Genomic DNA, 288,358 nt, shown 5'->3' with positions numbered 1-288,358 from the left:
AAAAAAAAAAAAAAAAAAAATCTTCTTATCGTGGGCACAGGTTATAGCGCTCTCTTCCAGCAGCAGATTGGTCCGGGAAGGCTCCCTCAACTTCGGCCGACGTCACAGCTGGGCTCTTTTCTTTCTCCAAGATCTCCTTATAATCAGTCAACACAGCAGGAGTCACCAGATCCGGAGAGACACGGCGACAATGTGTCGAATGCACCCACCGCTTTCTGTTGGTCACTCGTACTGCGGTGCGGGTCGCAAGGAGGACCTGCTCGGGGCCCTTCCACCTGGGCTCCAGACTGCTTGCTCTCTCAAACGAGCGTATCATAACATGGTCCCCAGGACGAAGATCATGGCCCTCTCCAATAGAGTTATCAGGGAGCGCTTCTCGAACCTGTTGATGAATAGAGAGCAAATCATTTGTTAATCGTGCCAAATAATCATTCATCATAACACAAGGCACATCATGTATTAATCGCGGCTTGGGCACCCCCCAAATATTCATAGGGCGGCCAAACACCACCTCATAAGGCGTAAGGCCGGTTCGTGAGTGGGGTACTGATCAAAGAGAAAGCAGTGCTAGCGGCAAAGCATCTGGCCACTTCAACGATGTAGACGCCACAATTTTGGCCAGTTTAAGCTTCAACGTAGCATTGTACCGCTCGACCAAACCTGCTGACTGAGGGTGGAATACAGCGTGGAACTTCTGCTGAATCCCTAGCCCCTTCAGTACATATTCCACAATCTTTCCAACAAAATGGGGCCCATTATCGCTCCACAAAAATTTGCAAACTCCAAAGCGAGGAAAGAATTCCTTAAGCAACACCTTAGCTGTTGTCAAAGCCGTATTGTCTTTCGTGGGGTAGGCCTCAACCCATTTGCTAAAAGCACACACCACCACTAGGACGTACTTCAGGTTATTGCAGCGCTCGAGTTGGATGTAGTCCATTTGAAGCACTTCAAATGGTGCAGAAGGTGGAACGAACCCTCCTTTCGGAGTATGGGTCCCCTTTCCAGGATTGTGTTGCAAACATACCAGGCAGGTCTGCACTACTCTCTTTGCAGTATTAGCAATCTCGGGATGTTCCCAAACTCGTGTTAAAAGCCGAGTGATTGCAAGAGCTCCGACATGAGCCAGTCCATGTGTCATCTGGACCATCGCCTGTAAGTAAGCCGCAGGCAATTTCCACTTCTCCATGTCTTTGCTTCTCCAACAACCCTCATCATCTAGTACCCCATCTGCTGCCCAAGCCGCAAGTTCAGATTCAGTAGCTTATTTTTGAATATCCAATATTTCTGCTCTAGCATCATTCCATCGCTCAGCCTGCGATTGTACCACATACATGGGGGAGCTAGTTCGGGACATAGCCGTTTGTCTAGCTATGCTGTCTGCAAAGGCATTTCCTTGACCCACTTTATCCGTAATCTTTTTGTGGGCACTGCATTTTACTATCGCTACTTTCTTTGGGCCTAACAGCGCATTTAGGAGATCACGCACTAGTTCTCCGTGCATAATGTGCTCTCCGTGAGATGTCAAAAACCCACGTTCTCTCCAAAGTAGCCCAAAGTCATGTGCCACTCCAAAAGCGTACAGACTGTCCGTGTATATGTTCACACATAAACCAGCGCTCAGTTCGCAGGCTCTTGTTAAGGCTATCAGCTCTGCTGCCTGAGCCGACTTTTGTGGTATCCTAGCTGTTTCTACCACTGTCTTAAGTGTCGTGATCGCATATGCTGCGGAAGTCGTACCATCTGGCAGCCTTAGACACGATCCATCAACCCACAGTTCCCCATCCACATCTGGAAGTGGCACATCCTGTAAGTCGACACGACCCTTTGTCTGTTCCACGGTCAGGAAAACACAGTCGTGATGTTTTTCTTCCTGACCCTCCTCGGCGGGATAGGGCAATAAAGTGGCAGGGTTCAAAGTAGCACATCTTTTCAATGTAATATGTGGCGCCAAGAGTGTCAGCTCGTATCCTGTTAGCCGTGCACTCGTGAGATATTGGGTCTTGGTTTGGTTTAACAGGGCATCTACTGCGTGAGGAACTAACACCAACAATTTGTGTGATAACACTATTCCCTCACTCTGTCGTATGGCTACTGCAGTTGCTGCTACCGCTCGAAAACACCCGGGCAACCCTCGTGCTACAGGATCCAAAATGGCAGAGAAGTATGCACATGGTCTCTGCTTATCCCCGTGCAATTGCACTAACACTGACAACGCGCACCCATCATTCTCGTGCACGTACAATGTGAAAAGTTTCGTATAGTCTGGTGTACCTAACACGGGTGCGGAACAAAGGGCCTGCCTCAACTGCTCAAAAGCTTTCTGACATTCATCTGTCCACTCAAGAGGCATTGGTGTAGCTTTGGACAGTAATGCTAGCAAAGGTTTTATGATATGTGAAAAGCCCATGATCCATTGCCTACAAAAGGACGTCAACCCTATAAAGGCACGTACATCTCTCTGCGTGCGGGGGACTGGTGTGTCTAAAATTGCTTGAATTCGATCAGATGTTAATGCACGCCCCTCCTTAGACAACAGATGACCGAGATAGGTCACCTGGGGTCTACAGTATTGAAGCTTTTTCTTGGAAACCTTATGATTGTTTTTTGCCAAAAAGGAAAGCAACGCAAGTGTGCTCTGTTCACATTGTGCATAGGAGTCAGCGGCAAGCAGAAGGTCATCCACGTACTGGATGAGCGCAACGCCAGACTGCAATTTAAAAGAATCTAGCTGCCTTTTCAAAGCCTGGCTGTAGATGCTAGGACTTTCAGTATATCCTTGGGGAACACGACAAAATCTATACGATTTATTATTGAGCGTAAAACCGAACAGATATCTGCTATCAGGATGAACAGGGATGGAAAAGAACGCATTCTTTAAGTCAATAACACTAAAGGTGGTGGCTGTCGGTGGAACCAAGGTAAGCAAGGTCGTAATATCAGACACCACCGGGTATTGGGGAATGACAATTTTGTTGATCTCTCGCAAATCAATAATAAATCGATATATTTTGCCGTCAGTGTCTCTCTTAAGAATCGGAAGAATAGGACTGTTACAAACATTATAAGGGACCTCCTCCACAACCCCTGCAGAAATCAAATCCTGAACAATATGTATCAATGCAATTTCACCGTCTCTCGAAATCTTATACTGTGGCACTCGTGGTAGAGGGGCCCCCTCCTTAACAGTAATGTGTATTGGTGGAATACGCATCTCTCCCACATCCGTATCTGAGGTCGCCCACAACGTATGCGGTAGAGAGGCCAAAGCTGGAATGTCTAAAATAGCATAAAATCTGTCAGGGTCAGGGTAATTGTCATTCAGGATAACCCGCACTCCCTCTGGAGCGCAACGTATTGTCGCTCGAAAATATTTAAGCAAATCAATGCCCAGGATATTGTCTGGGGTATGGGGTGATAACAAAAATTGGCCGAAACTAAAGTATTTGTCTATGCATAGAGCAAGGGGCTTGAACAATGGGCTGGGGGAGGGTGTGCCATCAAACCCTACACACGTAATCATTTCGCCAGACAGGGGAGCCCTCGGAACCAAATTTTTCGACAAAGCGCTACGAGTAGCTCCTGTGTCGACTAGAAATTGATCAGTAGAACCCAGAATGCCCGCTGTTACATATGGACCTTGCTGATCTACCGGCACTTCAACTGATTCCTTACCCCATCCTACGCAATCCTATGCATGCACATAATCCTGATGTTCCACATTCTCTCCTTCCGAAATCTGATATTGATTCCGTCTATCAAACGTATTTCGTTCGTCCTGGCCACGGCCCCTCTCCTCAACCTGTCTACGATCACCTCCGCCACCCCTCGCTCCAGTATAACCTCCTCTTGACCTTCCACTTCCTCGACCACGCTGACTACGCTGTTCACGAAGTACCGGACAATCTTCGGCCCAATGCCCAAACTCCTTACAATAAGCACACTGATCCTCCGCAATGTCCGTACGACCATACGATGCGTTTCCTCCACCTCGTCTACCTCTATCATTCCCTCTACCCTGTGTTCCCCGAACTTGCGCCAACATCACCTTCGTTTTCAATTCCTTCGCCTTTTTCTCTACACTTTCTTTAGCCTCCACTTCCTGTCGCTCATAATACTGAGCCATAGTTAACAAGGACGCAGGGGTCGCTGTGGCCCAGGAACTTTCACTCGACTTCAATCGTTTTGCAATCTCTGGTAGGAGATTAGCTACATACTTATCTACAAACAAATGCCGGCCCGTATCGTCTGTTAAAGATTGGCCACTGTAATCATGAAATGCTTCCTCGAAGCGTGTAAAGAAATCTGAAACCGTTTCATCCGGTTTCTGCTTACACGACGTTAGCATGGTCCAATCAATCTTTTTGGAGGGAACAAGCGTTTTTAATTTATTCAAGATAGCTGCCGGCAGATCTAGAATTAACTGGCAAGGCTTACAGGCTGGTTCTCTATCTAAATCTGCAGCATTTATTTCTTTCCATGTTCCCCCCAATATCGTTTCATCATTATTTTTACGAATTTGCCTCCACATATCAGGTGGTAATATTAGCCCAAAAAACAAATCTATATCCACAAGAGTCATCACACAAGATGATATAGCCCCCTCCACCCCCTCATAAAATGCCGCCGGATTCTTCCGAAGATCAGGTAGAGAATGTTTCAATGCCATGACATCTGCTCTATTCCACGGCGTATATACCCAATTATACACAAAATACCCTTTCGTATCCTTCGACAATTTATCATCATCCGTACCTTCCCCTTTTGGTGGAACATACAAAGGCGCGGCTTCACGCATAGGCATAACATGCAACGCAGAACTCTTATCTGAACCACGGAGAGAGCACTCCTTAGCCTGCCCATTATTGCCCGAACCAGACTCCTTTTGCCTCTTTTTCCTCTCCTCCCGTAATCCGGCTGTCTCATCCCGTAGCGCGATCAATTGCTTGAATAGGTCGTCAGCATCTGAAAGATCAAAATCACCTTTAGCCAAATTCTCACGATATACTGCCAACGATTTAGATTCTAACGTGTCTGAAAGTTCCCGATACGCGCCTACAACTTCATCCGCCAAACTAGACAGAAAATACATTAATTCAAGATCCGACCACGCTTTCTTTTCTTCTAACAACTGCTCCTGGGAAACACAATTCTTAGTTACTTTACGAGCCCAACTCCGCAAATGAGCGGACCTTGCCGCAGTAAACCTGAGAGCAGATATACCCTTGTGATCCGACTTATCCTGTCCATCATCCTCTGAATCCCCAGCTGGAGCCGTCGGCGAAACATATGGAGGTGGTGACCGATCTAACAAAGAAAAATCATCAATTTCATTATTAAGGACAGGATAAAGTGGTCGGCGGATAGGAAATTGACCAGTCGTTTGCAATTTACGTTCCCGTTCCTCCCTTTCTTTCTTCTCCTGAGCCTCCTTTTCCTCAAGCTGTAAAGCCTTATCCTGAGCAGCCTTACGCTGCTCTTTGTCCGCCAAGGCAACTTCACGCTTCATTCGCTCACGCGCCGCTTTCTCCCACATTCGCACGCAATCAAACATATTTTGTCTAGACCTGCGTTGAAACAAACATTGCTCTACAAATTGTATTTTACTTAAATCAAACGACCCGTGTAGAGGCCATTGCAATTCAGGGTCGGCCTTGGTGTACTTATGCCATAATTTACTGTACATAATAGGGGGAAGGCCAAATTTTATATACATGTCCCTATTTGGTGTTCCCTCTGGGGGAGCCGGCTGTGCTTCTGCTAACCTAATTGAGGTACCTTCTCCAAGACAACACATTCCTCGGAGTGTGCTGAAAACAGGCATGTTCAAAAAGTATCACGAAAACGTGACACCACACAAAATGGCACTTACAGTTCTTCACACAAGTGTGCCGCTCAGAGGGAAAAAAACAAAGTTAGAGAAACATCTCTACATGCCTGCCTATGTGAAGTGCACTACACATATAAGTTCAAAGATCACAAATTCACAATGCTAGCTAACTCAAATCAAAGACGTAGATCGTAGGACTTCGGCAAGCGTCCGAGGACTGCCTTACCGATCACAAATCACAGAATTTCAGTAAGCATCCGAAGACTACCTTACCGAACACAAATCATAGGACCTCAGTAAGCGTCCGAAGACTACCTTACCGATCACAAAGCTTACCCAAATTCCCAAATGTCCAGATTCCAACTGCCAAGGTCTTGTAAGCCAAATCAGCCAAACTGCACTTTCTCAGCGATGCAGACACTCGAAAACTCAGTCGTAGACCGGCGCCACCTGGAAGGTCAGATCGGAAGGAAAGGAAAAAACACCGTGGCAGCCAAGACTCGGGTCACTCGTGGCAGCGCGCGTCCATGGCGAGTTTCCAAGCCTTCGTCACGACCTCTCCTTCGGGCATCCGAGTCGCCGATGAGTCCCTTCGTGGTCGCCAATTGAAGTAATTCGGGGTTCCCAAGGCCTACACGCTCCAGAGATAACCCACTTACACTCAAGAACTGTTGGCACGGAAACTGTAAAAGGCAAAGAACAAGTTTATTAAGACCCCATGGGGTGGTGGTACACTCAAACAGCACCCTTCGGCAATGTAAGAGGTATCACACCGAACACCGGTGTGACCCCGTTTATATACAGTTTGGGGCAATAAAAGATAGGCGGCACGAGTTAAGACACATCTTAAGGACATATATGGTCATGTTTTGGAATACTGCCAGCTCATTGGAGGGGGCACAACTCTGCTGGTCAGTTTGGTGCACATTCCAGAAGGTTTACGGGTCAATGGAACTGCGCATGTGCGGCATGACCAGTACTAAAAATAGCCTGTTGCTGGGCAGATAGAAGTGGTCAGCGGAACGGACAACGGACTAAAGGGCACGCCGGCCACGAGGCCGCTCATGATCTAAGATGGCCGCTGCAACATTAAAAATGGCGTTTTCATATATAGCCAAGTTAAGGAGGACAACGTGTAGGTTCAGCTAATCGCTAATGCGGCCGGGCCAATTACGACAGGAGGGGATCCAGCGAAATGTTTTTCTGAGCATGCGAAGAATGTTGAAGCAGGAAGAGGATACGGCGCTGACTTGTCTGTTCATTGAGAGTGATGAATCCAGGATGACGCCAAGGTTCCGTGCGTGGTCTGTCGGGATGGGTGCTTTTCCGAGGGCTTCCGGCCACCAGGAGTCGTCCCAAGCAGAGGGGGATGAACCTAAGATGAGGACTTCTGTTTTGTCTGAGTTCAGTTTCAGACGGCTTTGTTTCATCCATTCGGCGACTTCTTTCACTCCTTCGTGTAGGTTAGTTTTGGCGGTGCTGGGGTCATTGGTGAGAGAAAGGATCAGTTGAGTGTCGTCCGCGTAAGAGATGATGTTGAGGTTGTGTTGGCGTGCGATAGCCGCGAGGGGGCTCATGTATACGTTGAAGAGGGTGGGACTGAGTGAGGATCCTTGAGGTACGCCGCAGATGACTTCAGAGGCCTCGGACTTGAATGGAGGAAGGCGGACTCTCTGGGTTCTTCCGGTGAGGAACGAGGTGATCCATTCAAGTGCTTTTCCTTGGATTCCAATGTTATTGAGGCGTTGTAGAAGGGTGCTGTGGCAGACTGTGTCAAAGGGACTCGTTTAGTTTAATCAGGCTCCCTAATGCCTGGAGAGACACATACTGTGGTGAGACATGTTAAGGTTTATTTAGTAGCATGCAGGTTATACCATTATCTGGATCACTTTCCAATAGGTTCCTCTGTACAGATGGGGTGGAAGAGGATTTAAATGGACAGTTGTCACATTTGGATCAATTACCTGTCACCAGAAACTTGATTTGTTGACCCAGTCTACTAACATTGAGCATTAAGACTTAAACCAAAATTACTAATGGAGGCACTGATGTCAGCAGAGGAGGATAAAGAAAATAAGTTTTTTTTTTCATAATGAGTGAAATGGAGAGACTTAACATTAGCACATTCCTGTGATGCTATCAAGGAGTTGATTTGAAGTAGGTTTTTTGAGGACTCCGCCCAGTTAAGTTTAGGATAGTTTGCAAGATGCTTGAGACAGGGTTGGCTGGTTAAAAGGTGCACCACAAGAATACCCTGAGCCAGAAGCACAGGAAAGGATCTGGGTAGGAGAGAGTGAGCATCCATATGCCTAAAAAATGTTGATGAACAGAAGGCAGGGCGGCTACTTGTATGCAAGCTTCAGGAGAACACCTCTCCTTAATCACTACTGTGATCATGTCCTGCCTGGAAATCTGCAATGGTGTCTATACAGGCTTCCCACTAAGTACCCTTGCTTTGCTCCAATAAATAAAAGGTTAGGCTGTTCGGACTAAAACTCCATTATAATACCCCTGCCCTGGATCTCTCCACTAGCTCTCGGGGAGAGAGAGGGTGTCATTTAAAGCACTCTCTCTTCTCTACAAAGTAGTAAGGGGCATATTAGCAAGAACCTCGTTAAAATAATCGCTGTTTTAGCAGCAGGAAACTGCCGCTAAAATAGAGATAATGGGCTTGCTAATATGTGTTATAGAATTCCAATAGAAGCCCAGGTTAGATGTGCAGGACATCTAACCTGGGCTTCTATTGAAATTCTATAACACATATTAGCAAGCCCATTATCGCCGTTTTAGCGGCAGTTTCCTGCCGCTAAAACAGCGATTATTTTAACAAGGTTCTTGCTAATATGCCCCCTTAGACTGACTTATGAACTAAATAGCTAGCTATAAATAGCATATGGATAGGTATGCCTTCCTATAGGTCTTCCTTAATTCCTTAATACCAGAATTGTTGGAGGTTTAATCCTGGGGACAGAGTGCAACCCTTCCCTCTTCCTTTATGCAATTCAACTAGTTTTAAAGAATAATGGTTTGTCCACACAGGGGATTAAAACCTTAGTAACTTGTTTTCATGGCATTGCAGAAGATAGTGTGAATTCCTGTGTGCTGACATGTAGATATCGGATATGACTATCCAATACATATTTGGGGTGGTCTCAGCAGCAATACTAACTGAAACATGTCATAGTGTTTTATTTTTAGATAGTTGCATGAAGTTTAGAATGTTTAAGGTTGCTGTACCGTACCTTGATTTGATAAAGCCATTCTGACCCACATGTTATGTCATGGCTCAGAGGAGAGAGGAGGACACACACCTCTTCCTGCAAACCGACCCTAGAGGAGCTGTAGGGCATGAGAGCAGCAAGGGAGTTGATGCTGCAGAAGGCTAAGTTCAAACATGGAGGAGGCTACTTCAAAGAGGGCCTTGGGGGGGAGGAGGGCAGAAGCGGAGATCACCCTGGGCCGGGAGAAAGGATGAGCTTGTTGATAGAGATTCAAGAAGACTATTGAAAGGATGGTCGGGGGCCTTCTTAAGCCCATGAGGCGGAAGTCGGACGTCTTCTTACATAGCCAGGTTTTGGCCTACAGGCAGATGCCATAGAAGGAACTTGAGTTTAGCCCATTGGAACTCCTATCTGGCCACCGTGTTAGAGGACCTCTCAGTTTGATGAAGAAGGGGTAGGAGCAAGCTACCAAAACACCCTCCACAGAGGCTGCTGGCTCTCAGAAATGGGATGTGGAACTTCTAGAAGAAGACTTATGAAAACCTGGAAACCAGCCAGGATGTGATGATGCTAAGGTACGACCAAAGAGGCCACTCTGGTCGAGTTTCAACCTTGACAAAAAGTGGGGGTTACAGAGCCAGTAGAGTCCAGGGCCTACAAGACTACTTATCAAGGTTTTATGACATAAAAGACAGGATAGGGTAGGTCAACTACTTGGTAGACCTCACAATACTCCAAGAGCATTCCATTTCAATTGCCTCAAATCTTATTATGAAAGGTATGAAGTCACCATACTCCCGGTGTCAGATGAGGTTGAAGAGAAGATTGAACCACTTCCTTACCTCCTATCTTCCCAGGAGTAGGATGGGTCAGGGGAGCTTGTCAACCTCTCCTCTATCCTGACCCTAGAACAGCAGAGGGACTGTTGGTATTTGCTGGAGAAGTTTGCGTCACTGTTCTCCCTCAACCCTGGGCTCACACATTTGTGTACCCATGACTCTGCCACAGGGGACAGCATGTCTGTAAATAATAACATTTCCAGGTCATCTGACAAGGTGAGGGCCAGCGTTAAGGAGGAAGTCTCCAAAATGTTCAGAGCACTTTAATAGTCCCTGGTCCAGCCCAGTGATGCTGGCACCCATAATTGCCCCAATGGGTGCCACCCCAGAACTCAGGTTCTGTGTGGATTATAAGGGGGCTTAACTCAGTTATCAAAATTCATAATTACCTCATCCCCTGAGCTGAGGAGCTCCTACGCAGGCTGTGAGCTGCCAAGCTCCTGAGTACTTTGATTTGATATCAGGGCACAGGCAGATTGCCCTGAATAAGGGGACTAAAGAGAGGTCTGCATTCCCTTCTACCCTAGGAAATAATAGTGTAGACAGATGCTTCTGAGCATGACATAGGAACTGTACTATCACAGTTACACGAGGAGGGCTTAAACCAACCTAAAGCCTTGACCAGTAGAAGTTTACTTCTTAAGAAAAAGAGGTGGAGTGCTATTGAGAGACAAGCCTTTTCTGTGGTCTGGGCACTGATGAAGCAGAGAGCATACATGTTTGGGGCTCACTTTTGAGTTCAGACAAACCACAGGCTCCTTAGATGGCTCATGTGGATGAGGGGTGAGAATCCCAAAGTGTTGAAGTGTTCCATCTCCTTACAGGGAATTTACTTCATTGTAGAACACTGCCCTGGGACAGACCACGCCAGAGCTGATGGTCTATTTGTGTTTTTCCACCTTAGTGATGAGAACTCCCATGAGAAAAGATGGTTCTCCCCGCTTTCAGCCAGGGGAACTCATGGTATACCTGTCAGCGTTTAGTGTACTCTTTCCACAAACGTTTTTCCTTCTATCTTCCTGTTTGCTGAAATTCATTATTGTTGGCTTTTAAGTCCCTAGTAAAGTGTTTCTCCATGTACTTAGGGCCTGGTAATTGAATGCTATTGGCGAGACTGCAGCACTAATCGTACCCCCAACTTCAGTAGCCCTTCAGAACATGTCCCAGGCCTGCCATTACAGCCTGTGTGCAATTGTAAACTGTAATTTCGACCTGGCAAAATAAACCTTTGTCCAGGCCAGAACTTTCCTTTATAAATCATATAAGTCACCCCTATGATAAGCCCTAAACAGGCCCATAGGGAATGGTATATTGTATTTAGAAAGTGGGAAATATGTTTTTAAGTTTTATATATCCTGGTAGTGAAATCTCCTCAATTATTTTCTCACTACGGTAAGGCTCATATCTTCCATTGGATAACATTGGGTTACTTTATTACATGTAATAAGTGGAAACATTTGAATTAGAACAGGTAGGAAAGTCATGTTTACACTGAAGGGAATTGAAATTTAAAAAACCTTCTTTAATGGTAGTCTGATATTAAGTCACAATTTTCAAAATGCCACTTTTGGAAAGTTGGCCTTTTCGTATCCTACCCATTTGGTGCCTGCAGTCTGTGTCCTGGGTGTAGTTCGCAATTGGCCTTTGTGTATTCCTCCCTGAAAGTGAGACAAAGCAGGACTTGCCTTTGGCAGGATGTGTCATTCTGCCAGGATAAAATCCCACTATTAAAATGATTTGACTAGAGGTTTAGTGATGCTGTTAGTTTCCTAGGATAAGAACTGCTGTAAAATCTATGCACTTTGTACAGATGAGACCTCTGTTTAACCTGGCGTTACAGAATGATGCACAGTTTTCTGTGTCATGGATCCATCACGTTATGGGAGTGTTGAAGATAAATGTACTTGCTAACATTGATTTTCGCCATTGATTATTAGACCTGTTGATTGCTTCTCCAGGTTGCTAATTGTACTTAAACTCTTGTATTGTGTGGTAGGAGAGGGGAACAGAATAGTGTCTTAAGGAGGCAAAAATCTAGCTGTCTTTCCCTCCAACGAGCTCAGGGTCTTACTGTGGGGAGAATGGACTCTCTGACAAACAAAGCGGGTGATAACAGTAGTGTAGCTATTATTAGACCAGCACGGGTAGTAGCAAACACAAGGGAATGAAGGACAGAGCGCAGAAACTTTTCGGACACTCACCCCCAGTCACAGATTTGGGTTGAATCCATCCTCGTTCTTTAACTCACTTTGCCATCCTAGTTCAGACCCAGCTATATGCAAATCAGTCTTGACCCTGTGCCTCATGGGAACTGTCCAGCCCAAATTGCCAAGCCAGGTCTTCCCTGGACCAGAAACAAGCATCCTGGGACCAGTCCCAGGGTAGCACCCTTCATCAGTCAAGCTAGCTTTGAATCCAGTGGGAAAGTGAGCAAGGGGCCCACGTCCGGGCATACCCTGCAGACATAGGGCGGACAAAGCCAACACAAGGAGATAATGGACAGAGCACTGGAACTTTTCAGACACTCACTCCGAGTCACAAATCTGGGTTGAATCCATCTTCGTTCTTTAGCTCACTTTGCAACCTCAGATTAGACCCAGCTATATGCAAATCAGTCTTGACCATGTGCCTCATGAGTATAGTCCACCCTGAACTGCCAAGCCAGGTCTTCCCTGGACCGGAAACAGGCATCCTGGGACTGGTTTAGGGGTAACACCGCTCATCAGCCAAGCTAGCTTAAGTCCAGTGGCACCAAGGCCCGGGGGATGAGCAGCAACTGTACCCTAGTTATGCCAGAGGCGTAACAGGAGTGATGGGCCCCTCTGCATAGTGTGGTGAGGGTTCCTGAGTTTCTCATATCTCACAGATATTCATTGGTCTTAGTCTGATTTGATGTCGCTGAAGAGTTAGGTGCCCTTGTAAATTCAAGGCTCCACCCTGCAGTGCAAGGGACTGCATTATGCCCCTGAATTATGCATATCTTTTAATATCCACCAGGAGGTGCAAAGTTCCCATGCTTCTTGTTTCCCCAGGGCACATTTCTCCCTTGCTTGCATTGCATTGGATATTTGTCCTTTGCGGCAGGCAGGGTGTGGTAATAAAACAATCACCGTCAGTTCTGCTTGATGTCTGCAAGTCTGTCTACAGCAAGGAGGCTGCTGCAGCTTTTTCGCATGGGATTGGGTCTTCTTTGTCTTACACATATGCTGTTCTCTAAAATCAGCGGTACAAAAGGGGGTGGTGATGGACGGAGCATCTGAATCAATCAAACACTCACACCCAGTCAAAAGATCTGGGTTTAATCCATCACTGTTCTTTAGCCTACTCTGCTACCCCAGTTCAGACATGGCTATATGCAAATCAGTCTGACCCTGTGCCTCATGGGAACAGTCCAGCCCGAAACTGCCAAGCCATGCCTTCCCTGGACTGGATTCAAGCTTCCTAGGACCGGTTTCTGGCATTACAGCCGTCTTCAGCCAGGCTTGCTTGAATCCAGTGGCAAGGTTCTCTAAAATCAGATCACCATCACTGAGATAGCCTCCCACACATAAAATAGGGAATTAAGGGCTAAATGTAAGAAGCCAAATACCGGTCGGTAACGGCTGAAAATACCGAATTTCAGCCGTTAACGACCTGTATTTGGATATTGAGATGTAGGGGCCCAAAAAAGACTGATTCGGTAAATACGAGTCGGTAATTTACCGAATCGGAATTTACTGAATCGGAATTTACCGAATCGGAATATTCCGATTCAGTATTTACCGATTGGGTATTTACCGATTCGGAAATTACTGAATTCTTATTTACCGAATCGGTAAAAAGAAATGGTAAAAATTTTGTTTTTAGATGTAGGAAACTTCTAAAATACCGAATTTCATGAAATTCGGAATTTAGGAGTCGGTATTTACCATGGATTGAAAGCAGGTGGTAACCAGGTGCAGGCTATAAAAAAGGCCCCAAAATGCATTAATGTGACCAGAATGGCGGCATTCTACGTGATAGCAAGGCGGCTATGGCTACAGTCAGCAGGAGAGAGGGTCTGGAGAAGGGAGGAGTAAGTCTACAGACAGAGGATAACGCTATTTCAACTCACTAAGCCAGAGATATTACAAAGGTACAGGCTACACCCCCAACCCATCCTGGACTTGATCAGGGACCTGCACCCACTTTTGGAGCACCCAACCCCAAGGGCGCAAGCCATACCACCCCATGTGCAGGTGCTCTGTAGCCTACCCTGCTTGCATCTGGGAGTTACCAGGGGGTGATTGCTGTGGTAGGTGGGGTGTCTCGGAGCTGCCTATCCTGTTTTTTTAGGAAGTTCCTAGAGGCCATGATGCAGAGGATGCATCTTTACATCTGCTTTCCTAATGCACACGTGGAACGGCTGAAGACCAAGACTGACTTTTATCAAATTGCACATTTCCCACATGTCATCGGCTGTATTGATGGCACCCACATCCCTATATGCCCACCTGCTGCCACAGAGTACATTTACAGAAACAGGAAGTCAACTAACTCTATCAATGTACAGGTAATCTGTGATGCCAACAACATAATCACAGACATTGTGGCCAAGTTCACAGGAAGTGCCCACGACTCCTACATCTTTCAGAACAGTGGGATCTACACACGCCTGACAGCGGGGGAATTTTGCGAAGGATACCTGCTAGGTAAAACACTGTAACACACCCGGATAGATATTGCAGATGTATGTGTATGTGTGCATGTGAGTAATAGCTTTCTCATTTACAAATAGGGGATAGTGCATATGCCATCCGCTCATTCATCCTGACACCCTACCTCAACCCTTCAACCCGCAGTCAGAGACGATACAACCAGGCACACAAATCCACTAGGAACGTTGTGGAGAGCACCTCTGGGCTGTTAAAAAGCAGGTTCCACTGCCTCCACAAAAGTGGAGGGGCACGGCAGTACTCGCCAATCATCTGCTGTAAGATCATTGCAACTTGCGCAATGTTGCACAGCCTTGCTACAAAGAAGGGCTCAGAGGTGGAATTGAGCGACTATGAAAACCACGTTGATGAACATGCACTGCCTGAACCAAACACAGCAGGAGTTGCGCCACCAGCAGATGACAGACAGAGATGGGCTGAGATCACACTGAACTTTTTTTGAGTAAGTAAAGAGACACAGACAGATGGAGTATGCACCCATTATAGTTTAATATTTGGCACTACACAGGTACTGGAAAAGCACAAATGTGCAACAAAAATGTCATCCATTTAATAATGGTAGTCCTGGCTCACTTCCCCATTTAAGGTCATGGAGTGTGGGCTGTATAAGTCATTTCTGGCCACGCCTACCAGTGCCAGATGAAAGTGGCTGGCTGTCCCCACTGGGTATTTGGGCTGTTGGCTCACCATGGCGCCTGCTGCTCCTCCGTGTCTCAACAACAGGGGGGCTTGTCATGCTGCTCCTACTGGTGCTCTCATCACTTTCCGGTACATCCAGAGCAGCAGTTTGGGCTGTCACCTCATTGCAGCTGTGTGTTAGTCCCTCTTGCATGTTGATGCATCGTCTGCATAGAAGGGACGTGGCTGTGGCCATGCAGTTCATTGCCTTAGTTTGTTGATGCACATGCTGCCTGTCCTTGCGCCTTGCTAACCTGTCCTCGTCAAGTTTAGTGCACAGAAGCTGCACCGATTGTGTCATGTCCCGCACACCTGTGGCCATCTCCCGCATCCCTGCAGCCATCTCCCTCATACCTGATCCCATCTCTTTATTCTCATTGACCAGTGCACTGATGCCTTTCCCTATGTTTTCCATATGTGTATTCATGTGCCTCATCTGGCGTTGCACAGACTGGATGGCCTTCCCCTGCATTCTTTGAATCTTTACCATGCTACCCCCCAGCCCACGGAAGACACTGGGACCCTCCACATGTTGTGCAGCACTGCTATCTCTGGGCCTGCGGCGTCTGGTACCTGTATGGGCACCCTCAGCACTGGAATGCTGTGTGGCAATGCCTCCTTCCCCAGCCAAGGTTTGAGTGTCACCCCCCTCCATTTCACCTGCTGAAGTTTCCATTTAAACCAGTGGAGCAACTGCATGCCTCCTGCTCTTTTGAGGTGCAGGTGTTGTTTGCGGCAGTGACCCAGGCAGTTCAGGTGAGGACAGTAGCTGAGGGGATCCTGGACGTTCTGGGGAGCCTGCAGATGTGGAGACATTTCAAGGTTTCGGGTTGGTGGCAGTGGTGTTGGTGCACCAGTGTCCTCTGTGGCATTCTCTGCACTTGTGCCTGCCTCCTGGCTGTCATCCCTCTGTGGTGCAGTGCCTTCCTTCTCCCTGGTACGCCTGCGAGATGTCTCGCCTGTGGACATATAAGCGTACATTAGCTCTTTGCTCCTGCCTCACTGCTTCAACAATTAAAATATTCTCACTGAAACACTGTACATATTGCCTCAGCTTGATTATGACTGATATGTTTTGCCTAACTTGTAGCTTGCTGTGCTGTATGACATGGTAGGTCTTTCAATGACTACATGTCCCATAATGTACTGCTCCTGTATAGTGCTACCTCTACTGGAGTGGGGTAAACTTTGCCACATAGGGAAAAGGGAAGGTGATGGGGTGGGGCTGTTTGCTGTGCATGCGTCTTACCTTTTCTGGTGGCAGCTCTGGCTGAGCTGTCTGCATCTCCCAGTCCACAGACGCTCTCTGGTTCAATGGTAGACCCCACCAGCTCCTCCAGCTCAGTCAGGGGAGGTGCAAGATTCTTCCCTCCTCCAGTTTTGTTTGCCTCTTTGTGGAGGTCTGCAATTTTCTTCTAAGTCATGCTCCTGAGGTCATACCACCTCTTTTTCAGGCCATCTATGTCCCTTGGAGTCACTTCTACAGCATTCACCTTTGACTGTATTTCCAGCCAAATCTTTCTTTTGTCAAATTCAGCCACAGTCAGGGACTGGTTTCCAAACAATTTCTGGTGTTCTTTGACCACCTCCTCCACGAGGACCTGCACCTCCATGGTGCTACATTTTATTTTCCTCTTCCTCTCTGGAAGTTCCTTTTCACTGCTACTATCCATTTTCCAACTTTAAAAGCACAAAAAAGTTTTCCTGTGGCTCAGGGACTCAGCTCTGCTTTCGCTGCCTCTCGAGAAGCTTCTAATTACTTCCAGCTGCCTGGGTGTAGCCACTTCCTGGTTGGGAGGGGGTGGGTGGTAGCACCTGATTGGCTGACTCCTAAGTTTCACTTTTCTTTCCTTTCCGATTCGCTATTTACCGATTCGGTATTTACCAAATTGGTATTTCCCATTCATTCCTGTGGGCCAAAAGGCCCATAGGATTGAATGGGAAGTACCGATTCAGTAAATAGAGAATCAGTAAATACCGATTTGGTAAATTCCAAATGGCAGATACCGAATTTTACTGAATCAATAAAAAATACCGATTTTCTACATCCCAATTACCGATTCTAAAATACCGAATCCGTAAGATTCGGTATTTTAGAATCTGTAAATTTCAATTGCCTACATCTAGCCCTAAATCCTATGGTCATTTCCACAGTAGTAGAAGTCTAGTCCGTGTGCTTCCACATACATGAAGGGCTCTACTTTTTTTATTATAACTGTGAGTTCTCGGTTTTTAAAACTTGAACTTTTAGGAGAGAGTTTGGAGGATCAAAGAACGTAGTCTTTGTACCCTCACCTAAGTGGCAGGCCATACAAAGCAGTGTAAACACAAACGTACTCCCACCCATGTGGAGCGCCAGAGAGCTCAGCGCATACACACTCACCAGTGTACAAGGATAGAGTATGAAGTCTTTGTTCTCTCACCCATATGGCGCCCCACTGAAATCAGTGCATATCCTCTCACCCGTCTACAAGGTAGAGTATGCAGTCTTTGTACTTTCACACATGTGGGGTGCCAGAGGACTCAGTGCATACACTCTCACCAGTATACAAGGGATAGAATGCAGTGTTTGTACTCCCACCCATGTGGATCATCACAGTGTACATCCCCTACACTCTGCATCACGCTAATGGTTATGAAACAGTTAACGTTGATAAAGGGGGCAAAAAGTACAGAGTAGTGGTTGCACATGAGAGTTGTGAAGCCCCTCTACACTGAAGGATGGTGTGTACAGAGCTCCCTGACTCAAGCATATATTAAAGCATAGCAATATATGACTTTCTGACCCTTCCCTCTCTCTTTGTTTTTCAGAAAAAGCCCGTTCTCCACCTATTGGCAGTCCAGGACATAATAGCAGTCCAGGTCTCTCAGTTGGATATATTGTTGGCATTGTGATTGGCGTGGTAGCGGTGGTCATCATTGTGTAAGTGGGCATAGATACTCTTGCCAAGATATCTTCATCTGTGGCTACAGTCCAACAATGGTTCGCAGCTGTTCCTTAGTGTTTCCTTTCCGGGATTAACCCCCTCTCCGTTCATCCTCAGGGTCTGCCTGTAGTCCTTCCTCAGTGTTTCCTTTCTGGGATTCACCCCGTTCTCCGTTCATCTTCAGGGTCTGCCTCCAGTCCTTATTTAGTGTTTTTCCTCTAGGATTAAACACCACTGCCCTTCATCTTCAGTCAGGCTATGTTTCTAACTGTTGCTCATTGCTTCTTTTCTGGGATTAACCCCCTTCTCCATTCATTTTAAAGCTCTGTTTCTAGCTCTTCTAGGATTAACCCCCTCTCCCTTCAAATCCAGGGTCTGTCGCAAGCTCTTCCTCAGTGTTTCCTTTCTGGGATTAACCCCCTCTCCCTTCATCTTCAGGGTCTGCCTCTAGTCCTTCCTCAGTGTTTCCTTACAGGGATTAAAGCCTACCTCCCTTCCTCTTCAGGGTCCATCTCTACATTTTCCTCCATGTTCTACCTCATAAATCATCCGTCTTCCTTTCCCTTTAATATCTGCCTCTGCCAATCTCCTCTGACTCCCTAATTCTTTGGATGCTCTGTGGGCTGAACGAGGCAGGGAAGAATATGTACTGGGAGACAGGAGTGAGCACCGCACAGCTGAGGTAAGGGTACACCATCTTCACACAGCTGAGGTAAGGGTATAACATTGTCACACAGCTACATAAGGGTATACCATTGGCACATGGCTGAGGTAAGGGTAACAGATCGTTAAAAGAATCTACGACTGTTCAATTTGATTTTTGATTGATTGGTTAAATAAATGTTTAAGGACATGCAAAAATGACCAACTCAACAATTGTATACAAATTGTGACCCATTGTGTATGTTTTTGTATGAACTTGATAATGTGATTAGTAATATATAGCAATCACAAAGAGATGATGGACCGAGTGCTTAAACTTTTCAGACACTTACCCCCATTCACAGATCTGAGTTGAATTCGTCATCGTTCTTTAACTCACTTTGCCACCCCAGTTCAGACACAGCTATATGCAAATCAGTCTTGACCCTGTCCCTCATGGGAACAGTCCAGCCTGAACTGTCAAGCTATGTCTTCCCTGGACAGGAAACAGGCATCCTGGGACCAGTTTGGGGCTAATAGCACTCATCAGCCAGGCTAGCTTGAATCCAGTGGCAAAGTGAGCAAGGGACCCACGTCTGGGCATACCCTGCCAAATTAGGGCGAACAAAGCAAACACAAGGAGATGATAAACGGAGCTCTGAAACTTTTCATACACTCACCCCCAGTCACAGATCTGGGTTGAATCCACCATCGTTCTTTAGCTTATTTCGCCACCCCAGTTCAGACACATCTATATGCAAATCAGTCACACGGCTCAGGTAAGGGTACATGATTGTCACACGGCTGAGGTAAGGGCACACCATCGTCACACTGCTAAGGTAAGGGAACACCATTTTCACATGGATGAGGTAAGTGTACACCAACTCCATATGTTTAAGGTATGGGAACACCATTGTCACATGGGTGATATAACAGTACACTATCATCACATGTCTGAGGAAAGAGTACACCATCATCACATGGCTGAGGTAAGGGTAAACTATAGTTGCACGACTGACACAAGATTACAACATCGTCAAAAGGGTGAGGAAAGCATACACCATTGTCGCATGGCTGAGTTAAGGCTTCACAATCATCACATGCCTTAGGTAAGAGTACACTACCTTCACTCATCTGAGGTAATAGCACACCATTATCACATGGCTGCGGTAAGGGTAAACCATTGTCACACGGCTGAGGTAAGGGTACATCTTAATTACACGGCTGAAGGTAAGGGTATGCCATTGTCACACAGATAAGATAAGGGTGCACCATTGTCACACAGCTCAGATAAGAGTACACCATTGTCACACAGCTAAGGGAAGGGTACACCATCATCACACGGCTGAGGTAAGGGTACACCATCATCACACAGTGGATGTAATGGTAAAACATCGTCACACGGATGAGGTAATTGTACACCATCATCACATAGTTGAGATAAAGTTACACCATTGTCACACTGCTGAGGTAAGAGTACAACACCTTCACACGGCTGAGGTAAGGGTTTACAACCTTCACATGACTGAGGTAAGGGTACACCATAATCACATGCCTGAGGTAAGGGTTTACCACCATCACATAACTGAGTTAAGGGCACACCATAATCACATGGCTGAGATGCGGGTTCAGCATTGTCACATGACTGAGGTAAATGTACACCATCATCACATGGCTGAGGTAAGGATTCAGCATTGTTACACAGCTGAGGTAAGGGGACACCATCACCACAGAGCTATGATATAGGTACACCATTGTCACATGGCTAAGGTAAGGGTACACCATTATCTCTCGGCTCAGGTAAGGGTATCTCATTGTCACACCGCTGAGGTAAGGGTACACCATCATCACACAGCTGAAGTAAGGGTAAACCATTGTTACACAGCTGAGGTGAGGATACACCATTGTTACATGGCTGAGACAAGAGTACACAACCTTCACACATTTGAGGTAAGGTTTCACCACCATCACACAACTGATGTAAGGGTACACAATAATCACAAGGCTGAGGAAAGAGTACACCATTGTCACATTGTTGAGGTAAGGGCACACCATTGTTACACAGCTGAGATAATAGGAAACCATAACAACATAAATCAGATAAGGGTACACCATTGTCACATGGCCAAGGTAAAGATACACCATTGCCACACGGCTGAGGTGAGTGTACCACATCGTCACATGGCTGAGGTAATGTTACACCATTGTTGCATGGCTGATGTGAGGGTACTCTATCACCACACAGCTTAGGTAAAGGTACACCATCACCACATGGCTCAGGTAAGGCTACACTATTGTCACACAGCTGAGATCAGGGTACAAAATCATCACGTGGCTCAGGTTAGGGTACATCATTGTCACATAGCTTAGGTAAGGGTTCACCATGCTCATACGCCTCAGGGATGGGTACATCATCATCACAAGGCTCAGGCTGGTGTACACCATATGCACATAGCTGACATCAGGGTACACCATTATCACACAACTGAGGAAAGTGTACACCAATGTTATCCAGCTGAGGGAAGGGTACACCAATGTTATACAGCTGAGGTAAGGGTACACCATTGTCACAAGGCTGAGGTAAGGGTATGCTCTAATAGTATTTTGGGTGCATGCAGCTCTGGATTTCAGTTATTGCCTTAAATAATGTTACCAGATATGGAACAAGCTACTAGAAATACTCAGTGAGTGGCTGAGAATTACAAAAACATTAGCCACTTGTTTATCCTCTCAAATGAGCAGTGTAAGCCCTCCAATAACATAATCTGTCTAGAGGTGTATGGTAGCAAAGATGTTCAGGGCTGCTGCTGCTACACTGAGAGACATCTCCTAGTCCAGTCCAGGTGCTGCCATAGAAGCTTCCTCAAACCCAGTTGGACTTACATCTCTTCAGAACATCTGGAGTACTGGAGAAGCATCTTCCATGTTGTGTAGAATTCAAGTGGATCCATTTGAGCTGGTTACTTTTAGAGCCTTTATTCAGTGTATGGAATTTCCATTCTTTCATTTACAGTGTTGGGGTATGATTCCAGCATGCTTGATACCAAACTCAACAGGTCTCTTTCCAGCCCGATTAGAGATGGTCAATGTGTAATAATGCATGGCCACACTATGTGTCATAATGGCTAATGCACTTACATCCCGGAAAAATATACTCTGAAGGTTGTAGTGGTGCCCTGCTCATGCAGGGGCACCCTCATACTAAGAACCGAGTACTCTGCCTTCAGTATTGAAAGGCCTGCCTTAGTGGTGACTTTTAGGTTTTAAGTGCAACCATCTCAGATATAAGCAAATTTATATGTGTCAAAGCAGGTATTAGCACCAGCTTACACAGGCTGCAATGGCAGGCCTGTAGTAATAATTTGAGTGGTCTCCCATTTGTGGCATACTACATGCTGCAACCAATGAGGGACCCCTGGTGTATCTATGCCCTGGGTACCATAGTATCATATACTAGGGACTTATAAGGGTACACTGGTAGCCAATTTGGGATGCACCTAAGTAGTCACCAACATAAGTGAATTTATTGCTTGATCCTTATTTAGTGCAATGAAGTCTCCATGAGACGCTAAAAGCCTCAGGTGTCCCCCCCCCTCAGGCTCCAAGCCCCTTACATCCTGTCCTCTTACATCACTTGCCACTTGCACCAGCAGGGAAGGTAACATGTTTGTTCGGCCATCCTTTTTTACCTCATTCACACCCTCCGAAGACAAGCACAACTGGTTTCCATTGCCAGAGAAAGGAGGAGCCAATGTTTACAGAGAAGCTGCTAGTCTGAGTCAAGTCCATTCATAAGGTGCCTCAACCCCAAAGTATTCAGGCTCTGGTACAGTTTCCAATCTCACATCTCACTATAACAGAAAAGTTTTAAGTTTTTCTGGAGTCCTTTAAGCATGAGGCATTCCTTAATTCCAACTTTAGGCCATTCCACCATGTCCCCTGTATTCCCAGTAGCTGCCTCCCAGCCAGCGCTGTCTACATAAATTCGTAGGAGACCAGCATAACCTAAGCTTAGGGCCATAGGTGACTCAATGGAGCATACAATTGGAGTCTAAAAGCCAGTTATCTGGACCACTTTGATAAAAAGCTTTTTGGAGTATCATTGGGGCACAATATTTCATCCTGTCCACAATCGGTAGCTGGTTTAATTTATGAAGCGTTGAAGTTATGTGCACCCGTAGTTTTACACAACAAACAACCCTCAAGGAGGCATTTTGAATTTTCTCAAGCATTCCCTTGTGCTTCTAGGGTGCATCCTAATTTTTAGTCCAACTGTAGCTGACACAAACAACAGTTAATGAGTGTTTGTCTGATCTTCCATGTTAAGGTGCTTCTCTAATTCCACTCTGAGGGACTTTACCCTTTTCTTGAGGCTAAATTCAGAATCCCTGTAGGAGGCTGGCTTAATATTAACCCTGGGCGTAAGTGCCTTTTATTTATTTTTATTTGCCCATTTAGTAAAATTAGGTATGTTCGGGAGGGCGGGAGGGAGGCGGGTGGCGGGCAACTTCGCTGCGCCCAAGGAATGGGCGTATTGTTGGCTGCTTCGCCTTCTTTGCAAAGGGCGAAGTAGGCAACACTACGTCCACTTCGTGGGCGTAGCGAAGTCCTTCGCCCAGGGTTACTTAAAATATGGTGCACACTTACTTGAAGGAAACACCTTGCACTAATACAGACAACCGTAATGGTGATTTTAGTGGTGTAATACATCCTTAGAAAGCTCTCTAAGTAATAGCTGTGGAGAGCAGCCTTCAGGCTTAGTCCAGAAGGAGTGTAAAGCTACTTGTTTTACCAGTACTAATCACATAGTGTAGGTTAAGGGAAAAAGAACCACACGGTATAGTATAATAATATACATTTATTATAAACACACTCTAACACATTGCAATATCTCCTATCCTGAGATATGATCACAATGCACACACTACTTTGATAATAGACCACGTAAGCAGCACAAATACACAGTGGTTGCCAGCGGGAGACCAAACCATATACTGATAAAGTGGAATTCAAATCACAACCTTAGTCGAGACTGGACCCAGAAGACGTAGTAGTCACCATAACAAATTTAGGGGAGAAAGCACAAAGACTATGGTCCTTAATAGAAGGATTGCAGTCAGACTAGTCAGATACAACGTAACAGCAGGCAATACAGTTGGGGAAACCATGCAGAAGGATTTTACCTTCCTACATTACACCATCGCCAGACAGCCGAAGTAAGGTTACACCATCGTCAGAGGTGTGAGGTTAAGGAACACCATCGTCACATGAGTGAGGTAAGGGTATACCATTGTCACATGACTGAGGTAATGGTACACCATTGTTACGCTACTGAGGTGAGGGTACACCACACCGTTGAGTTAAGGGCGCACCATTACCACACATCTCAGGTAAGGGTACACCATTCTACATGGCTGAGGTAAGGGTACACCATCGCCACATGGCTCTGGTAATGGTACACTATTATCACACGGTTGGAATACGGGTAAATCCTGTATACAGCTGAGTTAAGGGTACACCATTATCACATGGCTGAGGTAAGGGTACACCATTGTCACACAGCTCAGGCAAGGGTACATCATTGTTACACAGCTGGGGTAAAGGTACACTATTGTCACACAGCTGGTATAAGGATACCCTATTATCACATGGCTCGGGTTGGTGCTCCATCAACACACAGCTGACATACGGGTACGCTTTTGTCTTAAGGCTCAGGCAGTGTACTCCATCAACAAATGGCTGAGGTAAGGGTACACTATCATCAGATGGCTGATATATGGAACAACATATTCACATGGTCAAGGTTTGGTATACAATCATCACATGGCTGAGGTAAGGGTGCACTATTGACACATGGCTGACATAAGGGTTCAGTATAATCACAAGTCTCAGGTAGGGGTACACCATCATCACATGGCTGAGGTATGGGTAGACTGTTACATGGCTGAGGTAGGGGTACACTATCCTCACATGGCTGAGGCAATGGTTTACTATTGTAAGACGGCTGACATAAGGGAAACATCATCATTACACAACTGAGGTTAGTGTACACAATAGTCACACTTCTGAGATAAGGGTACACCATTGTCACACAGCTGAGGTAATGGTACACCATAATCACATGAATGAGGTTAGGGTACCCTATTGCCACACCTCTGAAGTAAGTGTACACCATTGTACACGGCTGAGGTAAGGGTACACCATCATCACTGGGCTGCGGCAAGAGTATACCATAATCACACGGTTGAGGTAATGGAACACCATTGTCACACAACTGAGGTAACTGCACACCACTGTTACACAGAAGAGGTAAGGGTACACCATCGCCACACCGCTTAGGTAAGGGTACACCATCATCAAACAGCTCAGGTAAGGGTACACCATTGTCACACAGCTTAGGTAAAGGTACACCAACGTCACACTGCTGATGTAAGGCAACACCATTGTCACTTGTCTGAAGTAAGAGTACACTTGTTACATGGCTGAGGTCAGGATTAACCATAGTCACATGGCTGACATTAGGTTGCTATTAACTGAATAAGGTTGCACCATCCTCCCCCGGCTGAGGTAAGAGTACAGCATTGTCAAACGGCTGAGGTAAGGTTACGCTCTCATAGTATTTTTGGTGTATGCAACTCTAGATTATAGTTGTTGCATTAACTAATGTTACCAGAGAAGGAACAAGCTAGTAGAAATACTCAATGTGAATGACTTGTGAATTTCAGCAACATCAGCCACTTGTTTATTCTCTCAAATGAGCGGTGTAAGCCCTCCAGTAAGAGAATCTGTCTAGAGGTGAATTACAGAAAAGATGTCCAGGGCTGCCAATGCTACTCTGGGGGGTGGGCTCCCAGTCCAGTCCAGGTGCTGTCAGAGAAGCCTGCTCACATTCAGAGTGACTTAAATCTTTTTAGAACACTTGGATTAATGGAGACACATCTTCCCATGTTGTGTAGAATTCACATGGATCCATTTTAACTGGTTACGTTTGGAGCCCTTTTTCAGTGTTATGGAATTTCCATTCATCTGGATGAAGCTGATTGAAGTCAGGGGTAAAAGTCCTGCTCATTTCAGGACTTTTCCTCAAAGTAGTACTGTCTCTGGAACTAGGGGATGTTTTTTGTGAACCCCTCTTCTCACTTTATTCACTTTATTAACATTCGCATTGCGAGTTTGGGAGCATTTAATGTCTTTTATCAATGTTTTAATATGGGACAGTTTTTTTATTTATTTTTAATGTTTGATCTTTTGATTGAAATTAGGTTGTTATTGTAATATTTGTCTTATTATATTTGTGACTTTGTACTCAACTTTGTTTGGACCATGAAGGTATTTTATTTCTTAAGTGTATGGCCTTTTCAATAGATGTTAAACTTCTACTTTGCTGCTTGTACCCCACTGTGAACCTTAATCCAGAGATTCCTCCCAGGATCCAGTGTTCACAGCTCTCTCTGTAGGGCTGTGTTCAATCTCCACCAAATTCTACCATCTGCAGCTTACCCTTCGTATGATGTCTATCTGTCTTAGTAGTGTTCAGTGACGATTATCTCTCGTCTCTCTTCCTTTAGGGATGCAGCTGTGGGGGAGTCTGCTTAGATGACACCCAACAAGAGTAAGTACAGAAATGGGAGTGGGACAACATTAAAAAATGGCCCATCTTCGGTATTTGCGCAGGGACCTCCAAGAGACCAGAAACGTTTTCATGAGGGACACTCCTGCTGAAGCTTTGTCTCTTTGGGGTCTGATCCAAGAAACTATATCTGGCCATTTAAAGCTTGTGGTCTAAGTTCAGGACAAAGTTAATCCTACACTCTTCCCATGGCAAGTTAGTGTCCAAGTGTCTTCATTGTCTGCAGAACAGAAGTACTTGTGATTACATTTATATAGTGCTTCAAAACGTTGGACGGACAAAGGCACATTATCAAACGAGAGTTACACTATAGAGTGAACAAGTGCATGGTTGGACTGGCGTTGTTTTGCAGGGTAGTAGGGCTCCATGGGTGCAGAGGACAATGTTTGAAAACTTGTCTGTTCTTTTGCTGGAGTGGATGCTGGCATGTGTAATTCAAGTCTGCAACTTCCCCTTAGTCCAGCACTCACATTCTCTGCCAAAATGGTACCTAAAAAGCTTCTCTAAGCACAGACATTGCAGGCATCAGTTATTGTTATTTTCATGAAACAGTCTATAAAAGTGTCATGCCAGTTAGAATCCAGAGAAACAAGGTGTGATAGGAGAGATTAAATATAGACTGGTACTTCGTGATTGTGCCCAGATAGACTCTCTTCCCCTGACCCGCTCACCCCTGACCCGCTCACCCCAGACCCACTCACCCCTGACCCACTCCACACTCTCACACTGTTTCACACTCTTTTATCCAGCATACTCGTTTGCTGTATAAATAGTGAATTTATTGCTTGATCCTCAACTAGTGCAACAAAGTCCCCATGAGACGCTAGAAGCCTCAGGTATCCTCCTCCCTCAGGCTCCAAGGCCCTTATATCCTGTCCTCTTACATCACTTGCCACTTGCACCAGCAGGGAAGGTAACATGTTTGTTCAGCCATCCTTTTGTACCTCATTCACCCCTCTCAAAGACTGGCACAACTGGTTTCCATTGCCTGAGAAAGGAGGAGGCAATGTTTACACAGAAGCTGCTAGTCTGAGTCAAGTCCATTCATAAGGTGCCTCAACCCCAAAGTAAGCATGGGTGAATTTTGCGAATCTCGCGTTCGCGAATTCTTGCAAATTTGCGGATTTTTTTTTTGTGTTTGCCACTCTCTGTCACCACTGCCACTCTCTGACTACTCATGCCACCCTTTGGCCCACCCATGCCACCCTCTGTTTCATCACAGCACCCTCTGGTTGTCCAGTCAGTGTACATTATTGTGGCAAAGCAAAGCACACCTTCCCTGCCTCAAGTGACCTGAATTAATTTGGGGCTGATTAATGTGTCACAGAATATTTTTTTAGCTGGCACCTGCTTCCTTAGTGCTTCCTGATTAGTGATCTTTTGCACTTGCTAAGTGCTTTCATTGTTGAAAAATTAGTTACAACACCTGCCCTGCCCCAACTGACAATAATGAATTAGGGGCTGATTAATGGATTTGAACTTCCAGCCTGGCTCCTGCTTGTCTCCCTTAGCTGTAATTCAGGACCTTTGTGGCATATGTGTAACTATTCTGAGGTTCAGAGCAGGGTCACATAATAGTTGCAACTGGCAACTGAACTCTGGAGGGGCCCCTCAGGAAGCACTACAGGAAATGGCTACTAATGATGAGCCTGAACCTTTGAACCTGGTAAGTAGTTTCAGTTTTGCTAAGATCGTATTTCTGCAATTTAGCGCTTATTTGCGGGGCGCGAAGTTGTACTGGGAAGCCGCGAAATCACGCGAACAGTGCGAGCAAGCCATAAAATCCGCTGCTCGCGGATTTGCGGATTTTGCGGGAGATTCGCGAATCTCGCAGATTGCGAATTTACCGAAAATCCGCAAAATCCGCGAGCGAAACGGATTTTCCGCCCATGCTTACCCCAAAGTATTCAGGCTCTGGTACAGTTTCCAATCTCACATCTCACTAGAACAGAAAGGTTTTAAGTTTTTCTGGAGCCCTTTAAGCATGAGGCATTCTTTAATTCCAACTTTAGGCCATTCCACTGTGTCACCTGTGCTCCCTGTAGCTGCCTGCCAGCCAGTGCTGTCTAAATAAATTCGTAGGAGACCAGCTGAACCTGAGCTTAGGGCCATAGGTGACTCAATGGAGCATACAATTGGAGTCTAAAGGCCAGTTATCAGGACCACTTTGATAAAAAGCTTTTTGGAGTATCATTGGGGCACAATATTTCATCCTGTCCACAATCGGTAGCTGGTGTAATTTATGAAGCGTTGAAGTTATGTGCACCCGTAGTTTTACACAACAAACAACCCTCAAGGAGGTTTTTTGAATTTTCTCAAGCATTCCCTTGTGCTTCTAGGGTGCATCCTAATGTTTAGTCCAACTGTAGCTGACACAAACGACAGTTAAGAGTGTTTGCCTGATCTTCCATGTTAAGGTGCTTCTCTAGGAACACTCCTAGGGACTTTACCCTTTTCTTGAGGCTAAATTCAGAATCCCTGTAGGAGGCTGGCTTAATATATGGTGCACACTTACTTGAAGGAAACACCTTGCATTTATACAGACAACTGTAATGGTGATTTTAGTGGTCTATTACAACCTCAGAAAGCTCTCAAAGTAATAGCTGTGGAGAGCAGCATTCAGGCTTAGTCCAGAAGGAGTATAAAGCTACTTGTTTTACCAGTACTAATCACATATGCCCACATGCATCAAACTAAATTGCATTCGCAAACGGTGCAAATCGCAATTTTCGGCCGTTTGCAAATGCAATTTACAAAATTGGGATGCATCATGTTTTTCGCAATTTTAGAACTCGGAATTATGTTGTGATTTCTAAAATTGTGATTGCATGAACATTTTAAATTTGCGAATTCGCAAATAGGGAGAGGTAAATTACCATGAAGTTGACCTTCATGGTAATTTGTGAAAACTTTCAAAAATGCACAAAAGTTTCATTTTACACACACACATGTGTGTGAAAAATGCACTTAAAGTTACATTTCAGGGTTGCAGGGGGGTCCTTTGGACCCCCCCTGCACCCTTGAAATTGCATTTTCAATTTGCCATTCGCAAATTGCGAATCGCAAATTGAAAATGACTTTCCATTCATTCCTATGGGCCTCTAGGCTCATAGGAATCAATGGGAAGGGATTCCTTAATTGCGATTCGCAAATTGTGAATCGCAATTAGGAAAGTTAAGAAATCGCAAAAAAAATGTGATTTCTTGGTGCATAGCCGGTTGCGATTTCTTAATTGCGATTCCTTAATTTTCGCAATTAAGAAATCGCAAACGGCAACAATGATCCATGTGGCTGATAGTGTAGGTTAAAGGAAAAAGAACCACACAGTAAAGTTATAAAAATATGTATTTATTATAAACACACTCTAACACATTGCAATATCTCCTACCCTGAGATATAATCACAATACACACAATACTTTGATAATAGGCCACGTAAGTAGCACAAATACACAGTGGGTGCCAGGAGGAGACCAAACCATATACTAATAAAGTGGAATATAAATCACAACCTTAGTCGAGACAGGACCCAGAAGACGTAGAAGAGCTGAGGGCCCAAGGAACCACCCAAGGTAAGTTTCCAGGACCCCCAAGGAGGCCGTGTGCAGAGTGAAACACTTCATTCATAGTATGCTTAGTGGGTGCTGTATGGGTTGCAGTCAAAGTGTATTTGAAATTGGTATTCACAAATTTGCTAAATACTTACACCAGGTGGGTTAAAAATCTAAACTCTGTTTCCTTGTTGTTTTAATGGTTCTTGCACATCTTTGTCCCCCTGAATGAAGGTGTCTCAATATGTCCCTAATTGGCCCATTAATAATTTTGCTTTCTTTTTAGTTGTGACTTGCATGACTGGACTCAATACTGCAGACGAGGCCTCACCAGTGCTTTGTACAGAACTTACAACTGTCCGCTGAGTTTGCACCCGACATGTTGCTGACAAGTGAATTCTGCAGGTTGCATTCTTTGAGAGCCATCATCCCTCTGTCATCCTTGACCCAGACTCATGCCTAGAGCCGTTACGCTCCTTTCTGCCTAGCGCCCACATCTATAATTCTTGTCCACCTGGAGCTCTAAAAATTAAAGTTACTCTGCTGAAAGTCTAAATTGTCCAGGTCTTTAACAGAATAGTTTTTTCTCAAAAGCCCACTTGAGTGTCCCTTATTCAAGAAGACCCGCTGATATCACAGATGAACACAAAGAGGCAGGGCAGTGGGCATGTGGTGCAAAAGAACTTGGCACAGGTTTTATTGTGTGTTTGAAGAAGATGCCCTAGCAAGCCTGGGAATCCTAAAGGTGGAAGGGACGCCAACTGGTGCAGTGGGGTCATAAGAGCCACTCACATTTCAAATGTTGATGCAATACTGTGAGTAAATCACTTGCACATTTTGAGAATCACAAACACAATTTAAGTTTTAAAATGGGAACATTGTCAGGTCATTAATGATACAGACTAAATAATGGGGCAACTTGGTTTACACTTGGTGCATGTGCCACCGACTGAGCTTTCTCTAGGTACTAATATAATGGGTATACACACAAGAGGGGTGGAGAAGACAAAAAAGCACACAAACTCAACAAGAGTGTACAAGCATTGGCACACTCATGAGTGATGAAAAACTGCCCTCACTCACACACACTGTGTGTGACATGCTTCATCATCGGGCCTGCTACAGTTATGTCAGTGTTGGCGGAACTCCCTCCACATAGCCTAATATTGATGGGTGAGAGTGACCTATGCTCCTTCTAACACCTAACTGAGGTAAGAGGGATACTACATAAGACTGGGACAATAAGACGTCCTGAAGAAGACCAAGGTGACCCATTAATTAAGAGGTCAAAACATGTTGACTAAAGCAGTAAAGGAGGGGTGCTAGTGGACCTTAATACCCTTTTGTAGCACCACCATCCATTTCCTTTTTACCCCTGACCTTGGTACCTACCAATAAAGTTTACTATGGTATCCAGGAGTCAGTTTTAACTATTCCCTACTGTAAACTGTTTGTCTATCTTTGTACTCAGTCTTGATTTGTCTGTTTGTTGTTTGTGGACACTGGTGTCACGTTCAACTTTGTATTGTACTTTGTCTGTGTATTTCATTGTTCCCCCTCCCTATGCACTGCCCGGAGTGTGGCTACGCCCAGGCGTTGTAGCAGACCTGATGATGAAGCATGTCACACACAGTGTGTGTGAGTGACGGCTGATTTTCATCACTCATGAGTGTTCCTATGCTTGCACAATCTTGTTGAGTTTGTGTTCTTTTTTGTCTTCTCCACCCCTCTTGAGTGTATACTATAGTGACGTAGGGGGTACGGGGGTAAATTTGTATATAGACCCTCTCCCCTTTTGTGTGTGAGAATAACTAAAATAATGGGTGTCATCATCCCACTAATTGGTACTCATTTCATCAACTTGGAAAAGTTGAACGGCTGAGTTATCCAAGCTGCGGTTCAAACCAATGACATCCATATTCCAAGGCATAAGCTCTGCCCACTACTTATTCTTATCATCAGTTATCCTTCTTTCATTTATTGTGTGCAGCCAGGCCTAGCTCCAAGGCATGAGTGTTCAGTATGTGCAACCACGCCCACAGCAATCCCAATGATGTCACCAGAAATGGACTCCACACGAGTTTGTATAAAACAGGTATACTTTATATAAAAAGATGTATGAAATGACCACACAATAAAACTCCCACATATATACACAATGTAATATTGTTTTCGGTGGGTTGGGTGGCCCTAATCCCCAACCACCGCTTCTAACCAACAGTTACGCTGACTTTTAACCGTTATCAACAGGTTAGGTATGTCGTATCTCTAGATTCACACACGTTGCAAAATACAAGGAATACTGCACTACTTAATGATGAGTTCCTGTACAGTGCCACTGTGAAACAATGCACGGCGTAGCGTCAAGATCATGTACTAACACTACACAAGATAATGCAACTCGGTTCGCTACCAGCATGCCCTGTTCAACGAAGAAATATAGCAATGTGGCAGGCTGCAATTAAGTACAGTACAATAGGAAGACAATGCAATGAGTATCACCCCCAGCATGACCTGTGCAAGAAAGGAATAAGGTAATGCGTCACAGTGCAATTCAATATAGTGCAGTAAACAACCAATGCAGTGCGATATTCTATGATCCTGTATCCTTTAAGCGAAACATAACGCAGTGCATAGCGCACTAACTCATGAGTTTTGGTAAGCACCTCTAGTGTCAGACGTTGTCCAATTGTTCAATAGTTTGTTAGTAGCAAATATGTACAGTGTTATACAAGTGTTTTAGAAGTTGTGAGACCGCTTGCCCCCAACATGGATCAACGATGACACCCAAATTCCACTCCGGGCCTTGTACTGCCCCGCCTGGGACCAGCACGGACCGAGATCTGGGCAGAAGCAATAGGTGCACACAGCTACCAGCTGCGAGAGGCCAAGAGTGTGTCCCTCTGGGCCAGCTCCCCGCCCCAGGCGATGATCCACTTTACCTGGAGAGCACCACCCCACTCTGCTCTCCTGCATCAGCGGCTTGGCCTCACTCCAAAACCTTGTCACCAGAGGCAAGGCGCGCTTGGGCTGGTATTTCCTCTACTAGATCTTCCTGTTCGGAGCAATTTCTTTTAGCTTGTAGCATTTGGCCATATGGAATGCTCCATTTCAATCTCGCAATATGTCCACTATTTGCATGTAGGATGCTATTATATGCAGTCGGTTTCCTGTGGTTTTGGAACACAATTTATTGTCTTTCACTGATATTTCCACATCCAGAAAAATCAGGGATTGAGAGCTAATTGTTGAGGTGAGTTTAAGTTGTAATCATTATTTTCTAGAGATCCAATAAAGATTTTTAGTGAGTTCTCATTTCCGTCCCATATGACGAACAAGTCGTCTATGAAACGACACCAAAGTCTTATTTTAGGCCCCTCCGGGTTCTCTTGGTCTTTCCTTACTACCTCGCTCTCCCATGCTCCCATCAGAAGATTTGCATAGGTGGGTGCAAATGATGTCCCCATTGCAGTCCCCTGCTTTTGGAGGTATACCCCCGCCCCCCCAAAAACAGAAAAACATTGTGGGTCAGGCAGTAAAGGAGCATTTCCAGTAACATTGTCGTATGTTCTAGTAGGTTCACAGAGCGTGTTTCCAGTGCTTTCCTGACCACCCTTACGCCATCCTCGTGGCGAATTGAGGTGTAGAGTGATGTAACATCAATGGTTGCCATTAAATAGGTTGATCTCCATTCACTTGTAGAGATTTTGTGTAAGAAGTCCATTGTATCCCTCAGAAAGGAAGGTAAGGCTGTTACATAGTTCATAAGAAAAATGTCTATGAATCTCGATGTGGGTTCCAATAGTGATCCTATCGAACTCACAATCGGTCTCCCTGGGGGGCATTCAAGCGACTTGTGAACTTTTGGTAAAAAGTATATGGTTGCCATGATCGGATTGTCAGTTTTTAGGTAGCAATATTCCTCGAAGTCAAGTAGACCCCTTTCTTTCCAGCCCAACAACATGGAGTGATACTCACTGGTCCATTCTTCCATGGGATTTTTTGTTAATTTCTCATAGTGTTCTTGAATCTTTAATTGCCTGTTTGCTTCCTCGATGTAGCTGGAAATATTTTGTACAACGAGATTGCCACCTTTATCAGATGATTTAATAATTATTGATGTATCATTTTTTATTTCAGCCATGGCTTTATACTCCTCTGGTGAGAGATTTTGTTTTTTATTTCCTTTTCTTGCTGATTTGTCAGCAATCTTTGTTATTTCTTCAACCATCAGTTCTTGAAATAAATCCACTTTATTTCCTGGTGGAAGTTGCAGACAAAATTTCGAGTTTCGTTTCAATCCGCTATTGCCTCCAAAATTCGTTGCTATTCCAAGAGTATTACAGAAGTCGATTTCCATTTCTGGAGATATTGTGTTATCTTCTTGACTTAGTGAGGGAGTTTCCTTGATTGATGCAAGAGTTATCATTGCTGGTAGGTCTTTCTGCACGACGGTAGATGTTGTTTTATTTATTTTCGGGACATATGATTTTCTATGCTCCTTTTCTGCAAAATATTTTTTCAATTTTACTTTTCGGCAGAATTTGTAAAGGTCAATGCGTGCATTAGAAACATTCATGGATTTTGTTGGACAAAATGAAAGGCCTCTATTTAAGAGTCTTAGTTGTATATCCGTCAATTGCTTATTCGATAGGTTTATTACTATATTGTTGGATATTGACAACTTCTTTTTCATGGCTACTTTTGCTTTCCTTTGCCTCGCTTTGCTTTCACTTCTTTTTCCACCCCTTCTGGTTTTTGGTTTATTGGGGGTTTCTTCGGTGGACGTTGTTCCCTTCCCCACGCATTGGATCTGCCTCTTCCTCTTTGTCGCGTCACCATATGTGCTAGTTGTATTTCCCCCCGAAAATCCAGTGGTGTGCTAGTAGATTCTCCTTCAACAGAGCGCACCTCTGAGCTGTCGACCTCCTCCGTTGGTTCAGTAGCTCTGTCCATGTTTTTATCCATGGCTACATGGCTTCTCAGGGTGTCATATTTGCGTGCGAATGTATAAATCCGCCGATTCATATAATCCAACCTGTCTCTGGTGAATTTGTTGGCCTTTCGTTTCTCCGCCTCCATTTCATGTTTTGCCACCTTCTTTTCCGTGTTCTCAATGATTTCTATATTTTCTTCCGATGTGGGGATATCTGCGAGTTCCGATTCTAATGCCGTAATTATGCTCGTGATCTTCTCTAATTTCCTTTCCGCATGGATGATTAAGGTTCTCATTAATTTGAAGGAGCATTCATTTGTGTTTGTTTGCCATAGTTTGATTAAATCCACGTCCAAGTCGTTTAAGGTTGGCATTATAAGGATCCTCAATCCTCGCGGGATTCTCTTATATTCAATGTACTTTTCTAAGGTTGTTTTTTCCAACCACTTATTAATTTCTTGGATTCGCTGTATTTGCAGTTCTCTAACTATGTTCACAATTGTTGTCTCATATGTTTTTTCTCCTCCATCCCCTTTGGCTTCAGCAGTCGTTGTGGGGGGATTATCATCGTTCAGTAGCTCGCTCGCCCTTAATTGGCGATTCCTGGATTTATCTGCCATTTTTTAACTGTGCAGGGTTAACTTATTTAACTTCTTATTGATGCACTGTTTCTATTGCCAGGTGTGTGTTTTCTTGTAATTTTCTCAGGATGATCAGCTCCCTCATAACAAAGTTCGCCGACCCCCAAAGTGTCTGTTGCTCCTATTGAACACCCTGTGTTCATTCAGTTCCAGATATGCTGCACGGCCCCTTTAAGGGATATTCGTTTTTACCGATGATGTAGTCTCTCGGCTCCCCCTCCGGGTGACTTTCTGATGTTCTCCCGCTTTCCGCGGGTTTTGCCGGGTTGTGGATTTTGAGGCGAGCGTTTTTGTAATAAAGAGGATTCAATCCTCCAACGTGTATCTTCACGCTGCACCCCGGCTACCGGCTACCGGTTATATATATTCACTGAAAAAACCATAGGTTTCACACCAGTTATAGTTAGGAATTAGCATTTAAAAAACCTATTAAATTCACTGAAAAAACCATAGGTTTCACACCAAATATAGTTAGGTGGAAATTTTACTCGCATAAAACCATTGAAATTCCCATGTTATAGTTAGTTGGACTCACTATAACTTGCGCGTTCAATGCACTGCTGATGACATCACATATTACATCACTCATGACATGGTCAGTGACATCACTCATGACATCACTGATGACATCATCCAGTAAATGCGTATCTTTCTGAAAAATAAATATTTTTTATATATGTATATCTAAAGGTTGATGGAAGAATACATGGGTAAATAAATGTCTAAATGGATGTTTTTTGTGTAAAATTGATTGGTTAACTGACTTATTAAATGTATCTTAGTGAATACATATATTAGCGAGTAATGTTTAAATATTTAAATATCTGTATCTGTGTCTCACTTTGTGTATAAGTGGCTGCATGCGTTGGTGAGTAGCTACATGAGTGTGTATATGGGTTATTAGTTGTTTTTTTGAGTATCAGTATCAGTGTCTGTATGGTTTGTGTATGTATTTTGAAGACAGCATGTGTACAAGACTGTATGGGTGGGTGATTGTGTGTATGGGTGGGTTATGAGTATGTGTTTTTATAATTGATTGTTTAAGAGAGTAAATATGTTTCCGTTTCTGTAGAAGTATGTGTAGTGGTGTGTATATAGCAGTATAATCATGTAAATGGTTTATTTATTTGCATGTGTGAATTTGTAACTATATGGATGAGTATTAGTGTGTAACAGGGTGTATAGGTGTATGAGCAGGGGCGGTGGGTGACATTTCAAAGTGGTGGGGCGCAAAGTGATTTGCATCCAGCACCGTAGCGAGCGAGCGCAGCGAGCGAGCCCGAACCCCAAAAGGGGGGTTTGGGGGGATAACCCCCACCAAGAAAATTTTGAAAAAAAAGAAGAAAAATCGTGCATTTTCAAGCAAATTTGAGAAAGCAGGAAGGTTAATAAAGCAATTGTGAAAGTGCAGTTATTACATTAATAGATGGCATAACATAGGTAGCTGCTTATTCAGTATAACCACAGAGCTTCATACATTTCGTCCTATTACGCTCAGGTGCTGAATTCAGACTATAAGACTTTCATGAAAATCTCAGCTCTAAGAGTAGAAGAAGTTGCACGCAGTTGGGAAACAGCCTTCACAAAGCTTTGGGAAAATGAGAGGCAATTACTTTAAAGCAAACTGAAAGCAATGCATCAAGTAGTAACTTAAAGCAATGCATCCAGCAAAACAGTGCATGCAGTCAACCATACAAAAGTAAACTAAAGCAAGTGTGAACCTGTGAACCTTCACTTTGAAAGCAGGGTGCTAGTCAACAGGCCAGTCACATACATTTAAACTGAAGAAGAGATTGTATAGCAGTCGTGAACATGTAAATGACTCTACCATAACTCCACTGGATGGAAAACATGCTGATTTCTTAAATTGCTAGTCCCTCGCTGTTGATTGCTAGACTAGTGTGTTACATCTTCTAATTTGTGTGTATGCATAGCCATGGGCCAGAAAGGGATGACAGTTTGGAGCAATATGCACTTCAGTAAGAAGTTGAATATGAACAATATGAAAGTTATGTCAAGTATATCCTAAAAAACCATTGCAGAATGGATCTGCGAAGGTGTCTCTAAATTCCCCTTTATGTATCCCTTGTCTTTTGACAATTAGGTATGCCTTGTCAATCGCTGCGTCATTCATGCATCCAAAAGCATGTGGAGATCTAAATTCAAAGGTGAATTACCAAAATAAATAATAGGACACTTGCTGTCATAGCCATCATCTTTTGCCCAATCTCCATTGCTCCATCCTCAGCAAGACCAATACGTCACTAATCAATTATGTAGGAATCACAACCTGTAGTAAATACAACATCTAACATGACAAAATTGATATAAATGATAAACCTGGCCGGTCTGCATGCCACATTGAAAGGTATGCTGTCATCAACTCACTTCATAAATCAAAGGCAGATACTGCCCTTTAATATGCATCCCTGGGTATTCAAGAAACCTGCAATACAGCAGTGCCTGTAGTGAGGGAAATGTTTGTGTTTCATCACTATTCTGAGCATACACAGATCTAGACCCAGCCAGAAAGCTGTGCTCATTTCATTTTTGAAACCCACTAGATACATAGAGTATGTGGCGGGCTGACTAAATTATGCTGCAAGAAGAGGCAAATTATGCTGTGTGATGCAGCATAGTTTGTGATAGTATCTGTTTCATTTTGTTTGCTCATTGGTTTCACCTCATTAGCACTACCTTAACATCCGCATGTGACAATAAACAACAAGCATTGCCATACCCAATAGGTCTTGCTCTTTGGGACCTTATAAGAGTACAGCCAGAGCTATCGCCTTATATTGAGTGGAGAGTGGCTCTTGGGAGGAATTCATGTCACCATGAGCTTCTATCGCCCCATAAGACCTTGCGCTCTGCCTCAAGTGCACTCTATCGGCTGCAGAAAACTGAAGCGCACTCCAGTGCCAAAGAGAGTGTATCTGGGGCCCGATGCACGAGACATTGATTTATACAAAGACGTACAGAGCGACCTACTGGAGCGGATGTCAAACACATTTTAAAAATTACTATAACACATTTAAACTTATACATGCATAAAACAGAGTTTGTACTATTATGCAAAGATAGACTCGCTTGCGTACACCCCACATCTATTTTGTGCACCGAAAATGCAATTTTCAAATAAATATCAACATCCAAGAGTTTGCATGGATGTAACTTGAAACAATAAATACTCTCGATTGAAATGTGAAACCTAACAGTCTTTAAAAACTAACAAGATTCTTTAGTATAAGTCAAATAGAGCTTCGCCATTTAAAGAGCTGGGTTTTCAAGACGACCTAGAGTGAGGTCAGTGTGTGGGCCAGTTTTGTGGCTGTGTGTGGGCTGGGATTGTAAACATCTTGAAATCAGGACTAGAAGGCAGTAATAGGTAGTAGTGTGCAGCTGTGGTTGCTGTTATCTCGTGGCATGATTGGATAGACCAGTCACACTTTGAGGGTAGAAGGGCAGGGATGTGTCAATGTAATTATCCTTTAGGTAGAGAAGGACTTGACTGTCACATTTCTTGAATATTATCACCCACATTGCCTGCAACAATCACAAAAACATGTGGTTCCCCACCCCCCACCCAGACATTATGCCTTAAACAGTCGAAAGGTGCTCGTATTGAAAATGTGGGCCACATTTTTTTTTTACCACCAATTCATAAATATGGGCCACTTTATTTTGTTGCCAAGGCCTATTTTCTACCCCACTAAGACCCTGCTGCACAGACGCAACCATTACACATTAAAACATATCCCGCAAAAAGGCCAAAGTCGACAGAAGGAAATAACCCCATTTAATCCCAAAAAGCAAAAGCAGGAGCGAAATGAAAGGGAGCCCTGAAGGACTGACAGATGAGGCTTTGCCAGAAGAAGGACGGCGGCAAGCTAATATGAATGAGCACATGCTTGCGGAGGGCAGGTCATTCCACAAGCAGCTTTACTAAGGGAGAAAAATTGACAGCTTGTACCGGAGCAAGAAATGAAGACAAAGTCTGCCACATTACCCATGCAGTCTAATAATCCCTCAAACGGAAAGGGTGACAAAGGAGACGGCTCGGATTATAGACCTCGTTTATCAACAGTGGCATAGCTTTGCTTACATTATTTAATGTAAGCAGATCCAGGAAACATAACAATATCTTCTTTCACAGCACAGGCATCAAGCTGTGAGACAAGAAATAAAATGCCTACTTCGATTGCCTGAGAAAGGAAAAAAGAGGCAGACAGTATTTTCACAAGAAGCTGGTTAGTCCTTGCAGCCCTCCTAAGGAGGCCACTGTGCAAGAAATTCTGCAGCAGGGAGGAATTAGTCAGCACCGCGTCTGCTGCTTTTCCCAATGTATTAGCTACGTAAGGGATTTTTAACCCCTTGTGCCTCAGTGCCTGACGCTTTCTTATATATGCATTGACCTTGCTCTCAAATACAAATTATGCTTACTGAGCAAGTCTGCCATTTTTTTAAAATCCTTAAATACGCCAAGCTACATGTGACTATTTGCTCACTAGTACTACGCTACACAGACAGTCAAGAATACCAGGGATGGCTCTGCTGCCAATGTACAGCACATCTGTTCTTGAATGAGCTTAAAGATATAAACAAAAAAATACACGAGGCACCAAACCCGTGAGCCACAAGCACAGACATGTAGCATCAGAAGCTTAGCATGTTCATTTAGGGCCGGGGTTCTTATTTTACATAACTCTATGCTTCTGGCTTTTATGTGAAGTGCCTCCCCCCACAGACCGAGATGATAAAAGCGCAGTGAAACCCAAACACTTCCTAGTTCCATACACAGACAGGCCATGATTATGAGTGTCTGCTCTTCATTCATATGGAGATTGGGGAATTGTTTTTTCTACATTTCTGGCACTAGCGCTAGCTTTTGTGCACCACCAGCGATCAGGCAGCACGTCAGTTTACCGCACTTTGGATTTGGAGATAGATATATATTTGTTAATAGGGGGGGGTGCGTTGCCAACTAAAATGGTCGATTTGACATACCCTGCATGCCGTAACTCCCGATAAGTAGGGCATGACACAACCTTAGAATTTTTATTTTGAAAGCCATTGCAACGAGGTTTTTGCCCAGTGTTTGTAAACAAAGCTTACAGCGTCCAGAACATTAGGCTGATATTCTATTACTATTTTAGGGAGCCGAGGACAAACTTCTGTCAAAAGGTGGACAACAAGCACCTCACTTTTATTTATTTATTTATTTTGAAAGTTTTATAGAGCGCGAACAAGATCCTTGCGGATATCAGAGCGCTTTACAGTGCATAAAGGTCTTTATACATTGAAGGCAGGTCAGAGCACGAATATATCACATCATGTAAAGGCAGCATAGTAACTGCACTATAATACTGAGCCAAGCACAAACTGATTACAGAATGTGTACTTTTGAAATCTGTTAATAAAACGGAGACAACATGTACAGGTCGGCTAGGAAAAGTAACACTTTAAAGAATTTCCACCAAAATTTTAAAGATAGAGGAAAAGATAATCAACTGAATAAAAAAAAGTGCATTACTAGTTTCTACTGAATATTGAAATATTTGCTAAATATTTTAACAAGTAGGGTACATGCAGATCGCTTGATTGGAAACCATTCAATACAGAAAAGCATGCCATAAAAATAAATCGACTAAACAAATGATATACTCGAAACAAATATACTAACGTACAATTGTGGTTTCAGTTGATGGGCAGGATGTTCAATAGGGATTGTTTTACGTACAATAAGTAATTTGGCTTCACTATGGGGTTTTCTGTATCCAATTGGAATTTTTTTTTTTTTTTTATTGGAGTAAATATTATTTTACACTGCTTTCCCCAGATTATTTAATTTGCTGTTCACCATTTACACTCATAATTGGAGATGCAGTTGAAGTTTCACAGGTTACATGTTGATGTGTGGTTGCAGTGCATACAAACATTTCAGCCTAGGCCACAAGGCCGGGGAGAGGAAAGCGAGTTTGACTGTGCTAGTGGTTTCAATGGCGCAGACTGGTATACTTTGATTTACAAGCTGGCAATCCATGTGATGTCGGAAGCTAAAATGAGCTCAAGCTTATATGATGCAACATTGAATGCACTGAACTAAAAGAAGCAGCTGCTAAGGAGAATAGAATTCCAATTCCCAGTTTCTCAACTTGACCAAAACGGTGTGCTCCTCAGCAAATCACTTTCCCTCCATGTGCCCTAGATCACTTAAACTTGTGTTTGCTTGGAAATCAACAGTAATTACTAACACTAAGAAGCGTAAAAACAGTAACAAAAACAGGGCTGCAAGCCTCTTCCGTGAATGGGCCCAGGCTCTGGAACTATGCAGCCAGGATCTGGAAAAACATCCTGCTCTCCATCATGACTGCCCCAAACCTCCAATTTAAGAAAGAGTAGAAGACATCTCTTTAAAAGGGCACTACATAACAATGCATAAAAACTACACTTGTGCTTCCAGAACCCAACTATCTCTAATATCACTCTTTGGCGAAGTGCTGCCTTTTTTGCAAGGGTTGTGCTAAACCGCAGACATACATACAAAACTAGCACTATATAAAAAACAAGAACCTTGCGTTTACTGACAGGGCTCAGATCAAGTGTGACATTTTAGGTTTCACGAACAAAAGATAAAATGAGTAAGTAGTACTAAATGGTCTGCCACAACTCCAGAGAAATATTCATGAAAGCTTCTTACATAAAAACATGTTCGCAAATTCGCTTTATAGGAAATATAGGTCAATAAAGAATCCTCTTACACCATAATTCAGCTTTGGCAAGTCTATCAGGCACTGAACGTCTACCTTTTATGTTAAAATTCTATATGCTTACTTGTTGACCACACAGTATGCTATTAGTTGCACATATGAAATACCTGCAGTTTAAGTGGAGTACCGCAAAAGATCAACTGGCTTCTCAATCAGAGCATGACTCCCATACACATTGCAGGTTCGTTTCCACAATCAGCGCGATCTCGGCCTGAAGGCATCAGAGCGCTTTACATTAGCTCCAGTCGCACACATTCATTTTATGAGGCACAGATTAATTGATTTGCCCGGTAATCTCGGGTGTCTCTGCTGAGTCTCGAACCCGGTTCAGCAGCTTCGAGGCCGACCGCTGTAGCTGGATGTCGTGCTCAGCCCCTCTCTCTTCACGAGCAACGGCCGCCCACGCCATTACATGCCCACCCGGCCCGCCTCCCTCCCGCTCCGCACTCACCTGAGGCCCGGAGAGAGAGTGTCGGTACTGCGCTTCTTCTGCTCCTGCGTCCAGGCCCTGCCACTCGCAGCGCTTCCTCCTCAGCCGCTGCTCCTCCTCCTCCTCCGGGGGCAGCGCGGACAGTGCAGCCCGACCCAGGGGCCTCTAATAGGCACCCGACAGCAAGGGGAGCACAACGAGTAGTTCGCAGCATGAGCATCCCGCCTGAGCCCGGGCCCTGGAGCACCTCAGTGGGCACCTACAACACTACAGCACCCCCGTTACCAGACCGCGATCACAAACTACCAAACCCGGGACTCGTATTTCGGCGCGGTGGAGGACCAGCCAATCCTGGCGTGGCATAAGAGCCAGGATTGGCTGGGGGGTCAAACAGACACTCGCCCTGATGCTTCTCAACGGCGTGGCCCAGCCAGCGACACACCCCCTGGCTCCTTCGGTATCTTGACTGCTAGCACGCATGCGCGGGAAAGTTTCCGACTTTATTGCGCAGCAGAGTCAGTCGACTCAGACACTCTTACGTTGTTGTAACCTAAACCCAGCCCGGGCAGCCCCACCCCCTGCGCACTCCCTATTCCATCGGGACTGTCCCGGTCGGAACCCCCGATGGAAGCGCTGCATTTAGGTGCTCTGTGCTCTCTCTGCTTTAGCCGCAGGTGCGTCCACCAGGGTTAGTGGGGCTACGCCCCTACGCCCCAATGGACGCACCGCTGCTGTGTATGAGTACACATGATGAGTAAGTACATGCATGAGTGACTATATAGAACTGTTGGTGAATGAGTGGATGTGTATGTAGATGTTGGAATTACCTAATAAGTTGTTGTAATTGGTATTGGTTTGTCCTTTTTTAGGAAAATGTTAGTTTCTATTTTTGAATGTGTGTGTCAAAGGTTATTTTATGCTGATAGGAGGTCTGCCACTTTGTCACAAGGATGTTGTCATCAGTGATGTCATTTGAGATGTCATCAGTGATGTCATTAGTGATGTCACTGACCATGTCATGAATGATGTAATATGTGACGTCATCAGCAGTGCATTGCACGCGCAAGTTATAGTGAGTCCAACTAACTATAACGTGGGAATTTCAATGGTTTTATGCGAGTAAAATTTCCACCTAACTATAACTGGTGTGAAACCTATGGATTTTTCAGTGAATATATATACACGTTTTTTTTATTTAATTAAAACATGTATTCTTTTAAATTGCATTATTTATAATATTTTTATTTATTTATTATTTAATTTTATTACCTTTTACACCCTAAAAACTAATCCCACCCTGGTCCCTTTAAATACCCCTGCAGCCCATAATCATAACCCACCCTTAATCCTTAAAATACCCCAACACCCTTAAACACTAACCCATCTTAACCCTATAAATATACCCAGTAACCCAAAACCCAAACCTATCCCTAAACCCTAAAAATACCCCTGTACCCTAAAACCCAAACCTATCCCTGAACCCTATACTACCCCTGTACCCTAAAACCCAAACCTACCCCATAACCCTAAAATACCCCTGTACCCCAAAACCCAACCAAAGCCCTTTACCCTTAAAATACCCCTGTACCCCAAAACCCAAACCTACCCCTGAAATACCCCTGTACCCCAAATCCCAAACCTACCCCTGAACCCTAAAATACCCCTGTACCCCAAAACCCAAACCTAGCCATGAACCCTAAAAACACCCCTGTACCCAATACACAAACCTAGCCCTGAACCCTAAAAAAACACCTGTACCCTAAAACTCAAACCTATCCCTGAACCCTAAAATACCCCTGTACACCAAAACCCAAACCAACACCTGAACCCTAAAAATACCCCTGTACCCAAAACCCAAACCTAGCCCTGAACCCTAAAAATACCCCTGTACCCCAAAAACCCAAACCTAGCCCTGAACCCTAAAAATACCCCTGTACCCCAAAACCCATACTTAGCCCTAAACCCTAAAAATACCCCTGTACCCTATAACCCAAAACTATATCTGAACCCTTAAAATACCCAAACACCCCAAAACACATACCTCAGTACCCCAAAACATATACCCCTATACCCATACTTACCTTATCCAAACATTTAAAAAAAACATGCTTTTACCATTCATACATTTACAACAAATTTTGTTTTAAATGTATGCGTGGTAAAAGCATATAAAATGTAATGCCATGCGTTATAATGGCATTGCGGAGTCATGGTACTTTCGTAATGAATGTATGCGGAGTGATGGTATGCGGAAAAAAACTTGCGGAAAAATGGGTGTTTACCATTGGAAACAATCATTCAAGCCTCACACAATTCTAATTGTTAGACGGTCGCCGATGGCCCTCAAGCGGGGGCACACGCAAATGAGCGTGTCACATTACACACATTCTATTTCATACCCGGACAAAGTCGGGATGGCTGCTAGTATCTAACAAAGTGCTCTAGTGCAATACAGGGACAACTCATTTACAAACAAGGTACAGTGAGCTGCAGGCCGTATAAAGTGCCAAACATTGCCACATACTGTTAAAATACAGTCTACCATCTAAGTAATCATCTTTTTGATAAAGTCATACATAAATATGATGCAACACAAAAGTTCAATATGGGTTTGGGAGCATTTGGAGGAAAAAAAAAGCTGAGCAACATTGTGCAAATTTATATTTTAAAAACAACGGGCACAAGAATAAAATTTGTAGAAAAATCTGAAATGAAGATTGGATTGAATGGATGTGCCATCACAGGGACAAATTGAGAGTCAATTAATTGAGTATGGGAAGGCCAACATGCATGGAATGAGATTTAATCTTAATCTCAGGAAAACAAATCTATGTCAAGCATGTGTCACAGATGTCAAATATGAGTTTGCTTCCCTAGGGACAGACTGAAGGCCCAGATATAATGCCACAGTGTTTTGTTCCAGAACACTTTTAACATCTATGCACCAAAGATATCACATGTTAGATCTATCGGTCTCTAGTTGGCAATGGTATTCACCTTTGTCCAAATAGGGACCCTTACTTCTAAGTCAGGATAAGGGGATTACACTCCTTAATACCCCCTGCTCACCCCCTTGGTAGCTTGGCACGAGCAGACAAGCTTATCTCAGAGGCAGTGTGTTCAGCATTTGTGGATATACACAGTAATACAGTGAAAACACTACAGATGGACACAACACAGGTTTTATAAAATAAGTATTCTTTATATAGACTTACCACAAGACCACAAACAACAAAAATCCACAAACCATACTTAAAGTTGACTTAAAGATGATAAAAGTTGCTTAGTGCAAGTTGATGATAAATGCAACAAAGTTCTCCACAAAGTATCTGGATGCGTAACGCAAACTGAACAAAAGGCTCGCAAAAGGGGAGATGCGTCTGTTCCGTGATCCGGGGGAAAGGATGCATCATGCCTCAATGCTTGCGCAGAGTAGGAGATGCGTTGTGATCCTTACCAGTGCGGAGGTGATGCGTAGATTCTCGGCCTGGGGGCCCGTTGCGATGCGCAAGATGGTGCCTTGATGCGATGCGATGATCCGGTTGCGATGCGAGAAGATGGTGCCCTTGATGCGACGATGCGATGACGATGCGCAGACGCCCTGGCAGCCTTGCAACGACTCTGTACTTAGGAGCCACGACCGGCCCTGCGACACGCTCCTCTGGCGACGCGATGGTGACTCTCTCGATGGCTTCACGCTTCTCCGGTGAGGCGAAAGCAGGCAGCTTCGATGAACACACGCTTCCTGGGAGATGCGACGGCGGCACACTTCTCCGGCGGTGTGATGATTTCAGCTGCGGAGGCGACACGCTTCCTCTCGGTGCGTTGCGCTTCCAGCTCCCTGCGACACGCAAATGTCTATAGATAGAATTCCCAGCAATGAAATTCAAAGGGAGAGCTAGAGGTGAAGTCTTTTGTCCCTGAGACTTCAGCAGGAGGCAAGCACAGTTCAAGCCCTTGGAAAATATTCTGTAGATGATGAAAGTCCTTAAAAAGTTCCTTCTCCTTTCCTTGGCAATATAGCAACCACTGCAGGCCAAACCACAAAACAGCACACTGGCAGTCCAAACTCCTGCAGCTTCCTTTGGTTCTTTTCCTTGGCAAATGGTTTCTTGTTCCAGAAGTGATCTAAAGTTCTTGGGACTGGGTCCCAATATTTATACACCAAAATCCTTTGTTCTCTGCTGAAGGCAGAGAGGCCTCTGTCTAGTCCAAATCAGTTCTTGAGTACTATGTTGACATGACTCCTTCCTTTTATTCACTGTGCAGGGCAGAGACATTGGACGCCCCACAGGAGTTGGAGCCAGCACAGGGGAGGGAAGGCACAGCCCTGGAGCACTTTGTGACATGATTCCTTCTCTCAGTACACAGTGCAGGGCAGAGACATCAGACAAGCCATAGGAGGTGGAGCCAGCATTGTAGAGGGAAGGCCCAGCCCTATTCAGGTCCCAGGTGCAACTCCTCCCTCCCATCTAGATGCAGATCTCTCTATTCACCACTGGGCTGCCCCAGCCATGTCACTCACAAACCCAGACAAGGAATTAACAACCTAGCAGAGGCAGGTCTGGACAGTTAGGCAAGAAAATACCTACTTTCTAAAAGAGGTATTTTCAAACACTGAATATTAAAACCAACTTTACTAAAAGATGTATTTTATTATTATTTCTACCATGTTCCCTGAGTCAGTTAGGATTATAAAATGTAATAATTCAACTGCCCATTCTAACCTATGGAGAACAGGTAGCCTTGCAATAGTGAAAACGAAAATGGCTGTAATACACTATTAGGACATGCTACACACACCAGAGCATGTCCTACCTTATACTAACAATGCACCCCGCCCTTGGGCCTACCATAGGGGTGTCTGAAATGAAGCAAAGGGAAGGTTTAGGGACTGGCCAAATCGACATGGCAGTCACAGGCTGCACATAGGCCTTGCAATAGCAGGCCTGAGACACACTTTACAAGCTGCTTCTGTCGGTGGCACAACCAGTGCTGCAAGCCCACCAGCAGCATTTGATTTACAAGCCCTGAGCACACATGGTGCACTGTACAAGGGTCTGACAAGTAAATCAAATAGCACTAATCAGTACAATAATTTAACATAGGGAACACTTGCACTGTGGCCTTGAATAGCAGTGGCACAGTACCTAAATCATACAACCAGCAGAAACATATCAAAAACAGAGGAGACAATCAGTAAAAATGAAAGGGAGACTCACACCATTGATGCCAGGTCTAACATCAAACAACATCCTCGTATTCATCAGGACAGACACACTGCCAATGCTGCTCAAATTTACGAAACAGTTGAAGACTCACCTCTACACTCACAACTACATCACAGTTCATTCATGTAGGAAATTGTGTTATTGGTGGAGTGGGCTGCAACAACCACCTCCTTTCCAGCTAGGCTTAACTTTGAAGCAATGTTTAAAGTATTAGTGCAGCACACAAGCAGGAATCAAGTGAAAACACAACACAAAACAAATCCATCACTAATCTTGGAAAATAAAGTAACATTTAATAATTTGAGATCAAAATGACACAAATTAAACCAGTTGAACCAGAGATATGCAATTTCAAAGATTTAAGTAAGTATAACACCCAAAAGCACAAAGCGCCACTCAAGGTTATCTGCTCAGTCTAGGCCTGGAAAAAGTCACAAGTTCAGGCCGACTCTGATAGTCTGTGAGCAGGATATGCAGACCCGGTAATTCTTGCTAAAAAAAGTTACCATCTCAAAGTCCAGTGCAAAGAGGTCAGTTCGCATCTGAGAGGACGTGAGGGGAAGGGAGAGCCTAATGGATGATTATCATTGTCGCGCGAAGAGCAGGCCAGGGGTTGCAGCAGTCATTGCTGGATCTTTGCATTGGCAGTCATCGTGGGCTATTGATTCTGTTACTGGTTTTTGTTGGTGGTTGCTGTAGTGTGAAGACATCATATTTCTCCCTTTCTTTACAGATGAAGCTCATCTGATGTGCGCCAAGGGACCAGGACCTGGGGAGGCATCCCTTGGTGATCAGGAACTCACTCGAGCATACCTCAGGCACATCCAGTTGCAGGTCCAGACAGGTCCAGTGCAGCATGGTAGAAAGTTGTAAGGAGGACTCTGGAGCTTGAGGTATCTGAGCTCAGACCAGGAGACCAGCCACTTGACCCTTGGTATCACTCTGACAGTCATGGGAGCAAGGAGCAAGGCAGGCTTCAAGTCGCTGGGTAGTCTATTGACAGTACAAGGCATTGGCAGTCATTGTGGGCTGTCGATGCAGTTCGTGTTTTTTGCTGGTGGTTGCTGTAGTGCGAAGACATCATATTTATCCCTTTCTTTGCAGGAGGAGCTCATCTGATGTGCACCAAGGCACCAGGACCTGGGGAGGCATCTCTTGGTGATCAGGAACTCACTCGAACAGACCTCAGGCACATCCAGTTGCAGGACTAGACAGGTCCAGTGCAGCATGTTAGAAAGTTGTAGTAAGGCCTCTGGAATTTGAGGTAGCCGAGCTCAGACCAGCCACCTGACCCTTGGTTTTACTCTGATAGTCCTGGGAGCAAGGATCAAGGCAGGCCTGAAGAAGCAGGGTAGTCTATTGACAGTACAAGGCAAGCTTTAAGTAGCAGGGCAGGCCTTTGATAGCAGCAGGGCAGTCCTCTGAGGTACAAAGCATGTCTCAAGCAGCAGGGCAGTCCTCCGAAGGACAATACTGTCCTTCTGGTGGTCCTCTGCAGGTCCAGGAGTGAACTAAAGAGTTGGCTTGGGGCTCCAATGCTTATATCTGGTGCCACCTTTGGAGTGCAAGAAACCTATAGGCTTCCCCCCACATCTGGTTCTGCAATTTCCTTCCTTCATATGTCTAGGCTCCAAGGCATCTGGGTTGACAATGGGTGGGTGTACAGTTCTTTGTAAGAGAGCTGAAGGCAGCCTCCTTTAAATATAATTAGGGCAGAGAACAGATTTGCTCCTCTCATCCTGGCAGGATGGCTTATCCTGCCAACACCTAGTCCCTTTTTGTCTCACTTTCCGGGAGGAATATACAAAGACCAGCTACACCCAGGACACAGACTGCATGCACCAAATGGGTAGGACATGAAAAGGCCAACTTTTCAACAATGGAATTTTCATAATTGTGACTTCATATCCCACTTTACCATTAAAGATGTTTTTTTTTTATTGCAATTCATTTCAGTGTAAACATGACTTTCCTACCTGTTTCCAATCATATGTTTCCACGTATTACAAGTATTAAGGTAACCCAATGTTATCCAATGGGAGATAAAAATCTTACAGTAGTGAAAAAATTATTTAGGTTTTTTTTCACTAACAGGACATATAAAAGTTTGAAACCCATGTCCCACTTTTAAATACTTTTAAATACAATACACCCTTCCATATGGGCCTGTTTAGAGCTTACCATAAAGGTGACTTATTTGTATTAAAAAAAGGGTTAGGTATACATAGAACCACTTTACTAGGTTCTTAAAAGCAAACAATAACGATGTTCAGCAACCAGGAGGATAGAAGGCAAAATGTTTGGGGGAAGAGTACACTAAACGCTGACAGATCTAACATGTGTCCCCCCAGCTGAAAGTGGGGAGAACCATCCATCCTCATGGGAGTTCTCATCAATAAGGTGGAAGAACACAAAAAGAACATCAGCTCTGGGGTGGACTGACCCAGGGCAGTGTTTTACCATGAAGTCAATTGATCCTTGTAAGGAGATGAACCACCTCATCAATTTGGGATTCTCACCCCTCATCGACATGAGCCATCTAAGTAGCCTGTGGTTTGTCTGAACCATAAGTGAGCCTCAAACATGTATGCTCTCTGCTTCATCAGTGCCCAAACCACAGAAAATAGCTTCTCTCTCAATAGCACTCCACCTCTGTTCCCCGTGAAGTAAACTTAAACTGGTAAATGGTTTAGGCTAGCCTAAGCCCTACTCATCTACCGGCGACAGTACATCCCCTATGCCATGCTCAGAAGCATCTGTCTACACTATGATTTCCTGCAGTAAAAAAGAATGCAGACCTCTGTTTAGCCCCCTATGCAGGGCAAACTGTCTGAATCCTAATGTCAAATCAAAAGTACTCAGGAACTCGGCAGCTCCTAAACGGCATATGAGCTTCTCAGCTCAGAGGATGAGGTGAGGTCAGTACGAGTTTTGATAACTGAGTTGAGCCCCTCTATAATCCAGACAGACCCTTAGTTCTCGGGTGGCACCTATTGGGGCAACTTTAGGTGCCAGCATCACTGGGCTGGATCAAGTACTATTACAGTGCTAAGTATTTTGGAAACATCCTCCTTAAAGCTAGCCCTCACCTGTCAGATAACCTGGGAATGTTATGTCCCACAGAGATAATGTCCCCTGTGCTGGTATCATGGGTACACAAATCTGTGAACCCAGGGGTGAGGGAAAACAGTGAGGCAAACTTCTCCAGAAAATGGCAACAGTCTCTCTGCTGTTCTGGGGTCAGGGTAGGGGAAAGGTTGACACGCTCTACTGACCCATCCTCCTCCTTGGAAGATAGGAGGTCAGGAAGAGGTTCAATCTTCTCTTCCACCTCATCTATCACCTGGAGTATGGTGACTTCAAGCCTTTCATAATGTGATTTCAGGCAATTGAGATGGAGTGGCCTTAAGGGGTAACTGGGGGTTTTTAAATCCACCAAGTAGGTGACCTCCCCATCCTGTCTTTCACCTCATAAGACCCTGATAAGTGCTTGAGTAGGCCCTGGACTCCACTGGCTCTATATCCACAGCGCTGGGTATTCCCCGGGTAACTATGCGCTTAACAAATGCTACCCAATTGACAATAGACAATATCCCACACTTTTTGTCCAGGTTGAAACTCGACCAGAGTGGCCTCTTTGGTCATACCTTAGCTTCATAACATCCTGGCTGGCTTCCAGATTTTCAGAAGCCTTCTTCTAGAAGTGCTGCATCCCATTTCTGAGAGCCAGCAGCATCTGTAAAGGGCATTTTGGTAGCTAGCTTCTACCCTTTCTTCGCCAAACTGAGAGGTCCCCTAACAGGGTGGTCAGATCAGAGTTCAAATGGGTTAAACCCAAGTTCCTTCTATGGCACCAGCCTGTGGGCAAAAACATGGCATTTTAAGACAACATCCTACTTCTGTCTCATTGGCTTAAGTGGGCCCATAATCATCCAGTTTATAGTCGTGTTGAATCTCTATCAACAAGCTCATCCTTTTTCCTTGTCCAGGGCTATCCCCCGGCTCTGCCCTCCTCCCCTCTGAGGCCCTCTTTGAAGGAACTTCCTCCACGGTTGAGCTTAGCAATCTGCAGCTTGAACTCCCTCTCCGCTCTAATGTCCTCCAACTCATATAGAGCAAGATTGCAGGAAGAGGAGTGGGTCCTCCTCTCTCCTCTGAGCCATGACATACCATGTGGGTCAGAATGGCTTTATAAAATCAAGGTACGGTACAGCAACCTTAAACATTCTAAACTTCATGCAAGTATCTAAAAATAAAACTCTATGACATGTATCAGTTAATAATGATGCTAACACTACCCTAATTATATTGGATGGTCATATCTGATATCTACAGGACAGCACTCAGAAATTTACACTATCTTCTACAATGCCAACAAGGTACTAAGGTTTTAATTCTCTGTGCAAACAAATCAATATTCTTTAAATCTAGTTGAATTGCATAAAGGAAGGGGGAAGGGTTGTACTCTGTCCCCACGCATTATCCTCCAACAATTCTGGTATTAAAGAAGACCTATATGAAGGCATACCTATCCATATTCTATTTATAGCTAGCTATTTAGTTCATAAGTCAGTCATTTAGTGCTTTGTAGACAAGACCCAGTGCTTTAAATTACACTCTCTCTCTCCCCGAGAGCTAGAGGAGAGATCCAAGTGCAGGGGTATTATAATGGAGTTTAAGTATGTACAGCATATTTTTTCATTTATTTGAGCTTGGCAAGGGTACATCGGGGGAAACATGTATAGACACCATTTAGGTATTCCAGGCAGGACATGATCTCAGAAATGATTAGGGAGAGTGTTTATCAGAAGTTTGAAAGCAAGGAGCCGCCCTGCTTTGTCTTTCATTTATTTATTTATTTTTGATATTTGTAGAGCGCATGCAAAGGCCTGTGGGCGTCTCGGCGCTAAGTATCTGAATATTTACCCTGAGGAAACTATAGATGGTCTATTGATTAAAAAGCCAGGTCTTGAGTTGTTTACGAAAAGACCATAAAGATGGACTGGCTTTAATCGTTGGAGGCAGAGTGTTCCACAACTTGGGGGCTGATACCAGGAATCTTCTATTGCCCCATGAGACCGTTTTTGTTCGGGGTATAACAAGATCTCCTGAACAAGATGAACGTAGTGTTCTGAGCGGACGATAAGGAGTCAGATTGCGGATGAGATGTGCTGGTCCTTGGTTGTGCAACGCTTTATACACAATGCACAGGGTCTTGAACTTTATCCTGTTTTTAATGGATAACCAATGCAGCTCTTTGATGGTTTTGGAGGCAGAGTGATGTTTAGGGATATTTCCCAAAAGCCTCGCAGCAGAGTTTTGTATTGTTTGTAATTTATTCAATACTCCTTCCTGTGCATTGAGGAACAGGGCATTGCAGTAGTCCAAGATGGACAGCACAAGGGAGGTGACAAGGGTTTTACCAGCTTTATCAGGTAGAAAAGGGAGGATTTTTTTGATAAGTTTCTGTTTGTAAAAAGCTGAAGAGGTAATCTGGTTGGCATGTGGATGGAACGTGAGGCGGTCATCAAAGATGACTCCCAGATTCCTCACTTTGCTAACAGGCTCGGGGGGAGAGCCCAAGGAGGAGGGCCACCAATTGGATGACCACTCAGGTGTTAATTGTCCAAAGATGACTACCTCAGTTTTATCAGAGTTTAACTTTAAGCAATTGGAGGCCATCCAACTCCCTATTGCCATCATACCAGCCCTGAGGTCATCAAATTCTTTTATGTGATTGCTCACTCTCTCCTACCCAGATCCTTCCCCCATGCTTTGGGAATAGGGTATCCTTATGCTGTACCTCCTTACCAACCAGTTGGGTCTAAAGCATCATACAACCTACCCTAAACTTAACTAGGCTGATTTCTCAAAAAACCTACCTCCAATGACCTCCTTGGCAGCATCCCAGGACGTGCTAATATTAAGGCTCTGTATTCAATTCATTAGGAAAATAAAAAGTAATTTGTTAATCCACCTCTGCTGACATCAGTGCCTCCATTAGTAAATTTGTTGTAAGTCTCCAAACTCCATGTTAGTAGACTGGGTTCTCAAATCAAGGTTCTGGTGTCAAGTAATTGATCCAAATGTGTCAACTATCCATTGAAATGCTCTTCTGTGTCACCCCGTACAGAGGCATCTACAAGAAAGTGATCCAGATAGAGGTAAAACCTGCATGCTGCTGAATGACCCTTAACATGGCTTATCACTATATGTGTCACTCCAGGCATTAGGGAGCCTTAATAAATGTAACAAGTCCCTTCCAGCCCATGATAGTTCACCAGGAGAAGGTTGGCAAAATCCCCAGTTTTCACATGATGCAACATTTCTCATACTTCGCATTACACATTGTTGGATCATTTTTGCTTACCGGAGGCTCATTCACAAACAAGAAGATATCTTGCTGAGAATATCATTTTACAAACCTCTATGGGTATCTAACAATTTTTTAATGAATATCGCATATCATTTTAAAAGTATACTTTTTTATGGAAATTCCCAACATTTTGCAGAAAAAGAGGGAATTTTGCACAACCCTATCCAGAAGTACCTGCCTATGTCCTATATTAGGGTCTGTCTCTCTTATAAACTTGTCCTTTCCACTCTGATGATTTCCATGGTGGCATCCCCAAGGAATTACTCCTGTCCAAATTTGGCAGGTAAAGTGACATAATAGAACATTGTTAGTCCAGCTCTAGATTCAGCAGATCCAGTCACCCCTATTGATCAGTTTCAATGTCTATTGCCCTCTCTGACATCCAAAGACCTTGCTAGCACCCAAAGACCTCTAGCAAAATAGATTGTACTATATATTCATTTAGCCATATCCACCTTTTCACCATTCACGATGTCAGAAACTCTTGTGGGAACCCATCTGAAGTTCAGCAGGCCTAAATTCATTCTGCTCAACTGACACTCCTGCAGACAACAAGTTCATCCTTCGATGCCCCTTAGTGCCCTCAGAACGGCCCTTCTCTTGACTGGCACATTCAGCTAACAATGTATGTTTACTCATGATGAATATCTAGGTGTCCAATTATTTATGACCTGTCCACAAAACCTCCTCATTAAGTACGAATCAATGACCCGTGGCACCATTACGGTGTGTAATCACCTAAAAGAATCTCTCTTCTGTCTTTGCGACCGCCCCAATTTACTCTCCAACAGCATACCTTTAACTCGTGTAGCATGCACCACTGTGGCCTTTCTCCAACTGTCTCCATCCAAAGGTGCACCGACCCTCCATGCCTCAAGCTCTGGACACTTATCTCAACTCCCCGCTCCCTTCCTGGTCTGGTGGCACCTGTGATAAGCATCTCTGTAGCCAGTTCACTAGTAACTCAGGGGCATATTACCTACAAACAGCAATATTTATCGCTAAGTAGGGTTAACAGCAAAATTATTATCGCCGCGCTTCACCGATTTTTATCGCTGAGATAACTTGCTATTAGCAAGGTTTATCTCAAAAGCGATAAAAATCAGGCGAAATGCGTGAATGTCGCTGACAATACAGCGATATTCATGCATTAGCGTGAAACAGCTCCTAGCCATGTTATCCACCTTCCATTGGATAACATGGTTAAGAACTGGTATTAGCAGGCGTTAGCTTTTGGAGATATTCTCGCTTATCGCGATTATTTCCATTGCTTCGCCTTTGTAGGTAATAGGCGATAGCGATGTTAGCGACTGTTTTCGGTCGCTAACATTTTGACACGCCCACTTTACATGTCATTAGCGATAATTATCGCTGACATGCAAAGCGGGCCCCAAAATGCTCGCTATAGCTCACAAGCTGTCGCTAACTGGTGTTAGCGACAGCTTGGTAATTGGGCAATGAAATTTTCGCCGCTTTAGCGGGAAAAAGTCCAGCTAAGGCAGCGAAAAGGCCCTTGGTAATATGCCCCTGAGTCCTACAACTTATCTGAAACGACCTCCAACAAAGTCACCAGTGTTACAAAATTGTGAATATAATAAACCAATTTAAAGGTAGAAAGACAACCTAGGATCTTTTCCAGAAATATTTCACCAAAGATCACTGCAAGCAAATGCAACCCTCAAATTCTTTTTTTTGTGTTCAAATCATTTTTATTGAAAAAGCACACAAGAACAAAGAAAATACATACATGAAATAAAGAGAAAGAAAAGAAATGAAATAACAATAATGATGGGGTCTGGATAAATAATACAAGATGCTCATTATAAACATGCTGACCAAACTATACAAGCTAACCATAAAAATACAAAATATCGTGCTCAGGTGCCTATTAATTGCAGCCACTGTACACCTGTGGATCGCGGGAAAAGAAAATAAACATAATAAAATACCAAGTGTGACCAATTGCATAAACATTTTGATGAAAAATGCAGGAGTTAGATAAAGTTACAGCATACACCTTCCTAGCCATGTTGATACAATATAGGACTATACATTTCCACAATAGGTTATATTCACGGGGGATCAAATGATAGTGATGCGGCGTCTGGAGATTTCCAAAGCTTCCGGTGAGACTTGCGCCATGGAGAAGAATGCAGTGCTGGGTTGTCCGCACCTCTCAGGAGGGACAGCCACTCTTGCCAAATTCCAAAGGACACGTCATCAGCATTTTTCCATTTGCACAGGCTAGGGTAAGTAAGAGGTTCATCAGGTGTTGATTGCTATCATTGACCAGTGTTGGATCCAAGACGCCCAATAAAATATATGAAAATTCCCTGGGAGGATGAGTGTTAAAAATGTGACCCATGCATTTGTAGATTGTATCCCAATATGGCTGATAGGTGGGGCAGGTAAAGAACATGTGGGTGAAGTCACCAACAACAGAGTTCCAGTTCCAGCAAGTCGGATTGTCTCGTAGATGGAGCTTAAAAAGTTTTTCAGGCGTCCAGTATGACCTATTGAGTAACATGTCTGTGATAAAATAGGGGATATTTTATTCGAGAAGGCTGAGCTATATATTTTTTCCCAATGGAATGAGATATTAGTGGAGTTATGTTCGGATTCCCACTTCATTTTGTTTATGAGCTTTCCTTGGGTTAGGTGACAAGAGCTTGTATATTCTGGAGACGGCGTGGCAAGATTTCATTATCAATGTCAGTTGAGTGATTAAAGATGGATCATAGGGTTTAATCGAGCGTATGGAAAGGAGAGATTTCAATTTCAGGAAGACATAAAAATCCAAGGGGGTTAAATTATGTTGGCTCTGAAGGGTAGAGAAAGGTAACGGATGTGGTCCTGTATAGAGGTCTTTAGCTAGGTTTATACCTTTGTACGACCAGTGTTCCCAGTAGAGCATGCTTCCTTCAATCCGGAGTGAGGGGTTTCTCCATAAAGAGGCCATGCTGGACTTATTTATTTTAAGCTTATAAAGATGGTGTAATCGAAGAAGTGCTCTTTTGGTGTTGAGGAGAACATATCGTGAATGGGGAAGATGAGATAGGTCCATGGTGAGGAGAGCAGATAGAGGCATTCTATTAATGAGTGACCTTTCTATGTCCAGCCATACTGGAGTATAGTCCGGGTGTACTGTCAGCCAATTGGTTCCTTGCTTGCACAGAAATGCCGTTTGATAGTTCCTAAAGTTTGGAAGACCCATATCGCATTTTTCTTTAGAAAGCTGTAGCTTACTCAGTGATATTCTGGGCTCTTACCCTGCCATAGGAACGCATTGAAGAGCTTATAGATCTTGTTTAAAAAATCATCGGAGAAAATCATCGGAAGCATGCTAGCAAGGTAATTGACCAAGGAAGTCACCATAATTTTCAGGGTTTCAGCCCTACCCCACCATGGGAGGTATTTCAGTGATCATCCTTCAAGTAAAGTGGATATCTTCTTATAGACTGAAGTTTGATTAATATGGAGAGTAGAAATTAGATCTTTCTCAAAGTCAAGGCCTAAATATTTTAAACTTTTAGGTTGCTATGACAGGCCAGAGTCGCCCATAACCTCTTTACTGCCGAGATTGTTTAAGAGTTTTACTTCAGTTTTATCCTTATTTAGTTTATATCCGGACACCTTTGAGAAACTGTCTATTGTAGACATGAGTGCAGGAATTGCCTCATCAGCGTCTTCAGAGACAACTAAGACATCATCGGCGTAAGCCGTAATCTTGACCCTGTCGTCATTAAAATGGACCCCAGAGATATGATCATTGTTCCTGATATGAAACAAAAATGGTTCAATGGCGAGTAGGAATAGAGAGGGGGAAAGGGGACAGCCTTGTCTAGTTCCCTGTTGGAATTGGAAGGCGGGCGAGATCGATCCTCTTGCACGGACCCTGGCTGAGGGACTGAAATATAATGACATGACCATACGTGTGAAAGTTTCGCCTAATCCAAACTTGTTCAGAGCTGCTTCTAGGTAAGTGGCACAGATAACTAATGTGGATAAGATAGTGAAATTGAAACAACTTAAGAAAAAGAATATTAGAACACAGTTACATGCACAGGTGTTGTCTGAACATCTAAAAAATAATACAATTCCTGTTGGTCTTCAGGTTAAAAATATCCCTATAATTTTTTTAACAGACAAAACATATTTGAACAGATTTGGTGGTGTCAGTATCAAATGTTCAATTGACTGGATGGCTCTCTCTGTTGAGACAGCTTTGAGATTGAATGAGGAAGAATTGAGAGAAATAGAAGCACTAGAACAAGAAATATTGGGAGACACCATGATTAAAGATTTAAAAAAACTGCTAGAAGCAGCAGAAAAAACTATTGCTGATTTTACAATTCACAACACTAATCTAAAAATTACAAAAGTTGCTAGAGATATTAAAAACTTTAAGTTGGAAGAAGTCTACCCCTTTCTTAATGAAGATTTCTTCATAAACAACAATCCTAGCTCATTAAATTTACAATACAGAGGTAGATCCAGGAATAAATGTATCACCTTTTCAGACACCTCCTCAGACTAAGACCAAGGGTCAAACAGTGTATAACACCCGTACCCACAATATTCAAGAAGAAGACCACCTTTTTTAGGCAGAGGGAGGTTCAGACCATGGGGAAGGGGGACCACGATGGAGAGGTTACAATCAACAGGATGGGTTATACCCACCGCAAGGACTGTATCAACAAGCAGAACAATATCAGAACCAGGAAGCAGAGACCTTCCGGACTCGGAAGAAGACATACAGACGTTAATACAGTATGCAAATGGGCAAGGGGTGGATAAAGCTAAATCTATCCCAATTTATAACTTATCTAACTATACTCCAACAAAAGATTAATTATCGATTCTTGCTAAAGGACTAACATTTGTACCCACCATGCTACAAAATCCAATAGATACAAAAACAGAAGTGTTGGGTTTCCTCAGAAAATTTAGATTAAAGGCCTACTTTATAGAACGTGAAAGTAATGAACAAAATAATATAAGCGGGTTAAGAAATGAATCTAAATTCATACCCGAAAGTATTCTTTTGCCTCCTGAGATTCTAGTTTTTGAAAATCAAGTGTTACGTGAATTGGATGAGTTACAAACCAAAAAGATTTTTTATAATGTGAATTGCAGTAAATCTGAGATGTTAGCTCTTAAAAATGTGTCCTCTAATCCGGTCGTAACAGTCAAACCGGCAGATAAAGGAGGTGGAATTGTCCACTGGAGAATAACCCTACCCTAAGGCTTAAAGAACAGATTCTTGAAATAACACAGGAAGGCCTTGATGAAGGATGGCTATGCAAGAATGAATTAGAATTTTTGAATAGCGACCATAAGAAAATTCCTAATATCTACATACTTCCTAAAGTACATAAGTCAATGATCAATCCGCCCCGCAGACCTATTGTGGCTGCATGTGGCTCTATTTTAGAGCCGCTGGGCAAATATGTGGACATTTTTCTACTTCCTCTGGTAAAGAACACCCCAGCGTTCATTAGAGACACTGTGGATTTGATATCGAAGGTAGAAGGGTTAGTATATAATCCTGAAGAACAACTCCTTACTACCTTCGATATCGAATCATTATATACGAACATATCCCAGGATGAAGCCTTGGGAGTGATGGAACATGTCCTTGATTTGCGAGACCGTCCCCATAAAGTTCCAACTGAATTTATAATAGCACTGGCCAAACATTCTTTAAAGAACAATTTCTTTAGTTTTAAAGACAATCTCTATCTTCAAATATCTGGAGTGGCTATGGGGTGCAGTTTTTCGCCGGAAATAGCCAATTTGGTCATGTCCCAATTCGAACAAAAGTGGATATATAGCGACACCAACCCATTTAAAAATCATGTGGAGTTTTGGTGTCGCTATATAGATGACATTTTCATGATCTGGAACGGTGATGAAACACAGTTAACAGAGTTCCATAATTGGATTAACTGTCATACTCAAGAATTCAACTTTACAGTTTCAAGTGACCGAGATAAGATTAATTTATTGGATGTCTATGTTCAACACGAGGGAGGTTAATTACTCGTTAGTCTATATAGTAAACCCACAGACCGAAATACACTGCTGCACTTTATCAGCAGCCATCCCCGTACCTTAAAAGAATATCTACCTTACGGCCAATTCCTCCGGGTGAGGAAGAATTGTAGCACCAAGGAAGATAATTATTTCCATGCAGAAAAATTAAAGGAAAAACTTGTGACTCGGCGTTACCCCAAAAGATTAGTGAAAGTGGCCCTCAAAAGGGCTTGGTATACTCCGAGAGAGACGCTACTGGTACCTAAGACACAAGAAAAGAATACACCACTTACATGTGTACTTAGGTATGATCCAAAAGCCAACAGAGTAAAGAAATTGATCCAGAAAAATTGGAATTTGATAGATGACTTAGGAATCCCAAAACTTCTTTTCGCTTTAAAAAAAGGTCGAAATATTCGACACCAACTAGTGAAGGCGGCAGCTAAAATAGTGCTCCCTCCAAGAGATATTCGAGACCTTCTTAAGTTGCCCCCTATAATTGGACATTTTAGGTGTCACAATTGTTTGGCATGTGGATTGCCAAAGGATTCGAAAGAAATTGAGATAAATGGGAAAATCCACTATCAGAGATCTTTCTCTAACTGCAATTCTAAATACACAATATATTGTATCAAGTGCCCTTGCAATAAGTTTTACATAGGACAGACCATTCAAACCGTAAAAAATCGAATTCTACAGCACAAGTCAAGGGTGAAAAGTAAAACAGCAGGGGCTCATTTGGTGAATCATTATCAAATGAACAATCACTCAGAAAAAGATACAGAGTGGTCAGTATTGTGTATAGTGGCCGTACAAGTAGAGGGGAGGCAGAGATCAGACTTAACCGACTAGAGGCGAGACTGATTGAAAAATACCAGACAGCAAGGAAAGGCCTCAATGACAGAGATGAGATCTGGGCATTATTACAATGAGTGTTCTACTTGTTTTCCTATTCATACATGCATTATTTCGAATGCTGATGTTCCTGACCAGTAACACATTGGAAAAGATTGTGAGAGGTGTAGGCATAACACGGGGATATAAGGTTGTGTATTGGCTATATGTGGATTTTTTTCATGCCATTATTTATATAATTTTACTTATTATTTAATTTGTATGTTTTTTCCTTTATAAGTTTTCTTTAATAGTAATGAGGATCTCACCGCCGTGATCATTTATAATTTGACTAGGACACTATTGATGTTCAATGTTTTAATGCGGAATAGTCTTTTTTCCATGGCGGTATTTAGATCGTCTCTGGGAAAGGGTAGTGCTGTTGAACTTAGTCCTGCATTTGTGTTAATTACAGAAATACCTACGATTTCAAATATTGCGGTATGTGAGACTTTGTCTCACTTGGGATCGTGATGGCGGCCCGGGAGTATACTCGACTTTAAATGCGGTTAAGGTAATTCAGCCCCTGTGTGTTGTTCTAAGAAATTCCTCACAGTCGTTATATATGTTTCTCTCGAGAGCCTAAACAGAGCGCAATGCCGGTGTATTAACTTTCAGAAATACCGGTCCAAACGAGTTGAGAAAAGTGGGAGCTCCGACCTTTGCTGACGGAGGGTAAGCACTAGAGAGAACTAACGGTAGTGGATAGATTGATTGTACGGACGCTTAATTTTGCAACTTGGTCCCTTATTTGATTGTTTCTGCAGTGACGTCAAGTGGTCTATTTGGGATATAAATGAGATACTATTAACGAGACTGCATATGAATGCACGACATGATGGTATGTACTTTTTAATTGTTGCTCTATTACGTTGGGTATTTTCACCTTTTTGCTTCACCTGTGCTTAGCTACTTAGTCCACTGGCACTACAGCTATTTCTCTTTGGGAGTAATATGGATATAAATTTACTTGATCTTGCGTTGCCTTAATTCTGTCTCGAATTAGTTAAGAGACCCTCTTGCACATGTAGGGGTGTTTAAATATTTAACATCACTATGCCTTCCACCTCGAGAAAGTAGACATATCTATCATAATGATTTTCTCTTTATTTCAAGATGTGTAATTAACTGTGTATAATTAGAATGAAATCCCCAAGATGTATATATATGAATATGTAAATATGATATATTTGATTTCCTAGGCAGAACCTTTTTTGCCCTAAGTCCTGATAATGCCTGAAATCTTGAAAGGCTGAAACGCGTCGACAGGTTTTTGAAGGCACCTTTGTAAAATTTTGAACATATGAAATGAACTGAAAAGAGTACAAAAATAATGAGAGGTTAAAAGGATTATACCTTGGATGCTCCTATTTCGTGTTTTGGTGACCTGTTTATAAGGAATGTTCTTTTTATAATTGATTGAAAAACATCCTTTTGATATTATTGTGGGCAAAGAACCCCGAAAAAGGTTCAAGGATATTTGTGTTTGTTTGTACATAAATAAGTTTGTTTGTATATTGTATATATATGTATGAGTTGTGTATAAATATGTGTAACACAGAGTAACAAATGATATATAATTAATTCTTTGAGAACAAAATGGTTTATTAAATCAAATATATAAACCAATTAGTTTAAATTATTTGTTTGGATTGCCATTTAGTTAAAGGAGAGTAAAAGAAACTCATGATTTATTTCAAAAAGAATAACTTTATTTGAGAAGAGATAATCAATTGTATCTGTTCTCAGAAAGTATGTGCGTAAATGTTCCGTAGGCATCACATTTATTACCTTATCTAGGAAAGTCCAGTCAACTTTGTCGAATGCCTTTTCAGCATCGAGCTTGATGGCTACTGTAGCCGATGTGGTAAGTTTAGCTCTTTCCAAAACATGTGCTAAAACCCTGCTGTTGTCGCTAGACAATCTGTTCTTTAAGAAGCCAAACTGTGATGGGTGAATAAGTTTAGGTTGGAGTTCTGGGTTTTTAAGAACCCAGAGGTGCCAGGGAACAACACCTGAAAACTCAGAGTCCTTCCTGTTTCAGACTACAGAAACAGAGTCTTCTTGGTGAAGTCAAAGTCCCATTCTCGAGTGCACAGTCATTCTTGTTGATAGAAGTGTCAAAGGCAGAGTGTCAGGCCATTTAAGACCAGTGCTCGCTTGGATCTTGGCTAACTTAAGCTTTAGTGTGCCGTTATAGCACTCTACTAGTCCAGCTGATTGGGGTGATTTGCAGTGTGGAACTTCTGCTGTACGCCTAGCCCTTCACATACTTTCTTCATCACTCGACCCACAAATTCACTCCCATTATCGCTCCAGACCATTCTCGGCATTCCAAATCTGGGGAAGAATTTTTTGACAAGGGCTTTAGCTGTCGATAAGGCAGTATTGTCTTTCAGAGGATATGCTTCTACCCATCTTGAAAAGGCACAAACAACAACGAGTACGTATTTCAAATTGTTGCACCTTTCCATATGGATGAAATCTAGCTGCAAAACCTCGAACGGATACGTAGGAGGAGCAAAATGGCCAGCTGGAGTTGGGGTTCCCCTACCAGGATTGTATTTCAGACACACCATGCAATTATTGACCACATTCTCTGCACACTTAGGAATTCTAGCGTTTTTGCCATACTGGAGCCAACAACTTACAAATCCCTTTCACACTGATGTGAGCCATACCATGAGCCATTGTAACCACTGCAGGCACATACGCATCGGGTAACAACCAACGCTGATGCTCTGACAATTCAACCCAACAACCATTCGCATCCAATTTACCCGTACTCTCTCTCCACACACTCAACCCTTTCTCTGTAGCTTCAGCTTGGATAGACTTTACACTTTCTATCGTGTCTTTGCACATTCCAATGTCACCAATCCATCTTGCAGGGCCTGCAACATATATTCGGTTCATCACATCTTTTGCTGTTTCTTTTGCGACCTCGTCAGCAAATGCATTTCCAGACCAACATTATCAGTCACCTTTTTATGGGCACTGCATTTCACAATCGCTACTTGTAGTGGCAAAGTAAGTTCCTCGAGGAGTTCATTCACCAACTGACCATGCTGTATCTTGGCTCCATGCGAAGTCAGGCACCCACGTTCTTTCCACAGGCGTCCAAAACTATGAGCCAAACCAAAGGCATACATGCTGTTAGTGTAGATGGTCACTTTCATTCCTTTTGACAACACACATGCTCTCATAAGTGCAATCAACTCTGCTGCTTGCGCCGAATTATGTGGAATACGTGTAGTTTCAACAATCGTATGCAAAGCCGTAACAGCATATGCTGAAGTCGTGTCACCATTTGGAAGCTTGAAACACGAGCCATCCACTCATAAAGTACCCTCACATTCAGTGAGAGGAGTGTCCCTAAGATCTACTCTCCCTTTCGTTTCTTCCTCAGTTCTAAAGAAACAGTCGTGTTGCTTTTCAGCATTCTCTGTCTCAACTGGAATCTGCAACAACGTGGCTGGGTTTAATGCGTTGCATCTTTTGATGTGGACATGACTCGCTAACAAGGTCAACTCATAACCTGACAATCGAGCACTAGTTAAGTGTTGTGTCTTGGTCCTATTTACCAACTTGTCCACCGCATGTGGAACCATTACAATTAACATGTTATTTATCACTAAGCCAGCAGACTGTAGAATAGAAACGGCTGCTGCTGCCGTGGCTCTCAAACAACTCAGCAACGCCCTAGCTACCGGATCCAAAGTCGACGAGAAATAGGCGCATGACGCTGCTTGTCCCCAAAAGACTGTGTCAACACTGACAACGCACATCCTTCTTTCTCATGGACATATAGTGTAAAGGGCTTACTGTAGTCGGGGGTACCCAACACAGGAGCCCAACACAATGCATCACGCAATTCGAAAAATCTTTTCTGACAATCTTCAGACCACGGAATGGGATTCAGTGTATCTTTACAAGTTAATGCTACCAAATGTTTGGCCAACAGGGAAAAATTAGGTATCCATTGCCTGCAATATGATGTAATGCCTAAGAAAGCACGCACTTCTCTCTGTGTCCTTGGCACACTCAACTTCGCAATTGCCTGAATTCTTTCTGGGGTCAGTTTCTTTCCCTCCTTCGATAAGAGATGACCTAAGTAAGTCACTTCTTGTCGACAATATTGCAGCTTTGAAAGAGACACTTTGTGATGTAGATCAGACAAATGACGCAACAACGACAACATTGCTTCTTTACAAATTTCCTCAGTATCTGCAGCGATAAGCAAATCATCGACGTACTGAACAAATGTAGCGCCATCAGGTAAAACAATCATATCAAGCTGTGTTTTTAAAGCCTGACTATATATCAATGGACTTTCACAATAGCCTTTGGGAGCACGTTTGAAGCGGAAGCTTCGGCCTCCTAAACTGAAGCCAAAAATATCCCTGCTTTCCTCGGCAATCGGGATGCTGAAGAAAGCATTCTTCAAATCTATCACCAAGAACCAAGTGGCTGAAGCTGGGATCATAGTTAATAGGGCAGTGATATCAGGGACAACTGGAAACTGTTGCACAACTATTTTATTCACCTCTCTAAGATCAATCATAAACCTATAAACAGGTGGCTGTGAAGGGTCAGTACGCTTCATCACAGGCAGAACAGAACTATTACAAACGTTGCCTCTTGTCTCTTCAATTACATCTTTTTCAATCAGATCGTAAATGATCGTTAACAACGCTTTTTCACCTTCGCTCGAGATCTTGTATTGGGGAATGCGTGGCATTCTAACATTGGCTTTCAATGTCACAACATATGGCGGAATTTTCAAAAGACCCACATCATTAGGACCAGTAGCCCAAAGAATATCCGGAAGTGAAGACAATTCTGTCGGAAGTTTATCCTTCGACAAATACATCGGAGAGACCACTTTCTTACCTAGTGTAAGTTGTACTCCCAAAGGAGAACAATACAATGTCGCATACAATCTTTTCAACAGATCTAATCCTAACAAGATTTCACCACAACCTGTCGTCAGAATAAGGGGTGCTTCCAGTTCGCACGGCCCAACAGAAAGGGACATAGGACTAGAGATCGATTCCTAACCGGGGCGCCAGAAAAACCTACTGAAACATTCATTTCGCCATACAAAGGTGCGGCAGGGAGTTTTGAGTGCATAATAGAACTCTTTGTAGCACCAGTATCCAACAGAAAAGGCTCTGACACACCTGATGTAATCACCTCAACATAGGGTCCACTCTGATCTACTGGAACTGAAACAACTCCCTCTCTTTGTCTCCGGCTGTCCTAGCAATCATTACCCTCCATATCCTCATCTTCTGCATAGTAGTCGTCAGCATAGCACTGAGTCGTCCTACCAGATGCATTACCTTGCTGATCAAAGCGATTCATTGAGTTTTGTGGCGGAAAGGAACGTGCGTTCTGTGGGAACGCACCGCATCGCCCACCTCTAGGCGTTTGTTGAGCACCACGACCTCTCGCACCAAACCCATTTGTGCGCTGAGACAAAACCGGACAACTACTCTTAAAATGGCCTTCTTCTTTGCAATACGCACACTGATTGGGCCCATATGGTAAACGTTGTTGAGAAAACTTGTTTCTTTGCGAGTTTCCCGAATACTGTTGAGGCTGCTGATAATCACACTGATTATTAGTACGTGGTGGATAAGCTTGTTGTAGAAGAACTTTAGTTTTTAATTCCTTAGTCTTTTTATCCGCTTTCTCTAACTCATCTTTGCGCCTATTTTCATAGTACTGGGCTGTAGCTAAAATCTGTGCTGACGTTGAAACAGCCCAAGCACTCTCAGAATCCTTCAACTTAGCACACAACTCGGGAAGCAAATTATGCACAAATTTATCGACAAACAATCTCTGGCCACCCTCAGTAGCCATATCCTGACCACTATGGTCTATAAAAGTCTCTTCAAACCGCGTGAAAAAGTCGGACACCGTTTCATCTTTCTTCTGCTTACACGCAGACAACTTATTCCAATTGACACGCAATTCAGGCATTAAGGTCTTCATATAAGTAATTATTCTACCAGGGAGTTCCGCGATTAAAGGCTTGGGTTTAGCACCACCAACTTGTCGGTTATCTGTAGCAGCAATATTAACCAATGTATCACCTAACTCCTGATCATGATCGGCGTGGCGAATCTTTCCCCATAAAGGCTGTGGAACAACATTCCTGAACAGCATGTCTATATCGGCTAGGTTCATAATGCACAAGCTTACAGTCTGTGATAATTCCTTATAATACCCTGCAGGATTTTTACGGGGGTCAGGTAACGTCTGTTTGAGAGCCAAAACCTCTGTTCGTCTCCATGAAACGTGTACTCAAACATGCTGAAAGTGAGCCGGTACAACTGGTGGGTTATTCCCGGACCAGCGGACACTTCTTCCTTCCATACCGGCGGAACCTCTCTCATGGGATACTGTTGCGCCTTTTTCCTACCGGATGCGTCACGCTCAAGTAGTGACCGAGAAGTGCCCACCTTATTCCGATACGACAACAATGTCGCAACCTCCCTCTCAACATCGGGACCTACGATCATGCCCTCTGAGAACTCAAACCGCACACGGCACAACTCAGGCGGATCGTATTCCAGATCATTTTCCTCCAAATCTTCACAGAGAAAAGCACACATTCGCTCAAAAAGATATCTCTGCTTCGATGCTTCCCATTGACGGAAGACTTCCATGATAGACTGTACATCATATCTTACAGGATCGACAACCCATTTATGCGCTAAACGATTCAGTAATTCTCTCTCTTGATAGTCGGGCAGTTGACTCCGCAACTGTCTTCGTTCTGTGTTAGGGGTCGTATTAGGCGACCCAAAGAAAGGTGAGAAAAGATTAGTAACAGTGTTGGCCATTCTCTGTCGAACAGAAGGAGAAACTGACGGAAGGACAGGAGGAAAGACATGTTGAGGTAAGGCAGAGGCGGAGGCATTAGCAGAGGGAGTATTAGGAGAAATAGTCGGTACAATAGGCAAAGTCGTAGAGAGCACAGGTGGAGCAGGTGTGATCGGCGGCCCTTGAGGAGGCTATACCAGAGGATTAGGAGCCACCGCAAGAGGAGCTGGTGGTTGTGGGAGAACTACGGGCTGTACAGCTGGGTGTTGTATAACAAAAGGTTGCGGAGGTGCTGTAGCACTCCGTGCATAGGGGGGTGGTGAATTCAATACGTGTGACATTAAAGGATCCCTCTCAGATTCTCGTGAATCTGGGTGGAGAGGTGGCAAGACTGGATAACATTTATCGATCGCCATTTTACGTTGCCTGTGCAACTGCTTGTTTGCCTGTTCTTCTTCGTTATCTTTAAACTGCGTAGCGGCTTGTATTATCGAGATACCCCTTTCTCTCTTATTTCTCTGGGCCAATTTAATTTCTTTCTGTTTGGTTTCCTTTCGCCATAGGCGGAAAGAGTCAAACATTGCCGGCCGGGCTTTCTTCTTAAAAAGTTTTACCTCTAGATTGTCTAAAATCTCCGTGTCAAAACTACCATATTGTGGCCATTTTAAAACACCATCCTTTCTGGTGTATCGGATCCATACTTCATTATATGTGATGGGGCCTATGCTGTGTTTCACATAGAGCTCAAATGTTGGAGTTCCAATCGGAGGAACCGGACATGAGCCCTCCAATAGAGAATCCCTATTACAACCAAGACAAAACAAATTTCCAAGTCTGCTAAGACCAGGCATCTTCGCTCTCTAGTCTAGCTTCAAACTTCGAAGGATTATCGAATACGATAGTCTCGTGAATACACGAGTCCTTCGGTTTTGGCACTTGCAAGTTCCAAACAAAATGATCCTCGAAGGGATCCCAAACAAAACTAAGGACTGGGAGACGCTCCACTTATACTTAACTGAGGTATCGATGACGTCACCAGAAGACTCGTCTATCGTTTCGCTCTACCAATCATCAAGGGCCCAAAACACGGCGATAGTCAGGGCAGCAGTCCTTCGTAGCCCTCGGGAAGCGGGCAACCTCGCAGAAAAGACCTTCGGACCACGTCGACATGCAGGGGTCGATGAAGTGGTTGGCCGTCCTCCAGAATTTCCACACAAAGCTCGTCACAAACCTCTGGTTTGGACCGGTACCGCTGAAATCGCCAACTGGAGTTGTGGGTTTTTAAGAACCCAGAGGTGCCAGGGAACAACACCCGAAAACTCCAGAGTCCTTCCTGTTTCAGACTACAGAAAGTCCGAAGGTCCCCCTACTGGGAGGGGAACAGACCGATGCACAGCATGTGGGCCGTGGCCTTATTCAATAAACATTATTGATCAAAAAAGTCTGATTGTTAGATTTCCAAGTGTTTTATTTTTCCCGTAGTGAATATTCTTTAGTATTTTTGTTCATCGATATATTATACACCAAAAGCATGTTACTGGGTGATCCAATTCAATTCAATTCATAATCTTTATTCGATTGTAGATTTTACAATCATAAAAGTTCATTTTAAAAACGCACAATTAAAAACGGTTACAATTCATTTTCAAAGGCAATTAATGACACAATAGACAGTACAATATATCAGACAATAAAGCATGGGAAGTATATGGTTAAAAATATAAATAACTGTAGACTTAAAAATCACCAGCACATTTTTACAGCATGGTTAGCCGTCCATGCTTTTCCTAAAGCAGATGGCTTTTTTTTAAAAATTACAAATAAACAGGGTACAGTCAATATTCAGTAGTTGTAAGTAATAAAGTGCGGGTTTAATTTGTGTGAAGCTCATTTTCTTAAGACACGGTTTAAGGTATAATTTCCGTGGGGTGGAGTAGTAAGGGCATCCATATGGTATGGGTGATCCATAATTCAGTCATTATGATCCATAACAAAAATTCCCGATGCATTTCGGGCAGACGCCCTTTCTCAAGGGAAATGCTCTACAAAAAGAAACAAATGTGGCCAAAATCAATAATATGGAGGCAATTAAATACTCGACCGAATGACAGCATGTTTAAGCCGGGTTTAAAGTGGCTAGACAGCAAGTGACGATGGTTAAAATGAAATGTGACAAAAAATTCACCAGAGACTTCCAAGAATAATGTAGGTAACCATAGAGGTGCACGCAAGCAAGAAAACGAAAAAAATGGCAGGTAGTTAAACGAAACGACTAAAGCTTTGCTGAACCCTGGGGCGGGTCGGAACAAACATCAACATGCTCGGCAGCGCTAAAACGTACTTACATGAGGAAGTTAGTAAGGTGCCTCGCGGCGTAACAGCGGTGTGATGATACCGGTGAAGGAGGTTCAAACGTGTGTTTAACTAGTGTGCAAGACATAAAGGAAGGACACAAGACGTGGAATAAGTAAACAGTGAAAAAGGACCCCAAAGGAAGGAAATTGGTCGCCATGTTAGAACGGGTAAAGACTCAAAAAATAACGAAAATAAGTACAATAATGAATGCAGAGCAATCAACAGTGACAAACATAAAGTTCTTGATGAATTATAAGTAGCACAAAAATTCTATTCGGTTGTTCAGCCCATTTGGCACCATCATGGAAAGGAAACGGATCCAGAAGTTCTCACGTTTGAGTAGAGTGTTCTTATTGTTGTAGGTAACTGGTACTTGTTCCAAGATCAAAAATTTTAGTTGGGCAACTGTATGTCTGGATTCAGCAAAGTGGGAAGCAACTGTGGATTTAAGATTGTTGGTACGTATATTGCTTTTGTGTTCTAAAATCCGTGTGCGGATTTTTCGTTCTGTATGACCCACATAGCATTTTCCGCATGGACACTTCAATAGGTATATGACATTATTCGAGTTGCAGGTAGCGTTTACTTTCAATTTGATAGGGTGCCCTCTCATCGGGTGACAGATAACATTACCAGAAATGCAATTGTTGCAATTCGAACAGTTGTAGCAAGATCTCAGTCCTTTGTAGATCCTAGGTGTGTCGTCAAGATTTGGTTTGGATAGGATTTCCTTCAAATTTCTGCCTCTTGTGAATGCGAAAATGGGTGGTTGGTTAAACAAACCCTTAAAATCAGGTTCAAGGGTAAGAATGGACCAGTGTTTACGAATGATGGTTTGAAAGCGGTTGGACGTTTTGGAATATTTGGATACCACCACTAAGCGTTCTGATTGTTCTTTGTGCTTGGGTTGCAATAAGGCAAGCCTATTTTTCTTGTCGGTTCTTGCCATGGCAAGGTCCAATATAGGTGTGGGGTATCCTCGTGCTTTGAGTCTGTCCAGTGTGTGTTTCATCTGTGTTTTGCATTCATTCTCATCAGAGACTATTTGTTTGATCCGTAACAGTTGTGCGTAGGGTAAATTATTCTTGAGGCCAGGACGGTGAAAACTGCTGTAGTGAAGGGTTGAGTTTCTGTCTGTAGGCTTGCGATATACAGTGGTGGACCAGTTGCCTTGACTCCTGTGAATTTCCACGTCTAGATAATGTATAAGATTTTCATTGTGTTCCCATGTGAATTGGATTCTTTGATTGACATGATTCCAAGTTTCCAAAAAGGCATTCAAAGTATCTGTGTTGCCCTCCCATAGGAGGAAAATGTCATCTATGAAGCGTAAGTAAAGACGTCCATGTTTTTGCCAACTGCTCTGAGTCATGATGTAAGATTCCTCAAATTGCTTCATATAAATGTTAGCATAGCAGGGAGCTGCCGAATTTCCCATGGCAGTGCCATTAAGTTGGAGCATCCACTTGTCTTTGATAGAAAAGTAACTGTGGTACAATGTAAAAATAGTCAGTTGCATAAGGAATAGTTTGAAATCCGCATCAAGATCGGATGAGGATAAAACATGTTCAATAGCTTCAATACCTCCATCGTGTGGAATGGAGGTATACAGTGAACAGACGTCCACCGTGCACATGATGAGTTGAGTATTCTTGTACTTGTTCATGATGGATTCAATCTTGAGCAGGAAATCGGTTGTGTCTTTGACATATGATCTGGCAGCTAAGACAAATGGTTGCAAATATTTATCCAAGAATTTGCCGATGTTTTCATGCAGGCTCCCTCTTGTCGACACGATAGGCCGAAAGGGGGGATGAGTAGGGTGCTTGTGCATCTTAGGCAACATGTAGAGAACCGGAGGTCTAGGATTGGATTGTGTTAAATATCTGCGGGTCTTGTCATCAATTGTACCTTGGTCAAATGCAGTCTTGATGATGAGTGTAAGTTCTTGTGAGTACTTCTTGGTTGGATCTCCTGGTAGAGAATCATAGGTATTTCTGTCATTAATATGAGTGTCAACTTGTTGGTCATAAAAAGTGGTGTCCATAACGACCAGGGCACCGCCTTTATCTGCGTTCTGACAAGTAATGGACGGGTCATCAGCCAATTTCTGGAGGATGTTTCTTTCCTTTCGGGTTAAGTTCCCACGTTTTGTGTTGGATTGAAAGGGCAAGTTCAAGATTTCCTGCTTGATCAGATTTTCAAAAGCATCAATGATCTTGTGACTCTGTGGTGGCATAAATGTACTGTGAGGTCTCAGACCTCTGAGCATGTCTTCTTCCTGTGTGGAAACAGGGTTGATGTTGGTGAAAAAATGTCTCAAACGTATGTTACGGGTCAATTTAAAAGCACTGACTTCCAGTTCCAAAGAGTTGATCGTAGTGGTTGGAACGAAGGATTGACCCTTTTGTAACGTGTTGATTTCATCTCTGGTAAGTACGGTGGAAGATATGTTAATAACCAGATTATCTTGAGTGTTTACCGCTTGCCCTTGGTTTTCTTTTTGATTTGTGGAGGTGACTTTCCTGTTTCCTCTGCGGGTTTTTCCCCCCCTGGATCTTTCTGTTGGTCTGGACCCGACTCTAAAAAATGAACCGAGGAGTCTGTGGATGTACTCGGTGTTTGTGACCCAACATCTGGTGTCGTGCGAGTTGGTCTGGCTCTGCTGTCATCATCTGAGGATGATGTCTCAGTGGCTGAGGCAGGGTTGTAAGGTTTGTTAGAGCGTCGGCGGGCATACACCTCTGCCCAGGTGTATACCTCGCCGAGCTTATAGTCTATGGTATCCCTCTTAAACTTCCGCAGTTTTCTCTCTTGGGTTTCTCGAGTGTGTTTTTCAAGTTGAATTTTGATGTCGTCCAACATTTTGTTCAGGTCTTCTGCTGATAGGGAATCGGTCAGTTCCTTTTTGATGTTGGTGATTTTCGTTGACAGTTCATCCAAAGATTTGGCTAGTTCCTCGACGATCAACAGGATCAAGTCGAGGGAACATTTATTTAATATCGCGTACCAGCGTTCCACAAATTTAACATTGTTTTTGCATAAAAGGGGCTTGAGTGGGACACGGAGGCCCCGAGGAATCCGTTGTACACGGTGGTACCGGATTAGGGTACTTGCATGTAATTTCTGGTTTGTTTCCTTTTTTAAGAGGTAGAGCAATTGTTTGAGATTGCTTTCAGCGCTGCGGGTGTTGCCAGCAGTGGAAATTTCTTCCTGAATTAAATTGTAAATTATGTTTGCATCATCAGTGGTATAGGCGAAGGTGGACGCTTTTTGGTCAGTCATCCCTGAAACTGTGTCAAAGTTCATTTTGAAAGCGCGTGCTGAGCTCCGTGGACAGAGTAAGTAGAAAATCTAGATTGAGTGGGCACTCGCACAGCGTGGGTAAACACAAATTGATGCGATTGTGATGGATTGTAGCGTGCAATCGGATAAACACCGTCTGACCAAACAGTGAGAGCACGATGGCTGAGAAGTCCGAAGGTCCCCCTACTGGGAGGGGAACAGACCGATGCACAGCATGTGGGCCGTGGCCTTATTCAATAAACATTATTGATCAAAAAAGTCTGATTGTTAGATTTCCAAGTGTTTTTTTTTTCACGTAGTGAATATTCTTTAGTATTTTTGTTCATCGATATATTATACACCAAAAGCATGTTACTGGGTGATCCATAATTCAGTCATTATGATCCATAACAAAAATTCCCGATGCATTTCGGGCAGACGCCCTTTCTCAAGGGAAATGCTCTACAAAAAGAAACAAATGTGGCCAAAATCAATAATATGGAGGCAATTAAATACTCGACCGAATGACAGCATGTTTAAGCCGGTTTTAAAGTGGCTAGACAGCAAGTGACGATGGTTAAAATGAAATGTGACAAAAAATTCACCAGAGACTTCCAAGAATAATGTAGGTAACCATAGAGGTGCACGCAAGCAAGAAAACGAAAAAAATGGCAGGTAGTTAAACGAAACGACTAAAGCTTTGCTGAACCCTGGGGCGGGTCAGAACAAACATCAACATGCTCGGCAGCGCTAAAACGTACTTACATGAGGAAGTTAGTAAGGTGCCTCGCGGCGTAACAGCGGTGTGATGATACCGGTGAAGGAGGTTCAAACGTGTGTTTAACTAGTGTGCAAGACATAAAGGAAGGACACAAGACGTGGAATAAGTAAACAGTGAAAAAGGACCCCAAAGGAAGGAAATTGGTCGCCATGTTAGAACGGGTAAAGACTCAAATAATAACGAAAATAAGTACAATAATGAATGCAGAGCAATCAACAGTGACAAACATAAAGTTCTTGATGAATTATAAGTAGCACAAAAATTCAATTCGGTCGTTCAGCCCATTTGGCACCATCGTGGAAAGGAAACGGATCCAGAAGTTCTCACGTTTGAGTAGAGTGTTCTTATTGTTGTAGGTAACTGGTACTTGTTCCAAGATCAAAAATTTTAGTTGGGCAACTGTATGTCTGGATTCAGCAAAGTGGGAAGCAACTGTGGATTTAAGATTGTTGGTACGTATATTGCTTTTGTGTTCTAAAATCCGTGTGCGGATTTTTCGTTCTGTATGACCCACATAGCATTTTCCGCATGGACACTTCAATCGGTATATGACATTATTTGAGTTGCAGGTAGCGTTTACGTTCAATTTGATAGGGTGCCCTCTCATCGGGTGACAGATAACATTACCAGAAATGCAATTGTTGCAATTCGAACAGTTGTAGCAAGGTCTCAGTCCTTTGTAGATCCTAGGTGAGTCTTCAAGATTTGGTTTGGATAGGATTTCCTTCAAATTTCTGCCTCTTGTGAATGCGAAAATGGGTGGTTGGTTAAACAAACCCTTAAAATCAGGTTCAAGGGTAAGAATGGACCAGTGTTTACGAATGATGGTTTGAAAGCGGTTGGACGTTTTGGAATATTTGGATACCACCACTAAGCGTTCTGATTGTTCTTTGTGCTTGGGTTGCAATAAGGCGAGCCTATTTTTCTTGTCGGTTCTTGCCATGGCAAGGTCCAATATAGGTGTGGGGTATCCTCGTGCTTTGAGTCTGTCCAGTGTGTGTTTCATCTGTGTTTTGCATTCATTCTCATCAGAGACTATTCGTTTGATCCGTAACAGTTGTGCGTAGGGTAAATTATTCTTGAGGCCAGGACGGTGAAAACTGCTGTAGTGAAGGGTTGAGTTTCTGTCTGTAGGCTTGCGATATACAGTGGTGGACCAGTTGCCTTGACTCCTGTGAATTTCCACGTCTAGATAATGTATAAGATTTTCATTGTGTTCCCATGTGAATTGGATTCTTTGATTGACATGATTCCAAGTTTCCAAAAAGGCATTCAAAGTATCTGTGTTGCCCTCCCATAGGAGGAAAATGTCATCTATGAAGCGTAAGTAAAGACGTCCATGTTTTTGCCAACTGCTCTGAGTCATGATGTAAGATTCCTCAAATTGCTTCATATAAATGTTAGCATAGCAGGGAGCTGCCGAATTTCCCATGGCAGTGCCATTAAGTTGGAGCATCCACTTGTCTTTGATAGAAAAGTAACTGTGGTACAATGTAAAAATAGTCAGTTGCATAAGGAATAGTTTGAAATCCGCATCAAGATCGGATGAGGATAAAACATGTTCAATAGCTTCAATACCTCCATCGTGTGGAATGGAGGTATACAGTGAACAGACATCCACCGTGCACATGATGAGTTGAGTATTCTTGTACTTGTTCATGATGGATTCAATCTTGAGCAGGAAATCGGTTGTGTCTTTGACATATGATCTGGCAGCTAAGACAAATGGTTGCAAATATTTATCCAAGAATTTGCCGATGTTTTCATGCAGGCTCCCTCTTGTCGACACGATAGGCCGAAAGGGGGGATGAGTAGGGTGCTTGTGCATCTTAGGCAACATGTAGAGAACCGGAGGTCTAGGATTGGATGGTGTTAAATATCTGCGGGTCTTGTCATCAATTGTACCTTGGTCAAATGCAGTCTTGATGATGAGTGTAAGTTCTTGTGAGTACTCCTCCGATGAGAGGGCACCCTATCAAATTGAAAGTAAACGCTACCTGCAACTCGAATAATGTCATATACCTATTGAAGTGTCCATGCGGAAAATGCTATGTGGGTCATACAGAACGAAAAATCCGCACACGGATTTTAGAACACAAAAGCAATATACGTACCAACAATCTTAAATCCACAGTTGCTTCCCACTTTGCTGAATCCAGACATACAGTTGCCCAACTAAAATTTTTGATCTCGGAACAAGTACCAGTTACCTACAACAATAAGAACACTCTACTCAAACGTGAGAACTTCTGGATCCGTTTCCTTTCCACGATGGTGCCAAATGGGCTGAACGACCGAATTGAATTTTTGTGCTACTTATAATTCATCAAGAACTTTATGTTTGTCACTGTTGATTGCTCTGCATTCATTATTGTACTTATTTTCGTTATTATTTGAGTCTTTACCCGTTCTAACATGGCGACCAATTTCCTTCCTTTGGGGTCCTTTTTCACTGTTTACTTATTCCACGTCTTGTGTCCTTCCTTTATGTCTTGCACACTAGTTAAACACACGTTTGAACCTCCTTCACCGGTATCATCACACCGCTGTTACGCCGCGAGGCACCTTACTAACTTCCTCATGTAAGTACGTTTTAGCGCTGCCGAGCATGTTGATGTTTGTTCTGACCCGCCCCAGGGTTCAGCAAAGCTTTAGTCGTTTCGTTTAACTACCTGCCATTTTTTTCGTTTTTTTGCTTGCGTGCACCTCTATGGTTACCTACATTATTCTTGGAAGTCTCTGGTGAATTTTTTGTCACATTTCATTTTAACCATCGTCACTTGCTGTCTAGCCACTTTAAACCCGGCTTAAACATGCTGTCATTCGGTCGAGTATTTAATTGCCTCCATATTATTGATTTTGGCCACATTTGTTTCTTTTTGTAGAGCATTTCCCTTGAGAAAGGGCGTCTGCCCGAAATGCATCGGGAATTTTTGTTATGGATCATAATGACTGAATTATGGATCACCCAGTAACATGCTTTTGGTGTATAATATATCGATGAACAAAAATACTAAAGAATATTCACTACGTGAAAAAAAAACACTTGGAAATCTAACAATCAGACTTTTTTGATCAATAATGTTTATTGAATAAGGCCACGGCCCACATGCTGTGCATCGGTCTGTTCCCCTCTCAGTAGGGGGACCTTCGGACTTCTCAGCCATCGTGCTCTCACTGTTTGGTCAGACGGTGTTTATCCGATTGCACGCTACAATCCATCACAATCGCATCAATTTGTGTTTACCCACGCTGTGCGAGTGCTTACTCAATCTAGATTTTCTACTTACTCTGTCCACGGAGCTCAGCACGCGCTTTCAAAATGAACTTTGACACAGTTTCAGGGATGACTGACCAAAAAGCGTCCACCTTCGCCTATACCACTGATGATGCAAACATAATTTACAATTTAATTCAGGAAGAAATTTCCACTGCTGGCAACACCCGCAGCGCTGAAAGCAATCTCAAACAATTGCTCTACCTCTTAAAAAAGGAAACAAACCAGAAATTACATGCAAGTACCCTAATCCGGTACCACCGTGTACAACGGATTCCTCGGGGCCTCCGTGTCCCACTCAAGCCCCTTTTATGCAAAAACAATGTTAAATTTGTGGAACGCTGGTACGCGATATTAAATAAATGTTCCCTCGACTTGATCCTGTTGATCGTCGAGGAACTAGCCAAATCTTTGGATGAACTGTCAACGGAAATCACCAACATCAAAAAGGAACTGACCGATTCCCTATCAGCAGAAGACCGGAACAAAATGTTGGACGACATCAAAATTCAACTTGAAAAACACACTCGAGAAACCCAAGAGAGAAAACTGCGGAAGTTTAAGAGGGATACCATAGACTATAAGCTCGGCGAGGTATACACCTGGGCAGAGGTGTATGCCCGCCGACGCTCTAACAAACCTTACAACCCTGCCTCAGCCACTGAGACATCATCCTCAGATGATGACAGCAGAGCCAGACCAACTCGCACGACACCAGATGTTGGGTCACAAACACCGAGTACATCCACAGACTCCTCGGTTAATTTTTTAGAGTCAGGTCCAGACCAACAGAAAGATCCAGGGGGGGAAAAACCCGCAGAGGAAACAGGAAAGTCACCTCCACAAATCAAAAAGAAAACCAAGGGCAAGCGGTAAACACTCAAGATAATCTGGTTATTAACATATCTTCCACCGTACTTACCAGAGATGAAATCAACACGTTACAAAAGGGTCAATCCTTCGTTCCAACCACTACGATCAACTCTTTGGAACTGGAAGTCAGTGCTTTTAAATTGACCCGTAACATACGTTTGAGACTTTTTCACCAACATCAACCCTGTTTCCACACAGGAAGAAGACATGCTCAGAGGTCTGAGACCTCACAGTACATTTATGCCACCACAGAGTCACAAGATCATTGATGCTTTTGAAAATCTGATCAAGCAGGAAATCTTGAACTTGCCCTTTCAATCCAACACACAACGTGGGAACTTAACCCGAAAGGAAAGAAACATCCTCCAGAAATTGGCTGATGACCCGTCCATTACTTGTCAGAACGCAGATAAAGGCGGTGCCCTGGTCGTTATGGACACCACTTTTTATGACCAACAAGTTGACACTCATATTAATGACAGAAATACCTATGATTCTCTACCAGGAGATCCAACCAAGGAGTACTCACAAGAACTTACACTCATCATCAAGACTGCATTTGACCAAGGTACAATTGATGACAAGACCCGCAGATATTTAACACCATCCAATCCTAGACCTCCGGTTCTCTACATGTTCCCTAAGATGCACAAGCACCCTACTCATCCCCCCTTTCGGCCTATCGTGTCGACAAGAGGGAGCCTGCATGAAAACATCGGCAAATTCTTGGATAAATATTTGCAACCATTTGTCTTAGCTGCCAGATCATATGTCAAAGACACAACCGATTTCCTGCTCAAGATTGAATCCATCATGAACAAGTACAAGAATACTCAACTCATCATGTGCACGGTGGACGTCTGTTCACTGTATACCTCCATTCCACACGATGGAGGTATTGAAGCTATTGAACATGCTTTATCCTCATCCGATCTTGATGCGGATTTCAAACTATTCCTTATGCAACTGACTATTTTTACATTGTACCACAGTTACTTTTCTATCAAAGACAAGTGGATGCTCCAACTTAATGGCACTGCCATGGGAAATTCGGCAGCTCCCTGCTATGCTAACATTTATATGAAGCAATTTGAGGAATCTTACATCATGACTCAGAGCAGTTGGCAAAAACATGGACGTCTTTACTTACGCTTCATAGATGACATTTTCCTCCTATGGGAGGGCAACACAGATACTTTGAATGCCTTTTTGGAAACTTGGAATCATGTCAATCAAAAAATCCAATTCACATGGGAACACAATGAAAATCTTATACATTATCTAGACGTGGAAATTCACAGGAGTCAAGGCAACTGGTCCACCACTGTATATCGCAAGCCTACAGACAGAAACTCAACCCTTCACTACAGCAGTTTTCACCGTCCTGGCCTCAAGAATAATTTACCCTACGCACAACTGTTACGGATCAAACAAATAGTCTCTGATGAGAATGAATGCAAAACACAGATGAAACACACACTGGACAGACTCAAAGCACGAGGATACCCCACACCTATATTGGACCTTGCCATGGCAAGAACCGACAAGAAAAATAGGCTCGCCTTATTGCAACCCAAGCACAAAGAACAATCAGAACGCTTAGTGGTGGTATCCAAATATTCCAAAACGTCCAACCGCTTTCAAACCATCATTCGTAAACACTGGTCCATTCTTACCCTTGAACCTGATTTTAAGGGTTTGTTTAACCAACCACCCATTTTCGCATTCACAAGAGGCAGAAATTTGAAGGAAATCCTATCCAAACCAAATCTTGACGACACACCTAGGATCTACAAAGGACTGAGACCTTGCTACAACTGTTCGAATTGCAACAATTGCATTTCTGGTAATGTTATCTGTCACCCGATGAGAGGGCACCCTATCAAATTGAAAGTAAACGCTACCTGCAACTCGAATAATGTCATATACCTATTGAAGTGTCCATGCGGAAAATGCTATGTGGGTCATACAGAACGAAAAATCCGCACACGGATTTTAGAACACAAAAGCAATATACGTACCAACAATCTTAAATCCACAGTTGCTTCCCACTTTGCTGAATCCAGACATACAGTTGCCCAACTAAAATTTTAGATCTTGGAACAAGTACCAGTTACCTACAACAATAAGAACACTCTACTCAAACGTGAGAACTTCTGGATCCGTTTCCTTTCCACGATGGTGCCAAATGGGCTGAACGACCGAATTGAATTTTTGTGCTACTTATAATTCATCAAGAACTTTATGTTTGTCACTGTTGATTGCTCTGCATTCATTATTGTACTTATTTTCGTTATTATTTGAGTCTTTACCCGTTCTAACATGGCGACCAATTTCCTTCCTTTGGGGTCCTTTTTCACTGTTTACTTATTCCACGTCTTGTGTCCTTCCTTTATGTCTTGCACACTAGTTAAACACACGTTTGAACCTCCTTCACCGGTATCATCACACCGCTGTTACGCCGCGAGGCACCTTACTAACTTCCTCATGTAAGTACGTTTTAGCGCTGCCGAGCATGTTGATGTTTGTTCCGACCCGCCCCAGGGTTCAGCAAAGCTTTAGTCGTTTCGTTTAACTACCTGCCATTTTTTTCGTTTTCTTGCTTGCGTGCACCTCTATGGTTACCTACATTATTCTTGGAAGTCTCTGGTGAATTTTTTGTCACATTTCATTTTAACCATCGTCACTTGCTGTCTAGCCACTTTAAACCCGGCTTAAACATGCTGTCATTCGGTCGAGTATTTAATTGCCTCCATATTATTGATTTTGGCCACATTTGTTTCTTTTTGTAGAGCATTTCCCTTGAGAAAGGGCGTCTGCCCGAAATGCATCGGGAATTTTTGTTATGGATCATAATGACTGAATTATGGATCACCCAGTAACATGCTTTTGGTGTATAATATATCGATGAACAAAAATACTAAAGAATATTCACTACGTGAAAAATAAAACACTTGGAAATCTAACAATCAGACTTTTTTGATCAATAATGTTTATTGAATAAGGCCACGGCCCACATGCTGTGCATCGGTCTGTTCCCCTCCCAGTAGGGGGACCTTCGGACTTCTCAGCCATCGTGCTCTCACTGTTTGGTCAGACGGTGTTTATCCGATTGCACGCTACAATCCATCACAATCGCATCAATTTGTGTTTACCCACGCTGTGCGAGTGCCCACTCAATCTAGATTTTCAGACTACAGAAACACAGAGTCTTCTTGGTGAAGTCAAGTATTGAATTTATTGGCTGCAGCCAGTAACAGGTATCCTAGAAGTACAGCACTCTGTATGTTCTCAGGAGACTGCTCGACTTACAAAGCCAGCCTTCTCTTTTTATACAAAATATTATGCTTTAGGCAAACATTCCATATTTTACAGTTGACCATTCACATATTTTCGCTACAAAGAAAAAGCAGAGTCATGATGACAAGCCCACATTTCAGTTTGTCCAGCCCATAATCAATTACCCGGCAAGGTCCAGTATTTCCATCAGATATCGGCGGACCCCCAATAAAATCGGGCACCTCCTCCTCGTAAAGCAAGCCATAAGGCAAAAAGCAGGGACAGGTGTGTGTAAAATTAGGCATGGTTTGCATGCAATGAAAGGTTTATGACATGTTGGGCCTTGATACTAATCTCATTCGGCCTTTGGGAGAGGAACTGGCCAAACAGGTTTGGCTTCAGGCAGTGGAGTCAGCTTGCCCAGGTCACAGGGAAGTCAGCAAAGGTGTACGTGTCCTTCAAACTCGCAAGTGGCCTTAGACACTGGCCTATGTGAGGGCAATCACAAAATGGCTGCCGTTCACAAAATGGAACCCGAGGGTTCAAGACGGAAACGCAGGATTTAACGATGATCATGTCACTCGAATATGACGAAAATGCTTCTGCACAGTATACTCGCCATTTCCGCTCTGCTGATACCAAACTCGTCAGAATACGACGATGTTTATAACACGAGTCCAAAATTTTCCTGTCTGACTAAATTTGTGAAATAAGTGTAACAGGTGAGGGATCGGAAGTGAGGGGAAGCACTTATAAAATGTTGCACTAAACCCAATGGGACCCGGGGCTTTTCCACATTTAAGCAATCTAATAGATTTTTCAATGTCCAGGGCGGTAATTGGGCTGTTGAGCTCTAATCGTTCTGAATCTGTCAGGGCTGGAAGGTCACAATCATTGAGATATTTCAGAATTTTAGTGTTGTCAACATCTTTGTTCTTAGAATATAAGGTGTTATAGAAAAGTTTAAAAATCTCAGCGATCTTATCTGGCTCTGAGTGAACTACCCCCTTATGGTCTTTTATACTATTTATCATATTTTTCTGTACTTTAAACTTTAGATACGCTGCAAGGCTTTTGCCAGCCTTATTGGATCCACAAAGTTTGAGCTTCTTCTTCCTATTAAGCCATACCCCAGCTCTATTACTAATTATTTTATTATATTCGTATTTTTTGTTTACCAAATCATTCAATATTGATGCTTCCCTAGATGCTATTTGTTGATTTTCAAGTGTTAAGATTTCCTTCTCTAGTTCGTCAAGTGATTTATTGTAATCCTTATTCATGGCTGATCTGATTTTAATGGTTTCAACCCTGATTGTGCTTTTCAGCGCCTCCCAGCGGGTTAGGTCAGATGTGTCTTTCTGTTTTTTATTAAATAGGTAACTCTGAATTGCATGTTCTATGGTTTTCCTATGTTGTTCTTTCTCTAGCACTTCATCGTTTAGTCTCCAAAGGGATTGGGGGGTTATCGGTTTAATGTTAGAAATGGAAAAGGAGGGGAGGAGCTACGACACCAACCAAGATGGCCGCATAGTCTCCCGGCTCCGCTGACCTCCGTCCTACGCTCTATTATCCTGTTGTTTATCCTGCTTACCTGCACCGGATCCGTGTGAATGATCTGACCCGCATTCCAGGGGTGCAATCCCGGAGTTTCTCCACCGTTGTGGAACGGAGCTACGTCGAGTGTCGCATTGAGGCCTAATCCAGCAGGGAAGCCGGGGTCTCGAGTGCTGGCTCTGCCGGGTCCGAGTTGAATAACAACGGACTGCTGAATGTGGTTGGGTCCGGTCTCTGGAGCACTCGGACTTTTTTGATTGTTTCGCTACCATCAGCTGCCTGGTGCCCTACAGTAGGTGAGGTGACGAGTGACGAGTGACGCACAGTGCTGTGTGGGGGGTCCCTGACCGGGGGCTCGGCATTCACATCGCCGGTTCCTCCGGGTCGGTGCCTCGCTGCGTACTACTGCTCGCTAACCGTCAGTCCCTCATGGCTTACTCCTGCTCCGCTTAATATCGCCCCGGAGAAGGCGCCTCTCCGTGGGGACCACCATGTTGGAGGATGAAAGGCATCTAGGGGAGCAGGCTCGAACCGGCCCGTCTCTGCGAACAGTGCTGGAGGCACTCATGGCACTTAAAGGGACTATCGAAGTCCAAACTTGTAGTTTGTTGTCTGCGATGGATGGACTCACAAGCCTGAGACCGGATCCTGACTTGAAACCCGCGACCCGGCAGCCAGCCCGCTTTTCAATAGACATTTCGGAGACGTATCTTGACCCGGCGCTAGAAGCAGAGTTTGCCCCTATTGTATTGGATCTGCCTGAATGTACTGTGCCATTGCCACCTACTGGAACCGCTGGAACCCCCGATTGTGTATTCCTCGGAACATTTACATGTCGTCTTCATTTTGGAACTTTCCACTTTCTATCTTTTGCTGTTTTGGATCGTGTCGGCTCCCCTCCCCTGTCGGTCCTTCAAGATGGCGGATGGGGTAATGCTTGGCTTTGAAGGCAGGGAGGGGCAACATTGGTACCAGCTATCTGCATCGGGACCTGCCGTTCTTTTCTCATCTGTGTACTCCTGTTTTGTAGACTTTGGCAGTATTTTGCGGAAAGGGCTTTCTTTAATTGACGATTTCAGTGAATTTGATCGACGGCGCCAGGGTTGAGATTTTTATCTGGGTCTCTCATTGTGGCACTATGTTTGATGGGATTGTTTTTATTGACCTAACAGAGTCCGGGGCGAGGCTGGCTATGACGGGGGAAGGAGACCGGGAGTCCGTAGAAATATGCCCTCCTCCGCTTTCCCTCATCGAGTGGGCTTCTTTGCCTTTTCTTCTCTTTCCCTCTCTTCTATATTTCGGGTTCTGGTTACTGGGCGACAGGCACGCTGCGAGGGGGGTGGCCGTAGTCATCAGCAGGGGTGCAGGGTGGTGGTGTGGGGGGATGGGTGTTCGTTATTATTTTTGTTCTATGGCCTCTTTTTCCTTCTCTTCCCTTGTCTTTTCTTCTTTTTCCTTTTCTGGGTTAGTGTAGTGGGTTCGGCTTTCTTACATCCTTGTTTCTATATCTGTACCTTGCCCCTTTTTTGAGGTTTTGGTGCTATGGGGCGGACAATAATGATGGCGTAGACAAATAATAATGTGCTAGCTTATCCTGAGGCCATATGTCTTAACGCCGTTGACTTACATTATAGCGAAGTTATTTTGGACACGTTGTTCTTTTGCTCGCCCCCCTTTGTGATCCGAGACACTATACGATACCTGCTCTTTTCTACTTATTATTGTAAAATGAAAACCTCATATCCTGTTTTCGAATTGAACTGCTTTTGCAACTGATGCGCTTTGTGGTTGGGGTTCTATGCTCCCCAGGGAGGCGGGTTCGAAGTTGGATAATAATAACGCACTGTAACGCTAGCGGCCAGCCCTGGGGGTTGTAGGCCCTTGTCTGTATTTGGTTGCAAGTGTTAAATAAAGGTTTTCAAAAAAAAAAAAAAAGAAATGGAAAAGGAGATGCAGGAACGGTCTGAGACCACCCTGGGTTCAATTGACGTCTCTACTATTCTAGCAGTGGCGTTACTTGTAATAAATAGATAATCTATGCATTAGTATGAATTGTGAGGTGGAGAGTAAAACGTGTATTCTCTACCTGTGGGGTTTTGTAATCTCAATGAGTCTAGCAGGCTGAACCGGGAGCAGAGGTTAGTAAAGGCTCTATGTGAATTGGTACTGCGATAAGCACAGCGCGAGCCCCTGTCCAGGGCGGGATCTAAGGGTAGATTAAAATCTCCCTCCAAGATATGCATACAAGAGTCTGGAATTGTTTCGATCTGTTTAGAAAGATCATTCCAAAAGTCTAACTCAATAGTATTGGGCGCATAGACATTGGTGATAACGAATTCAGTATTGTCTTTAATCAATTTGGTTGTGACCCATCTCGCATGAGTATCAGCCATGTGAGACGCTATCTCAATGTTTGCCTTTTTCGCTACAAGGGTCAGGACACCATTTTTCTTGCCCACCGCTTTAGAGCCAACAACTTCACTGTAAAATCTATTTTTGAGCGTGTTGAATTGTTTGGCATTGATTTTTGTCCCTTGTAAGAGGACAACATCCCCTTTCTGCCTCTGGATGTAGTCCAGGATTTTCCTCCGTTTAACCGGATGGTTAAGTCCTTTAACATTAAACAATCAAACCGATTTAGGAAGGGGCGTACTGGTAATCCAATACGAATATAATGACTTGAATTTACAATAACACTTGTTCAAAAAAACGACTTCTGAATTTGTTCAATGATGTCTTTATTCTTCCAACTCCATAGTTTTCATATAATTACAGTACAAACTCAACAGCCTTTAACATTAAGCGAAAGTATTTTTAGACTATTCAAGGTGGAGGTCCCCGGAGGGGTTTTGGGTGTAGTGTTTGACATTATGGCGATGATAGCGCCATTCCAGTCGGGAATGGCGTCCCCAGAAGCACATATCTTTTAGCATGTCATCCATTTCTTCTGCTGTTAGCATTTTACTTAGATCCTGTTTTAATTGTTGTGTTTCTTTGGTCAGATCCTCAATTACTTTGGCCAGTTCTTCTACGATTAACAATATAATGTCGAGAGAACACTTATTTAGTATCGCCTGCCATCTTTCCATGAATTTTGAATTGTTTTCACACAATGTTGATTTGAGCATGTGAACGATTGTTATATACAAAATGGTGAAGGAAATTTTTTTTTCTGTTTTTCTGTGTTCACACACTGTTCAATAAAGGTCACGGTGGTGTGTCTTATTTACAAGAAACAGTTTAAATCCACACGTTCGTTAAGACCTTTCGGTTGTGCCGTGTTTAAATAGGAGAACCAGAAAATTTCTCTTCTTAGTAAGTATTGTGTATTGTCTCTGCCTGGTAACACTGGAACTGATTCCAACACAGGGAAACGTACTTGGCTTGGAGAATGATTAAAGTTGTTAAAGTGCGATGCCAAAGGGGATTTTGCGTTCTTAGTTCTAATGTTACTTTCGTGTTCGATCATGCGTGTCTTTATTTTACGTTCTGTTTTCCCAACGTAACCCAAGCCACATGGGCATTTAATCAGGTAGATCTAATTCCGACTGTCGCACGTTGCTGTAACTCTTAATTTGATAGAGAACCCTTGACTGGGATGTTTGATTTCCGTGCCTTTTATGATCGCGTTGCAATTACCACAATTGTGGCAGGGTAACGTGCCCTTATGTTTGTTTGTATGACTCTGTGGTTTTTTGTTTAATATCTCCTTGATGTTTGAAGATCTTTGGAATGCAAATCGTGGATTTTGTTGAAAAATGTTTCTGAAATCTTCCTCCAATGTAAATAGTGACCAGTTTTTCAATATAATTCTCTTGATTTTGGTACTTTCAGTCGAATATTTTGAAACAAATACCATTCTCTCCTCTTCTTTGGGCTTTGGTGGAGATTCTAATAGTGATGTTCTTTCAATTTTGGATGCTTTGGTTTTGGCTTCTTCTAGAATCTCCATTGGGTAACCTCGCTCTCGAAATTTGTCAATGCAGGTTTGTGTGCTTTGGTTCAATGATTCAGTCGTTGATGAGATCCTTTTTATTCGCAACAATTGTGAATATGGCAAATGTATTTTTAAAGAGTGTTGGTGAAAACTTGCAAAGTGTAATAAGTTGTTACTGTCAGTACTTTTGGTAAAAACACTGGTTTCAAGTTTGTTTTGAATTTTCTGGATGAGTACATCCAGGAACAGTAAACTGGCTCTTTTTATGTTGTGGGTGAATTTGATCCGGTCATTGACCACATTCAAATCTTCAATGGCTTGTTCCAACTCCATTTGCATGCCCTTCCATAAGACGAATATGTCGTCAATGTATCTCTTATATGTAATGAGATTTTTTGACCACTGATCTTTACTCAGAATGTTATCCAGTTCAAACCTGTACATGAATAGATTTGCGTAGGCAGGTGCGGCACAATTGCCCATAGAAGTACCAGAGCTTTGAATGTAAAATGACTCTTTCCATGCGAAGTAGCTGTGGTATAATGTGAAATTTAAGAGTTCCATGATGAATACCTTTAAACCTTCTTCCATTTCTGATGACATGAGAAATGACGCCGTCGCATCTAAACCAAGATTGTGTGGGATTGAAGTATATAATGACTGAACGTCAATGGTGCAGAGTATCATTTCACTGGTGAATAATGCTTTCTGATCTTCGAGTATGTTTAGAAAATGGGTTGTGTCCTTGATATAAGTTGACATAGATTGTACCAAGGGTTGTAGATGTCGATCGATGTACTTTCCAATTGGCTCGTGGATGGAATTGATTGTTGACGCAATAGGTCTGCAGGGAGGATGGGTAGGATGTTTATGTACTTTCGGTATCATATATATATATGGTACTGATGGGTTAGTTTTGATGAGGTATTGTTTTTCTTTGGTTCCAATTACACCTAGGTCCATTGTGCGGTTTATTAGTGTAATCAGTATCTCTGTGAATTCTTTCGTAGGATCGTTGTCTGTTTTGTAGTAGATGTTTGAATCATTAACATGCTCATTGAATTGGTTATCATAATAGTCTGTGTTTAGGATAACAAGGGCACCCCCCTTGTCTGCCTGACGTATGGTGATTTTGGAGTTTTCTGCCAATTTTTTCAAAATGTTCCGTTCTTTGTTAGAAAGATTGGTGAATCTCGACTTGGGCTGTTTATAAAGTTTCTCTACTTCTTTGCTTATGACCTTTTCAAATGTGTCCAGAACCTTGTGGCTCACTGGAGGGGTGAATTTACTTTTGTTTCTGAGACCCTTTAGGGTGTCCTTGGGTGGTTCATCTGTGATTTGGATGACATTACTGAAATAGTGTCGCAAACGTAACTTTCTCATAAACTTGTAGATGCATATTTGTGTATCCAAGATTTTAGAGTGGAATGTTGATACAAACGTGGTTCCTTTTTGTAGAACATTTATTTCAGCATTTGATATTGGTTGATTAGGAAGGTTTATAACTAGGGTTTTTGACTCCTGGTGTTTTTTGAAATTGAGTCTTCCGTTACTTGTCCTTTTGCCCCTCCTGGTTCTTCGGTTGATTTTTGGCCTCTCTCCAAAAAAGAATTCCCATTTTTATTTGTACCACTAGATGTGGTTGGTTGCTCTTGCGTTTTCTTTGTAGGTGGTTGAAATCTCGAAGGTTGTCTCCTGGATTGAGAGTCATCAGAAGATGATGTTTCATCAGATTGTCTATTTGATGTAAAATTTTGTTGCTTTCTCCTTGCATATATGTCAGCCCAGTTATAAACTTCTCCGAGCTTGTAATCAAGCGTGTCACGTTTGAATTTCCTGATTTTTCTTTTGTTTATATCTTTAGTGTATGACTCCAGTTGTTTAGTGATATCTTTTAGCATGTCATCCATTTCTTCTGCTGTTAGCATTTTACTTAGATCCTGTTTTAATTGTTGTGTTTCTTTGGTCAGATCCTCAATTACTTTGGCCAGTTCTTCTACGATTACCAATATAATGTCGAGAGAACACTCATTTAGTATCGCCTGCCATCTTTCCGTGAATTTTGAATTTTTTTCACACAATGTTGATTTGAGCGAGATGCGTAACCCTCGGGGGATTCTTTGAACTTTGTGGTAACGTATTAGCGTGCTTGCATGTAATTTTTGATTGACTATTTTCTTTGACATGTAAAGCAGTTGTTTGATGTTGCTTTCTTTGGATCCTGGGCCTGGTAATAAAGTTTCACATTCTTCTATTAACGAGTATATGCGTTGGGTGTCATCTTCCGTAAACCTTAGAGTTTGAGCTCTTTCATCAGTGATCTTTATAATGTCTTCGAATTGCATTTTGTAAGTGGTGCGTGGGTTCGTGTGACTCAGAATGGTAATGACAATCAGTGAAAGCTGAACCTTCTCGCACTCAAAGTTCTAAGTTTGGGGTAAAATAGTGAAAAAAGTGGTTACGTGCTACCTGGGTTTCTCCTTCTGAGTCTTGGAGAATGAACTAATGTTTATGATAGCGCTATTCCAGTCGGGAATGGCGTCCCCCAGAAGCACACTGAATCGAAAAATTCCTTTCAAGACTTGATACTTTCAAAATACCGTTTTATTGAAGCTTTTAAATTTCTCTTATTGTAATTCTTGGTTCTTCACATGGTTCATAAATCAAAATTATATATGGCCCAATGCATTTCGGGCAATGCTGCCCTTCATCAGGGGATTTGATTTTCTATTAAAAAAAGAGATGAAACACAACTGTCATAAATTCGTTTTTCAAGTACATGTAAATTTCATAATCCCTTAACACTGTTCACTTCTAGATAACTCTGTACTTGGACATGTATAAGCAACTTCCTGATGGTGGCTTTCTACTTTTTCAGGTACGACCGCTGATATACTATTGACTTTGTGTTTGACACTCACCATTTCTGATACGCATAAAATTAAGCACATGAAAAATCCTGTCATTTGTTACAGGTTTACTGTCCTGGGTTTATGTATTGAATTGACCAATTTAAACACATGTCAAAAATCTTCCGTCAGTTTGGAAGGTACGTGCTTGTTTGACATCCGTCTATTTCCGTTTTCCCACTTTTGCTTATTTACTTTTTGGTTCACTGATTGCAGGATGCATGTTCTTGTCAAATAATCACACTGATCATTATGTGTACGAGCTCGTGTTATTTTTTGATGACACATATCACATTCAACCGACTATGTTTGAGCATGTTTATGGAAGTTGCTTATACATGTCCAAGTACAGAGTTAGCTAGAAGTGAACACTGGCACTGTGTATCATGCAGGACTCATGACTTCCAAGATTTACACATTGCCTATGTGCAGCAGGGATGACATTCTTTATGGGCCTCTTCTAACTGCAACTCAGTAGACAAAGGCTCAGCTCAAAATTAATGTGAAAAGGTGAGTTAGTGAATAAGTGAGGGAATGGGTAAATGGCTGGACGGATTAGTGAAAGGATAAATGGATGAATGAAGGGTGAATGGATGGATAATGAGAGAATGGATGGATGGATTTGTGAGTTGAAGGATGGAGGAGGGTAAATAGATGGATGTATGGGTGGAAGGTTAGATGGATGGGTAAAAGAGTGGATGGATCAGTAAAAGTAATGCTGGATGAGTGAAAGGATGGATGATGGGCGAGTGAATGGGTGGATTGATGAATTGATAAGTGAAAGGGTGAATGTATGGATGGGTGAGTGTAAGGGCATATGTAAGGATGGACAAGTGAGTGAAAGGGATGGTAGATGAACAAATGGATAGATAGATGAATGAACGAGTAGATGGATGAAAGAAAAGATGGATAGATGAGTGATAGGGTCAATGGATGGATTCATGAGTGGATGAGTAAATGGATGAGTGGGTGGATGGGTGAAGGGTGGATGGAAGGATAGGTGGCTATGTAAAAGGGGAATGGAGAGAAAAAGGGAGGATGGATAGATGATTGAAAGCATGGATAAATGATTGGCAGAATGGATGGGCGAATGGGTGCATGAATGAGTGAAAAGAAGAAAGTAAAAATGGATGAGTGAAATTGCTTTTGTGAAAGGAGAGGTGGAGAGCTGGAAGAAAGTATAGATGGATGGATGAATGAAAAGTTGAATGGGTGGATAGATGAGTGACTGGGTGGATGGATGAGTAAGTGAAAGGTTCGGTGAAAGGGTAAATGGGGGGATGAATGAGTGGAAAAGTGGATGTTGGATCGATGAGTGAATAGGTGGAAGAGTGGGTAGATGAGTGAAAGGACAGATTGGGTGAAAGGGTGGAAGGATGATGGATGGATGAGTGAAAGGGTGAATGGAGGGATGGATGAGTAAAATTATGGATGGAAGGATGGATGATGGATAGGTTTGCAAATTATTAAAATGTTTGGATTGGATGGGCACACAGATGGAAGGACAGAATGAATGGTGACAGATTGCATGATGGATGAAAGAATTAATAGATGACAGAATGTAAGTTTAAAATGGTGGATATCAGGGATCTGATGGAAGGATGAATGGCTAGATCCTTGGACCAGAGAACTATTTTGAGGAGGGCTGTGATGACTTACTTTGCTTTCTTGGTGCCATAAGAGCTTAATTTCAAAGTGGGAGGTATTTACATTGTTTGGCTACTCCCTTACCCATATGTTACTATTCTGTATTTGCTGTGTGCCTATGTGTGGGATCAATACATCATGCATATAACATTTTTCGTGACACCCAACTGCTACTTGAATGTTACTCTAGTAATTGTAAATGTTTGCATGTTTTGTTTTAGGTGTAAGGTTTTAGGGAGTGTCTCATATTGTCATAAGCTGTGCTTGTGATGTGTATTATGTTTGTAGCAATAGGCAAGGCGTCAAAAATAAACTATGTAATAGTGTATAGGCCGTGCCTTCATTAAGAGAGCTGCAGGGAAAAGCCCCTTTGTGACTTCCGTCAGCTAGTGCAACTCTCTGCGAAGCCCCCATAAGCAAAGTCAAATTCCATATTTTAAGTTCCACTTGCTGAAACGCCCATAATGTGTTCCCTATAGCGGGTTCTTCACAGCAATCCTCCTTTTAGTTCACCCATGCGTGCCGCTTTACATCTTGCAATGGCACTCAGATATGAGATGCTAGTAACAGAGTCTATCCAAGTAGATCTTCCTGACCACTTCTCTCATCAAACATGCTTGCTCAGGACCATGAGTTGTAAACAAAATATCAGACTGTACAACCCAGTGCAGTAACCATATGAATAGATTATTATCATATGAAATACCACAAAAAGACCTGCATAGTTGCTCAAAGCTGCGTGCATACTGAAAAACCGTGAAGTGCACGATTATCTCAACCTAATTGAAACTTATTTTGACTTGTACTTGTGGTTGTTTATTTACTTACTCTTATACTATCACGCAACTTCCTCTGATGTGTCTGTAAAACGTACCTTTTGTCCTGAAGTTTTGTCCTGAATTTTGACTTTCTGTCCTGAATTTTTGTCCTGAATTTTGACCTTTTGTCCTGAATTTTTACACTTACCGTCCTGAATGTGCACACATGCCAGTTGGTCACCCTTCTGGCCAGTGTGGCCACTCACCGTGGACTCGCAGCTCCTTATAGACTGTACTTGGTATGGCACGATTTGGTGTCGCATTCACGGTGTAGTTCCCGGTGTCGTTCATCCGCAGGTCTCGGATGCTCAGGGTCCCGTTGATGTACCCGGTCTCCCGGCCCGTGTACAGGGGGCCGTTTATCTGTCCAGGGCCAGCAGGTAGATAAGTGATGATCCGTTGTGTGTCAGACACTTTTTGCCCTTTGTCCCAGGAGACAGACAGTAGATTTGTAGTTACTGGGGAATCGAGTATGGCCGTCTCTCCCACCGCAGCTGTGACCCGACCTGCAAAGGGCACCTGCCCCGCCGTCCCCGGGGTCCAGACGCAGAGCCAGGCTGAAGGGAGGAGAGAAGAGAAGAGGAAAACCTGAACCTGCTGGAGTGTGAGGACTAGTTTGAAACTTCTAACTGTACTCATATGTCAGTAAACGTTTCCTCTCAACCACTGGGAATTTGTGATACTTATTCAGGAATGTGGAACTGAAACAAGCACTAGCAAAGCCAATAAGTCTGGTTATTTTGTAATTTCTAGACATAGGTCAACATACCCATTATTTCAGAATACCCATTTGCTACTGAGAGGTGCCCGTACTCTGTCCCTAAAATTATTGCAGCTGTGCTGAGAAGTGCTTGAACTCTCCCTTCCAAATTCTAGAAATAAAAGTACTTTGAGAATGTAAATAATAAAAAATTTTAAACCAGGGAGTGGCCCCACGAACAGCGGCCTAGTCTTAAAAAATGAAACTTCAAAGTTTCATTTTTATCTAAAATGCATCTTGCTTTCCTGTGAGAAAACGGACAGGTTTTAAAAAAAAATTGCAATGCAATCGGTCTCGCATTTGTGTGAGTTTGAGTTTTTGGCATTGTAAATGATTTTGTTACTTATTTCTTATTAGTCATTTGTAGTGAATTGAATGTATGTTGTTTGTAGGTTTTTTTGTGGGTTTTCATTTTAATTTTTAGTTGTGGATTTGTAAGTGGTTGAATTGTGTGGTATGTAGTGTATTTGTGACGTGTAAATAAGTGGTATGGTGAATAGATAGGGGTGAGATCTGTATAAAATAGATGCAAAGTAAGAATGTGCGGGATAGGTAACTTGTTGATGAAGTGGTGAATGAACTGTAGACAACATGGTATAAATAATGTGTGAGAAAGAGACAGAAGGGGAGAGAATGTTATGGATGTGTGAAGAGGCTGGGGATGTGTATGTAGAAGATAATGAATGAAGAGGAGGAGAGTGAATTTGAAGAGGCACAAAAAATGCTCACAAATGCAAAAGAATATTGTTTTGTGTAATATCTCGACACAAAGGGACAGTGAAACACACATACATACACACATACAGAGGTAAAAGTTGTCATGCTTACACATGCGGTCATATGCAAACACAGGAACCCTAGTAGCAGCCATCAAACATACAGGCATGGTTATTTGCAGTTGTTTCGTTGTGCGGGTCCACAACCAATCATCAGCGCTTCAGTGCTTCCCACTCCCTGGTTTAAAAAAAATTAATTATTTACATTCTCAAAGTACTTTTATTTCTAGAATTTGGAAGGGAGAGTTCAAGCACTTCTCAGCACAGCTGCAATAATTTTAGGGACAGAGTACGGGCACCTCTCAGTAGCAAATGGGTATTCTGAAATAATGGGTATGTTGACCTATGTCTAGAAATTACAAAATAACCAGACTTATTGGCTTTGCTAGTGCTTGTTTCAGTTCCACATTCCTGAATAAGTATCACAAATTCCCAGTGGTTGAGAGGAAATATCTGTATATAGATAAAGCGCTTGGACAGGCATTCATTGATGCAGACAATAGGAATAAAGGTAGCTATACACCTGCACCACTTCACACATACACCCTGGTACAACCAGACAGGGGCATGCGTAACACATAAGGACACATCCATACCTGCCAAGTTGCCTTAGATCACATGTGACTGAAAAGTTCAACCACTCCTATAAGCTTGGCCTACAACAATTCACTTGCTGGCGTTTGAAACACCTACGTGTAAACGGTAAGACCTCCACCACATTCCCCAGTTTTCCCAACTACAATGCCAATAAATGCATCCTTGTTAGATAAACATTCCCAAATCAATTCAGAAGCTATTGTTAATGAGTTTTTGAGAAGAGATTGGTAGTGAGCAGTGACATAGAATGGAAAATTATCTCTTGAATCAAATACAGAGTTTGAGCTCACCATCACTGACTGCAGAACACACATGAAGGTGCTTGTACGACTGAACTTGGCGTGTCTCAGTTTCAATGTGAGCAGCTGGAAAAACTGTGGCAGAAGCTGGAAGTGATGAAGATTGGAGGGAATCTGTTGAAAGTTGTCAAAGCACCGCACAAAGATTCCTGCTCACAGGTATGTGTTACAAGTAGCAGCAGGCTTGCAACTCTTAAGGGATGTGTAAAGGGCTGAAGCTCTGTATGAATTCAACCTCAGTCACTGGAAGATTGCTGCTTCTGTCAGCGGTGAGCGTTCATCTCGCTGAGCCACCCGGCAGGCCAAAAAACAGCAACTTTAGCCCAAGTAAGATCCCAGTGTGACAGAAAGAAGGCACAACAAGTGAACTGGAAGGACCACGGCCGCCTGGACACATTATGTAGTGGTGAGGTCTTGTAGACTGCAGAGGCTAAACTAGAGGTAAGACACTGCCCCTTATCACACAGAAACACCCATGCATTCACCTCAGCTAGGCACGGTGAGCTCTTCCATATGGAAAAGTAGGCCAAATAAAGTCTCTTGAGTCCACTCTGCTGCAGAGGATCCTTCTCTGAATACTATCTGGAAGATAACACGTCTACGACTGAGGTGTGCCATTGAGCAGCAGATGCAAGATGCGAGCCTTTTGGAAAGTCTCCCATGTTCCCTCCTCCCCTCTCTTCCAACCAGACAAGCCACAGTCCAACCCTCGGAAGCGACAGCAGGGCGATGGGCGATCTAAACACAGAGTCTGGAGTAGGAGGCGATGGGAGATCTAAACACAGAGTCTGGAGTAGGAGGCGATGGGAGATCTAAACACAGAGTCTGGAGTAGGAGGCGATGGGAGATCTAAACACAGAGTCTGGAGTAGGAGGCGATGGGAGATCTAAACACAGAGTCTGGAGTAGGAGGCGATGGGCGATCTAAACACAGAGTCTGGAGTAGGAGGCGATGGGAGATCTAAACACAGAGTCTGGAGTAGGAGGCGATGGGCGATCTAAACACAGAGTCTGGAGTAGGAGGCGATGGGAGATCTAAACACAGAGTCTGGAGTAGGAGGCGATGGGAGATCTAAACACAGAGTCTGGAGTAGGAGGCGATGGGAGATCTAAACACAGAGTCTGGAGTAGGAGGCGATGGGAGATCTAAACACAGAGTCTGGAGTAGGAGGCGATGGGCGATCTAAACACAGAGTCTGGAGTAGGAGGCGATGGGAGATCTAAACACAGAGTCTGGAGTAGGAGGCGATGGGAGATCTAAACACAGAGTCTGGAGTAGGAGGCGATGGGAGATCTAAACACAGAGTCTGGAGTAGGAGGCGATGGGAGATCTAAACACAGAGTCTGGAGTAGGAGGCGATGGGCGATCTAAACACAGAGTCTGGAGTAGGAGGCGATGGGAGATCTAAACACAGAGTCTGGAGTAGGAGGCGATGGGCGATCTAAACACAGAATCTGGAGTAGGAGGCGATGGGAGATCTAAACACAGAGTCTGGAGTAGGAGGCGATGGGCGATCTAAACACAGAGTCTGGAGTAGGAGGCGATGGGAGATCTAAACACAGAGTCTGGAGTAGGAGGCGATGGGAGATCTAAACACAGAGTCTGGAGTAGGAGGCGATGGGAGATCTAAACACAGAGTCTGGAGTAGGAGGCGATGGGAGATCTAAACACAGAGTCTGGAGTAGGAGGCGATGGGAGATCTAAACACAGAGTCTGGAGTAGGAGGCGATGGGAGATCTAAACACAGAGTCTGGAGTAGGAGGCGATGGGCGATCTAAACACAGAGTCTGGAGTAGGAGGCAGGCTTTAGTCTTCTTCCAGCTCCTGCCTTTGGATACAACGCTTCCAGAGTGGATCAGCATCTGTGACCACACACTGGAAGGTCAGAACAATACACATCAGATGAGTTCATGCCTTTCACAAAGACTCCAGGGGCCTCATTTATGAGAAGTGACGCATTGCTGCGTGAAAACAGCGATGCGTCACTTTTCACTGCGCACTCCTTGCGACACCAATGATGCGTCATATTTAATGTATGTTATAAGGAGGGGGGTTGGACCCATGCAGTCGCGGGGACCTGGGCGCTATATGATATGTGTGTAAGGGGGGTCCCCGCAAGGGAAACGTGTTATGTGCAACATACACAAACAATGACACTTATTTATATTTACTCAACTCTATAATCAACAGTCAAAACAATTAAGAAAGGTATTTGTCATTTATTTAACAATACCAGGTATCAGCCATTTATCAATACATTTTAAATGCTTTTAGAAAATGCCCCAAAGGGGGGACGGGAAGGTGAAGGAAGGGGGAGTGTGCTCAGGGCAGTGTAAAATTAAAGAAAAGTAAGCACAGTCAAAAAAAGAGACAATCATGAGCAGTTTTACCATATAATTCAGAACAGATCTAACACAAAAGCCTAAATAATTAAGGCGTCCATTGCGAAATTATTATACTAGAGACCTTCAGCGGGCACATATAAACCAATATAAGTAATTCGAGGAAATGTGCCGGAGGTTCGCATCAAAGAATAAGAGCCGTCGACGTTTCGTTTTTTGACTGTGCTTACTTTTCTTTAATTTTACACTGCCCTGAGCACACTCCCCCTTCCTTCACCTTCCCGTCCCCCCTTTGGGGCATTTTCTAAAAGCATTTAAAATGTATTGATAAATGGCTGATACCTGGTATTGTTAAATAAATGACAAATACCTTTCTTAATTGTTTTGACTTTCGATTATAGAGTTGAGTAAATATAAATAAGTGTCATTGTTCGTGTAAATTTAATGTATGGCGCATCATGTCGCAAGGACTTACAGATACGTCAGTATTTCTGGCGCATCTGTAAGTGCAAAAGTGACGCATTGCTGGAGTGTGTCACAAAAGTGACGCAATTCCAGCAATGCGTCCTTTCACATGGGGAAAGGGCCTGCGTCAGTCTTACGCCTGCTGTGAGGCAGGCGCAAGATTTTGACGCAACAGCGTCCTAAAAGTGACGCAGTGAAATCTCATAGATTTCACTGCGTCACTATTACGAGGCTTTTTACGGGGAACGCCCCCTCTGCATACATTATACCTGACGCAGGTATAATGTGGCGCAGGGGTTTAAAAAGTGACGCATCTACCTAGATGCGTCACTTTTTAAATATGGAGCAACAAGGCGCATTTTGTACGCCGCTGGAGTGTCACAAAAAGGCCTCATAAATAAGGGCCCAGGTCCCTGCCCTCAGCAGACGAGCCCTGACTCTCTCAAGCAGAGGCCTGGGAGGAGGAGCTGGAGATAGAGGCGGTTCTGCTGAGAGCGCATGAAGCGCTGTTCGATGCTGTCTCTGCGGGACATAGGCGCAAGGTGGGCAAACAGCTGATAGCTCTGGGACTTTATTTTATGATCATTCATTTATAGCACAACACATTCATGCCACTGGAGCCTCTTTTAAATAAATGAACTTCAATAATGATTGTTGTTTTGCTTTTAAAAAATGAAAATGTTTTTCAAAAATACATCCAATGTAAGCTGGAGATGAAGAATACCAAACAGAAGCACGTCACTCAAAGCACAAACAGAAGCATGTCACTCAAAGCACAAACAGAAGCACGACACTCACAGCACAAACAGAAGCACGTCACTCACAGCACAAACAGAAGCACGTCACACAAAGCACAAACAGAAAGCATGTCACTCACAGCACAAACAGAAGCACGTCACTCACAGCACAAACAGAAGCACGTCACACAAAGCACAAACAGAAGCACGCCACTCACAGCACAAACAGAAGCACGTCACACAAAGCACAAACAGAAAGCATGTCACTCACAGCACAAACAGAAGGACGTCACTCACAGCACAAACAGAAGCACGTCACACAAAGCACAAACAGAAGCACGCCACTCACAGCACAAACAGAAGCACGTCACACAAAGCACAAACAGAAAGCACGTCACTCACAGCACAAACAGAATCACGTCACTCAAAGCACAAACAGAAGCACGTCACACAAAGAACAAACAGAAGAAAGCACAAACAGAAGCACGTCACACAAAGAACAAACAGAAGCACGTCACACAAAGAACAAACAGAAGCACGTCACTCAAAGCACAAACAGAAGGCACGTCACTCACAGCACAAACAGAAGCACGTCACTCAAAGCACAAACAGAAGCACGTCACACAAAGCACAAACAGAAAGCACGTCACACAAAGCACAAACAGAAGGCATGTCACTCACAGCACAAACAGAAGCACGTCACTCACAGCACAAATAGAAGCACGTCACTCACAGCACAAACAGAAGCACGTCACACAAAGCACAAACAGAAAGCATGTCACTCACAGCACAAACAGAAGCACGTCACTCACAGCACAAACAGAAGCACGTCACACAAAGCACAAACAGAAAGCATGTCACTCACAGCACAAACAGAAGCACGTCACATAAAGCACAAACAGAAAGCATGTCACTCACAGCACAAACAGAAGCACGTCACACAAAGCACAAACAGAAGCACGTCACACAAAGCACAAACAGAAAGCATGTCACTCACAGCACAAACAGAAGCACGTCACACAAAGCACAAACAGAAGCACGTCACACAAAGCACAAACAGAAAGCATGTCACTCACAGCACAAACAGAAGCACGTCACACAAAGCACAAACAGAAGCACGTCACACAAAGCACCACGCACAAAGTAAGCCCTGGGTCGAAACAAAGAAAATGCTGCACTTGCCCCATGCAGTCTTTAAAAGCTTGGAGAATGGTAACATGTATGTGCCTGGGGGAGCAAGGGGAAGAGAAAAGGAGGTGCCGCCATCACCCTCACCAGTCTGGCAGCGCCCAGCCCCTTTGTATCCATGTCCGAGCAGGGAAGCAATGCTGGGGAACAGTAGTCGGATAGAACTGTTTTGTTTACTTTGTGAACGGAAGCATAGTGCCCTGCTCTTAAACTTTAACCTCCACGAGAAAGTTGGCCGAAAGCCTGTGGTGCAGCACCCAGTACGGCCTTGAACAGAGGAACTTGACGGGACGGAAGCAACTCCACCATAGCAAAAGAGAATCCATTAGGGTCGGGGAAGCGGGAGAGCGTGTCATCCTGGTTCGAAAAAAAGCCACTTCAGACACAAAATACTTTTTTTTAGAAACATTATGGTAGGGGAAGTGCATTGCTATTGTGGCTCCAAGTTGTCGGACCTGCAAGCATTAACAACTAGAAGCGTCCACCATCACCGAAGCCGCCGTGCTGCGAGTGCTGTGTGGGGGGCAGCCACTGTTAGAATGAAAGCACGCATGGCATACTGGAAATACAAACAAGAAGTCGAGCCTTTGTTTTGGGCTCTGTTGTGCCTGCTTCAGCAAGACATGAATTAAGATAATAGTGCTCCCTAACTGCTAATGAAAGCTAGAGTGTGAGGACACATGCAAGAGGGTCTGTCCTCACGGGAGGTAACAACAGAACAGAGGGAGGTGCTGAGGAGGGACCTCTAAGCCTCTTCACAAATCAAAAGCCATCATTTACAAAGGACAGAAAGAGCAGCCAATTGGAAAGATGGGTGGAAAATGGGAGGAGCTTAATGTCTATATCTGAATACAGCATGTCTCGAAGATACAGAGCATGTTCTGCCCAGGCGATACCTAAATAATTGAAAAGCAATCACAGACATGGTGGTCTCCTGACCTCAACATGCCACCATCCCTGTGATGGTACAAAAGGGGGTGGTAATGGACGGAGCATCTGATTCACCGTTCTTTAGCCCACTTTGCCACCCCAGTTCAGACATGGCTATATGCAAATCAGTCTGACCCTGTGCCTCATGGGAACAGTCCAGCCCGAACTGCCAAGCCATGTCTTCCCTGGACCGGAAACAAGCTTCCGAGGACCGGCTTCTAGCATTCCAGACGACCTCAGCCCGGCTTGCTCGAATCCAGTGGCAAAGCGAGCAAGGGACTCACGTCTGAGCATACCCTGCCACACTTATGGCGGGCAAAAGCGGTACAAAAGGGGGTGGTGATGGACGGAGCATCTGAATCAATCAAACACTCCCACCCAGTCAAAAGATCTGGGTTTAATCCATCACCGTTCTTTAGCCCACTCTGCCACCCCAGTTCAGACATGGCTATATGCAAATCAGTCTGACCCTGTGGCTTATGGGAACAGTCCAGCCCGAACTGCCAAGCCATGCCTTCCCTGGACTGGAAACAAGCTTCCGAGGACCTGTGATGGCTGTGATTCCTAATAGATAACCCCAGACGAAGTACTAAGCTGCGCTCGCGTTGTTTGCGAAGTTTGCACTACTTCGCGAATTGCACATAGCACAGTGCAAACATGCGTAGCGGTCAATTTTTGCTTGCTCGCGTTCCTCATCGTCAAGTTGGCGACCGTGAGTGAGCAAAATGACATCCCCGTGAGACTTTTTCCTCGTTTGCGATCAGCAACATCAAGTTGCCGAACGCGAGCAAAGAAAATAAACCTCCCAGCGAGATTTTCAATACAGGGAGGTCAGGTTTCTCATTGCGGCAGAAAACAACCGCTTGCAATGTATAACATGCAGTTTGCACTGATTGCACAGTGTGGACAAGCATCCAGCACTGTGCAATCTGTGTGAACAGCATTTTGCACAGTTCACTACGCAGTTTGCGTAGCTCGCGTAGTGCGAACAGCACTTTGCGTAGCTACTCGTAGCGCTGCTACGTGAACTACGCCTAGGGTTAATAATGGGTTGCAAAAGGTGACCAACCTCATTAATATTCACATGCCAGGTCGATTTTCAACCCACAAGGAATCCCTAAATGAAACTCAATGAGTTCCATACAGTAGGAATACTGACTTCCTAATTGTGATTCAGAAAGAATTGCAATTAGGAATTCAGTTTTCCTAATGCTTGTACATCTGGCCCTTTATGTTACGGAGAGGCTGGAGGCCCTATACTCAGGGGCATGGATTAATGCTGCAAATCTAGCAAGGAGGTCTCACATATGTATTGTGTAAGGCATATGTTAAAGCTAATAAACATTCAAGAATGAATTATAATTATGCTATGATTTAGTCTGCAAGGAAGTATTTTGTTACATGGATTCTCACAGAGTACTTACAGGTTTGGTTTTCTTATCACCTCTGACAAACCCTCGAGGTGAGGAGTTGCAGTGTGCTAATTCTTGTGAGACCCTTGGAGCAGGGGTTTATATTGGGGTTGATATTGTTTTGCCAACAGTAATTTTGTACACATTTCCAATGGTATGACTTCAATGGTTGCTTTGTGGGAGACAGTGGATTATTATATGGGGTGGATGGAGGTCCACCATAAGTTATAATGCCACTATAAGGGTTAGGTCCGGTAAAGTCTTCAGTAACTTAAACATGAGCTCAAACCCTGGTAGATGTAGCACAGAGCAGACAGGCCAAACTTAATAAAATGTGTAAAGCATTTAGAAGTTCAAAAACTGTTTTAAAAAGCTGAAAATACAAGAAAATGAAAAAGCCACTCCAATATATATAAATAGAAGATATTTTAATCGACAAATTTACTCCAAAACAAATAAATATCCAAAAAGGGAAACTGGATATAAGATCTTTTTTTACTTTTCAAAACAAATTGAGCTAAAAGGCATTAGGAGCTAGCCTCTGTGTTCTGGTTGTGCTTGACTGGGACCTAGATGCGATATAAGGCTCCATAATGGAGCATGGGTCAGTTACAAGAACCAAGTTCAACCTGGTCAGCAGTTTTACCTTCTGCCTTAGTCTCTGAAATGGACGTCAAAAATTCCCAGTGGGGCAAGGCAGCAGACTGTAACCTAAAAGAACCCCAGAATGCCTCATTGCTGTTGGATGAGGTACACCCGAGGAAGGTACCTCGATGGCTGCATTCTTATGGCACCTTCGCCTGATGAAGAGTTTTAAGTTTGGACTTAGTCACTTTTTTGGATCTCTGATTCCTCTGGTGGGGCAAGGCTTTGAACTGCACCTCAACAGGGCTCCAGGTAACATGATAACCTCCCTGTGAATTCCCACTGAAATGGATTTGCTGCTTCGGAAAAGCTCAAAATGAGCAAGAGCAACCTCAATCTTTGGCCCAACAGCAATGCACCTTCATCGGATTTATTTGGCAAATTTGTTCCTGCTCGACAGTGGTCTCTTTAGCCAAAAAGCTTTTAAAGTCCCAACATTTTCTGAATTTCAGGAGCAATATACTTTGCACAGCCAATGGTACTTGGACCAGCACTTGGGGGTCAAGACTCACTCCAGCAGAAGGCACCAGCAGGGTCCAAGATAGGTCCAGTTGGAACTGGTTTGCTGTGCTCTTCAAGAAAAGGGCTTCCAGCAGCTTGTTATGTCCCTGTATCTATTTTTTCCTGGTAATAAACAATATTTTCTTTTTGAAAATGTTTGTTTTTTAATTAATTCATAATTTTCCAGAACAAGAAGAAGCATGGACAACAAACCTTATGTCATCAGAGAAAGGTGTCAAACACCTTACCCCCAATGTGTAACTATATGTGAACATATCTAGGTCAAGTGTGCAAAGTCCACATAAGCTGTGGGCATTAGGATCATCTCCTGTGGTTACGCATGTCTAGAGTGCTTGGGATGACTTATTTCCTGTGTAAGAATGTAAAATGAAGACGTTGATGCCTGTGGTTGGGTGAGACAAACTTTGCCTGCAAACAGCAGTAATACAACTCCTTTTCCGTTAGTGGGTGGCCTAAATCATGTCCCCACTTCTCCCTAACCTTCATATTCTGTGTTGCTTTCATGGGCATGCAGGCCCGATAGAGCTTAGAGATCAGTCTCCCACCCTATATATCAGGGATTAATAATGTCAACTGAGCTAATAGGTAAGAGGGAATGTGAGCATGCAGAGTGACATGCAGGCGCCGCAGAATATAACGGTCCATATGTGTGGCATTTGAAAATCTAATGTCGGCAGTATTGTCTTGTAGTTCCTACTAGTCCATAGGACCTGCACATTTGTTTGACAACACAAACTAGGAGTTTACTGTCTAGACTGATTCCAGACACCCCAGCAGGATAAGTCGGCTGATAGACCAGCTAGCTCAAAGTGCCACTGAAAGCCCCCTTAACCTTACATGGGAGCGAAGGGTTTCTGGGAACTACTGAACATGACAACCCTGACCCCTCAGGGATAGTGGACACAGTACAGAGGCTTTCACTCAGTCACTCGTGCTTACTTACTCTCAGAGAGGAGAACAGAGAATACACAGTGGGACATTTTCAATATGTTTATTGAACCAACATTAGCCTTGTATAAAATATGTGAGCTGCAATGATTTCTAGACAGAAGCTAGTATGTATAATTCTACCATGGTGCTTAACCAGTGTACATATGAAGGCATATAAAACAAGGCAGTAATCAAGCGTATTCCTACTATGCGTACCCTACTAAGGGTACCTAGAAGTGTGTGTAGGTGTAGAGCCAATAATCCCCCTAAGGGAGTATCCAACCACAATACCTGATGAGAGAGAATGAAGGACCTCGTCTTGGTCACTAACTGTACACCCCTCATGAGATGTCAGACCACTACATGGTGAAGACTCAGCATGCAGGGGCCCTCGGTGTCAGCTAAAGTGCCTCCTCTTCCAATCCATTGCGATGCTCATCTTTTATAATAGAAAGCAGACTTGCGATGTGCGTATATGTTAGTGATGTTATGTATATATAGATAGCTGTATCACGCAATGGATAAAGACAGAGATAACACTTGTACATAGTGTGAAAAGAGACCTTGTACATGATGCTCAGGGAATTGTGATAATATTGTGCAAAGCTATATCTGTAAACAAGTTTAGTTTTGGGGAAACTAATCCAACACTTTCGTGCACGCAAATATGTGCAAATTTTCACGGCTGAAATGTTATTGTAAGGGCAATGTAAGAAATTAGCTGCTTCGCTACATGGGCCAAACCCAGTAATATAACACCCACTCCTCATACTAAGGGGCAATATCTAAAAAGCCAGCAAATCATTTAAAAAATTTAAAAAAACAACTTTTAAAAGCATCTAAAATGGGGCCTTCCTTTAAAATATTCATTAGAAAGTATTTAAATCAGAATACTATTTGAAATCCCAAGTCCCATGAAAGCCATGGAACATAGAAAAAGAAAAAAGCTGTTTTGGATCATTTTGTTCAAAGGCTAGGCCAAATTGTTCGCACATAGAAAAAAAGCCAATTATTAATGTGTCCCGAGTGGCAAAGCAACATCCCTGTTGCCCAAAACCGCAGACTATGTTCACAGAGACGCACCTCGAAGAAAGTTTATGGAGCAAAGGTGGTTCCGCCCAGTTCTCACATGTTTTCTGCAGAGCTGTTCTTTCACATTACAAAAAAAAATCAAGGCTTTCCGTCTGCTCAGGGTATCAAGCTGTATGTTGGAGAAAAAAAATATAAGCCCATAGCGCTGCCTCCTTAACTGTGGGGGCAGGTAGAAACAGTACTTGTTTACAATAAGCCACTATGGAAATAACCGTCACTAGATGAGCAGTGCCTGGTTCCATTCCTCAGCAACCTTAATCGTTCAGAATCAAATAACTCCCATTTGAGAGCAGCCTGAACACAGGATGATTCACTGCAGTTCCAGAACCCTTCAGATAATAAGATAAGTTCACTACTGAAGCATTGCATGCCTCGTGGAGAGAAATGTCCTTGCAAACTAAGGATCCACTTAAAGCATCTAGACTGTCAGAGCCACTAAGAAAAACCTTTATGTCCCCATTTCTCAATCTAAACCTGAACGGTAATTCCCAATACTCATGCACATAACCTTCCACTAGTGCTTCATATCTGCCCACCTGTTGGTATTGGAGACAATATTGGATTTGGAAAGCCGTGACCGGTAGGTTGATCTAATCATGGATTATCCAGTTAGGGGATAGTGTCTCAGCCATGGTGAAAGGTAATTGGTCTAATTTTTCAATGTGTAACATGATATATTTCACTTCTCTGTGTGCCTTTTTTATCTTTCCATCCGTTCGATTGTATGCCAAAAAGAGATTTGTACTGCTGATGTAATGCCATGGCACATGGCCAGAACATAACATTTCAGCTCAGTATTACAAGTGACCATAAATGTGAATGTCCTTGTTGTAAAATAGACATGTCTTATTGTATTAGGTCAATTGCAGGAAACACTATGTTGCCCAGAGAATAAATTCTGGATTGAAATGTGGCCATACCGTTGTCAATCATCGCAAAAGCCTTCTCTATATTAACCCCGTTGATCTTGCACAATCTCTCCTCATCTTTCTGTTTAGAACTTTTCCACAGCTCATTGTCTATTCCATAGAAAGACTGCTTTTGACATGGGTTCCGGGGACCTAATAAAAAATCTGTGAGATCCATGTCATCAGAAAGAAGTGACAAGTGTTGCTCCACCGGAGAGAGTTTGAGATTTTTAGTCAATCAAGGCACAACTACCCAAAACTATATGATATCAGCACTCCGAGTGTTCTGTCTGTACATACCGCTGATCAGGCCTATTCATCCTAAACCCTTCGGTGTTACCCATAAGCATGGGCGGAAAATCCGTTTCGCTCGCGGATTTTGCGGATTTTCGGGAAATTCGCAATCCGCGAGATTCGCGAATCTACCGCAAAATCCGCAAATCCGCGAGCAGCGGATTTTGCTCGCACTGTTCGCGTGAGTTCGCGGCTTCCCAGTACAACTTCGCGCCCCGCGAATAAGCGCTAAATTGCAGAAATACGATCTTAGCAAAACTGAAACTACTTACCAGGTTCAAAAGTTCAGGCTCATCATTAGTAGCCATTTCCTGTAGTGCTTCCTGAGGGGCCCCTCCAGAGTTCAGTTGCCTACTTGCAACTATTATGTGACCCTGCTCTGAACCTCAGAATAGTTACACATATGCCACAAAGGTCCTGAATTACAGCTAAGGGAGACAAGCAGGAGCCAGGCTGGAAGTTCAAATCCATTAATCAGCCCCTAATTCATTATTGTCAGTTGTGGCAGGGCAGGTGTTGTAACTAATTTTGCAACAATGAAAGCACTTAGCAAGTGCAAAAGATCACTAATCAGGAAGCACTAAGGAAGCAGGTGCCAGCTAAAAAAATATTCTGTGACACATTAATCAGCCCCAAATTAATTCAGGTCACTTGAGGCAGGGAAGGTGTGCTTTGCTTTGCCACAATAATGTACACTGACTGGACAACCAGAGGGTGCTGTGATGAAACAGAGGGTGGCATGGGTGGGCCAGAGGGTGGCATGAGTAGTCAGAGAGTGGCAGTGGTGACAGAGAGTGGCAGTGATGAAGAAGAGTGTCCCAAACAGGCTGGACACGTAGAAACAACAAGTTCGCAAAACTTGCGAGCCGACAGGTAAGTTTGCGTTTGCGAAATTGTACAAAACCCTCGTGAACTGGCAGAAACCCGCGCGAACACACAAAAAAAATCCGCAAATTTGCGAGAATTCGCGGATTTTGCGAATTGCGAGTTCGCAAATCCGCAAAATTCGCGAACGCGAGATTCGCAAAATTCGCCCATGCTTAGTTACCCAGGAATCTAGACTGACACCCCTTTGTGTCCGTAGGCCAAACCAAACACTCCTTCCATTTAAGATCTGATGAAATAAAAGAATCATTTTGTATCATTCTGGTGTATCCTCATTAAAGTGTGTTAGAGGCTGCCAGTTCTCAAAGCATGAGAAAGGGGGGATATGAGGCGTGTTCAAATCCTTCATCTTGGCTATTCCAAGAAAGGATGCTTGTTGGACTGTTTTATTCAGGAAAATCATCTGATGTTGCAAGGACTTCGGCTGAGATACAGGCTCTAATAAGTACAAACTGCCCTATACATTTCGTAGAAATGATGCGACTTATCTTAAACATGTCTGATATGAGCGGAATTGTATATGTATTTAAGTAACCCTGGGCGTAGTATGCGTAGTGGGGCTACGCGAAGCTTCACAAAGCGGGCGAGAAACTACGCCCACCTACACACTTCGCGTAGCCCCACTACGCGCCGCCTGCCCCCCTCCCCTACATACCTAATTTTTGTAAATGCTGAAATAAAAGTAAATAAAAGGCACTTACCTTGTCCGCTGCGTCCCGGGGCTCCCTCTGCTCGTTCGCGCCGCCGTCTTGGATACGAATGCGCATGCGCGGCCGCCCGCGCATGTGCATTTCTCGCAAGAATGCGCATTGGTATTCAAGACAGCGGCGCGAACGAGCAGAGGGAGCCCCGGGACGCAGCGGACAAGGTAAGTGCCTTTTATTTACTTTTATTTCAGCATTTACAAAAATTAGGTATGTAGGGGAGGGCGGGATGGAGGCGGGTGGCGGGCAACTTCGCTACGTCCATGGAGTGGGCGTAGTGTTGCCTGCTACTCCTACTTTGCAAAGGGCGAAGTAGGCAACACTACGCCATGGGCGTAGCGAAGTCCTTCGCCCAGGGTTATATTTACGACCATATGTTCAGGACTGTTAACACCTTTTCAGGCGGTCCTTGAATCTTTCCAAACTTTGTGCATTTGGCGTTTGGTGGTCTGCCCTTAATTCTAGCACTTGTTGCAGGAATCCTATTTTTAATCCTACTACTACGCTATGGCAAGCCTATCCACCGGCATCACTCCCAGCAACTTGATGAAAGCTCTCCTAGAATGGAAGTGCAGTGAGCGCATAGTGCAACTTTTGGGCATACCTTGTCTACAGTAACATAATACAACATGGTTTCTGTCATTTAGGCCAATCTGGCAAGATTGCATCTTACCTGTTCTACTCTGCCTGCTTTGCGGTAAAGAATGCGTGCTAGACATCTGTCTAACACTCCCATCAGTCATGCCAATCGAAATCGATACTCTCCTGAACCCGATAATGGCCCATGCTCTGTGTTGTCCCCAGAGGCTTTTGTTAAGATCTAACAGATGCTTCCTGCTGCTGCTGAGGTAAGAGATGGATCAACAGGCACACAGGTAACAACGGACGTGAACATTGTTGCGGCATCCCATGCTGAAGGCGATGCTTCACATCTCTGTGTAATTAACCTTCTAAACGAGGTATTCCAACTGTCACCGACATCAGTAGATGATCTTTTGTCTACTGGAGTAGATGATTTCATGTTTTCACCAGCCCCATACACTGACTTTGATTCAGCTCACAGTGTACCGGGGAAGCTATGAATTTGGCTTCCATATTTTCAAAACAGAACAACAATTGGAACTCTTACTAAAATGTACTTTTTTCTAAATTTGAAAATACATGGAAATTCAATCTGCTTACAGTAGAACTATTCATATAGAACTGACTTCTTTGAATACTTCCAGGAACACATGGTCACCTTATCTACAAATATTTCATTCAGTATCATGTTATGAAATGGCTTTGGTTCCTGAATAAATGTCAACCATTTCTTCATATGTATATATTTCTATGCATTCATATTGCATTTATTTAAGATATATGCTTAGAATGAAAAACTGCTTTAAAATGTACAGTACCTTTGCATTACATGTTTAGCAGGAGTTTTAAAAAAAAAAAACGTCTTTTAGAATGCTTTTACCAATGTTTTTATTGCAACATGTGGTACTGAGTTTAATGTTTAGCATTTACTGTTTAGCATGTAGTACAATTGTTCATTCAAATATGGAGTGGGTGTTGTATTCCACTTTAGGTGTCCGTATATAGGTGTTTCTGATACATGTCCTTATATAGGCACAATTCGCATTTCCCTTATATAGGCATATGATACCAGTGTTTATTTAGGCAATAGCCATGCTATCTACATACAGGCATGGTCACCTACATTCGTCCACCCCAACATCACAACGAGTTCTTAGAAACCAGACCCTTAAGCTGTTGGGAGTTTCCCTAGCCCAGGATTATTATTTTCTCCAAGAACTAATTTATTATGCATGAACCGCTGTTCCTTAAGGGTTCATTAGTGGCGTCTTCCTCTGCCCGACTTTACGTCAATGCTAACATTCCAAGGCACTTACCAGGTATAAATATACCTTCCCTTGCCCAAGCAAGTGGGAGGAGACCTGGACTTTAGAGGAGCCTGTGTCCCGACCTGACGCACTGACAAGACGCTGTCATCCCTGCTCCCAGAGAATCCACCTTCAAGTGTTCTGACTCCCTTCGCAGGGTGTTAGAGTTCGAGACCCGGAAAGAGATTCCCACCTCTCTCATTCTCAAGGTATGGAGCTGACTAGAACCTAGAGGGACTCTTGGCATACAAACTTAGCATACAAACTATAGCCTACCATTCTATATCCTATAGAACCTACTTATTACCTTGTACTACACTTAGGTACACTGGGGTAGAACTAGTTAGAGAGTGCATCTTATGAGTACTCGCATTTTTAGCGTATGTTATTTATGTATATGAATATATGTGTCATAGCTAAAAGATAATGCTGGCGCAGTATTATTTCTTCGTACTACTTACGCTATACATAATATATTTTGCATACTGTCTTATGATTGTAACAGCTCATATCTCTTACACGAGAAATACGACTGTTCAATGAATCCTTTTTATTGAAACACCCGTCAATTATTTCTGTGTAACTCTGAAGAAACTAAGCATGCACGATTAGCTGAGTGAAACTCTTATCTATTGTTTCCAAGATTCTGAGAGTGATCCAATTCTAAAGGGAAACAAAGTTGTCATGTTTATGCGGTTGCCAGAAACTACTCCCTTCTTGTTTACAAGGAGTTTCTAGTGGCCTCTGAGTTAGCCGGCACACAAAGTAATTAAGTTTATTATACTTGATAGGGGCATACTGACCTCAGTCCTATGCCAAACCTATATTGTGTATTATTCCAATGAGCAGAGCCTATTAGGGAAATAGGGTAAATACATCTTATTGAATCCTAAACTGCTTCCCTAGAATATCAAATTGAAGCAAGCTATAGATAACTGAAATCTTATAGGTAAAACATCACTTTTACCAGAAGCATGGGTTTTAACAACTTACAACATAGTTGTGGCAGGCCTCGGCAGCAACAAACCAGGTGGAGCAGAGACTCCTCCCTATAGTTACAAAGTCTGCATTTGGTCATGTGTGCCAAAGATTTTCACCCGGTATTTAGCTCTTTTGTTGGCAGGGGCACCAGCCTGGCCCATTCGATGTCTTGCAGGCACTTCCTTCCCAGTACTTGGTTTAGATATGGCTGTGTTCTATTTTCCTCATATGAGGAAATTCGGCCTGGCTGCCCTCCCTGGGCTACATAGTTAAATTTGTCTGCTTCGTGTGACAATTAATTGAAGTAATCAAAAATCCTTCTCAGGGGTCCCACTGATACTTAGTCCTTTTGAACCAACAAAGAAGAAATTGGCACAGAAGCTGAAATATAAAAGATAATTTTTATTAAACTCAAATGAGTGAGACTACGTCACACAGAAGCTTTAGCAACTGAATGAGGCAGTCTAAAGAGTCCAGAACCCTGGGCCTTATATATGTGAGGGTTACATACGCAGTATAAAACCAAGGGGCAGTCCTGGCTCATGTAAGCATGCAAAATGACTAAGTTGGGCATGCAAGATCTGCTTGCTCAACAAAGTGGGAGGAGAGTTACTTCTCCATACAGCAGCAAGAATAGCCTGACAGTTATACTAGAGAAGCAGGTGCAAGGTGCGAAGGTGGAAGATGCTAAACATAGTTTGTCTCTAGGCAGACTACAAGAGCAATTATCAGAAAGGTAGGACAGAGCACATGGCAAACAAAATAGATGCCAGAAATACAAAATGGCTTTCAGCTCATGCTAACAAATCTGTCCAATATTTAACATAATGAGTTTGTTTGTTTATAGCATTCTTAATTGCAGCATAGCAGAGAACCAGTTTTCCATTGCCAAGCCAAGTACCACCATAGTTTTTAGCATGTAGCTGTTCCACGTATTGGCTGTTGCTTCGTATATTGGTTTAAACACGTTTTTAAGCATCCTGTGGGTGCTTTAAAGACTTGGTAACAATATTTCGCCTGTGTTCGCAAACATTCCTAGTTTTACTGGACAAGGCCAAACTCAAGGCGGATCAGAATGTTACGGGTATATTTAGGTAGTTTGAAGATATCTTTGTACACCTGACACTGGGATTTTACATGCAAACTGTCCACTTGACCAGGGAACACTCGTTGTGCATAGCATGCGATCTGCAGTATTGAGCATTATATAGCCCTCCTGATTGGCACTGTTGTTGGGCTGCACAGCTTCCTTTGAAGTTTGCATAAATCATAGATTGTTAATTGAGCCTTGGACTTCATTTTTGCCTTCGCAGTGTCAATATGCCAAGCACTGAGGTGGTTATACATTCTTGTGGTGATGGTTATCAGGCGCCTGGTCTCCATCAAAGTAAACGTTTTTCTGCGTAGAGTCCAAATGCCATCACCGTGTCTTGTTTGGGTTGCCAACCATTTCATTGCTTTCATTGTAGATGTTAAAGGTGTCCAGTGCCGATTTTTTGGATTACAAGGTTTGCATTTTTAAGCATCATCCCCAAATCTGAGATCTATAAATTGAAGAGTGTTTGGGCAAGGACACAGCCTGGTTTTAGGCCTCGGTCGGTGTAGCATTTTTTAAAAATTGTTCCTCCTGTCAATTGCGGGGCTTATTTACAATCCCCTGCACCAATGGTGCATCACTTTTTGTGACTCACTGGCAGCGCATTTTCTGCCCCATATTTAATAGGAAACGTAAAGCCACCGTGCGTGGCTTTTCCTGTCCTTGTAAATAGGGCCCCTTTATATGCAGCAGAAATTGTCTGACTGCTAAGCCTCCCAGGGGAGGTGTAGAGAGCCACAGCGAGCACAAATGGATTCATTTCTCCTTGTTTTTTTCCTCTTTCTATACGTGCTGCATTCTGCAGCACACAAAGAACGAGGAAATCAACTCTGGTGATTGTTTATGTGCACAAAAGTGTCCCTTCCTGCACATAAACAATAATTTTAGAAAATGACGTTTTGCAAGCTCAATGTGTGCCAAAGAAGCACACATAGAAGTTGAAAAGTTTCATTTCAGATTGTTTGTGCGCAGTAAGGGACACCTTCCTGCACTGGGGTGCTAGATATTATTTGAAATATTCCAGATTTCTGTGATTTGAAAGTGCCGCAGTGTAGTACAGACAGAGTGCTTGTGGTGCCATGCTGCAGCACTTTCTTGCCCTTGATTCTTACTCAAGTTTTGCTACATATAGATATGACTGCATTCAAGAGGCTGAGTTCCATTTCCTTACCTTGTTCCAGAGCTTGTTGCTCGAGACCCCATCAGACGCTGCCGAGTAGTCTACAAATCAGGCCAACACTGACATTTTGTTTTTGATGTTAGCTTGCTGATCTATGTAGGCTAGTGCAACTTTGTTATCAATTGTTGACCTACCTTTGCCGAACCCAGGGGCATATTACCAACAACTAGCGATAATTATTGAAGATTTAAAGACACAATCATCTCAAATAGTAGGCAACAGAAGATCAGTGACAATAGAGCAACTTACCAATGAAAAAGCATCGAAAAAGGATGGTATAAACTGTAAAATAAACATAAAAACGGAACCATTAATTACCTCCCAATTGGTGGAAATTAGCAGTACACCAGACAAGAAAAAGAAACAGGAAAATCCAACTGGCATTACTAATCAGAATATGTCGCGACGTATGAAGAAAAAGCAAAAAAAACAGTTAAAGCGCCAAAAGTTCATACAAATCAGAAGGAGCTGGGGGCAATCTACATACGTCCCCCCAGAACCAACAAGCAATGATCCGTTAATCAAGGAAAAACAACTATCAAATAAATTATATCCAATATTCATTAAGAGCCAACAACAAAATAAATCTCTGGGTGATGACGCACATACCACTAATACCATGGGACAGGAATCAATTCCCACCGAAAAAGGTGGAATAGCAAAGAACATGGTACAAACAGTAAATGAAACGGTTATGGAAAAAAATGAACGTGGATCACTTGATGGTATAACAGGAGAGGGCTCAAAACACCAAAACACTGTGCACATTGACCTCGAAAATACACTAAGAGAGACGCTCTGTAAAGAAATTCTACACACAGAACCACGGTCCAGTATAACAACAACTTCAGCCCAAACCAAAAATACGTGCAAAACAATTTTTAAACCACAGTATAAATCAAAGGGTAGACACGATACATTAAACAGGGGGAATTTACTAAGGCTCCTCCGACATATACCTTCGTTGACTCACATAAAGAGTAAAGACATAATTTATGTTCAGTTCGAACCAAAAGAGGGTGACATATGCAAAGAAGACACGGTAGTGACCTGGTCAAACCATCATACGTTTGAAGCAGTCCTTAGCGCTTAAGATATTTTTAGAGACTGGGGGATCGCAGTAACCGCACCGGAAAAAGAAAAATATCCATCAATCCTCCTAGAGCCTGCAAATTTAAACTGCATTACAACAACTAGGCAGTACCCACAGGGGATACTGCGAGGTACAACAAATATACACTCAGATAAAAACTATAAAAAACTAACCATACTAGTAAGCAGACAGGAAGATAAGAATATAAGCAGGACAGTAACAGATGACGGGCCACCGAATATTCAATGGAACGACCAATTTGGCAGGACAGACCGAGAATCACAACTCGGCTCTTTTTATTCCTGATGAGCAGGCAGCCCTAACAGATACCCCACGGAATCGACAAGGATGGCCCACTGCCAAACCCACTTTTTCGGAAACGGCAATTCTACCCTACATGAATCAGAAATCACCTTTTAACTTTAAAATCATTTCATGGAACGTGGCAGGAATACGTAAAGCACTCAAACACGAAACCGTAATTAAGTCACTGCAAGAGGCGGACATAGTATGTCTACAAGAGACCTGGGCCACAGAGCATGTCCACCTCGAAGGCTTTGCCGGTTTTCACACATTGGCAACTAAATACAATCGGTTTGGTAGACCATCAGGAGGAATATCGATTTCCGTAAAACATCGAAAACAAATAAAAGTAAAAAGGATCCAAATGGAGTCAGAAGTGCTACAGGCGCTCCTAATAGAGGGATGCATGGACAAAGACGTACGTGCTGTAATCCTAGTTATAAACATATACTTAAATGCATCTGGCCAGAAAAAGCTGGAGGTTACAAAAAATACCATAACTTTAATGAAAGAAATTCTACACGCAAATGCACTATTGCCGCAAGTGATAGTAGGAGACTTTAACCTCCACCATCTAGGAACAAAAAATGATATGTCACGACCAGCCAGCTCGGAACAAATTTTTAATGCATTTCTGAAAAAACTATGACCTAAAGTCCGTCAACGAAACCTGGAAAAGTTTAGATCTCAAATATTCAGATACTGCCACTTTTAAGAACTGTTCTATAATCAACTACATTTTCCTATGCAATCTACTCACTCAGAAATTGGTCAAATTTGAAGTAAAAACACATGAAACTAGTAATCACAAACTGTTGCAGGTGGAATTAAATTCAATATTTTACAGAGGGAACAAGTGGTTATAGTATCCCATTCAGCAGGGACCGAAGACCATACATTAGTTAGAAGGTTAAAATGGAACGAGCATCAGGCTACGCTATTTATTGTATGGAAAAAAAAACAAGAGCACAAAGGGAATCCTCTTGGAAAACAACCTAGGGCCCCATTACGATATCGGGCGGATTGCCTCCGCCAGGGTGGCGGTGGCCACCGCCACCCAGGCGGAGGCAATCCGCCCGACAACCACTCTCGTGTTCCCCTCCGCCTGATTAGGATGGCGGAGGGGACAGGGGCGGACGGAAAGACCATCCGCCACTTTACCGCCGCGGTCGGCTTGCGACCATGGCGGTAATAGATTAATATGGTGGCGGTGTCCAATGGACACCGCCAGCCATATTACAATGGCAAAAAGCAGAGGCCTTTCCGCGGCGGCAATGCCGCCACGGAAAGGCATGCGGTGATTGCTGCGGGGGCCCCCTGCAGGGCCCCCAAGTTGGCGCCACTGTCTGGGGGGCACATGGGGGGTACCTATGGTACCCCCCCACATTTGCATATGCAAAGCGGCAGGCACCGCGCGGTGCCTGCCGCTTTGCATATGCAAATGCAAAAGAGCATTTTTTACATTGTGGCGGGCGGTGCAGAGTGCACCGCCCGCCACAATGCAAAAACTACAGGATGTGCCCGCCACTGTGGCGGGCACATCCTAATTCCCCCCCACGGGACCCCCGCCCTTATGGCGGGCGGTCCCGTTCTATGATAGGGTGGCGGGCAGACAATGTCCGCCGGTCATCCTAATGGGGCCCTAAGTGTGGCGAATTGGATGAGTTGGATTGGTGCCTTGAAATCTATATTTACTAAAAACAACAAAAATAGCCCACATGGAATGACAACATCCTTTTCACATTTTAGATACAACAATAAAATACTACGTACAACAATAAGCAAGCTTAAGAGGGCTAGAAGAGCATACAGGAAGGCAGGAACAGAAGAAACAAGGGAATTGTGCAAAGATCTATCGAGAAAGCGCAGACACCAGTTATGGTCTCTGAAACAAAATAAATTAGAAAAAGACTGGATAACGTTACACAAGCTCTCCAAACCAAGCAAACAACGTCAGCTCTGGCAATTTATAGCTAGCCTGGAGAAAGGTAAAGTAGACAGGCGCAATTCCATACACGCAGACGCCTGGCTCAGACATGTTGCCACAATCTACATTGACAAGGAGGGTATCATAGTCTCTGGAAGCACTGACATTTGATCCTCAGAGAGCGCAATAACAGAGGAGGATGCCTTAGTGGAATTCTGGGGTAACGAACAAGACCGTACGCGAGTTGAAAAGGTAATAAAAAAGATAAGAAAAGACGGTGCACCCGGACCGAACGGTCTTCCAGGAGCCATTTTTAGAGACGATCCGGTATATTGGGGCAAATTTTATCTAATTTGTTCATTGAATGCCAATTGAAAGCAAAGGTGCCAGATTCATGGCGAGGATCTTTTTTACATCCCATCTTCAAAAAAGGAGATAACACAGATCCAAAAAATTATAGACTAATTGCACTTTTAGATGTTGAAGGAAAAGCCTACGCCAGCACCTTATTGAACGAATTAAATAGTTGGATCAAAGAGAATGAAATCCTCTCCTCCTACCAGACCGGATTCCGCAAAGGCTGCTCCACAATTGACAACATCGTAGCCATGTCGTATCTGAACCAGCACGCTAACTGCAAAAATAATAAACCAATCTTTGCATGCTTCGTTGACTACTCAGCGGCCTTTGACGGAGTGCCCCGACACAAGATTTGGAATAAGTTGCGTAAATGGCATATCCCAGTAAGTCTTCTTAGCGCCATTATTTCATTGTACAGTAACACCTGGATCAAAGTGAAGCTAGCAGATAATACCACAACGAAGAAGTGTTGGACAAACCGTGGCCTAAAACAAGGATGTGTTCTTGCCCCCACATTGTTTAACTTATATACGGCTGACCTGGGGAAGAAGCTTCAAAATGCTAGTCTTGTAATTCCGAAAATTTGAGCCAATAAACTGCAAATATTACAGTATGCAGATGACTTGGTGGTAATGGACCACACAAAAATCGGGCTACAAAGGGGCCTAGATGCACTCAATAACTACAATGAAAGAAATGAACTTATAATAAATGCTCAAAAAACTAAAGTAGTTATTTTTGGACACTATCCAAAAAAGGCTCTTTTGAAATGGTATGTGGGCAAAGAAGTCATCGTCACAGCAAAATCCTATAATTACCTAGGCTGCTGGCTAAGTGAAACCGGTAAAGCAACAATACATCTATAAAAAATGAAGGCTAAAGCAAATTCAACAACGTACGCCTTATGCAAATTAAATGAGATGATGCAAAGCCCAACAACTGTTCCGATTAGGAAAGTAATACAAGCAAAAATGAGGGCAATTGCGGGTTACGCACAGCAGGCATTCCCGGGTAAAATGGTATTAAAGTTAGACAAAGCACAATGCCAGGCCTACAAACGCATTTTCAAACTGCCCAAACACACACGCAACAGCCTAATTCGTCTAGAATTCGGTCTGAAGCAACAAAGTAAAGAATGCTTGGGAACGCACGCGAAATACTACTACCAAGTCCTAACAGCTCCAGCTGGAACCCTAAAGAGCATGCTGAAGCCAATCTTTGCGGAGTTAATTAACCCGTGGTATCGATACACAGAGGAAGCAGTGGAAACACTGGGATTAGCAACAGAAAATTGGGATCAGGGAACGGTAAACTACCCGGCCATCAAAAATTCAATCAATAAACAATGTTATCAACTGTCGCACCAAAGTGATCTAGCAGAACACGAAACAGGAAGAGGCTCACCTTGGCTGAAAAAATCATTTCCTGGGAGTAAAATCCAGCCATATCTGAAGCAAGCTCTGGGAAGGAAAGCACTAAAAAACATTGTATGGGCCAGATTGGTGCCCCTCCCCATTAAGGAATTAAATCCCGGGTGGAGATCTCTAGAAAATAGAATCAGATGCAGAATCTGTGATTATCAATTTGAATCTTTGCTACACTTGATTTGTTGTTGCCCCGGTATGGTGCAGTCCCATAGGATTCTTTTAAAACAAATATGGCTCCGTAACGGGGTACGGACAGTGAAAGAAGCAACTTCGGTTCTCTTTTCCTGTGCTACACCACAGGCCCTGGCAAGATTTGGGAGATACATGGCCGAGCTGCGTCTTAGGCTTTTGGAATAAGAGGGGACAGGCATTATTAAAGGCAACTTGGTCTGTTAAACCAGTATTTTCCAACAAGGCTGAACCGACAATGAACTGACAATCATTTGCAGACTTTTTAAATGTATATAATATATCCTCTTACTTAGTATTCAACGGTTGCAAGTAAACCCAATGTTCTTTTATTGTATAAGTATGTATTTTTAAAACAATTGTTCCAATTTGTTTTTAAAAACCGCATGTGAGTTATATTGCAGATGGTTTTAAGTAACTGTGCAATAAAATAAATAAATACAAAAATAAATAAACAAATTATCAATTGTTGACCTACCTTTGCCGAACCCAGGGGCATATTACCAACAACTAGCGATAATTATCGCTATGTTGGTTTAGCTGCGATATTTTTATCGCCGAGCTGCGGCAATTTTTTTATCGCTTAGGAACCTTGCTATTATCAAGGTATATCTCCTAAGCAATAAAAATCGGCCGAAATGCATGAATATCGCTGAAAAGCCAGCGATATTCATGCATTACCGAGCTAATGCTCTTAGCCATGTTATCCACCTCCCATTGGATAACATGGCTAAGAACTGCTCAGGGCAGGTGTTAGCTTTTGGAGATATTCGCGCTTAGCGCGAATATCTCCAAAAGTTGGTAATAGGAGATAGCGATGTTAGCGCATTAGTGATAAATTTCACTGACATGCAAAGCGGGGCCCAAAATGGTTGCTATCTCCTCCTAGCTGTCGCTAACTGGTGTTAGCGACAGCTAGGTATTAGGGAGATAATTTTATCTCCGCTTTCTTGGCTTTTAAAGCCAAAAAAGCGGAGATAAACCCCCTTGATAATATGCCCCCCAGTCTGGTATAGGGGAAGTATCTCTTTTTCCTTGATCCATCTGTTCAGTTCTGCTAGTAGGATACTAGCACATGCTTTCCCTTCTACATCTAGAAGAGCGATGAGTCTGTAGCTTTTCGGATCCGTATCAGCTCCCTTCTTGGATATTGCTGTAGCTGAGAGCCTCGCCATGACTCCGGGACATCAGGTTGCAGCCTGCATTCTGTGTACAGGGTACTTATCTCCAATATACTGGGTCCTCCGTAAACATACAACACAGAAGTCCGTTTGGGGCAGGCGCCTCATTCCTTCTTATCTTTTCTATTATCAGCCTGACGGCTGGTGCTTCTTGATTTCTTCCTCCTTCTTCTACCTGAGAGGTGCGATCGCTGTCTACTGCATCACCCGAAGGTTCTCTCATTTTAGCCTGTTGAACCCATGCTTGGTTTTCTGTATAGATCTTGGCTACATGGCTTAGCCTTGCCTCAGCAGTGATAGAGTTGCATCGGTCGAGATTTTCTCGACCAGCCATGTATTCCCCTAACTTCTTGTGTTTCTGGTTCTTCGATAACTCAGACCTTGATCCATTCCTCCTCGATGTGCTTCTGTTTTGATTCCATTTGAGGCATTTTCGATCCAAGTGGAAATCTCTCTATCTTTGCCTAGAGTCTGGTGTACCAGATTTTTGATAAATCCATTTTTCCCAGCTCAGATTGTGTGTGGACGCCCTTGGTATTTAGTTGTATGTAGTTGCACATGTTGTCTTGTTAGTAGACCTTGTTTCGGTGTGCTTTTTCTTGCTCCCCCTGGAAAGCTGTTTGTCAGTCCGCTATCCAGTTTCCCCTGTTTTTGATGGTGTGTCTGGAATTGTCTCTGCTTTCTTGAGCATTTCTCCATGGTTTTAGCTTGACTGGGTTGTTTTCATTCCATCTGATGAATATTCTTAATTTCCTCGTGTGGCTGAGGCATCCAGTTTGTTCACGCTGTTTACCCTTCAACCCTACTTCCACTTGGAGCATTAAAAGATCACTTGTTTCACCCTGAATCATTGCACAGTGCTGCATATGTTGAATAAGGTTGCTACAAAGAAAAATATTATCAACTGTTGTACAATTGTACGAAAAAATATTTGGCAAGTTCTGTAGTTGGTTCTTGGCGAGTGCCTCAGGAGAAGTAAGGGGCATATTACCAAACGATAATTATCGCTATTGCTTGGTTAAAGACAAAAATTTACCACTGAGCTGCGGCGATTTTTACCTAAATAAACCTTGGTATTACCAAGGTTTATCGCAAATGCGATAAAAATCGTCCGCAATGCATGAATATCGCTGAAAAGTCAGCGATATTCATGCATTACTGAGCTAATGCTCTTAGCCATGTTATCCACCTCCCATTGAATAACATGGCTAAGAACTGCTCAGGGTGTTAGCTTTTGGAGATATTCGCGCTTAGCGCGAATATCTCCAAAAGTTGGTAATAGGAGATAGCGATGTTAGCGACTGTTTTCAGTCGCTAACATCTTGGCACGCCCACTTTGCATGTCATTAGTGATAAATATCACTGACATGCAAAGTGGGGCCCAAGATGGTCGCTATCTCCTACTAGCTGTCACTAACTGGTGTTATCGACAGCTAGGTAATAGGGAGATAATTTATCTCCGCTTTCTTGGCTTTTAAAGCCAAAAAAGCAGAGATAAACCCCCTTGATTAAATGCCCCACATTCAAAAGATTTGTAGAACGCTGTGAAAAGTTTTTTCAGATGGTGCTGACGTCTGTCCCCAGGTGATGGGGATGAGAGTCCCCGGTGATCAGTGTGGCGGTGCTCGGCGGAACGGAGGGTGCTGCACACCACGGTGCCTGTAATTGAGGCTCCCAGGCCTGACCTCCCTGACTCAGGGCTCACCGCGCTCTAGCAGCTGCGGCCCTGTTGGTGGCTTAAAGGCATGGAGTGGGGATTGGGGGCCCCTCACAGTCCCCTGGCCCGCTCAAAGCTGCCGCCGCAGTCGAGGCTGTCTGATCTGCTTCCTTTGCGTGCGTTTGTCATCACTGCACAACATCAATATCTGATGAGGCCCCTGGTGATGAGGGAGGCCTACTCTTGAGATGCGATTTTGGTTCTTTTCAGAAGGATAGGAGATCCTAGAATCGAGGAACAGAGGGGGAGATTTACAGCAAAATCTCGGAGCGCAGTGTTACACCAAACTAGGTAATGCCGTGCGCGGACATTTTTAAAACACAGGGATGCACTGTGTTTACTAAAATACGGCACACCCCTATGATTCCCCTAGCACTGGCACTGATAAACCTGCATAGTACCAGAGAAAGCACCCTTATGACATGTTGAAAGGGTACCTGGACTGCAGGGGTGAATGTTTATGTGCAGGAAGGGATGCCTTCCTGCCCATAAACAATCTTGAAATGCGATTTGCTCTTTCTATGTGTACGGCAGAATGCAGCACATATGGAAAGAGCAAAAAATGAGAAGAAATTAATGATTTCTTATCGTGTCTCCATCCTAGGACCAGGTTTTACCTGGTCTTAGCTTTTGGCGCTGCCCCATCGTTGTACACATGGGGCCAAAATCAATGGATGTTGCGGCAGAACTCCTTGCATGCCCCTTTCACACTAAGTAAACCATGAAAAGGGCCTTAATTACAAGGTGGCATTAATGGTTTAACACCGCTGTAGGATCGTAGGATCTGCTTTTCATGGCTACCAAAACTTTTTGCTGGTGTCATTATGTTTTATTGACTAGTCTGACTGGAATATTGCAGGACCCCGTCTCTGTGTTTCATCTCTAAATTGGACATGGTGAGTTCTTGGGTACACTCCAGATTGGCTACTGGTGTAGCTGTGTAAGTCTCTAGTATATGGTACTAAGATACCCAGGGCATAGGTACACCAGGGGTTGCCTATGGACTGAAGCATGTATTAAGCCACCCATGGGAGACCTCTCAAACTGTGACTACAGGTCTGGCATTGTAGCCTGTGTAAGCTGGTGCCAGCACCACTTAGAGCAGATATAAGTTTAGTTACATCTGAGGTCACTACACTTAAAACGTATAAGTCACCCATAAGGCAGGCCTTTCAATCCTGAAAGCAGGGTGCTTGGCAAAACATTCACAGATACCCTGGGAGGAGTCACGTCAGCAGCAGTCAGCAGTAGTCAGTGAGAGGAGCCTGGGAGCGGTGCCGCGAGCGGAGCCAATGCGGAACGGTGCTGGAGCGAAATTGTGATCAGGGAGCAGAGAAGTCGTCGAGAGCCGTCGTTGAGAGTTGGTGCCCGGAGGTATCGGGGTCAAGCGGAGGCAGGTCGGTGTGGTTCCCCCGCTCCCTGCTCCCCTGCTCCCCTGCTCCCCCCGCAATGGCTTCTGGCGTCCGCACCTGGCAGCCAGCAGCTCGCCTTCCCCGCTTCTCTCCCGCCGCTCTCCCCCCCAGCAACAACAGGGGGGAGCAAGCAAGCAAGCAGTCGCCCAAAGCCATAGTCGAGCCAAAGTGGAGCAGAGTAGAGCCGCGCCGAGCCGTGTCGAGCTCTCCAGAGTCCAGAGTCTCCAGTGAGTGCCGGAGAGCAAACAGCTTCCCCACAGAGTACTAGAGAGTACCAGTGAGCCAGCAGGCAGCCGGGGGGGTCCGGGAGCCCGACACCCTCGCCGGGCATTTGGGTAGAAGGTCCAAGAGCTGCAGAGTGACCAGGGTACCTCTGCCCAGGGGGCTCGGAGCCAGGCGGAAAGGGGCAAGGGATCATAGAGGTCAGGGCGGCAAAGAGCTCTCAGAACCCCTCTTCCCCTGTCATTCACCCCCAGGAATCCACAAGCGACGGAGCTGGCGTCGGCGACGGTGATAAGGCCACATGAGTACCGCACAGTGGTCCCCCGAGCCCCCAAGCCCCCAAAGCATCTACAGAACGGCGAGAGCAACAGGGGCTACAGGAGTAACTCGACCCCCAAAGTCCTGCCAGAGAGAGCACAACTTATCCACCCTCCAACCCACCATTGGCCCTCACAAAGCCTCCACAAGCCCACAACAATCAAACAACAAGTAGAAACCACTATCTCTAATCAAGATCCTCCCGCCTCAGCCAACGCAAGGGTGCAGTGCGGAGGGCAGTGAGGCTGAAAGGTTGAAAAGGAGAAAAAGGGAAGGGAGCAAGCTCTTCAAAACATTCACACCCCTTCCCCATCATGAGATCCGGGAAAATCAGAACAGATCCCACAATTATTTAAAAAAAAAGAAACCGACAACACTCCGGTAATACGAGTATAAAATCCAACGATACCTCCGACGAGGACCGAGTAGACGTGCAAGACATAATTGCCAGCGCCCCCACCGTCAAGAGGCCACAAACAATTCCAGGTCTAAAAAATACCAAGATTACAGACTTTTTAATTCTCCCTTCATCGCCATTGGTGCTGCACACGCAGAAATTAAACTCTGTCAATAGCAATAAAAGACTGTCCCAGTCAGTGGGATCGCCAACGGCATAAACACCAAACACGTCAGCGAAGCGCCGCTCATCAAGACTGGGCTCTTACTTTGGACCAGTGGCACCTGACCCTGGGGCTGTCAACCCAGCCTTAAGAAGGGATATCAGTGACATATTTGACAAGGACACAGCAGGCACAGAAATCGTCGAACGGGAACATGACGAACAGACAAAAGCCAACGTCCACCCAGACCTGGAAGGAGCAAGGGCACAGCAGGGCCGACCAAGCACAGAAGTCCCACCAAAGGAGGATATATCATCACAATCCTCCCCAGGTTCGGACACACAGGGAGAAATAGATTGCATACGCAGAGCCAGTCTAATAATTCACCATGAGGCAAACAGCCAAACACCGAACACCCCGTCGGGTCTATTTCCCCTCCACTACACCATTTGCTCACCGATCAAAACAACCCCACCAAAAGGACCAGAGCCCAAGAAAAAAAGGGAAAATCAAATACTTACGCCAGGCACAGGTCAGGGTGGAGACCCACGAGTGTTGGGTTGGAACAAGCAAGGGGTCAAACCAGGTCTAGTCCCCAATATAGCAGTAACCAACCAGACAACCAGACACCGGCGCAGGCTCAACTGTGGCCGCCATTCATAGGTATTTTTAGAAAAACAAGGGGGACCCAGAGGGTAGCTAAGAACCATGGGTATAACTACGTTATGGAAACAGAGGTTCCTAGCTTATTTGGAATCATCACAATGAAGTATAGAACACAATAGGCTGCTATACGTGAAAAACTCCTTGCCCAGCCGGACAAGGATTTTATTTCTGAAACAATGTCAAATATGATTACAATATACTTTTACACAAATAGAATGGCACAAGCCTGTGCTGTACTAAAGGAAAAGGAAAAAATAGAACAGAGTGAAAGGGGTGTTTTCAGGCAAGAAAAAGGAGCAAAGCAGGGCACTGTAAGTAAATTAAAGAATAGTGACAGTGTCGCCTGGAATGGAACATACACAATTACAATTACAATCTGCTGTATGTATGCCCACTCATTGGTGTCGACGGACGTTTTGATCCCTATTGCTCAATTACATTACTGGGATCATCATCAGGACTTAAAGTTAGATTTGCCTGAATGTAGCAAAGCCTGTTGGAAAAAACAAAGAAAGTAAACAAATTTTTAAAGATTAAAAAAATGTCGGAGGGCGGTCATCACATGTCGCACATCTTTGTAACAGAATCCGGAATCGCAGTGTGTGCATTGTGCGGAGTGAGAGTGCTCGTTTTAAAATCAATTTACAATTTCTATATAAACAGTAAACCTCGGAAACGCAGTGACATTGGTGCGATTGCAATGACATTGGTGCAATTGGCGCTAAGGATTGTGTGAGAATGAGTGAGTGACTTGGATCTTGCAGAATGCGTGGATAAGAGCTGCTCAAGGCTCAGTGAGTTGGTGGTTGAGCTGAGCACTGTGCCATTATCTATGAGTTTTTCTCCCGGGGATTACCTAGAGTAGGAAGTTAAACTAGACATACCTCTGAATGAGAGGTTTTGGAGTTTTCACAAGAGAACAACCGGTTCGGAAGTTCTCGGGGTATTTCAGCATGTGCGCCGATAGCGCTAGAAATATTCTCATCTGTTTTGTCGGGCTGTCCGGGCAATGAGAATTAGGTGAGTGTGAATCCACTGAACAACAGGAGTTTGGACGTGGGAAAGGATTTCAGGGGTGCATACCCGTTAAATGCTATGATTTGCATTTCTGTCGGAATCCATTAGGGATATGGAGGAAAGGTATCCTGTTTCTTTCTTTCAGATACGCCTGGTCTGGCGGGCTAGAAAGAAATAATTAAGGGATTAGTGGCTCCATTGGGTGGGTCAGATAGATAGACCTTTTTTCATGAGTGTTTTCAGCCTAACTTGATGATTCAAAGGAAAATATATCAAGATGCTAGAGCGGGGCTCAATGGCCTTCCACTCGTTTCACGATCGATGTAGGAATGGGACGCTGAAAACAAAATTATATATCAATGAGCGTCTTATATCCGATCCATAGTTAGAAAGGAATGTGGTAGTTGGTTTGGTCATGAGTCCAGTTCAGAGCTACTTACCAAGTCGGATTGGAGCTTGCGTGTGGACAGGATACTCGGTCTCGATGCCGGTTCCTAGTGGGGAGTATGGGATTGCTATTTGTAGTCTGGCTTTCCGGTCACGTGCTGGTGACTCCGAGCGCCATCTTGAAGCAGTATACTAGTTGGAGTTTAACTAGGATTACAGGCGCCATCTTAGAGTGTTATGATGGGTGCCCGGGTTTTCCAATAAGGGATTGGCGTTATGAATGGAGTCGGGGAGGGGAGTGCAAAGGTGACAATACCGTCGTTGTTAGTGAGCACATGCTTATATGAACAAGTTGTGACTAATATTAAAATTTAGTGGAAGCTAAAAACATTGTTACTCCAGAGACTCATTTTGCTTGGTATATGATGGAATAGTTCATTCACATAAGTGTGGTCCAGTCTTCACTTCGGTTCAATCCCGTATGGATGGTGTTGAATTGTATAATTGACTTGAGTTCTTCATGGTTCAAGAGTTGCTGTAGATTGCCGCCTCTCGGAGGAAGTTTGACGGATTTCAACATTGTCCATTTCAAGTCATCTGCAGTGTGTTTCATAGAAGCAAAATGATCCACCAAAGGGGCATTGGGAGTCCCACACCTAATGCGGCTCCGATGCTGGTTTATGCGTGTCTTAACTTTTTGTGTTGTTTGCCCCACATACATTTTGGGGCACGGGCATAACACCGCATAAATCACATTACAACTGTTGCAATTAAGTCTTTCATATCAATTGTGACATTATTGTGACTGAAAGTGCGCCCCTCAAGTGTCAAATCACACACAATGCATTGTCCACATTTAACATGCCCAATTACCGGTGGTAAGCCCCAGTTGGATTCAATCGTGTTATTTGGAGGTGGGGCGGGTAGAGCAGCCCGGACAAGGTGGTCTTTTATGTTCTTGCTCTTTCTAAACGCAAACAGTGGTTTGTCAAGATTAAGTTGGCCTGCATTTAGGGTTGGCCAGTGCTGCAGGATTGTTTTGCGGATTTTGTTTGAGATAGGAGAAAAAGTGGTGACGCATGCAATTCTCTCTGTTCTCTCTCTGGTCTTTGGTTCTAAAAGGACATCTCTGGGACAATACCATGCTCTTTTAGAGGCGTTTCTGACTAATCTGTTTGGGTATCCACGGGCTTTGAGTTTTGTGGACAAGATGTCTGCTTCTCTGAAATAGTCTGGTTTTGATGAGCAGTTTCGCCAGATGCGAAGGAATTGGGAATACGGGAGTGAATCTTTCAAAGCTCTGGGATGGTTACTGTCGTATCTGAGCAAAGTGTTGCATTCAGTGGGTTTCCTGAACAGCCGGGTCAATAATATGCCTTCCTCATGATAGATTGTTAAATCCAAAAAGGCTATCTCTGTTTTATGATGGGAAAGAGTGAACTGCAGGTCATCACAGTTATTGTTAAGCCAGTGCAAAAAGGATTCTAGAGTTTTTTGATCAGAGTTCCAAATCAAGAAAATATCATCTATGTAGCGTCTCCAGATAGCAATGCCAGATCGGAATAGATTTGCATCCGATAGGATAGTGCCAGTCTCGAGCGCATCCATAAACAATATCGCTAGGTGGGGGGCAAAAATAGCCCCCATCGAGGTGCCCTTTATCTGTTGGTAGAATACCCCATCGAAGACAAAAAAGTTTTTTGTAAGACACAGTTCTAATAGTTGTAATATGAACAGTGTCGGTACTCTGTGAGGTCTGGGTCTAGAGTCTAAGATTTTTTGAATGACCAGTAGAGCCGCTCCCTGTGGTATGTTGGTGTAGAGCGACTCTACATCCAAGGTACACAGTGTTTGGGAGCCGGGGTCATATGGGTGATGTTCGACTAGATTTATCATTTTCATGCTGTCACGAACATAACGATTTAGAAAAGGGGGTGGTGATGAACAGAGTGTCTGAGTTAAACAGACCACTCTTACCCAGTCCAAAGATCAGGGCTTGATCCATCACCGTTATTTATCTCACTGCCCCATCCCAGCTCAGAACCTGGCTATATGCAAATCAGTCTGTCCCTGGCCCAGTGCATCATGGGAACAGGGCAGACTAAACTACCAAGCCAATTCTTCACCAGAAAGGAGCAAGCCGGGCCGAAGACGGCTGAAATGCCAGAAACCGGTCCCCGGTAGCTTGTTTCCTTCCCAGTGTAAGAATTGGCTTTTGTAGTTTGGTTTGCCCTGTTCCCATCATGCACTGGGACAGGAACAGACTAATTTGCATACAGCCAGGTTCTGAAACTGGGATGGTGCAGTGAGCTAAAAAACGGTGTTGGATCTAGTCCTGATCTCTTGACTGGGTGAGAGTATTCTGCTTAATTCAGAGACTCTGTCCCTCACCACCACTTGTTGTAAATATAGTCACGAACATAACAGCATGTTGAAGGCACAAAATCTTTGATGAAAAAATCAACATAGGAGCCCAATGGCTCCAAAATTGACCCACATGCTGATACTATGGGTCTTCCAGGAGGTTTTTCGATGTTCTTATGAATTTTTGGGAGGGTATAAATTACTGGGAGGTGCGGGCATTTGACATTGAGGAAATTGTATTCCTTCTTGCTGAGGTAGCCTTCATCTCATGCATCGATGGTCATTTTTTTGATCAAGGCTTGGATCTCAGTAGTTGGATTGCGACCAAGTCTTAAGTAATGTTCCCTGTTACGAACAGACAAAAGCCAACGTCCACCCAGACCTGGAAGGAGCAAGGGCACAGCAGGGCCGACCAAGCACAGAAGTCCCACCAAAGGAGGATATATCATCACAATCCTCCCCAGGTTCGGACACACAGGGAGAAATAGATTGCATACGCAGAGCCAGTCTAATAATTCACCATGAGGCAAACAGCCAAACACCGAACACCCCGTCGGGTCTATTTCCCCTCCACTACACCATTTGCTCACCGATCAAAACAACCCCACCAAAAGGACCAGAGCCCAAGAAAAAAAGGGAAAATCAAATACTTACGCCAGGCACAGGTCAGGGTGGAGACCCACGAGTGTTGGGCTGGAACAAGCAAGGGGTCAAACCAGGTCTAGTCCCCAATATAGCAGTAACCAACCAGACAACCAGACACCGGCGCAGGCTCCACTGTGGCCGCCATTCATAGGTATCATGGAAACCATTTCCACAGCACCAATCCAACACTCCGAAAAATTAGAGTTACAGATAGATCTTCTTCAAATCCTGGCATCTCACGTAGTGGGCATTGACAGAAAGATACTAGAGCTAAATTCCCTTATAGAACGGGTACAGAAAGACCTGCACACAATGTACCACGAATGCCAGTGTTTCGAAACAATGAACCACCTTAAAGTTCTACCGACCATTTTAGCTGACATGCTGTCAGAAGTACAAAACAAAACAAATGAGCATAAAAAAATCACGGAAACTCACGCCATAGAAAATCATCCGGAAAATTTGACAAGCACAACTAGTTGCGACACCTCAACTGGCGAGGACATTAGGGTGGACCCAACGGAAGGCAGCCCCACAATAAATCACTCACCAACAGTCCAGACAGCAATTCCAGAAGACATAACATCCCAACACAAAGGCACTGAGGATTCAGCGAACCCAGGGAGTGAAGATCACTGCCCCCTACCGAACGGGCAACAAAAACAAACTGCCTCCCTAACAAAACGTTAAAGCAAGAGATTGAGGAAACAAAACAAGCAGCAAGGAATAAAAGTAACATTACAGCCCAATAGGCATCAGGGCCAAGACCTCCCAGCGGCTAGCAACCAAAAAACGAGCCTGACCTCAGAAACAACACCCCAAGAACGGAAGGGTAAAGACTTAAGCAAAAAGGCCCAGGAAGAGCAAGGGGAAACTTGGCAGGATCCCCTTCCACCAAGTCTGCCCCTGACAGCCACATTAATAGAACCTTCCAGTAGCTAAAGAGCACACCCTCCAACACAAGAGTACTCAAAAACGCAACCGGCGGGTTGCTCTTCTGTGCAGAAGCCGCAAACAAAACAAAAAGGCATCATGCACTACTTTTCGATAACGACAAAGGCACTAAATGAAAAACCTACGCCCAACGTGCAGCAGCTAAGAGCCACCATTCAAGGCCTTGAGTTCCCAAGACCTCACCAACCCGCTCCCGCCATTGAGCCAGCAGCTCAGCCCATTCCTTCCATCAAGGGCAACCCAGTTAAGGCAGTCAAAACAATCACCCAAATCAGGATCGAGGATCAAAAAGAAGAGACAGATTCAACTTACCCAGCAGGTACACTAACACACAAAATCATCCCACACTATAGCTCCAGGGGGAAGCACGATATCCTCAATCGGAGCGCCATTCTAAAACTGACTAATGTGATTGAATCTCTGAGTCATTTGAACACAAACCATATCGAAAGCATTGAATTTAAACCAATCGCAAACACAAACGGGAGAAAAATGACAGTGGCTACAAAGAAGGACCCCATGATAGCTAAAGAATTTTGGCAAAACAGAGAAGAATTTGCAAAATGGGGAATCGAAATTAGACCAGTAGCATTAGAAAGATATCCGAGCCCATTATCCCTGTTGGCAGAGGAAGGATCACGACCAAACAGCGGAATACTTCGGGGGGCAGTCGGCTGCTCGGAGAGCATCAAGGGAGGATGGTCCAACCTACGTATCATTCACCATGGCACATTAGGAGAATCAAATAACAGATGCAAAATCTTACCCCCAACATCAAGTCCAGTGGACCACAAGACGAATGAAGCATGAACACCGAACTTGAAAGTATGCTCATGGAATATAAATGGGTTGGAGGCAAAACAAAAGACGCAGAATTATCTGCATTTCTAAAACAATTTGACATCATTCTACTCCAAGAGACCTGGTCAACCACGCCCGAACCTATAGATGGCTTCAAAGAAATCCAACTATACTACATCAAAAGAGGCCTACTAGGCAGGGCCGCTGGAGGCCTATCGATCTATTTGAACACCAGCATTCCTTGGTCCTACGTCACCATCGACACGGGACAAACATGGATCCAGTGCATTAAAATCAAGTTACCTCCTGATCCCTTTTTAGGACCACAGGGCACTCAAGAGTCTCCGTCATTGGTAATCTGTAATACCTACATCCACCCGGAACCCAGGAAGAAATCAGAGAAAATCAGCGCTTGTCAAATCAATGCAATCCACTTACCCACAGGCAGAGCTGGTAGTGTCAGGCGACCTGAATATGTTTTTACTACAAAAGGACCATGTCCCAAACACCAACCAAAACAAATGGAACGGCAAAACCATTCCCCCTACGATAACAAACCTCCAGAAAAAGGACAAGTACGGTCAGCAGTGCGCACAAATGTTCACCGATATCGGACTGATCACTCTGAATGGCCGCTTTCCGCAGCCAGCGTCCCTGACCAGAATCACCAAACAGGCTCAAGCAGTTTTAGATTACACCTTAGTGGACCTAGAGGTATTACAAACAATAGTTACCTTCAGAATAATCCACAGATTGGAGAGCGATCATAGCCTACAATCAATTGAGCTCAGCTACCAATACTCCCGGGCACCAGCATGTAACGATTCGATTGAATCCCCGAGTCTATATAATCTCAAGCGATTAGTATGGAATGGAAAGAACGTCGAAGAAATTATGGTACACGTGCAAAAAGTGCATGCAGAAGTTATCGGGTACAGCCAAACAGCACACCAGGACAATTGGGAAAAGATGATCACTACTCTAACGGACAGATTTGGTCATCAAACGTACACAAACAAAAGGAAACCATGCAAAGCACTCCAGGCGCCCTTGGGCTCAATATTGCGCAAAAAAAGGATTTTAAATCAAGAAGTCAGAAAGTTATTAGGAAAAGGCAAGCTAAAGGGTGATGATACCAAGCGCCAAATCCATAATATAAGGCAGAAATATAAAAAAAGACGTTTGGTTAGAAAAGCCAAAACAACAAACAGAAATTTGGCAACAACTATTAGAATCAAGCAAATCAAACAATAACCGGAAATTTTGGGCAGAAATCAACAAAGTTGCAAATGGCTCCGCACAGGTCATCAATTCAAACATTCTACGGGAAGATTGGATCCAGCATTTAGAGCAAACCCAAAAGAACAATCTCTAATTATGGAATTTATACCATCTTACTTATCAACAACACGAAAAGCAAGAAGCGGACCAAAACTTTGACGAACACTGGATTACACCATTCCAAGTACAAATGGTCATCAAAAAACTAAGGTCAAAAGGCGCACCAGGCCCAAATGGTTTGCCAAACGGACTGTTCAAATACGATCAACCCTTCTGGGCGGAATACCTCACCCCAATGTACAACAATGCCTTCCAAACAGGAATCATTCCTCCATCATGAAGAGGGAGCATTTTGCACCCAATATTTAAAGCAGGTACAAGAACTGACCCAGCAAATTACAGGCTGATCACTCTAATTGACGTAGAGGCTAAAATATATGCATCCAATCTCTTGAGAGCTTTGGAAGACTGGGTCAGCTCTAATCACATTCTCCCAATCACCCAGACGGGGTTTAGGCCAGGAACAAACACTACATGTAATCTTCTCGCATTAAACCTTCTTGTCGAAAGAGCAAAGGAAAGGTCAACAAAACTGTATACCTGTTTTGTAGACTTAAAAGCGGCGTTCGACACAGTACCAATGGAGAATCTATGGCAAAAGATGGCCAATTGGGGTATACCCACGATGTTGTTACGAGCAATCGTAAACCTATACACATCCACCTGGGTCAAGATCAAACTAGGCAATGGCAATGGCAACAGAACGACAAAAAAAATCCCACTCAAATTAGCCTCAAGCAGGGATGCGTATTAGCTCCCACCCTTTCAACATCTTCACCGCCGACCTTGATAACAGCATCTCGGAGATACAAAGACCCGCCAAAGTTAGCACATCACAAAATAAGGAGTCTACAGTACGCTGATGACATAGTTTTTGCAGCCAGACCCCCTTGGGTCTACAACGTTCCATCACAAGATTGCACGAATACATCAGTGCGAATGGGTTGCAATTTAACTACAATAAAATGAATATTGTCTGTTTTGCACCACAGCAAGGGCGGCAATCTTTCAAATGGCACATTGCGGGTAACACCATAGATCGAAGACCCTCTTACAAGTACCTGGGAGTAGTGGTCGACTCAAGATGGATACTAAAAAACCACCAACAGTACAGAAAAGCCCAGTCTAATAAACTACGGTTCGCTCTAAACTTACTGAAAACAAAATTGAAATGTCCATCCAACTTATACCTCTTGAAGGTAATTGAGGCAAAGTTTCTACCATCTCTAACGTACGGTTCGGAACTATTCAAAGGCAAAGATGCAAACTTCCTGAATTTACAACAGTCAGAACTGTTTAAATACATGTTTCATATACCAAGGTTTGAATCACAAGCGCAAGTACACCTTGAATTCGGGCTATCAAATCAGCACCAAGTCAGACAAGCCGCCATACTAAAAATGTGTTGGAAACTAAGACCAGCACAAGAGGACACGTTGATGGGCCGCTGTTGGTCTGATATAAACAATCGAACAAACGCAAAAAATACTTGGAAAACATCATTGGAAGAAGCACTTACACAACTTAACATGCAAGAGGCATGGAACACAAATTACAACTTTGCGGCCTTCAAAAAAATACCCAACAGTGCGGCAAAACAACAATCTTGGATCATCGACAAAGCAGAACTAGCAAATAAAAAACATGGCTGGACGGTGCTAGCCACGTACGAGAGAATTGCCCCGCAACCATACTTAGTTAACCACATAACACCTCCTACACAACAAATGCTTCTACTAATACGTCTGGGAACCTGTTCTTCAAAAGATCAGACTCCCGCAGGGAAGCAAACATGGCCAACATCTCTATGTAGACTATGTGGCTGAACCGAAGAAACACTGATTCATATACTGTGCATTTGCCCATCATTGACCAGTCTGAGACGTTACTATCTATTACATATATTTCGTTTTTATCAAATCAGAACATGTCGGCCTGCCATCATGTTAGCACTGAATAGTCATCAGCTGCAGACAGCTTGTAGGGCCGCCAAATTCTTGCAGAAGGCGAGCCTTCTAATCCTGAAAACTGAAAAAATGGGGACCACCGGCCCAAATCGAAGGACTGATGAGCAAGGAATGGCTCAAAACACTGACAAAGTAATATGACTTTTTAAACGATCAATGTTTTTAAAGATTGTTGATGTATTTTTACTCAAGGCCAGTTCGAACACTTCTTTCTTTTCTTTTATGTATTAAATATTGTAAAGGTTTTAATTAACCATACACAATAAATTACTTTACTTTATAAGTGTGAGAGTTCTTCTGCATGAGCAGGGCATCCCTACAATCCACAGAGTCCATTCTCCTGGGTTGAAAGTGCAACAGCCATTAAGACATATACAGTGACCATGCTATATTACACGATGACCATCTTTAAACTGGCCGTAACAAACCCTGTTGTGTTTGGTATCAAACATGTTGGAATCATGACCCAACACTGTAAACTGTCTTAGAGATATGATTCCATGGACTGTAAATCTCCTCGAGAGGCCCTCAGTGCTCCCGGTACCAGTCTGTTAGACCCGGACAGCAAACTATAATGGCTGCTGTCAACCAGAAACATGATTCTGTCCTTCTGCTGCTCGAGCAGGGGAAGCTAAGCTTGAGCAGGGGAAGGTGGGACAATAGGTTTCCTGTCACAGGGAGGTGTGTCCACATCCCAGACAGGGCTTAATGTAATGGTACAGGGTGTTGGCGCTTGCCAGCGCCACTAGACTGCTTTGAAGGGCACATTTAGTGCCCTCCTTCCATACTCCATTTGAAACCTGTTCAGGGAGCCGTTGGCTCCCGCTCTGGTGCAAAACTGGACTAAGGACATCAGAGTATCCCCCCAACAGTCCAGCCCCTCTTCTGTGAGAAACCCCTGAATCGTTTCAACTCTTTCCTTAGGGTACTTGAAGGCTTATCTGTGGGTGATATCTTAGATTCGTCATGGTACAAGATTCAGACCTGTGGGTGATATCTTAGATTCGTCATGGTACAAGATTCAGACCCGAAACAACTTCAACTTCTACAGTCAGCGTTGTTCTTCTAAACCCCAGGAGAAGGGGGGAGAAAAATGGCAAAGCCAAACAGGACACTTCGCAAGGCCCTCAAAAACTTGCATCTGGGGTAAATCCCAAAACTACAAAAAGGGTAAACAAAACCCTTGGTGTTATTAATGTAAAGACCCATTGGACAATAGATGCTGACTGCCCAAAGGCCAAGCATCCTACTTCCACTGACCCTAAGGCAACTGCGCTTCCTAGCACCAGTACAAGTGTTAGTACAGCATCCAAGGGATTAGTTGGGTTAACCTTGGGTTCTGAGATGGGTTCTGGCTTAGTTAGCTCCAACTAAGGCTGTTCTAGTCTGTGATGGTGGCATTGATCTTGCCACCTTGCGTGTAAGCCCCACTAACTTGGGCAAGTACTTACAACAACCTATAATCAATGACACAGAAACAATCTATTTCAGGGACACAGGGGCCAGTGTAACCATGTTGACAGAGTAACTTGTATCCCCTGACCAAATCATACTTGGACAAATGTACAAAGTCCCCAAAGCTAGCAATGTCAGGACTGATCATTCCTTGGCAGTTGTGAATCTCAGCTGGGGAGGGGTAACTGGATTTAAGAGAGTTGGGGTATCTCCAGACCTACCTGGAGATTGTCTGTTGGTCAAAGATTTAGAGACTTCAGCCTGGTCTGAATTAGAGTTCAGGACTCATGCAGAGATGATGGGCATCTCTGCCAGTGCCTTTGCTGAACCAGGGTTCAGGCCAAACATCTCAGCACTGAAGGAGCACTGGGTGCTCTAGCAATGGGCCAGCTTGCTCATAAGAGAAGGAACAGGAAGGGTAAGGAATTATCCTCTCAAACTCCCAGTGAGTATCTGTCTCCTGAAGGATATGAGCTTAGTCCCTGTGAGGGAACTGCTCCAGAGGAACTTGGTCCTGACCAGGCAGTATTCCTATTGGCAGGGTGCCCTTCAAGGACAGACTTGAGTTTGGAGCAGCAATCCTGCCCCCTCCCGAACAGCACAGACAGAAAGCTGCTCCTGAGGAAGCAGGGAATGTGAGTGGGTCTCATAGGATCTATTGGGAAAACGGGCTTCTGTATTCTGAGGGTTGAGACCCCAAGCTTGGTGCCACCAAGAGGTTGGTAATACCCTAGAAGTTCAAAGGTTTTCTTCTCTCCCTGGCCCACGATTCTCCCCTTGCAGGACACCTTGGGCAAAATAAGACTTGGGACAGAATCGTCCCTCATTTTCACTGGCCCCATATGTCTGAGGGCACCAAGGAGTTTTGTTGCTCCTGTGTCATTCGACAACCCAGTGGTACGTCAGGTGGCACTACAAAGAGCCCCTTAACTCCTCTCCCAATGGTTTGGGTTGCCTTTGGGAGGCCAGGAATTGGCATTGTTGGTCCATTGAACCCTCCAACTGCTTCTGGACACAGTTACATCCTAGTGGTTGTGGACCATGCCACTAGGTATCCTGAAGTAATTCCCCTTAAAACCACTAAATCTCTTGTAGTGTCAGGGCACTCCAGGGCATGTTTCCAGAGAGGGATTCCCTCTGGAGCTCTTAATAGACATAGGTACCAACTTTATGTCTAGTTACGTAACTGCAATGTGAAAAGAGTGTGGAGTAAACTATAGGTTTAGCACACCCTACCATCTACTGTGCAATGGGCTTGTTGAAAGGTTCAACAAGACCCTTGTTACGTTTTCATAGGGTACCCCAATATCGGCCTGAGTATTCTCCTAACATTTTACTTACATTTTCTGTACCATTACACTACATAGCGCGTTCTGGAATTGACCTTTTACCTAGTTAAACGCTGCATAAAATGGCGTGTGGTTTTCCCCCAAAACTAGCCTAATTAATTATGCATGGAGATTCCCAGAATCACAGCAGGATTACCATACCGTGCTTAATAACTTTGTGTAAGGGTCATCCCTTCCGTCATCCTCGGCCGACATGACACAGCAAGGTAGAATCCCTTTAGGGTACCTTTTGGGTATTTATAAACCATATCTTTGCCAAAGCAGGCAGAGGAGAAAGACTTCCATGCTGACACACTGACACGAGACGCAGAGGTTCCTGCATGCAGACACTCCAGCTCGCAGTGGGCTGACATCCCTTGAGAGGTGTCCATCTCGAGACCAAGAAAGGGTCCCACAGTCTCTCATTTCAGGTAATGGAGTTGGATTCAGCCTAGGGGGATTCTTGGCTCTACACCTACTTACATGCTAGGTACACTTAGGTACATCTAATTAGGGTTCTATCATAGGAGTATGCATAATTATTGTCATTTATTTTTAAACCTACCTGTATTCATTGTTTTAGCACTATGGTCGGAATCTACCATCCATTTACTCTATTGGTGCTTATAATCATTATAATCATTTATATCTGTTTCTGTTTTATGGTTGTTTCAGCACAACTATTTTACACTAGAATGACCCTAGTTCAATAAATGCTTAGTGAAAATCTTCCCCACCGTTTTTTCTGTGTATGTCTCTGAGACAAAGTGAGCATGAGTAACTGAGCATAAAGTACTGTTCTGTTTCCACAATCCCTGATGGGACAGGGATGTCATATTCGATAGTTGCCAAGAACTCTTCTCTCCTTGGTAAGGAGTTTGCAATGGCATTGTGAAATAGCTGGTATAGAGGTGAACATACCCGGTGGGGGTGTCTGGAATCAGTCTTGACACCAATTCCACAGTCTACGTGCATATCCTATATAGGTTTATAGGTAGTACACAACACCCTGAAGGGTATGATCATGGGACTCCCAGAAAAACTCAGCCGAAAATGGGATATCTTACTACGCTTCCTTCTCTTTGCTTACAAAGAGGTTCCTCTGTAGGGGGTTGGCTACTGCCCAGTTGAACTTCTGTTTGGACATCCAGTTAGGGCTTTATTGTGTCTAGTTAAGGAGGGATAGGTGCAACCTCTCAAATCTGTTAAACAAGAGATTGTGGACTATGTACTTGGCCTGCATTCCCATATGGCTGAGTATATAAAGAATGCAAGTAGAAACCTTGAGGCCAGCCAGGAGCTTCAGAAAGCTTGGCATGACCAGAAGACTGTGCTGACTGTTTACCAGCCAGGACAGAAAGTATGGGTGTTAGAGCCTGTGGCCCCAGCAGATCTCCAGGACAATTAGATTGCCCCCCACAACATCCATGAGAAGAGAGGTGAGGTCACCTACTTGGTAGACTTAGGCACTATAAGAAGTCCCCACAGGGTACTTCATTTGAACCACCTGAATACTATTGTGGATAGGGCTGACATAAGCTTGCTTACCCAATGACTTCTATTGAGCATGCAGTCATGTTCCCACTCTGAGCACACAACCTTCATTGGGTTCCTAGATATACACCTTGGGTGGTTCCTTTGGTCCCGGACTCCTGTACATCTTCTGGGTCCAGTCTCAACTTGAATTGTGGTTCGCATTCCACTATTTTAGTATATGGGTTGTCTCCCCTGGGTGATCACTGTGTATTTGTGCTACTTACCTGTTCTGTCTCCAAAGTTTTGTGGGGCAGATTTACAAGCCCCTTGCGCCTCTTTTACGCCGCGGTTGCATCACATTTGTGACGCAGCGGGAGCGCAAATCCAGCACCATATTGCGGGGTACTTACAACGTGACCCATCTGGGAGATGCGTCACATTGTAAAGCCCTGTACCACAAGAAGGCGTTCCTGCGCAGGGGGGCGTTCCGGTGCAGAACGCCTCCTAAAAGTGGCTGAGTGAAATCTTGTAGTCACTTTTAGGGCAATGCACTGTCAAAACTGTGTGCCTGCTTGAAGCAGGCGTAAGGATTGACGCAGCATCTTAGAGGTCGGGCACCCCTGAACCTTGCAGGAGCTGCGTCGCGCTTGCGATGAAACTCCAGCAATGCACCGATTTTCCGCTGGAGATGCGTCACGCATCTGCTCATCCGAGCGCCACGGTTAACGCATTGTAAATGCGGCACATCAGTGGTGGGGCACAGGTGGGCAGATGCATCGCAACTCTCTTCTGGCGCATCTCTGCTGATTAGCAGAGATGTGCCAGAAGTCGTAAATCTGCCCCTGTGTGTATTGTATTTCCGTCTCCGGGTAGGGGATATTGCAAAGCGTTGGTGTGTTTTAATAATAAATACATATTTTTAGAACTACACTGTGTGGTTCTTTTTCACTTAATCTATACCATAAGATTATGCACTGGTAAAACAAGCTGCTTTACATTCCTTCTGAACTAAGCCTGAAGGCTGCTGTCCACAGCTACTAAGGTTGTCTAAGACCACTAAAATCACAATAAGGGTGTTCTGGACTAGAGCATGGTGCCTCACTTACATAAGTGAGCACCATATACTATGCCAGCCTCCTATAGCCACTTTGTGAATAAGGAGAAGAGGCCAGCAGAACATAGCTAAAAGTGGCATTCTGGTGGCAATATCCCCTTTACATATGCCCCATCGTCTCTTTGCGAGAACTTTTTTGGATGTTTTGACTCTTCAGATGCCTAAAATTAGATGGGGTCTGCTTTTAGTGTTCCTCTGGCCGTCTCCGAGTTAAAGTTTGTTATTCAGCGAGATAGTAAGCTGAAGAGCATTTCCTAATGTGTTAGAAATGTTACCTTTACTCAGTTCTCTCTTCAAAAGGAAGGCAGGGCAAGATGAGGTGCTCTGGTGTATGTTTCACTCCCATAACCAAAAATGCATATATGTGTTGGATGAAGTGGAACTAACATAGATTTTGGTAAGACCTAGTATAGCATGGCCACCATCAAAATGTGTTAAAAAAAGGGCTGTTGATCTGAAGTCCCAGTGACTCATGTATGGTTCCAGGATATGATGAGTAAATGGCTAGGTAAGTTAGATTTAGAGGTTGTTCAGTGATAAATATGAGAGACGTGGTGTAAGCAGCAAGGAGACCAATGATGCCTTGAGTACGGAGCAGTTTGAGACATTGTTGGACTGAGACGGGGGTGTCACTGGAGGCTTAGAGCCTGATTTAGATCTCGGAGGACAGGTCACCCCGTCGAAATGATGATGGATATCCATCCGACGAAATATAAATCCCATAGGATATAATGGAATTTATATTTTGGTTGAAGGGGGACCATCACTGTTGTTGGAAATTTAGTTGGTTAGTTTTTGAAGAAAGATTTTAGATTAGGTATACTGATTATACTTGTGAACCTTATGTAGTTATGAGTATTATAAGCATATTTATGTATGCAAATAATGCTATTTTGCAGAAATTTGGTTGGAGGTTTTACATAGATGGATATTTTTGCGGAAAAAAAATCAAAGGTTAAAATAACATTGTAGTTAGAAAGGGTAAAAAACTGAGTTTAAAGGGAAAATATAGTTCGAGTTTGAAAATTATTACAACGACTAACTTTTAAATACTAAAATATCCACTGAAATTCACCAGGTATAGTTTACTGACCTAACTATAATACCTTGCTCCCCTGCCATACACTGCTTATTCACATCACATATTACATCACGCATGACATGTTAAATTGCATCTTTGATGGCATCACTGATGACAGCTCAAATTATATCTTTGATTACTTCACCTATACCGCCATAGTCATATACAGCATTGAGTTACTGTGTGAACCCTTGTAAGTGCATAGCATGGAAATAGCACAAATCCTGGAGGCCAATGTGGTTATGCATTGTGAAAGTTATATGTAAGCCTAAACAAAGTTTGTGAAGTTCCACGGAACTCTGTGAAATGCAAAAAAACCTCCACAGGGCTACCGAAGCTCCGCGAGCAGCAGAGTTTGTTAGATAAATGCTGTCCGCTGTGATTTTCAGTGCCAAGTGCTTGTCCGCCCTGTACAATCATCGTGAAGGGCACCATGCACAGCACTGCTTCCTTTCTGCAGCTCGAGTACATTTTCACTCGAGCGACAGCTTTCTCAACGCGAACAGATGGCTTCTCAATGCAAGCGGTCGCGAGCATACATGACCACTCGCAATGAGAGATCTGAACGCTGCGTTGAGAAATCTTGCAGGGATTTAGATTTTCCATGCTTGCGCTCTCCAACTTGATGTTGACGATCGTGAACGAGGAAAAATGTCACCGGGAGGTCAATTTTCCTCACTCGCGCTCGCCAACTTGACGTTTTCGGAACTCTGCAAGTTCGGCACTAAGCAGAGTACAGAAAGCTCCTCAAACTCCGTGAGCGCAGCGGAGTTCACTGCCCAGTCATAGTTATATAGTGCACCATTTACATACCACAAAAGTTCGAGGTGAAAGTATTACTCCATGGTAAATGAAGTAAAGGTTAGAGCACCTGAGTGGGTTGCAGAGACATGCTTATAGGTAGGTTGTGGCATGTTACAAACATCTGTGAGAAAGGAGAAATCTTATGTTGTCAATACATTATCCACTAGTGGGTATCTGGACATGTTCCCATTTTAAATGCTTGAAATGCAGTGCTATGGACAAATTCTGTAAAGCAATGAAGTTTATAAGGTGTACATGTTTATTTCCAAAACTTCGCTGAAGGTTTTGTGGAATAGCAGATTGTTAAATAATGTTGACTGTAGGGGAATACAGAGGTGGTTTATCTCACACTGGCATTTTAAGCTTCGTTCAAAGGTTGTATGTCATTGCACCCATCTCAGGGATGCGTGTAGTGTATTTTACAAAAATAAGGAGTGTTGTGCATAGTGCCTACAAAATGTATCTTTTCAGTGTCAAATGCATACCGGTCAATCTCTTTATTTAAACAGAGGGTCAAGTGAAGTCTTTACGAGGGTACTTCCTTTTAGATGAATAGTAACACGTGTAGCATGTTGATTTCCTTCAACTTCACAAACCATAGAGGATTCTTTAACAGTGACTGGATGATGTCATCAGTGATGTTATTTCAGATGCAATTTGAGACGTCATCAGTGATGTCACCAGTGATGTAAATTACCTTGTCATAAGTGATGTAATATGTGGGATCATACGCAGTGCATAGTCAGGGATTATGATTTTCAGGGATTTTCTGTTGAAAAAAAATTAGTTTTCAGGTTATTTCAAGACCGAACTATAACTTTAGTTTTTTCATTGAATTACTAGTTTGTTTGACTTTTTACCAAAAGCTAAGATATTATCACCATTTGTAACTATAATCTCACTTTAATCTTTGGTTACTCGCTGAATTTCTTGGGGCTTTTGATAATATTTATCCAGCTCCCCTTGCTGAGTTTGGGTTTGGTTCTGCACAGCAGGGGGCTGGTAGTAGGGCTTCTGGCCAGTCCCTGCATCTCAACCTGAGTGGGTGGCTAACCACCCATTGCTGTACATGGCTTTCGGCAGAGATCCAATCCCCCGCTGCAAACGGCCTTTGGCTGTGTGTAGTGGGAGGTTGGTTGCAAAGCCTGGCTGTGGTCAGCGTCCCCCCGGTTGGCCACCTTCTTATGGGGTGCTACAAAATTTTGTGCGCAATGGAAGGTTGGCGGCAGAGCCTCTTCTCTGCTGAGGCCCAGCACTCTATGCTCCATGGGAAGCAATTCCCCATTCTAAGCACAGCCTTCAACTTGTCCATCAGGCCTGGGAGTAACTTGAGCCTGTCTCCAGCTAGAGTAATGTACCTCACAACTCACAGGAGGGCATTTCTGGGTCCCCGCAGGATTATTGCAAAGCAAATGGTAAGATGTTATTTGACATATTGGCCCCTGGGGGTCTCCCTTTGAGTCCCCCAAACCTAGATGTGCCAGGAGTCTTGGTGCCCCAACCTTGCACACTTATAATTTATTTTATTTTACTATTTCAAGACATGAGGCCTGTAATGGTGACCGCAACATTTTCCTCTCGGTTACGGCCAGCCAATCAGATGGCGGTACCAAAAAGGATGATATGAGGAAAAGCTCCTTCAACCCATGAGAGGGAAAAATTTCTTAAATATTTTCGGTCCTGCTGGACTTTTGCAGGACCAACCTTCCAAACAAGTGTACCTTTGTAATCCACACATGACCACCCTGAGCAGTTCTTTAAACATAAATGCTCAAAAAAGGCTCACAGATTAGCCCCAAATAATAGAAAGGACACTTTTAGACCAGAGATGTATGTTTTTGACAATTTGGTGTCATTTCGTTCCAACTTTTTTTCTGTACCGGAATTCAATCAATCAATCAGGAGTTTGTTAAAGCGCAACTACTCACCAGTAAGGGTCTCAAGGCGCTAGGGGTGGGGGGTGCAGGTTCCATTCCATCAAGGAGGAGGTCTATCGAAGAGCCAGGTTTTGAGGTTTCTCGAGAAGATGGGGAGCGATGTTGTCTGTCTGAGGTGGAGCGGAAGGGCGTTCCATGCTTTGGCTGCGAGGAAGGAGAAGGAGTGGCCTCCCGATCTGGTCTTTCTGGTGCGGGGAACCTCGGCGTAGGAGAGCTGGGCTGATCGTAGGGTCCTTTGGGGTGCGTGGAATTTGAGCAGGCTGTTCAGGTATGCTGGTCCGGTGCCGTGGAGGGCCTTGTGTGCGTGGGTGAGCATCTTAAAGGTGATTCTCGCCTCGTCGGGGAGCCAGTGGAGTGTGCGCAGGTGCTGGGAGATGTGGCAGGGTTTTGGCAGGTTGAGGACCAGTCTTGCGACGGCGTTCTGGATGTTCTGTGTGAGAAGTTGGCCTGGTATATAATGCTCACTAATTCTAGTGATCACTTTGTACCATGCCAAGCAACCCTTATGATGATTGGTTGTAAGTCAACCTTATAGACCAGTTATCCTAGTGGTAACGTGGACAAAGCAGTCTTAGGCTAAACTCTGAAAGGCATGTGAAGCCAGCTGTATTACCATACACAACCCCCTTGAATACCAAATGAAAGGGACACCACACAGATATATATTGAAAATATATATTGATTTATTAACTATCAAATCCCCTGGACTCTTTATGAGCACAGAAGCACAAGCGTTAAATCACAAGACAGTTTAAAATACACAAAAGTTGCACAATATGGATGAGCCCTAGGGGCCACCTAAACCATATACTAAGAAAGTGGTATAAGAGATACCAATCAGAACAGGAACAGGCCTAGGGCCATGGGAATCGCTGGAGCTATTCGAGACTATCAATGATTAAGTCGGGAAAGGTCCGCGGGACTCGGGTGCAGTGTCTAAAGTGCACGCACTTTCCAATGTAAAGTCTATAGTGCGTAAAAAGTACAAAGTTAGATAGTTTGGAACCTTCTGAGTGATCTAGAACATTGAAACTTAAGACACAGGCCTTTGAGATGTGTACCAGTGTAGGAACACCGGCGGAGCTGAGTTACCTCACCCACAGGAAGCGGGTGCACAGGGTCGAAGTAGTGTCGGGTTTCGTCACGCTGGTCGATGGTGCTTGGAGCTGAAGATGCTGCAGGCGGCTCGATGTGAAGAGTTCCGGTGGATCCAAGGGTCGATCTGAAGATGTGAAGACCTGAAAGCAAAGGGGACAATGTTCAAAGTGACTAGTTAGTGACTTCTGTGGAACCAGATTGGAACCAGGCGATGTCGGGTGCAAACAGGCGTTGTTGGGTAGCTTCTCTCTGCAGCCACGTGGACACCGGGGGTCGAGGACGTCCAGGAGTCGGTCACGAGCTGTCCCATGCAGGCTTCTCGCTGTTGGCAGTGTCGGCGACCTGATCGGAGCAAACAGGCCTTGGCTAATGCAAGCCACGCAGGAATCGAAAGATGCTTAACACTCGGACCAGCAAGGTCAGAGCGAGTGCTCCTTTTTACAGGAGCTTGGGCAAGTCTGGAGCAACCAGACCCGCTTTGTAGTTTGTCCGTTTCATAGCCAAGATGGCCGCTGACCACGTGGCTAGTGGCCGGGATGGCGCGTCGAGTGGCACAATGCAAAAGGGACCCACGCGGATCGTGGAGATGCTGGGGGGCTGATCTTCGGTGCAAGGGCTGCTCGGTGGTGGGGGTTCTCAGTCCCCAAAGCACAACGTCGAGGATGCCTCAGATGCTGCGCAGTCAGCTTTTCAAGTGTCTTCCAAGAGGTCTGGTCCCACGTCACTCGGTTCCTCCACGGGTCCCTTCTTTGCAGGGACTGTGGATCCGGCTGTGAGAGGTCTGGGAGTCTGATTCTTGTCGGGCTCTGGGCTCGGGCTCCGGCGGGAGGCGGCGGCAAAGCAGACGTCGAGTTGCTGGTTGGTGCCTGTGTTCACAGGGTGGCCACTCCTAGGCCACAAGGGAGATTCTCTTCAGTCTTCTGAGCAGCAGAATGTCGAAGTCCAGTCTTCTTCTTTGTTTAAAGTTGATGTCAGGATGATCTGCTGTGCAATGGCACTGCTCCCACTCTTATTCCCAATCGTAGGGGTGGATCAACTACTAGGTCCCTCCTCTGGGAGGAACCAGGAAGGGGGGCGGTTACACCCCCTTTCCTTTGTCCAGCTCCTCGCCAGGCCTGGGTCTGGAAAGTCCCAGGACCGGTTTGGACTGGCTTATGCACGGGGACACCTTGTGTGCCCCGGGCATGTCTGATTCTATTCAGCCCTGTCCTACCCAATACACAAAACCCTGCCTGGGTGGTGCTCGCACCTTCCAAGGCAGGAAACCCTTTGTCCAAGCCTCCCTCGCTGGAAGGACTCCCAGCAGCAGGAGGTCAGACTCGTGTCTGTGGTGGCAGCATCCATTTTGTGATGCTGAGGCTCCGGTTAACTTTAACTGGGGTTAAGGCTACACACATGTTGTGTCCCTCTAGAAGGGTGGAATGCTATCCCCGTAGACAGAACTGTCGAGGGGATAGTATTCCAATTCGTATGACACCTTACTCGACATGTTTTGATAAAGCCAAACCAAAGATAGCATTTAAAAGCGAGGATTATAATGCACTTAAGAGTATATGGTATGGCAATATCCCGGAACAGCTTAGGGAGTGGTCCCCGACAGCTGCAGACAGGCTCAGCTCATGCTAGAGTTCCATCTCACATATTTCCAAGCACTCTGCCTCCAGGATTGAAGAAGCCTTCCATAGGAGTGGCTGATAGGAACATATGTGTCCAGTTTAAGGTTAGATATAGGGATACTATATCTAAGTAAGAGGTGATTACACCAACTTACCTCAGCTGAGTGATCAGCCAGTTGTGTCAAATATGGAGGCCAGGCCAGGGGTGGCACAATACATGCTGCAGCCCCTGGTAGGCCTTGGATGCACCTATGCCCTGGGTACCTAGGGTACACTGTTACAGGGGCCTATAAGGTGTACCAATTGTGTATGCACCTAAGGTACATGGAGTCCATTTTAAGGAGAGAGCAATCAGCCTGGGGCCCTGAATAGCAGGATCCCAGGCCAACTATGTCAAAAACCAGCTAAACACCAGGCAAAAGGTTTGGGGGTAACCATAGTCAGATATCCACCTTCCTACATAACCCCCCCCCCCCCAAACGAAAGGAGATAAGGCTACCCTTGACCAGGTAAGCCTATATTGCCTAAGTGGCCATATAAGGAAGTACCAGCTCTGGCTTGGTAACCCCCTGTCTCATGGTCCACTAAGCAATCCCTCACCCTAAGGGTATCTGAGGGTCTCCACCATAGGGAATCTCTACCTGTGGTGTGTCTTTGCAAAGTCAAAGGCTGGTGTTGGGATGGAGTACTGAAGTGAGATTCCTCTGTAGGACTCAGCTTCCTCCAATCACTCTCCACCATGTGTGCCTTTCTTTCTTTGACTGAGTTGCACTGTGCTCTCAGGGTCAACCTCTGGCTACCTAAAGCTGGAGGCTGAGTCCCTCTGTTTGGTTTACTGGAGGGACAGTTCAGGTTTGGGCCCTTAGGGTCCCAGGTTTGGCTGTGCCCAACAATATCCATCTGGGGGAGGTCCCTAACTACTTTTAAGGGGGATCCCTCAGGAGTTTTTAAAGTTTGCATCTCACTAGGGCTACTAGTTTCGGTGCCCCTAATCTGTTGATGGGGGCGCTTTATTTGACAGGGGGCGCTCTGGGTCTCACTGTCCTTCTTGTCCTCTGCAGCCCTGGGCTGAGTAAGGCAAGGTAGAGAGGGGCAGGTTACCTGCTCCAGACTGGGTCCCACCTGAGAAGGGTCCACTGCCATCAGAGGCTCTGTCAGGCCAGGCCTAACAACCTCTGGGACAGTTCCTTCATCAGGGGTAAGGTCAGTTCCCTGAGGAGGCTGATCCTTTCCTAAAGTCTGGTGGGAGGGAGATTTCTCTTCCTCCTCAATGCTCTCTGTTTGGGTGGAGTGATCCATCATTTCAGGCTTCACTACCCATGTATCAGTTTGAGTTTGGGCTGTGGCCATCACAGCCCCACCAACCTTTTCAGGAGGAGACTCAGTTTGGGTATGGGCTGTTACCATCACAGCCCTGCTACACTTTTCAGGAGGGAAGTTAGCTAAAGATGGGGTTGAGGTTTGCTCAGCCCTCCCAACCTTTTCAGGAAGGACATCTTGGATTGGGGCTGTAGCCATCACAGCCCCACTAACCTTTCCATGGAGATTTGCCATTCTAGAATGGGTTTGCTGTTCAACCTCAGCCCAGGCTGAGATTTCCAAATCATTACCCGGTAGGCAATCTACAGGCAAGTTTGCTGACACTGCCACTCTCTTTGGGCCAGTGACACCTCCCCAGCTAAGATTGACTACTGCCATGGGATGATTGGTTTCTATGCCATCAATGTTTGTCACCTGATATTTGGCATCAGGTAAAAGTTGCCTTGAGGGGACTAGACATTCAGCCACCATGGTGATGCTAGCCCCTGTGTCTCTGAAGGCCTCAACTTTCAAGCCATTGATGAGGGGCTCCTGTCTATACTTGCTCAAAGTGTTTGGGCAAGCAGTGAAATTGGCAAACCCCATGCCAGTCTCATAGACAAGAGTATCTGAGTTAGGGGCCCTGGATAGGCCAGAGTCCACCTGTCCTCCAAAAGTAAACCCACCCTAATTCTTGGGGGTGCTCCCACCACCTGGGGGACCACTGCTAACAGTGACAGGAGGTGTTGGAGCCTTACCTGGAGGTATATTCTCTTCATTGCCATTCTTGGGACAACAGCTATCTGTTTTGTAATGCCCCACCTGTTTACAGGTATGACAATAAGGCTTTTTCTGGGTTGTAGAAGTGTTTTGGGACCCACCCCCATTCTTGGAGTTTTGGGGCCCTGGGGAAGTCTTTTCCTTACTTTTATCCCCACCCTTCTCTTGAGGCTTGGTAGTCTCTTTCTTTTGGTCACCACCCTGGTTCTTAGGCCTGATCCTGGTTCTGACCCATTTGTCTGCCCTCCTACCCAATTCTTGTGGGGAGGTCAGATCAGATTCAACCAGGTGCTGATGTAGAAGCTGATTTTGACAATTACTAAGATTTGTTCTCTCATAATTAAATTATACAATCCTGTATAGTCAGTAACCTTACTTCCCAGCAACCAGCCCTCCAGAGCCTTAGTGGCACATTCAACAAATTCAGACCAGTCCTGAGTCTGTGTCTTCTGGGTGTCTCTGAACATTAATCTGTACTGTTCAGTGGTTAAGCCCAACCCATCAATCAGAGCACTCTTCAGGACCAGGTAGTTTCTAGAATCCCCATCACTAACTGTGAGGAGTCTGTCTCGGCCTCTACCTTCAAAGGAGAGCCACAAGATTGCTGCCCACTGCTCCTGAGGGATCTGCTGTACCATGCAGGCTCTCTCAAGTGCAGTCATCCATTTGTGGATATCATCCCCAGCTTTGTAGGGGGGCACAATCTTACTCCGGTTTCTTGTATCAAAGGACCTGTCTTTATCCTTCTGGATAGTGCTGCCACCAGTGGATCCTAATCCACTCTCTCTAGGCTGTCTTGCTCTAGCAAGTTTCTCTTGGGCCAGGGCAACTTCTAATTCTTGTCTCTGGATCCTAAATTCAGCCTCTCTCATTTTGGCCTCATGTTCCCTTCTCTGAGGGCTAGTCATCTCCCTTCTGGAGTGACCATGAGAACCTCTAGAAGCATGGGAGTTGTTAGAGTCACCTGAGTGAGTCCTTCTCCTCCTAGGCTTCTGGTTAAGTCCACCTGGGGGTCTGAATGGGTTGTTACCAGATTCAGTCCCAAATAGGCTTAAGTTAGCCTGGTTCAGTCTACTGACCAGCACCTGACTATTTCTGTCATCATCTGACTCACTGCTCACCCCTTCTGTCTCTTCTTCCTCTTCCTCTTCCTCCTCATCTACCTGAGGAGCTCCAGTGATGGGGGCTTCCTCATCTACCAGGATGGTAGGGACAGGGGTGTCTACAGTGTCATCCTCTGAAGGATGGCCTCCATCAGCATTCCCAGTGGGGTCTGCCTTAGAGGGCTTTAGAGTCTCAGACTGGTCTAAGAGCTCTCTTAGGTGGTCTGCAGTAGGGGAAGGCCCTGTCTTCAGACCCCTTAAGACACAAAGCTGTCTTAGTTCCTTAAAGGAAAGAATAGCAAATTTGGATGGTGCCCTTGGAGGGTCACTCTCAACAGGGATGTTCCCAGTGGAACCCTCTGCTCCAGACATTGCTCTAGTGTGGGTGGATGTGTTGCAATCTACCTACACTGGTGTTTACCTACTAAACCTATCTAGTAGTTGTAGTCAGGGTGTGCTACTCCCTTTGCTCTACAACAACTAAGTTCAGTAGAACTTAAGTATACTAGTCTTGTTTTATATGTACCTAGCAGGTACCTGTATGATCTTTCAAATGATAATCTCAAAGATTGTAATGGTAAAACAACAGCAAGCTCAGATCCCAATCCGCTGCTCACCAATGTGAGAAGTTGGCCTGGTATATAATGCTCACTAATTCTAGTGATCACTTTGTACCATGCCAAGCAACCCTTATGATGATTGGTTTTAAGTCAACCTTATAGACCAGTTATCCTAGTGGTAACGTGGACAAAGCAGTCTTAGGCTAAACTCTGAAAGGCATGTGAAGCGAGCTGTATTACTATACACAACCCCCTTGAATACCAAATGAAAGGGACACCACACAGATATATATTGAAAATATATATTGATTTATTAGCTATAAAATCCCCTGGACTCTTTATGAGCACAGAAGCACAAGCGTTAAATCACAAGACAGTTTAAAATACACAAAAGTTGCACAATATGGATGAGCCCTAGGGGCCACCTAAACCATATACTAAGAAAGTGGTATAAGAGATACCAATCAGAACGGGAACAGGCCTAGGGCCTTGGGAATCGCTGGAGCTATTCGAGACTATCAATGATTAAGTCGAGAAAGGCCCGCAGGACTCGGGTGCAGTGTCTAAAGTGCACGCACTTTCCAATGTAAAGTCTATGGTGCGTAAAAAGTACAAAGTTAGATAGTTTGGAACCTTCCGAGTGACCTAGAACGTTGAAACTTAAGACACAGGCCCTTGAGATGTGTACCAGTGTAGGAACACCGGTGGAGCTGAGTTACCTCACCCACAGGAAGCCGGTGCACAGGGTCGAAGTAGTGTCGGGTTTCGTCGCGCTGGTCGATGGTGCTTGGAGCTGAAGATGCTGCAGGCGGCTCGATGTGAAGAGTTCCAATGGATCCAAGGGTGGATCTGAAGATGTGAAGACCTGAAAGCAGAGGGGACAATGTTCAAAGTCACTAGCCAGTGACTACCGTGGAACCAGATTGGAACCAGGCGATGTCGGGTGCAAACAGGCGTTGTCGGTAGCTTCTCTCTGCAGCCACGTGGACACCGGGGGTTGAGGACGTCCAGGAGTCGGTCACCAGCTGTCCCACGCAGGCTTCTCGCTGTTGGCGGTGTCGGCGACCTGATCGGAGCAAACAGGCCTTGGCTAATGCAATCCACGCAGGAATCAAAAGATGCTTAACACTCGGACCAGCAAGGTCAGAGCGAGTGCTCCTTTTCACAGGAGCTTGGGCAAGTCTGGAGCAACCAGACCCGCTTTGTAGTTCGTCGGTTTCGTCGCCAAGATGGCCGCTGTTAGAAATGGGATCCCTGGCTGGCCAGGGCTTGCGCCAAAGTCAGTCAGAGACCACCAATCCTAAGTCAGGGCAAGGGAGTTACATGCCAAGATAACCCCAGCTCACCCTCTAGGTAACGTGGCGCGAGCAGCAAGGCTAAACTTGGAGGCGATATGAGTTAAGTATTTGCGCACGCACCCCAGCAACAACACCCAAGGCCCACCACAAAGGAAAGTCCACACAAGGTTATATATAAAAATAGCCTTTGTATTACACCAAAACACATTAGATAAAACACACACTTTACAATGTGCCTGGGGCATGGGCAGAATTTACAGGGGATTTTGTACATGACAGGGCTACCTGGACCACTGTCAGGAATCAGAAGTAACACTTTCAGAAATAGCACTTAGAATGTAAAATTACATTAGCACAAAATAGAACACAACCAGTAATCACTGGTAACCAGGACCTCACTAGCACCACCTGCACTAGGGAGAAAACAACCACCTAAGTATCACAATACCTGTAGGGGTGTAAGAACATAACACATGATGCAATGCATAACATTCATTCAGAGGTGTAAGGAGGAAAACACATGATGCATCAACAATACATTCAGAGGTGTAAAAAATGAACAATTGCGCCAAACTCACGTTAGCCACCACCTGTGGCAGTCCCTGTGTCCCAATGTCAGGGGCCTAAACGTGGCAGTTGCCCACAAAGTGCTGGGCAACTGGTGTAGCACAATGATGGGGCCAACACAATGGGGGAGCCTCCCTGGGCTCAAGGACAAGGTAAAGGGAATGGTACAAAGAGCCTCAGAGCTCTAAACCATGCAAATGCCCCCAGAGCCTCTCTGGACTCTTTAAGCAAAGGTGCAGCCTCACTGGGCTGTGGGGTCCCTCTCGGGGGACCCAGGAACACTTGGCGTGCCTAGAGCCTCTCTCAGGGCTCTAGGCACAAATGTGGGGCGTTGGAGTCCCTCACGGGGGACTCTGCACTTAAAGGAACTGCCCCCAGACTGGTGGAGCCTCGACAGGCTCAAAAACGATCTAGATGCCCCAGGAGCCTCTTGGCCCCAAACAATAAAGCCCGGGTGGAGCCTCTCGGGGCTCAAGCGACAATGCAATGCCCCCGGTGATCGCGCTACGGAGAGGGGGCGGGGTGGACACCGGCAATGTGTCCCGACGCCCCCCTCTCCTCTTCGCAAGCACCTGCACTCACCGGGTTCTGGCGGGGATCGTCCCTGGTGCTCCGGCTGCTCCTCAGGTGCCGCGGGCGGGGCTCCCTTCCTCCGGGGCCTCGCCGGCGGCCGCGCCTCTGCTGATTTACCCCGGGGCTCTCCCTTCGCATGCGAGCCCCGGCAGGTAGCTTCCGCCTGCCTATCTCCTGCCCCCGGCCTGCCTGACTTCCGGGTCGCGGCTGCGGGGGCGGGACTTCCGTCGGGCCGCGCTCAGATTGGCCCGCCGACCAACTGCTTCTGGGTCGTCGCGGGCAGCGCGGCGGCCCGTTCCAGGCACTCTTAGGCGGGGGATGAATTACCCGAGGGGTGGCCTCCCTCGAGGTAAAATATAAAAATATCGGCAAGGTCCCTGGCGAGGTGGGCACTCGCCAGGGTCTTCAAACTCGGCAATTTAAAGCGGGCAAATGCTGGGTGGGGACCGGCTGTGCACGAAAGCGCTCCCCAGCGCTAGGACCAACTCTATAAAAGAGATGAGACGCTAAATGCAGACGCAGTGAAAGACTATTAGAACACATCACAACACCAGAACTGTCAGAGGATCAAAGGGAGAGATTAGACTCAGAAATAACTAGGGATGAAATAGAAAGGGCGGTCAAGAGTCTGAAGGACAAAAAAGCACCGGGCCCAGATGGCTTCACAGCCAAGTTTTACAAACACTACATCACCACACTCCTGCCAACGATGACGTCAGTGTTCACAAACTGCGTGCACAATGGACGCATGACGCAGTCGATGGCAGAAGCCAACATCATAGTGATACCTAAAGAAGGCAAAGATACACAACACCCGAAGAACTACAGACCAATCTCACTAATTAATGTTGACTGTAAAATGTATGCCAAGATCCTAGCGACTAGGCTTAATACGTACCTGCCCTCCCTTATACACCAGGCACAAGTGGGCTATCTGAAGAATAGAATATCCCACGACAACACAAGGCTACTATGCCACGTAATAAATCACACCTCCAAAAGCAACAATGCGGCGGTCATGATAGCCCTAGACGCAGAAAAAGCATTTGACAGGGTGTCATGGCCATACCTGGATCAATGCATGCAGAAATTCGGCCTAGGCCACAACTACAGGAAGATGGTGATGGCCCTATACAACGAACCAAAAGCCCGGGTGGTTGTAAATGGGTGTACGTCAGACCTGTTAGAACTGAACAGGGGAACGAGACAGGGCTGTCCGCTATCCCCGGCCCTCTTCCTACTGGCAATAGAACCCCTACTTAACATGATACGATCAAACCCCAACATCAGAGGTATACCGGTAGAGGGAGAATCCTTCAAGCTGGCAGAATACGCGGACGATGTCCTAATTGTGACAGAAGACCAAGAAAGATCTATAAACGCTCTAATGGACACTATAGATCAGTATGCCCAGGTGTCAGGGTACAAACGTAATAGAGAGAAATCAGAGTGCAAACCACTGAAAATCCATACCTACAAGACAGTTCTGGGTTCCTCGGGTCTGACCTGGCAGAGGAAAGCCATTAAATATCTGGGTCTCCTTTTCGAAAGAGACCTGCGAACAACATTAGACCAGAATGAACTAGCAATTCTAGGCAAAATCAAGGAGAAACTAGAGGGGTGAACGCCCAAATTCACCACGTGGTGGGGTAGGATAGAGACCATTAAGATGATGATCACCCCCATGGGCAACTACATGCTCAACATGCTGCCTCTAAGCAACACATCCGATTTCTACAAAAAGTTAGACAAACTACTAAACACCTTTCTATGGCGAGGGAAGAAACCCAGAATCAGCCTTCAGAAACTAAGACTCCCCAAGGAACTAGGAGGCCTCAACATAACTAATTTCAAGATCTTCCAGACAGCCTGTATGGCAAAACAGGGCTTGTACTGGCTATGCGCAAAAAGCGACTACACCCCGGCATGGCTCTCCCTAGAACGCAACCTGTTAGGAGGGATGGAACCAGTAGCACTACTCACGGCGTCAAAACACCCCGCAATCAAACATAACGCAATCCTGAGGAACACAAGAATGGCCCTACTTAAAGTAGATAAAATACTAGACATAAGCGTCAGACAAACCCACCTAGAATCCATATGGCACAACCTGAGACTAAAATATAAGAACAACACACTGGACATGCACACATGGTACCGTCATGGCATAACAACGGTGAGCCAACTACAGAGTAAAGGGAATCAAATAGCCTTTGACACACTCAAAGAACGATACAATTTTGACAGCACAGAGCTCTATAACTTCCTCAAGATAAGGGTAGCAATAGCCAAAGCAGGTTTAAAACAATCTCACCCCATCAATAATACAATATGCCACCGGTTTGAACATCATAGGACACCAAGTAGCGCACATATACAGAGCGCTGAAGCCCAAAGCGTCTAAACTAAATAATAAAGCCATAGCCGACTGGGAGGCAGTGGCAGGGAAAGTGCTTAGTGAGGAAGAAAGGGCAGACCTCTGGTCTTCATCATCAAGAAGAAAGGTGACAACGACTCTAGACGAGACAAAATTCTGGCTGTTACACAAAGCCTTCTGGACCCCGGCTCGACTAGCTGCCATGGGAATCAGAGGAAACGACCTCTGCTGGAACTGCAACATGCAAAAGGGAGACCTAGCACACCTACTCTTCCACTGCACTAAAACCAGGAAATTCTGGGATGCTATAAACACGTTCATCAACGACCTAACAGGCGCCACACTAACACTGGACTTTCACTATCTAGTACTGGGGTACACAGACCCATCAATAACATCTGGGAATGACAGGGACCTGATTGACCTCCTGCTCACAGCGGCGGTCAAGATGGTGCTGACCAATTGGAAAGACACAGCTAAGGCAACTTTCAAAGCCTGTTTTAACTGGGTCACGTTCCTACGGGCAGCCGACACATAACAACGAACAGCCTACCGAACTCCGAAAAAAAATGCGAGTTGTAGATGTCGCTAGACAACTACCTGTCTTCCCATAAGCCTCCCTAAACGCCCAGACTAGAAAGGCTCACAATCCCTATGCATCACCTACTCAGCGACACAACTGCTCTCTACACTCTCCATATCTCTACACCTCTCTCTCTCCTTTCTCTTCGAGCCTCCAGGGGGGCAGAAAGACAACCAGACAGTACGCAAGGGAGGCGGGGGAAGTATAAAGGAACGATAAGAGGATGAAGCCAGCGTGGAAACATGGACTATGTACTTACAAGCACAAGCCAACAAGAGACAGTGTTGAAACAGTGTCCGCGCGACTCCCTCCCCCCTCCCCGGGGCGTTTTATTTTCCCTATCCTCATTTTCCCATTACCCATGTGTTTTACTCTACTACTGAACTAAAAAAAAAAATTTCGGCAAGGTCCCTGGCGAGGTGGGCACTCACCAGGGGCTTCAAACTCGGCAATTTAAAGCGGGCAAATGCCGGGTGGGCACCGGCTGTGCACGAAAGCGCTCCCCAGCGCTAGGACCAACAATAAAGCGCTCTCAAGCGCTAAAGACAAATAAAGCGCTCCCCAGCGCAAATAGGAGAAATCAAGCGCTTCCAGGCGCTTGGAAGCCCAGAAATCCAGCAAAAGGTCCTTAGGGCAGGCAGGGGGCAAGGCTGGGCCCAGAGCCAGCACACTGGGTCTCCAGGCAGGGAGATTCTCCAAGTGGCGGTCCTCTGGCCCAGCAACAGCAGCAGCCCCCTCAGGCAGGATCCTGGCAGAGAACAACTTCAGTGGGGACACAGCCCCATTTTTATACACCATACTCCTTTGTCTAAGGGTGCAGGGTGGGGGGAAACCAGTTGCAGCTGGTTTTGAAGTACCCTTGATAGCCCAACCACCCATTTCATTCACTGGCAGGGCTAGGGACATCAGTCGCACCACAGGGGGCGGAGCCAGCATTGTGTAGGGAAAAGCCCAGCCCATTCAGGACACAGGTACACTCCTCCCCAGCCATCAGCATGCTAATCTCCCACTCACCACCGGGGCAGACCCATCCAGACTCCTGGAGCCAGGCTCACCAGCCTGCTCCAGCCAATCACACACCAGACACATTTTATATTAATATGCCAACTCCTAGAAGTGGCACTTCTACATATGACACACTCATGCAACACACACCATTGTGAAGCATTCACTCTCACGAGTTCGCACATATCAGATTCGAACCTGTACACCCCACGCATCAGGAACTACCAGGGACACATACATTCCCCATGCATTCCTATTGGAGGGCAGGCCTATCTCATCACATGCACTCAGAGTGCGTACGCACTTTCCACTGGGACACAGTGAAAGTGCGCAGAACCCAAAAATCACCATCACCAGGTCACCATTACAAGCAAAAAGTCTAGGGGTGAACCTGCCATAAGGGCCAAGTCCAACAGCCGCTGACCACGTGGCTAGTGGCCGGGATGGCGCGTCAAGTGGCACAATGCAAAAGGGCCCCACACAGATCGTGGAGATGCTGGGGGGCTGATCGTCGGTGCAAGGGCTGCTCGGTGGTGGGGGTTCTCAGTCCCCAAAGCACAACGTCGAGGATGCCTCAGATGCTGCGCAGTCAGCTTTTCAAGTGTCTTCCAAGAGGTCCGGTCCCACGTCACTCGGTGCCTCCACGAGTCCCTTCTTTGCAGGGACTGTGGATCGGGCTGTGAGAGGTCTGGGAGTCTGGTTCTTGTCGGGCTCTGGGCTCGGGCTCCGGCGGGAGGCGGCGGCAAAGCAGACGTTGAGTTGCTGGTTGGTGCCTGTGTTCATAGGGTGGCCACTCCTAGGCCACAAGGGAGATTCTCTTCAGTCTTCTGAGCAGCAGAATGTCGAAGTCCAGTCTTCTTCTTTGTTTAAAATTGATTTCAGGATGATCTGCTGTGCAATGGCACTGCTCCCACTCTTATTCCCAATCGGAGGGGTGGATCACCTACTAGGTCCCTCCTCTGGGAGGAACCAGGAAGGTGGGCGGTTACACCCCCTTTCCTTTGTCCAGCTCCTCGCCAGGCCTGGGTCTGGAAAGTCCCAGGACCGGTTTGGACTGGCTTATGCACGGGGACACCTTGTGTGCCCCGGGCATGTCTGATTCTATTCAGTCCTGTCCTACCCAATACACAAAACCCTGCCTGGGGTGGTGCTCGCACCTCCCAAGGCAGGACACCCTTTGTCCAAGCCTCCCTCGCTGAAGGGCTCCCAGCAGCAGGAGGTCAGACTCGTGTCTGTGGTGGCAGCATCCATTTTGTGATGCTGAGGCTCTGGTTAACTTTAACCGGGGTTAAGGCTACACACATGTTGTGTCCCTCTAGAAGGGTGGAATGCTATCCCCGTCGACAGAACTGTCGAGGGGATAGTATTCCAATTCGTATGACACCTTACTCGACATGTTTTGATAAAGCCAAACCAAAGATAGCATTTAACCGCGAGGATTATAATGCACTTAAGAGTATATTGTATGGCAATATCCCGGAACAGCTTAGGGAGTGGTCCCCGACAGCTGCAGACAGGCTAAGCTCATGCTAGAGCACCATCTCACATATTTCCAAGCACTCTGCCTCCAGGATTGAAGAGGCCTTCCATAGGAGTGGCTGATAGGAACATATGTGTCCAGTTTAAGGTTAGATATAGGGATACTATATCTAAGTAAGAGGTGATTACACCAACTTACCCCAGCTGAGTGATCAGCCAGTTGTGTCAAATATGGAGGCCAGGCCAGGGGTGGCACAATACATGCTGCAGCCCCTGGTAGGCCTTGGATGAACCTATGCCCTGGGTACCTAGGGTACACTGTTACAGGGGCCTATAAGGTGAACCAGTTCCAATTGTGTATGCACCTAAGGTACATGGAGTCCATTTTAAGGAGAGAGCCTGGGGCCCTGAATAGCAGGATCCCAGGCCAACTATGTCAAAAACCAGCTAAACACCAGGCAAAAAGTTTGGGGGTAACCATAGTCAGATATCCACCTTCCTACATTCTGTAGCTTGCGGATGAGGTTTTTGTTTATTCCGGCGTAGAGTGCGTTGCCGTAGTCGAGTCTGCTGGTGACCAGGGCGTGAATGACTGTCTTTCGGTGTTCGAGGGGGATCCATTTGAAGGTCTTACGAAGGAGGCGGAGGGTGTGGAAGCAGGAAGATGAGACAGAGTTGATCTGGCGGTCCATTTTGAGCTCGGAGTCCAGGATGATTCCTAGGTTGCGTGCGTGATCTGTGGGGGTTGGCGGGTTTCCGAGGGCGGTGGGCCACCAGGTGTGGCTCCAGGCATCGGGTTTGGGCCCATGATGAGTACTTCTGTTTTGTTGGTGTTTAGTTGTAGGCAGCTGTTTTTCATCCATTTGGCGACGGCTTCCATGCCTTCTCGAAAGTTGTGTCTGGCGGTGTGGGGCTCGTTGGATAGGGAGAGGTTGAGCTGGGTGTCGTCTGCATATGACACGATGTTGAGTCCGTAGGTTCTATATGTGTGAATAAAACACCCAGGCAAATTACCAATACCTGCTAGCACATGGAGGGTGGCATATGCCACACACAAAATATTAATATTCAACTACTGTTTTTACACATGGAATACATTTTAATTCCTCATACAAAACATGATATTTGATAAAATCGATACATAGTTATAAACAAGTGATAAAATGGATGTACCATGTTACTCCGCATACTATTACTCCGCATACCGTTACAACGCGACTTTTACAACGCATACCATTACAACGCATAGCGCTTTGAGGTGCTGGATAGTGGTAAGTATAATTTACTATTGTAACTCCAGTCCCCGTGGACCCTAGGGAAGGTGTTGGATAGTAAATTATACTTATTCCCTATCCTAGAGCGCCCCCCAGCGCAATGCGTTGTAATGGTATGCGTTGTAAAAGTCGCGTTGTAATGGTAGTGCGGAGTAAAAGATGCGTTGTAACGGGTGTATACCGATAAAATATTCCAGCATTATAGCATATGCATAATTTCATACACAGAACATTTATTACATATAAAAACTATTGGATGGTTTCCTGTCTACGCGTTTCGACACTAAGGTGTGTCTTCCTCAGGACTGTACCATCGTGGTGCTATTTTAATCTGTCGACTATATACACATCAGGATGCCGTGAAGATTATATTTGATATCAAAGAGAGAGTGATCGTATTTTTAACAGGCGCCCAAAGATAGTAAGTATTTCTTGTTTGTGTCTTCGGTAATTATTCGTTGATATGGTTAAAAAAGGTAAATAGCTGACATCAACAAACCGTGTGGATTGGGGCACGTAGATATACTAAAGACGGGAAAGTTGTTTCTCCTATTTAGTGTTTTCCTTGGTAGTAGTTGCTCAGGGGCGCCGTATAGCATAGATCCAAATAAACGTCAAGGTTTGGCGATCTTTCAGCTGAATTCACGCACTTATAAACGGACCGGCTGCAGTAACTTCCCGGTGGCATCCAGTGTCCACGGCAATGAGTTTAACGCCATGTAGCATGGATCCAAATAACGTCAAAGGTTCGGCGTTCTGTTAACTGTATTCAAGCGCATTAAACGGACCGGCTGCAGTAACTTCCCGGCGGCATCTAATGTTTTCGGCAAGGAGCTGGGTGTCGTCTGCATATGACACGATGTTGAGTCCGTAGGTTCTGATGATGGGGGCAAGTGGAGCCATGAAGACGTTGAAGAGCATCGGGCTGAGGGAGGAGCCCTGGGGGACTCTGCAGGTGGTAGGTGTGGGGTCTGAGAGGAAAGTGGGGAGTCTGACCCATTGCGTCCTGCCGGAGAGGAAGGAGCAGATCCAGTCGAGGGCCTTGTCTTGGATTCCTGCTTCGTAGAGTCTGCGTATTAGGGTGCGGTGGGAGACTGTGTCGAACGCCGCTGATAGGTCTAGGAGGATGAGGGCTACTGTTTCTCCTTTGTCCAGTAGGGTGTGGATGTCGTCTGTTGCGGCGAGGAGGGCGGTTTCTGTACTGTGGTTTTTTCTGAAGCCGGATTGGGAGGAGTCGAGGATGTTGTGTTCTTCAATGAATGTGGCGAGTTGGCTGTTGATGGCTTTCTCAATGACTTTCGCTGGGAAAGGGAGCAGGGAGATGGGTCTGTAGTTTTTGAGGTCGGTGGGGTCTGCTGAGGGTTTCTTTAGGAGGGGGTTGACCTCGTCGTGTTTCCAGTCGTCAGGGAACGAGGCGGTCGCCAGGCAGCGGTTGATGGTGTGGCAGAGCATGGGTGCGATGGTGTCAGCGGCTCTGTTGAAGATGTGGTGGGGACAGGGGTCCGTGGGGGCCCCTGAGTGGATTGACTTCATTGTCTTCAGTGTGTCTTTGGTGGTGAGGGCTGTCCAGTCATCAATCGCTGGTTTCCGGGTGTCGGGGTGGTTGGTGAGGGTTCAGTGTGTTGGTTGTCTTTGTAGAAGTTGTCGTTGATGCTCTTGATTTTGTGGTGGAAAAAGGTGCTGAGTTTGTCGCAGAGGTCTTGTGAGGGAGGGATGTCAGTAGACTTGCTGATGGGTTGGGCGAACTCCTTGATGATTCTGAAGAGTTCCTTGCTGTTGTGTGCGTGGGTGGAGATTCTGTCTTCAATCGCTTTTTTCCTCGTTTCTCTGATGAGTTAATAGTGAGCGTTGGTGGCGGCTCTGAAGTTGTTGTGGGCTTCTGTGGATTTGGTGTTTCTCCAGGCCTTTTCGAGGCGGCGGCATGTGTGACTGGACTCTCGAAGTTCGGTGGTAAACCATTTGGCTTTCTTGGCACAGGTATTGTTGTTTTTCTTTAGGGGGGCTATGGTGTTGGTGCTGTCCGAGATCCATCTATGCAGGGTTCGGGCTGCGGTGTTGGAGTCATCGTTTTCCGCGATGGTTGGGGTGGAGTTGTTGAGTGAGGAGATGAGCTGTTCATCTGTGATTTTGGTCCAGTTTCTTTGTGGAAGCAGGTGCTGGTGTCTGTGGATGGTGGGTGTTCTGAAGGTGAAGTGGACGCAACGATGGTCGGTCCATGGGAGTTCAGTGGTGTGGCTGAAGGTGATGGAGTTTCCTGTAGTGAAGAGGGGGTCGAGGGTGTGTCCTGCTGAGTGCGTGGGCTCGGTCACGATCTGGCAGAGTCCAATGTTGTAGAGGTTGTCCAGGAGGCATGTGGTGTTGGGGTCCAGTTGATTTGTTGAGGTGGAAGTTGAGGTCTCCCAGCAGGGTGTAGTTGTTGGATGCGATGGCCTGCGGGGAGATAATGTCCGTGATGGAGTTGGCGAATGGTCCGCGGGGTCCAGGGGGTCGGTAGATGAGAGTTCCTTGGAGGGCGGCAGTGGGGCTGGCCAGTATCTTGTAGTGAAGGTGTTCCATCAGTTCTGTGGACTCGTCAGGGAGTGTGCTCAGGCGGAGGCTGGATTTGTGGACGATGGCGATTCCTCCTCCTGGGTGGGTGGGGTGGTCCTTCCTGTAGATCTTGTATCCTTGGGGGATGGCGATGGCGATGTCCGGTCCCGAGGTGGCGTTGGTCCAGGTTTCAGTGAAGAATGCTACGTCCGGGGTGGTGCTGTCGAGGAGGTCCCAGATTTCTGTGGCGTGTTTGTGGAGGGATCGGACGTTGAGAAGGATGCATTGCAGGGTCTTCGGTTCGGTTGTGTTCTTGTGGGCGGGTTGTGCTGGATCCGTGTTCTTGGCGGTGCTGCAGGTGTGCCGGCAGAGGTGACAGCTGAAGGGTCCATGGGTGTCGGCTGGTGATGCTAGCTTGCAGTTGTTGTTGCAGCCTGGGTTGAGTGCGTGGAGTGCTGGTGCTGGTCGCGGACGGGTCGCGGACGGGCGCAGACGTGCTTGCTTTTGACACGCCTTCGGTGCACCAGCGGCACGCCCGCGCAGTGGCCACCATTAATAGGGGTCGGAGCGGGCTGGACAGCTGGGAGGCGGGAGCGGGGAGAGGAGTTGGATTGGGCTGGTCGCGCTGGGGGGGGTGGCCGCGGGGGCAGCAGCGGCGGGGAAAGGTAAAGGGAGGAAAGAAGGGATAAAGAAAAAAGGGAAAATAAGCAGAAAAAAGGCACAAAAGAGCAGAGATGCAGAAAAGGGCAGAAAGGTGAAAGATGGAAAGGGTAGAAAAACGAGTGAAAACGAGTGAAGGAGCAGAGGGAGAGAAAGGGAAAATGGACAGAAATAAGGCACAAAAGAGCAGAGATGCAGAAAGGTGCAGAAAGGTGAAAGATAGAAAGGGTAGAAAAAACTAGTGAAGGAGCAAAGGGAGAGAAAGGGAAAATGGGCAGAAATAAGGCACAAAAGAGCAGAGGTGCAGAAAGGTGCAGAAAGGTGAAAGATAGAAAGGGTAGAAAAACGAGTGAAAACGAGTGAAGGAGCAGAGGGAGAGAAAGGGAAAATGGACAGAAATAAGGCACAAAAGAGCAGAGATGCAGAAAGGTGCAGAAAGGTGAAAGATAGAAAGGGTAGAAAAACGAGTGAAGGAGCAGAGTGAGAGAAAGGAGACAGAGGTCCACTGGACCACCAGGGTTGAGGCGCAGGGAAACCTGCGGGTGGAGGAGGGCCTCGATCACTAACACTCAAGAGTGCAGGGGCAGGGGCACCTCACTTAATGGTGGAGCTGCGAGGGTGGGAGAGCAATTTCACTGACAATGAGTCAGTGGTCTTGAATTGATATGGGAAATCAATGTTTTGGGACCGCCCACGTGTTCTTGGCAGCCGCTTGAAGGATTGATACAACATTTACCAAGAAGGAGCAGAGGTGAATGAAGGATGCTTTAGGAAAACTTCATGAAGATCAGTTAAATAGCACCAAAGGTTGGGGTACATGGTCGGACCTCACCTCACACAGCCAAAGGTGAGAAGCTGGGCAGAAGCTGGCATCCATTGGGCATATTTTTTTTTAAATGTACAAAATTTAACTTGGAAAAACAATATACAGCCCCTGTCAATGGAACCGAACAAGAATCAACAAAGTAAAGTTCTTCTTCCATGTTTTGTCAGAGTGAATGGACAACACCATGACCCTTGACTACGATGTCAAGCTGAGGGATTACATGCAATCAGAAACCTTTCCACAGCCTTTAACATACTGTAACAGCATTCTACTGTTACAGGCCTGATGGATTTACCATATACTTTTCACAATAAATAAGCCAGACCTACTGGTTTTTTAATAATGTTTCAAATTAAACAGGTGAGACCTTTGTCATCAGACACAACATTTTCCTGCACACCAATCAAGCCAATAGCTGTTATCATTGAGTTTTCACCATAACCAACTCAGACCTACTGTTCTCAGCATAAACTTTCCCACAAGGCAACCATCAGGGCTAAAACTGAAAATGTAAACAGAACTACAGTCACTGTATCTCTCCTAAGAAGGTCTAATAATCATTCTCGTCGTGCAGACCTTCTATCCCCCACAGTGTGTTCAAGGAGATCTCCAACGCCAAAGCCTCGCCTGCCACAGTAATCTGTGAAATTCCATGTGCAGAGGCACCTGCCTACAGGCTTTAAGATGGAGGACCAACAATCTATCCTCAAAAGCCTTACAGGTACATGCATCAAACTCGGCATTTGCGATTCCTTAATTGCGATTTTTAAGGAATCGCAATTAAGGAATTGCAAATGCCTATGCATCAAGAAATCGCTAAATAAATTGCGATTTCTTAGAATTCCTTAATTGCGATTAGCATTTTGCGAATCGCAATTAAGGAATCCCTTCCCATTCATTCCTATGGGCCTAGAGGCCCATAGGAATGAATGGGAAGACAATCTCAATTTGCGATTCGCAATTAGCTAATCGCAAATTGAGATTGCGATTTCAAGGGTGCAGGGGTGTCCAAAGGACACCCTGTTGCACCCCTGAAATCAAACAATGCACATATGTTGTGTACACACATGCCCTAAGGGCATGTGTGTGCACAACATGAAAGTTAAAAAAATGCAAAAAATTGCATTTTTGTAACATTTCGCAAAATTACCATGAGGTCCAACCTCATGGTAATTTTTTCTCTCTAATTGCGAATTCGCAATTTTTTTTAGTTTCATGCATTGCTTTTGAGGAATCGCAAATTTGCGATTCCTTAAAAGCAATCGCACTTGTAAAAATCGCTAAAATAGCGATTTATTCACTTTTAAGTTGATGCATCCCAAATAGTGATTTGGGAATCGCAAACGGCCGATTTTTGCGATTCGCACCGTTTGCGATTCCCAAATCGCTTGATGCATGTGCCTGTATGTCTTTAACACATGCTTTTCACAAGCACTGGATAAGCCAATAAGTCTCCCCTTTGGAAAGCATTAGCGGAGCTGTTGGCTTTTTCCAGTGCTTTTCTCAGGTACTGAACAACAGCTGCAGAAAAAATGTGTAAATATATATTGGTGCTGATGTTGAACAACATAAAAAAATGCAAAAACTATTTGCCAGCCAATTGATACATATATTATTTTTTTAATTAGCAATTCAAGATGGTGGGCACCCATCATGGAGCGGTAAATTAAAAATATATGAAAGTGCTGTAAAGCACGTTTATAGAAAGGAGGTATTTAGGAGCAAAGTTCCCATCAATTTTAACAGATGCTTTTCGTAATAAATATGCAAGGCCTAGTGCCTTCATCACAATCTATCATCATAAACAGAACAGGCCTGTAGCATGGTCTTTGGCCTGAAGCCATGGTCTTAGGCCTATAGCCATGTCCTTTGGCCTGTAGCCATGGTCTTAAGCCTATAGCCATGGTCTTTGGCCTTTAGGCATGGTCTTTGGCCTGTAGCTGTGGTATTTGGCCTGAAGCCATGGTCTTTGGCCAGTAGCCGTGGTCTTTGGCCTGTTGCCTTGGTCTTTGGCCTGTTGCCGCGGTCTTTGGCCTGAAGCTGTGGTCTTTGGCCTGTAGCCGTAATCCTTGGCCTGTACCCATAGTTTTAGGCCAGTAGCTATGGCCTTTGGCTTGTAGACATGGTCTTTGGCCTTAAGCCATAGTCTTTGGGTTGAAGCCAAGGTATTTGGCCTGTAGCCATGGTCTATAGCTTACCACAATAACCAGCTGTGTTCTGCTGTATCAAGCATAAACATGATCTCAAGCTAAAAAGTGCAATATATGCAGTCTTCTTAGTGGAAGGTCACACTTTCGAGCCAAGCAAATCCAGTTCTCAGGAGGACCAATGTGTGCATGGGGCATAAGCCCCCCTCTCGGTAGGACTCTGAAAGCTTGTTTTTAATAATTACATAAGGGCTGGTTGTAACTGTGTTTTCAAGCCAGACCTAAGAAGCAATATAGGTTAATGACTGTCCTCCTCCCTTCTGTACTGCTCCCAGAAAACAAAAACATCATCAATTATCAAATTGTCTCAGACATTTTAAAAGAATTACAAACCATGTGTATGCCCTGAAAACTCAAGCTCGGAAAGCCAGATAAATAAACAAAATTAGCACACCTGCTGTAGGAAGCTTACTCTGTATACATTATACCAAAGTATGGTATAGTGTACACAGAGTACAGGGAGTCCCCAAAGGTTTAGCAGAGGCTAACTTAGGTAAGTACTAACAGCTCTCTTTCTGGTAATATGGGTGAGCAAAGGCTTTCCAGAGGGTGTGTTAAGCATTTATTTATTCACTCAATCAAGGACTGATTACACACTAACCGCCTGATTCATGAAGCAAAATTGCACTCGCAAAGGGCAAGATTCTCAGAATCTTGCCTTTTGCGAGTGCAATTTTGGCATTTGGGATTCACAATCCCAAATGCAAAAATCGCTAATGAGGAATTAGCAAATATGCGAGGATTAGCATTTAAGGAATCTCTATTAGAGATTCCTTAAATGCTATTCATGACACTTGCAAAAATTGCGATTTAAGCAAAATTGGGCCGCTATTTACCGAGAGGTCAGACCTCTCGGTAAATAGCAAAAACATAGAAAAATGCTTTTAAAAGCATTTTTCTAAGTTGCATGTTGCATACACACATGTCCTTTGGACATGTGTGTGCGCAACACCTGTTCAAATGTGCATTTTAGGGGTGCTACAGGGTGTCCTTTGGACACCCCTGGCACCCTTAAAATCGCTATCTGATTTGCGAGTAGCAAATTGCTACTCGCAAATAAGGGATACTCCCCATTCATTCCTATGGGCCTTTTGGCCCATAGGAATGAATGGGGAGTTATTCCTTTTTTTGCGAGTAGCAAATTGCTACTCGGAAATAGAGAACATGTAGGAATCGCTATTGATTTAGCAATTCCTACATGAATGCCGTTTTGCGTGTCCTCAATAGCGAGTCGCTATGATTCGCTATTAGGGCCACGCAAAACGGCCCGTACATGAATCAGGCTGCAAGAAACAGAATCCAGACCAATTGGGTAACTATAAAAAAGGTATACTTATGTTTTATTTTGGAATGAAGCAGGACTTGACACATGTAAGTAAAATATACCCTCAAATGCAAGACTGTTGAAGGAAATGTAGTTGATGTTGAAGTTGCAATTGTTACAGGTTTTTATATGTTATGTAAAGTTAAAAAGCACTTGTATCACGCACAGCTACTCCAAGGAGTGCCCCTGCCTGTGTCCCACAGGTGATTAGAAGAGAAGCAGAAAACTAAATAACAAGTAGGGTCTTCAGTCTCTTTCTGAAAACCTTAGGTACACTCAGTGCACGCAACTCCACTGGGATATGGTTCCAAGCTACTGCACCCATCCTTGAGAGGGAGCTTCCACCGATCCTCTGCTTGCAAAACCTTGGTACGCGTGCCATAAGCTTGGTGGATGAACACTACTGCCTAGCCGGAGCAAAGAACCTGAATCCTGCTCCCATATAGGCTGGGCCATGCCCATAGAGAGCGGAGTGAACAATTACCAGAGATTTAAATTTCACCCTCTCTTTCATCAGCAACCACTGGAGGCCACAAGGGTGTTGCCTAACGCTACTCTCTTAGGAAGGTTCAATATTAGTCTGGCTGCAGTATTCTGAACAACCAAAGTTTATTCAAAAGGTAGCCAGGCAGACCAACATACAACGCGTTAGCATAATCAATGCAGGATATGATCAAGGCTTGGGTGACAGTTTTCGTTACTGGAATGGGGAGCAGCGGTAGGAATTTTTTTAGTGCCTTCGGAATTCCACAGCATATTCCCGATATTTCTTTGCTCTGAGGGCCATAGCACAATTGTTCATCAAACCAGATGCCCGACTTCTTAGTAGGTCCCCCGTGGGGCGAAGGCAGAGGAGACTTATCAGGCCAAATGGATCACCAAAACTGCAGAGGGAAGTTACCCAAAAATTAGGATCTCTGTCTTTTTTTTTTTTATTGTCCTCATACGCCAAAAAAGATATTCTCAGAGTAACCGATTCCTGCCACACCCTGCACAACAACAGAGGGGCCCCTTCTTAAACTCTGAAGATCCTAATGGATGCTCTTTCTGCAGATACCCAATGCTAACCCCATGGTACTGCAAAGTATGAATTCAATTCAGTTCTTCCCTCTTTCCAGGCCCTTGAACTGATCTCAGGGTAACCCAATCTGCAAAAAAGGCATAATCATTGGACAAAATCGTTCACATCCTATCCAGCCAGTTAATACATGGGATCCAGAAATGCTTCCTTCTCTTCCAGGCTGCCTTGTCCAATTTAAGTGTATGCTTAATTGCTCTGATCCAATTTATGTATGAAGGAGCAGTATCACTAACCCAAAGTTTACATATCTCTCTACGAGCGAGGATAATTAAATAAAGTGATAATTTATTAATGTCTTGAGAAAGTTCCTCATAATTAACAAAATTTCCAAAGAAAACAAGTGATATACTAACCTGTATTTCAAAATTGAAGAGCGTTTTCATACCTTCTTCTATCTCAAACCAAAAATTCCTTAGAGCAGGACAAGTTAAAAACATATGAAGGTCGTCTGCCTTCTCCTGCTTACACTTTGGGCAACAGGGAATAGGACCCTTAGAAAATTTGGCCAACCTGGCCGGAGACCAGTACACTCTATGGAGAGAGAAAAGAAGATTGCGCTTTAAATTGGCAGGTAAGACTGTAACGTGAAGTAAATCAAAGGATACTTGCCATAAATTCTGCAAGTCGACATCCGGAACTAGGTCCCTCCAAAGTTGCACCGGGAGACAGAAATCCCCATCCTCTGCTTCCAGAATTGTCCAATAAAGCACCGATGTTTTTATTCTCTTTGATTTCTTCAATACACTTTGTGCGTTAGCCACTGAAAGATAGCGGTCAGGGAGGTTTGAGCATAGGACAGCTGGACTCACTTTTATTCAGGAGAAAAGAGGCTGAGTATCATCAGCATAAGCGATGACTTTTGCTCCAGGTTTATCTGCTACCTGAATGAGGGGGACACATAGATGTTAGACCACAGGGGCTTGGGGAACCCCCATATTTAGATTCTGGAGGGCAGCGGCAAAAGGCGGGATCCAGATTTGATGTGTTCTATCCTCCAGATAGGATTTAAGCCAGTTCCAGGCTGACCCTACCACGCCAATTTCCTGAAGGTGGGCCAGGAGCAGGGCATGCGGGATGGTATCGGACGCAGCCAATAGGTCCAAAAGGATCAGGGCAGCATTGACCCCTGAATCTAAGGTTTCATGTATGGCCTCAGGTATTTCAACAAGCGCTGGTTCTGTACTGTATGAAGATCTGAAACCAGATTTGGCTGGATAAGGAAGCTTATGACAAGTCACAAAGCCAAATAGTTGTTTGTTGAGTTGTTTTTCAAGGACCTTGGCCACAGCTGGAAGACGGGAAATGGGACGATACTTGGAAGGGAGTGCAGGATCCAGTGCAGGGGAACAATCATAGCCTGTTTCCAGGCAGAAGGTACCCTAGCTGACTTTAAGGATAAATTGAGCAGCGTATTAACCACAGGGTTAATAACCTCAGTTGCACCTGCCAATAGTTTAGTCGGGCAGGGATCCATAGGCGAGCCAGATTCAAGAGATTTTATGGCTGCCAGCGCATCACTCAAGGATATGGCTTAAAAATCCTCAAGTTAAACCGGAGATGTGTGAATCTTCTTGGTAGGAGAATCCATTACGAACATCCGGCTAAAACAGCCACCATAATGCGCTTGCACAGCATGAACTTGTTGATAAAGAAACTTGAAAGTTCATCTCACTATTCCTGCGAAGGCGCATGGACACTGATATCAGCTTTGGGGGAGAGATAGCCTTTAACAACTGCAAAGATTTCTTTGACATTATTGCCTGAATGGGCTCCACATTATAAAGGCTTTTAGCTTTAAAAATGGAAGCATAGTATGTCTTTTGAGCCCTTTTAAAGATCACTCTATCCTCTGGACTATACTTCTGTCTACATTTGCGTTCTAGCTTTTTGCACTGTTGTTTCTCTTCTTTTAGGGGGCCGGAAAACCAAGGCGTTGTGGGGGAGTTCCTATTATTCCTAGGCTGCACCAGAGGATTGAGATGATCAACCACTTTGTTGATCCAGGTATTATAGCTCCCAAGTGCCTCCTCAATTCCTCCCACAGCACAGGCATGGACTCAGCTAACGCTAAACTAAATTCATCAGAGTCGATCTTATTAACAGCTTTCCCCTGTTGCCTATTGCCCATAGTAGCTCGCTTCAGCTTATTCTGAATTTGCCAGGTGAATCTGAGCAGGGAACAACTGACCAAATCACCGGCAAGGGGTCCTCCACTATTAGTGGCCTATTAGAGAAAACGCGATCCAAAGTGTGGCCGACCCGATGGGTGGGAAGAGTGACCAATTGTTGTAAATGTGCTTGATTCATGGAGTGACGAAACTCCAATGTATCCCCAGCTTCACGATTTTCCACATGGATGTTCAGATCACCGAGGAGGATAAAATGAGAATATTGAAGCGCCAGCGGGCTGATCACATCATCCAGGGCTTTGAGAAACATTCCAGCTGGACCAGGGGGCCTGTAAATCAGGACTCCCCTTAAGGTATATGACGGGGTGAGGCTGATACAAAAATCTAGTGCTTCCGATTCCACCAGTTCCCCAAACTCATTCCATTGGCAATTCCAATGTTCCCTAACACCACTGCGACTCGGACACCACGCCCCAATCTCCGATCAGCCCTGATGATTTTGAAGCCGTCCGGGATGGCCATCTCAATCCCAGGACCAGGGCTCTCAATAATCAAGTTTCAGGGAGGAAGAGCAAATCAAGATGCTCATCAATGAGTAAATCAATGATGTCCTCTCTTTGCTTAGACACAGACTGGGCATTAATTAGGGCCGCCTTGAACCTCTGCTTATATCGTCTCGCCGAAGGCTGCCTTCAAGGTTGAGGCGGGCACATAAGCCCAGGCACTGGCCTGAAATTGCATTTACTACATTCCCTCCCATGTTCCCCCGCCACATCCTAGCTGCAATTCCCTGTGCAGTTAACAAGGTCTAAAATGAAAAGCTCCTTCCTACTATACATTAGAAGAGGAAACTCACTGTTTATAGTGCCACAGTCAGCAACGTACAATGCGTGTTTTTATTGGAATTCCCCCCCTTAAGATGGCGTCTCTAGTCGTCACAACCATGAAGACTATCTTCAGCCCAGGCGGGGCTAGCTCGTTCGCCAGGAAACCCAGAGCACAACAAATTAAAATTCAACAGCTTAACACAAATTCAACTGGCAATATTAAAAAAAGAGCAAATGGGTCCACGTAAAGCACTGACGTACCAGCAGCAACAATCACCAGGCACTAGGTTTCAAAAGCGGTAAGACAGGATTAGACCAAATAAGACCAAATAAACAATTAAGCAAACAAATGTTACTTAAAATAAGAAGTTGATGAAACAGAGGTCAACCACTCAAGGCTTTGGAAACAGTTTAAATTACACAGTAATTACTTTCATATTACTTTTTAGTTACTTTTGGATTACTTTGAGTATTATGGTGGTATGCCTAGATAACACACCTTAGGATCTCACAATATAAGGTAAGACTTTTTCCACATTTGCAGTTTAGTTCTCTTTTCTCCATAGAAATATCAGTTCAACACAGAACATTTTAGGCCCAAAATCTCTTAACATGGGTCCTTTGGGAGAAAAGTGTTAGCGGATTCTCGGGTAAGTACACAACTTATGAGTGGGAGCTTTAGGGGATCAGACCAAGGTTCCCCAATGTCTAGATGGGCACTCAAGTTGCACAACCAGCAGCACTGGGGCGACCGGGTGCAGAGTGCAGAAGCCCAATGTTAGCCAACGGAGCTAAGGTAACTAAGGGGGCCTTCAGTTAGGGACTGCTGATGAGCAGGCCACTCGGTTGTGGGAGCAAGGTTCCTGGGGTTAAGGTCAGCACTGCAGGGACCAATAACCAACACAGGAGCTGTACCACCAGCGGCACTGGGGCAGCCAGGTGCATGTGCCAAAAGGACGGTGGGGACCCTGTGCACTTCATTGGAGACCTTCGGTTTTGTCAAGTTTCTGCAGGCTCAGGTAGGGAGACATCCTGAAGGCCATAGAGGTGCATGGGTGTCCTCTGGCATTTGGTTTCCTGACCAATTTTGATCGTGGTAGGTGGAACCCTTCAGGTTGAGAGAGATCGTGGATCACCAGATCCTAGCGTGGGATTGCTGGGCAGATCTGCTTGTTGTATTGGGCCGTGGGCATTGGATGCAGAGTGGAACAGGATAGCAGAGTCGCTGGAATCCATATTCTCTGGGTGAGTCTTTGCTTGAGTAAATCCGGCTCTCATCTTAATCTGTAAGAGGGTTGCAGGGCAGGTCCTCTGGGCTCTCGGGGTTGCTAGCTGCTGAGCTCACTGAGGTTCTTGCTGTAGGCAGGTCAGAGACAGGACAGGGGCAGAAGGACCGGGGCCAAAGCAGTTGGTGTCTATCTTCTTCCTGGATCAGCACAGCTCTTCGCTCCTTCTGCTTTCTTCGTCGCATTTCAAGAGCCAAGGCTCAGGGTTGCCCCTAAAAACTACTTCAGGGGCGTTTAAAGGAGTGAGCTGGTTGAGTCCAATGTGTCCCTTCCTTGAGGTGGGTACACCCGTTATAATGCCACCCTCCAGTAGGAGGGACCATGAGCCTCTGCCTAATTGAATGATCCCCCATCTATAAGATGCTGGGGACTCAGATGTGTTCTTCACCTCACCTCCCCCACCTGAGGGGTGGGTTAGCAAAGGTGGGCACACCTCTCTTACCAGCTTAGTATTTTTACCGATTCTCCTGCCCAAGTGGGGGCCAGAACAGGTGGGAGCCTGTTGCTGGGGGCAGTAAAAAGCAGGGATATTCCCCAAAGGCAATAGGTCTGTGAAGCTACCCTTTCGTGGACCCAACCCATCTTGGGGGTGGAGGCATGACACCTCTGCCCAGGATCGGCTATGTTTCTGGCCCCAGAGAGCAGAGGCTGTCTACTCAGAGGTCCAAAAACCTGTCCGGGGGTGGCAAATGGCAGGCAGACATTGAGGAACCACACCAGGACTGGTTGATTTTCAGGGGGCATCTCTAAGATGCCCACTGAGTGCATTATACATTAAATGTAACATTGGCATCAGTGTGGGTTTAATGTGCTGAGAAGTCTGCGGCCAAACTTCCCAGTTTTTGGTAAAGCCATCATGGAGCTGTGGAGTTCATAATGACTAACTCTCAGACCATATACTCTTTATGGCTTTACTACACTTACAATATCTAAGAATGAGCTTAGGCACTGTATGGGTACAGAGTTCCTGCCACTGTACCCTCACCTTAGGGCTAGTGCACACTGCTAGAGGGGTGGCTTACCTAGGCCTCGGGCAGTGAGTTGCAGGCACGGCACACAGGAATGTGTGCCATGTCCACTCTTCACTTTTATCTGCACCAAAAAACGCAGCCTGCAATGACAGTGTGAGTGTGTTAAGGTGCAGGGCCTCTAAGGGTGGCACAACAGGAGAGGCCTTTCCTGGTCTCAGGGCCTTTTTACCCATGGAACCAATTACAAGGGCTTACTTGGGGCCAGAGATGTGCCAATTGTGGTTATAAAGGTACAGACTTTGGAAAGAATACAGGTCCTGGGAACCTAATTAGCAGGGACCCAGGGCCCATTAAGTTAGGTTGCATCCGATGTCAGGCAAGAAGTGGGGGGTAACCATGTCACTTTCCGACACCTGCATGGAGGGCAAATACTATTTTGCCCAAACAAAATATGCATTTGTAGCTCTCAACAGCTAGAAAGAGCCAAAGTCGTTTGAGTGATTCTTATTTTCACATATTTGTCTGGCAGAGCTGCGCTGTCAAGCCAGATGATAAAAACGCCACTGATTTAACAATTTTACTGCCAAGTTTGAATATGTCTTGGTCATTCATTGTCCACAAGGATAATGTGTTTGCAAAACTCACCCAATAATCCAAGTCTCATTTCATGAAGGGTTGTTGGGCTCCATCTGGTGGCCCAAAGTATGTTGTGTTCTCTGGTTGGAAGATCATGGAATTAAACAGAATTTCACAGCTTTGACACACAATCTAATATTTAACAATTAAATATAATATTCACACTACCTAGAGACATCTTCATATCACTCCCCTTGCTAGAGAAATGGGAGAAGACAAAGAAGAAAAGACAGGTATAATTCTTGACTTGGACTCCGAAGGGAATTCAAAGGTTTGGCCTTTTCATGTCTTTGTGATACTTTGGAGCCCAGGCGCGAAGGAGTGGGTCAGCAGGAGGTGATTCCATGGGGAAGACATATTTATTTTGATAAAATCATTGTTTGGGAATTATGTGAGCTAAAAACTAGTGCCCTGCCAACTGCAGTCAAATGACTGATGTGCTGAAATGAAAGGATTTTTATCATGAAAAACTTTACATTATATCTTTTGAAGTTCACAATTTTAAGATTTTGGAAGAAAGTGAAAATCCTCAAATTTTTAGAAGAACCACTAACTATATAGTTGAATACACTGACTGATTTATCTCCTTCATATTATCTCTGTGGTGGAGGGAATTCAACCGGTGGACTCCGTCCATCCACAAGGCCTTATGGAAAGACGCCTGCTTTCACTTTAAAAGACAGTATGTCACACAATAGAGGGAGTAGGTCTGCCACCATTTTCAGAGCCCACCTTGAGGCCACTACACCCACCATTTCTGTCACAGCTGGCTGTGAGGTAGGCCTTGCAATAGAGTTATGCTATGTTGGTTTGTAGAGCGCGACTAATCACCCATGAAGCTACCCTCGCGGCTCATTGGAACCGACACAGTGCAGCACAAATCGACACAGGACCTCCCACTGCAGCACTTGCAACTCATCGAACAGACACAGGCTGACGCAACTCGACACAGGACCTCACACAGCAGCACTTGCAGCTCATCGGAACCGACACAGTGCAGCGCAAATCGACACAGGACCTCGCACTGCAGCACTTGCAACTCATCGAACAGACACAGGCTGACGCAACTCGACACAGGACCTCACACAGCAGCACTTGCAGCTCATCGAAACTGACACAGGCCGACGAAACACCCTGCATCAAGGACATAAGGCACAATCCTCTGTAGGATTAACCTTCTCCCTGTACCCGGCCCACGCTTCATCGCAGTCGGTCTTGCACAACCAGATAACTGCGAGTGGTGCTTTGCACTTTTGGACACTATACTTACCACACATCTTTAAAATTTCATGTCGCCGTTTCAACTGATTGGATATTTTAGTGTCAGATTAAAGGTCGGTTCCACACACCCTGGTTCTACATTGATTTCGACTGCTGAACATTTTTGGTAAAAATCAAAACTATTGGGCATATGCCCTGACCCCTAGCGCCAACAGAGCGTCACTTTCTAGTACACTCCTGTGGTATAGTGCCCTGAAACATATATGTAAAGTGGGGTTAAGCTACCACTTTTAATGGCTTTGCGCTGCTTTATAAATATGCTGCCCTTTCACACAGGTATCTGCGCACAAGGGGCGTGAAATGGGTGTTGCTGCTGCGTTCCACCCCAACACCCATTGCTTTTCGACGCTGCCGCAGATTTACAAGGATCAATAAATCTGAAGCATCAAAAACCAGAATCATGCAAGGGCAGGCGGTAGAATGGCAAAACAAGGAGAAAGAAAATGTGACCTGCATTTTGCAGCACGCATAGAAAGAGCCAAACACAATTAAGAATGCAGCACACCTAGAAGTAACAAGTCACCATTATGGATTGGGCATGGTGTCCCTTCCTGCAAATAAACAATCCCATTTTTTTTATATCCAAGGTAAACACCTTCACATAAAGAACAACACAGGCACCCTTGCACCTGGTGCTCTTTTCCCCATATTTCTTAATGGAGATGAAGGCACATAGTTTACATTTTCTATAGTTTTTTTTATTTCTGTTGGCTGGTAAAGTGAAACAATACAACACACATATTTCTGTTGGATTAATTGTATACAACAGCAGCATTTGGCAGCCAAGGTTTTATAGTGGCTGGAAATATTTATTTATTTCTTGATCCACCCTGCACTACGTGACTGACGGATGAATTACTGTTACATTAAGGTTCACTTCCTGCTGTGTATCCCCCTCCTATAAGAAGGGCTGTTTTTTCAGGGTCTCTTACCTATGAGGGTGAGGGTCTTCAGGGAGTGAGTCCAAAGATTGCTCGTCCGTAGGGCTCTGTTGTCACCCATCCTTCTAAAGAGTAAAGTCTCACTCAGGGTGTCTGGACTCGATCCTCTATATCTGGAGGTGCGGGTCTTTAATCCTGGGGGGCTCTGTCCATATCCGTCCGGCTGCTGCGACCCCTGCACTGCCAGACCCTCCTGCTGGACTGCGATCTCTGCTGCCCCCTTTGCCACCCCGAGCTTCGGAGCACTTTGCTGGTCCTGGCAGGGCCCTGTCCTGGCTGCAGGGGTCCGGCTCCACTGTGCCTCACTGCCTCTCTGTGCCCCCCTCAGCCCCCAGAGCCCTGCTGCTCTTGGAGAGGAATACATTATCCTTTGTTTATGTCACCAATGATGTCATTTAAATTGTCATGCCTGATGTTTGTGAGTGCATAAGCAGTCAGAGCTGGCTTTAGGGCTGTGTGACTGCTGTGGCCTCACTGGGCACTGACTTGGCTAGGGGGCACTGCCCTGGGGGTGGGGGTGGGGGGCTGGGGGAGTGAGAAAAGGGGCTGCAGTCTTTAGCAATCACTTACGATTTAAGAACACCTGCAGCAGAGTTCCTTGTGTGTCCAGTTTTCAGGCAGCATTAAAAATGTCAAGTTAACTCTTGTGATTAATGTTCCTGCTGGAGAGAGAGAGAGAGATCAGAGTTTTGTCTAGGGGCACTTTTGACTCGCCATATAGTAGCACAGAGGGTTAATATGCCTGCGGCAAACAGCACATACTGTGCACATCACAGATCTGTATTTTATGTGGATAGGTGCGTGCATTACTGCATTTGTCACAGACATTCATTAGTAACTGCAGTTCATAAGATACAGAACCATAATGGAGAACAGTGACTGTTACAAACTGCCATCAAAGAGCTGCATACAAACTGCATAAAATAGATTAGGACATTCTGTGTTTTTTCCCCAAGTCTTTTATTATCTATTCCTAAAGTTGCTGAATAGTGTGTGTTTGGTTAGATATACATTCCTGTTAGTAAAGTCAGCCTTTGCTAGTGATTTAAAATAAATAAAATGTATATGAGTGATGGGCTATGGCGAGATGAGTGGCACGGTTGCCCGTCGGTAGTCAGGGAGTCCGGGGAGGTGGTCAACGAGGGAGCTCCAAAAATGATTGTCGCACCGGGCGTCACCAGCTCTAAAGCCGGCCCTGTAAGCAGTGCATGGTGGCGGTGCAAGTTCTAGTTAGCTCCATAAATTAAACATTTGGTGCCAATGGTGCTAGGTCTAACAATCACTGTAACTTTTTAGTGAATATGCATTTTTCTTCCAAACATAAGCTAAGATCTTATAACCATAATTAACTGTAATCTCACTTTATCCTTTGGTTTTTCCGTGAATTTCTTTGGCTTTTGATCAGCTCCAGTCAACTCCCCGCTGAGCACGGTTTTGGCTGTGCACAGCTGAGGGCTTGTCGCCCGGTTTCCGGACAGCCCCTGCATCTAAACCTGGGTGGATGGTCAACCCATTGCACCTCATAGCGTTTGGCAGCCATCCATTTCCCTGCTGCAAACAGCCTTTGGCTGTCTGCAGTAGGAGGATAATTGACGGACATGGCTGTGGTGAATTCCCCTGTGAGAGGCCGGTTTAGTATATGGTGCTCACTTATTTAAGTATAGAACCCTGCACTAATCCAGACAACCCTTATGGTGATTTTAGTGGTCTTGGACAACCTTATAAAGCTCTCCAAGTGGTAGCTGGGGAGACCATTCTTCAGGCTTAGCTCAAAAGGAGTGTAAAGCAGCTTGTTTTACCAGAATGTTAATCTTATTAATATAGATGAAGTGAAACAGAACCACACAGTGCATTTATAAAAAATAGTATTTATCATAAAGTACTCACTAACACACACAAGTATCTCCTACCCGGAGATATACACAATGCACACAATACTTTGCAAAGAAAACAAGTAAGCAGCACGATATTCACAGTGGTCACCAGGGGAGGGCACCAAACCATATACTTAAACAGTGGGCTGCGAACCACGACCCAAGTCAAGACTATACCCAGAAGTCAAAGAAGCAATGGGGACCCAAAGAACCTCCCAAGGTAAGGAACCAGGTACCCCAAGGAGGGTGGTGCAGAGTGGTAATACATCTATGTGCCTCGTTAAAGTCAAAAGGTAAGTCAGGTAGCAATTTAAAAAAAGAAAAAAAAGAAGAACCCTTCCGAGGGCTCTCCAACCTTCTGTCCTCCTGTGGGGCACAGAAGGTTGGAGGGCAGTAGGGTGCAAAGGTGTGAAGTGGTATTGATAACGGCCATTGAACTCAACGGAGGACTTCAGGAAGATGCTGCTGTTCAAGAAGTTGAAAGTGTCCAGTGGACCCCAAAGGTGAGTTCAAGAGGGAAAGTACCTCCAAGCACAGGAGACAGAGTCTATGCCACTTGAGAGTGACCAGGAGGCACAGAAGGCGAATGCCCACTGATGTCAGGTGTTGCAGGAGAGCTGAAGTTGACCTGGGAGCTACAGCTGTGTAGACCCGGCGATGCTGTGGTAACACTGGAGCCATTCATGAGCTGTCTCACTTCGAATGATGAGAGTTGAGGGGTCAGTGTCCGTGAAGAGCACCAACCAGCTTTGACAACTGCAAAAAATGTTGGAAGCAAAAAGGTGCAGAGTTTAGGACCAGCAAGGCCCGAGAGACACACCAAGTGCTGGTGAGTTGGAGCAGGCCCCAAGTGACCATTGGAGTCCACTGGGATCAAAGAAGTCCCTTAAGAGGACCCGAAGATCTCTGGAGACAAGAGTAACCTAGCCCTAGCAACGGCCAGCCAACACGGTGCACCTGCACTCGGTTCCAGCAATTCCGAAGAGGGATATTGGCTTCAGATTCTGTCTGAGGGTAGGCCTTGAGGGAGTTGCAGAACTGTCACCTGTGTTGCTGAGCCTGTTGAAGTCTATAGGAGCCCAGGATCAGCAAACCGATCATCTATGCTGCGGTGACTGCAGTTGCAGGGGACTGACTCCTTCACTCCAAAGGAGATTCCTTCGGATGTCTACAGGCCCTGTGAGGGAGCTGTATGGAGCAAGGACATGGTTGATGCAGTGGACTTACAGGGCAAAACCACTCGAAGCAGACAGAGTCTTCCCGGTAGCAGTACCGGTTTCCCAAAGCGACATTAGATGCGGTCAGTCCGACTCGGTCAGAGTGTCCAGACGGTTGAAGATGATGCAGAGTTGAATCCGAATAAAATACCAAACAAATATAGAGACCTACCGACAGGTAACCCTAAGGGTTGGGTTGGATGATTCAGTGGTCCCTCCCAGAGGAGGGGCTGGACATTTGGGAGGATACTCCTTATACTTTGTCCAGTTTTGTACCAGAGCAGGAGTCAACAGCTCCCGGAACTGGTTTGAACTGGAGTATGTATGTATGTATAGGCATTTATATAGCGCACTACTTACCCGGAGGGTCCCAAGGCGCTTCGACCGCTGCGAAACTCTTCCTGGCTTCCCTGAGAGATGGTCCCTTAATGGGTATCTCCTGGGTGAGACAAGGCATCCCCGGCGGTCTGGTGGGGCCGTTAGTGAAGATGAGGCAAGCTAATGCCCAGAGTTGCCGAGTGTGAACGCTGATCAGAGTGGGCACCGAGGCGAGAGAATTATCGAGTCCGCTGACCCTGGTCCAGAAACCTGCCGCGCCGGAAATCGAACCCTGGTCCCGGGCCGTCCTCTGCTCTCGGGTCTGCTGCCTCTAACCAGTGAGCCACACTACTTCACTGCATGCAAGGAGGGCACCAAGTGTACCCTTCCAGCAGTGTCAGTGGCACTGGCAAGCAACCCTACCATAATACAATAAACCCTGTCTGGGAGGTGGTCACGCCTCCCTGCAAATGGATATCTATTATTCTACCTTCCCCCGCTCGAGCTTGGCTCAGCAACAGAAGGGCAGAATCATGTCTCTGATCGGCAGCAGCCCTAGCTTGCTGTCCGGTTCTGGAATAGTGGTACCGGGAGCACTGAGGGCCTCTCGAGGAGATTTACAGTGCTTGGACTCATACCTCCCACACAGGCTACAATGTGGGGGTATGATTCCAACATGTTTGATACAACACATGACAGGGTTTGTTATAGCCAGTTCAGAGTTAGTCATTGCGTAATGACGCATTGCCACTCTATATATCGTAATGGCTGATACACTTACGACCCGGGAGAATGTACTCCGAAGGTTGAAGGGATGCTGTGCTCAAACAGGGGCACCCTAAACACTTAGAACAGTGCACACTGCCTTTTAGGGTTGAAAGGCCTGCCTTAGGGGTGACTTATAGGTTTTAAGTGCCGTGACCTCAGATATAGGGAAACCTACATCTTTCGTAAGGGGTGCTAGCACCAGCTTACTCAGGCTGCTTTGGCAGGCCTGAAGTCAGTGTTTTCGTGGCTTCCCATTGGTGACATAATACATGCTTGAGCCAATGAGAAACCCTTGCTGTCCATATGCACTGGGGTCCTCAGTACCATATACTAGGGACTTATAAGGGTACACCAGTAGCAATCTGGAATGTACCTTAGTACTTAACATACCATATTTAGGGGAGAAAGCAGGCTGGGGTCTTAATTAGCAGGATCCCAGTCAGACTAGTCAGAAACAGCATAACACCAGGCAAAAGGTGGGGGTAACCATGAAAGAAGATCCTACTTTCTTACACAACCCCCCAAAACGAAAGGAGATGAGACTAACCTTGCCCAGTTAAGTCTTCATTTTCAATGTGTAAATATCTTGAGAGTCCTTCTGCATTGGCGTGGTTACTCCCCAGTCTATGTTTCACTGGAAAGTCCATACCCTGTAGGGAAGTGGAACATCTCAAAAGGTTGGGGTTTTCACCCTTCATCTGTTTAGGCCATGAGAGCAGCTTGTGGTCTGTCGAAACAATGAAGTTAGTGCCAAACAGGTGTGGCCTCAGCTTCTTCAAGGCCCAGACCAAGCAAAGTCCTCGCTCTCAATGACTGACCAACCTTTCTCCCTGGGGGTCGACCTTCTGCTGATAAAAGCTACTGGTTAATCTTGGCCCTATGCATTAAGTTGTGATACCACAGACCCTACCCCTATCTCAGATGCATCTGTCTGGACACTAAAAGTCTTAGAGTAGTCAGGGCTCTGCAGAATGGGAGCAGTGCACATGGCCTGCTTCAGGTAACTAAATGTCTTTTAGCATCTTACTGTCCACTGACCTTTCCTTGGCATTTTCTTGGATGCAAGATCATTCAAGGGAGTCACAATGGACCCATACCCTTTGACAAATCTTCTGTTTACCCAGTCAGGCCCAAGACATCTCTGACCTCAGCCTGGGTAGATGAAGCAACCCAGTACACAGTGCCTGGACTTTTCTCTCCAAAGGCTGAACCTGCCATGTGGCCCAAGTACACACCCTTGCTTTGCCCGATCTGGTACTTCATGGCCTTGACAGTGAGGCCTGCCTTTTGAGGCCTAAAGAGCATTTCTAAGGTGGACCAAGATATCCCCCCAGGTGGAGCTAAAGACAGCCATATCATCAAGATAGACTGTACTTTAGTCTTCTAGACTTGTGAAAACTTTGTTCATCAACCTCTGAACTGTGGCAGGTGCATTTTTCAGACCAAAGGGCATTACAATGAATTGATAATGCCCACTAGCGGTTCAAAGTGCAGTGTTTCGCTTTGCATTCTCAGCTAGTGTAATTTGCCAGTATCCAGCAGTCAGGTCAAATGTACTCCTTAACTTGGCTGATGTTGCACCGCTGACCGTGATTCGGCCAGCAGCACCTACCTCTTTTCTACGGGTGTGTCGCGGTGCTACGTAGCGGCCCACTGTTGCCGTTTTGGCATTGAGGGTGAGGCCTGTGATGCCTTCTCTCATTCTGTATCGGGCAATATGCATGCCTACACAGTGGCCAGTTATCTGAACACTTGCATGACAGCCGCAGCTCAGGTATGGAACAGCGGCTTCCTATTTTCACATGTTGGGGCACTATATTTTTACCTTCCTTTCACTGGATATACATTTCTTTCTTCATTTCTTTTTGGGGCCATCTTGCCTTCCCATGATTTCATAGTCTTCTTCCCAGAAGGCCTTGGGAAGTCTCTGCTCTACCAATTCAAGATGGCTACCTTTCTATTCCGGCTTTTTCCTTATCCAAGACAGTAGTCACTTATTTCCTGTTTGGTCACTTCCTTTTCCTGTTTGGTCACTTCCTGGTCCTGTTTGGTCACTTCGTATTCATAGGTATTTAAAAGGCTTTATCCTTGAATTCCTTGTGTTGCAACAATCTGCTCCTGCTGGTTTGTCCTCGCTCCTGTTCATATCGGTTTTTCTGTACAAGGTTTTTTCCTCTTTAGACTTCTTTTGGAAGGCATGTTCTGCTTTGGCCTTTTTCCTTGTCGGCAGCACCGTGGCTACCAGAACGGGTTGCCCTCATCTTGGACAGACCAGAACCCTCATGAACGCCAGTACCTGTAAGAAAACTACAAGTCATGACAGCTGAGGCCAAAGTATCTCTAAGTTCCTCTGCCCTTTGAATAGGAGGGGCATCAGTCCTAGCGACTGTATTGAGGCCTCCGTAGTCCATATAAAACCTCATTTCTTTTTTCCATCCTTGGTGTGAGGTTCTGGCACTAGGACTACTGAACTAGCAGAAGGGCTATCTGAAGACTCAGTAACCCCCAATTTCAGCATTTTTTGGTCCCTGACATGATCAGTTTGCATATTTTTCTCTTGACAGGCAGGATGTCATCTGTGTCCACTTCATGGGTACACCAGGTGGACAAACAGGGTGTCAGGGAGAACATGTGTCTGTACTAATTGAGGACGTGCCTGCAATCACTTGCTGCTCGTCAGCGAAACTTCCTGCCAAAGGCTACTCCATCTACTAACCCATCATCAGAGCTCTAAGAGAGAAGATCAGGGAGAGGATCACTCTCGTCCTCCTGTCCCAAATCAGTTACCATGAGCAAGCTCTTGTCAGCCCTATGCACAAAAGGTTTCAGGCTATTCACATGAAGTACCCAGTGGGGACTTCTTGGAGTACCTGGGTCCACCAAGTAGGTGACCTCACCTTTTTGTGCAAGGATGGTGTGGGGGCCACTCCACTTGTCTTGGTGAGCTGCTGGGGCCACATGCTCTAACACCCACACTTCCTGCCCTGGCTGGTAAACAGGTAGCATAGTGTTTTGGTCATGCCAAGATTTCTGAGGTTCCTGGCTGGCCTTAAAGTTTTTGTTGGCCTTCTTCAAGTACTCAGCCATGCTTGAACGGAGACCAAGGACAAAGTCCACAATGATCTGTTCAGGAGGTTTGAGAGGTTGTTCCCAGACTTCCTTAACTAGGTATAATGGACTCCTAACTGGATGTCCGAACAGAAGTTAAAATGGGCTGTAGCCAATGCTCTTTCTGAAAAACCTCTCTGTAGGCAAAGAAAAGGCAGGGTAGTAAGACATCCCATTATTGCCTGAGCGTTTCTGGGAGTCCCATGAAAATACCCTTGGGAGTCTTGGTGAATCTTTCAACAAGTCCAGTGCATTGTGGATGGTAGGGTGTGGTACAGATGTAGTTTACGCTACACTCTATCCACATAGCAGTGATGTAAATAGACATGAAGGCTGTACTTCTGTCCATTAAGGCTAAGTCCACCCTGGATAAGATTCCCAGTAGGGCCCTGGCCACTACAGGAGCTGTAGTGGTTCTAAGGAGAATGGCCTCTGGGTATCTAGAGGCTTGGTCCACCTCCACTAGTATACAACTATGCCCATATGTAGTTAGAGGGTTCAAGGGACCAACAATGCAAATCCCCACTATTTTAAAGTAGACTCCAACCAATGGAAGTGAAATTAAGGAGGCCTTTGTGGTGCCACCTGACTTACCACTAGCTTGGCAAGTGACACAGGATCGACAGAACTCCTTGGTGTCTGCAAACATATGGGGCCAGTGAAAGTGAGGGACATGTCTGTCCCAATTTTTGCTTTTCCCTAAGGGTCCTGCCAGAGGAATACCATCTGCTAGGGAATAAAGTAAGCCTCTGAACTTCTGGGGTATTACCAACCACCTGGTGGCACCAGGCGTGGGGTTTCTACTTACAGAGTACAGTAGCCCATCTTCTCAATAGATCTTATGGGACCCAATGATAATCCCTCCTTCCTCTGCAGCAACTTGCTGTCTGAGGTGTTCAGGGGGTTGGGGGGGGGTCAGGTCTGCTGCTACATACTCAAGTCTGCCCTGGAAGAGCCCCCTGTCCCCAAGAACTCTACCTGATCAGGTACAAGTTACTCTGGATGTGAAAGCTAAAACTCTGTAAGGATAGAACAAAGATGAACACACTCAAGAGCTTGTAGAGTGGCAGTTTTATTTGCCAAAGCACTGCAATTGAGACAGCTCACATTAAATACTGCAGAGAGATGTGATTACTCAAAGAAGAATCAGCCTTTATATACAGTTATGGAACCTTCATACATGTTAATCATTAACATCAGCACAGTGTTGTGAGCATTTCACAAATATGTCTCCGTGTACATTTGCTTTATACGTGACGCACATGAAACTGCTAATACTAGCCAATTGCCACTGCTACTGCCTCCTGACTTACAGTGTGAGTCTGTTATCTTGTTTTTGTCAAGCAAGCACTGTTTGGTCTAGTCAACAGATGCCTGTTCTCTCTTCTTTCTTCACACAATTTCCTCATATGATATTTGCCATGAACAACAACTTTATCCAAGCAGGAACAGAGGAGATTGACATGTTTCAGATTAGAGAGCTATTTCCAAGAATCAACAAGCTGAATTGGCTTTTGTACACAAGTGAAGATTAGTGAGCCATTTCTCAGAATTTAACATGGACCGGCAACTGACACATACACATAATATTTTCAATCCATTCAATTCTTGCTGAATTTCAGACAGTTATTTGAACCATTTTTGTAACATTGAGCTGTACCTGATAATATTAGTTCTAAGCAGGTTATGCACAGACATTAACACAAAATTATGATTGACTTTAATTTTACCATCCACCAAAGGAGCTAAATAATTTCCCATCTTTCACAGACAACCCATTGAACCTTAGTTTAAAATAATTTCATTATTAGGCATGTCTATATTTAATAATTATATTGTCTATTTCTTTTACTGTCAGAAATATCTATTTGCATCGATTCAGTGGTTAAAGTTTGCATCAGTACTTTTTCTGTTTGTTTTGATATCATCGCTGGGCATTATTTCCAGTTGTCCAAATAGTTTATAACATATGGGTAGTTAATTTATTATTAGACAACAGTCTATTATTAATAGGAATATTGTTATGAACAACATTCCTATTTTCCAACCCCATGCACAAAAGAAATTCCATAGTAAACCTCCTATAGCCTGTGTGCCAGAATCCCTATGAGTTTCTGTACCTATGTTGTGTAGTCTTTTTAGGACTTCCCTAACTGCAGTAGAGGAGCCTGGGATATAGGTGCAACAAGACATACTATATCTGTACATACTCATCCCTTTTCTGCCAGCATCATGTCAAGAACAATCCTATTTTGTAGGGAAACTAATCTCACCGCCTGAAGTTCAACTGTAATATTTTCAAGGATACCTGTTGTTTTATTTAGGGTTGCTTCTAGTAGTCGGGATAATCTACGTATATTCCTGGATTTTATAATTAGACCGATCCATGGTACCATCCCTTTAAATATATCACCTGCTATTTCTGATGCAATATCTCTTTGATCCACACTTCTTTTACTTTTGAGTGTTGCCTGTCTTTGTAGCTCCCTATGTATATCTTTTATGCCTTCTATCATTATAGCAGGTATTCCAAACCCAAGTGACAACAACCACTCCAATTGTTTGGAAGCCAGGTATAATCTTTCTCTCAACAAATAAAATAAATTGAGTCACCTACATGAAGTGGAATGTTATCTTTATCAGTTGTCATATTGAATGTCATATTGCAATTTGTACTGTGGCCCACCTGATAGGTACCATGATGTTTAATTCAAATACTCCATATTGTGTTGGTTTTTTTTTTATTTTTGACCTAAAAAACTGTATGTACTTTTTTTGATGGGCCTGCTATTTTGTGCTTTTATTTCTATATAGAAAAGGGAAGGGGTGAAGATATCAGAAAGGGGAAATGTCACATTTTTTCTTCTATTACTTCTGTGCAGTTCCCCACTGTCAGAATATCCGCCATAAATTTGTTGTACAATACTCCTGCAGGCTGCGAGGTAGGTACCCCTGCACCACCGGTCCCTTTTCCTACTTTTTGCAAAATGGCTATTATCTCTAACTTCACTATTGTTATATATAGAGCATAGCAGGATGCTTCAATAGGCAGAGGAACTTGAAGCAAGGGCAAGCCTTGGTCCACAGAAGCTGGGAATTGCAAACATAAGCAGCAATGTCCCCTTGTTAATATCCTGTTGGTATGATGCAGCACAGTCACAAAGGAATTGTGATACAATTCCTCCCTGTGAGCAATTTCCTCAGGTGAAAAGGGGTCTGCAGGTATGATAAAAGGGGGTGTTGGGAATAGGACTATCTATCCCATAGAACAAATCCAGTAGATACACAGTAACTAATGCTGACAATACCAGGCAGAATATTACCCCAGGTAAACACATTTTAGACTTGTACCATTTTTCTTCTCCATTTTCATAGTTTTCTGTTCCCTATGGACATCTATGTACCTTTTTATCCTTACTTCAATTTGAAGTAGTGCTATTAATGACACTATGTTGTGAATTTTCACTGTAAATCTCACCATAATATAAACTAAATACATTAAAAGCTTAAACACATATAAGGTGAGGCTACAATACACAATATACTGGGAGAAGTCATTGTTTAATATATCAGAGGGTTCTTTGAGGACCCCTTAGTACCCATTCTAGCCACTCAAAGATATTCATGCAATTTTTTATAAGGCAGTCACACTTATATTTCAGGAGTGTCCACATTACCTCACCCCAAAGGTATTCCTTTAAAGTTGGCGGCCTTGACCACCTGGGAAGTGTTCTTTGCTGGATGTTGCCGCAGCACGGTTGCTTGCAGTGACAACGAAGACTCGCAAATAACTCCTGGATCAGTTCATCTACTTATTGCTTCAGTGGCACGGACACTTGCAGTGACAGAAGAACTCACAAATACCTCTGGGATCAGTTCATCTACCTAATGCTGCAGTTGCACACTTTTTGCTACACAGTGGGGCATATTATCAAGGGGGTTCATCTCCGCTTGTTTGGCTTTAAAAGCCAAGAAAGCGGAGATAAAATTATCTCCCTATTACCTAGCTGTCGCTAACACTAGTTAGCGACAGCTAGTAGGAGATAGCGACCATCTTGAGCCCCGCTTTGCATGTCAGTGATAATTATCACTAATGGCATGCAAAGTGGGCATGCCAAGATGTTAGCGACTGGAAACAGTCGCTAACTTCGTTATCTCCAATACCAACTTTTGGAGATATTCGCGCTAAGCGCGAATATCTCTAAAAGCTAACACCTGCCCTGAGCAGTTCTTAGCCATGTTATCCAATGGGAGGTGGATAACATGGCTAAGAGCATTAGCTCGGTAATGCCTGAATATCTCTGACTTTTCAGCGATATTCAAGCATTATTGCCGATTTTGATCGCATTTGCGATAAACCTTGGTAATACCAAGGTTTATCTGCGATAAAAATTGCCGCAACTCGACGATAATTTTTTCTCGCTAACCAAGCAATAGCTATAATTATCGCTATTGCTTGGTAATATGCCCCAGTGTTGTTTAGACTAACCGCTCTCTGATGAATGTTCTTCCACTTTGCTTTTCTGTTGGTGGTAGTGTGTGAAATATACCCAAGTGTAATTTCTCCTTCTGAAAGTATTCTATCCAAAGCTTCTCCTAATTCTATGCTGTTCAACTCTCATATCGTTTGATATTCTAGCTGGTCAAATACGTCCCGAATGTAAGTAAGTGAAACTCGTTGTTTACCTCACTATTATTCTTGAAGTCAAGGACTGGTGTCAAAATATCCATTAGGACAATGTCGAATAGCAATACTCTGTCTATTTCCTGCAGGAGATCACTCACCAGAGTTATTGAAATTTCATTTTATTCTTCTTTGTGGACCTTAAATTTCTTCTTTAATCAGTCCCAGTGTTGGCATGTTCTGCTGACCTGGGTCTTTGCTAGACTCCATCTCAGGCGGTGTCCTAGTTATGTGGCTGGCTGGATCCAGGATTTGTGGTTAATGCACTTTACTGCTGTCTGCGTCATGATCAGCACTTTCTCCGGACCCTTCCAGCGAGCTTGAAGACAGTTAGACCTCTGGAACAATTTTATCAGCACCCAATCTCAGGGCTTACACTTGTGCCCATCAACTTGCAGTGGCTCTGGAAGGGTCCCCTTCACCTGATGGTTGATAGAAGCAAGAGTACGTGTAAGTGACATGCAGTAATCATTCAACAATTCTTTGGTCATCATTGGTGGAGCATTTTTGCCTGACACTCCCCACACAACCATTGGCAACCCAGTTAGTATTTCATGTGCACATAGGGCCTCATTAGGATGGCGGACGGACCTGCGTCTGTCCGCCACCCCCGAGGTGGAGGGACCGTCTGCATGGGCAGCGGCGGTCCCTCCATGCAAATTAGGATGTGACCGCCACCCTGGTGGTCACATCCTGGATCTTTAACCTTGTGGCGGGTGCTGCTTGAAGCAGCACCCACCGCAAGGTTAAAAAAGCATGCTTTACATTTACATGCACAAAGCGGCAGGCACCACGCGGTGCCTGCCGCTTTGTGCATGCAAATGCAGGGGGGTACCATAGGTACCCCCATGTGCCCCCCCCCCCCTTTTCACCCTCGGGGACCGCAAGGGATCCCTCTGAGGCAAAGGGCCACATGCTTTTCCACAGCGGAAAAACCACTGCGGAAAAGCATGTCTACACATGCTTCCTAATTTCGCTGACGGTCTCTTGCAGACACCACCACCAAATATCCAGCCAAAACGCGCGGATCAGCGGCGGGCGGACCTGCCGTCCACCGCTGGTCCCACCGCATTCCCACGGCCATCCTAATCTGGCGGTGGGTGTTTTATGTGGCTGCGGCGGTGAATCCGCATCCTCCATGCCGGCAGTGGCTTCCGCCGGCCCGGAGGATGCGGATTCAACGCCATCCTAATGAGGCCCTAAATTGGATCAGATTGAAAAAGAGACAGATCAGAACTGACCTTCATGGTCATTTTTTGTTACAACATCTTAGAGAAGGAACCATCCCAGGAGGGTTACAGATTAGAAATATCCCAGTAATATTCACTGAAGACCCTATTTTCAAAAAAGGTTTCTCCATGATAGAGACTAAATGCAGCAGAGATCTTAAGGTCTTAACTGTCGAAACAGCAGTGAGGATCTCCAAAGAAGAACTCAGCGAGATCGCCAAACTAGAAGCAGAGATCAGCACTAATCCAGCTATAGCTGATGCCAAAGCTCTGTTAGAAAAAGTAAACAAAGAGATACAAGAGTTTAAAGATTTTACGGTCACACAGAAAACAACACAATTTGAGAAAGACAAGAAAGGCTTCTCATTGGAGAACGTATACCCGTACCTACAGTCTGACTTTTATTCTAAGCCAGACTCTAGACGTTATCTTTCAGAAAATCAGGGGAGATCAAGAAAGCAGTTCATCTCTTTTTCAGAAACTTCCTCCTCAGGCACAGATAGTGACACAGGCAGCAGCTACAGTCGTCCAAATAGAAATCGAAATTGGAATTCGAACCAGCAGCAGTCAAACCAATCTTCGAATCCTTTTTTATCAAGAGGCCAGTCGCGACCCAGGGGCAGGGTGAGATATACCATCCCTTGGGAAATGAAAACCCGCCGCCAGCACTACAAAAATGAGATACTTCACCAATCTTTAATCTTTCAAAAAAAGTGCTTACTAAAGCAGAGGAAAGTATACTAGCCAAAGGACTTACTTTTGTCCCGTCTAAAAAGACAGATTTTGTGAAACTCAAATCTGAGTTCATAGAATTTTGCAGGAAACTGAGATTGACCATGTTTTTTATCGACAACCCCCTGCAGCGTCCTGCTGAGGTTACAGGTTTAAGAAATAAATCTACTTTTTGTCCTCCTACTAATAAGATCCCAAAACAACTGGTAATCTTTGAAAAAACAGTGTTGTCCGCCATCTCTGCAATGGAAAAGGACAAGAAATTTGTCAAGTATAATACCACAAAAGATCAAATGTCTGCACTCACTGACTTACGAAATGATGACTCGGTCATAATAAAACAGGCCGATAAAGGCGGGGCGATAGTCGTGTGGGTGTCAACGACTACACCGCCGAGGTAATGAGACAACTAGAGGACCAGAGTTGTTACCGTAAGATAGGAAAAGACCCTACTAAAGATCTGCAAAACGAACTCTTTGCTCTAATCCAAGAAGGCGTAGAGCAGGGGTTTGTTGGACCTAAGGAGGCAGAATATCTGCAAATTAAACACCCAAAAACACCCATGTTTTATGCTTTACCTAAGCTCCACAAAGATCAAAACCGTCCACCAGGCAGACCCATCGTGGCAGGATGTGGTTCTTTGCTGGAACCCACAGCAAAATATGTGGATTGCTTTCTTAAAGAATTTATGGGTCAGGTTGTTTCCTATTTACAGGACACCACCGATTTCATCAACAAGTTAGAGAATATCAACTTCAATGAAGGGACGGACACATTGGTTACCCTTGATGTCACATCCCTATATACTCAGATTCCTCAGGATGAAGCGGTGGCAGTATTAACCTTTTTTCTGGACTCCAGACCTAGACCCATGAGAGTCCCCACCAAGTTTCTAGTTGACCTCGCATCTTTTGCATTGAGAAAAAACTATTTCTGTTTCAACAACGAATTTTACTATCAAGTTAAAGGGGTAGCTATGGGCTGCCCTTTTGCACCAGAGCTGGCTGTACTCTTTATGTCGTTGTATGAAGACACCTACATACACAACAATAACCCATATAGTCACCATATAGGGATATGGCTTTGTTTCATCGATGACATCTTCATGGTGTGGACTGGAGACAGTAACAGCTTGTCCCTTTTCCATCAATGGCTAAATGCCAGAACTCAAGATATCCAGTTCAGCTTGGCATATTCGCCCACCCGCATTTCCTTTTTGGACGTTGAGGTATTCCCCAAGGAAGGTAATTTAGCCACGACACTCTTCACCAAGCCCACTGACCGCAATAAAACCTTATTGTTTGACAGCAATCACCCTAGGAGTCTCTGGGAAAACCTCCCTTATGGTCAGTTTGTGCGGGTTCGCAGAAACTGTACATATAATGAAAATTACCAACACCATGCAGACAAGCTCATATCCAAATTATGTAATCGTGGATATCCTAAAAAATTGGTAAAAAACTGCATGAGGAGAGCTAAATACACTCCTAGAGAGACACTCTTAGAGAGAAAAGAAAAATCTACGATGCAACGCCAAGTGTGCGTCACTACCTTTTGTCCTAATGCAAATCAACTTAAACGTGTAATCACACAGAACTGGCATTTGGTTAAGGATTTAGATGCGAGTCTAAAACAACCTCCTCTTTTTGCCTTTAGGAAGGAAAACAGTGTTGCGAATTATGTTGTAAGAGCTGCAATGCCGACCAAAACGCAACCAACACTGCGCCACCTTATGGGATTCCCTCCTATTTCAGGACACCATAAGTGCAGCACCTGCGTATGCTGTGACTCCACACTAGAAGGGTCACTATTCCAACATAATGGAATATCTTGGAAGCATAACACGTTTACAAATTGCAAATCTAAATTTGTAGTGTATGGTATAAAGTGCCCCTGTAACAGCTTATACATAGGAAAAACCAATCAAGAAATACGCCAGAGCATCAGCCAACACAAGTCAAGGTTGAAAAGAAAAGTTGAAAATGCACCCCTGGTAAATCACTGGAGTCGAATGCAACATCAGATCAGTGATTTACGGTGGACAGTCATATCTAAAGTTGACAAAGATCCGCGTGGCGGCGACTGGAACCTCATGCTGTCTAAAAGAGAAGCATTGCTTATCATTAAATTTGATACAGCATTGACTGGTCTAAACGAACTGAGTGAAATTTTTAAATTGTGAAAATACTGAGTCTTTAACAACTTTCCACCCTGTAGCTACACCGCTTGAGATCTTCTGTTCACTAGTAATCTTCTACTAGTATAATGTGCCGTTCACGGGCTACTATAATTAGGGCACTCTAGGTGCACCTTGTAGTATCCCCGCTTTTCAGACATCAAGTGTGCATGTTTGCCTACCTTCTAGCCCCTCCAATACATTCAATATATGCCCCTCAAAACACCCTAATCGACAGTTCACATTTTGATAATATGTGTTAATTCGCAAAATACTCAGTTCGCCCCCTTTAGTTGAAATGCACTGGTTGTTCGCTCCGCCCACTGTTGGGCGCGAGTTAAGCCAATTCGCCCCGTTAAAAAGCTCACTCCCGCGGCATGCGCCTTCTGCGCATGCGCGAGTGAATAGTGCCGGCAGAGACGCCACCGCTGCGTTCGGGTACTCGGATTACCCAAGTAAGTCTCAAGACCCTTGCTTTCAGTTCGCAATTCATGTTACAGAGCCCGTTTTCTCCGCTAATTACATACATTTCATTTTTGGTTTCAGAGGCCCGTTTTCTCCTTTTAAAAAAACCCTCAACATTAATATGGAGACGGCTAAACCTTTCTTTAATGTGAGTGCTTTTCTGAGATGATGTAAATTTCGCACTCACACCACTTAATCGAGTCCTTGATTCTATTTTCTTTTTTCTTCTCATCAGTGACGCATTTTACTCGCAGTCTACACATACCAACCCCCCGAATAATCTACCACTGCGAGTGTGTTTACTGGAGAATCACCTACAATAACCAGGTGAGTTTGTATGACTCTTGCCACCTCCACCCGATTTATAGGTCATCCCACCCCTCATTCTATGTTTCATCTTTTATTCTTCAGATAACCCCTTTGAAGATTTGGCTTCTTTATTGCGCTATTCGAGGATGCTTACCGCTTAGTCCGACTTCGACGCTAAGATATCAGGCACCCACCTCATTGGGTAAGGAGACTAACGTAGTATGCTATACAGGCACTGGTTAGCCCCACAACTACCGCCAGTACTCATACCGGTGATGATACCATTCTGACATATTATGCCTCTTCCATTTGTCCACAGTGTTCTGATCCTTCTTTTGAGTATCCCTGCCACCAGCTTTTCTCCGAACCGTTAAGATAGAGGACGTGACACTAAAGGGTAAGTCAATTTTAACCGTACCCTGTGCAACTACAAGGGGCCACTTGATCTACACGAGAGCTTATACGCTTTTACCTTGCATTACAGGCGTTCGGGTGATTAAGTACAATTTAGTGCCAATACGAAAGAACCATTCACAATAGGACATCTTTACCACTTTCAATAAAAGGTAAATCCTACAGCAATGGTTTTTCTTCTTAAATTACTCTCCAGCCACCTTAGTTCCTATTTAGGTCTAGCTAGATGTAGTCCCTCACTGTTTAACCATTTCTGAATACGGCCCCAACACTGATGAAATCTCTGGTTGTTGCATCGCTTGGTGGGACGCTTATGTAGGTCCCTATTCTTTTAATATCACTATTGCAAATGTGACTGACTCTGTGCAAGGTTCTGATTTTTTATTTTCTCCTTTCTTTTGTGTTTCCCTTCTATCGATAGGAACGCTCACGGCCCTGAAAAGAATCCCCTACAACCCGAGTGGGATTCGAAACGCGTAGGCCTCACCTTACCAATCTACAGTAACTCGTGGGCTTTTGATTGATTGAGCCCCGAGTACACTAGTGTACATTACTACATAAAATTCGTTTGAAAATCCAGAATGCGTTTGTAAATATAAGAATGTACATATAAAATAGTCAATTCAAGCGGCTTTTGTAAATGTTTGTAGATTTTGGTATTTGTTTTTTCCCTCACTTGTTTCCTACAAAATTCTTTTCCCCTCTCCTTTATCTTGGAAGTGTTGTATAATTGTTGTGGTTGCGTGTGATATGGTTGAAATTTGAGTGAATGCTTGTAAGGTAAATCCATTTTTTCATTTTACATGTCCTTTTGTAATTCATTCGCAAAAACTAAAAAAAGTTAAGCTAAATGTTGTAAATATTTTGAATAAAAGACTATTAATGAGTCAATCCCCTTTTCTGATTGTTCATTCAGATCTGTGGTAGTCATTAGTTGTTGCTTGATCATGTATATCAGTACTGGCGCTTTCATTTTGTTGGCTAAGTTTGGTCTTGGCATCTGGTGTGCTCCTCGTGCTCATTAGGGGATTTGGTAAGGCATTCGTTCAAGGTAGTTTTGTGTCAGCACACACCTTTGCTATTTTATTTTTCAGTATGTCGTTCTTTCTTTCTACTGCACCTACAGCCTCTGGATGATAGGCACAGTGCAGTTTATGCTGTATTCCTAGAGCTTTGCATGTCAGTTTTATTTTTTCATTGCAGAAGTGGCTGCCAATGTCTGACCATATAGTTTTCGGAAGCCCTAAACGAGGGATCAACTCTCTTATTAGATACTTGGCTGTAGAGATGGCATCATTTGTTTTTACTGGACATCCCTCTATCCATTTTGAGTAGATACACACCATCAACAGGATAAACCTATAGTTGTTGGTAGGTGACATTTCCATATAGTCAATTTACAGGGCTTCAAATGGCATTGTGGGCTTCTCAAAATGGCCCTTAGGTAGTGGAGTACTCTTACTTACATTGTGCTGTGCACATACCATACATACTTGACACATTTCCTGTGCTATTCTTGTTTTGTTCTTATTCACCCAGAATTTGTCCATGCAATTCACTATGGCATCCCTGGTTACATGGGCAGTGCCATGCATGGCCAAACACATGGAGTAAACCATTTTATCTGGTAACATGTATTTCTCTTGTTTTCGTTCATCCAGCACCCTTGAAGAAATAACCCATTCTAGGAGCAACTCATCTGTTTTTCCGCCGTTTCACCTTGTTGCATTAGTCTCATACCTTCAGTTGTTAGTTCTAGTGAATTCCCTCTGTTGGGCAGCTCTTGAGCTGTTAATGTTAGTGCTGAACGACTTTGAGCTGTCTGTTTTGCTGTTGCATCCTCAAATGAATTTATCTGGCCTACTCTGTTTGTCATCTTTTTGTGAGCACTGCATTTAACTATGGCCAATTTCTTTGGAAGTGCCAAGGAGTTAAGCAATTTGGTCATAAGTATGCCATGCTGTATTTCTGTTCCTTGTGAGGTAATAAAACCTCTTTCCATCCAGAGCCTCCCAAAGGAATGTTCCATATTGATTGCATATTGGCTATCTGTAAATATGTTAACACCCTTTTTGTTACAGATGCCACAAGTTCCCCAGCTTCTGCTGACAACTCAGGTATTTTACAGGACTCAACTACTGTGCTGTTTATTACAATTGCATAGGCTACTGATGTATAGCCATCTTCTGTTCTCAGGCAGGACCCATTCGCCCACACTTCTCCTTTAGCATTTGTATAGGGTGTATCAGTAATATAAATTCTACCTTTTGTTTGTTTCTCAGTTAACAAAATACAATCAAGGTCTTCATTCAATAATTCATCAGTGGGAACAGGTAACAGGGTGGCAGGGTTAAAAACAGTACATTTGTGAAGTGTAACATGTGCTGCAAACAAACATATCTCATACTGCTTGAGCATGACATTTGTGAGGTGGTGAGTATGTGTTTAGTTCAATATTTGTTCCACAGCATGTGGAACATACATGTCAACTTCATCTCCCATTATTATGCTTTCTGCACCTTCTAGTGATAAAGCAGTTGCTGCAACCAAACGTATACAGGAAGTTAAAGCCTTGGCTACAGTATCGAAGCTGGCAGACAAAAATGTGCATGGTCTTTTGTGATCACAGTACTACTGGCAGAGGACTGCAGGAGCACACCCGTCAGATTCCTGAAAATAAAGTCTGGAAAGACTTCGAATAGTCTGGTAGCCCCAAAGCAGGAGCAGAGAGCTTGCCTAATGGCACGGAAGCTTTGTTCATGTCTGGCAACCACTTAAGGGGTTTTGGGAGTGTCCTTGTGAGTCAAGGCCAATTTAGGTTTTGAAAGCAAAGCGAAGTTAGCTATCCAGTGCCGGCAATAACTAGTCATTCCAAAGAAGTCTGGCACCTGTTTTTGGGTGCGTAGCACTGGTGTCTGTAGAATCAATTTAATGCACTTATCATCAAGTCTTCTCTGCCTGTTCGACAGGTTGTGTCCCAAATAGGACACTTCCTATTGAACAAATTGTATTTTCTCTGGGAGAAACCTTGTGACCTCGTGCAGCTAGGAAATTCAACAGATTTAAAGTTTAAGTGGTACACTGCTCTTCAGAGATGCAGGCAATTTGCAAATCTTCATTGTATTCAATTAACACTAAGATGGGTTAGAAATTAAATGTATCTAGTTATTTTTTCAAGGCCTGATTGTAGATACTAGAGCTCTCTATGGATCCTTGAGGGATTCATGTGAAACAATAAGCCCATCCGTTCACGGAGAAGGAGAACAGATACATGCCACTCTCATCTACTGGAATTGCGAAGAAGGCATTTTTCAAATCTACCTTCGAAAAGTATGCCATTTCTGGTGACAATGTGGACAATATCTATACTAAATTGGGAACCTCCAAGAATTGTGGCAGTACAATCTTGTTTTATTCTCTATTTCTTTGTAACTCTTTTCATCGGTATTTTCATCATCTCTTTTCAAGACTGGTAATATTGGACAGTTGCAGGGACTGCCTGTTATTTCTTTAACAATCCATTCCCTTAGGAAGTCAGTTCCTATATCCTGCAGCCCCTTTAGACCTTCTGGAGCCATCTTGTACTTTGGTATCCTTGATGGTTTCACATTTTGTCTTACTATAATTGTTTCAAGTGTGATGTTTATTCTCCGAGTGTCATTCTTATGTTTTGACCTATTTGAATCTATCTGGTCCATTATTTGTTCTGCAATATTCCTTATTAACACAAGACAGTTCCTCCGTGAGTGGCCCATCTACGTCCAAAAAAACTCCACCTGTAGTACACTTAATTGTTGCATTCATCTTCTTTAACAAGTCCAAACTCAAAAGAATAAATGCACATTTGTCTGATATTAGAAATGAATGGATGTCCTGTATTAGGCCTATTGTGTATTTCAAGGCTGCGGAATTTGAGCTTGTTACAGGTATGTTATGAATCCCACTAATTTATTTACTTTTTCTGAGAGAGGAACATCTGGAAATGTTTTCTTTTTCAAGCATGATTCTGGGGTCCCTGTGTCTATTAACAATGCCACATGTGTACCTTCAACCTCACCCTTTACACATGGTCCAGTAGGATCTACAGGGACTAACATCTGCTCGAATAACTCTCTTGGGCCTCACTACTGTTCATAATAGTCCCATTCCCCTGGGGGCCCTTCCTGATATATTCCATCATAGGGATGGTGTACCTGCATTTTTGGCATTTCTGTATTATCAAAGAAGTTCGTCTGGGGGAAATATTTTATTGGGCTAGGAAGGGAGTCACGTCCTTGCTGTTGATATCCAGCTCTTCCCATACTTTTTCCCGTCCTCTTGATCATTCTATCCAACCCACTCTTTGTGACTGTTTGGGGGTGTGGGCATTGTGCTCTCCAATGATCTTGTTCACCACAATTAAAACATCCCTGTGTGTGTCTGCTCAATTGTGGCATGATGTTGCTGCTGTATTGGGGGATCAAAAATGTCCTCTGTGGGCCTCAGTGGCCTCACCCTCTACCCCTGTCCCTCTGCCCATGGGCACCTTATTGGTGCACCTGCTGTATTAAAACCTTCATTTTTAGGGCCTCTATAACGTCCATTAACAGAAAACAGTTTAAAATATGTTGTGTGACGCATTTGGAGACAAACATATTTGCAGCTGAGGTATCAAAAAAATCAGTACAGTCTAATCAAATGGTGCTTACTACCTATAGTATGCAGACATATGTAAAATCAACATTGAGTGGCTAAGGAAGACTGGTCTTGACTCGTTGTAGATTTGGCATATTCCACTATTCAGTAAGTTTTCTGACAATAAATGATTGGTCTAAATCAACGAGTACCTGCCAATGTGGTATGTCCTTACAGTCAACTATGCATGTAACTTTATGTTGCAAATTTTACAAAACACAAAGAAGGGGATGGATTCTGCCAATCTTAAGGGTATCAGGTTTAAGACAATGACGTCCCTCATTTTTATAATTGTAATTTTTAGATAACAAATATTTTACAGGATCACTTGTGTCTTTTTCAAAAGTGTAATTAAATACCAAAAATCTGTCATGAAATGAAACTACAGGAAGCTTTGATATGAATTAGCTGTGTTATGTTCATGAAAACATATATGTTTTTTTCTTTGTATGCTTTTATGATTTTTTACGCAAAAATGGAACAAAGCTTTCTATTGATTTGATTTGATTTGACTCCTCAGAGTGACACACAGACAGGCAGCTTTGCAGGGTAGTGCAGATGTGCCTGGGTTCCGGGCAAGAATGTTTATGTGTGAAGAAGGACCCCTTCAGGCATGGCAATGATTGACAAATTGCTGTTTCTATGTGTGCTACACAATGCAGTACACTTGTAAAATGCAGAAGCTTTTTTTTTTACACACATTACCCTCACCTTTCACACCATGTGCACTGTGTAAGTGGGCCTACATTACTTGGCTGTGGTTTTACACTGACTTCTTAGTGGTGCTCATCCTCTATCACCATCCCAACATCACATCAGGTGTGATTGGCAGGAGGTTGTGTGCTTGGTAATATGCCCCTCAGATGGAAACATGGATGATACATGCTGTTCTGCTCATGATAGTTGGATGCCTTTGTTCACGTGAAGATGTTTACAGACATGACTGAGCATTTGTTCACTGCCAATGTTGACTTTCCGCAAGTACTTGTTTCCATGCATGTCAATGTGTAATGGCCATCTCACACCAGGACATTGATTACTGTAGAATACTGTTATCTGTATGGCACATGTGGAGACTTTTGTATGGATGAGTGCATTTTGACATAAGGGGTGATGGTGACATAAAGCAAGTTCACATGCATTAGTGCTACATTGTTATTCTTGCTTAGTGTCAAACTTCACTTGTCATGCATCTTGACAGGGACATTATGGTTCTGTGAGCATGGCACACAGACGAGACATGTAGATAGCTTTTATGGGACGCATTCCTGATATGCATAGTCCTGGAGAGGTGGCACGGGTGTCTGAATTGTGTGCAAGAATGTGAATGTGCAGTAAGGTGCCCCTTCATGCGGATGTATGTCATTACCACACATGCATTTACAACGTATGCCTTTACCACGCAACTTTTAAAACGCAAGTCGTTACAACGACTTGCGTTGGGGGGTGATGGATAGTGAATAGTTTAATTTACTATTCCAACTCCAGTCCCCGTGGATAGTAGGGAAGGTTTTGGATAGTAAATTAACTATTCCCTATCCTAGAGCGCCCCACAGCGCAAGTCGTTGTAACGACTTGCGTTGTTGCGTGGTAATGGTCCTGCATTGTAAAAGTTGCGTTGTAAACGCTGTTTCCCCTTCATGCACATGTACACCGTTAAACAGCTAAATACCTGCTGCACACAACGCGGTGTAGACGCACCTGGAACACGGATTCTGGCACAGCAACCGGCAGCAGCTACACAGACAGAATTCCCCGCATTGGGGCTACCGAACGTCTGGGAGCTCACGCACAACCCATAAAAACAATTGATTGACCTGCCGGACTTCACCACTTAAAAACATACTCCCAGAGCACCATTCTTCCGAACATTTTGAGAGTGTCTACACCACTCAATATTCATTTTTTGAGGACCAAGAACCGGCATAGAGGTTCCTTCTTTTAGGTCCGTACCTTCTTCACACGGACTTTCCTACACAACCTGGTCTCGAGCAGAGCCGGGTCGGAATTATCATCGGCTTAGTGACCTTGTGTATGCTACCTCAAACCTACAGCCCTGAGTAGTCGCGGAATTACATTCCCATGTGACGAAACACGTGTCGGCTGGTTACAAAGACTATTAAATGATGATATTTTCCAAAAAGACATTGGTGCTCTCCTTGGCAGCTGCAATTTGAACGTTAAGGTGTCCATCGTGACACAATCAGTGACTCCATTCTTTTTTTTGTGTGCAGCAGGCCTTTAGCTGTTTATGTCCAGTGTGTTGTCCTGTCAACACACGCCTTAGAGGGGTTATAGGGCTTATCCCCTCGCCTGATTGCACCGCCATCCTGAACATAGCTTTCACACTACCTAAGCATCAAACAATAGGAGAGCGGCCAGTATTTCCCCTTATCAAAAAAACCCTGACCTTAGTTTGATGTGCAATCTTAAACTCAACTCAAACACTCGTGCGCAATGGTGCATGTGTGCTGTTGTTGGTGGTGGCATGCTCACTTCTGCCCATTATCAGTTTCGTTCATGGTGCATCATTATATTGTTGTCAAAAAGATGCACCCCTGTGCCAATTTATACGAGAGTGGTCTTGAGGAAAGCTTCAGTCAATACGCCCCTTTGCTTGTTCATTTTGCCCTTGTTATGTAGTCTGATATATATATTTCTTACAATATATTGGATTATCTTTATGTGCAGATTTCCAAGTTTGTGACACCACCAATATGTATCTTTCAATATATTCAATGACTAAGGTGATAGGAGGCTATACCCCCAGGGATATACTATCTGGGAAGAGATCTGCAGTCAGTGTGTGTGTGCTCTGAATGATAATATGTTGACCATGAGTTACATTGGTCTCCACCACCCCCCGTCAATCCAGTCCCTGGTTGTTGCTTACCCTGTTGCTGATGTAGTTGGTCATTTTCAGAACCACCCTAACCCTGGACTTCAACCACTGACTCCCCGCAGATGACTGCAGACACCTGTACCTCCAAGGCATCCAGCTCCTCCTGTGGTGCTGGATTGCCACCTCCGGTCTGCTGTGCTGTCTGGCGATTGTTGGACACTTTCTGCTTGGTCTTGCGCTTAGCATCATGCCAGCACTTCTTGCAGTTGGTCACTGTCCTCCTGACCTCTGTGATAGCATTAACCTTGGCTATAGAAGGACTGCCATGTTGCATTTTCGGTCCCCAATGACACAGAGGAGCTGCCAAACAGCTGGTGTTGTTTGTCTGTCAGCTCCGCAATCAGGATCTCGTTTTCCTGCTGGGTCTCTGGCTGGTCTTCCCGGACTGATTCTCTGCTGCATTACTGGGTCCGAAAAAGGAAACACTGGAGACCCTATTTACGTGGAGCCAGGATAAGTTTTGTATTAACAGAAACAATGGCTCTTGTGGACAAGTGTAAATAATGATTTATAATTCCACCCTTATACACTTGATCTCATTTGTTACCAGTGACACGCAGAATGACGGTTCATGTTTCTTTAATTTTTATTCCCCTATCACATGTGCAGTGCTCGGCTGGGACCCATAAGAGTAACCATTTTTTTTTATCCTTCTCACTTCCCTGAGGTGCACATCTTTCACGCTGTCAGAGTACCCTTCGTCTCAGGTACAGGCCACTCCAATACCATCCGATACAGCTAAGCTGTTGCCTTTATAGCTCATATTGACACTATCCATTTTCTTTTTAGGTCGAGCAGACCTACCCTCAATGCGTGAGCATTGAAGGTGTCTGCTTCAGACCTATTGTGGCCCGTATTTAGGAATGTGGACAGCTATCAGACGCGCGCTTTGACATTGTCAGATTTCACCTCGAGAGCGCGTGTCTGAGCTGCGCTTGCACGGAGTAACACACAGCCCTTGCTCACACACAGACACAGGCAGCCCCCACCCCTCTGCATGCACGCACACACACACACACGCAGGCGCGCGCATGCACACACAGGCACACGGCACACATACAGTCACACAGCACACTATCCCCTGCCTCGCATTCTCTCTCAATCACACACAGTCACGCATGCGCAAACACATTCCCTCGCGCACACACGCACACGCGCACACATTCCCCCCCCCCACAGGCATACACACAGGCACGCACGAACATCACATAAGCCCTGGGCCCCACTCACCGGCTGCGCTCTTCCGGCGGGGCTCCTCTCACGCTCCGCTCCTCACGGCGCGTCTCCTCTTTTGGATCGGGGCTCCCTCAGGTCAGAGGAGCCCCGCAACAGGCGCCACACTCCTCCTTCACCCCGGCCCCCTCCTGGGGACCCGGGCTACCCATGACCGGCAGGGCGCTCCATGCGCCGGCAGGACTTCTTCTCACGGACCTCAGGAGGCAGGACTTCCGGTCGGCCGCGAGCGGATTGGCCGGCCGGCCAAGAGCTTCCGGGTCGCCGCGGGCAGCGTGGCGGCACCCTCCCGATCACTACTAGGACAGGAGATGTGCACGCGAGTGGCCGCTGGCGTCTCGCGTCTCTTCCGCCTTGTTTTGTAGGGGTGTGGAATGGCCAAAGCAGGACATATTTTTTGTGCTCACGACCAAATCCAAATGTTTATTTTGTCTACAGGACAAGGAGTGTCAGTTGCTAAGGCAAGTTATACATCCAAATGTATAAGATGTTTAAGATGGTATGTATACAAGTTTCAATCGTGCAACACCTTTAATGTTAGGGTGAGATCTGTAAGAAAGTAGTAGTGTGAAGTAGTGTGAAGTAGTGTGGCTCACTGGTTAGAGGCGGCAGACCCGAGAGCAGAGGACGGCCCGGGACCAGGGTTCGATTCCCGGCGCGGCAGGTTTCTGGACCAGGGTCAGCGGACTCGATAATTCTCTCACCTCGGTGCCCACTCTGATCAGCGGTCACACTCGGCAACTCTGGGCATTAGATTGCCTCATCTTCACTAACGGCCCCATCAGACCGCCGGGGATGCCTGGAATCACCCTGGAGATACCCATTAAGGGACCATCTCTCAGGGAAGCCAGGAAGGGTTTCGCAGCGGTCGAAGCACCTTGGGACCCTCCGGGTAAGTAGTGCGCTATATAAATGCCTATACATTACAAGAAATACACCAAGTTGTAAGCTCAGCTTGCATTAATGACAGTGGTTCCAATATGTGTTTGCAAATTTTAATATTTATAATACTACCAGTATGACCCTTTATTAAATGTCAATGCATGCAGAAGAACGTAAGTAAAACCGCATGAAGATTGTAGAGGATTAATCGAATGTGCAAATTATTTGCTTTCATAATAAAATGTACCATAAGCATGTTACTTTAAAAAAAAATGGTTAGAGAAAAAGTGTTACTAAGCTACTACAGTGTGCTTTTTTTTTAGAACATTGTTAAATATCACTTCTCTAAAGCAATATTTAATTAAATAGGTTTGGTGAAAGGGAATATTAAAAATAAAATAACGGAGAATCAGTGTAAAACTAATATGGGCACCAATCTTTAATAACTTCATTCTTAAATCTGCACCAAAGCAAGGTCTAGGACCTCGCATTGGAGCAGAGATAGGACTGTCAGAAATGTACTATAGTTAGCAGAAGCAGGCCTGGAAACCTGTGACAGTTGCTGATTTACAGGCATCGTACTGGCAACTTTTGTGAATTCTATTTTCACGTAACTACATATGTCCTGAATACCCAGAAACAGTCAGGTCTGAGTGAGCACAAGCTCGCAGGGCATCCCAACATTGGAACAGCCACTTGCCACCTACTTCCAGATACTGCGAGTCGATTTGTTTACGCAAAAACTTTCATGCCAGTAAATCTTTTTTTGTAAGAGTGAAAAAACAACTGCGTGTAAACCAACCTTACATGTGCACCTAGTCCATAACATTTGATAAGACTTCCATTGTTTATATAGCTTTAAAATATAAATGCCCAGTCACTGATGCAGCATTTAGTATGTGGTCACTATTATGCAAAAAAAAAAGAGAGATCTTTGGCACAGTGAGGAGTATTCGGTCTAAGAATTTTGCAATTTGATGACGTGCAGAAAGTCAGACTGGGGGCAAGCTCCTTTTCTTTAATGTGACATTTTGTGATATTATGTGAATGCTTAAAGAGTAAATTTGCCAGAAAAATTCACAGAACACTTCCTCAGAAACGAACATAAGAAAAAGAACCGTGATATATTCTGTCCTCTGCTATACTTAGAACTCAGGAAGTTAAGAAATAGTGATTTCTAATACAATTATCAAAGCAACCTATTAAGCAAGCCAAATATACCACAGGTCCCTAGTGTTTTTTTCATTCCCCTGGTATGTTTAGAAGTACCATAATTGAATTTCGGCATACTTCGTAATTAGAAAGTTTGCATACAGAGGGCCTATTTCAATATTAAACAAGCATTTACAATGCAATAGGTCTCGCATTATTAAAGTTTGAGCTATCGGCATTGTAAATGGCAATGCCTTTTATTTATTTGTTTTTAAAACCTGCAATCGGTGCCTAAACACGCACTTTGAGCGTATAGTCCTTGCTTACGATGAGCAAGGCTGGCAGTAAAAGAGACTGCCAGCCTCGCTTCTCATACGCATGGACTATAAGTACAAAGTGCTTGGTTACGCACCGATGCAAATGAATAAAAGGCATTGTCATTTACAATGCCAATAGCTCAAACTTTAATAATGCGAGACCTATTGCATTGTAAATGCTTGTTTATTATAGATGTCCCTATATAATTAGGTCCTGTAGAGACCCCTCATTTCCTTAGGGGTTGAAACGACGTCCACAAAAAAACAAAGTAAACTATTCATCAGCGCCTATTTTCATATAAGGACGCTGTCTCTATTACCTATCATTTCTGATGGTCGACTTTTATAAATATTGGAAACCAAGTGTATACGTCACAAATATGACACTACTATTTTAGGTTCCATGTTCACTGGGGACACATTGCACTGTTTTTTTCAACAATTGTTTTTGAAAAATTGTACTGATATTTACATAAACAAATATTGTTTATACCAAATATTGAGTTGTATACGGTTTTTCTCCTTTGATATTGACCTAACCCTTTCCTATATTGCGATTGTGCATACTACTATTATCATTATTTACACTTGTCCACAGGAGCCATAGTTTCTGTTACTGCATTACTGGGTCCAGCTTCCTCCATGACTCTTCAGCTTTTTTTTGGTGCTTTGGGAATTCGGCTAGTGTTTTGTAGGTAATTTTCCTGTGAAACATGAAAAAAGTGTCATCATGCTGATTACCACTTTTTTCACTTTTGCTGCAAGATTTTTATTGCCATAACGCAGAGGTTAACGTCAACAAATCCTGCTGCGATGGGACACTATCGCCATGTAGCGACATATTGTAAATGCATTGGTATCATGGGCATAGATTTCAGCGGTACAAGGTGGTAAAAAATTGCCGCTAATTAACACTAACGTTACCTAGCGGCAAATCTTGTACATATACATCTATGTGTTTATATGCTTAGCTTCTACAGAAAAACACTGCAGACCTTTAATGAGCAGGTTCGCCAAAGTAGATCAAACTTTTTCACCCCTGCTTCTCGCCAAGGCACTTTGGATAATGTCCTCACTACTTGGCCTTTCTGGGCAGTGCTCCGTAGAATGATGTCTATGCTCAGGACATTACCTGCTACTCACCAGGGCACTCTGGATATTGTCCTCTTCACCTTCCTTTTTCGGCAGTGCTCATTGAATGACGCCCATGCTCAGTATATTAAAAACATCAGTCATCTTCTTTATCTTCCACATCAGGACAAAGTATTGTCAGATATTTTTCTATAAGGTTAAACATCACAGTGAACACTGCAATCCTTTGGCAACCATTTCAAATCAGGTGTGACCTACATGATATGAGTTTATCATTTGTCATCATCTGTCATTTGTTGTTCAAAAGCCTGGTGATTTTCTTTAGAAAGCAGATATAGTTGATACGCTTCTTTTCTGCTAATCAAATGTAGGTCCTGGTTTTTACCTGGAAGGTTATAGGTGGATGGCATCTTTTGGTGTAACTGCCTGTTAATATCAGTAGCCTTACTCTGGTTGGTTGTAGGTAGATCGCATCTTTTGGTGTAACTGTCTGTTATTATTGGTAGCCTTACTCTGGTTGGTTGTAGCTGGTTACATCTTTTGTTGTAACTGTCTGTTATTACTGGTAGCCTTACTCTGGTTGATTGTAGGTAGATCGCATCTTTTGGTGTAGCTGTCTGTTATTATTGGTAGGCTTCCTCTGGTTGGTTGTAGGTGGATCACATCTTTTGGTATAACTGTCTGTTATTATTGGTAGGCTTCCTCTGGTTGGTTGTAGGTAGATCGCATCTTTTGGTGTAACTGCCTGTTAATATCAGTAGCCTTACTCTGGTTGGTTGTAGGTAGATCGCATCGTTTGGTGTAACTGTTATTATTTGTAGGCTTCCTCTGGTTGGTTGTAGGTGAATCACATCTTTTGGTGTAACAGCCTGTTAATATCAGTAGCCTTACTCTGGTTGGTTGTAGGTAGACCACATCGTTTGGTGTAACTGTCTGTTATTATTGGTAGGCTTCCTCTGGTTGGTTGTAGGTGGATCGCATCTTTTGGTGTAACTGCCTGTTATTATTGGTAGGGTTCCTCTGGTTGGTTGTAGGTGGATCGCATCTTTTGGTGTAACTGCCTGTTAATATTTGTAGCCTTACTCTGGTTGGTTGTAGGCGGATCACATCTTTTGGTGTAACTGTCTGTTATTATTGTGAGCCTTACTCTGGTTGGTTACAGGTGGATCACATCTTTTGGTGTAACTGTCTGTTATTATTGTGAGCCTTACTCTGGTTGGTTGCAGGTGGATGCCATCTTATGGTGTAACTGTCTGTTATTATTGGTAGGCTTTCTCTGGTTGGTTGTAGGTGGATCACATCTTTTGGTGTAACTGTCTGTTATTATTGTGAGCCTTACTCTCGTTGGTTGCAGGTGGATCACATCTTTTGGTGTAACGGTCTGTTATTATTGTGAGCCTTACTCTGGTTGGTTGCAGGTGGGTGCCATCTTTTGGTGTAACTGGCTGTTATCATTGGTAGGCTTCCTCTGGTTGGTTGTAGGTGGATCACATCTTTTGGTGTAACTCTCTGTTCAGTATGGAGACTACGGTTTGTGAATGATCTTGTGCCTTGGTAGGGTATTTTTGCAGCTACCTTAGACAACTGCTGCCAGATGTGGTGGCACAGAACTTTGGAGGGGAGTGAACAGGGATGAAGTGTTACTTGGCTTTTTGGTGCTTTGCCTCCTTCCAGGAGGTTGATGTGTGGAATAGTGGTAGATTGAGGATATATCTCTAAGTAGTGATAATAGAGTCTGAGGTTGGACTCATCTCCTAAATGTGCCCTCTAGTCAAATTGTAAAATAAAGTCATATGTATTTTGGAGCTTTATTTAAACACATTCTGCTTGATTGGTGCTTTTGGGTGGGGTCAAAGTAGAGGTTTGGGTGTATGAGATAAACATGGCTTGGCTTGAGTCTGCAGTTTTCATACCAGTGTCTAGTAGAATCACATTGATATGCAAAACGACTCTGAATATTTAACTGTGGAGATGGCTTATTACAGATCAATTAGTATCCCCTACATAACAATGTTAAGAACAATCTTTGGTATGTGCCTAGAGGTGGAGTACAGAATAGGGCAATATTCCGTCACAGGCATGCGTGGTGGTAATTGAGACCTGTTGGGCCCCTAGTTGGAGGGAAGTGGTGGACTGTTGTTGGTGGGCTCATGATGTTTCAGTAGTATGATAGATATAATGGTTGTGTGTAGGGGCTGAAATTGCAAGAGCTGGGTCTATATGTGTATGTGTTTATGTGTGTGTGTGTGTGTGTATGCATGTGTGTGTATGTGTGTGTGTTTGGGCTCTGTGGTTTTGTGATTTCCAGTTGCTTTACGAATGTCCTTTCTTCATTATCCATCATTTTCTTCATATAGTCTAATGCTTAAAATCTCCACTTCACTGGATGCTCCTTGCTAGGCCGAGGCAAGCTTTAAGCCAGTACTGGACGATGGACAAAACTCAATCGAGGACAGCCTTGGTGAGGTTCTGCCACTTTAGCCTCATAAAATTGAGGCGCTGGTTTTATGATTAAGTGACTGCGGCCTTGACGGGTCCGTCTTGATGGCAGTCTCTGTCTTACCGTTCTATTGGTTTGAGAGGTTGAGCCTGGGCAGCGCATTCACTGCTCTGTGGGGATTGCTGTTCCTGGGTATGGGTTTTACGCACCGCCCATGTTTTGAAATTGGCTTCCTATTGGCTTCCTCTTACTGTTGTTTATAAATGGTCGCTGGTGATTGGTCAATAGGCTTAGTTGTCCTTCCTTTTGGCCTTATGTTTCCTCCCATGAGGACTGCCCATGTTACATGTGTTTTTACACATTACGGTATTTCCCAAACTTCAATAGCACTCTTTTTTTAGGCTGGCCTGCCTCTGCTCTTGTTCCCGTCATGAAACCTTCATGGCTGCTTCATTTTTTGCCACCCGTGGTGCTGCTCTTACTCTCCCTGTGCCCTTCCCTACATCACCTCACCCCTCCCAAAACAATGCATGCCCACTCCCATCACTTAACATTATTCTTAAAATGCTTCTTTCCTTCATGTTGACTAGAAACTGAAATGACTTCCGACATCTACTTATTTAGGAAAAGTTAGGGCTTTTAAACATTTCTTATTATATCCCATCGCTGCTTAGAAGGCACAACAATCCACCCCTGACCGCTTCCGGAGACAGGAGACTGCTCCATATCTCTACGACATCTTCACCACCCCAGCTGACAGCCGCTGACAGGAGGGCTCCTCCGCTGCCTCTCAAACATATTTAAAAAGCAAGTGCCTTTATAAACAGGGTTTTACATTTTATTTTTAAAGGAGGGATACTCATGAAAGCTTTGTGGATGCCTCTTTTTTGGGCTATAGCTGTGCCACTCTTAATCTCCCCATGCCCAGGGCCTTCAGTGTTTATTAACATGCTGGCAGAAATATGGATGCCTACAAGTCCAGACGCTGTAAAACATATTTCTATTGCAAAGTAAATAGCTCTAACTCTAAAGAAATTCGAGACCTATTGCATTGTAAATGCTTGTTTTCTGTGGGCACTTGGTTTTAAAGTTGATGCCATTCTCATGGATCTCATTAGAATCAAGGGGGCCTTGAGTTTCATTTTCTATCTGTGTTGCGAAATAAGGATATTTCTCTGGGTTAAACCTGGGTCTGGGAGGCGATCCATTTTGATTGAATCCCAGGATTACTAACCTTAGTAGGTCTGGGATTGGATAAAAATCCATGGGTGGGTGCATGGGAACGCCAAGCTCCACCCATGGAACACCTCCTGATGCAAGGTAGCGCAAGATCGCACTCGCTCTGCCGGCCCAATTTAGATCTTTGTGGATGGGTTACTCTGTCACACCCGTTATGGATATCCAGTCCACCGAAATATAAATTCAATAGGATGTCATAGGATTTATATTTCGGCAGACGGGATAACAATCACCGTTGTGATGGAGTAACCCCTCTGCCGAGATCTAATTCAGGCTCTAAAAGCAGAGGGCACAACCTATCTGACCTCAAATGAAGTCAAGAGTGGCAGCATCCAGCAGATGGGCGCCGGATCCAGATGTGCAGGCAAAGAGGACTTTGCTAGCAAGTAAAGAGACAAAAGTATGTCTCATATCACACTCCTCATTACATATTTCAATATTGCATCATTATATGTTATTATTGGGGTAAATAAATACTGTAGCATTATTTCAGAGGGCAGAAGAGTGATTTACATAAACATGTGATAAATCTGCTATGACATTAATTATAGCTTTAATCAATGAACATTTACAAATGTGAAGGGGAACAAATTACACAATCAGCTAAATCCAACGCTATAAACAAGGGGTACAAACTGATCATATCAAATGGAGCATCAAGAATTTACTCTGGCCCATAATGAGGTGTAACTTTCTTTGAAACCTTAGAGGTCCTATTAGAACTGAAGAAGACAAGGGGAGAGGTAAAAGATGTGTGGATGGAGTTAGAATTGAGCTCTTTGCTGAAGGACTGGGGCAACAAGGTCAGTTTCAGCTGGAGTTAGTCGTTAGCGAGCAAGAGATAAAATCGAGAAAGAGTTTCTCAGTTTTGAGGAAAATTTTCTCATCAAGTAATCTCATTTGTTGATCTTGGAGATCTTGTTTATTTTACAGCTTGACTTGAATCAAATGCAGGAAATGAAGATAACAAGGTATGTTCTTTGAGCATGGAAGTTATATGGTCCAGTTTGTTGCAGGATTAGTCTTTTGATCAGGAGATACTATAGTTACCGAGCAGAATTAGTCTTAGGATCAGGAGGCGACCGATTTATTGTCAGTAAAATTGTTCCCCACGCTCATAGCTCCACCATTAAGTGAGGCCTGCCCCTGCACTCTCGAGTGTTGGTGATCGAGGCCCTCAACCTTTATCTCCTACCTCTCACTAAGCTTTTTCAATCGTTTTTCTACCCTCTTTTATTTTTCGCCTTTCAGCACTTTTCTGCATCTCTGCTCTTTTCTGCTTTGTTTTTGCTTATTTTCCCTTTTCCTTTATTCCTTAATTCCTCCCTTTACCTTTCCCCGAAGGCGGCTGCCCCCGCAGCCCCTCGACCCTAGGATGACCAGCACGACTCGCCCAATCCAGCACCCCTACCCGCTCCAGCCTCCCAGCTGTCCAGCCCTTCCCGACCCCTACTTAATGGCGACCGCTGTGGGGACAGGCGAGCAAAGCCACTGACTCATTGTCAGTGAAATTGCTCCCCCACCCTCGCAACTCCACCATTAAGTGAGGCCTGTCCCTGCACTCTCGAGTGTTGGTGATCGAGGCACTCATCCACCCGCAGGTTTCCCTGCGCCTCATCACTGGTGGTCCAGTGGACCCCTGTCTCCTTCCTCCCGCTCCACTTTTTCACTCATTTTTCTACCCTTTTTTATTTTTGACCTTTCTACACTTTTCGGCATTTCTGCTCTTTTCTGCTTTATTACTACTTATTTTTTCCCTTTTCATTTATTCCTTATTTCCTCCCTTTATCTTTCCACGCCGCTGCTGTCCTGCGCCCCCTCTCTCCAGCACGACCAGTGCGACCGGCCCGTTCCAGACCCCCTTCCGAACTCCCGCCTCCGAGCTGTCCAGCCCTCCCCGACACTCTCTAGTGTTGGTGATTGAGGCACTCCTCCACCCGCAGGTTTCCCTGCTACTCATCCCTGGTGGTCGAGTGGACCTCTGTCTCCTTCCTCTCGCCCCGCTTTTTTACTCGTTTTCACTCATTTTTCTACCTTCTTTTGTTTTTCACCATTCTGCACTTTTCTGCATCTTTGCTTATTTCTACTTTGTTTCTGCTTATTTTCCCTTTTCCTTTATTTCTTATTTCCTCCCTTTACCTTTCCCTAATGCTGCTGCCCCCACCACCCCTCCCCCCAACACAGCTAGCGCGAGCAGCACAATCCAGCTCCCTTCCCCGCTCCCGCCTCCCAGCTGTCCAGCCCTCTCCGATCCCTTCTTAATGGCGGCCGCTGTGTGGCCGCGCAGCGGACACGCCGTTGGCGCACCAAAGGCAAGCCCATCGGTGCCCATCTGCGACCTGACCGCAAACCAACCGCGACCAGCGCCAGGAACCCTGGACCTCAGCACTGCCAATGCTACAACCCAGCAGCATTCCACGCACTCAACCCAGGCCGCAACAACAACTGCAAGCTAGCGTCATTGGCTGACATCCACAGACCCTTCAGCTGCCACCGCTGCCAGCACACCTACAGCACTGCCAGGAAATGAGACCCAGCACAACCACAAGAATACACCCGAACCGAAGACCCTGCAATGCATCCTCCTCAATGTCAAATCCCTCCACAAACGCGCCCCTGAAATCTGGGACCTCCTCGACAGCACTACCCCAACATAGCATTCCTCACTGAAACCTGGATCAACTCCACCTAGGGACCGGACAAGGCGGTTCCCCTAGGATACAAGATCTCCAGGAACATCCCCCCACCCGCCTGGGAGGAGGAATTGCCATTGTCCACAAACCCAGCCCTCGCCTGAGCACACTCCCTGACAAGACCAACAAGAAAGGAGGGCGGCTGCCTAGATCTGAAAAATATGTAGGTTCGTAGAGAGTCCTAAACTATTGTAATCCGTCAGAAGCTCACAAAACAACAATAATCATAACATCGGGAGGCCACATTTAGAAAAAAGCTTTCATTTTTATTTTGCTTTTCACATTATCAATTCAAATTTTAGAAAAAAGTTCTTTAATAAATAGTCAACACATTCAATCCCAGTCCCACACATCCCTTCAAACAATCAAACTAGAACACACACACGTCAACACAATTCATTCATCCATCTCATATCACAATCAAATTGCCAACTGATGTAGATGACTCATGTCCCTTGGGGTCCCGTACATCATAGAGACCAGATGAAACAGTTTAGGGACAATCTTCAAGCGCCAACGCGCATTTCGATGATCGGCCTAGACTTGGGCCACACCTTCATCAGGGCACAAAAAGAAGGGAAGGGGGACAGCAACACACATCTGAAACTGTTGATAAGAAAAAACATAACTATAATCAAGCTGACAAATTCATAATGCCTCACAAACAATTCATATACAGATTTGCATATTGTGTATTCCCAAAATCAAGATAATTTGAATTAAAGTGGCCTATTCTTATGTGAGCTTCAGACTAGATAATCACATGGATCTATAACAATTACCAAGAACAAGGAACCAAACAGAAGCTTGACGCTTTGAGGAAGAAGGAAAAGATATAAAGAACCAAAATTACAAAAGAACCATAATAGGAAGACAACAACAACAGCATGTTGTTCAGGTGGACAACGAAACAGACAAACTTCTCCAAAAATATCACACCATAAAAGAATATATACACTGTTTAGAGTCACTGGGAGCAATATTTTAAGAGAAAAATGTCATATCACTTTGGGTGCCTCCGGCAAAGTCAAAAGAATAAAAAGAATAACTGGAAACAGATCCTCCAGTTCTCATCAAAGAACTTTAGTCTAGCATATTTCCCGAGATGGAGAACATGGTCTAAGTTATGCTCAAGCAGGTAGGAGGAGCTAGTTGGGCCAGCAACCCACATGACTCCATAGAATGTAGCCCAAGGGTATACTTATATAATTATAGGGCCTGAAGATGCCCATATAGTTACATACCTGGATGCTCAATTAAAATATATCTAGATGGAGGAATAGACAAATCTGTCACAATGTTCCTGGCGCCAGCCGCATGTTTGGATGCAGAAATGGCTCGGGACGGCTTTCTATAAGGGTCTCCCAACTAATACAATCAGTAAAGGCCCCTCCTCAGGGTTCGCGCAACGTATCTATGAAATAAAGGACAAACTCTGTTTCAAGATGTCTAATTAGGCTGCCACTATCCATTGATTTCACAAATGGCCCAACGCTCACAGGAATGATGTACTTACCTGGACTTGATGTTGGAGGAGTTTGAAGAATTGCACAGCCGCGAACTAATCCAGCGGGCTCGTCTAATGAACTGATACCATAGGGAATCCCCCGGGTAACTTACGTTCAATTCTGTAAGAAAAACAGGAGGAACATGCAATAACCATCTACCCTTCCAATAGGTCTAACCAATAGGGCTCCTTCCAGCAATGGCGGGCATAAAGAGCATGCGATCTCTAAAGGTAATAACCGAAAAGTCTCATATTTTTGTAAAAACAACATCCTTTCTGAGCTGGAGAGGGCGATATCTGTTATAAGGGGGCCGTCTCCCAATACTCCAGTGAAAATTTATATCCTACGATGAGGCCGGCCTTAAAACGCCAACATGACAGCCCGTCCCCTTAAGAAAATAATGGCGGACAGGGCACATTAACACCACTGGTATTCTATACCTAGGCATGCCCCAGTCTCCCTAGTCGGTAATTACGAGGGACAGCTATCAGGAAACAAACGATAACGATTTCCTGGGGCAAAAGATCAGCAATTTTCTGCTGCCCGGGCCAGTCGGTATAAGGTACTTGAGGCTGTGAATAGCAAAAATGGCAGTATAATGTCAGCAAATACAACAGAAGACATAGGCGGAAGGCAGACATAGCTGCATTAATTCCCCGACAAGCTCACAGACATGATGGAACACCTTCACTTCAAGATCCTGACCATCCCCACCACCACCCTCCGAGGAACCCTCATCTACCAACCCCCTGGACCCCGCGGACCGTTCACCAACTCCATCACAGGCATCATCTCTCCACATGCCTTCGCATCCACCAACTACACCCTGCTGGGAGACCTCAACTTCCACATCTACAACCAACTGGACCCCAGGCTGTGCAATACCGGTGCCTCCGGTAGCTGCTTGATTCTGTGCATTACAGTGAATGAGGTGGGTTCTGTATGGCCAAGTCCATGGGGGCAAACATTACTGTTGGAGCAACATCCTGCAGTAACTGGCACAACAGCTGCTTCCCTAAGCCTGTGATATACATAGGTCCTGGGAAAGGGAAGTTGAACCCTTTCTCAAGACAAGAGGGTAGAGAGGTTCTTCCATCTTATGGAAGGGGTACTGGAGGGTACATCCTCCCAAAGTATTACATCTAAACAAAGAGTATCCCACCTTGTATAGATCAAAGACATCAGGCATCAGTCTCTTCTGGTGGCTCTCCGCCTCAATAAAGGCTGCGAAAGAAAGGATTCCTTTTCTTTATATAACCCTCACACTCTCTAATAGTGTCATGCTTTATCTGGTTCACCCTGACTCCTATTAGCTGTGATTTTTTGTGGAATAGGAGGCCCAACACCAAGGGGTGAGTGGCATTGCACTATGGTGATAAGTGAGTTTAGGGTATGATTGTGACGCAACCAAATTTAGGATTTCTCCCATAGATAATGCATTCATGATTTAAAAAATACAAAAAGGCATATAATGAATGTACTATATCTTGTGAGCAGTGTGGATACTTTAAAGACACTACACAGACTTTCAGTTTCTTTGGGAATAGTCCGTTCTTTTAGTCGCCACAAGAGAAACATGGATGTGGTGCAATCGCATGCACAGGGTTTCTTCAGTGTCCACTGGGAAGGGTCCTTCTCTTTTAAAATTGCAACTGCGTCTTTCCCATTGATCTGTATTGAGCCCGCGGTCATGTTCCCACTCTCCACACAGCCTCAGTGGGGTTACTGGTTACTTACCTTGGGTCCCCGGCACTGCTAAGTCTTCTTGGTATAGTCTTGTCTTGAGTCGTGGTTCGCATACCCCTGTTTTAGTATATGGTTTGGTCTTCCTCTGGCAACCACTGTGTATTTGTACTACTTATCTGTTTTCTAATGAAAAGTGTTGCGTGTATTGTGTATATCACCGGGTAGGAGATATCAAAATGTGTTAGTGAGTATCTTATAATAAATACATATATCTATAGATATACTGTGTGGTTCTTTTTCACTTAATCTATACCAATACGACTATGCTCTGGTAAAAGAAGCGGCTATACACTCCTTCTGGACTAATCCTGAAGGCTGCTCTCCCCAGCTACCAATTGGAGATGTTTCTATGGTTGTCTAAGATCACTAAAATCACCACAAGGGCTGTCTGGATTGGTGCAGGGTGCCTACTCACATAGGTGTGCACCATATACCACGCCATCTTCTCACACTTGGCTCTAGGAGTCCATGCACGAGGCGAGCCATGAATATGTAATTAAGCCTGTGTAGGTAACTACGCTCCACCAGCAGAGTTTACGTAGTTTTGCCACTCCGTGTTCCATTCCGTTCCAGGAGGAGGCAGCCACGGGGTGAGAGCATTTTAAATTACTTTTAATTACTGTGGGAGGGCGCGGAGTAAAGTTCAAGGAGTTGCTTACCACTACGCCTACTCAGTCCAGGATCATACATAATTTGTGGAAAACCATCATGTAAAGGTCCAAAAGAGCCTCTTTAAGTTTCTAAAAAGTGTATTTCTTTTACATGCGGGAAGTGTTTCAACTTGGTACACCAGAAAAACATTTCTTAGAAGTGATATTTGTTTTTAACATGCATTTAGAAACATTAATATCTCTCCATCCCTGCCCTGGTGACAATGCTACTAGTGAACTAAGAGGCCAGTCAGTCATCATGTACACCACATATTTGGCATTGATTTTTATTACATATGAAGCAGCATTAATGTGCATTAAATCAAACGAGAAAGATTTTGTACAGCTTACAAATTTCAAGGTACACACTTTCTTCAAGGGGGAAACCATGATTATTTCCAGGTATTCTTTTTTGGATTGTTTTTTTTAATTTTTTGTCCTAATCTTGCGATTACTGTATGCTTGTGGAGTATCAGGTGTCTGCCTCTTTGTTCTTTTCCGACACTGCCCCTTGTTCTCTCTTGGCTGGGGAGTTTTGACCTCTGGATGGTATGAGGAGTTTCCTTTACTCGTTGCATATCAAAGCTTCTGGTTTGGATCGGGGGGAGCTAGCCAACTTGGCTACTCAGCAAGTACCATACTTGTCCACCAGAAGATGTATCGCTGTAATCATTGGACTTAAGTTTGGATCTTATTTGGGGTTAACAAAAGTTTCAAAACTATCCCAAAACTTAAATCTTTTGCTCACATTTCTTAGCTTATCAAGTTTGTTGATTCTTATTGCCGAGTTCAGCCATTCTGTATGAGTAGGGCTAGAGGCTCCTATCCATTTAATACAAATTTCTCTCCTTGCGAGAACTATTAACACAAAGAGGAGATTTTCCTGCTCCCTAGTAAGCCCCCCTTCATTACCTGGGTCTAATATCCCAAAAAGAATAAGTGTAATACTCACAGTTAGTTGTTTGGACAGGATAGTACTCAGGGTCTTACCGACTTGATCCCAAAACTCTTTCAGTTGGGGGCAGTTTTTAAACATATGGATATCGTCTGATTTTTCCTCGCCACATTTTGGACATTTCTTTATTCCAAAGTTTTTGAATTTGGAGAGTTTTATTGGCGTCCAGTAAGCCCTATGAATTGTATACAAATGATTCCTCTTCAGAGCGGCAGATTTCAAGTTAGACCAGCATTTATCTACTGATTTTTCCCAAATTAAGTCCAAATCTGTGGTTACAATGTCTTTCCCCCATATTTGGGTTTCCATGTTGATATTAGTATCATTGGCCATTATCAGAGCCCAGTACCACTTTGCTACTTCCTTTGGTAGTCGCGCTGTATTAATCATGTCATCTTCCAATTTTTCATTACCATTTATACTGGGCAGAGTTCTAGACCAGCTTTGCATTTGGTAATATTTAAATTTAGATAGAGTATTATTTGACATTTCTTGTAGTTCTATCCATGTTTTTAAGTTTGTACCATTTAGGATTTGTCCCCAATATATGATGTCAGCTTTTTTTAATGCCAGTGCAAGAGTGTCTTTTAAGCATTCTGGGGTTCCAGGAGAGTCCCAGATAGGAGCCCACTTACTGTAATACGATATATTTAGGATGCCTCTGATTTGTGTCCACATCTTTGCTGCATCCCTTAATATCTTGAGCTTTATTTTTTTGAAATATTTGGAGTGTCCAAACTTAAACAACGCATGATCTTCTGATTTTGTAATTACTCTGAAGTAAGCGGGATAATATTCGTGGTTTTTTAGTAATACTTTGATATTTTTTAATTGGAAAGCTCTGCAGTACTCCACCAAATCTGGGCTAGCTAGCCCACCATCTTTCTTGCTCCTCCTGATCTTTTTCCATGCTATCCTCGATCCTTTTGCTGCCCATATGAAGCTTGTTAAGTTTCTCTGTGCTGGAGCTAAATCCGATTTTCCAAATTCCATTGGTATCGCATTAAATAGGAATGTAAACTTTGGCAAGATGGTCATCTTGATTATATTCGATCTCCCAATCAGGCTCAACGGTAGAGAGTTCCATGTCTCAAGGAGTTTTCTTACTTCTCCGGCAACTTTGGTTAGATTTCTGTTTGCAGTCTTCATTATATCATGATTAATTAGAATTCCTAAGTACCTTATTTCGTTTTTTATAAAATTGCTTTGAAAAGTCGTATTCCATGTCATGACCTCTGTCTTCGTTTGATTCACCAAATAGCCTGAGATTATCCCAAATTTCTTTAGAGATTTCTAAATTTCTGTTTTAGCTTTTGGATAATCATCAGTAAAGATCATTAGATCATCCGCATATAGAGCGATTTTTTTCTCCCATGTGTCATATTTAAAAGGAGTGATTTTGTTGTTCTTTCTTAGCTCATTTGCCAATGGTTCAATATATAAATTGAATAACAAAGGAGAAAGCGGGCATCCCTGTCTCGTTCCTCTGGTTATCTTTATATTTTCTGTTAAACTACCATTGATTAGGACCTTTGATCTTGGATGTTTATAAATTTGATTTACCATACCGATAAAGTGAGGTCCGAAATTGTTATTGACCATAACTTTCTCAAGAAAGGCCCAATTGACTCTATCAAAAGCCTTTGCGGCATCCACAGTGAGTATGGTAAGTGGGATTTTCTCAGTTGTAGCGATATCTATTGCAATTAGGAGTTCTTGTGTTACTTCGTGTAAGTATCTGCCCTTAATAAAGCCTTTTTGATCTTGATGTAACAATTTTGCGAGTATTTTCCCTAGTCTAGCTGCCATTATTTTGGTAAATATTTTATAGTCCGCCTTTAATAATGATATTGGGCGATATGACTCGCATTTATGAGGGTTCTTGCCGGGTTTCAGAATAACTGTAATTATGGCATCATTCCAGGAGTCTGGTATAGTTTTCTGTTGTATTAAAACTAGGTTATATGAGGGAGTACAGAGGATTTCAGTTTTATGTATAATTCATTTGGTAAGGCATCCGGCCCTGCTGCTTTTCCCTTTTTTAAACTTTTAATAGCTTCTGCCACTTCTTCTTCTTGAACTTCTTTTTCTAACTCTTCTCTTTCATTCTCTGCAAGTTTAAGAAGTGCTGCTTCTTTAAGGTAAGAATTAATCATTTGATACGAGGGAGTTACATCTTCCGTGTATAGATCTTTGAAAAATTTCCAGAATTCGTGTTTAATAACAATTTCATCAGTGGTAGGAGTTGTTTGATCATTGGGAATAACACTTTCCACTTTGTTTTTCGCTAGATCCGTTTTGAGCTTCCATGCCAGCCATTTTCCGCAGCCCTCACCAAACTCATGTTTCGCTAGCTTGCTAGAATCCCATTTTTTCTGTAACCTGTCTTCCAAAATTTGATCTATTTTATCCTTTTGTGTCTGTCTTTTATTAAGAAGATCTCGTTTTTTTTCTTCCTCTTGTTCTCTGGATATAGCGATATCTAAGGAGCTGATCTCTGATTCCAAGTCTGAGATCTCTTGCTTTAGTTGTTTATTTTTATGTGCCCCTAAGCTCAAGAGTTTACCCCTTATGACAGCTTTATAAGTGTCCCATGTTATTTGTTCTGAGGTGCCAGATGCGTTTAACTCAAAGAAGATATTTGTTTCTGTTTCTAGCTCCTTTATAATTTCTTCGTCTTCCAACAAAGTTCTTTCGACTGTGAATCTTCTTTCAGTTATGTTTTCTGTAAATTGTAAGTCTAGTTGTACTGCTGAATGATCTGACAGATGAGCTGGTAAATGGGATACTTTTCTCACTTCTTTTGATAATTCATTGCTGACCAAAAAGAAGTCGATCCTGGATTTATGTCCCAGTTTTTTGTTGTGTAATGTGAACGGGTGTGATTTTTCTCCTTTGTTTTTCCAGATGTCTACCAGATTGAGATCCCTTTTATAAGACACGATCCATTGTCTCATTTTCTTTAAGTTTATGTGTCTACTCGGTGGTGATCTGTCTAGTTTTAAATCCATTACCAGGTTAAAATCACCTCCCAATAATATTGGGGAGGTGGCTAGTAGCAGTTGTGAGTATAATTTTCTCAACGGATCAGCATCGTCCAAGTTCGGACCATAGTACCCTGCAATAGTAATGGGAGAATTTCCTATTCTGATATTAGCTATAGCCCATCTTCCTTTATTATCCACTTCTGAACTGGTTATATTAGCTTTTAGGGATTTTTTAAGAATGATCGCTATTCCTTTAATGTTACATTGTTGTGTTGTGCATATTAATGTATCTACCCACCATAAACTCTTAATAATTTGATCCCATTCATCTTTTAATAGGTGAGTTTCTTGTAATATTATTATCTCACTTTTCTCAGTTCTAATATACTCAAGAATTTTATTCCTTCTGCTTTTTGTCCTCAACCCGTTTACATTCCAAGATAGGATTTTTACATCCCTAGATGTATTCCCCATTTTTCCTGTTTAGTTGTTATGAAGTTATGTTTTACTCCTAGTTGTTTTAGTTGTTTTAGTTTTCGCAGATGAGGGATTTTTTGGTTTTATTTCCCTATTTTGCTCCCCATAGTTTTATGATTTCTAAATTGTGCTTTAAAGTTACCCTCCCCGGGGAAGCCTCCCTCTTCTTCTCTTTCGGTTATCTTCATAACCCTTTTGGCTTTCCGATCACACCTCCGTGATTTTTGTCTATGTACATTTAGAAAAGAAAATTGTTGGTTGGTTTATAGCTTCTTCATTTTTATTCTACTCTATGTCCTGTCCTTAGTTATAGTTTAGATGTGTTTCTCTGTGTATTCTCGTTATATATATATTTTTTTTATTTTTTTCCCGTGTATCAGTATTTATACAAGATATATATGGTTATATGATTTACGTGATCCATGTGATTTTATATGAACCTTTAACTCAGAGGTTCTTCAGAACGTATTTGATCTCTGATTAGCTCTATCAAATTTTTTACTTCATCAGGCTCTCTTAAATTTCGCATTTTGTTTCTCCACATAATCCGTAGTGAGGGTGGGAATTTCATTTGCACCGTGGCACCTAATTGTTGCAGCTCAGACATTAGATTTCCCAGTTCCCATTGTCTGGTCTGAGAGGCTTTTGACATATCAGATCTTATTTTAAAGTTCCAACTGTCTTTGTTGTACGTCCCTTTTTTCAAAGCCTCTCCCAGGATCCTATCCTTCAGCATATATGTTTTAAAATTGACTAGGATCTTTCTAGGGTTTTTCCTTTCTTTGCTCTTTCCATAAGGATCTCTGTGTACTCGCTGTATATCCTCGTCTAGGGTGCCTTTGTCTGCCCATGGGAAATATTCCATCAAAAGTGCAACTACAAATGCTTTAACATCCTTGCCTTCTTGATTCTCTGGCACATTTAGAATCCTTATGCTATTTTTCCTCGCTTGATTTTCCAAGGATTCCAATTTTTCGTTCATGGTTTTATTTTCCAATCTCAAGGAGTTTATTTCCTTTCTGTTTTTCTCCACCCTTCTGTCCAAAATAGTGACTTCATTTTCTACTGCTGTCACTCTGTCGCCTAGTGCATTTAGTTTGCTGTCCAATTTCTCGCAAACCTCCTGTATTTTATTTTGTTTTGATTCGGATATGGAAAATTTCTCTTTCATTTCCACCCATATTTTTTCAAGTAGTTCCTCTGTATGAGTTTTTGTTATATCCTTGTTGGGTTCTACAGTTCTTAAGTCATCATCCTCAACCTCTCCAGTTGTATTTACTGCTGCAGCAGAAGAGACAACCTCTTCAGTTATCTCTGCCGTTGTGTTTGCTGCTGCAGCAGAAGAGTCTGCACCCCCCTCCGCCATATGACTCCCCGCTCTCTCTTCCGAGCTGTTTTCTTTAATTTTCCAGATCTCTTCCAAACTTATGTTTTCTATTATGTTCTTTTTCTTAGTTCGAGGTTTTCTTCCTTTCTTTCCGCTCCCTGTATTCGATTTCACAGTTAGTGTGGGAGCCGCTCGCTGTTTCTCTTTTCTTAGGAAGCGGCTATCCAGTGGTTTGGTTATAAGTTTGGTTATTGTAACCTCTTTCTCACTTTCCAAAACTTCTGAGGCTCCTTGTGATTCTAGAGAGCTGAAGGGTTCTGAGTTCAATTCTTGCTGCTGAATTTTAAAGTAGGACCTAAGAGAGGGAGTGACTTTTATTTTGACTTTGGATTTCTGGATAGACTCCAAATTGTTTGCTTCTTTTTCTTGATTATTCTTTAGATGGTCTCTGAGTGATGTTTTTTGTTTTTTTCTACTCACTCTCGGAGTGATACCTTTCGGGAACTGCTCCTGGCTCAAGAACTTTCTATTCCGTAAACTGTAGAAAGATTTCGCTGTGCTAGGCTGGGTCTCTGGTTTCTGTGGTTCTGCATCGATTTTGGATTTAGTTTGATTTTCTGAGAGGGTTTTTAACTCTTGAGACGTTTTCTCCTCTATGTCCTCCTGTGTTAATTCTGTGATTTTACTCATATGCTGATTTTTTGAGTTTTTTTTCTATTATGTTTATATTAATGACTTGGCAAGGTTGAAAATGTTTGTAGGTTTGACACAGCAGAAGATATTGATATAACTGACTATCAGAACTATTGGCATTAATGAAGTTATAATCTGTATTTGGATTGTGCAATAGAGGTGACAGATGGGTATCTCTTTCTCCTTTTTACATGTATGTTTATTGCTTTGTTTTTATTCTTGCTGCACAAGGTTAGACCACAGGTGGCACAGATAAAAAATGAAAGCTCGGCTCGTTTTGGGCTTGAGTGTCCGAGAGGACCTCGAGCTGAGCCAGATTTGGGTTTCTCGCTTGAGTCCTTAGTGGTTGTCCACCCCTACCATTGGTCTGTGGATATGTAATGTCAGTTCATAAGTCTGCAGCTTTCTACTTCAGTTGACAGCACTGCTGCCCTGAGCATAATGTCTCATGAGTACACAGTGCTGCAGCTTACAGGGGTCTGGACTGCAGCACAACTACTCCAGCCAAAGGACCCTTAAGTTCACCGTGCTGCAGCTTGCAAGTCAGACTGCAGGATACATCCCTGGTCATGCTTTATGTAAATAGGGCTGCAGTATGGCTACCTTATGCAAACAGGTTTACAACGTCACAAAGCTGCAGTTTCATAGCCTGGACAGTAGCTGTGTTGCCCCGTGCAGGTGAACATTAACTTCCATGACACTATAGATTCCCAATATAACCTACACAAAGGTTGACATTGTTCCACTTTTCTGGAGCCCTCATATACATTCTATACTAGTCCTTATGTCACAATGGAGACTTTCAGCCAGTCCTGTGTATTCTCTCATAGAACTAAGTTTAATGGAAAAGGTAAACCCTGGTGCTGTTAGTTTACAGCCACCCTCGTGACGTGGCAGGTTAATAGCCGCGTTACAGCATGTTTGCCCTTTGTAGAGATGCCAATTGTCTGTGATGAGAATGACCTTCTGGGTTGTGGAGCACAACCAGATCACGCACAGTAGCAGAGAGTTGAAGCCTTATATGGCGACTTCAGGGAGGTCATATTGTTCACAGAAAGGTCACACAATAAAGGAAAGAAGGATTTCAAATGAAAGGAATAAGTAGTGGGCTGAACTAATGCTTTGAAATATGGACGTCATTGGTTTGAACCTCCGCGTGGATAACTCAGCCTTTCAACTTTCCAAGTTGATGAAATGAGTACCACTGAGTGGGAGAATGTCACCCAGTGTTATAGTACCTAGAGACAGCTCGGTTGGTGGTATGTGCAATGTTATAATTTTTTTTGATGTGTGATGTTCTAAACCCGAATAAAAATATGAATGTCCCTTTTTGCAGACATGCCAAGTATAAACCAAGTTGCCCCATCATTAAGTCTGTACTATTGATGGCCTGACAATGTTCCCTTTTTAAAATCTAATTTTTCCACTTAGGCCTGTTGTGCTTGTGTTTGGGATTCACAAAAAATGCAAGTGATTTACTCACAGTATTGCACCAACATTTGAAATGTGAGTGGCCCTTTCGACCCCACTGCACCAGTTGGCGCCCCTTCCACCTTCAGGATTCCCGGGCCTGCTAGGGCATCTTCTTAAAACACTCAATAAAACTTGGCCCAAGTGCGTTTGCACCACATGCCCTCTGCAGTGCCTCTTTGTGTTCATCGCTGACATCTGTGGGTCTGTTTGAATTAGGGACACTCAAGTTAGCTTTCTACAAAAAACGATTCTGTTAAAGACCTGGACAAATTAGACTTTTAGCAGAGTGACTTTAATTTTTAGAGCTCCAGGTGGACAATAATCATAGATGAGGTCATCAGGCAGTCCTTTGCATTCTGGTACTTGTAGTTTTATGTTTTGTGCTATAGGAGTTGACTTGGAAATCCAGGCATGCAAAGTACACTGGGCCAATAAAAACAGAACTGTCTGAAGTGCCTATATTTGACATGTGGGCAATTGGCAGAAAGGAGCGTAATGGCTCTAGGCATGAGTCTGTGTCCAGGATGACAGAGGGATGACGGCTCTCAAAGAATGCAACCTGCAGAATTCACTTGTCAACAACATGTTGGGGTGCAAACTCAGCAGACAGTTGTAAGTTCTGTACACATCACTGGTGAGGCCTCGTCTACAGTATTGGGTCCAGTCATGCAGGTCACATCTAAAAAAAATGCAAAATTATCAATGTGCCAGTTATGGACATATTCAGACACCTTCATTCAGGGGGACAAAGATGTGCAAGAACCAATAAAACAACAAGGAAACCGAGATTGGATTTCTAACCCACCTGGTGGAAGTATTTAGCCAATTTGCCAATACAAATTGGTCATACACTTGGACTGCAACTGATGCACCACCCACTAATCATACTATGAAGGAAGGGTTTAACTCTGCACACAGCCTCCTTGGGGTTCCTGGGTACTTTATAAACAACAAAGGGCCTCACCTAAAATAGACTTAGGAGGTTATTAGGATGACGGGCGGATTGCCCCCGCCAGGCTGGCGGTAGCCACCTCCTGCCTGGTGGGGGCAATCCGCCCGCCATCCTCACCTAAATGACCCCCCGCCATATTAGAATGCCGGGGAGGACCACGGCGGACGGAAAGACCGTCCGCCCATTTTCCGCCCCTTTCGTCTTGGGAACGGGGCGAAAAGGTTTAATATGGTGGCAGTGTCTATCAGACACCGCCATCCATATTAACATGGGCTTCTTTAGATGCTTTTCCATGACGGCAATGCCGCCACGGAAAGGCATGCGGTCTTCACTTTGGGGGGCCCCTGTAGGCCCCCAGAGTGAAGGAGAGGTGGAGGGTGCACACGGGGGGTACCTGTGGTACCCCCCTGCATTTGCATAAACAAAGCGGCAGGCACAGCGCGATGCCTGCCGCTTTGTGGATGCAAATGCATACGTGCATTTTTAGCATTGTGGCGGGCGGTGCTCTCAGCACCGCCCACCACAATGCTAAAAATGCAGGATGCGCCCGCCACAGTGACGGGGCATCCTTATGCCCCCCATGAGAACCTTGCCCTTATGGCTGGCGGTTCCAATCACCGATAGGATGGCGGGCGGACTAAGTCCACCCGCCATCCTATTGACCCCCTAAGTCTGGACAAAAATTGACAAGCCCAGGGATTTAAAAAAACAACAGCTACCATGGTTTCATGGTTAGGACAGTCATTGACATATGGCGACAAATTAGAGTGGTTGAATGGCTCACACTCGAGGGAATTGAGAAATGAAGTTGAAATCCCTGGGCTTGTCAATTTTTGTCAAGACTTGGGGGGCACATTAGGATGGCGGGCAGATCCTCGTGGTAAACGGGACCACCCGCGAACTGAGCGGGAGTCCCGCCATGCACATTGGCGGGCGCATCATGCATTTTTAACATTACGACGGGCGGTGCTTACACCAGCACCCGCCGCAATGTGAAAAATGCATGTTATGCATTTGCATACACAAAGCGGCAGGCACCACGCGGTGCCTGCCGCATTGTGTATGCAAATGCAGGGGGGTACCACAGATACCCCCCATATACACCCCCCACCTCGCCTTCACCATGGGGTCTGCAACGGGCCCCCAAAGTAAAGACCACATGCGTCTTTTGTGGCGGCATTGCCGCCCCAGAAAGGCATTTGACGAAGCCCATCATAATATGACTGGCTGTGTCTGATAGACACCGCCACCATATAAACCCTTTTCTGCACCGGTCGCAAGGTGACCGGGGCGGAAAAGCGGCAGACGGTGTTTCCGTCCGCTGCTGTACCCCCAGCCATAGTAATATGGTGGGGGGGAAATGGGTGGCCCGACATCCTAATGGGCCCCTAAGTGTATTTTAGGTGAGGCCCTTTGTTGTTTATAATGTTGTGAGTGGGGGGCGGCCTCTCCTTTTCTTCCCCCTTGACTCCAAGTAGATTAAGGTTCCTGGGTACATACCTCGGGTTGTTCCTTGGGCTCTCAGCTCTTCTACATCTTCTGGGTACAGTCTCGACTTAGATTGTGGTTTAAATTCCACTTTATTAGTATATCGTTTGGTCTCCCCCTGGCAACCACTGTGTATTTGTGCTGCTGTCGTGCTCTATTATCAAAGTATTGTGTGTATTGTGATTTTTTCTCAGGTTAGGAGATATTGAAATGTATTAGAGAGTGTTTATAATAAATACATGTGTTTATAACTCTACTGTGTGATTCTTTTTCACTTAGCCTTCACTATGTGATTAGTACTAGTAAAACAAGCTGCTTTACACTCCTTCTGGACTAAGCCTGAAGGCTGCTCTCCACAGCTATCACTTAGAGAGCTTTCTAAGGTTGTCTAAGACCACTAAAATCACCTTCATGGTTGTCTGGATTAGAGCAAGGTGCTTCATTTACATAAGTGAGCACTATATACTAAGCCAGCCTCCTACAGGGATTCTGAATTTAGCCTCAAGAAAAAGGTAAAGTCCCTAGGAGTGGTCTTATATAAGCACCTTAACATGGACAGCCAGGCAAACACTCTTAGCTGTAGTTTGTGTCAGATACAGGTGGACTAAAAAGGAGGATTCACCCTAGAAGCACAAGCGCACGCTTGAGAAAATTCAAATGTCACCTTGAGGGTTTTTTCTTGTGTCAAACTGCGTGAGTACATAACTTCATAAATTACACTGCTACGGATTGTGGACAGGATGAAATATTGTGCCCAAATGACACTTCAAAAAGCAACTTATCAAAGTGGTCCCGATAACTGGCCTTTAGACACCACTTTTGTGTTCCAATGAGGCACCTTTGGCCCTAAGCTCAGGTTCAGCTGGTTTCCTACAAATTTCAGCAGACAGCACTGGAAGGAAGACAGCTACAGGGAGCACAGATGACACGGTGGAATAGCCTACAGTTGAAATGAAGGAATGCCTTGTGCCTAAAGGGCTCCAGAAAAACTTAAAACCTTTCTGTTCTAGTGAGATTTGGGATTGGAAACTGTACCAGAGCCTGAATACTTCCAGGTTTAGGCACCTTATGATTGGACTTGACTCAAACTAGCAGCTTCTTTGTAAACATTGCCACCTACTATTTCTGGCAATGGAAACCAGTTGTGCTTTTCTTCGTGAGGGTGTGAATGAGGTAAAAAACGATGTCTGATAAATCACGTTACCTTCCCTGCTGGTGCAAGTGGAAAGTGATGTAAGAGGATGGGATATAAGGGGCTTGGAGCCTGAGGGAGGAGGACACCTGAGGCTTCTAGTGACTCATGGGGACTTTGTTGCACTAGTTGAGGATCAAGCAATAAATTCACTTTGTATACAGAAAACGTGCATGCTGGCCAAAAAGTGTGAAAGAGTGTGAGAGTGTAGAGTGGGTCAGGGGTGATTGGGTCAGGGGTGAGCTGGTCAGGCGTGAGCAGGTCTATCCGGCCACCATCATGGTGAACCAGTCTATGTTTCATCTCTCCTAGTACACCTTGTTTCTTTGGATTCTGACTGTCATGACTCTTTCTAAGGGTGTTTCATGACAGTAACAATACACGGACAACCAATGGCTGCAATGTATGTACTTAGAGAAACTTTTAGTGCACCATTTTAATGGAGAAGGTGAGTGCTGGACTATGGGGAAGTTACAGACTTGAATTACACAGCTCAACATCCGCTTCAGCAAAAGAGAAGACAATAGTCTTCAAACATAGACCTCTACACCCATGGAGCCCTACCACTCTGAAAACACAACACCAGACCAACCATGCGCTTGTTCACTCTATAGTGGAACACCGGTCTTATAATGTGCCTTGATGCCCCTCCAAAGGTTTGAAGCACTATACAAATGTCATCACAAGTACTTCTGTTCTGTAGACAATGAAGACACTTGGACACTAACCACCCATGGGAAGAGTGTAGGATTAACATTGTCCTGAAGTTAGACCACAAACTCTACACAAATCTTTGCATGGTAAGATTTCTTTTCTTGGATCAAACCCCAAAGAGACAAAGCTTCAGCAGGAGTGTCCCTTATGAAAACGTTTCTGGTCTCTTGAAGGTCCCTGTGCACATACTGAAGAGACCCCATTTTTGAATGTTGTCCCATTTCTGTACTTACTCTTGTTGTGTGCCATCTAAGCAGACTCCCCCGGAGCTTTAACTATAAAAAAACAATATTTTTAATAACGATATTTTTACATAGATTTTTTTTTTCTCTATATTTTTGTACTTACCATTTTGTAGATGGGATGTCTATATCCTTGACATTGATATTGTTGCTCCGATATTTTTGTAGGTCGCTTTTTTGACCTTCAATATTTTGACAGTGATCCTGTGGCAGCACCTGACTTGACTGGGAGGGGCCCCTCAATGTAGCAGCAGCAGCCCTGGGCAACTTTTCTGCCATTCACCTCTAGACAGATTCTCTTACTGGAAGGCTTACACCGCTCATTTGAGAAGGTAAACAAGTGGCTAATATAGCTGAAATTCAAAACCATTCACCATGAGTATTTCTATTAGCTTGTTCCTTCTCTGGTAACATTATTTAATGCAACAACTATAATCCAGAGTTGCATCCACCCAAAACACGATGATGGCGCACACTTACCTCAGCCGTGTGGCAATGCTGTACCCTAAACCCAGCCATGTGACAATGGTGTACCCTTACCTCAGCCGTCTGACAATGGTGATTCTTTAACTCAGCCATTTGGCGATGGTGTACCCTTAGCTCAGCTGCGTGATGATGATGCACCATTACCTCAGCCATCTGATGATGTTTTATGCTTACCTCAACCGTGTGATGATTGTGCAACCTTATGTCAGCCGTGTAACTATGGTTCACCCTGACCTCAAATACAATCATTCACCCTCACCATGGGGGACTTACTTCCTATATTTTGGAGGAAAGCTGCGCAGCAGTTACTTAAACACTCATTTTAATAGCGAATCCAACAGTCTGCCTAAACTAGAGCAGTGCAGAGCAGACTCAGACAAACATTATGCCAACAGTGGAAGAGGGGAAAGAGGCATCAATAATTTCCTAGACTGCTCTATTGTTTCCCGACCAATGGCAAGAGACATTCCTGAATCTCCTGTTTTAATCCATCATCAGGAGGAAGGGCAACTTGCCACGGAGCGTCTAACAATCAGGAAACGGATTAGGAAGGGAAGAAAGGAAAGAGCGCCGGGCCCGAACTGAATCCCACCTACAGTGTTCAAACAAAGCCCGGAAGAATGGGCAAAAATACTCCATCCATTATTTCTAGAAGTAAGACTACTGGGCATCATTCCAGATTCTTGGAAAGGTTCAACGACTATTCTGATTCATAAAAGTGACAGCAAGGCCTTGCCAGGCAATTATCCGTTAGTGGCACTGCTCGATAATGAGGCCAAATATTGTTTTGGGTGGATGCAACTCTGGATTATAGTTGTTGCATTAAATAATGTTACCAGAGAAGGAACAAGCTAATAGAAATACTCATGGTGAATGGTTTTGAATTTCAGCTATATTAGCCACTTGTTTACCTTCTCAAATGAGCGGTGTAAGCCTTCCAGTAAGAGAATCTGTCTAGAGGTGAATGGCCAAATATTTTGTGGGAACACTATTAAATGAACTTACAATCTGGGCAGAAAATAAAGAAATAATCTCGTTAAATCAGACAGGTTTCCGAAAAAACTCTGGCACGATATCCAACATCCTGGCAATCACGCTGATAATGAACACAACAAAAATTAGGAAAACACAGCTGCATGTCTGCTTTATCGACTTTCACGCCACATGCGATAATGTGGAGAGGTCGAAACTGTGGACTAAGCTAGCCAGATGGGGCATCCCAAACACTCTATTATCAATGATAATGCTTTTTCATGCCGACACCTGGGTACAGGTGAAATTAGGATCAGGGTCTCACCTCTCAGGAAAAGTAAAAACAGTGAAAGGTTTTAAACAGGGCTGTGTGCTGGTCCCTATTTTATTTAACTTATTCATGGCAGACTTACCACACACACTAAACATCGGTAACTCTCACGCGCCCAGACTGGGGGGAACCACTTTGTCCAACTTACTATACGCAGGCGACCTAGTCCTACTTAGCCGTACGGTAGTTGGCTTGCAACATCTTCCTAACGGTTTGCAGGACTACGCAGAAGATAACAGCCTTTCAATAAAGTTAGATAAAACTAGGACCATGTCAATTAACAACAAACAAAGAAAAAGGCACCGCTGGCCTCTGGGTGGCACACATATTGAACCAGCGGAATCTCACAAGTACCTGGGTATCTACTTAAAGAAGGATCAATTACCCTCCAACAAGAAGAGATCAAAAGAAAAGGGATGTTCCTTGCCTTAACCATGAAAAGCTTATCATCCAAACTACTGGGACCAACGCTGACTCCTCTTTTAATGGTAGCACAGGCTAAAATTCGACCTACAATCACCTATGGTAGTGAAGCTTTGTGAGGGAGAGATCCCAATCTTTTGGAGAAAACACTTGTAAAAGCATACAGAACTATGTTCAGCCTCCCGATCTATACCTCTCCGGAGCAACTTAGACTGGAGTTTGGCCTGTTAAAGCAAACTTGGGCCAGATATGGAGCATACATTAACTGCTGGAATAAAATTAGAACATCAACCCCTAATTCATTAAACAACCTTCTGAGGCTAGATCTCCAACAAAGGGAGAATACACCCCAAGAACGTATCTTCAGGAGGCACTGGCAAACACAGACTTCTCACCCTTATGGAATACACAGTGCCACCACTTAACTCTGAAGAAACTAGTCTGGAAGTCGCTGAAAAAACAGTCACTGGTGGAGGATAAAGCAGACTTTTCATCTTCAGCGCACGCCTGATTGACTGAATTCTTATAAGATCCTAGCCCCGCAACAATATTTCAACCTGGGCTATCCAAAAGCACAGAAATAAAAATTCCTAAAGCTACGACTCGGAGTGATACCATGCATGCAGCATCTTTCACCATGGAAAAGGGTGCTGATTTTTACATATGCAGTTTGTGCAAAAATGGCCAGGGCGACATCATCCATACCATTTGTTCCTGTACGGAGATGATCAGGAACGGGGGCAATTGCTAAAAAAAATCTTTATTCAAAGGGAAATTTGGACAAGGAGGCAAGCAGTTCTGGCTTGCTTTAACCCAGCATCACCACAATTGAACTCCAGACTAGTCAGTAGCGGCAGGTGCAAAAATGCCAAACTGCCACTAAAGCTTTTTTGATGCAAGGAGCCATTGGAAAATCAATTTTAATTTCCTAGTGGGAGTAACAAATCGCTGTATTGACTGGGCCACTTATAGTGGCTGCTCTCGTATATTTAATCGGTATTTCTTTTAACTTGTAAGTAACGGAAGTGTTTTACAGTTTAATCATGACATTTTTATTATTGTGAACTAATCTTTTATATAGGGTTCTACTTCTTGCATGCATTGCAATGGTTTTAAGTAACTCTGCAAAATAAAATAAACTGAAACTGACACTGACCTCAGACATGTTACGATAGTGTACCTTTACCCCAGTTATGTGACAATGGTGTACCCTTAATTCATTGGATTTCTCGACCGGTCGCCTCTCCATCAAGCTACAGATGATCTTGTGCTGCCAAAATACGTAACGCTGGGCTTAGACCCCTACAATTTCATAAATATTAGCACTGAGACATCCCCAAAGTAGACTGGCGCAGTGTAAATTGTAAATTTAAATTGATACTTGTATAGCGCACTACTCACCCTCAAGGGTCTCAAGGCGCTTGTACGAATACCGCTGTGGAACCCATCCTGGCTTTCCCTGTGAGGCGTCCACTCCTGGGCACCCCCAAGGTGGAGGCCAGGCATCCTTAGCGTTGTGGAGATTAAGCAAGCTATTGCCCAGAGTTGCAGAGTGGGACTCCATGATTGGAATAGGCACCGAGGTGAGAATTATCAGATCCGTGGAATTTTGAGCCCAAGACCCGCCGAGGCGGGGAATTGAACCCTGGTCCCGGGCTAGACCTCTGCATCAGGGTCTGCCGCTCTAACCATTGAGCCACACTTCTCACACTAGTGTGAATCAAGTGTGATTTACATGTTCTAACAAACCTACTCCATGAAGATATCTCACTTTGCTGACTTTACATATGTACACACCCTTCATTTAATGCAAAGCATATATGAGATTTCGAGAGTGTGGCATAATAACTTAGAGATATAGCCACAAAAGACAGTATCTACCAGTGGTCTCTTGCAGAGTATCAGCACTAGTTCCCCTGGGAGTGTCAATTATGGTCTGATATCCGAGGAAGGTGGTGCTACCAATCTCTAAGCCACCGAAACAAGCGTCGACTAATGCTGTTCAGAACCTGCTATATGCAGTTACTTTAATTGGTCAAGGAGATTATACAACCATCTGTCTCCCACCCTCCAGATATATGTACTAATGAATGTGGTATGAGTGTACTTGAGATGGAATGCATGTGAGGTAGTGTGTATGAATATCTCTTTCTTGTTTCTTACTTGGGGCTAGTGATGCAAAGATTGTGTAATAGTGTCTGTAGATGTTTAAAACATTGATTTTATATGTAAAAATATGTAAAAGAAAATAAATAAATAATGTGATTATTTATAAACATGGTTATGTTTTTGACTGTTGTCGTTATTTAGCCTATATTCAGCCCATTTGAATTTAATTTCAGTTTGACAAAAGAAATATAGGTCACAAGGGAGCCTTTTCAGTTTCCCCTCTTCTCCCAGACCTTTAAATAACTTGCCTAGAGGGGGTACCCTTATTGTGCTTAGTACCCTTACCTAAGCCGTTTGTTGATTGTGTACCCTTACCTCAACCATGTGATGTTGGTGTACCATTATGTCAGCTATCTGACAAAGGTGTATGCTTACCTCAACTGTGTGATGATGGTGCAACCTTATGTCAGACGTGTGACTATGGTTCACCCTGACCTTAGCCATGTGACGATAGTGTACTCTTACCTCAGACATGTGATGATGGTGTACACTTACGTCAACCATTTGATGATGGTGTTCCATTTCCTTAGCAGTGTGACAATGATGTACACTTACCTCAGCAGTGTGAAACTGCTGTACCCTAACCAGAGCCATGGGACTATGGTGTACACTTACCTCAAACATTTGACTATGGTTCACCCTTACCTGAGCTGTGTGACAATTGTGTACCCTTCCCTCAGCCAGGTGACGATTGCGTACTCTTACCTGAACGGTGTGATTATGGTGTACACTTACCTGAGCCATGTGGCAATGGTCTACCCTTTCCTGAGCTGTGTGATGATGGTGTAACCTTACCTCAGCCGTGTGACTATGGTGTACCCTTTCCTTCTGATTGTGGAAATGGGGTACCCTTATCTCAGTTATGTGGCAATTGTGTACCCATACCTCAACTGTGAGATTATGGTGTACCCTTGCCTCATCAGTGTGGCAAGCGTGTACCCTTATCTCAGCCATTTGATAATGATGGGACCTTACCTCAGCTGTGTGACAATGGTGTACCCTTACTTCAGCGATGTGGCAATAGGGTACCCTAACCTCATCCATGTGATTATGGTGTACCATTACCTCAGCCGTTTTACAATGGTGTACCCTTATGTCAGACATGTGGTAATAGTGTACCCTTATATCAGCTGTGTGACGAAGGTGTAAACTCATCTCAGCAGTGTGACGATTGTGTACCCTTACCTCAGCCGTGTGATGATTATGTACCCTTATGTTAGCTGTCTCACAATAGTAAACCATAACCTCAGCCATGTGAGGATGGTGTACCCTTACCTCAGCCATGTAACAATGGTGTACCCGTACCTCACTGTGTAATGATGGTGTACCATTTCCTCAGTCGTCTGACAATGGTGTACTCTTACCTCACCTGTGTGATGATGTTCCTTTACCTCATCCGTGAGACGGTGGTGTACCCTTACCTCATCGGTGTTACGATGGCGTAGCCTTACCTCATCCCTGTGACTATGGTGTACCCTTACCTCAGATTAAATGTGGCTGCGCACACCTCTCTGCGAACCTGTATTCCAATAAATAAAACAAACTAAACTAGCCTGGGTGCACACCGGAGAGAGGTTGCCTGCCCCATGAATGACACAATATATGCAAGTGACTCTTCACTTGATATCTGATTGCACAGTGTAAATATGACTAATCACATTATCAAGGTCAAACGAAGACATATACAATGGGTCACAATTTTTATACAATTATTGAGTTGCTCATCTTTGCATGTCCTTAAACATTTATTTAACCAATCAAAAATTGAAACTAAACAGACGTACATTTTTTTGCAATCTGTTACCCTTACCTCAGCCATGTGACTATAGTGTACCCTTACCTCAGTCTTGTGGTGATGGTGTACCCCCTATGTCAACCGTGTGACAATGGTGTACCCTTACCTCAGCAGTGTGATGATGGTATAGCCTTACGTCAGCTGTGCAGTGCTCACTCCTGTCACCTAGTACATTTTGTTCCCTGTCTTGTTCAGCCCACAGAGCATCCAAAGACTTAGGGGGTCAGAGGAGAGTGGCAGAGGCATATATGAAAGTGAAAGGAAGACATGGATGATTTATGAGGTAGAGCATGAAGGAAGAATTAGAGATGGAGAGGAAGGAAGGTAGGCATTAATCCCTTAAGGGAAACACTGAGGAAGGACTAGAGGCAGCCCTTGAGGACGAAGAGAGAGTGGGGTTAATCCCAGAAAGGAAAAACTGAGGAAGAGCTAGAAACATAGTTTGAAGATGAATGGAGAAGGAGTTTATTCCCAGAAAGGAAACACTGAGGAAGGACTAGAGGCAGACCCTGGAGACGAAGGGAGAGGATGGTTAATCCCAGAAGGGAAACACTGAGGAAGGACTACAGGTAGACCCTGAGGATGAAGGGAGAGGGGGATATTCCCAGAAAGGAAACACTGAGAAAGGACTAGAGGCAGACTCTGAGGACAAAAGCAGAGGGTATTAATCCCAGAAAGGAAGCACTGAGGAACGGCTGGTAACCATTGGTGGTCTGAAGCCACAGAAGGAAATATCTTGGCACGAGTCTCTATGCACACTTACACAATGATGACCACCGCTAACACGCTAATCACAATGCCACCGATATATCCAACTGAGAGACCTGGACTGCTATTATGGCCTGGACTGCTAATAGGTGGAGAACGGGCTTTTTCTGAAAAACAAAGAGAAAAGGAAGGGACAGAAAGTCATTTATTGCTTGTTTTAACATATGCTTGTGTCAAGGAGCTCTGTACACACCATTCTTCAGTGTACCAGGGCTTCACGACTCTCATGTGCAACCACTACTCGGTAATTTCTGCCCCCTTTATCAACACTTACTGTTACATACCCATTATTGTGATGCACTGAGCGTATAGGGGATGTAAAATGTGGGGTTCTTTATGAGATGAGTACAAAGACTGCATACTCTCCCTTGTATACTGGTGAGAGTGTATGACTCGAGACCTGTGTGCATTACATGGGTGGGAGTAAAAAGACTGCAAACTCTCCCTTGCATACTGGTGAGTGTGTATGCACTGAGCCCAATGGTGCATCACATGAGTAGGAGTACAAAGACTGCATACCCTCCCTTGTTTAATGGTAAAAGTGTTTGCGCTGAGCCCTGTGGTGCTTCACATGGGTGGGAGTACAAAGACTGCAAACTCTCCCTTGTATACTGGTGAGAGTGTATGCGCTGAGCCCTGTGGTGCTCCACATGGGTGGGCGTACAAAGACTGCAAACTCTCCCTTGTGTACTGGTGGGAGTGTATGCGCTGAGCCCTATGGTGCATCACATGGGTGGGGTTACAAAGACTGCATACCCTCCCTTGTTTAATGGTAAAAGTGTATGCGATGAGCCCTGTGGTGCTCCATTTTGTTGGGTGTACAAAGAATGCATACTCTCCCTTGTATACTGGTGAGAGTACATGGGCTGAGCACTGTGGTGCTACAAATGCGTGGGAATACAAAGACTGCATAATCTGTCCTTGTATACAGGTGAGATCATTACAATCATGAAGAATAAAAAGAACACATTTTTTAAACAGGGTCATCAAAAAGAATATTTGAACAGATACACTACAAATAGTAAGATGATTTAGTGATGACATGCCATACTGAACCATTGAAATTACATAAAACACCATAAAAGTAATATTTCAATTCATTATGTAACAACTATAAATAATAATAATAAACGGGTCTGCTCCGGACAGTTTGGCCATTCTGAATGCCGTCGGGTTCGGATTAGGATATTCCTAACACCTAACTAGCATCGTAATCATTTGGTCAGAAACCTTTCAGATTCATTCGGAAAGACATGTTCTTGATCCGATAAGTATGGAGCAAATGCCTTTAGGAGGCCTTCCAAACCGCATCAGAATTGGCCCCCTAATCGTAGAGAGCTTTGCTTATTACAAACAGTTAGGTTTTACCTTAACTGACACCCATCCTACAGCAATACAATAGCAATACTAATACAACAACAAGGTTAATATAACCAATTTCTTATTTCTGTATCAGGGGCAGAACATCAGCCTGGGTCAGTTTGTTCTCAGCTGTAAGGATGAATATAACAAAATTCGTTGTTAAATAAGTGGTTTGTCCCAAGAGGCAAGATATAATTGATTGGCGGCACATTTTTCCTCCTATTTCCTTAAAAATGGGGTTTAACAGTATTTGCCTCTCTTTTTTTATTTTTATTTTTTATTGAACATAGCAATAGGAAGTCATTGGTACAGAATAAAAAACACAGACATCTTTCACATCAAATTTTAACAATTAGACAATTTTTAGACAATTAACAAGAGACAAAAAAGGAGTAAAAGGAGAGGATTAAAAAAGAGTAAAAAAACACAGCCGCTTCCATTATAAAAACTTACGACAGCCCTTGTGCAAAAACCGCAAATTTAGGTAAACAATACCACTGCAAAAGTGTAAAACTGCAATAAAGTGCAACTGCTAAATGTAATATAATCCAATAAAGTGCAATTTTAAAGTGCTAGTGCAAAATAGTGCAAAAACAGATATTATAAATCTGCAATAATACAATAAAGTGCAAATATTCTGAATAAAAACTCTAATACTTTCATTAATGAGCTGGCACTCTTTTCTCCTCTCCTTCCTCATCATCTTCCCTTCAATAATTCCAAATTCTCAAAATATTTCCAATTTCTTTCAAATCTTGCGATGGCTCTCACGCTACCTGCATAGGCTCTTTCAAAATTACATGCTCTCCTCATTTTATTAAACCATTTTAGCTGTGATGGAATCTCCCCGGATTTCCAAATTTGAAGAATCAGAGACCGAGCAACTACACAAGACATAAAAATAAATACTTCTTCTGTTTTGATAAACCTGCTCCTCTCTTTACATATACCAAACAGGGCCACCTCAGCTTCTGGCAAAAATGCTTTCCCAGTTGCCAGATCAATATCTGCGAATATCCCCTTCCAAAAAGATTCCAACTTCAGGCAGGAAAAGAAAATATGACACAATCCTCCCTGGCCCATAGCTTTGCATCTAAAACACTTATTCTCAACTTCAGGGTACATTCTCTCCAAGGCCTCCGGTGTATAGTAATCTAGCCAACGTGATAAAAAGGACATTCTCTTGTAGTAAGCTGCCCGGAGTGATTTATTCCCCAGATAGCACGATACCTCCCAATCCTTACCTGAAAGAATGCACTGTGTCGAGAGGCATATTTTCTCTAAATGTCTATCTATTACTGGGGATGATCTGGAAAAGTAAAGCTTTTTATACCAATATCCCATGCCTTTATTTTTGTCTCCATACAGGGTTGTTATCAAGGCAGTGGGAGAATTAAGCAAGCCACCTATCTCCTTTCTAATAAAATAGACCATCTGCAAATATTCAAAGAACGTGGGCCGCCTGGGATTGTTTGTTCTGACTAAAACCTCATGCCAGCTAATTACCCTATTTTGTACAGACAAATGTATTAGTTCACAAAACCCGGAAAGTTCCCAGTTCTTCAAGTGATTTGAACTTATCTTAAGACCCATTTTGGCACATTCCGTCAAGCTCAAATAATTAGAACCATAAGAGCCATGTTTTTTAAAAAGGAGCAGCAATCTTGATGTATACCCTTTCATTGTCTTATATCTTGATTTATTGGGGAGCTTCGCAGTTTTTAGAAAGATAGGAATTTGAGAACCTGCTTCCTGTACCATTATTTCAAGAAATAAATGATCTCTTGTCTGTCTAGTCCTTAGTAATCCTGCCACAATGTCAAAAAAGGCTGCTTCATAATATGTCTTAAAATGGGGAAGAGTCAGGCCACCTTCATCAACAGGTAGTTGAACCACCGGAATCTTGACTCTTGAGGCCTTCTTGTTCCAAATAAATCCTCTCAGCATAGTTTCAAGTTCTTTAAAAAAAACAACATTGACTTTAATTGGGATATTACTGAACAAAAAAATAAGCAGTGGCAATACTGACATCTTGACCAGTGACACCCTACCAATCAATGACAAAGGAAGTAAACACCATTGATCTAGCAGATTCCTTATTTTCTTCTTCATTTTAATATAATTCAAGGCATAGAGTTTATCATAGTCTCCGGTCACAAAGATACCTAACTACCTAATCGGATCCCTTTTTACTGCTTGAGGCTGAAGATAAATCGGAAGAAAATCTAGACTGGTGTTTAATGCAAGAACTTCCGCTTTTTTTTCATTAATCCTATACCCCCCTATCTTCTCATAGTCCTTGAGCTCCCCCATGAGGCGCTCGATGTTTTCTTTTTCAGGAGCCAAATAGAGGATAATATCATCGGCGAACAATTTTAACTTAGACATCCCGATGATGGGGGGCAAAATAGCAACATTATTCCTTATTCTTGTTACTAAGGGTTCAATAAAAAAAGTAAAGCGCAAGGGGGACAATGGGCAACCCTGCCTTGTTCCACAATTTATTTTAATCTTCCCAGCCTGCTTAGCATTGATCATTACCTGGGCCGATCCACCCTCATAAATATTTTGTATCATTCGAATAATTGGAACAGGGAATCCAAAATGACCCAAAGAAAAAAAAGCGATGACCAATCAACCAAATCAAATGCCTTTTCTGCATCAATCATTAATATACATGCAGAAATCGAATTAGTATTAAAATAGTTTAATGTCTGTATCAAAAATTCAGTATTAGCTGCCATATACCGCAATGAACCCCGTCTGGTCTTGATGGGTTACCTCCCGAGCTGCAAATACAAATCTTTGCGCCCAAATTTTCATAAGAACCTTATAATCAGAATTCAATAAGCTGATCGGCCTATAAAAATTCACATCCTCAGGGTTTTTATCCTTTTTGACGAAACTTATAATTGTGGATTCTTTGAATTCTGCAGGAACCTTTCCACCTAATCTAATATAATTAAATAGTTTTTTCAAAGGTGCTTCAAGTTCTTTAATAAAGACCTTATAAAATTCGATAGGGAACCCATCCTGTCCAGAAGCCTTTGCTCCCGATGTTGCCTTTATGCTATCGTGGATTTCAGTAGAGCTTATTTCACACCCAATTTGATTACTTCGAGTTTCAGAGATTTTGGGAATTTCTAGATTATCAAAATATTCCTGAATCATTGCTTCCTCTACCTGATATTCCGTGGAGTAGATTCTCTCATAATGATCCAGGAATATCTTTGAAATTTTTTCACTCTGTGTTTCCACTCCACCTTGAGGATCTCGAGTTTTCAAAATGATGGATGACTTCTGCTTCTTTCGAGTAGAGTTAGCCTTCCCACCAGTTGACTATCTTCGTAGACCCTTTGGTGAAAAGCTTTTGAGCTATTTATTTCCTCCAGATTGAAAAAATCCCTTAGCAGTGCTTTAGCTTGCTCCCATTGATTCGGCTGCTGATGAGGTTTTAGAGCATATTCCTTCTCAGCAGCAGCCTGAAGATCCAATATTTTTAACTTTCGATCATTTGCTTTAGCACTGGAAAACACAATGATCTGACCACGGGCTGCTGCTTTGAATGCACCCAATACAGAAAAGGGCTCAGCTGTATCTTTATTCACTGAAAAAAATTCTGTCACCCACTCTTTAAATCCAGAAACCCAATCCTTGTTTTGGAGAAGGGTGCGATCCAGCTGCCACCTGGGGTGCTCCCCTTCCATTCCTCCTAATACTAGCTCGACTTCGACCCTCCCATGATCAGAAAACGGATTACATCCTATCAAAGTTCTTGAGATCTGAAGTGATCTAGATATAAAAAAAAAATCTATTCTGGATGCGGAATGAAACCAATTGGAATAGCATGTATAGGCCTCCTTATCTACATTCATACAGCGCCAGGGATCCCGTAATTGGTATTCTGCCAAAAGTACTTCGAACACACATTTTGTCTTACGTTTTAATTGCTTTTCGTTCTTATTTGAAGTATCCCTCTTCAAATCCTGGATATAATTGAAGTCTCCTCCTAGTATGATCTGCCCTGGAGTGCCCCTTAAAACCTCACTAATCTCCTTCAGGCCCGAGATATCATCGAGGATGGGGCCATAATAATTCACAAAGTTAAACATTTTCCCAGCAGCTTTGCTGCAACCCATAGCCACCTTCCTCTGGAGTCTCTTTGAACCTGTAAGATTTCCCAAGGTAGATTTCTTGCAAAATAAATAGCTACTCCCCTCTGGGCAATCCCTGCTGACGAGAAGAACACATGAGAGAAATATCTTGGCAAAAACAACTTCGGGGCATTTGACTTCAAATGGGTCTCCTGGAAAAAGACCACCTGAGGATTCAAAGTTATTACTCATTTCAGGAAAGCTCCATACTTCTGCTTATTCAGCAATCCATTCGCATTAATGGACAGGATGTCACATGAATTATATTTCATCTAGAAGCATGTAAAATCTCCTCCATATTCCGTATCAACCATTAATAGATATCAAATTACTAATCCTACTGCACATGTTCCTTTTTACTACGTTTACCCCCCGCCACCCTGAACCCCCCCCGGAATGTGGACCCCCCTCCCCGTCCATACTACCCACATTCCTCCCTCTTCTTTCTTCTTTGGGTGTCCTCTTGCTACACCCTGTTGTAACCCGTTAACCCTGGATTGCCCCATTCTCTCCAAATATTTCTGCTCATTCGGACAAAGGTGTAGGAGAAAAACATTCTTTTCCCTTCAACATTTTCAAACATTAGTCCCTGAAGAAATCTCTTTAAGGAGGGATTGAGCATCTTCGATATCAGTAAACATATACAACTTCCCTTTTACCAGGATCTTCAACTTTGATTGCTGTGCAATCGATGCTTGGGCGCCATTGGCTTTGAATAAACGCAAGATTTTATCAAACTCCATGAGCCTTTTGGCAGCCACCGCACTCATATCCTGGAAAATCCTACATTTGATTGTTTCTGAAAGAGAGAATTGCCCTTGTTAATAAGCCTTGGACAAAATCTTCTCCTTGAACCAAAAATCATCAAAATTTAAGAGTATCGTTCTAGGAAATGGTGAATTTGCGAAACGCTGTGCTGGAACCCGATGAGCCCTTGTAATAGTCAAATCACCCTCAAACTTGGGTAGAACTGCATGTTGAATAAAAGAAGTGACCCACTGGATAGTATCGGAGCCTTCTGTTCACTCCGGAACCCCTACGATTCTGAGATTCGATCTTCTCGAGTGATTTTCAAGCTCTTCAAGTTTATGCTCTACCGAGACCTTCTTCTTAGCTGCCTCCCTAGCTTCACCTACAACCAAGTTTACCTTGTCTTCAAGGACGGAGATCCTAGTTTCCGCCTCCTGCAATCTACTGGGAAATGCCAGCATAGATTCCTCAAATTTATCCATTCTTGAGTGAAGAGTGGCTATCTCTACTTGTTGGTTATGTTTTATCTCTCGGATTTCGGTCCAGACTCAGATTCAGCATCTCACGAATATCCTATTGATATCTAACTTCTGTCCCTGAGAGATTCTTTTCATCTGCTACGGGGTCTACATTCATATCCTTCGGGCTGTTATTAATATTTAGCTGGACATCCTCTTCTGCTGACACCTGTGCACCCTCCTATATATTCGGATTTTGAAAAGAGATTTGACCAGGTGTTCCCTCATCTACCAAATCATTTGACACAATTTGGGAGGATTGCACTAGAGATATGAGTAGGGACTCTGATCTTGGGACTGCATAATGGATGAATCAGTTTGACCTATGACCTTAATCGGTGGGGAAGTAGCAGGCACCTCCGGGGAAGTAGGAATCAGCGGTACTTGATGGGGAATCGATTTTGGGGTGGTTCTCTTAGCAAAAAGAGGAAAATCCTTTCTCTCCTTGCTTCCAATACCGCCGGATCCATTCTTATTCTTCCCTTCCCGATCCGGAGATGCTGTCTCTGTAACTGTGGAAGGAGAAATAGCTATCGGTGTTTCTGGCTTAAGGGATGGAGATACATTTAGAATGTTTGCTTTGTCCGCGGCTGTTTTCTTTGACTCTATGACATTCAAAGAGGAGGATGAAAGGTGACCATCGTCATCCAAGGATTCGGGAAGAGTATCTTCCGCTGAATTCTTCTCTTTATTTTTCTTTTTAATTCTGTCTTTATCTTTGGCTGCTTATTGAGCAGCTTTCCTGGCTAGAGCGAGGCGAGTCTTTGTTTTCTGGAGGGGAGCCAATTCTGTTTTATTCGGCTTTAAGGGCTCTTCCTCCTCCTTCTGCGGTTTGCCCATTGTACCCTTTAAACAGCAGCCACAGCTCTCCTTCCCTGTGCTTCCGCACCTTCCTCAACAGGATTAAGCCACTTAGAAATAAGTACTTGTCAGGTACTACTCACTGTGCACCCAAGTCCTGCACAGAACTAGAATTTATCCGACGGTCCGAGGACAGCAGTAGCAGCTGAATCTGCCTGTTTTTGCTGGCAGACAATCAGGCGCAGTAGCAGCTGAAATATGCCTTCTATATCCAGATTCCACTCATACCACCAGCGTGTTGAAATATCAGCGAACCACCGCAACCAAAACCTCACCAAAACCTCCATCCGGATAAATTGTTGAAAAGCTTCCGTCTCTCTGATCTCCGCCTCCGTTCCGACTTTCCTGGTAAAGTTGAGGCCGGGGTAGAGTGAAGCGGCAGCAGTACCAGCGGAGAAGCGAGGCAAAGTGCAGCTGGGGGGTGAGTCAGCGGAGTCAGCAAACACTCTCAGCAGCGAACGCCGCACATCACTGAAGCTCCCCTCAGATCTCAATCCAGTGGCCCAAAGTGTCTCCTCCGGGTTGGTCCGATCTCATCCGCGGAACACAGCGTATCAATAGGGAAAAGACGCGGCAGCTCCAGCTCGACTGTCTCATGTCCTACACAGTCCATTCCGCCATTCCTTGGGGCGGATCCTTGGGTCAAGGGTCACCGGTCACTGCCGGCTTCTCGGAGGCGTGGAGCTCCGTAGCAGGCACCCCCCGTAGATCAAATCCAGCTCCACAGTATTTACCTCTCGTCGCAATCTGGGGCAAATACATACAATATGCAATAGCGTTTCATTGACAAAACCACATAATATACAATTTTGTGTTTGCCAATTTGGTACCCATCTCGGAGTCCCATCCTTAGTTGGATTGTGGCCAAATCTTAACATAAGATATCTGACTGGTGCATTTAATTTACTTAGAAGTCCTTAGTAAAGTGATACTACATGTACTCAGGGCCTGTAAAGGAAATGCTACTTGTAAGCCGTTACGAATAAAGGGGTCCCAGTGAGAGAAAGGAACACATTATTTAGAAGCAATTTAAATAAATCTAGTAAACAAAGAATACATCTATAATGTTTAATTCACATTATAGGAAAAAAGGCAGTGATAAGCAAATACAAAAACTGTAGTTGTATTAGTGCCCCTGGGGGTAGGAGGGACGTGAAGTTGTGAGGGTAGAGTGGGGGGGAATTCGTGACAGTTAAAACACGATATCTATCAAACAATAGTATGAGTTCAATGCCAAGTATTAAGTGAAGCAAAAAATGTATAAATACAAAAGTTCACGGTACACATGCCCCAATGTCCATATTATACAAGCATTGTGGGTAGGAGGAGGCTGTGTTTGAGGACAAGGACGTGTGTCGACGTTTCGACCCTATTGGAGCAGGAATAGTTGAACTCCTTGCGCGTGGGTCTTCATCAGGACGGGGAGGGGTAGTGGGGCAGACAACCTGATTAAATCAGTCTTGGAGGTTAGTAATCAGTAGAAAAAGTCGATGACGGATATTCTATCTTCTTAAGTAAAGTCCGGTTTCCAAGGGAAGAAGATCCGAGCACTGGATGGGGAGAGCCAATCAACGAATCGAGTAGCGTGGAGGTTCTTGCTAACCCCAATAATTAGGAGGATATTGTCCGATTCAATCAGGAGCCGTATCCAGGCGTGAGCGATTCGGCGTCTCTCTCGGGAACCTCGAGGAGACTTGTAAGCCAGCGGTGTTCATTCTGCCACCCACTAAGGTAGCTTTAAAACATGTTGACACGTGTCTCAGGCTGCATTGCATTCCGTAGGGCAGTTGAAAACTGCAAATCAACCTGGCAAATAAAGCTTTTTTCATGCCTTAACCTTGATTTTTAATACTTACAAGTCACCCCTAAGGTAGGCCCTTAACCAGAGCTTAGGGCAGGGTGCATTGTATTTAAAATAGTGGATATGTGTTTTTAAGTTTTACATGTCCTGGTAGTGAAAAGCGCCTGACTTAATTTTTCTCAAATGTAAGACTATTTCTCCCATTGGCTAGCAATGGGTTAACTTTTTACATATGTGCTAACTTTTGATTGGGAAAAATAAAGATTGGAATCAAATGAATTGTAATTAAAAATATTCTTTAATGGAAAGGTTTGATTTTTACTCACAATTCCAAATACCCCACTTTTTGAAAGTTTGCATTTTCTTGTCCTAACCATTTGGTTCCTGCTGCTAATGCCCTCGGTCACATGACCCTTCTGTTAGATGTTGTGTATTACTCTAGATTTCTTGGACCAGTTGGAAGGAAGGACCAGAAGCGGGGTTAGCCTTGAAGATTCCCCTACTACAAAAGTTGGCACCAGTTATAAATATTGGGGGCATCAGTGCATCTCTTCAGTTCATTCCTGGACCTGCAGAGGTCACTAGAAGCCCTGTCCCTTAGCCCAAAGGACTGCCCTGCTGCTTCAGGCCTGCTTTCCACCCAAAAGGGTCAGCCTTGCTGCTACCAGAGGACTGCCCTGCTGTTTGAATTCACCTTTCTCCCCAGAGAACTACCATGTTACTTGAGTCCTCCCTTGCTGCTTTACCCCAGGACTACCAGAGTGACCCCAAGGGATAGTTGTCTGACCTCCTATGGAAGGTACAGAGACATTTCCAGCTCAATAGACCTTGGACCCTGTAGCTGGCCTCTGCTAGACTCCCGACCCCTGAAGTGGTGCATCTCCAGTCCTGGTCCCTTTGCGGTGGTGCTAAAGTTGCTACTCCTGATGAACCCTAAAAGTTGGGACTTGGAGAATTTTCTACCAAAAGTGACCTGAAGTCCGATAGAAGACCAGGACATGCCTGCCAATCTGCCCAAAGTTTATCGCCAGTTGGCCTGACTGCTCGACAGCTCCCGCTAGGTTCTTCTCCACAGCAGTATCCTGGTCAGCGTGATATTCGGCCTTCTGGAGACCCCATTGGCTACAGCCAGCATTTTTGTCCTGCTGGCGTTCTTCAACTTCCAAACAAAAAGTGACAAAGTGCGGAAGTAGAAATCTTCAACACCACTCCATCCAGCGTCTCCCCTATGGGTGTTCAGACAAAATATTGATTCAATAATAATGACTGACACAAATATTGTGTTGCAAATATCGTGTAACAGAAATATCATGAGCAAGAATATCATGAACAATTATATAGATTTTAGGGTAAGTAATATCAGTGTTAAAAATATTGTTGGTGGTGTGGTTATGGTGCCAATTTGTGTCTCTGCCCAATGGTCTGGTGAGCCGCTGGAGCCTTTCATTGTGCTCCGTGCCTTCTTTCTGACAAGTGGCCGGCCCAGGGGATTTTCCCGCATAGTGAGAGGTTGCACTCGCCATCTTGGAATGAGAGGTAGTTCTCTGGGGAGAAAGGTGAATTCAAACAGCAGGGTAGTCCTCTGGTAGCAGCAAGGCTGACCCTTTTGGGTGGAAAGCAGGCCTGAAGCAGCAGGGCAGTCCTTTGGGGTACAAGACAGGGCTTCTAGTGACCTCGGAAACCCGCCAACCCCCACAGACCACGCACGCAACCTGGGAATCATCCTGGACTCTGAGCTCAAAATGGACCGCCAGATCAACTCTGTCTCATCTTCCTGCTTCCACACCCTCCGCCTCCTTCGTAAGACCTTCAAATGGATCCCCCTCGAACACCGAAAGACAGTCACTCATGCCCTGGTCACCAGCAGACTCGACTACGGCAACGCACTCTACGCCGGAATAAACAAAAACCTCATCCGCAAGCTACAGAACATCCAGAACGCGGCCGCAAGACTGGTCCTCAACCTGCCAAAACACTGCCACATCTCCCAGCACCTGCGCACACTCCAATGGCTCCCCGTCGAGGCGGGAATCACCTTTAAGATGCTCGCCCACTTACACAAGGCCCTCCACGGCACCGGACCAGCATACCTGAACAGCCGACTCAAATTCCACGCACCCCAAAGGACCCTACGATCAGCCCAGCTCTCCTACGCCGTGGTCCCCCGCACCAGAAAGACCAGATCGGGAGGCCGCTCCTTCTCCTTCCTCGCGGCCAAAGCATAGAACGCCCTTCCGCTCCACCTGAGACAAACAACATCGCTCCCCATCTTCCCAAGAAACCTCAAAACCTGGCTCTTCGACAGACCTCCTCCTTGATGGAATGGAACCTGCACCCCTCCCACCCCTCCACCCCTAGCGCCTTGAGACCCTTACGGGTGAGTAGGCGCGCTTTATCAAACTCCTGATTGATTGATTGAGGGGAGTCTATGCTCACAGCACATTTTATTATCAGAGAATGTTTTTGTGTGCCCTCTGTCCACCCTCAGAAAGCCTTATTTTTATTATTACTTAACCCATTTTTCATGTCTTGGCTCAAATAGCTTCTCTATTATATATGAGTGGTTATTTTTGCTCTCTTCACTTGCGATGTGCTTTAAATTAATTTTTTACTATGTATTTTTTCTTTCAGCTTTTCTGGCCCTTACATATATATTGTTGTGGTATAATCTCCTTTTTCAGCAACTGTGCCTCAATTTAATATAATTTTTTCGCCCATATAGAGTGAACCTTAAGCTTTCCAGTGCCAGATTCTAATCCTAACAGCAAGGATGACATTGCCTCTCAGAAATCTGATTCGTACCATTCCTAAATTCTAACATAATACAAAACTGGAGGTTGGAACAAATAAACAACCTAAAATGACCATCCTTCACCAGTTAAGCCTGCATCTACATCTATGAAGGGTATACTTGATGAAATGTGTGCGTTAAGGACTTTTATGGAAGAGACTACTAAACGTCACAACAATTGGATGATAATTGGTCTTTTCTTGAGTTACCTGTTTATCTGGTAGAGCAAAGAACTGAGATGCATATTTACAAGATCCTATTTCCACCACAACATCACTTTCAGTGACGTTGTGGTGGCGATTGGGGCTTCGCCATATTTGCAAGGCAGCGTTAAACCACTTAATGTGGCTTACACTGCCTTGTAAATAAGGCTCCCTGTCACGCTGTACTTAGCGTGAAAGGGGATGGCAATGGGCATTGTGGTGGGAGTTTCACTGCAACAACCATTGATTTTGATGCTGCCCCCTATTTACAAGGGTGGCGTAAATAGGAGGCAAAGTTAAAATTAAGACCAGGGAAAACCTGGTCTTAAAAAGGCGAAACAAGGAGAAATGCTTTATTTCTCCTTGTTTTACCATTTCCACATGTGTTGCATTGTGCAGCACACACAGAAACAGGAAAACACCATTAAATGTTTATGTGCAGGAAGGTGACGCTTTCTGCACATAAACAATAAATACAAATTAAGTTTTGCAACTTCTATGTGGGCTGCAATAAGCAGCACACACAGAATTTACAAACTGCCATTACTGATGGTTTATGTGCAGGATGGGACACATTCCTGCCCATAAACAATCTTCCCCTAAAAGCAGACACCCTTGCACAATGGTGCATGGGTGTCTGTGTTGGCACAAGGCTGCTAAGTTTAGCACCAGTTTAGGGGGAAACACAGGGTTGCACAATAGTGTTGTTAATATGGCGCAGCCCTGCATTCCTGATGTGGCTGAGTGCAACATTAACTCAGGAAGTATAACGCTGCTCTCCTTCACTTCATTGTAAATATGCCCCTGAGAGTCTGCAGCAATAATCTCTACTCAATTCACATCCAGAATCGGAAATATCTCCACTTTAAAAGCACACAGAGGACCTTAAAAATTGCAGAAATAAGTTATGTATTCATGAGCTTCCAGAAAACTTGGAGAGATCCAATACAACCAATTATTTTTAAATCTTTTTAGTAAATACTAGCTGTACCCGGCCACACGTTGCTGTGGCTCACTCTGGTAAAATGGAAGAGAAAGAAAAGAGTAAGGACACGTTTCTAATACGTTTAATTTCACGATGCTTGTTGGTTTACAATATGTTTTTGTGACTATTGTCTGTATGCGTCCCTTGTAGTTGTTTCACATTAAGCAAATCCATAGGGTCTGTTCAGCCTTTCGATTAAAAACACGCACGTATAGTACACGCGCGTATTCGAATCCAACGTTGTGTATATATAAACATGCGCTAATGTTGCAAAGTGAAACAACTCCTCCCCCCTCCCTCCACCCACTTCCCGGTCTGCCATCCTGACACCAACTGTCCATCCTAATATATGTAGACTATTGTCTCTATGCGTCCCTTGTATTTGTTGCGCAGCAACCAAATCGATAGGGTCTGTTCGGCCTTACGAATAAAAACATGTGCATATTGGGCATACGAGTATTCGAATCCAACGTTGTGTATATATAAACACGCCCTACTGTTGCAAAGTGAACCAACTCGTCCCCCCTCCCTCCACCCACTTCCCAGTCTGCCATCCTGACACCAACTGTACATCCTAATATATGTAGACTATTGTCTCCATGCGTCCGTTCTTAATTTTGCAAAGTGAATCAACTCCTCCCCCCTCCCTCCACCCACTTCCCGGTTGCCATCCTGACACCAACTGTCCATCCTAATATATGTAGACTATTGTCTCTATGCGTCCCTTGTAGTTGTTGCACAGCAACCAAACCAATAGGATCTGTTCTGCCTTTTGATTAAAAACACGTGCGTATTGAACACTCATCCAACGTTGTGTGTATATATAAACACGCGCTTAATCGAATCCAACGTTGTGTCAAAATTTAAAAGCAATCGGTGAAGAACTTTCGGAGATTTACGATTTTGAACAAATGAACATTTACATTTTTATTTATATAGAAGATGGATAGATTAAAGCTCCTTTGCATCCCTATATCTGTTCCTTCTAATATACCTAGAGCACCTAGTCTAGGTACGAGAGTTTCTACGAAGCTGCGAGGAGTCATTCTGTATGCATTGTAATACACTGACTTATTACATGTTTTGTCTGCTGTCAAATCTAAAAAACAAATTATTTTGGCCAGGCATAGATTGTTTTTCTCTCAGGATGTCGCTAAAGTCACTACTGATCGCCGGAAACAATTTTTGGATATGCAACCTCAGTTAACAGCCATGAATGCCTGCTTTGGTCCAATTCATTCTTGCTTGTTTAAGGTGACATAAAAGGATAATACAACATCTTGTGAGGAGCCTGCTGCACTTAAGAGAGTTCTTCAACTGCACAGAGGAGAACATATGTACGCTTCCAAAATTACTTGATATCTCTTGGTTTTTCTTGTTCTTTTATTCTGAATAATGCTCATGTATGGTTCTTCTTCCCTTTTGATATGCTATAATGTTATTTTTTTTCTTGTTAGCATTCTCTAATCTAGTATTGTTTTTACCATTAGTACCTTTTTTTTGTCTCAGCATTTTGTCCCACTCATATTTTTACTTTGCGTGGTGCATTCACTTTTGTCAAGTCTGTCGTGCCATCCTGTGGAGTTTGGATATTGTCGCCGCAGACCCATTCATGTCGCCACCCTCCGTTTACTTTCAGTGTTTTGTAGGTATGTTTTTCAGTCATAATTTGTATGACTTGTACTGTCTTTTTGTTTTTTCTTTCACTTTTTTCTTACAGGTGTTTTTTTCTCCTTTTTTCGACTCACTCTTCCTCTTCTTTCTTTCTTTTCTATTTTCTTTTCCTCTTTCTTTGACTGCCTTACCGCCCTTGCTTTCCCTTCTTCTTTCACGATGCAAACATTTTATTCTTTCCCCTATCATGATCTTTTGCTTCTTAAATTGGTAACTGAAGATGATATAAATGCAAACACTTATTATGATATATCATTTCGGGTCACCTTGTTGAAAATTGAAGGGTTAGGTAACCCTATTAAATGGCAGAGGGTATTATCTCATTTAGACAAACTAAAACCTGATGTTGCCTTACTACAAGAATCTCAGTCAGTCATGAATACTTTTATTTGATTTCAATAAAAAAAATCATAGAGGGGTGGGGAACCACCATAAGTAAAAATACATTTTAAATTTAAAAACGGGAGAATTTAAAACTTTAAGACAATGCCGTTGATGGATATGCTGGAACTTATTAGATTAGTGAATGATTTCCTTTTTTTCCATCTCTCTTGCTGCCATTTTGAGAAATGTTATTGCTCTACAGGACAGTTGGATTGATGACCCCCCAAGGCATTGGTTGACAGCAGCTCTGCATGTCCGTATTTGTTCCTTCCTTAAGGCTTCCCGGAGGACCTTTCTTCGGGTCGCTGCCAGGGAGGGGCCTATGGATAACAGGTTTAAAAGGGACTCGTCCTGACCTCCACAAAAGTGACATTGCTTGGATTGCCAGGGGTATTTCCATTTTGGTGTCAGATCTTTTGATGGAAATGACCCCAGCCACAATAACGTTGAGTACTGTTTTCTCTCGTGGGTGAAATGATCAAGTAAATATGGTTAGGTTTCAGCAGCTGATAGCCTTGAATCAAGGTCCAGGCGTGCTTTTTTCTGAGACAGCTGTTTTGTCCATTAATAGGGAGATCTTTTTGATTGCGTTGTTCACTACGGTTTTGAAACTGGAGTAAGTGGGGATGGTGAACCAGGCCTCCTCGACTTGCAGTGCCGCGAGGGAGTCTACAAGAAACTCATCCTTCGACATAGAAGCTGCCAAATTAAAATGATGATTGGTTAGTAGCCTACTTGCTTCACCTGCTATGGGGGAAATAAACGGTGAACTAATTCTTTGTCATAAGAATCAAAGTTACTGTTGTCTCCCAGGATTCCAATTCTGATGGTTGTTGGATTGTTGTTAAACTGTTAGTTGACAATGTGCCTTCAACAATTTTTAATGTTTATAGTCCAGTTTTGATTGATAATACTTTTTAGGCAAAATTATCTGATAAGTTACCATTATGTGACAATGATTGTATTATATTTGCTGGTAATTGCAATCACATGTATGATTATGTTCGGGATGGAAATTCAAAAGTTACATTTGTTTATACTAGAATATATTCACTGCTCAGACCCGCCATTCAGCATAAATCCCTAGTTGATAGTCGGAGATTATGCTACCCTTATCTCTGGAAATATCCCTTTTATTCAAAATCATATAATTCACAATCTCGCATAGATTATCTTTTCCTCAGTAAATCCTTGGCCCAGCATGTTCATCATTCTGACATAGGTTCTATACTCCTGTTCAGCGTTTTAATAACACGCTTCTTTTGGATGCTAATTTCACCTCCCAATTTGAATATTTTATTTCTGACTTTTTTTACTATTACCAACACTACTGACTCTTCTTTTGCATGGTTTGGAATTCCTTCAAGCCAGCAGCTGGAGGATTTATAATAAATGTAGTCTCACAAAATAATAAATATATGCAATCCCAATCATACCAATTACTTCACACTATTAAGAAATTGGAGCATGCCTATTATCAGTCTGGTGATAAGACTTCTTTGCAACAATTGATTGATACCGATACCAACATTATTTTTAATAGATTAACTACTAATGCTGCCTCTAATTTGTCTTGTTGAAAAGTAGTGCTCATTACTATGGTGGTCAAAATAAAATGGTGCAAGTACCCGCAAACTATTTAAAAATTAGGAAAGTTAGAGCCAAAAGTGAATCTTTACAAAGTACTACAGGGATCACTCTTTTTAAAGATAAGGATATTTTACATGAATTTGTTACTTTTTATACCACTTTATATTCTCCAGAAAGGCAACCTTTAGAATCGGATCTGACTAACTATTTTCAATCTGTTGCCTCTCCTTCTTCCTGTCACATTGATGTTGATCCCTAAGGGTAGAGTTCTTCAATGTGTGGGACACCATCTCAGGGGGGGGGGGGGGAGCACTCCACCCTAAACTCTTAATTGTGTTGGTCTTTAACTGTCCCGCGTCGCAAGTCTTCAACCATTTCAAATGGAAATTTTTCTTGGGAGAACTCCGGTAACAGGAAGGGGAAGATAGATGGGGCACGACGTGCCCATTCTTTGTCATGTTAAGAGCTAACAGTTATTTTTAATCGTCCCGGGAGGGGGTTAATTCGCAGAGCTGAAATACTTCAGCTGCAGTGGACGGCAGGATGTCTCTGCAAACCGAAAGCAAATGAACAGACAGTCCTGTTCCTTTGCATTAGATTTCATAGCAGAGGAGACTCCTTGCCTCCACTGCAGCTGGAAGTGACTGTTACTTTCTTTCAGTTTCAGCAGAGGAGACATCCTGCCTCCCAATGCAGCTGAAGCATTTCAGTTCTATGAAGTTAACCCCGTCTTGGGAGGGTTAGCTCTTAGCAAAAAGGAGACACAGTTTCTTTTAAAATTACACAGGCAGGCGCACAATGCCCCACAGGGCTAAAAGGGCTTCAAGTTTCGAAAAACAAAATGCCAGCCAGCCATGTGTTGTTTAAACAGCCTGCAAATTACTTGTCTTGACCTTTAATATGCTTATAAATAAAGAAATATGTATTCCTTTGTAATGTGACTTTTCTGTCTTTGTTCCCTTTTATTATCAGTCAAGGATCATTAAGGCAGCGCTAGAACACAATTAAAAGTGCTCTCTATTTATATGTCCTGTTCCAAGTATGCACAGACAAGTGCTGACAATTCAGCTTTAGGTGACTGCCTGTTTTTGTATCGCCTGGGACATCAACATAATAGCCAGGGAACCCTAATTATAAAAGTGGAAAGGGCATATTATCAAGCGGCAGCGATAATTATAGCTGGCTGCGCTTAGCGTGAGATTTGTTATCTTGTCGCTGGAAATTATTGCCATGCTACCGCTGTATTGACAACGCATGGTGCAATGGCGAGAATTATTCCAGCGATAGCAGTGTTTTCCATGGAACATCGCTGGTTTTCCAGCGATGTTCCATGGAAAGTGGCGATAATCTTGCTGATAGGACCCTGTAGTCGTATCAGCATAATCCACCCCATTGTAAAGTATAGGTAAGTCAGCATTTTAGCAGACATTAGTTTTGGCAAAAACCGTGGTTTTCACCAACAACTAACGTCTGCTAAAATGCGTGGCCCTCTTTGTAAATATTGCGATGTGCACATTAACAATATTTTACAAGGAGTACTGCTCAGTGACGCCCACTTTGCATCTCATTAGAGATGCAAAGCGAGGCGTGTGGAAAATGGGCGCTAACATGTGCTAATGCATGTTAGCACCCACTTGTAAATAGCAGGATAGCTGTATCTCTGCTTTTTTTGCTTTTGAAGCCAAAAAAGCAGAGATTAGGCCCTTGTTGATATGCCCCCAAGTTTGTTACAAGATAAGCAAATTTAAATTCCTCATTCTCGCCCTTCACTTTCACGCTCACCCTGCACTCACAGCGATCACAATGCACTCACTGATCACCATGCACTCACACCATTTACCAGCTCACCCTGCACTCACAGTGATCACTCTGCACTCACAATGCACTGGCGCGGTACACCCTGTACCTCACCCTGCAGTCACATGAGCACACTACTTATTATGCACTCATGTGACACTTCACTCGCCTGTCCCCCTCACTGCTCAATCTGGAATTTCACTCAAATAAGCCCATCAATACCCATGCATTAATTCGTCCCTACTCTCACACTGTTGCATGGTTCACCATGCACTCTCAAGTGTACTCCTGTCAACCCCACAGCGCAGAGGGTTAATGTGCCTACTTCAAAGAACGTGTACCATGCAGTTCAAAGAACTGAGTGTGAGTAAACAATGAGAAGTGCTAAAAAAAACATGAAATGTTTGCCAGAAAGGTTCTACAGAGAGATGAGGTGCATTGTTGGTGAGTGGCAGTGAGGGTATTCATGGAGAAGGAGGAAATGGAGGAGGGGGCACCAAAACAGACTTATGCACTGTGTTCGACCATTGCTAGGGCCAGCCATGGCTGGGAGTTTTAGCCCCCATCTGAAGTTCAGGTCTAGATACCCCCCTGTACACAAGTATCGTCTGTCGTGTCCCAGCAAGGTTTTCATCCTAAATTACAAAAGGACACATTTACATGCACTGCAATCCAGCCTTGATAGAGGCAGCTCTGTTTTCGCCCTGATAGCCTGGAATAATTCCTAAACAGATTCTTGTAAATACGGTTTTGTTTAATTTCTTTTTAATGTGATTGATGTAAGAGAGAGTCTAATACTATTTGCAGGGAAAGGTGTTTGTTTCATGCAACAACCACAAAAAAAAGTGTATTTTAGATCACAAACCTGCAGTTTACTAAACTCTCTTATTGTGTTGGAACATTACTTGCCAGATATGGCCCATGAAATGCGCGTGGCGGTTGATTGTATGGTGTACCAGATTCACAAAATTTCTGTTACCTGGTGGGGGGGCCCAACATCTAAAAAAATTCAGCTGGGGAGCCTCAACCTACAAAGGTTTGAAGACCTCTGCCTTAGGGGCTGATATTTCACTCTCAGTGATATCCTGTGCAGTTTGTGTCCTACGTAGATGGAAAGCTCATGGCCTTACGAGCTTCACAATTGAATTTTATAGCCAATTTACCAAACTTCTTTTTCCCAACCTATTACTTTTATTGAACTTTTTTGCCACGGAAGGGGTTTCTCTTGGCTCCTTTTAAGAAGCTATGATTTGTTTAATTCCTAAAGATGATAAAGATCCCACACAATGCAAGAAATATCGTCCCATCTCATTAGTCAATACTGATAAAAAAAAATTCAAAGGTTTAGGCTTTAAATACTAACCCTGTCCTACCTGATCGCATCAGTCCTGAACAGTCTGCTTTCATTAAGGGTTGTTTGGCTTCAGATAATGTTTGAGTTCTTTTCAACATTTTAAGCAAAAAGTCCTGAGCTGGATCATTCTTTTGCTGCTATTTCTTTGGATTTGAAATGGCTTTCGATTGTCTCTGTTCGAACTTTATGTTCCCGGCTTTGAAGAGGATTTGTTTTCTACCCAAGCAAATTGCCCTCATATCCTTGCTTTAACAACTCCTAGACTTGGCCTTTTTGTTAATGGTTTTGCTTCAGATTACTTTCCTATGTTTAGAGGGGCTAGTCAGGGTTTGTACCCTCTTATTATAGCACTTGAACTCTTCTTAACAAAAATTAGACAGGATAAATGTATTTCAGGTTTTTCAACAAGGTCGAACCAAATTAAGATGTCCGTGTATGCGAATGATATTTATTTGTATTGCTCTGACCCTGCAACATCCCTTCCTCCTTTTCTATGGCAAGTGGCTATTTTTTCTTCCCATCCAGGGTATCGGTTCAATCCTGATAAGTGTGTGATACTTCCTTTGAATGTCTTGTTTTATAAACAACCTTGTGCACACACAAGGTTTGCCAGGAAACCTACCAAGATAAAATACTTAGGTTTATCGTTTTAGCAGAACATTAAAGAAACTTTAAAACTGAATTTCGATTCCATTATCAAATCTTTAAGCGATACTATTGCCAAATTGCATCCACTATTTTTTTTCTTGGTGGGGTAGGATTGACTCTAGGAAACTTATGCCCGCTCCCCTTATATTATATGTTATTGCTATGATTCCTGTTTCTATTCTTAGTCATTATTTCAGGAAAATAGACTCTCTTTTATTAAAATTTCTTTGGAAAGGTAAACCTCCTCGTATAGTTATATCCTTGTTAAGAAAAGCCAAATCCAATGGGGGTCTTTAAATTCCAGATTTTTAAAAATATCACTATGCTTCCTCTTTAAAACAGGCAACTCAATTGGTTTCCTTTAATGTTCGTTAATGTTCCTCCCCTGTGTTTAGATTTAGAGAAATTCCTCTTTGCACTTTTCGACTTTAAAGAGATTCTTGCTTTTCACTCACCTATATCTCAGTCACGATCTCCTGCTCTTTCTCATTCCTACAACATTTTGAAACCTCTCTTACATATCAAATAGCCCTCACTCACTACTTTCCTACAGCGATCCATTTGGCATAATAAAGCACTATGAATTAAGAATTGTCCCTTCCACTGGTAAGTTTGGCATACCAGGGGCTTAATTTGGGTGATCAACTTCTGTACTTTACTGATCTTCAAAAACAGTTTTCTTTACCATCTTTCTCTAAGTCACAATATATTCTTTTATGCAACTCCCTTAACCAATACATTTCCATATTACCATCTACTTTCCTGCCTCCTCCTACTTCTAGCATTCTTTTTCCTTTGTACAGGAATAACCGATCAGCATCTGTTATTTATAAATCATCGAAAAATGACCCCTGATAGAGCCATGTCAAAACCAGAACTATATTTGAAAAAAGGATTTGAAGGAATGAAGACTTTTTTAGGGGGTAAGATTTGGCTTAAAACCACAAAACTGCAAGTACTGTGAACACTGCTCAAACCCTTTATTTTGTTTATTGACGTTTATTGCTTACTCGCTCTACTTTAAAATTCTTTTCCCCTGAGGCCACCACATCATGTTGTTCCTGCTCATGTTCCTCTGCAGGTCTTAAATATATGTTATTCGAGTGCCCTACTATTTATTATTTTCAGAAACTGATCTGGTCCCAGCTTAATAGGATTTTTAATGTCGCTATCCCTTTCTCCCTCACTAATATTTTCTTAGGTCGTTTGGCACCTCAATGTCTTTGTTCAATTCCAGGTTTTAGATTAATAGATTTCTTATTGGCTGTTGCTTTTCATTTAAGTACTTCAAATTGGAAACACACCCAAAATGTTACCTTTAGATCTTGATGGAACGCCATTTGTTTTCATCACAGATTGGACAGCAACCACATCACTCCTATCTCTCTTGCTATCAGAAGAGATCTTTTATGGCTTCCACTACCCATATATGTATTACTTTGTGCATCTTCCTCTAATAGCACTGTCTCTGTACCAGATGAAGGACAGAAACCACCTTAAATTTAGTTTTTACTCTGCCTTTGTATAACATTTGTAAATTTAGTTTGTTTGCGACTCCCATCTGATTTTAAAAGAGAGCATTTGATTGGTACATAAGGTTTCCCATTCTAACAGTTGAAGGACCCCACCCATTTTAGTTATTCTCTCTGCAGCTTCCCCAGAGAGACACCTGTTGTGCTTTTGCAGCTTGTCTGTACATTTTTGGGGTATTTTTGGAAAGATTTGGAAATGGCTTCTTCCAATCCTCAGCCAGAACATACTTCTGATGAAGAAGAGATAGAAGAACCACTTCCCAAAAAGAGACCAGAATCCATCCTGTGGAAATGTTTCAACATCCCAGATGGTGAAAAGAGAGTCAACGCAAGGAGGTCAGTTGTACTCTCTGGCCACAGATTTTGTCTAGAGGTAGTAGCACATCGAGCATGTACAAGCATCTCCAGACAATCCAACCCAGACATTTTGCATGGGAGCAGATGCGACGTGTACAACAAAATATGCAACAAAGTGACCAGGGATCTGGTCCCAACACTTCAGGAGTGTCAAGTACATCATCTTGAGGGCCAGACATATGTTCAGAGTTTGGAAATTTGAAACAGCTATGCATAAAATGCAATACTGTCCTATGTTGTGGTGAACAATCTGTGGATGCTGTTTGTTCTGCAGCAAGGAACCATAGCTGCTAATTATTTTTTTTTGGGGTGGGATTGCTTTTACATTTCCAAAAGTTAAGACTGTAGCTTGTTGCTTTTTTCGATTTTCCAGAAACACCCAAAGAATTTACAAAATAGTTTAAAAAAACACAAAAAATGTAAAAACAAAAAAGAAGGAAAAAAAGATATTTTCAGAACTACATTATCTAGTTTAAAAAGAGAAATAACTGCATGCTAATGTCTGCATGATTGCTGGAGTATATATGTTGAGCATGAGTGATTCAAAGAGTGCATGGGTAGCACATGGTAATTGTATAAGTGCATGAGTACTGCCTACATAATTGGATAAGTACATGCTGATGGGTGGGTGATTGGAGGAGTGCAAGGGTAGTGACAGGGCCATGGCTGGACTGGAAGGGTAGTGCTCAGGAGATTGTAGTAGTGCATGAGTTACTGCCTGGGTCATTGCATGAATACATAGGTACTGACTGGAAGATTAGAGTACTGCAAAGAGAGTGCATGGTGAATTCATAAGTACTTGGGTATTGGCGGAGTGATTGGATAAGTACATGGTACTAGCTGGGTGATTAGAGGAGTGCACAGGGACTGACAGGGAGATTGCTGGAGTGCATGGGTACTGCCTGGGTAATTGGAGGAGTGCATGAGCAGTATCTAGTAGTTAGAGGACTGCACGGGCAGTACACAGTTGATTGTAACAGTGCATGTGTTATTGCCTGGGTCATTGCATGAGTACATATATAGTGACTGGATGAATAGAAAACTGCAAAGAGAGTGTGTGATCAATTTTTAAGTGCTTGAGTATTGGCGGAGTGATTGGGTAAGTACATGGTGCTACATGGGTGAATAGAGGAGTGCATAGGAAGTGACAGGGGAATTGCTGGAGTGCATGTGTACTACCTGCAGAATTGGAGGAGCAAAGTGGTAGTGAATAGGTGGTTAGAGGACTGTATGGGTAGTGCCATGGTGATTGTAGCAGTTCATGGGTAGTACTTGGGTGACCTATTCTTACATGTTTTGAAGTAGCTATAAAACTGATTGAAACATTTTTTCACTTCTTTTTTTTGTAATTTACATTTAAAATATTTTCAACTTTAGTAGTAGGGCCTGTAAAGGAGAAGAAAAAATCCTATTATTACATTTAATATTATAGCATTAGGAACACAATATAATTTCACAATTATATAACATATGTATTATACCTTTTTTTCTGTCTTCATATTCTATTGAATTTCACCATACACAGTGATTGCAATTTTGAACCTCAGTTGACAGCGGGCAAAAACATACAATCAATAAGATTGTTAAAAAAAGCAAAGCTGTGTTCAAAATATCTACAACAAACTCAACTATCTATTTACCTTTTCACAAATGACCAGCCTCATTAACATTGTAAATACAACAAAGATCAAATATATCAGCACCTTCTTTTGAACACAATTTTCTAAGTGCAATATCATAGAATAGAATCAATAATTCAAACTGTAATTCTCGACATCTTACCAATAGGCCAAATGATGTTTCTTAAAACAATTGCATCAGGGATATCCAAGATAAAATTTTGAATTTATATTGACATCTTCCTAATAGGCTGAATGATGTGTCTGAAATCATTTGTAGCAAAAATATCCAAAATATACTCAGTAAGTCATGTTGACATCTTCTCAGAATTTTGGCATAAAAAATATTAGATATGAATTTGGCATTTCATTAGGAAATCGACATTTGAACCCTAAGGGGCTGATTCCGAATTGGGAAAAACCACTCCGAATAGCCGTACGGGAGCATTTTTCCCGTTTGAATCGTACCCTGCAACGTCCCCGTACATACGATGAAGTACAATTCATACCAGGAGCAGGACTCCGTACAAATCGTACAAAGACCGTACCACTCTAATCTCCGTACGATTCTCCCTCGGAACCCGCTGTACGCGACATCCGTACGGTTTGAAGCAGGTTTTCCTGACCAAACAAGTACGATTTGTGTCGGGTATGCACCATACGATGCTTTTTTTACGGGAGCCCAAAACGTGCGGAGAAGCAGAGTTCGCCTCGAAACAGATACAGAACACCCCCCCCCCAGGGTACAGTGCGTACACCCCATGTCTGAAGGGTACGGTGCGTATCCCTGCGATCATGGGGTGTATGCACCGTACAGCCACGTGACTGTCTGAATCCAATAAATAAAAGTTGGCTCCCTCGTGATTTAGTTGTGTTGCAGCGCAATGGGACGAATCGAAGAGCAAGTTTGCCCGCAGCCAACGTTTGAATGTTTAAAAATGGTGAAAATATGGATTATCAATAGGTGTGCATCTCATCCCTACTTAGCTCGTGTACGCACCGTATCCCATGATCGATGGGTGTACGCACCGTACCTCATGATCGCAGGGTGTATGGTGGGTACATCCTGCCATCATGGGGTACGGTGCGTACACCCCATGTTGTTCGCAGGGGTACGGTGCGTACCCCTGCGATCATGGGTTGTACGCACCGTACAGTGTGTATGTGATTGTGTGGTTGACCGTACGAATCAGCCTTACCTGGCTTGGACCGTACGAATCGCGTCCTCATACCCGGGTCCAGTTCGTACTCGTCGGGCGGTAAAGCATGTTTACGAATTGTACGGTTCACTGTGAAGGTCCGTGTCGTACGGTTTCTCCCTTGCAATTCGGACGGATTGACAAGATACGGAACGTACTACGCGATTTGGACGGACGTGTACCATTCGTACGGAGAGGCCTCCGGATACGATTCGGACGGACGGTTTTTTTCCCGAATCGGAATCGGCCCCTAACTGTGCATCATAGCAAAGTGTCCATTCTTTATTGCATTTTAAATACACAGTATAGTATCCAGATGTTGAAGTAGGTCCAGCGTGGAAAACAATAGCCACAGTTTTAAAAGAACTTCCTGAAATTGAAACTTGACCTGCCACAACATTTTTAATTTTGGTTTCCAATTTTGTTCTATCTGCTCTACAACGTCCCATCATTAAAATGATATATTGTCCGAATTTTTCTATAAATACTGTTGACAACATTTCTGTTTTGCACTGCGTACATTCCATATCTTGATTAGCTGATTTCACAAATTCATTGAAAGTCACTATTTTGCAATCTGGTACTGTCAAATGTATGAATCGTTCAGTGTCTATTTTATTGGCAGATGAAAATGAACAGCTTTCAAATGTATGATCCCATCTGAAATGTAGTCCAAACAGATATGCAATTTGTATTCCTTCAGCTTCCAATACTGCAAGCATAAACAAAAGAAATTCCTGAGCATCTTTTTGTACATTCTGTGTAAATTGTGAAGAACCAGAACGTGTATCCAGAAGATTCCACACACCAGAAGATTTTTGTTTTATTAGTTTTCACTTTTCAAAAACATAATGTAACAAGGAACAGAATATTTTTTCTAGATTTTTCCATAATTGCATGCTGTAGATTTTCTAAAAAAACACAACGTTCACGATTACATTAGCATAGCAGTTGATACCTGAACTATTTTCTCACTGATATCCTACAATATTAGCAACCATCTCCACTTCCATTTTCTTTCCAGCCTCATCATTCTTTTCACTTCTTTTCTTCTTTGTAACCTCACTAAAATGTTTCTCATATTTTTTGTTTTGGACGTATCAAACGTTTTGTCATAAATAGGATAGTCACCTAAGTTAGGAGCATAGAGTCTTCTTAACCTATTGTACTCTTTTACACAATTTACATCTGCACTAACCTTTTCCACAACAAATTCAATCAAATACAATCCAGATAATGTTCTTACTCGAGACAATGCAACATATGCCAAACCCTCTTTAAACACAGAATTTTCAATATTTACCAAAGCACTGTCAACACTTAAACCTTGAGATTTATGAATGGTTACTGCATATGCTAAACAAACAGGAAACTGTTTTCAACGAACATACACAGCTTTTACAAGCAAGAAATGAACACCACCACAGCATGCAATCTGATCAAATTAAATCTTCAAAAATTCAATTCCATCTCTATTTGGATGTCTAACAAAGGGGCATATTATCAACAACTAGCAATATTTATCGCTAAAGAAGCTTAGCTACATTTTTTTATCGCCAAGCATCACCGGATTTTATTGCAGAGATAACGTGCTATTAGAAACGTTTATCTCCAATGCGATAATAGCGGCGAAATGTGTGAATATTACTGGAAATCCAGCGATATTCAGGCATTATCGCTAATAGGGTCTTAACCTGAATATCCACCTCCCATTGGATATACAGGTTAAGAACTGGTCTGAGCAGGCGTTAGTTTTCAGCGATATTCGCGATTAGCATGAATTTTTTTATCGCTACGCCTGCCTTGCTAATCGGCGATAGCGACGTTAGCGACTGCTTTCAGTCGTGAACTGGTTGGGTACTCCCACTTTGCATGTCATTAGCGATAAATATCACTGACAGACAAAGCGGGCCCCAAACCGCTCGCTATCACCTAAAAGCTGTCGCTAAGTGATGTTAGCAACAGCTTGCTAATAGGGCGATGAAATTATCGCCGCTTTGTGGACGAAAACGGCCGCAAAAGCGGCAATAGTTTAATTTCGCCTGCCTTGATAATATGCCCCAAAGTCAACAACTTTCCCCATTGCTCCATTTACTGAACCTTTCTCAACATCTAAATTACGCCCTAATATTACCCGACAGTTTACAGATACATAAAAGGTCTTTTCCAAACCAGCAGTCTTAGATATTGATTTTTCCAAAGAGTCTAATTTTAACTGTAATTTCTCTGACAGAAGAATAGTTACTCCTTTATGTTCTATTTTATCAGTGGCTACCATTTTCATTATTGGTTGTTTCGCCATTTTCAACAGTTCTTCATTGAATGTAGAGCCTTCTTTCTGTGTTGGCATAAGGCAAATTATGGACTTCTTTTCTGCAATTTTTTGTTAGATAGTTTTTGGTGCAATATTTTCTTTTGGAAACAAGTTTGTTAGTACCTGACTTTCTAAAGCTTCTTTGCCATCCTTTGTTAAAACACCAATTCTAATATTTTGAAGAATGTTTCCAAAATTTGCGTCATTTGCTTCTCACATGTTCTTAATACATTCTTTATATTAAAAATAAGTACAAATATTCACATTTCCAATACATCCCAATGATTTTTTTAGTGTCTTCGTGAAGAAAAGGGTCTTAAAAACTGTTTGGCCTTTCACAAATGTGAGTTGTAGTTGATCACTCAATACAATTACATGTATTCCTCCAAATAAAACATTGTAATTTGTTTTTAAAATCTGCTGCATTCTCAAATGTACAAACACAAGCATTAAGTTTGAAACCATGCTTACCTCATAAATTCTCTGAACTTTCATTTTCTTCAGTAATCTTGAAACTTCAAAACAAACTTCTCCACATAGCTTATGATATTCCAACTTATTTTCATGTACTACTTGGTCATTCTCTGGCTTGTCTTTCTAAGAAAGTGTGTCAAAGTCGTTTTCATCATTTAAGAATGTTAGTAGTACATCATTCCAAAATACGGAAGTTAGTTAGAAGATTATACTACGTGAAAAGTCCTGGATTATGTCTAAATGAAATTAATGCAGCTCTTTTGTATGGTTCAGTGTTGGATGTAGAAAAAAATTCTGATGATATAGAGTTACATTTCTTTGTTGGTCAAGAGAAGTGTAGAGAAAGTGAGAGTTTGATAAGTGTAGGTGTTGAAGAAGCGGTGGAAGATACTTTAAAGAAGTTTCTGGAGAAAATCCTAACTATGGGGCCGATTAGGATGGCGGACGGATTGCCACCGCCATGCAGGCGGTGGCGATCCGTCCGCCATCCTTGACCGTCCGCCACCTATTTCCCTCCCACCATATTACAATGGCGGGGGGACCGTGGCAGACGGGATGCCACCGCTGTTGCATTTCCGCGGCAGTCGCCTTTCGACCGTGGCGGAAAAGGTCTAATGTGGTGACGGTGTCTACAGACACCGCCAGACATATTAGGATGGGCTGAGGATAATGCCTTTCCGTGGCGGCAATCCCGCCACGAAAAGGCATCCGGTCCTTGCTTTGGGGGCCCATTGCCGGCCCCCAGGGTGTAGGGGGGTGCACATGGGGGGTACCTATGGCACCGCCCGCCGCAATGTAAAAAATGCAGGATGCACCCGGCACTGTGGCGGGTGCATCCTAATTCAGGCACGGGACTTTCGGCCCTTGTGGCTTACGGTCCCGTCCTTCGACAGGATGGCGGACGGACAAAGTCCTAATTGACCCCATAGTTTGTATTTGTTGCCGACGTACTCACTATAAAATTCAAACTAGGAATTTAGATGTGTTTTTAAAAAGTGAAAAGGAATGCTGGATGGGTGATTGATGGAGTGCATAGGTACTGACAGGGTGATGTGGTACTACCTGGCTAATTAGAGGAGTGAATCAGTAGTGTGTAGGTGGTTAGAGGTCTGCATGGATAGTTCACAGGGGATTGTAGCACTGCATGAGTTAGTGCCTGGGTCATTGCATGTGTATATGGGTAGTGACTGGATGATTACAGTGCTGCAAATAGAGTGCATGGTGAATTTATAAGTGCTTGGGTATTGGCGGAGTGATTGGAAAACTACATGATGCTGGATGGGTGATTGGAGGAGTGCATGGGGAGGCAGGGGGTTGCTGGACTGCATGGGTACTACCTGGGTAATTAGAAGAGTGTATCAGTAGGCATGCAGGCTTCACTTCGGGGGCCCCCTGCGGGCCCCCCAAGTGAAGGAGAGGTGAGGGGTGCACACGGGGGGGTACCTGTGGTACCCCCTGCATTTGCATTAACAAAGCGGCAGGCACCGCGCGGTGCCTGCCGCTTTGTTAATGTAATTGCATTCATGCATTTTTAGCATTGTGGCGGGCGGTGCTGAGAGCACCACCCACCACAATGCTAAAAATGCAGGATGCGCCTGCCACAGTGGCGGGCACATCCTAATACCCCCCATGGGACCCCCGCTCTTATGGCGGGCTGTTCAATGACCGATAGGATTGCGGGTGGACTAAGTCCGCCCGTCATCCTAATAGGCTCCTAAATTCTAACTGAACCCAAACTGCTTCTGCAATTTTTTGAAGTCGCGACTTCACCATGCAAGGAAAGCGATTGCACCTCAAATCCATACGGAAGTTCAAAAATATATTATGAATAATTTTAACACTTTTTTTTAATAACACACCACTTCTAAACATAGCACTGACTTGGGAAATCTCACTGCAATAACATTTAATATTTATAACAAATTCACATTTTAATGCCACAGTTAACTTTCAACCCTACCCCCATTCTGCGTAATACCTGTTTTCATAGTAACAGTTCATGGCACACTCAACTGAACTCAGAGGTCACAAGTTCAGAATATTTTCAAGTTCACCACACAATGTTGGAAATACAAACAGCAGGTGTGGTTAACTTTACAAAATATGAGCTTATTCTATCTACTGTATCTTTCAAACATTTTTTACTAACCAATAAGAAACTTCCTATTTAAAGACAGAAACATGCACCCAATTTTACAATGTACAATGTTCTTAAACAACCAATCATTCCTCTTCTTTTTCAAAAACTGCATCTTATCCACCATTTTAGATACCCCTCATTCTACCAACCGCCTACTTCAGCTACAGACATCTTTTCAGTGCATCCAGACGTTCCTTCAAGATGCTTAGAGTGTAGATTGTGGGACACAGCTATGTTTTCTGGTGCAAAAGGTATGCTGAACACAGAGGTATTAACAAAGTTCTAGCTTTACCAAATGTAAACATTAAATGGATTGGACAAAGAGGACTAAAGTGGTACCAATTGATGCCTTTGTTTAAAACCTTTTTACATCTCCAGCCCCCCTGACCTCATGATTGTCCACTGTGGTGGCAATGACCTATGCACATTGACTCGGGTAGGACTGGAAATGCTAATGAAGGGCACCTTAGCAGAATTGATGTTGCATTTCCCCCAAACTGTCTTTGTATACTCTAACATATGCCAAAGACTGAAATGGAAGTGGTCCAATCAATTATGTCCGGAAATTGAGAAAGCAAGAAAAAATGTCAAACTGTTTCTGCTTATCTCAGAGACCAAAGGATGGGCTCCATATACAACAACAATCTGCGTTTCGATATGGATGGTATCTACAGGAAACAGAGTCCTTCTCAACAACCTAAGGCTCTGCATCGGCACTTACATGTGGCTACAAAAATTTCCCAATAAAAACAAGGGCTCTTTTTAGAGCCAGCTAGTAACCCAACCTATAACCTAGCTTTACAAATTTGTTTAAAATTATTTATGCTTGGAGTCACGCACCCATCGCGTTAATACTAGGGGGCCGCGCTGAGAGCCGTGCACCCATCGCATTCATACTAGGGGGCCGTGCTGAGAGGCGCTTACTCATCGCGTTCACACTAGAGAGCTGCGCATCCATCGCGTTCACATTAGCGTACCTCGCTAAAAGCCACGCACCTTTCGTGTTCAGACTAGGGGGCTGTGCTGAAATCTGAGCTAAGGTTGCAACTTCAAATTTTAGTTTTTTTAAAAACATTAACTTTAAATATTTAGCATTTACCTCGGGGAGCCCATCCTCTGAGGTATGCCCACATCTCCATATTTTTATTTTTTTTAAAGTGGAGGGGGTTCACGTGGTCACCCAGGCCACTTCTAGCTTGGAGACCCCATCCCCGGGGCGTGGCCTCTCTGTTGGGGACCGTGGGGGAAGCCCCAATGCCCCCCCAGTACTGCTGGCTCCCTGCCTTTTTAAGGAGCCGGTATTGCTTTTGTGCAATGGGAGCTGCTGACATGCAGCACCCCTTGCCCAAAAGCAATCCTACTTTGCTTCATTGAAGTGAGAGCATGTTTTCCTCGTTTCAACAAAGCAAACCAGGGTTTGCTATGACAGGGCGGGAGACATGCTTCCATCCTGTCATAGCAAACTGAAGTTTTCCGGGGGTGGGTTCCCTGGGACATTGCAGGAGCTGGCCCTGGGGGTGGCGGTCACCAGGGCCATCAAGGGCTCCAGGAGGGGGGCCGGGGAGGTGGTGGTCCCCGGGGCTAGGGGGGACCTGCGAGGCCCCCTCTGCATATTTAATTAAAGCCCCAGAGGTGGCAGTCCCCAGGGTGTGGGGGGCTTCAGAGGCTCCCCACTAATTACAAAAGAAGCCTCGGGAGGTGGCGGTCCTCGGGGCTGCAGGGGCCCGCAGGCCCCCAGAATATAATTATAGGATTGCCCCTGGGACCTGGCCCAACCTTTGGCTCATTTAAATGAAGTGGGGGCCCACTGCTTCATTTTTAAAAAATGTCATCCGGATTTGTGCACCCAGCGTGCATTTGGACATTTTTTCTTTTAAGCAAAATACTTTTTGGGGGGCTTGGGGGTCCTTGTGGCACCCCCTGACCAGGCCTAGGGGGTCAGGGTGTTTCTACCCTGCCCCATTTTCTTCTTTTTAAATCTTTTTACTATTGGTGTCTGGTGACTCGGTTCTACTGTCACAAGATGGCTGCCAACACTTCCTGGTTTGGAGTGTGGGCAGCCAATAGCAGTGAAGCTCATGGTCAGGAGGGTTCGCGAACCCACCGTTGCCCCAGATATCAAAACTTTTTTTTTTGTATTTCTCAGCAACTACTGAACGGATTTACATCATTTAAAAATAAAGTCGCTGTTTGAACCAAGCACTACCTTTTTGCCAAATTTGGTGTAATTCTGTTCAGCAATTCGAGCTGTAGCCTTGGCTAATGTTTCCTATGGGAAATTGATTTTCAGACTTTTATTTTTTTACACACTTCACTTACCAGAATCCACTCAACAGAATCCCAGCTGGGTCTCACTCTCTCTAGGCCATCTCCTCCTCCTCACAGAGCCCACTGGTCTGGACAGACAGGCAGACTCTAGGTATTCTCCTCTTCAAAGGGGAATCTGGTCTTGGCAGGTAGGAAGAAGGTAGGTGTTTAGGCTTAGCACAAGTTGTCTTGACCTCCTTGTTGATGGCCCGATCACCCAGCAGGGACACTAGCAGAACTTGTTCCCCATTCCTGATTACAGCAGCAAGAAGTCTTAGCCATCTCAGATCAGAGCTGTGACCGGGACTGCGCTATGGAGGCATACCAAGATGCCTTAATCCACCAGTGTTAGGATTCAATCAACACTGTTGTCCTGAAAACTGCACATTGTATTTCAATACCTATTCTACATCACTGCTACAATTATGCGGACCGCCATCTGAGGGGCTGTAACCCGGACTTCACCTTGATACAGGTTGTGCCCCCCTCCCCATCCTTAAGAAGACCCGCCTGCAGAGGATACAAACCACCCTCTATGCACCAGGGTCGAAAAGTTGAAACGTCCTCCTAGTGGGCCTGTACCCTACTTCACCCCATTCCTACCTTTTTACTGAAAATTATACTCTGTGCAACATCAAGAACCAGAAAAGTACTTTTGAATCCATGAGAGACAGGCCCCATTGTAAAACTGGTGCTACAGTAAACCACAACCAGTTTACTAAGGACATTTCTATGTGTAATTGATTTTTTTAACTACTCTCTGATTTCCCTCCGTATACATCTGTTCTATTCTCACGAGAACAATCCTTTTTCCACACTCCCCCTGGAGTAACCCTCTTTTCCGTTTTGAAACGTTCCCTACAGTGATCTGTGATAATAACTGTGAGATGAAACAGCCACTATAGAAGCTATTTCTGGTGCTTGTGTGTCTTTTTGAGGATATACTTAATTGAATTGAGAAACTACTGGGGCACACTTATGATGTAACTTGAGTTCTATGTGTATCATGTTCATAGATTTTGACTTATTGAATACCTTCCTAAGGCAATTAGCCCAGGACCATTTGTTTTCTATATCAACTAATTTCAGCTATTGACATTTTTTGGAGTTTATGTGATGCAGAACATTTTCTGAAATTAGCTATTCAGCTTCGATGTGTTGCACTTGTCAGGGCTCAAGGTTGCAATGTAAATAATGGTCTAAACTATGAATAAGTACCTAACAATTTCCACATTATAAACACAACATTGATAAAGTCAATGTGTTGGGGTTCAATATCCTAACTACAGATTCAAAGTGTAAAAGGGAAAACAAAAGACAGTTCGCCTTTATCAATCAATCAATCAATTTCACTGTATTCGATCTTAAAAATGTAAGATCATAAAAGTGCAGAAATATACATTATTCGCATTTTAAAATTACAATACATCACCCGCAAGTTTGAATAAAAGCAACAAAATGGGATACAGATAGGAAACATGTTAAAACATTATCTAAAGCATTAATTAAAACGTGGGGAATTCATTCAGTATCTAATAAAGTGCTTTAGTGCAATACAAGGACATCTCATTTACAAACAAGGTACAGTGAGCAGCAGGCCGTATAAAGTGCCAAACAGTGCCACTTTCTGTTAATATACAGTCTACCAGCTAAGTAATCCTCTTTTTGATAAAGTCATACATAAATATGATGCAACACAAAAGTTCACATATGGGTTTGGGAGCATTGGAGGAAAAAAAAGCTGGGCAACATTGTGCAAATTTATATTTTGAAAACAACGGGCACAAGAATAAATTTTGAAAGATATGAAATGGAGATTGGATTGAATGGATGTGCCATCACAGGGACAACCTGAGAGTCAATTAATTGAATATGGGAAGGCCAACATGCATGGAATGAGATTGAATCTAAATCTCAGGAGAACAAATCTATCTCAAATGTTAGATCTGGGTGTCTCTAGTTGGCAATGGTATTCACCCTTGTCCAAATAGGGACCCTTACTTCTAAATCAGGAAAAGGGGATTACACACCTTAATAATCCCTGCTCTCCACCTTGGTAGCTTGGCACGAGCAGACAGGCTTATCTCAGAGGCAGTGTGTTAAGCATTTGTGAATATACACGGTAATACAGTGATAACACTACAGATGGACACAACACCGGTTTTATAAAAATAAGTATTCTTTATATAGACTTAACACAAGACCACAAACAACAAAAATCCACAATACTATACTTAAAGCTGACATAAAGATGATAAAAAGTTGCTTAGTGCAAGGTAGTGATAAATGCGACAAAGTTCTCAACAAAGTACCTGGATGCATAACGCAAAGTGAACAAAATTCTTGCAAAAGGGGAGATGCGTTGGTTCCGTGATCCAGGGGAAAGGATGCATCGTGCCTCAATGCTTGCGCAGAGTAGGGGATGCGTCATGATCATTACCGGTGGGAGGTGATGCATAGATTCTCGGCCTGAGGGCCCGTTGCAATGTGCAAGATAGCGCCTTAATGCGGTGCGATGATCCGCCGGTTGCGATGTGAGAAGATGGCGCCCTTGATGCGACGATGCGATGATAATGCGTAGATGCCCTGGCAGCCTTGCGACGACTCTGTACTTTGGAGCCGCGACCTGCCCTGCGACACGCTCCTCCGGTGATGCAATGGCGACTCTCTCGATGGCGTCACGCTTCTACGGTGATGTGACAGCAGGCTGCTCCGATGAACACACGCTTCCTGGGAGATGCAGTGGCGGTACGCTTCTCCGGCGATGCGATGATGATTTCAGCTGCGGTGGCAACACGCTTCCTCTCGGTGAGTCGCGCTTCCAGCTCCCAGCGGCACGCATGAAGTCTTTTGTTCCTGAGACTTCAGCAGGAGGCAAGCACCGTTCAAGCCCTTGGAGAATATTCTGTAGATGATGACAGTCTTTAAAAAGTTCCTTCTCCTTTCCTTGGCAATGAAACAACCTCTGCAGGCCAACTCAGCAAACAGCACACTGACGGAGGGGCAGTCCAAACTCCTGCCGCTTCATTTCGTTCTTCTCCTTGGCATATGGTTTCTTGTTCCAGAAGTGATCTAAAGTTCTTGGGACTGGGACCCAATATTTATAACCCAAAATCCTTTGTTTTCTGAAGGCAGAGAGGCCTCTGTCAAGTCCAAACCAGGTCCTGAGCACTTTGTTGACATGATTCCTTCCTTCTATTCACTGTGCAGGGCAGAGACATCAGACACCCCATAGGAGGTGGAGCCAGCATAGGGGAGGGAAGGCACAGCCCTGGAACATTTTGATGACATGATTCCTTCTCTCCGTTCACAGTGCAGGGCAGAGACATCAGACAAGCCACAGGAGGTGGAGCCAGAATTGTAGAGGGAAGGCCCAGCCCTATTCAGGTCCCAGGTGCAACTCCTCCCTCCCATCTAGATGCAGATCTCTCTATTCACCACAGGGCTGCCCCAGCCTGTCTCCTGGAATCCCCCAGCCCTGTCAATCACAAACCCAGACAAGGAATACACAACCTAGCAGAGGCAGGTCTGGACAGTTAGGCAAGAAAGTACCTACTTTCTAAAAGTGGTATTTTCAAACACAGAATATTAAAACCAACTTTACTAAAAGATGTATTTTATTATTCTGAGTTCAGGTATATTAAATTCGAATTTCTACCATGTTCCCTGAGTCAGTTAGGATTATAAAATGGAATAATCTAACTGCCAATTCTAGCCTATGGAGAACAGGTAGCCTTGCAATAGTGAAAAACGAAAATGGACGTAATTCACCATTAGGACATGCTACACACACCAGAGCATGTCCTACCTTATACTTACAATGCACCCTGCACTTGGGCCTACCATAGGGGTGTCTGATATGAAGCAACGGGAAGGTTTAGGTATTGGTAAGTGGGTGCACTTGCCAAATCGACATCACAGACTGCACACAGGCCTTGCAATGGCAGGCCTGAGGCACACTTTACAAGTTGCTTCTGTGGGTGGCACAACCAGTGCTGCAGGCCCACCAGCAGCATTTGATTTACAAGCCCTGGGCATACATGGTGCACTGTACTAGGGTCTGACAAGTACTTCAAATAACCAAATCATGGAACCACTAATCTGTACATTAATTTAACATAGGGAGCACTTTCACTGTGGCACTGAATAGCAGTGGCACAGTGCCCAAAGCATATAACCAGCAAAAACATATCAAAGACATAGGAGTCAATGTAAAAATGGAAGGGAGACTCACGCCAATGATGCTAGGTCTAACATTAAACAACATCCTCGTATGCATCAGGACAGACACACTGCCAATGCTGCTCAAATTTTTGAAATAGTTGAAGACTCACCTCTACATTCAAAACTACATCACAGTTCATTCATGTAGGAAATTGTGTTATTGGTGGAGGGGGCTGCAACAACCATGTCCTTGTCAGCGTACCCACAAGAGTCACTTCATTAAACTGTGCGTAACCCTCTGGTAGCATGGCACAAAATCAGATAGGCTTAACTTTGAAGCAATGTTTAAAGTATTAATGCAGCACACAAGCAGGAATCAAGTGAAAACACAACACAAAACAAATCCATCACTAATATTGGAAAATAAAGTAACATTTAATAATTTGAGATCAAAATGACAAAAATGAAACCAGTAGAACCAGAGATATGCAATTTCAAAGATTTAAGTAAGTATAACACCCAAAAACACAAAGCGCCACTCAAGGTTATCTGTTCAGTCTAGGCCAGGAAAAAGTCACAAGTTCAGGCCGACTCTAATAGTCTGGGGGCTGGATACAGGTACCGGGTTATTCTTGCTAACAAAAAGTTACCATCTCAAATTTCAGTGCAAAGAGTCCAGTTCGCATCTGATAGGCCTTGAGGAGACGGAAGAGCCTAATGGATGATTATCATTGTCGTGCGAAGAGCAAGCCAGGCATTGCAGCAGTCATTGCTGGATCTTTGCATTAGCATTCATCGTGGGCTGTTACTGGTTTTTGCTGGTGGTTGCTGTAGTGTGAAGACATCAGATTTCTCCCTTTCTTTACAGAGGAAGCTCATCTGATGTGTGCCAAGGGACCAGGACCTGGGGAGGCATCTCTTGGTGATCAGGAACTCACTTGAGCAGACCTCAGGCACATCCAGTTGCAGGTCCTGACAGGTCCAGTGCAGCATGGTAGAAAGTTGTAGGGAGGCCTCTGGAGCTTGAGGTAGCTGAGCTCAGACCAGGAGACTAGCCACCTGACCCTTGGTGTCACTCTGACAGTCCTGGTAGCAAGGAGCAAGGCAGGCCTGAAGAAGCAGGGTAGTCTATTGACAGTACAAGGCAAGCTTTAAGTAGCAGAGCAGGCCTCTGGTAGCAGCAGGGCCTACTCTGAGGTACAAAGCATGTCTCCCCCGGGGCTGGTCCGACATAATAGCCCAGGTTGCTTTGAGTTCCCAGTCCAGCCCTGATCAACACCAGAGTATCAATGGCACACAATATCCTGCGCATAATATAAACAATAACATATCGACAGGTAACTCAGTCTCGATTTTCTACACATCACTCCACATATATGTACCTACGCGGTACAGAGATCTTCAAGGGAGTTAAGAATGGCAAGTGTGAAGCGCTGCTGCTTCTGTTACTGGGGAAAGATATTGCAGCAGCGCTGCAACCCCCCCCCCCCTCCCCCCCCCCAGTAACAAAACCGGTCCCTACCTCTCCAAATCTGGCCCCACCCTTCCATCCTCCCAGGGACACCCTGATGCCAGGTACGGCCAGGTACGGCCAGTCCGGCCCTCGTGCTGATATTCAGAGCACACACAGAACCACATAAACTACACCAAGGGAGCCCAAATCACATGGACCACGTATACTTTAGAAGGTGCTTTCTATGCTACAGTGAGCGAGGGCTTGTAGGGGCACATGGGCTTCTAACATTTTCATGATAAGCCAAAGCGGATACTGGATGGCTCCGAAGACGTCCCCGGTAATAGAAATATGCACAGGCCTATGGCTGTCCGACCTGACACAGACATCTTGATTTAGAAGACCCTGAGGTGAGGTAGGGCCTGTAGATTTGCCACTACTTTTCTCCAATCGGATGCCTTAGGCCAAACTCTCCAGTGGTGGCTGCTTCTGAGCACCCTGATTAGAGGAGATGGTCCCTGTTTGTCACAAGTGTATACCTCTGACGTCACGTGGATGGCTTCAGGCGCAGGGTATGTTTGTTAAAGCTGTAACAAGCAACAGCCTTTCTCGCTGTGCACTAGGGGCGGAGACCTTGGGAGCCAAAAAATTGGCCCACCCACTGGCCTCGCCAGAGGCCAACCGGCCGATTGCCCGCCTTATCAATCCGAGTCTGTGGCTTATGGGGTCTAATAAACAGAGTGAGTTTGTATTATAGGCCCGGCGCTGAATTCCGAGCCGCCTGACATCAACAGGCATAAACTTGAGACCCGAGATGTAGGCGTTAAAGCTGAATAATTCACTGAATTAAAAACATTACATACCGAAGGTTCACCCTGAATGAATATGAGCAGAGGTAATAAAATGTGCCACATAACGCAAATCTCTACCAAAAACATTAAACTGGGGTTTTTTTTGTTTTTGCAAACTGGCGAACGGTTCTGCAAATCGTAAAAACGCTCTGTTCTTGCTTTACAACTTCCCCTTTAGAAGTGTCCCCAGAACTTTAAAAAACAACCAAAAATCTTAGCCCGAGCACGAGACCGGTTTCAAATCATTAATACGCTTGGGCGCGGATTATTTGGGATAATACCACCCTTTAGCCGAGAATATTCATTGCACACCAGGCAGAATGAATAGAGGAAAGCTTTTTACCTGAGGAGAGACGGAAGGAGACGTGACTTTGCGAAGTTGCTTGCAGGCTGGCTGCTTTGGGGGTGTCCATGGGGGCGTTACCTACCCTGTCCCACCCTGCAGATCACTGCTGATGGCACGCAGTTGGCGCTCAAAACCTGAGCGTGCGCGCATCACTGCGACTGCGCACGCCTAGCCTCGGTCTCTGAGGCACAGGGCGCGCTTCAATGATGGCTTGTCGCCCGTGCAGAGAGCCAGCGATTCCAGTGCATGGGCCATTGTCATTATTATGACACTCCTCTTCCGAGCCCCCCCCCCACTGCGGGGGCTGCGTGGGTTACGCCCCTGTCTGCAACTCCGTAGACAAAGGCTCAGCTCGACATTAATGTGTAAAGGTGACTTAGTGAATACGTGAGGGAATGGGTAAATGGCTGGATGGATTAGTGAAAGGATAAATGGATGAATGATGGGTGAATGGATGGATAATGAGAGAATGGATGGATGGATGGATTTGTGAGTGGAAGGATGGAGGAGGTTAAATAGATGGATGTATGGGTGGAAGGTTAGATGGATGGGTAAAAGGGTGGATGGGTCAGTAAAATGATGGCTGAATGAGTGAAAGCATGGATGATGGGCGAGTGAATGGGTGGATGGATGAGAGAAATGATGGATGGATTGATAAGTGAAAGGGTGAATGTATGGATGGGTGAGTGTAAGGGCGTATGTAAGGATGGACAAGTGAGTGAAAGGGATGGTAGATGAACAAATGGATAGATAGATGAGTGAATGGGTAGATGGATGAAAGATGGATAGATGAGTGATAGGGTCAATGGATGGATTCATGAGTGGATGAGTAAATGGATGAGCGGGTGGATGGGTGAAGGATGGATAGAAGGATAGGTGGCTAAGTAAAAGGGGAATGGAGAGAGAAAGGGAGGATGGTTGGATGAGTGAAAGCATGGATGAATGATTGGCAGAATGGATGGGCGCATGAATAAGTAAAAAAAAGAATGTAAAAATGGATGAGTTTAATAATGCATACATGACTGAAAGGGAAGGTGGAGAGCTTGAAGAAAGGATGGACGGATGGATAAATGATTGAAAACTTGAATGGGTGGATAGATGAGTAACTTGATGGATGGATGAATGAGTGACTAGATGGATGGATGGGTGGAAGAGTGGATGGATGGGTGGAAGAGTAAGTAGATGAGTGAAAGGATGGATTGGGTGAAAGGGTGGAAGGATATTGGATGGATGAGTGAAAGGGTGGATCGAGGGATGGATGAGTGAAATTATGGATGGAAGGATAGATGATAGATATTTTTGCAAATGGTTGAAAAGGTTTGGACTGGATGGGCACACAGATGGAAGGACAGAATGAATGGTGAAAGACTGAATGATGGATGAAAAAATTAATAGATGACAGAATGTAAGTTTGAAATGGTGGATATCCGGGATTTGATGGAAGGATGAATGACTAGATCCTTGGACAAGAGAACTCTTCGGAGGAGGGTTGTGATGACTTACTTTGCTTTCTTGATGCCATAAGAGCTTTAGTTTAAAGTGGGAGGTATTCAAATTGTTTGGGTACTCCCTTCCCATATGTTACTATTCTGTATTTGCTGTGCACCTATGTTTTTGATCTATACATCATGCATATAACATTTTTCGTGACACCCAACTGCTACTTGAATGTTACTCTAGTAATTACAAATGTTTGCATGTTTTGTTTTAGGTGTAAGGTTTGAGGGAGTGTCTCATATTGTCATAAGCTGTGCTTGTGATGTGTATTATGTTTGTAGCAATAGGCAAGGCGTCAAAAATAAACTATGTAATAGTGTATAGGCAGTGCCTTCATTAAGAGAGCTGCAAGGAAAAGCCCCTTTGTGACTTCCGTCTACTAGTGCAACTCTCTGCGAAGCCCCCATAAGCAAAGTCAAATTCCATATTTTAAGTTCCACTTGCTGAAACGCCCATAATGTGTTCCCTATAGTGGTTTCATCATAGTAATCCTCCTTTTAGTTCACCCATGCGTGCCGCTTTACTTCTTGCAATGGCACTCAGATATGAGATGCTAGTAACAAAGTCTATCCAAGCAGATCTTCCTGACCATTTCTCTCATCAAACATGTCTGCTCAGGACCATGACTTTTAAACAAAATATCAGACTGTACAACCCAGTGCAGTAACCATATGAATAGATTATTATCATATGAAATACCACAAAAAGACCTGTATAGTTGCTCAAAGCAGTGTGCATACTGAAAAACCGTGAAGTGCGCAATCATCTCAACCTAATATAAACTTATTTTGACTTGTACTTGTGGTTGTCTATTTACTTACTTTTATACTATCACGCAACTTCCTCTGATGTGTCTGTAAAACGTACCTTTTGTCCTGAATTTAGACTTTCTGTCCTGAATTTTTGTCCAGAATTTTTACACTTACCATCCTGAATTTGCACCCATGCCAGTTGGTCACCCCACTGGCCAGTGTTGGCACTCACCGTGGACTCTCAACTCCCTATAGGCTGTTCTTGGCCTTGCCTGATTTGGTGTCGCATTCACTGTGTAGTTCCCGGTGTCGTTCATCCGCAGGTCTCGGATGCTCATGGTCCCGTTGACGTACCCGGTCTCCCGGCCCGTGTACAGGGGACCGTTTAACTGTCCAGTGCCAGCAGGTTGATAAGTGATGATCCGTTGTGTTTCAGACACTTTTGTCTCTTTGTACCAGGAGACAGACAGTAGATTTGTAGTCACTGGGCAATCGAGGATGGCCGTCTCTCCCACCGCAGCTGTGACCAAACCTGCAAAGGTAACCTGCCCCGCCGTCCCCGGGGTCCAGACGCAGAGCCAGGCTGGAAGGGAGGAGAGAAGAGAAGAGGAAAACCTGAACCTGCTGGAGAGTGAGGACTAGTTTGAAACTTCTAACTTTACTCATATGTCAGTACACATTTCCTTTCAATCACTGGAAATGTGTGATACTTATTCAGGAATGTTGAACAGAAACAAGCACTAGCAAAGCAAATAAGTCTGGTTCTATTGTAATTTCTAGACATAGGTCAACATACGTATTATTTCAGAATACCCTACTGAGTGGTGCATGTACTCTGCCTCTAAAATTATTGCAAAAGCAACAGGTGATGGACAGAATGCAGAACAATGTCATGCATTCACCCCAGTAGAGAGATTAGGGCCTAAATCCATCATTTTTTTGCTCACAATGCCATTCCAGTTTGAACCCAGCAAATCGGTCTTGACCCTGTGCCCCATGGGAACAGTCCAGCTCGAACTGCCAAGCCAGGTAACAAGCATCCAAGGATCGGTTTCGTGCTTTCAGCTCTCATCAGCCTGGATAGCTTGAATCCAGTAGCATGGAGAGTCCCGGACTCACGTCTGAGCATACCCGTCCCACTCGGGGTGACAATTGCAAAAACAACAGGTGATGGACAGAATGCAAAACAATGTCATGCATTCACCCCAGTACAGAGATCTGGGCCTAAATCCATCATTTTTTTACTCACCATGCCATTCCAGTTTGAACCCAGCCATATGCAAATCAGTCTTGACCCTGTGCCCCATGGGAACAGTCCAGCCCGAACTTCCAAGCCAGGTTCTCCCTGGACTGGAAACAAGCATCCAAGGACCGGTTTCGGGGTTTCAACCCTCTTCAGCCAGGATAGCTGGATTCCAGTGGCATGGAGAGCACAGGACTCACGTCTGAGCATACCCATCCCACTCGGGGTGCCAATTGCAAAAACAACAGGTGATGGACGATGGATTAAACAGAGATCTGTGACTGGGGGTGAATGTTTTGCCATTGTGCAACATTCCGTCCATCATATTGTGTGTTTTGCTGGTCACCCTATGTGGGAAAGGTATGCCCAGACGTGGGTCCCGTGCTCACTACGCCACTAGAGTCAAGCTATCCTGGCTGAAGACGGCTGATAGCCAGAAACCGTTCCTAGGATGCTTGATTCCGGTCCAGGAAAGACATGACTTGGCAGTTCGGGCTGGACTGTTCCCACGAGGAACAGAGGAACTTGACGAGGCAGAAGCAACTCCACCATAGCAAAAGAAAATCCATTACGGTCGGGGAAGCGGGAGAGCGTGTCATCCTGGTTTTATTTATTTATTTATAACATTTATAGAGTGCACTGTTACCAAACGGTGTCCTGGTGCTGAATGAAAGCTTCCCTAGCCTGGCCTGAACTTACTGCTCGAAAAGCCATGTTTTCAAATTTTTGCGGAAGGTCATTAAATCTGTGATCTGTCTAAGAGCAAAGGGCAGAGCATTCCAAGCCCTCGCAGCCCCCAAGATAAAGCTTCTGCCACCCCATCGAGCTTTCCTTATCCAAAGGGTAGCGATCAGCCCCAGATTGGCTGACCTAAGATGTCTACCTGGCCGGTACCATTGAAAGTACTGTGTTAGAAACGCCGGGCCAAGCCCCCGAAGGGCCTTGAAAACTATGCATGAGGCTTTAAAGGAGATCTGTTTCCGCACTGGGAGTCGGTGCAGCTTCACCAATTCCTGGGAGACGGAGGCAAACTGTGGTACGCCTGTGATAAGACGAGCTGCTGCGTTTTGCAAGGCCTGTAGTTCGAAAAAAAGCCACCGCAGACACAAAATAGAAAAAACAAAACATTATGCTTGGGAAGTGCATTTCTGTCGTGGCTCCAAGCTGTCGTGCCTGCAAGCATTAACAACAAGAAGCGTTCACCATTGCTGAAGCCGGCGCCCTGCGAGTGCTGTGTGGGGGCATCCACTGTTAAAGTCAAAGCCCGCTTGGCATACTGGAAATAAAAACAAGAAGTGGAGCCTTTGTTATGCGCTCTGTCGTGCCTGCTTCAGCAAGACATGAATTAAGGTAATAGTGCTCCCTAACTGCTAATGAAAGCTAGAGTGTAAGGACACATGCAAGAGGGTCTGTCCTCACGGGAGGTAACAACAGAACAGAGGGAGGTGCTAAGGAGGGACTCCTAAGACTCTTCACAATCAATAGCCATCATTTACAAAGGACAGAAAGAGCAGCCAATTGGAAAGATCGGTGGAGAAGGGGAGGAGCTTAATGTCCATACCTGAAACAGCATGTCTCAAACACACAGGGCAAGTTCTGCCTAGGCGAGACCTAAACAATTTAAAAGCAATCACAGACATGGTGGTCTCCTGACCTCACCATGCCACCATCCCTGTGATGGCTGTGATTCCTACTGGGTCACACACTGTGACCTACCTCATTAATATTCACAAGCCAGGTCGATTTACGACCCACAAGGAATCCCTAAATGAAACTCAATGAGTTTCATACAGTAGGAATACTGACTTCCTAATTGTGATTCAGAGAGAATTGCAATTAGGAATTCAGTATTCCTAATGTTTGTACATCTGGCCCTTTATGTTACGGATGGACCTGAGGCCCAATACTCAGGGGCATTGATTTGTGCTGCAAATCTAGCAAGGAGGTTTCACATATGTATTGTGTAAGGCATATGTTAAAGCTAATAAACATTTAAGAATGAATTGTAATTACGCTATGATTTAGTCTGCAAAGAAGTATTTTGTTACATGGATTCTCACAGAGTACTTACAGGTTTGGTTTTCTTATCACCTCTGACAAACCCTCGAGGTGAGGAGTTGCAGTGTGCTAATTCTTGTGAGACCCTTTGAGCAGGGGTTTATATTGGGGTTGATATTGTTTTGCCAACAGTAATTCTGTACACATTTCCAATCGTATGACTTCAATGGTTGCTTTGTGGGAGAGTGGGAGACAGTGGATTATTATTTGGGGTGGATAGAGGTCCACCATAAGTTATAATGCCACTATAATGGTTAGGTCCGGTAAAGTCTTCAGTAACTTAAACATGAGCTCAAACCCTGGAAGCTGTAGGCCAGAGCAGACAGGCTAAACTTAATAAAATGTGTAAAGCATTTAGAAGTTCAAAAACTGTTTTAAAGGTTGTTAATACAACAAAATGAAAATCCCACTCCAATATATATAAATAGAAGATATTTTAATAAACAAAAGGAACCCAAAACAAATAAATATCCAAAAAGGGGAACTGGATATATTTTTTTACTTTTCAATAAAAATTGAGCCAAAAAGCATTAGGAGCTAGCCTCTGTTATCTGGTTGTGCTTGACTGGGACCTAGATGCGATATAAGGCTCCATAATGGAGCATGGGTCAGTTACAAGAACCAAGTTCAACCTGGTCAGCAGTTTTACCTTCTGTCTTAATCTCTGAAATGGACGTCAAAAATTGTCAGTGGGGCAAGGCAGCAGACTGTGACCTAAAAGAGCCCCAGAAGGCCTCATGGGTGTTGGATATGGTACACCCAAGGAAGGTACCTAGATAGCTGCATTCTAATGGCACCTTCACCTGATGAAGAGTTTTAAGTCTGGACTTAGTCAATTATTTGGATCTCTGATTCCTCTGGTGGGGCAAGGCTGTGAACTGCACCTCAACAGGGCTCCAGGGAGCCTGATAACCTCCCTGCGAAGTCCCACTGAAATGGATTTGCTGCTGTGGGAAAGCTCAGAGTGAGCAAGAGCAACCTGCACCTTCATCGGATTTATTTGGCAAATTTGTTCCTGCTCGCCAGAGGTCTTTGTAGCCAAAAATCTTTTAAAGTCCCAGCATTTGCAGGATTTCAGGAGCAATATACTTTGCACAGCCAAGGGTACTTGGACCAGCACTTGGCGGTCAAAACTCACTCCAGCAGAAGGCACCAGCAGTGTCCAAGATAGGTCCAGTTGGAACTGGTTTGCTGTGCTCGGTTGGAAAAAGGCTTCCAGCAGCTTCTTATGTCCCTGTATCTATTTTTCCTGGTAATAAACAATATTTTATTTTTGAAAAAAGTTTTGTTTTTTAATTAATTTATCATTTTCCAGAATAGGAAGAAGCATGGACAATAAACCTTATGTCATCAGAGAAAGGTGTTTAAACTCCTTGCCCCCAATGTGTAACAATATGTGAACATGTCTAGGTCAAGTGTGCAAAGACCACATAAGCTGTGGGCATTGAGAGGATCGCCTGCGGTTAAGCCTGTCTAGAGTGCTTGGGATGACTTATGCCCTGTGGAAGAATGTAAAATAAAGATGTTGATGCCTGTGGTTGATGGAGGCGAACTTGTCCATTAGTGGGTGGCCTAAATCATGTTCCCATTTCTCCATAACCTTCCCATCCTGTGTTGCTTTCATGGTCATGCAGCCTCCCACCCTATATATCAGGGATTAATAATGTCAACTGAGCTAATAGGTAAGAGGGAACGTGAGCATGCAGAGTGACATGCAGGCGCCGCAGAATAAAATGGTTCATAAGTGTGACATTTGAAAATCTAATGTCGGCAGTATTGTCTTGTAGTTCCTACTAATCCGTAGGACCTGCGCATTTGTTTGACAACACAAACTAGGAGTTCACTGTCTAGACTGATTCCAGACACCCCAGCAGGATAAGTCGGCTGATAGACCAGCTAGCTCAAAGTGCCACCAAAAGCCCCCTTAACCTTACAGGGGAGCGAATGGTTTCTGGGAACTACTGAACATGACAACCCTGACCCCTCAGGGATCATGGACACAGTACAGAGACTTTCACTGAGTCACTCGTGCTTACTTACTCTCAGAGAGGAGAACAGAGAATACACAGTGGGACATTTTCAATACGTTTATTGAACCAAGATTAGCCTTGTATAAAATATGTGAGCTGCAATGATTGATAGACAGAAGCAGATAAACGTGATCACAACCACCAATAGTGTAAATAGTATGTATAGTTCTACCATGGTGCTTAACCAGTGCACATATGAAGGCATATAAAACAAGGCAGTAATCAAGCGTATTCTTACTATGCGTACCCTACTAAGGGTACCTAGAAGTGTGTGTAGATGTAGAGCCAATAATCCCCCTAAGGGAGTATCCAACCACAATACCTGATGGGAGAGAATGAAGGCCCCCGTCTTGGTCACAAACTGGACAGCCCTCATGAGATGTCAGACCACTGCATGGTGATGACTCAGCATGCAGGGGCCCTCGGTGTCAGCTAAAGTGCCTCCTCTTCCAATCTATTGCGATGCTCATCTTTTATAATAGAAAGCAGACTTGCGATGTGCATATATGTTAGTGATGTTTTGTATATATAGATAGCTGTATCGCGCAATGGATAAAGACAGAGATGACATTTGTACATAGTGTGAAAAGAGACCTTGTACATGATGTTCAGGGCATTGTGATAATATTTTACAAAGCTAGATCTGTAAACAAGTTTAGTTTTGGAGAAACTAATCCAACACTTTCGTGCACGCAAATATGTGGAAATGTTCAAGGCTGAAATGTTATTGTAAGTGCAATGTAAGAAATTACCTGCTTCGCTAAATGGGCCAAACCCAGTAATATAACACCCACTCCTCATACTAAGGGGCAATATCTAAAAAATTTCTAAAAAGCCAGCAAATCATTTTAAAAATGTTTTAAAAAAAACATTAAAAAGCAGACGTATCTTAAACATGTCTGATATGAGCGGAATCGCACATGTATTTAAGACCATATGTTCAGGACTGTTAACCCCTTTTCATGCTGTCCTTGGAATCTTTCCAAACTTCGTGCATTTGGTGTTTGGTGGTCTGCCCTTAATTCTAGCACTCGTGGCAGGAATCCTATTTTTATTACTATTACTATTACTACGCTATGGCAAGCCTATCCACCAGCATCACTCCCAGCAACTTGGAGAAAGCTCTCCTAGAATGGAAGTGCAGTAAGTGCATAGTGTAACTCTTGGGCATACCTCATCTACGGAAACGTAATACAACATGGTTTCTGTCATTTAGACCAATCTGGCAAGATTGCATCTTACCTGTTCTACTCTGCCTGCTTTGCGATAAAGAATGCATGCTAGACATCTGTCCAACACTCCCATCAGTCATGCCAATGGAAATCGATACTCTCCTGGACCCGATAACGGCTCATGCTCAGTGTCCCAGAGGCTACCAATCCTGATGACGGCATTCGTTGAGATCTCGCAGACGCTTCCTGCTGCTGCTGAGGTACGAGATGGATCAACAGGCACACAGGTAATAACGGACGAGAACATTGCTGCGGCATCCTGTGCAGAAGGCGATGCTTCACATCTATGTGCAGTTAACCTTCTAAACAAGGTATTCCAACTCTCACCGACATCAGTAGAGGATCTTTTGTCTACAGGAGTATATGATTTCATGTTTTCACCAGACCCATACACTGACTTTGATTCGGCTCACAGTGTACCGGGGAAGCTATGAATTTGGCCTCCATATTTCCAAAACAGAACAACGCTTGGAACTCTTCCTAGAATTGACTTTTTTCTAAATTTGAAAATACATGGCAATTCAATCTGCTTACAGTAGAACTATTCATATTGAACGGACTTCTTTAATTACTTCCGGGGACACACTGTCACCTTATCTACAACTATTTCATTTAGTATCATGTTAACAAAAAGGGCTTTGTTCTAGAATAATTTTCAACCATTTCTTCATATGTATATATTTCTATTCATTCATATTGCATTTATTTCAGATGGATCACTGACATAATATCGTCGACCACAATATCGAGTTACAAAAATAACGGCGATAAAATATCGACTACAATTATATCGACATCCAATACTTAATTAAGAAACTACAAATATATCGACTACAAATTATCGACTATAATAATTATCGAAATCAACAATATCGAAAGACAAAATATCGAATAAACAAATATCGAGTATTAAAAAAATAAACATTACCCAACAAAAATATCGAAAGCAAATATATAGATATCACTAATATCGAAAATAATGGTATATCAACACTATGAAAAATACCTAAAACATTTTAAATACAATACAACTATATATTTTAAATATATAATACACTCCAAAAGATATATATTACAGATAATAATTTTTTTTTGAAAAACATACAAAAAAAGGAAACATTTTAACCACATATCATCCAAACATTGCAGTGAATTTAAAAATAAACATAATACTTTTAACATATAGTTGCTAAATATCATTACATATATTTTAAAGAGAACAAAGAACAACCCAGGTTTACTGCAGAAGTCTTAAGTCAATAAAATTTCAACAACACCAAACAAAGCTATTAAATTGAAAAAAATTCAAACCAACCAAGAAAAATCTCCCACTCCTAAATCATCCAATCAAATGAAGCAACTAATCAAATACACAGTATGAAAGGATTATTTTCCTACTGCTATTTCCTGCTTCTAACTCTAAAGAAAGAAGAAGGTGACACTACTTTTCCAGACAAGACTCCTACAGAAATAATTCAAGTAAGTTAAACTAATTTGTAAATAAAACAAAAGTCTTAGACTAAAATTTCAACTATTTCTCAAAATATTTTAAATAACATTTCTTTTTTACCTTTTACATTTCTTCTACAGACATCTCCAAAACACAGCAATAAACCTTTAACAGATTATTTACTACAAAATTCTAATTGTAAGTATATTTAAATGTTCTCATACACACCACCTGCATTAATGAAACGTACATTTCTAATACACATTTTATCTTTATTCTATCTTCTTAACAAAAATTTTTAAGACATCCAAAAATTACTCCATCAAAGCTAAATACTCCACTAATGAAAAAAGTAAGTATATATTTTAAAGTATTTAAAAACCCTAAAATGCTAACTACAAGACAGCTTCCCCCTACAAACCTCTCAAAATGTTTTAAAAGAAAATAGAATTACCAAGTTTTTAAAATTTCTACCAACAGAAATAAAACAATGAAATAGAAGAAAAAGCTTGAAAACACCTTCTGAACATTTCAAATTTCACAAACAATAAATGTAAGTACAATCATTGAAATATGAATGCATTACAAACATGTATAGCAGTATTTTATCTTAAAATGTATTTCTTTCTAATCTTTCCTAGCACAACAAATATAAACATGACTGAAGGTGCAGAGTTTGTTATGCCTCAGAAAAATAAGCTATTACTATGTTATATGGGGTATGTGTATACGCAAGAAAAACAGTCAGGACGTAAAGTATTTTGGAAATGTAGTAAATACTACTCTAACAAATGCTATGGTAGAGCTACAACAGAAGAAGCTAATGTACTATCTACCAAGGAACACAATCACCCCCCTAACGTAACTGAAATTGAGGTCAGGGATGCCCTTGAAAGCATAAAAGAAGCTACTACAAGGACTGACAAACCAAGAACTCAAATATTATCGGTGATAAGATCCTGTGGGACCCAATGAGCCCAAATTGATTTATGCTGCAAATCTAGCAGGGAGGTCTCACATATGTATTGTGTAAGGCATAGGTTAAAGCTAATACACATTTAAGAATGAATTATAATTACTCTATTATTTAGTCTGCAAAGAGGTATTTTGTTACATGGAAACTCTAAGGGCCCGATTCACAGACTAACTTAAGACAAAATCGTAAACTTACTAATTTTGGTATTCACAGAAGGCATTACGTAGTAGTAAAGTTTGGATTTTGTCTTAAGTCTGTTTTAAGTCTTTATTAAGTCTGTCTTAAGTCTGTCTTAAGACAAACTTAAGACAAAATCCTAACTTTACTACTACTAAATGCCTTCTGAGAATACCAAAAGTAGTGAGTTTAGGATTTTGTCTTAAGTTAGTTCTGTGAATCGGGCCCTAACAGAGTACTTACAGGTTTGGTTTTCTTATCACCTCTGACAATCCCTTGAGCTGAGGATTTGCAGGGTGTTAATTCTTGTGAGACCCTTGGAGCAGGGGTTTATATTGGGGTTAATATTGTTTTGTCAACAGTAATTTTGTACACATTTCCAATTGTATGACTTCAATGGTTGCTTTGTGGGAGAGTGGGAGACAGTGGATTATTATATGGGGTGGATGGAGGCCCACCACAAGTTATAATGTCACTATAATGGTTAGGACCGGTAAAGTCTTCAGTAACTTAAACATGAGCTCATACGGTAAAGTCTTCAGTAACTTAAACATGAGCCAAACCTTGGTAGCTGTAGCACAGAGCAGACAGGCCAAACTTAATAAAATGTGTAAAGCATTTAGAAGTTCATAAACAGTTTTAAAAGTTGAAACTTACAACAAAATGATAAACCCATTCCAATATACATAAATAGAATATATGTTAATGAACAAAATGACACCAAAACCAATAAATATCCAAAAAGGGGAACTGGATGTATGATCTTTTTTTACTTTTCAATAAAAATTGAGACAAAAAGCATTAGACGCTAGCCTCTGTTATCTGGTTGTGCTTGACAGGGACCTAGATGCGATATAAGGCTCCGTAATAGAGCATGGGTCAGTTACAAGAACCAAGTAGAACCTGGTCAGCAGTTTTACCCTATGTCTCAGTCTCTGAAATGGATGTCAAAAATTCTCAGTGGGGCAAGGCAGCAGACTGTGATCTAAAAGAGCCCCAGAAGGCCTCATGGCTGTTGGATACAGTACACCCAAAGAAGGTACCTAGATGGCTGCATTCTTATGGCACCTTCACCTGATGAAGAGTTTTAAGTCTGGACTTGTCACTTTTTTGGATCTCTGATTCCTCTGGTAGGGCAAGGCTGTAAACTGCAGCTGAACAGGGCTCCAGGGAGCCTGATAACCTCCCTGCGAAGTCCCACTGAATGGATTTGCTGCTGCGGAAAAGCTCAGAGGGGGCAAGAGCAACCTCAATCTTTGGCCCAACAGCAATGCACCTTCATCGGATTTATTTGGCAAATTTGTTCCTGCTTGTCAGTGGTGTCTTGAGCCAAAAAGCTTTTAAAGTCCCAACATTTTCAGGATTTCAGAAGCAATATACTTTGCACAGCCAATGGTACTTGGACCAGCACTTGGGGGTCAAGACTCACTCCAGCAGAAGGCACCAGCAGGGTCCAAGATAGGTCCAGTTGGAACTGGTTTGCTGTCCTCTTCAGGAAAAGGGCTTCCAGCTGCTTGTTATGTCCCTGTATTTATTTTTCCTGGTAATAAACACTATTTTATTTTTGAAAAAAGTTTTGTTTTTCAATTAAATCATCATTTTCCAGAACAAGAAGAAGCATGGACAACAAACCTTATGTCATCAGAGAAAGGTGTCAAAAACCTTACCCCCAAAGTGTATCTATATGTGAACATGTCTAGGTCAAGTGTGCAAAATGCACATAAGCTGTGGGCATTAGAATCCTCTCCTGCGGATAAGCCTGTCTAGAGTGCTTGGGGTGACCTATGCCCTGTGTAAGAATGTAAAATGAAGACATTGATGCCTGTGGTTGGGGGAGACGAACTTTGCCTGCAAACAGCAGTAATACAACTCCTTGTCCGTTAGTGGGGGGCCTAAATCATGTTCCCATTTTTCCCTAACCATCCCATTCTGAGTTGCTTTCATGGTCATGCTTAGAGATCAGTCTCCCACCCTCTATATCAGGGATTAATAATGTCAACTGAGGTAATAGGTAAGAGGGAATGTGAGCATGCAGAGTGACATGCAGTCGCCGCAGAATATAATGGTCCATAAGTGTGGCATTTGAAAATCTAATGTCGGCAGTATTGTCATGTAGTTCCTACTAATCCGTAGGACCTGCACATTTGTTTGACAACACAAACTAGGAGTTCACTGTCTAGACTGATT

Source organism: Lissotriton vulgaris, chromosome 7, assembly GCF_964263255.1.
Source record: "Lissotriton vulgaris chromosome 7, aLisVul1.2, whole genome shotgun sequence".
In the NCBI taxonomy this organism is placed as follows: domain Eukaryota; kingdom Metazoa; phylum Chordata; class Amphibia; order Caudata; family Salamandridae; genus Lissotriton; species Lissotriton vulgaris.
Note: the sequence above shows the minus strand (reverse complement) of the source record.